General features: G+C 44.4%; 5 protein-coding genes and 1 long non-coding RNA gene across 9 annotated transcripts; 2 read left to right on the top strand and 4 right to left on the bottom strand.

Annotated features, from left to right (window-relative positions):
- Positions 1-3,371: 3,371 nt before the first annotated feature.
- On the bottom strand, positions 3,372-14,065 carry LOC130260885 (uncharacterized). The gene is made up of 4 exons (XR_008841863.1): positions 12,667-14,065; positions 10,893-11,155; positions 10,262-10,402; positions 3,372-5,778 (listed from the first exon to the last, which is right to left on the bottom strand). It is a non-coding gene; the product is annotated as an uncharacterized LOC130260885 (long non-coding RNA).
- Positions 14,066-16,229: 2,164 nt separating this feature from the next.
- Positions 16,230-23,982, top strand: RFC2 (replication factor C subunit 2). Its single transcript, XM_056506845.1, has 11 exons — positions 16,230-16,422; positions 17,464-17,533; positions 18,358-18,399; positions 18,794-18,900; positions 20,009-20,110; positions 20,809-20,909; positions 21,586-21,743; positions 22,100-22,165; positions 22,607-22,687; positions 23,014-23,127; positions 23,774-23,982. Exons 1-11 carry the CDS (start codon positions 16,304-16,306, stop codon positions 23,882-23,884), a joined length of 1,071 nt encoding a protein of 356 aa, XP_056362820.1. The 5' UTR covers positions 16,230-16,303; the 3' UTR covers positions 23,885-23,982.
- Positions 23,983-26,113: 2,131 nt separating this feature from the next.
- Positions 26,114-40,011, bottom strand: LAT2 (linker for activation of T cells family member 2). Its single transcript, XM_056506880.1, has 13 exons — positions 39,964-40,011; positions 35,344-35,445; positions 34,756-34,795; positions 33,388-33,431; positions 32,541-32,595; positions 31,875-31,918; positions 31,086-31,124; positions 30,510-30,540; positions 30,301-30,380; positions 29,820-29,885; positions 29,033-29,095; positions 28,128-28,231; positions 26,114-26,928 (listed from the first exon to the last, which is right to left on the bottom strand). The coding sequence occupies exons 2-12, from the start codon at positions 35,429-35,431 to the stop codon at positions 28,143-28,145; spliced, it is 639 nt and encodes a 212-aa protein (XP_056362855.1). The 5' UTR covers positions 35,432-35,445; positions 39,964-40,011; the 3' UTR covers positions 26,114-26,928; positions 28,128-28,142.
- A 7,454-nt stretch (positions 40,012-47,465) lies between these two features.
- EIF4H (eukaryotic translation initiation factor 4H) lies at positions 47,466-59,580 on the bottom strand. 2 transcript variants are annotated; one of them, XM_056506438.1, is made up of 7 exons: positions 58,751-59,580; positions 53,318-53,499; positions 52,368-52,432; positions 52,163-52,262; positions 51,434-51,499; positions 49,435-49,593; positions 47,466-49,327 (listed from the first exon to the last, which is right to left on the bottom strand). In XM_056506438.1, the coding sequence occupies exons 1-7, from the start codon at positions 58,807-58,809 to the stop codon at positions 49,191-49,193; spliced, it is 768 nt and encodes a 255-aa protein (XP_056362413.1). In that variant the 5' UTR covers positions 58,810-59,580; the 3' UTR covers positions 47,466-49,190. The 2 variants fall into 2 exon arrangements, with proteins under 2 accessions (XP_056362413.1, XP_056362414.1); XM_056506439.1 differs by lacking the exon at positions 51,434-51,499.
- Positions 59,581-60,847: 1,267 nt separating this feature from the next.
- Positions 60,848-113,453, top strand: MYBBP1A (MYB binding protein 1a). The gene is made up of 27 exons (XM_056506787.1): positions 60,848-61,091; positions 61,235-61,330; positions 62,502-62,585; positions 62,985-63,059; positions 63,471-63,578; positions 64,414-64,604; positions 64,894-65,061; positions 65,243-65,360; positions 67,843-68,132; positions 68,772-68,879; positions 69,454-69,579; positions 70,297-70,500; positions 71,145-71,253; positions 71,657-71,744; positions 72,790-72,941; positions 73,642-73,731; positions 74,301-74,426; positions 75,114-75,278; positions 76,287-76,444; positions 77,292-77,426; positions 78,598-78,694; positions 79,575-79,706; positions 81,190-81,258; positions 100,627-100,740; positions 111,069-111,170; positions 112,246-112,370; positions 112,824-113,453. Exons 1-27 carry the CDS (start codon positions 60,885-60,887, stop codon positions 113,320-113,322), a joined length of 3,936 nt encoding a protein of 1,311 aa, XP_056362762.1. The 5' UTR covers positions 60,848-60,884; the 3' UTR covers positions 113,323-113,453.
- A 6,262-nt stretch (positions 113,454-119,715) lies between these two features.
- LOC130260965 (sphingosine-1-phosphate transporter SPNS2-like) lies at positions 119,716-251,420 on the bottom strand. Of its 3 annotated transcripts, XM_056506790.1 has the most exons (14): positions 250,995-251,420; positions 215,147-215,212; positions 189,566-189,702; positions 169,551-169,702; positions 167,667-167,733; positions 164,977-165,119; positions 163,679-163,831; positions 161,901-162,090; positions 155,790-155,855; positions 148,746-148,844; positions 138,284-138,447; positions 128,473-128,578; positions 122,894-122,940; positions 119,716-121,186 (listed from the first exon to the last, which is right to left on the bottom strand). In XM_056506790.1, exons 1-14 carry the CDS (start codon positions 251,287-251,289, stop codon positions 121,177-121,179), a joined length of 1,695 nt encoding a protein of 564 aa, XP_056362765.1. In that variant the 5' UTR covers positions 251,290-251,420; the 3' UTR covers positions 119,716-121,176. The 3 variants fall into 3 exon arrangements, with proteins under 3 accessions (XP_056362765.1, XP_056362767.1, XP_056362766.1); XM_056506792.1 differs by lacking the exon at positions 128,473-128,578; XM_056506791.1 differs by lacking the exons at positions 119,716-121,186; positions 122,894-122,940; positions 128,473-128,578 and adding an exon at positions 137,511-137,732.
- Between the last annotated feature and the right edge of the window lie 27,783 nt (positions 251,421-279,203).

Genomic DNA, 279,203 nt, shown 5'->3' with positions numbered 1-279,203 from the left:
TGGAAGAAATGAGACTGTTGGCCAGGATTCAACATGGGCAAGATCTGGCTCCAGGACCCTTTAGGGGAGCACATGTGGCTTGTGCAGTGTCCTGGAAAGTGCTTTGTGAAAGGCTTTCTACCAGCTGACTTCTGTGAAATATTCCTGTATATTTCTTTACATAAAAGGAAGTGTGGGTAGAAATATTTTGAAGGATCGTGGCAGTTTGCATTAATTAAGGAGATCAAGAGGAGCTCTTACTGTTTTTTTAGTGTATTTCCTATACTGAAATCAGTGCATTAGCTGTTACCTAAGCTCCAGCCATCAGTATAATTTAATCATTAGCACAGTCTAGTTCCTGTTGTTCTACATTTTAAAAATAAACTACCTTGCTGCAGTAGCAATGATTCCAAGGAATGTGGGACAGCACTCCACACAAATACAAAACAATGAGATGGCTCACGCTGCACGATTGAAGAAATAGTGCCATTTTCATCACAAAGGCTGTTTCCTGCCCAGGAGCCCAAAGGCAAGTGGATGTTCAGAGAAATTCAGCATCCAGGAAGCCTTCTGAAATTCTGTCCTCTGATACCATGTTTGCCCAAATGCCCTATGCAAGCTCACACTGGAGACCTTGGAATAGCTATTTTATTAAGTCAGTAGATGATTGTTAGTCTTTTGTCTGAAGATGAAGCTCCTCTTTACAGATGAAGTAAATGAGTCATAGAGAGAAGAAATCTCTGAACATACCTGTTCATTCAGCTGAAACAGAAATATGTTGGTCGACATCTGCATCTCAGAGTCAAACATCTACAAGTAAACATGGCTGAAAAAAGTAATACAGGAGGATCAGAGCATGACTGAAGGGAGATTTGGCAGTAATAAGCATCTCTTATTCATGGCTGGCAGGGAACAGCACAGCAAAAAAAGAGAGGTTAAGTAGTAAAGAAACCATTCCAGCACAGTACCACATATTTATTTTCCCTGTTATTGCCCTAAACCTTGTTCCTTGTGTAGATCAAGACCAAAGAGCAGACTGTCCTTTACTTAGTTCATTTTCAAAGATCAGGGCAACTGCCAGGTGCACTTACCCAGGCTGGCATAGAGATAAAAGACTTGTAAGCCTCCTGACCTCAAAGGTGAGCAAAAAACCCCTTATTTTGTAGACTTGGAATCAAATTTGAGAGGGGTAAGTTTATTGTCCAGAGGCCCTTCTAACACACAGAATCCAGGTAACCAGATCCTGGGCATTATCATATTCTTCATTCAGTTCATGCACTTCTCTTTATGCACATTCAATCCAGAGAAGAAAGCCAGCCTTAGGGCTCCCAGTGTGGTGTCCTGTTGATTAGGTGAAGCATAATTTGTTTTATAAACCTCTGGTAATTCTCTGTATGGTTCCATGTGTCCTCTAAAAAGCAAGGAGACGAAGATCCCCCACAATGGGGCAACTCTGCATTTTTCCAGTTGTCAAAGCATCAAGCCTGCAAACACTCCAAGATCAGTGCCTATGCATTGCAAAGCAAAATTCCTTCTGGATCAGTATCTTTCACTGGATGTCAAAAAATTATTCCACTCCATATACCTTTTCTTGTTGTCACCAGTAGTGTCAAGATTTATTGTGTTCTCTGTCATCAAACAAGTTCTGTAACAAACTGGAGCCAGTCTGTACTTTGTGAGGGGAAAAAAAAACCAAACTGTTTATTTCCATGTTGTTTGGGCCTTACCACAAAGACTGTTTTAGACCCAAAAGAAGCACCAGATGTTTTCTAGCAGATCTACAGAATGTACTGTGAGAGGCAGAATCCTGTGAGAGGGAGAATCCTGTTTCATTTTCATGAGCTGGAGCATTTTAGAAGATCAAAGCTGAGGGACAGGAGCCAGGATGAAAAAGTTTCCTATCTCTGTCCAAGACTTAAAAAGATTTCAGTATCTCAACCAACACTGTGTTTAATGGGGAAGGGGAAGGAAATGAGGCTTCAATTTTGACACTTAAGAGAAAAGCCAGGCTTTTAAAATGTCTTCAGCAGGCAGTGCCTGGACGTGGTTTGGATTGCTGCTGTGGCTGTGGGCACTGACCACTGAAACATCCAGTTCAGTTTCTCAGCCTTTAATTCTCCAGAAGAGCAAAATTATCCTTAAAAAGGCTCTGACACTGTAATTTAACATAGGAAATGCTTTTCCAGAAGCTCCCAAGGCACACAAGAAACAATCTTTGTAACAACTTGCAGATGAGAAAAACTGGAGCATAAAGCCCGGAGTCCCACGCAGGATCACCTACAGTCCACTGATTTCCAGTCACTAAAGAAGTCAGTTGGTCCCAAACAGGTTTGTGTAGTGGGTGTGATGTAAACCTCACAATAATGAGCTTTGCCAGAGCTGTATGTGAGGTATGGAATAGCAGCAATTTTCCTGTGTAAGGCAGAAGGAGTCTGGGAAAGGTAGAAGGCTATTAACAGTACAACTAACTGTCCTCTGCTTCCTGCCAAAAAAGTTATGCTTTTTTTAATTAAGGAGAGGTTTCAACCAAAGACCAGGTCTGACCTAATATAAACACCACAGTAATGGGCAGAGCAGAAATACACAGCCCAAACCCTCAGGACATCATGTTTCAGTGCTGATGGAATAGGCTGTTATCCTACCACCAGGAGAGCTGGAGAACCATCCACTGATCCCTGCTGTCAATTCTCAGCGAGATGGTAAAAGGTTTAAAGAAAAGGTTTATGAAAAGGAGATTATTTCTTTATACAGAAATATTATGTCCTGTGACAGCAAGATGCCCCAGATGACCTCACTCACCAACTGGATGTTGCTGCAGTGGTTGCCAGGAGCAAAGGGCAGCCTTGACTCCCAGAAATCCCAGCCTTACTGAAACAGAAAGGTTGAGAAAGTTTGATCCTTTGCCAGGTGTTCATTTTCATCTTAGAATGTTTATTACAGAAAATCTTTTATAACATGGATTTTGGCTGTCAAATACCGTGGTGTAACCCAGATCCAGGAGCTTGCACACACTTCAGTTTCCTGTCAATTTAATTGGATTAATTGCACTACATAAACTACATATGTTCCTGTAAGGATCATTCTGTAGAGCACTGTACAGTGACACATGAGAATTAGATCCTTATCCATTTCTTGGTTTTACTGCTGCTATAAAGTGGAAACTTCATCTCAACAACTGCTTTCACAACAGCAAAAGGGAAACAATGATACTGACCTGATCTGCAAAGTGCTTTCAACTCATCAGAATGAATATGGAAGGCACACATTAAAATAGCTAATGCTGCTTCTCTGCTCCAGTCCTAAGTACTGACAGATCAGCTCAATATAATGTACAATAAATACAAAGTTAATAAGTGAAAAACCCCCAAATATAAAGCTAACAAGTGGGAAAATGAAATTAAAGTAAATTATCCTGTGGAATTCAATGCCAGAATATATTAAAGGTAATTAACATAGTTATAGTGCAGCAGTAACAACGTTAATTCTAATTAGAATTTTAAAGTATGAGATGACTCAACTCTTTAAGAAAAGTAAACTTCTCTGAACAGATTCTATGTTGTATATCATATTTAATGTTTGTTTCTCTTTTCTTTGAGCCTGTGGTAACAGTGAGCTTCTCAAAGGGGGTTTGCCTGAACAGGTATCTTCTCTGTTCCAGTCAGTAATTCACCTGTACCTTTCATTTCACATCCTTTGCAATACTTCTAAGAATGTTTGTGCTAACAGAACAAAAATAGTAGGTTACTATCTGAGATGTTTATTGAAGAAAGGAAATAAGAAACTAAGAGAAACCTTTTTTTTTTGTATGCAAAACACAAATATGAATTAAGCCATGTAGTGCCCATTTAGCATGCTAAGAAAAGAGATGAAGATACTTAGAAATTTGGCTTAAAATGTCATGGAAACAGCTGTCCTCCCAACAGACTGAAATTCATTTATTTGTTGTATCCAGGCAAGTTTGGCAGAGAAACCCACTGCATTCACACCTATGTATCACACCAAAAGCTGCAATTTTTAAGCAGACTGTAAGTACCAACCCAAAATTCAAACAAATGATTGTACCTTGTTAGGGTTTTTTTATTTGCAAGTGAGGTAGATTTAAGAGATTATTAATACTTTGTGACATCAAGGTCATGAAACAAAGCCAAATTGCTATTCCAGAGAAAATTGCCTTGCAAATGACATACTGCTGTGACTTTCAGGTCCCAATAATCAAGGAGTTGAAGTCTAACAATTTCCCTACTTAGAATCCCCAGCTCATGCAGATCCTTCTTCACAGGGCTGATGTGACTGAAGCCCTGAAGTTGTTTCCATGGAACATAAAGAGGATATTAGAGATAAGCCCAGTAAACAGCACTTCAAACTTGCTGAGCAGTTTCACTCTCCCTATCCCCACATTGCAAAAAACCCATATTGCTATATTTGAAGACTAGTTTGTGTCCCTGGTAGATCTAGAAGTACATAAGCAGGTCAATCTGGGCAGCAGATGAAAAGAAAGTAGAACCTTTTTGGATTCACTCCATCATTGCTGCCTTGGGACTGTGCTGTTTTGAGAGGTGTCAAGTGTATGAAAAATCTTGTAGGCCTATATCCCAGAAGCAGATAAAAAAGTGAAATACTTCTGTACAGTGTGGGTTTGCAGGAGGTGGGTATAATTCCCAACACAAAACAAGACCTGTCCCACAGCAATTCTGCCATTTGTTTTCACAGGAAATGTGCCTGGAGACTGCCAAAGCCATGGGCTCAGCATGGATGTGCTGTCCCCCAGCTCTCCTGAAGTGCCTGATCTCTGCAGCAGCAGGTTGCAAGCACTTCCCAGCTCCACAAGCTACATCCCACAGCTGGCTGTGGGCTTGTCTCAGTGAGAGAGGTGGTTTTGTCACCCATTGCCATGGAACTCATCCAAGCACACTGTGCTCCCAGCCTGCTGAGTTCAATGAGGAATCACAGCCCAAATTTAGAAAAAGTCCTAAGTTTAACTCCACCCACAGGAGCCATCTCTGGGAAATCAATTAGATTAATCACACCAGGAAAGTCAGCTCCACAGCAAGTGTGCACTGCTGTGCTGTGCCTTGCAGGTGCACAGTTCTCTAATCAGGATCAAGCCTTTCCCAGTGTTGTATTTTTTGAGGTGCAGTGGGACATCATTAAGGGACAGCATAAGCTTTTAGTTTCTAAATACTTCATTTCTTCAAGAAAGACCCATTTTGCTGCAGCATAGAATTTTCTAATTATACTCTTCTACTCCATTTTCCAGCTGCATAAAGAAGTCAAATACCTTACTTACACTGACTGATGTATTGGGGAAATAAAATCTACTGCTGGCAGCTATCTTTTCAATCATTCACTTCCATAAAATTCCAGTTCTAATAAACTGATTTATAACCTACAATCTAGACCAGGTGAGGTGCATCAGTTTCCTCTGTACACCTTTCACTTGATGTGCATGTGTGCACACAACATGCTGTGTTCCGAGGTTATTTTCTATAAGTGATATTTCCATTCTGAGATGAGATTTACTAAGCACAGCTGGGATTATTACAATGCACTGAAACAAGGAGAGCTCTTAAGGGGCATTTTGCTGCATTCTGGTTGTATTAGGTCAAACCACCCACTCACAGTTAAGCCCAGTGAAGCTTCTGGCTGATAATCTGTACAATCAATCCCATTTTTACAGCTGCTGTAGATGCATTTTCCAACAAAGATTGTGTTTGCAGCTCTGCATTTCTCTATTCCACTCCAACAGGTCTCCTACAATGAAGGAACTCAGTTCAAGTGGCATCTGTGCTCCAGATGAACCTGGAAGGCAGAGAAAGCAACAGCTCAAGCCCAGCTCACATTTACCCTAATGACAATATGTGACATTTTGTGACCTTTCAGCACCCTTATCACCTTATGCCATGGCATTTCAGGAGGTTTTAAAATAGGAATTCACTGATCAGACAAAAAGGGATGTCTCTGAAGAACAGTATAGTCACAGAGGACTTAGAGCACACAGTTTATACAGCCCTATTGCTTGGGAAGCACCTTGCCTAAGAATCCTCCTCCAGTGCAGCAATAAACCATATTTTACATTAATAACAACTGAAATACTGAGCAAATGTCTTGAACAACTTTAATTTAACAGAGAAGTAAATGAAATAACCAAATAATCACCAAATAGCCACTGTAGAGGTGGAGAAATCTGCATTTCATGTTTAGGGATTAAAAGCAATATTCTTCAAAATCTAAGACCTTTTTCTGAGCTATTGGTCAACTTGTATTTAACCAAACTATACAGTGTCATATACAATACTTTGCATGCACCAACCTGTAAATACATGCATACAGACATGCTTATTAATATGCATAAACCCTGCACAAATGTAATTGTGTTAGTCATTAAAGGAGGAAGTCAAATATGCTCAGTATAGGGAATAAAGGTGACATTCTAAGGCCAAACCTCTCTTTTCTTGGGAAAGGCATTTCAAACTTTCCTGGTTTAGTTTTTTTGCCATATTTATATTGGTAGCATCTTTCTTCCAGTAAATGTGCTGCCTGGATGAAAGAGGTTTTTAGCCATTCAGGTAAAGTTTCTATCAAAGTGTCACTGACAAACATGTATGCAGAACTGGAAAGCTAAATCCCAGAATAGACTTGGAAACATTTGTGAAAATATATCTATCAAACTGACCTGTTCTTAGCTGATATGAGTACTGAATTCAGGGACTGTCTTAGGAAAATTATTAAGGAGAATCCAGAAATGGTGTGGGAATCAGTCTCAGATCTCAGCTCTGGTACCAGTATAGCACTCAGAAGAAACCCCTGCATGAAAAGCTTTGCTTGGAGCCTGGAAATCTCCAGGGCAAAGCAAATGATGTTTAGGGGATAATAGTTCCTAAACCCAGTAAAAAAAAAACCCATAGTAAATACTTTTGGTATTTACCCATATGGGTAAGAAAGTAGTATTTGACATCCCTTCACTTCATCCATTAAGTCTTCAAAGTAGGAGCTCAAGCATAGTAACCAACAGGGTAAATGCTATTATTTAAATTATTGTTTGCATATCCTGGCTGTTAAATCTGAACAAAGTGCCAAGACAAGAGAAGCTGCAAGAAAAATTAAGCTAATGCAAAAGAATCTTGAAAAACTCTGGAAACTGATAGAAAAATCAAGGTGGGAGTCAGCTATGACAAGAGGCTGCACAATTCTATATTCATCTTAACAAATAATAAAATAATAAGAAAAAAAAAAGCTGGGAAGATACTGAAAATCAAGAATTAGCCATGTTCTGAGAAAAAGCTAATCAAAAATTTCAGTTCAAACTGAAATGTTTTAATTCCTTACCTACAAACTGCTTGAAATAGGGTATTACAGACTCAGCTGTTCCTCAGTATTGGCTCCAGACACACAGCTCACACTGCAAGCAGACACTGGACTGAACCCTCGAGCCCTTTCCTCTCTCCTGCTCTAGTCAGTGAGGCCAGAGGCAACAGCAGCCACAGCAATGAAAAGCACTGGCAGTGGTTTCCTCCCTTCATGGCTCCAGGAGAACAGCTCATATTTTATTCATGAAAAACAAGGCCTCTAGAGGTCTAAGCAAAAAAAAAAAACAGGAAGCAAATATTTCTTGGGGACAGTTGGTCACAGGCTGGCAAGAGTCCAAGACATCAGGAAGGAGGGGCAGGGGTGCAGGATGGAAGCATGAAAGCTGCTTTCCTTCCAGCCTTCCTGCTGTGGTAGGAAGGAGGATCACAAAGGGCAAACTGCACCCAGCATGTCCCTGTGGTGACCCAGGAGGGAACAAACTCTGCTGCTGTCCTGCAGGGGGTCCTGCAGGGAGTCACTGCCTTCGAGGGGGAATGCAAGATGTGCAGTCAGCAAGATGCATTACAGGATGGGATCCCTCCAAGGTTTAGCTGGGAGCACTTAGTACATGCCCCAGCCACTAGCACAAGCTCTTGCTTTGAGTCCTCTGGGTAATTCCTCTCCCCACTTTGCCACACTCCACTCATGTCCCAAAATTGCATCATTCAAAAGATGTTTTTGCAAGTGCCTTCAGAACAGGACCACACCTGAGCTCAGAATAAACACCTTAATGGGAAGAGATCTCTTCCCACATAGACAGACAGCCCTCTTCCATTTCCTTGTGCCCCCAATACCAGACCACCCTTATTATCAGTAGAGGAAACAATCCTCTGCAATCCTCTGCTTTCCTGAGAAGATGATGTGAAGGTGCAGATGTTATTTGTCATCTCTAGGTGCATGCAGAGGAACAACCATCAGTCCCTCACAGCTCCAACCCAACACCCAGCACTGGATGAGCCTCCCCTCAGAAGACTTTCCATCAGCACTGACTGCTTCTGAACTTGAATTAGTTTGCACAGGACACTAACAAGAACTTTCTGAGAAGCCTGAGCTTCTTGTGAATTCTGGAATCTTAAGGAAAAGAAAGATGCTACCTGTTACTTTCTGACAGACTTTCTAAAAGACAACACATGCAGAAGAGTTCTCTCTTGAAAACTACATAAATATAGTATTTTACATTAACATGCCTCTTTCATTGCTTTAATTACTGCTTAATAAATTTTAGCCCAGAATACTTCCCCTGTAAGGCTGAGCACATGAGAAACAAGTCCTAGCAGAGCAGTCAAAATGAAAGGAAGGGGAAAAACCAACACAAAAAAACCCCATTCACATGAGGAGAGGCAGAAAAATGCAGCCTGGGGTGCAGCAGGCAAAATTCTTTTAATAATGTCATCATTTTATATGCAAGGCTTACCTGGGTAGCAGTAAAATATATGGATTAATAATGACATGTGGTTTGATTAGATAAAAAGTAAATTTATATTGAAAGTGCTCTTTATAATATAGGGGTGAGAGGAGGAAGAAATAATTCTCTATCAGTGCAAGCATCACCTAAGCTTATTGTTGAAGATAGAAATTTTAAAAACAACAAAAAAACCCTAAAAAATCACCCTTAAATTAAATCAACAATCCATATGTACAAAATGGTTTCTGATTTCTCCAAGCCAGTTTCAACAGAATCTTTTTTTACCCTGTGACTTGCAGGGTAAAGCTCTGCAAACAACCAGGGATGCATCAGTGCATCTTCTATAAACCCAAACACTCTGAGGTGCTCTGTGTGCAAGGAACAAAGGAGACTCATACAAGGATTTCCCCTCCTACTACAGATAAAGCTGCTTTGAGGAAGTACAGGTTAAAAAATACAAAAGAAGTGATATAAGTGCTAATGTTTAATTGATCAGGTTAACTCTATTTCTATTAAAGCAAGATTTACTGATAGAAGATGGGTAACCTGTCTCACTGGGTTCTTACACAGGGGTTAAATGCAACAGTGAAGTGATAAATGACTCTGCTGCTTCAATGGAGCTCTCCCAATATTAAAATTCAGTGCCCTTTCCTGTTGTGTTTATGTTCTAGAGGAAACCACCTTACAGTAGGTCAGCAGAAAGAACAACCAGGCTGCAGGGAAATCAGGCATTTTCAGGGAAGTGACTAAACACCAGGAGGTTATGCAATGTGTGCTCAAACCTGCAGATGAGTCCCACTTACTCTGAAAGACATGCTCTCACAGGAGTTTTTCACTTGGAAGTGGCACAGCCCAGGTGACTAATGCAAGAAAGAAAAACTTTTCCTCCTCTCCCCCATTTCTCAGACATCTGTGATAACTGGAAATAATAAACAGCAAATGTCTTAAATTGAAGGATATAGTGAACCTAATTAAGGCTTAATTTAGGGAAGCAGCCTTAAATTTAGGGAGTTAGTCCAGGTGAAGGGGAGACTTGATTGCAAGGCTAACAAACAAAGGCTTACCTACACAGGAATGTCCTGTCACAGCTCCTCTGACAGGAGCTCCTCCCACTCCACCTGTGCAGTGCCAGCTCCTGAGCACCTGGGTTTTGCTGGACCTTGACCCCATAAACCAGAATACACCTTTACCCAGTAACACAGGACTGTGGCCTTTCATATGCTCCCAGATTAAAGAAATGTTCACAAACCATTTTCTCCTCAGTGAACTGCATGTTTTGGTATTTGGTTCCAGACTTCCTAGCCCCAAGTCATCATTTCAATCCCAAATTGATATGCAGCCCCTAAAACAAACCTTGTAGTCTTAAGTCCTGTTTTTGATTCCTCATCTACACACCAAACATTTGGAGTAAAAAAAAAAAATCACATGTGCACACAGAGATATAAAGATAATTCTTTTTTTTATTTTTGTTAGATTTTCCTCACATTTTCTATCATGAGCACTTTAAATCAAACCAGACTCGACCCTTACCTTAATCTTTTGCTAAATTCATCCTTTATGCTTTAGGAACTGGATGGCTTGGAATAGAGCAGCTCTTCCTTCTGATACTTCTAAATCCATGCTCTGCAGACTTGAATGAATCCAGAGTTCCACAGCCTGTTAAATCCTGAACTGTTGATAAACAACACTATTGCTTTTCCATCTGTGACATGTACAGAATGAATGCAGATGAATGTTACGATTTATTTAGTTGCATTCAGCCAAACAAGGTCTCTGATCAAGTTTTGCCCAGCATTTAAGACTAGATACAGCTGAAGTGAGTTGCATAATGTCATGCAGTACCAGCTAGGGGCAGTCAGTGCAGAATGTTCCCAGACTGCTAATGCAAGGAATGAGCACAAGAAAGTACAAATGCTGGATGCATTCTGGCAGTATTGTGCCATGGCTACATGGTGTCTGCCCAAAAGTTAAGCAATACTGTAACATTGAAAATATAATCCACTTTATATCAAATTTGTTGTTAAATTTCTTTTGAAGTTTCTGATAAACATAAATCAAGCCAGTCCACATTCCCATTTTTATGAGAAACAGAGACCAAGCATTACATCTGAAAATACAGAGTGGCACACTGGTAAAAGAATGGATGAAACAGATTGTCTACCTCCCTTTCAAAGTCTTTGATTGTACCATTCATCAGAGCCTCCAAATCACTCCTCTGGTTCTGCACCAGCTTGGTGACTCTTGAACAGAAAGCTCACAGAGCCATTAGGTTCCTCCTTCTTCATTAAGATCCTTCCTTACACAAGGGAGCCCCAGCAAGTACTTGCTCTGCAGGATGCTGTCTGTAACATCTATGTTAGGCTGTAAGTCATGCACAGTCACTTTCTCAGCTTCCTGAGTGAAAAGGGGAAGGCTGTGTCCTCCCTGGAGGCAAACAGAACCCTGCTACAGTCACTGATGGTGACATAAGATCCTGACACGGGGGAGAAAAGGTGATGCTCCACACCAGCCCCAGCTGCAAACAGACAAGTGCTCCCAGGGAGGCTGCACAAGAAAAAAAGAGTGGCAAGCACCAAAGATCATTCCCCTCCTCTACACTTTCAGCTTCATCAACAGCTGCATTTTGGCATCTAGGAAAAATGTACATGTAGAGAATTTACCTGGTTTTGCAGACAAAAGAGGAATTCTAGGACAAAATTAATTCTCTTGGATGTCATGGGTGAACTGCGTGGCTTTAACCCAGGTGTCCATACTCCCTCTACTGACTAAAGCTGTAACCACGTGGCTGGACTTGGGCTGGACAGTTGTTTTCTATTATGTACTTAAAGAAATAAAGGAAATTTCAGTCACATTTTCAGTTTTAAGATCCAAAGGGCAGGAGAGTAGGACTGGGTAGTCACTGCTGCTGCATCTTTTTCTTTTAACCTAGTGTAAAGCTCTGGACAAATGCCTCCACACATGCAGAAAAATCATAATAAAGCTTCCCTGGCTTAAAACAGCACTTAAAACCCATTCTTTTAAATGTTTTCAGATGCTTATAGAGAAAAAATAGTAAATATGTGCAACTTTAGAGTCTCCCAGTAAGCTGAACTTGATCTTTCCAGCTGCTCTGTCACCATGACCTGTGCCTTGCCTCACTTCCAGCACTATGAATTTCCTAACTGCAGATGTTGGTGGTACACTGCTTAAAATTTTGTGTGGCAGCATTAAAAAGAAGATTTAAAGGCACTTAATGAAAATATAAAAAGCAATGAGATGCTGCAAATAAAAGTGCCCAGGTAACAGCGAGCAGGTGTCATGTTGAATTTACCCAGAGTGTGCTGGTGAGCTGCTGTTGCTCTGCAGCTCTTGGAGATGCACCAGAGTAAGGATGAGTCAGTGAATGAGGAAATAAACAGGGAGATGGCCACGTGCTGGTGAAGAGAAAATGTGGGACCTCAGCTATGACACTCAGCAGGAAATTTTAAAGGGTACCCATAAAATCAGCTCAGCACAGCTGTACCCCCAAGGTCACTGTATGGATAAAAAAGTGATGAATGGACAGGGCTGGTGATGCTCCAAGGACAAGTTAATTCCTGCATATGCTGACAGCATCATCCCATTTTGCTCTAGAGCTCAAGCACAGCAGCTCTGCAGGAATCAGGGCCCCTGCCAGTCTTGGTGCAGCCATGTCAGGCCCAGGAAACCTCCTAATACAGTGATGCCCTATGTCACCAGCACCAGCCCAGCCTCCCTTCTAATAGCCCCACCAATACTTTCACTCCCACCATTTGTTCTAGCTCTGCTCTCTGCTTTCCTCCTCAGTGGCAACATAAAATGGTAGCATGAGAATTCATTCTTCTCTCTCCAGCCCAGCTGTGTGAAAGGGAGAGCATAGAGAGGGAGCAGGCTGCAGGGGGACTGCAGACTCCACAAGTCTGTGCTCTGTGCCCTACCTGTGGCTGTGAAGGAGCAGCAGGCTGCAGCTGGAGCTTCAGCTGTGGCACTGGGGCCAGCCCGAGGAACTCTGCACTTCTCTTAATGCTGCAGTTTAAGGTCTCAGCCCCTGGCCCTCTAGACCTGCAGGAAAACATGCATGAGGGTTAACCCTAACAGTAATAGTAAGCTGAACTCACAGATTTAACCCCAAAACAAAATAACAAATAAAAAATTGTTCTCCCCTCCCAAACCACTGCATCTAAGGAATTTTTTCTTACTGAATATTCAGATGAATACTTTTTGCTAACAATTGCTTGAAGGTAATTTCCTCTCATGCTTTATTTCTCTTGCTTTCTGGGTTTTACCCCTCACATCACCCTTGCTCTTGCTTTTCACTGTCTTCAACTACTGTCTCCCTTTTAGTGTCTTCACTAATTTCAATTTGTTGTTCAAGCTCCAAACAAGCCACCCTCACTTTCACCAACCACAGCATGCAAAGCAGCAATCTTTCACCACAACTTCTGCATTTACCCAGTTCTCTGACAAAACATGTCATACTGGGCTTTAGTTTCCCCATGGGGACTGGAGCTTGAGCCCCTTGACTAGAGCTGGTCTGAGAAGAGCTTCCATATGATTTTTAGAAGATCTGTTCCCTACACCTCAAGAATCTGCAGCTGGGACTCCCTTGCTGCTGGGCCAAGCACAAGGTCATGATTTATTTCTCTGATGGGGATCTCCACTGCTGGTAATAGATGCTGTTTGAATACACTGAAGAGGATCACTCCCATTGCTGAATAAACCAGCAAAAAGCCTTTCTCTGTACTCCATACTGATTACAAGTACTGAGTAAGCTTTTCCATACATCTTTTGGTGTGAGGGAGAAAGGTCTGAAAGAATAATCTTAAATTCAGGAGTTTTCTCCTTTCAGGATAACACAGGACATCTGCATACACATGTATTTAGGCATTGCTGATGACACATCAAAATTTCTGCTATTTCAGCACTGAACTTGGACTTCATTTAACTCTGGATGTATCCTGTGATCTCAACTGTTGGACTGCAATAAGAACAATTCAGATTTTGGGACATGATGGGTTTTAAAACTTCCAGCTCACATTTGCCTGTCCATCTGCCCTCTCAATATGGTTGTGCCTTCAATAAATACTTGTTCTGTGTTTGATAAACCACTGTGAGAAGTTCCTGCTTATGCTGGGGCTGCACCTCTTTAGGAGACCATGATCAAAACCACATTTATTTCAACTGATAGCAGAAGCATATCATAAAATCTGTCATCAGGCTCTCTGCAACAATTCTTATCACTAGCCTTTCTTATTGTGCTTTGAGTGCTTATCAGCAGCAATTCTACACATAGAGTGGTAGAATTAATGCTAGCCAGGAAAATGCTATCTTATCTAGAAGCTGGTACTTCCTAAGAGCAGAGCTACTGTTTAATTTGGCAAGAAATCAAAGCATATCCAGGGTGCTGCACTGAAGGCTGTTATGACCAACAGAATTTCACTGTCTCATGTTGGGTTCTGATGAGCACTGCAGAAAATTAAATCTAAAGACACGAGTAACAGAGTGTGTTTGAGTATTACAGGAATATAGTCTGAATACAAAAAAAGAAAGCCAGCTCTCACCCTCATTTGCCATATAATTGTGTTGTTATTTAATTATCTTATTTACCTCCAATGGAGGCAGTTAATCCACTGTTGATGTTAACTCAATTAGCCGGCACGTGAAGGGTGCAGAACACTTCCAATTTTATCCTCACATAACAGTTATCCTACAGCCACTAAGAACCACTACAGATCTAAATAAAAACCATATGCAAAACAAGATTAAAGCACTTACCATAAAAACTAGATATGAGACTGCACTTGGCAGAACAGAAACTTCACCCTCAAGAGTTTTAGAGTCTTAGGAGAAACTCATTAAGCTCCATCACTGTCAGGCCATAGGCAGAATCAGTTTTACAGGCTGAAGGTAAATGCTCATATGTCAACCTCAAAATACCAATAACAGGCACTGACAGTAACACTGGAATACAAATGTTGTCATGAGTAAGAAGTTACTCCCTCAGAGGAGCACCACTGCTCACACTGAGCTGCAAATATGGTCAGTTCTGAGTTCCTGCCTCACACAAATCCTAAATTAGAAACACTTCCTAAGGAATCAGGGCCCAGATTGAAGGACAGATGCTCTGTGCACTGAACTAACAATAATGTCATTAATTATGTGGAGCATAAACAGAACTGACAGATGTACCAAGGCCCCAGTAACTACTGAGGTTAAAAATGAGTACTGATTTCCAGATTCTAATGCTATGGATACAACAGCCCAGCTCTCTTTCAGGAGCTGGTGGCATATAGGGGCACATTGAGCTTAGTACCATAGCATTTCATCGAAATTATCAATTAAGGCAAAAAAAAAGTATTGACTTAGATGGATGAGCCATCTTTACTTAATCTGGAAATGAACATTTAGAATCACAGAACCTCAGAATGGTTTGGGTGGGAAAGGATCTTAAAGCTTGTTTCATTCCACCCTCTGCCGTGGGCACACTCTCCAGCAGACAAGATTGCTCCATGCCCATCCAACCTGCCCCTGAGCACTCCCAGGAAAAGGGCAGCCAGAGCTTCCCTGGGCAATCTCTATATTTTATGTATTCAATAAACAGAGCCAGAATCTTCTGTTGTTTTCATTGTATGGAGGGGGGAGGGATGAGGTAGATAGAAGAAACAACGTTTTAGACCCCTGAAAACAAACATGTTGTGGTTATCCCAACACGCAGTAAGGCAGGGAACCCAGCGAGCCCGAAGAGACGAGTACGAGACAAAACAGACGAGTACGAGCCCGAACAGCCGAGCTGCCGCCCCAAGGAGCAGCCACAGGACCCGGTAGCCGGCTGGAGAGAGCACTCCCCGGCTGCGGAGAGAGCACTCCCCGGCTGCGGAGAGAGCACACCCCGGCTGGAGAGAGAACACCCCGGCTGGAGAGAGCACACCCCGGCCGGAGAGAGCACACCCCGGCTGGAAAGAGCACTCCCCGGCCGGAGAGAGCACTCCCCGGCTGGAAAGAGCACTCCCCGGCCGGAGAGAGCACTCCCCGGCTGGAAAGAGCACTCCCCGGCTGGAGAGAGCACACCCCGGCTGCGGAGAGAGCACTCCCCGGCTGGAGAGAGAACACCCCGGCTGGAGAGAGAACACCCCGGCTGCGGAGAGAGCACACCCCGGCTGCGGAGAGAGCACACCCCGGCTGGAGAGAGCACTCCCCGGCTGCGGAGAGAGCACTCCCCGGCTGCGGAGAGAGCACTCCCCGGCTGCGGAGAGAGCACTCCCCGGCTGCGGAGAGAGCACTCCCCGGCTGCGGAGAGAGCACTCCCCGGCTGGAGAGAGAACACCCCGGCTGGAGAGAGCACTCCCCGGCTGCGGAGAGCACACCCCGGCTGCGGAGAGAGCACTCCCCGGCTGCGGAGAGAGCACTCCCCGGCTGGAGAGAGCACTCCCCGGCTGCGGAGAGAGCACACCCCGGCTGGACAGAGCACTCCCCGGCTGCCTCCCCCGCCCGCCCCGGAGGCGGGCCGGCAGCGCGGCCCTCCCTCCCCTCACGGCGGCGGCGGGGAAGCGGGTCAGGAGCAGCAGCTGCGCCGCCATGGAGGTGGATGTGGCGGAGGACGAGAAGGCCGGGCCGTCGGCTGGCGAGAAGCGGGGACCCGTTGACCCCGCGGGGGCCGCGCCCGGCGGCGGCAGCGGCCACTACGAGCTGCCCTGGTGAGCAGGGAGAGCGGGCAAGGGAGCGCGGGCGCCCTGAGCCGCCATGGCCGCCCAGCACAGGGACGCACGGTGATTGGTGCAGAGCGGGGAGGGGGCGGGACCATGTGCGGCAGAGCCAATGAGGTGAGGGCGGGGCGCTGTTGGCGGGAAGGCGGGGTTGTGGCGGCTGAGGGAGCATGGCGGCTGAGGGACCAAGGCGGGGTTGTGGCGGCTGAGGGGACCATAGAGGCTGGACACGGCCACGGCCTGTTCAGAGCTGGCCCCGGGTGCCCGCCGGGGTGCAGCAGCTCAGTCTGGCTCGGAATCGGGGACTCTGCCTGCGCCCTGTGACCTGCCCCGTCTGTTGCCGGGGCTGGGAAGGCAGCAGTCGCAGAATCAGAATGGTTTGGGTTGGAAGGGGCCTTAAAGGCCATCTCGTTCCAGCCTCCTGCCGTGCCATGGACACCTTCGACTATCCCAGGTTGCTTCAAGCCCCGTCCAACCTGTCCTTGAACACTTGAGAAGTCAATAGTGAATAAAATCCCATTGTTTTCCTGACAGAAAGTCAGCCCTGTATTATGTTGACCATGGGACAACACACAGGGTGGCTTCTCCCCTCAGGCTGAGGCACCGAATTCCTGCTTGAGTTGAGCATTTTTTTGCCTCCTTTTGCTTTTTTATCCCAATGGAAATAAAACCTTTCAAGGTGGTGAGGCCCTGGCACAGGTTGCCCAGAGAAGCAGTGGCTGCCCCATCCCTGGAAGTGTTCAAGGCCAGGTTGGACCTGGAGCAGCCTGGTCCAGTGGAAGGTGTCCTGCCCATGGCTGGAGGCTGCAGTGAGATGAGCTGTAAGATCCTTTCCAAGCCAGACCATTCTGGGGTTCTCTGAGTCAGTGATTATCATTGTGGAATGCTGTGCTTAGCAGTGGAGACCCTGCAGCACTTGCACTGCAGACATGTCCAGCCATCATTGTCCTGTGCTCTCTTAACATATTCCTCCTCATCCATCACTCTAAAGTACTGTTAAAGCATTACTAGTTTTGGGTTTTTTTTTAACAGGGTAGAAAAATACAGACCCATGAAACTGTCTGAAATAGTTGGAAATGAAGATACTGTGAGCAGGTTGGAGGTCTGTAGCTGTCCCTGTATCTTTTTACAAGTTATCTCAAAAAACCATGTTTCTGCATAGATCCACAAGCTAGTGAAAACATTATTGTGTTTTTACACCTGTACTTGAGTATGTGGAAGAAAGCTTCCTGATTTACTTTAAAAATTACAAGTTTTACATGATATTTGAGTAGTGTGTAAGGAAATATGCCTTCATCAATTGGGATGTTTAAGTTGACCATTTGATACAGCTTAGAGAATTTGTAGCTGTTACAATAATACTGTTCCAATTAATAAATATAATTTGTATAACAACAAAAAGAAATACAATGTGTTGTCTTTTGTTTTTTTAAAAGAAATGTTTGCCGTATCAATTCTTTCCTGAAAGTGTCCAAGGTGATGTTGGGTGGGGTTTGGGGCAACCTGGTCTAGTGGAAGGTGCCCCTGTCCGTGGCAGGGGGTTGGAATGAGATGACCTTTAAGGTCCCTTCCACTTCTAACTATTCCAGGATTCTGTAATTCTATGACAAATTAATCTGTGAACAGAGTATTTGTTAACAGAAAAATTATAATAGCAAGTATGTAATTAAAACAGGTGCAAAAGAAAGGCAAGAGTACTAAAGACCTGTGGCATTAAGTGCTTTTAAATATTTCCATCTTATTCTAGGGGCTGATTTCTGACAGTTCAATTAAAAAACCAAACATATGAAAGCAGCAAGATTCAAAAAATGAAAATAGGAGGGGGGAAAAAAAGAAGCTTGTTTCTGATGCTTAAAATAGAACAGAATTGAAACTATTTGTTCACGTTGTTTTCTTACATAATTTCTTTTTATCATTCTTTCTTAGGTCTTTGCAAAAGAGGGGAATGTACCAAATATTATAATTGCTGTGAGTATTGCTGTGTTGTGCTGTATTTCAGTGCTGGTTCTGGATTTGAAATCTAGCCAGGATGGCCTCCCAGTACAGATTGGCTTTGTGCCTGAGTGTCCTGGTGAGGGAGATGTTGGCTGTGTGGTCTTGGAGCAATGTTCTTGGCAGAACACACAGGGAAGCAAGTTTAAATCTACCTCAGGTGCCTGCTGAAACACATCCTGTGCTTCTCCCTGCAGCATATCTCCTCTGTTAGTAGCAGGATCCTGAGCTCAGGCACAGCTTCCAGGATGATGTTTTCTCTGCATTCCTCTGTTGTAGCCTTTTTCCATGACTGAGGAGATCTGTAGAGAGCACAGCTTAGAAACTTACATTAAACTTACCAGCAGTTGTTGCATTGTCACATTTTTAGGGCCCTCCAGGAACAGGTAAAACCACCAGTATCCTGTGTTTGGCTCGTGCTCTGCTTGGTCCTGCATTAAAGGATGCTGTTTTGGAGCTGAATGCCTCAAATGACAGGTGAGAATGAATAAAACTTACCAAACTTTTAACGAAAAAGCAAGTTTCCATTAAAGCCAGGCCAGTTTGATAATGCTATAGTAAGACCTCTAAGACTTACTTTAGTGCATTCTTTCCACCTGCAAGTTAAGCCATTTCTGGTGTTCTCCCATCAACACACATATTATTTCTTGATGTTGTATAAACTTTATAGATGCTTTCATATGTGAAAATATAAACAGGCAGAGAGCAGAATCCATAGTGATACTTTTTTCTCAAATTTATTTGAAAGAGTTAAGCTTCCCACTGCATTAATGAGGATCCTAAGAATGGAAAGTGAACAGGTTGTTTATACTCAAACTCTTCAGTGCTTGGAGTGAGAGAAATTAGGGCTGTAAGGGCAGTTGAGGATTAAAATGTAGGATCAGGGTGTTAGTGTCTAGAGGACACTGACTGTACTCCAAGGATCAGGCACTAAGGTCTGATTATATTTCCCTGTTTAGATCCATCCTGAAGTATTCTGACATTGCCTGGTGGGTTGTCTGAGCACAATGCACTTTATCTACTCTGTTAGTATCAGTTATAAAAGAACTACAGAATCACAACATTCTTTTTCTAAACAGAATAAAAAAGTAAAATCTTAATAAAAGTAAAACGAACTCTCTCTAGGAAAGTGTCTGGGTTGTGTTGATATGATTCAGTCTATCCAGCTGTTTTTCTTAAACTCTTCTGAGCTACAGCTGGGGCTGTGGATGGAGCTGTGGGAAGGCCTGGCAAAGCAATCTTAAATGCTTCTGCCTTTGTTTATTTATTACCCTTCACTTGTGCCAAAAATAAGTCATTCTGTGGTGATACTGCAAGTAAGGTCACTGGCTTTGTGTATATTTATATTGCTACTGTTAAATTATTTTCTTCAAGACCCCCAAAACCACAGATTGTTGGTGTTTGAATCTGAATCAGTTGGACAGTCTGGCTTAAAGCATGGTCCCACAGCAGTCGTGCTGAAGCAGCTGAAGGGACAGGAACAGATGGGTAGAACCAGGAGCACTTCAGCTGCTGTGGCTACTGAAAAAAATCCATTCTGTATTTTCACCCAACTTATCATGAATCAATTGATTTATTGTTCCAGAGGCATTGATGTTGTAAGAAACAAAATCAAAATGTTTGCCCAGCAAAAGGTCACACTTCCAAAAGGTCGGCATAAAATAATCATCCTTGATGAGGCAGACAGGTATGTTGTGTTTTCCTGACCTCACTACTGTGTGAAATGTGCTGCATCTCTGCTGTCTGTAGAGCTCAGAATTGAGTGTTTCTATCAAAGGTCTCAAATTAATTTGCTAGGAAATTCATATGGATTGAACAGTGATCTTGTGGGAGTACTCACAGCAAGAAGAGATCATTGCTTCAAAAGAGATGTTAAATATTGATATGGAATGCTGTGAATATGAAACAGAGCAGTTTACTGGAAAGATGTCCCATCCCTGGAACTGTTCAAGGCCAGGCTGGACAGGGCTTGGAGCAGCCTGATCTAGTGGAAGGTGTCCCTGTCCATGGCAGGGGAGTGGAAGTGGATGAGCTTTAAGGTCCTTTCCAACCCAAACCATTCTGTGGTTCTGTGATTCCTTCTCTTTGAAAAGGGTTTGGCTCTGGATGAAAATGGGACATTCTCCTGTCCCATATTGTTAGCAGTGTTCTTCAGAGCATTAATGATTTAATTTTGTATGTCATGGATGTCATTTTGCATGTTTTGGAGGCCCTGCATTGCAGGATGTTTTGTACACATCACTGGGAAAAGCTGCTTAGTTTATCAAACCAGAATATTACAAAGCACAGCTTAGTAATCTCTGAAACTTGTATGAAAATAGTTCTTAGGCTGCACCTAGGAGTGAGTGAAAGCAAAATCTGTCCTAACTCCTTGTCTCCCCTCAGCATGACAGATGGAGCACAGCAAGCACTGAGAAGAACCATGGAAATCTATTCCAAAACAACACGCTTTGCACTGGCCTGCAATGCCTCTGACAAAATCATAGGTGGGTGCTGCTGCTTCCTGGCTGTCCATGTCATGTTCTCCATGCTGTTGGCTGACTTCCAAGGCAGCTGCCAGAAACACCTTGATCCAGCTTGTTGCAAGGAAGCATGGTACTTGTGAAAAATCAAGCCACTTGTACTTCAGCTGATAAAAGAGTTTATTTGTGTAGCCAGGGAACCCTCTGAGCAACCACTTTTGATGGGTAGTGCCATATGTGACTGCAGAAGCAAGTTTCTCATGCTTTGGCCTTAATCTGCATCCAACTCTGCTGCAGTTTAGGATATTTCATGCACTGTTTACTGGGTATTGAACCCTTTCTGTCCTTTCTGAATCATAACCTTAAGTTTGCCTATAGGTGAACACATTGCAGACGTTTAGACTTCTTGTGAAAAAAATAATGTGATAAACATCTATATTCAGAAATCCAGAACAGAGGAAGCTTAGCTTTGTATATATTTTCATATAACTGGGAAAATTCTAGTAGCACATTTGGGCTCAAGGGAAGGACTATAACAGCTGTATGTGCTTAAGGAGAGGCTGTGTTCTGCTTGGAGCTTCCATGTCCTTTTTCTTTAAAAGACATAAGAATTGCTGGAAACTGAAATGAATACATATGTTTGGTTGTGATGTTTTTTGAGAAAAAGAGAGAGAAGCTAATTACACATCTCTGTCCCCAGAACCTATTCAGTCTCGGTGTGCAGTGCTGCGTTACACCAAGCTGACAGATGCACAAATACTTGCCAGGCTGCTGAAAATTGTTGAGAAAGAGGATGTCCCATATACAGATGATGGACTAGAAGCCATTATCTTCACAGCCCAAGGTGATATGAGACAGGTAAAATGAGAAAGACAATAAAACACATACTTCTATGTAAAGTAAAATACTTTTGAATTGCAGCTCTCAAGGATTTCTCTCTGGAGAGGTAAAGCAAAGGAGGATGTGACTTGTAGTCCAAGAGCAACTAAACTATTTGGTTCTGTGAGGGTTTAAAATGCTCCTTAAAAGTGAGCTGGTGGATACCAAATTTGTGGTAAAAAATATAGTCAGCATAAATCTGTGATTTTTTTTCCTGTTGTTTAATGGCAAACTGCTTATTTGGCATCATTTCCTGAAGTACATTTCATCCTGAGATGGGGAGTGAGAAGTAGAGCACTTCAGAAAATAAATAAAGTCTTATTTTTCTTTCACAGGCATTAAACAACTTACAGTCCACATACTCTGGATTTGGCTTTATAAACAGTGAAAATGTCTTTAAGGTCAGTAACAGCTAAAAACAGTTTTGCCAGAAGTTTAGCCCTCTGGCTGTGTGAGACTCCATTGGACACATAACCCTTTTTGCTTGTTTGTACACAGCCCTGTGAATGTAGCAGTTACAGCATCAGACTTTAAGTAGCCCATGTGCCTTGTGAAAAGACATCCCTGATGGCACATCTGAGAGTTTTGCAGCTCTCTCAAAGCCCACAAATCCAATAACTGCTGTGAAATTTCAGTGATAACTTGGGAATCTATTACTTGGGTGTTCTCATTTCATGCTGTTGAGTCTGCCATGACAGACTACCTGAAAAGTCAGATTGCTTAAAATTTAGTCTATATTATGGAATATTTCTGATTCCACTCCATAGAATCTTGGTGACAATAACAGAAGTTTAATGCAAAGTCTTCTGATACTTTAAGTGTAATATTTCTCTTGGATACAGGTATGTGATGAGCCTCACCCTCTGCTTGTGAAGGAAATGATACAACACTGTGTAAATGCAAATATTGATGAAGCATACAAGGTTGGTTTTCATGTCTTGTGTCAGTATAGTCAGGCATTATTTCTCTGCAAAAACTTTTGTTTGCTTTGAGGAATTCACAATGTGTGTTGTTTTTTAAGATAGAGGCAATACCATGTAGATGAGTTGATAAACTAAATTCTTTTGGCCAGGAGTTTGTTGAGATAACTCAACAAGCAAAAAAGAAGGTTGTAGTGAAATCAATTCCTAGATGCTTGAGGTTAAATCAGCTGATAAGTGCAATTTTAGTAATTATATACAGCTGTTCCAAAAGTGAATATCTTGGACTCACTTTGTGAATAAATGGGGGATTATCTGTGCCTGCACAGATTCTTGCCCACCTGTGGCGCCTTGGATACTCTCCAGAAGATGTCATTGGCAATATCTTCCGTGTGTGTAAGACCTTTCAAATGCCAGAGTACCTGAAACTGGAATTTATCAAGGTTAGTACTAACTCAGCTCCTGATGGGACCTTCTGGGCCTTTTTAAGAAGAGAATGTGATCAGGGGCAGCTTGAGGGGTTTCCATTTAAAATTTGTTGTATATTAGCACAAAGAAAGTGCTTCTTGACTCATTGCTGCTTTCTTTCCCACTGCATCATCAGTTTGTCAGTGAAAAGTCACTGAAGTTTAGCATCTGAACACCCACAGAAGTGCCAGAAGTCACTTAAGTGATCAGCTAAAATTAATAGCAAATGTAATGTTTAATTTATTAGTTATATCAAAGCCTCAACTCCTTGAAAATGTTTTTCAAGTGCATGCTTGATTCTAGTTCAATAAATAGTAAAATATTAAATTAAATTAACAGAGAGTTGACAAACAGTAAGCTGGTGATATGGAATCACTCCTCATATTTGAAAGCTGTCCTCATATGCAGGCACCTTGCTTCTTATAAAGGAAGTGGGGGAATACAGGCTTTGATTTTAAAAACAAAAGGCATTTTAGTTGGTTTATAGGAGTGGATACATTCCCTGAAGTACGAGTGACTCAAAGCTGGTCTTTGAGCAGTAAGGGATGTGTTCTGTTTAGTCATTAGTAAAATATAAACTGGGGGAGTAAACAGGAGCCTTGACAATGTCTCTGTCACCAGGAGATTGGGTACACTCACATGAAGATTGCAGAAGGTGTGAACTCCCTGTTACAAATGGCTGGGCTGCTGGCCCGGCTGTGCCAGAAGACTGCAGCCCCTGCAGCCAGTTAGGCCCCTCCTCCAGCCTGCTGGGAGGAAACCAGGTTTTATTGCAAAAATGTTTCATATATTTTTTATTTAGACCAATAAAGCTCTAAAATTTACTTTAACCCATGAAATTGTATGTGTTTTATAACCAGGATAGGACTGTGACAGCCCGGAGCAATTAAGGTCTGTCCAGTGCACTCAGCAAAACTGCTTATGTCTCTGTTCTCTACAGACACAGCATCACAGCTTTTGTCCCTAAAATTTTAAGTAAGGTTAATTTTCCTTTGATTGCACATCCCAGCCAGTCTGCTCTGTCTTTGCTTTCTCATTAAATGTGTTCATTGCTGAATGGGGAAGGAAGAGCAGTTATGATGTTTGATAAACCAGCAAACAGTGTATTTGGATGACTCAAGGCCAGTCCTTACCCTGTGGGATGTGCCTGCCCACAGCGATGGTGCCAGTGGAAGGGTGAGGAGCAGGGAGGGTCATGGTTCCTGTTCCTGCCTGATTTCAGAGGGTTTCTTCTCAACTACATTCAGCAGCTGCATTTCACAGCTCCAGTTTGGAGCAGACTCTCTTCTGGGCTAATCCTTTCCAGCTCTGCAGGGACATAATCACACTCACTTTTCCTAAGGAGAGGACTAGTATTGATCCCAGAGGCCGCCACCACCTCCTGCTCTCCCAAGGCATTTGTTCCCCCTCTGAGTGCAGAGCTGCTGCTTTCCAGCACTCAGCACAGACTGCCCAGCTCCATTTTCAGAGGTGCACCAGCCAGAACTACTTTTCTAAAGCTTCTTAAATTGAAAACAGGAAGTGACTTTCTCACCTGACTGCCTACCTAATGTGAAGAGAGAGAGGTGAACCCAGGGGAGATGTAAGTCAAAAGGTTCAAACAAACAGTGTTTAGCAATTCTGGCTGAGACTCAGAAATCCTTGCACACCTAAAGCCAGTCCTGAAAGGACAGTGTCAGTGAACACACACATCCATATCACTCATTGCAAAGAAAAACTGTGAGGTTGTTCAGAGCAAGACTAATGGCAAACAGTGATGAGAGTTCTGAGTCCCTGGATACCTTCCAGTGTAATGAGATGACTGGCTGAGAAGTGCTCCAGAAGCTTTACAAAGGTGAGGATTTACCCCTCACTGCAGCTGACTGCACTGGAGAGCTGCAAAGGGGGATTTGCTCAGACCCCAAGAAGTGAAGGGAAGATTCTCCACATCCAGTTCTGCCCTGCCTGCTTTGGCTCCACAACTTTCAAACTCCGACTTTGGCAATGGAGGAACCTTGTAGCCAGAAAATCTAACTGGTGTAATCTGCCTCCCTGCTTAGTGAGAAGAGCAGTAAATCTTGTGTTTTCATGTTCTGACCATGCAGTGACCTAATGCCTAGAACTTTCTGGGAGGTCTCCAGCTGGATGTGTTGCTGTGTGCCAAGGATCTGTCACTGCTGCTAATCTATTCATGAATGGCTCCCTTGGCTGGGAGATGAATCACCAGTGGATAACATCACCAGACATCACTCAGAACAGCTCACCCTTGCAGTGAGCAATCCACAGGCTGCAGCATTCCCTGGAAAGTGGGAGCTCCTTCAGGTGCTGAGGCTGGATCCCAAGAGTCTCACAGCCCTGGGAAGCACAGGCACAATTCCAGTGGCAGCAGCACCCCTTGCCTGCCTGGGGGCTGTGCAGAGACAGCACTGTGTGCTTCTGGCCACAGAGACCCTGCTGCATGCAGACTTTTCACAGAGCATCTAACCATGAAGAGACCTAAGGGTGTGAGGAGAGGATGGGCTGGGGTGAGCAGAAAACCAGGCTGTAGCTCCCTGTCTGTGCATCCCTGAAGTGCACTAGATTTTCTCTGTTGTAAAAGTCCTGTGGAAACTTGTAGTGTTTGTAGGATCCACTAGCAAACCTTCTGAGCCAAACTCCAACCCACCCACTGTTTCTGCTGCACCAAGGGTGGGCACCTGTGGTCTGTCTTGGTGATTCTGCTAAATTTAGAGCCAAGTCATTTGCAGCAGGAAGCACCTGACATCCCTTCTCCCATGGCTCTCTAACCCTTAGCTCCCCTTCCCTGCTTGCTCACCATGAGTGTGGGCTGTGTTCTTTCCTGAAACACACTTTTCTGATCTGATTTTGAGGAAGAAGGCTTTTAGTGCATTTTCTCCCCCTAAGATCCTGCACATCACTCCATGTAACCTCATGTCCTCCCATTTCTGTGTCACCTGATCATGCAGACATCCATAATGCAAACCATAGCAAAACACCCCATTTTCTTTGAAAGCTTTTCAGTTTTAATAAATAAATGTTCCAGAAGTGCCAGAGCTGTGCATCAGGGCTCAGGAGATAGGAATTCTGTTTCTGAGATGATGTTCCAACAGCCATATTTCTGAGGCTGGTATCATGGATCTGACTCTCACAATTGCTGCTGGTTCTTTGAACTATTATAAAACAGATACTGATACATGAGGAAAACTGCCACAGACCAACACTGTGAATTACAAGCCATGGATAAGGCAGGCATTTAATCCTCTTTAGCTTTTGTGAGCAGGTTGGAATCTCATTCAGCTCCAGCCAGCCACTGCTGTTATAAACACAACCTCTGCCTTGCCAGTTCCTCTCATGTAGGAAACTGCTCCTATAGGAGAGCACAGCAGCTAAACCAGAACATAATCCCTATGGCTTAATGCCATGGTGCATGAGTCACCCTGCCAAATTAAGTAGCTGGCTGCATTGCTGCTCAGCAAATTGAGGATTCACATCCTGGCTGTAGGAGAAAACATTGCCCAGCCCTGGAGTGGACATGCAGGGAAATGAGACTGGGGTGGGGCTTGCCCGTGGTCGCTGGGGCAGGGTGCTTTCTCCAGTTGCTGGTTTGCAGTTGGATTTCTCTGGGCTTCAAGCAGTGCATTTCTTCCTTTCTGCAACACCCCTTCTATGTTGCTGCAGGCACAGTTTGGAGAAGAGGTTTCACTGAGGGGTGGAAATCTCCCTTCTGCCTGTGTGCATGTTCACTGGGTGTGCTCTTACAGCTCAGCAAAAGATTTCTTCAGACTTTATGCAGAATACTTGAAATGAGAGGAGAAAAAACAGTGAGTCCACTGACATTTAATCCCTGCTTTCAACTTAACTCTGCTGCCTGCTGCATTTTCTTTCCAGGGACAAACAGTGACATACACTGTAAAATGTCCATGTCTAAGCAGTTGTGCTCCTGGAGGATGATTCCTGATCAGAGCAGGAGGCATAGAGGCATCAGTGCCCATTTCTCAATTCAGCCTCCCTTGGTGGAGAACTTCTGCTGGCATTTGTTGGTTGGACATTGAGATTTCAGAATATTGCTCTGCTAGCAGAGGCTACAACACAGACATCACTACAATGGCAAAAAGATGCCTGGCAGCAAGATATGGCAGGGTCAGGTTTCCCAGGCTGGGCTTTTCCATGTCCAGCTACATCTGGCAGAAGCAAATGCCCTAGAGTGCTGAATAGGGTGACTGTGCTTTGCATGGTGGGGACAAATCTTAAGTATTCTGCATGGCTTCAGAAAGATTGGATTTTGTGGGTCTGCCCAGTGCTGGTCCCTACAGTCTGGGGAATATAAAACCCTACTAAACTAGAGCAACTTAAGGACAGTCCCATTGGGTCTCTGCAGGTGCTCAAGAGAGTAAAAACCCAAAAAGGAGAGTGATACTGGTCCAGCTGTAGTCCTAGTCCAGTCTGGACCAGCACATCATCACTGTCCCTCATGCAACCTTCCTGCAGCTCTCTGCAGTTTTTTTACTTCATCTGCCTTGAGAAATACTTTATCAGCAGCATCAGCTTGGTGCTGATAATGGGGAAGGATATGTGGTCTTGGCAGGCAGGCAGGGCTCAGCTGAGGGACTCCCTGCTCAGAGCAGGGGGTGCTGGCTGTCCCTGTCCCCTGCATGTGGCAGAGCTGTCTGAAGCTGCTCTGGAGCAGTTCAGAGTTCCTGTGCCCATTGGAAGAGGGCAGTGCTGGAGCTGGGACATGGACAAATCTGCCTCTATGGTCTGTGTTAGTCAGCTTGAAATCATCATCAGAGATGAGGCACTGCACAGGGTGGCTCCTCACTCCCCCCCTGCCCATGTGGGTGCTGTGCTGGTGCTGCCAGCAAGGGCAGAGCTCCAGCTGAACTCCCTTTGGCATAAACCAAATCCTCCCACCCCTGAATAAACTATAAACCAAATCCTCCCACCCCTGAATAAACACCAGAAACCAAATGCTTCCACCCTACATTAACATACCAACCATTTAGTCTTGTTTCTACCTTTGCTCTGACAGCAGGGCAGGGCCTGACACAGGACATGTGTTGATGTAGTCTGGCTCCTCATCCAGGCTTTCTGTCTGCAGGGCTGTAGGTGAGGATGGGAAGCATTTGTCAGTGAGTGGGTTGGTGTAAAAACACACAGACCACTGACACACCATGGACTCTGCCCACATTTAGCCTTTGGTGCTGACATGTTTTTCTGCCTAGGCTAAGAAAACTCACATCAGTGTCAAGGTCTCCTTGAAGAGGCTTCAAAATGGTCACAGAAAATTTGCAAACAGTCTGGGCAGCTCTTCAGAGCCAAAATAGGTTTAATCCAGAGTGTGCAAACAGGAATCAGTTTGCTTAGACAACTCACACCAGAGACACAAAGCTCATAAATAAGCAGGTGTACACTCCCCACTATCCCCCAGGCCAGAACCCTCGTGCCTCACAGGAAGCCACAAGTTAAATTAACTGTGGTTAAAAGGGTCAGCCTGAGAAATAGGCCCCCTGTCTACAGCAGGAGAGTCAAGGGCTGAGCCACAGGGTGTGTGCACAAAGTTCTGTGCCACGGGGGATTACACTGGAGCAACCTCAAATGTAAGAGGGTGTAAGATCTGAAGAGCAACATTTTTCTGTAGCACCCCATGGGCAGGGTTTAGGCAGAGCCACCAGGTGGTGACCTTTGAGTATGACAAACAGCACGTCCCAACAGAGCAGCATTCAGTTACAGGAGTGTGTCACAATTTGCACATTGCCTTGGATATTTACCATGGACAATTGGGGAAAAAAATTAACTCAAGGCAAGGGTGATGGCTGTGCTGCCCTAGCATGGTCTACAGTGCACCAGGCACTCTGCTCATGAGCCCCATCCCCAAGCAGCAGGTAACAGCTGGGAACATACCTTGTCCTTGCTGGAGTTTCCATGTTTGTATTGCCATGCTGTTCTCATAGTCTACAGCATCATCTGTGACAAGGAAGAGTTTGGGCAGGACAATCCTGAACAGCAAATGGGCTAAAAAGGGCCTTTGTGAAACCCCCTCCTGGCACTGTGCTGTGCACGTGGCTGAGTTTCCAGCCAGACAGATCTGCTGATGCTGCCTCATCATTTTTCCAGCCCTGGCCACGTGCCTGGATATCTGCAGGCACGGATGGGGATCAGACAGGTCCCTGCTGCTCCTGCCTCCTCTAATCACTCTGCACAAAGCCAGGCAGGAGCAGGGCAGGCTTTAGCACTGCAGAAAGCATGTGCTAACTCACAGAAGGAAACCAAACTGGCTTCCTATTTTGATTGCAACATCCCAGGAGTGATGCTGAAAGCCCTGAAGGGACACTGTGGTCAGTGTCATCCTTCAGCAGCTTCCTGGCTGCAGCCTTCTTGTGCTTGATTTGGTGAGAAACCTGAGCTAGGGGCTAGAACCATAACCATCCTGGCTGAAACAACATTAAAAACCTAGAGATGCAGTCCCCAAAGCTCCTGAATTGCTGCAGAAACCACCAAGTCAGTGGCATCAGGGAGGAGGTATCACCATGTGCATTTTCCTGTGGAAAGGGGAAACGTTCCAGGCCTGCACAGCAGCTCCATGGCACAGAGCTGGCAGGAAGAGCTGAGCAGGTTTCTCTTGGTCAGCAGGTCACCATCCTTCTCTGCACTTTGTGTGACACATAAACTGTGACAGCAACACACTCACCTGGATCAAAGCCCTGAGATGCTCCAATGGTGACATTCTCATAGGAATAGGAATCCTCATCTTTCTCTGATGGAGAGAAGAAAGAGGATGACAAAGGACCTACAGAAGTGTAAGTGACCTGGGAACATCCCTCAGCACCTGCAGGAGGGAGCTGTTTCCCACAGTGAAATGTAGATTAGCTAAAAACTTCAGTCTTTGTGGTGACCAAGGGATGGGGTATCCAAGCACAGTGGCATCAGGTGGTCACTCCCACAGGAGCACAAACACCAGTGGGTTTGGGCTGTTCTGTCTGTAGGCAACAGATGGACTGATGGGGGCTTGGACATCCCTCAAATCCCACAGCTTTGCTACACCGTTTTAATTAACGTGTCTCCTGGACCCACCCTTGCTTCAGGCCACACACAGCGATGCACAGAGCAGCAAGAACAGTCTCACGAGCTCCTGGAGCCATGGCACAGCCAGGCTGGGTGAAGGAACCCACCTTGCTTGCCTGGAGGACTACCACGGGGTGGGTGGAAGAGCCTGGTGCAGTTGTAGTAGTGATCCAGAGAGATGGGCTCCCTGTGAGAAGAGCAGTGCTGTTATCTCCTCCTGCCCAGACAGGCTCCCTGGCTGAGCTGTGGGAGCACCAGGACAGCACTGGGACCAGTATGGCTCCACTCTGTGCTGGTGGCAGCACAGGGTACTTACACATAGGGATTCTCTTCTTGCAGGCAGCTCTCTGCAAGAACAAGGGTTTGCTGTCAGCACCCCTGAACAGCCACCCCTGGGCACAGCTGGACAAACCCCCAGCACCACCACATCCCACATCCCCAGCAGCCACAAGCCCTGGCACAGCCCCACAGCCTGTCCACAGCAGAACCAGGTGCCTGAGCAAGGGAGAGCCCAGATCCACCCCAATCCTGAGAAAGCCCCAGCTCACCACTTCCCAGGACACATCCTGCCAGCTGCCAGGGAGATGGGGAATTCACTCCCTGCCTTGGGAGAGGAGAGCACAGCCCCACACACCAATAATCCTCTTAGGGCAGCAGCAGCTCACACTGCCCTGGGAGGGAGCAGGGGCTGGGGAGCATCCTGTTAATCAGATCAGTGTGTGTCTTACAGAGCAATCTCTAAATTGACAGAGACAGAGCTCTGCCAGCTGCAGTGCCAGTGCCCTGTGTGCTCAGCGCCAGCTCCCATCCCCTGGGACCTCCCACCCCTGGGACCTCCCATCCCCTCAGCATCCTCCCTCCCAACCCCCCAGACTTTGGCTGCAGCATTTACCTGTCAGGAAGTTCTGGTACCTGGGCTCATCTCTGCTCCCTGGGGACAAGAGAGGGGCACATTACACGTGGACTCCAGCTGAGTGAAGGGAGCAGTTTGGCCATGGAGGCACCAAGCATTTCAGCACCACTCAGCTCTGAGGGCTGCAAGGTTGGGCAGTCCTGGGTACAGGAACTGGGATAGCCAGGGGTGATATTTTAAACAATCTGTGCCTGTGGCTCTAACCAGGACAGACCAGCCACAGCAGGATGAGCACTGGGATTTAAACTCTGACCCAGGATAGATCCACATTAAGATGGATGTGGACCTGTTGGAGCAAGTCCAGAGGAGGGAACAAAGATGCTCCAAGGGCTGGAGCCCCTCTGCTCTGGAGACAGCCTGGGAAAGCTAGGGTTGTTCATCCTGGAAAAGAGAAGGCTTTGGGGAGACCTCAGAGACCCTTCTAAAGGGGAGAAGGACTTTGGACAAGGGCTGGGAGTGGCAGGACAAGGGGGAATAGCTTCCCACTGACAGGGGACAGGGATAGGTGGGATATTGGGAAGAGATTTTTCCTGTGAGGGTGGTGAGGCTGTGGCACACAGTGCCCATAGCAGCTGTGGCTGCTGCATCCCTGAAAATGTCCACAAGACCAGCTTGGACAGGGCTTGGAGCAACCTGGGCTAGTGGAAGGTGTCCCTGCCCATGGCAGGGGGTTGGAACTCCTTTCATGTTGCTTTCCATGGGCTTTAAGGTCCCTTCCAGCTCCAGCTGCTCTGTGATTCGCTGTATCTGTCCCAGGAAGCTGCTCACCATATCCAGTGTGATGGGAAGCACTGAGCTCTTCAGTGGCTTTCCTGAAAGAGAGAAAAGAGACCTAAAATCCTGGGTCTGAGCAAACCCTTCCAGCAGTTACACACCAGCAGAGGGGCCATCCATGAAACCTCCCTGCAAGGTTATCAAGCACACACAAGGAGCAAGGGGAGATTAAAAATTTAGGGTCAAATAACTATGCTTGAATATTGCAGCAGAGTTATCATGGCTGTGTAGTTACTGGGGGTTTTGGTGATGGGGAGTAGGGGATTTATCACACCAAACTGCTTACAAGTGAATAATGGCCATTTCTTTTCCATGATGTATCTATTCTGTACAGCCACAGTTCATTTTCCTGGGTTTGATTTAATTAGTTGCCAGAACAATGCAGTCAGACTGAAGAAAATTCAGAAAAAGTCTAAACATACTATTGACCATCAATAAGTGAAGAAACTTGATCAAGTTGGAGATGTTCCTGCTCCTTACCAAGGATTTGGACTATATGGCCTTGAAAGGTCCCTTGCAATCCAAACTATTCTTTGGCTCTAAATACATCCCATGCCACATCTATAGGGCCCAGAATGCAATCCCAAATGTTCATGGGTGTTGGGTGAACTTCATCCAACCTTGGCTCTACAGCTACATTTTATTTGGGTTTTTTCCTACCTTGCTATTGGTAAATCTTCAGGTTCCTTAGTACTTTCCAGCCTTCGGGTTGCAACTGGCAGCAACAACAAAATTACTGTGTTAATTATTATGGCAGCAGCAGGTATTTGAGAGCACAGAACATCCACCAGAGAGGAATCCCTGGGACTGGCAAGCACTTTGCTAATGCATCCTAAAATAGCTTCCAAATTGTTCCTTGAATGTTCAAAAATGGTCAAAACAAGAAATAACTAGAGAAAAAAGCTGGTGCAGAGCACAGAGCTTGCAAACACTCGCTGGAGGAAGCTGCAATCCCAGCTGCTGCCTCGTCACCTATTGTGCCCCAAACCCACTTGATTTGGGGGCCATTCCCTCCCTCCACACTGCAAGGTGAGGTGAGAGTTTTGGTCTGGCTGGGATGAAAGGGCTGGAGAGGGTTAAGGGGCTGGCCCAGCAGGGTCAGGGCAGGGCAGGGCCATCGCAGACAGGCACATTTCACACGGGCCTGGCAGCTGCTCCTCCTGACTTACAACCCAAAAGGTCAGAGCTGAGCCCACCCTGCTGCAGGAAGCAGTGAGGGGATGATCAGTGAGTCACTCCATCACCCACACCTTCATTTTCACAGTGCACAGCACTCCAGGAGCCCCAGTAGCTGAGGTGTCACTTCTCAACTACAGTGCTTCAGTAAATTATTGTCAATGCAAAGACCATTTTTCCCTACAGAATTCACAGACCTGGAAGCATCTAAGATGGCTTGGACAAGCCAGGTCTCATCATTTCATGGCCTGGCTTCAAGGTGACCCTTGGAACATTATTTTCCCCTTGTTGTGTCCCCAGGGCAGGAGCCACATGCAATGTTTGTACTCACTGGTGTGGGATCGAACCACCTCAAATCTCTGCTGGCTTTCGAGCCTGGAAAAACAGCAGCACAAGCTCAGCTGAGTGCTGGGGTTTGTGCAAGGAAAACAGATACAAGAGAGCTGGCTGGAGAGTGGAGGGCAGGGAGCAGAGTGCTCAGATGCCAAGCTGTGTCACTCAGCATCTGGGAGCAGCTTCTTTGGTCCTCTAAAGAAAAGATGTGGGTTTGGACCAGGGGTAGAACAGCCAACATCAGCAAGGATTGAAGAAAACATCATTTAGGATAATTCCCATTCTGATGCTGCAGCCACCAAAGGCCAGAAGAACCTTTTCACCCACAGAAAAATGGATGTTCATGCATGAAATGGCTTCAAACCCCACTGCTCCACCTCCACTGCTGCCTCTGCCCCTCCCATCATCCCTTAACATCAACATGAATAAAATACCATTATCAATGATAACCTATGCCCAGTAACCTCTGTACTTTTTAGTTAATAGAACTGCTTTTCAGAGCATGAGAGAATTCAACACATTGTCTGCTGCAGGTGTTTCTGCACAGGTACTTATTAATTCAATTTTGGGAACCCTCTCCCCCTTTTTCATTGGGGTTGCCCCTACCCAGCTGGGATTCATGGACTGGAGGGAGAGCTGTCAAAAACCCCAAACATAGGGTCAAACCAATTTGCCTGCAAGTCACCCAAACCACACCTCTAAAAGAGCAAACAACACCACAGAGCTGAACCCAAACCAGGTATAAATTTCAGGAATTTGGGACAATTCATCAAGTGATGGTTGGAGCCTGTGGGGGATGGAGCCTTCAGCCTACAGTGGGTCACTCTGGAGCCTTTCCCCACAGAAACAAACCCCAACCCCCTGGAGGCCTTTGCAGAGCCCCATTTGCTCCTGTAACAGAGCTTACAACCTAACTTTTCTTTTTTTAACATCATTTACTGTGGTTTGTCTGTTGCTGAAGGAAATAAGGGGGAGTACACTGCATTTCCTTCATTTCTTGTGCTGCAGGTCAGTGGTTGCTCTGGTCCAACCAGCACCAGCCAAGGGCAGGGGGCTCTCTGTGAAATAAATAACCTTTCTGGCTCATCTCAGGGCACAACAGAACAGGGTAAGAACTTGCCCTTCTCCCCCAGACCTTTTCCAACCAATTAATGATTCATCACAGTCAGAGCTTCAGTTTCATTTTGGATTATTCTCTGTAAAGGCATTGCCCCTTCAGCAGCACCTTGGGCTGTGCCACACTGCCCTGCATCCCATCCTGGCATTATTTTATTTTTTATAAACCCAGATTTCAGCTTGGTCTGGCTCTGGGGCTCACCCTGGGTGAGTTGTTTGGGGGAGAAACATGGTTGGAAAAGCAACTTACTGGCTCCTCTGCTCATTCAGCTGTGTCCCCCTTTTGGTAGCTGGAAGACAAGGGGACAAAAAACTCTTAGAGGGGATGAGTTGGGAATTAGAGATCAGAAAGGGCAAGAAAATAAATTCACAAAACTTCTTCAGCACATTAGGACAGAGGTAGTGAGCAGTGGTTGCAGGGTTTTGGTGAAAATTCTTGTAACTGTATTTAAATTGTGGGTTTTGTCTCAAACCCCACAAAGCAAAGCAGCCAGTCCTGACCCCAAAGGAGGGAAGGGAAGGGAAGGGAAGGGAAGGGAAGGGAAGGGAAGGGAAGGGAAGGGAAGGGAAGGGAAGGGAAGGGAAGGGAAGGGAAGGGAAGGGAAGGGAAGGGAAGGGAAGGGAAGGGAAGGGAAGGGAAGGGAAGGGAAGGGAAGGGAAGGGAAGGGAAGGGAAGGGAAGGGAAGGGAAGGGAAGGGAAGGGAAGGGAAGGGAAGGGAAGGGAAGGGAAGGGAAGGGAAGGGAAGGGAAGGGAAGGGAAGGGAAGGGAAGGGAAGGGAAGGGAAGGGAAGGGAAGGGAAGGGAAGGGAAGGGAAGGGAAGGGAAGGGAAGGGCTCACCTGGGGAGAGCTGGCACCTGATGCAGAGGCTGACAGCCGCCCCCAGCAGCATCAGAGCTGCAGCTGCCCAGAGCTCCAGCTGTGCCATGGCCCCAGAGCAGCCTGGAACAGAGAGGGGACCCCATCAGCTCTGGGGCACACGGGCTGTGGGGACATCCCTCACAGAGCTCTTACATTCGGAGAATTTGGGAGAAAATTGCTGAATGGGGTTTTTCTAGGAAATAGGTTTAAGGAGGATTTTTTAAAAACTGGTTTGGAGAAATATTTTTTCGGAGAGAAGTGGAAAAAAACCTGTTTGTTTAACAGGCAAAGCACTTTTTTAAGCACAAAAATGAACAATAATAACTAGTAAAACTTTTCGCTGCACTGAAGAGATGACAAATTTAGAAAAGTTGATTTTGTGGGTTGCAGCTGAGTTTATTCAGGCTGTTCTCAGTCCCTCCAGAGCTGGGAAATGTCACAGCCCAGGTGAGCCACAGGTGTGAGCTCCTGGTGCTCCTCTGGGTTTTCAGCCAGAGCAGGTTTGAACTATTCCAAGAAAAAGGAAAAAAAACCCAAACACCACAGTCCAGGGAACTCCTGTGCCCCAGGCAGCCAGAAAAACTAACCAAGAGCAGAGGAGAGACAGCAGAGTCTGTGTGAAGGATGTGGGGGAGCAAGGGCAGACTCTGGTAATAATTCTGCTTCTTCTCTCCCCTGTCACTCCTGAACCAGAGCTAAAGCTGCAGAATGTCCAACACCAACAGAACAGACAACTGGGGACACAAACATCATAAAGTCACTCCAGGACATTCCCCAGAAAGCCACAGAGGGTGCTGAGGATGCTGAGGGGCTCTGGGTTGTGTGGCAGGGCAGAGACAATGCTCTGAATTCTGAATTACTCATCCCCAATCCCCCCTGCTGCCATCAAGCAGCACACAGCCATTCTTTAATTTCTAGAAGAGGGCAAAAGGGAGGCACTTGGCAATTTCTGAACTCTCAAGACCTTTGCACAATGTGCTGTGGCTCCTTCCTGCAGCTCAGTGACTTCAGTGTTAAATTCCCCACACCTTTTTCTGCATGGAGCTGCCTCAGCCACCCTTCCTTTCCAGGACAGGCTTTCCTCAAACAGCAGCTAACATTTTAACAATCAGCATGATTTGGCTTTGACTTCTTCCTTTAAAATATAAAACATCCTACAAATATCACAGAAAGCAGCATGCAGGCAGAGATGGATCATTTAGCCCATTCCTATTCCCCAGGGTCAGGTTTTCTTTAGTTACAGATTATTTTAATTTATTTTTGTTTTTAATAAACTTTCTTTTTCCCCTAGGGATGGAGACTCTTCAGTGTGGCAAAGGCCATCACTCTGGCTGGCAGGAATCTTTCCTCCTCAACCTCTCTTATTACAACTCAAGCCTCTATTAAATTGGTGAATGGAGAAGGAAAGATATATTGTAGCAATTGATAATTAAAATAACTCAAATAATGAAACCTCTAAAGCATCTCCAAGAGGCAGCTGAGGGGAATTGGTGCCTCAATGCTGGTGACTAAAATGCAATGCTGCTGCTTTGTTTGTGGGTTTCCTGGCTTCTTTTATTTTCTTTTTTTTTTTTTCTTCTATTTTTTTTCTTTAAAGTGAAGGCAAGGCAGAGCTGGAGGCACCTGACAACACTGCCCTGGTTTGTCCCATTCCATGGCAGGTCTCCTTCTCCCTTCCAGAGCCAGTTTTATTTTGGTCACGGGCAGTGAGGCAGCAAAACCTGCCTGCCCCTGAGCCCCACTCAGCAGGGACACAAAAAGTGGTTTTTTTGTGGGGCTGATGAACAGGATATGGTGTGTCCCACCCCATCACAGCTTTGTGCCCCAAGAAAACCCCCAAGTCACACCCACACCATCAGCCTTTGTGCTCCCCAAATACCCAAGCCATGGAAAAACCTTTCTTTTGGCACAAGCCCTGCTCTGGTAAGGAGCTGACAGAAAGAGGTGATGAGCAGATTTATGACAAGCAGAAGGCTGGAAGCACTTACTCACGGCTAGCAGGATATAAATAAAATATTTGGAAGGCTGAATGTGCTTCCCTGCACTCTGCCTGGGGGAGCTGCAGAGAACACACAGACCCCAGCCTTGGAGAGCTCTGCACAGAAGGATTGTGCAGCTCATTATTGCCAGCCCTGCTCTAGGATGCTGACAAAAAACCCAAATTGGGGATGAAACTGGCTCCTGTCTGGTTTGGGGGTGACACTCAGATGGTGTTGCAATGCCCTGTTGTGTTCACACACTTCTCTCTTCTCCTTTTGCCTTTTTTCCCCTTTTTGTGCTGAGGAAACAAGCACACCCCAAGCACCACGACCCCACAAATCCCTCAGGGGCAGGAATTCCTGGGAGAGCAGCAATTCCTGGGAGAGCAGCACCCTGGGCTCTGGGTGCAGCTCTGCTCTCCTTCACAGGGGGAAGCTCCTCTTCCCAAGCAGGGCCTGCTCCTTCTCTGAAATATCCTCAGATATTTTTAGTAATCAAGGAGACAGGTTTTTTCTTACAAAAAAAATTTTTTGGAAAAATTAATGAACTTGCAAAAGTTCTCTGTGCCAGGTCTTTTCCTAATTTAAGGATTCATCCCTGTAACAAGGCTCACTATGAAGATCCAAAGGAAGGAAAGATGATTTTATCCAGGAAGACTAAAAGGTCTTCTGCTTTCAATTCCACTGAATTGGAGAGCAAGAGGACATGGACACTCACTGTCCAGCTGTCCAGGAGCAGCACAACAAAGTGAGAAAAACTTTTACATTGAAATAAGGCAGTTCTGGCTAATAAATGAGTGGATATATGCTGGATTTGCACAGGCTAGAAATAAAATTCCTAATGGATGGAAAGTCTGGAAGAACTTCCCAAAAGGAGCAGAAAAGGCACAAAGCTCATTAAAAAACCCTGCAAGAGCACTTAAAGTGAACTTTATCTTTTTGCTGAGAAACCAGGAGAGTGAGGAATGTGTTGATGTGGCCTCAGCAATGCCTGGCTTTCCATGAGATAATTTCTGATGAAGACATTTTAGTCCTTTGCAGATGTCAAGCCCACCCCTGAGTTCACATTACAAGATAAAGACTAAAATCACGTATTTATATTATGTATTTGATTGATCTATCAATCAAAAAATGCCCAAAAGGCAAATATAAACCAGTCACTTTCTCTCCCCTCCAGAAAGTTTTGTGGTCTGCACCAGTTTGCAGTAAATTAATTCTAATTCAAGTTGGTAGGATGAGTCACTGGAATGAAATATGAAGTGGAGAGTGTATTTAAAGACTCACCATATGAAATTCAGCACACTGACTTGTTGAACAGATGCAATATTCAGCTTGAGTCAATGTCTCTAACATGTTTAAGAAAAGCAACTCCACTTTGTGTTTGCCTGTGTGGCACAGATTGCCACAGAAAGTCCCAACAATACAGAAATAAAGTCTCAGACCAAGGAAGCTCCTGTGGCTGGAATTACTTCAATGACCAGCACTGAGTCCTCAGAAAATCTCCTTTCCAGAGGTCTGCACATCTCATTTCCTACCAGATTTATCTTAGGAAAGCTGCTGCCATAAAGTCTGGGGTTTTTACAGCTATTCAGGCAGATCAGGCTTTTATGCCAACAGATGCATTTCAGTAGAACATATGATAAAATGGGAAAATTAGAATTGATAAATCAACTTTCACATAGATTATAACTTTGGAAAATGCTTTTTAAAAACCTTGGGTGGAAAATACATCATAAAACCCCAATCACAACAGGCATAGCAGCACAAGAAGGTAACTCACAGATTTATCTTGTATTTTTAACTCCCCTGTTCCAGGCAGCATTGAAGCCTCACAGCATCATCCACTTGCACCGGGAGCCCATCCAGGCAACCCCTGTGTAACTACAGACTCCAGAACCACAAAAATGAGCCAATCTCTTGCAAGATTATCCCAAAATTATCCTTTTCTGCTAAATGACCTGCCTCGTGGCCCATATTACACTGAACGTTGCTCACACGAGAGAAAACAGCTGAGAAAACCAAACCTGTTTCTATCTAGAATTAGCTATTTCAAGCACTTACATACAGTAAAATAAATGTATTCATATCCATGATGCCAGTCAGCTCTGAAATCAATGGAAACCCAGGAAGTGCTGTTAGAATCAGCTATTTTTAAGGGCTGGGCTTTGGAGGGGGAGCAGCGTGGGCTGCAGGAGCCAGAAGGACCATGCAGGGAGGGGGAAGCTCAGCACAGACTGAATCTTGCAGAATATTTTAGAAGATGTGAATGCAGAAATAATGTACTGAGAGCCACGTTTCCATCAGCAGATGGACGAGGAGAGGTGAAGAGCAGTGAAACAGACAGTCCAGGCTGGGTGGGATGGATTCAGCACCAGAGGGGTCCAAGTGCTGCTGAGGAGACAGAGCTGGTAATTCCTACCTTGGAGCAGCAGTGAGGAGGGAACATCCACCACGTTGCTTTCCAGAAAGGTTTTACAGGGATGACCTTGAACTTCTTTAAAGGGTGGCCAAGGTCTCAGGTGGGGTCTGTGAGCTCAGTGGGACACCCCACTGTCCCCATGGGACCCCAAGCACTCCCCTGTCCCCATCCCCTCCTCCCTCCCTCCATCACCCACCTTACCCCCAGCCTCAGCTCTGTCCCTGAGCCAGCTGCTGCCCTGGAGCTGGTTCCTCCAGGGCTCGTGAGCAGTTGCTGGTTTCCTGTCCCTGTGAATCACAAACCAACATCCGCTGCCCGGCCGGGCAGCCCCGCGGCTCTCACCGTGCTGGGGGTCTCTGAGCTCTTCTGGGACTAATCTGAGTGCAGGGATGGAATTAAAGGCTGGAGATGGATTGAAGTATATCAAGCCACTCATACATAAGGCAGAGGTGTAAGTTTAAGTTTTAGGATAAGTAAGTAAGTCAGTAAGTTTTAGTACGAGCTCCAATGCTTTTAGTAAGTAAAAGGTTCAGAGGCCAAAGTAGAAGTGTGAGTTCTAGTGAAGGTTAAAAACATACTGATGTTTTCAGTAGAGGCTCCAGGACAGTAGCTGTAGACATTGCTTAGATACAATAGAGCTCTAGTAAGCATTTTGCTGACATTTTTCAGATAGAACCAGACAGGTTGTATGTGTTGTCTATACATAACCTGGTGTGTTAAGGAACTGGAATTCTAACAGGTTAGTGAGTGGTGGCCTGAGTTTGTGTCTTAGCTTGTTGAGAAGATTCTATATCAGTGTATGTACTGAGGAGAGTTAGTGCTTTTCTGCTTTTCCTGCCCTCGCTTTTCTTTCTGCTTTTGCTCACCCTCATCAGCCAACACCCAAGAAGAAGAGAGGAGCTGCTGCAGCACCATCAGCTTCCCAGGGCCTTTGACAGGAGCAGCTTCTGCTCCTGTTTGGGACTTTATACCAAAACTTAGCCTGGACTTTGATGCCTGTGACTGTGTCTTTTGAGACTGATGTGCCTCTGCAATAAATAACCTTTTAGCAGCTATCAGCTGCTTCACTCACTTTAGAAGATAACCTGACAAAGTTGGTGCCCAGAGCACCAGAGGTTGTAATCTCACATTTGGTGCCCCGTGCCTGGTACCTCACTCTTAACCTCACAACTCACCCTGGGCTCCTGGGGGAGAGGAAGGGGCTTGGACAGCCTGGAACCACACACAGCACCGAGGTCAGTTCCCTTAAGCTTCAGCTGGGGTTGGTGCCCCAAAAAAGTTCAGTTTTCATTTTAGAAAAAGGAAATAGCCCTGCGTGGTGGAAGGGGCAGGAAAATCTCAAAGCAGGCACAGCAAACTGCAAGAACTCTCTTAGTTTTCATGGAAAAGATGGTAACAAGTCTGAAAGGCAGCAAATAGGCTGAGGTCACTCTTGCTATGGCCAAACCTGGAGCTCCTGCCCTGTAAGAATAAAAGCAGTTTTTATGCCTCAGCATTGGCAGTTTGCACACAGCAGGCACAATTTCACTGCACTCTTAAAAAAAGTAATTCCTCAAATATTTTGGTGCTTGAATGGAATAAGGAAGGTTCATAAATTCCCTGTTGGGAATTTATGTATTGGCTTAAAGCCCTGTCACATGAAAGAGGGATCCTGCTCCAGCACTAGGGAAGTCACAGACACACATAAATGTGTTCAGGAGCCACGGGGTGCACAAGCCACAACCAAAAACAAAACACCTCATGCTGCTCTCACTAAGGCTCTACAAAGCCTCTCTTACGTGTAAATTGTTCAGTAAAGGGAAATTTCGTTATATTTAAATTAGGGCACTCTGAAGCAGCCACAACCAGCCACCTACACCCAGCTCTCTCTTCATCATAAAAGTGATTAAGGAGACAACTGGTTACAATTTTTGCAGCTCTGTGATGAAATCTGGCTATTGAGCTTTCAGAGGAAATGTTACTTCAATGAGATAATTATCCACTGCACGTGCAAATAGACTTTCTCTCTTTCAATTCTAACCTGAGATACAAAACTAATGCACCTTCCAGAGCCATTCCCAGACAAAGTCTGGGTGCTGAATCCTATCTTGAAATAAACATAATCGAAACAAAGATAAAAAGAGGCAGACTCAGCTTTTAATTGCTCACAAGGTTTCTGGGTGGTCTCTGTGGAAAGGACATTGCAAAATGTGAAATTGTACCAACACAGAATTGTTACAAAATTGGCATTTCAAGCAGAGGCCTGAGCGAGTCAATAGTTTATTAACAGCTTTCCAGAAGGGTTTTTAACATGTTCAAACATAAGCTGACAGCAGAAGTTTTGCAAAAGAGTTCTTTATAGCAGAACTGATACTCAAATTATGGTGGAGCCATTTACAGTTGTTCATCTTTTGTACCCGAAATCAGTTTCATCAGGAGCAGCCACTGCTAGGAAGGTGCCATGTGTTTGTTTTCAGGCTCTCTGGCAGGACTCAGCTCCGAGTGTGACTCTGCTGTGGTGAGGGCACGACCCTGCTTGGCTTGGGCTGCACCTCGTGTCAGTCTGTGCCTGCTGGAGCAGCCAGCCCCTGCAGAGCAGGCAGGAGCCACCCCAGTGTGACAGAGCAGCTCTTGGGCAGAGTGATGCCCTTCCATCAGTCCTTGGAATCCAACCACCTTGGTTAGAGGGTCATTACAGCAGCAGAAGGGCTGGATGTAAAGGTTTAGGATCAGTCCTCACTCTGAGCATTTTCCAGCACAGCCACAGGTTCTGCTCTTCATGAGGCCAGACCAACTCTCCAACACACACAAAATGACCCCTCAGGCACTAACCCAGCTTGGGAAATAGAGCTCTACCCTCAAACCCCTCTGCCTTGAGACCTGCTGCTGGAAACAATTTCTGATTTGACAAAAGGTCAAAACCACAGGAGCAGCATGTTTTTATCAACTGCAATGAGTTACAGAAACACCACATTATAATTTCACCACTTGTGTTCTTTTCAAAGCTTACCCATTTCAACTTGAGCTTGTTTTTCCCCCATAGCATAGCTCCTACTCCTTCAGGCAGGTTCACCAGTTGACCTAACCCGCTTTTTCACCTTTAGATACAAAGCTGACAAACTGCAGAGATCTCTTGGTTCCAGAGAACTCATTAGAATCCATCTTCTACCCCACTCAGCTTACCTGGGCCCTGGGAAGCCAAATGCCTGAGGGCTGATTTACATTCTTTCAAATAAAGGTGGGGGCTGCTAAAAGACCAGCTGACTTTCCTTGAATCAAGTGTTGTGACTAACACTGACCAAAAATCAGCAGTGAAACAAGGACTGGAAAATGGGGCATCATCTAAACCCCTTCTACACAAACACACCCACTGCTGGAAGATTTGAGAGAGCTCCAACATGTTTTCCAAGCTCCAAGAGGCTCCAAGCTCACCAGCTCTGCAAGTCAAGCACTGCTGAGCACCAGCATCAAGCCCCTCCTGCTTTGGGACAGAACGAACACGTGTCTCATCCCAACCACTAATTGGGATTACAATGCATTCCATTTGTTCAGCAACATTTTCATGGCAGCTCTAACACAAGCCACATCCTGGAGGAAATTTTCTGATGTGCTGAAGTAGTGCTGGATAGTTTTGTACACAGCCAGCAACGTTTCTCTGTGCTGTAGTGGAATGAGCCTTTCCCCAGGCAAAGGGGAAGTGCTGCCTCCTCCCCTCCCCAGCTGCACGTGGGCTCTCTCTGAGCTGAAACCGAAAGTGGCTCTGTTCCTGCTGAAGGAAAATAAATGCTGCTACCACCCAGTGGAAGGTCCTCTCACAGCCAGGATCCCTGGGTGCTTCACAAAACTTTGGCCAAGTAAACTTTGCAAAGACTAATCCCAATCATCCCTATGGTAAAAGCTTCCTGTTCATATCCTGCTGATTTCATCCTTGTGGACACAATGATTCTTAAATTTGAAGACAAAAACCTAGAAGGTTTGAATGCTTTTATTTGAATTTTTATACAGCAATACAAATTATACAGATTCGTTACAGTACAGATTTTGCAGGGGTTTATAGAGGTACTTTGTGAGTTTTTGGTTTATTTAAAAGAAAGAGGCAGATCTTGGGAGCACGGTGACATGAACAAAACAATCTTGTGGTAGGAAGCAAATCCTGACCACAGGGAACACTAACCTGGCTGAAACCTACTGGGCAGAAAGGTAGTGGTAGCATTCCCAGCAGTAACATCCCAAAAACATCAACCCTGGGATACTTTAGAGCCTTACACAGGAACTGTGAGCACACAGGTAGGAGGGCTGTTCCTGTGACAGAGCTGGAAGTCCTTGAAGCCCTTGGATGTACTTTGCTGCAGAGGGGACAGAAATGAGGGAAGCTGGTGTCACACTGAACCTGCTGTTGAGCAGGTGATGTCATGGAACAGAGTCAGTGCCACAATGGAAAAGGAAACAGAAAATGCTTTAGATTTAGTCACTCAAACAGGTACAGTGAGATGAGGAACGCAATTTCAGACCTAGTAATGTTGTCATGTGTCCACCAAGACACCACATGTGCCACAGAACCTCATGGCTCGTGTCTTGTGTCCATCTCAGGCTCCTGGGAGCACACAGGAGAACAGCAGAGCTTCTCTGCACAGAGAGGGGCTGAACATACAATGTCATCAAGGTATTGCTATTACTAATGTGCATCAGGCTTGAGAGTCAAGTGTCTGGCACTGAAGGATTAAAGCCTTTCAGCAAGCAGGGTCAAAAATATTATTACACCATCCTAAATGCTTCTATTCAGTTTGGTTTAATACTGCTACAGCAAGTGCTATCACAAACAACAGAATAAATTACAGATTATATAAATAAAATGTATGCACCAAATAAAAGATGTCTCTCTGCCACTTTCAATACACTTCATTCCTGCAGTGGGTAAGTGGCATTTAAGAAGAGGGAATCAACTACTAGATGAGAAAATTTCACTCTTAGCTGGAAATCAAATTCTTTTCAGTCACAGAAACTCCCCTTCCTAAAAATTCAAGACAAGCAACACCAACTAAATTGCATCCTGAGAAACCATCCCAGGGGAGCCCTAGAGAAGTACAATGGTAACTGATTCTACACTAGAATATGCTGGAATAGGCAAGCAGTCCCTTTCCTTCAGAGCCTTTGCACTCCACTGGCAGTGAAACACAGAAACCATCAGCCTGTAAAACATAAACAGCAGATTTCAAGATGCTCAGTGTTAACAGCTCCTCACCCATGCTCCTGCTGGGAGTGCAAATAACCCGAGACAGCTTCTGCACACAGAGAGGGAGTGGGGCTGGTACAGAAATCCTGACTGCACCTTGGAGCCAACCTGACACACAGAGTCCAAAACACACCCAGGGGAACAGGGGGTGTCCAGCAAAGTCACTCCAAGCAGATTTGTCCAAAGTAGGCAGCAGGAAAAGGGCTGCTCTGCAAGCTGCAACACGCCAACTCTGAAGAGGTTGCACATACATTCCAAAATTTGCTGGTTTTAGTATTAAATCTTTCCTACAAAGAGGAAGGGTTACAATATTACAGGATTTGCTCTAAAATTCTCACAATTTTATCATCTTTCCTGAAGACAAGTCAGCAGCCAGTACTACAGGTAGCAAATGCTCCTCCTAGACTATGTACTAAAGTCAGGATTGAAACTGTAACAGTATTCATAAGTTAAAAATATCAGTATCACCCAAAACTGGTTCAATCATCATCAGCCCTGGGACACCTGTAGAACTTCAGGAATTCATAGCACTGGAGATCTCAGTGTTGGCAGCACATCTCAGCAGATGAACCAGTTGTTGCTGCTTTAGGAAGGCCAGTAAGCCACACTCGAGGGCATGGACTCAGTGTGACTCTGCCATGACCAGCCCATGATCTGAGTGTGTGAACACTCCTGCACCTCTTTCTTCAGCCATCACAACAACCCTGATGGCCACAAGCACAAGGAGCCCTGTCAGAAGTTGCTCCAGGCTTGCACAGCCCAGTGAGGCAGCAACACACCCGTGCCAGCACTGGGTGCTGCCCTGGGGACTGGGATGAGCCCCCCCAAGGGCATTCCTGGACTCAGGAGTTCAGTGGGGATTGGTTTTTGGTGGCTGACAGCAGTTTTGCAGCACATAAAATGCTACTGTCCACTGCTGCAGTGTCCAACAGCTCTTCCAGACTCCCACCTTCCCCACTTGCAACCAAACTGGAGTAACGTGGCAAAGCACTGCCTACAGTAGCAAAGCAAACTCAGTTTCAGTTCTAAAACCTGCCTGCTGCCTTCCTGCCTTCAGTTTTGTTTATTTTTCTAAGTTTAAGCTGGAAGAAAGCACTGTACAGCTACCAGAAATAATAAACATGAATAGCCACAAAGTGAATGATCCATTTGCTATGCTGCTAGTACCTTCTCAGTCTGGGCTTTGCCATGCCAGGCTTAGCCTTAAGCACCAGATAAAGTTAAGCATCACAGGTTAAACCTCAACTGCTTTTCCTGGTAGATGGGGAGAAAATAATCTGCTTTCTCCTACAAAATTTAATTGCTACATCCATATATTAAATATAGTAAATTATTGTTGACAAAAGCTGGTTTGATAAGCTTCTATATAGGAAAATGTTCATCTACTCAATTTTTGAAGGAGGGAAGGAAAAAGGACTGGAGGAGTCTGACCCTGAGCCACATGGGAAGCACAGTGTGGAATACTTCAAAGAAACCAGGTAATACATGGATATGAAAAATTACTTTTTAAAAACCCTAAAATAATAAAAAAAAGCAATAACAATGATTTTGGGATCAGGCTGCTTCCACTAGTGGGAAACCCTTAACCAAACCAGTATGAGCAGATACAGAAAGACATCTAGAACTAAGATGACCCATTTGCCACCTGTCTCACTCATCAGGGCTCCTTTTCTCCATGCAATGATGAAATCCCTGCTTCCAGCAGCACCAGCTTGACAGAGCAGCTGTGGGTAAGTATGGCAAGAGCTGCAGGAACAAATTCTAACCAGCCCTGCTCTTCCACACTCTAGGCTGCCAGGCAGGACAGCCAGGTCCTGGCACACACAGTTCCAGCTCAGGACTGGGACTCTGACTCTGCTCAAGCCATGGTAAGAGCAGGTTTAAAGAGAGGCTGGACTGAGTAGCTGGAAGCAGGATCACTTCCCATCCTTTCAGGCTATGGAAAGCAGTAAAACCAGCAGGGAGGTCAGAGCTCATTTCCTCAATAAAAACGTGGCTCTACCTCTTTCAACTTACCCTGCAGTACATTAAAGCACAAACTTCAAAGCCACAGGGCAGCAGCCTCCTTAACCATTATGCCTAGTGGGAAAAGTTTGGAGGAAGCTGACAAAGAGCAGCAGTTGATCCATTTACTGTCCCAGCACAAAGCCCACATGAACTGCTCAGCATCACAGTGGAAGGACACATCCTGCCACAGGGCAGCAGCACCCATCTGCAGCACAGCCTGAGCAGCTGCAGGAATTCCAAATCCCACCTGGCAGCCTCAGCAACGCACTCAAGTGACACTGAAGTCACAGGACAAAGAAGTTGGGCTCATTTCCACCCACAATTAATTTTTACTTCACTGTTCCAGCACTCTTTAGATTAGATTCCTCCCCTTTATCTTTTCCTCTTCCCCCCCTTATTTTGTAAGGACAAATTAACACAATATTTGGAAACTGAGGGGGGGAAAAACATGGTAGAGTAGACTCAAATAAAGACCAATGTTAAATATTACTTAATGTTTTCTTTTATTTAAAAGATCATTCACAAAATACCATATCCATAAATTTATTTTGTTATGAAGCAGAATGTGCTAAGTGTTTGGAATTCTTTTTTTTTTTTTCTCCTTTGTTTTTACATTTAAAAGTCAACTGTCTTGACTAGAAGTGAGTTTTTATATGGGAATTTGTTCTTAAAATCTTTTCCACATTGAAGATGTAAATAGATCAATTATTGGTTTGGAATACAACCACACAAATGCATGTCTGTCTTAAATTAAGTATTAGTGTTAGACAAATGGTTCTTATCTCAGAAGCAGATTAAGTGAAAGGCAGAAAGAAGGAAAGAGTAGTTCTGTAAATTGCTGGGACTCTGACTTACAATGGGAACCTTAGGGAAGAAATTCACTAGCAGTGGTGCTGGTAGTGGGGCAGCCGTGCTTCCAACCTCCTTGTAAGTACTCTGGGGTGCTGGCTGGTTTATCTGAAGGCTCTCAGCACTGGCAATATGGGCCCAAGCTTTTCCCATACACTGGACACGTCCAGACTTCAGTGTGGTAGAACCAGGTTTTAGTTTTAAACATTAATGATTTCTCCTTTTGCTTCAGCCTCCCCTCCCTCCTCCCACACAACACTGACAAGAAACATTTCAAGTGAAGAGAGGTATAGTAACAAAAGCTGCTTTTTACCCAAACTTCTACATGAGAATCTATAGCAGAAAGATTTCTAATCTTTTTCAAGGTATTCTGAAAGCTGAGGTCCTAAAACTGTACCCCACTGGGCAAAGAAATACAGGGGGATAGTGACGATCAAATACTGCATGGCAAAGTATACACTCCTTCAACAAAAATAAAAAAGTAAATTTTATTTGTAGAAACTTCATTTAAAAATTTACCAAACATGTAAAACCCAAAAAAGTAAGCAGAAAGAGCCAGTGAGCAGTTGTGCTCAAACAGGCATGGCTTTGCAGCACTAACCTTGAGCTCAGAGTTGTAGTGGCATCATACCATTTGGAAGTCAAGAGCCAGCAGGAAGAGGCTGCTGGCAGAGGCTTTATCAATACTGATTCCACCAGCTATTCACCAGGCTTGTCAGGCAAGGCATCCATTAAATTGATCCTTCCTGGCAACCCATGTGAAAGGGCAGCTGCTCCCCTTAGTTTAATAAGGGGCTCTGCTGTGAACAGTGACTATCACCAATTGTCATAAATGGTATTTCACTACTTGGTTAGAACTGTAAATTTCTGTTCAACTCATCTGGACTCTTCAGTTTTCCTCTTCAGAGCCACAGCAATACAGAACGAGACATGCAAGTCAGAAGAGGAACACTGAGGAAGTAAAAGGAAACAATACAGGGAAATAACTAAGTCTAACCTGTGCTTCTAAAGTAAAACAAACCCAGAAAGGAAAAAGTGAAGCAGCACCTTTGTCCAGAGACCTCCACACTTGTGGAAGCAGCCACACTGCCTTATCTACTGGCAACTGTGCTGCTTGGAAGGAAACAGAAGAGGGAAACTCAGCACAAAGCAGGCACTAGATACAGCAAAGCCAAGAACGTACTAAAAACCACTTGTTAACAGCTGACATGCATTCACAAGCTCTGTGTTTTCGGTTTCAAAGAGGACAAATACCAGATGGCAGGAATGGTAAACTGCAGGGTTGACATTCCAGCAGAGCTAGTCACTCTGTACTGTCTTGCTTTCTCTCCCGCCTCCCCATTCCCTCTCAACCCCAAGCTCAGTCGTGTTCTTTTACTACTTCCTCGCGGGGCTTGGCTCCTCCGAAGATGGCAGAGTTTGGATTGGCTACTTGATTGAGGGGAGTATCGACTGTTCGAGGCTTGAGCTGGAGCCGGGGTCGCTGTGCTCTTTCCTCTGCAAGGAAACACATCCCGCTTGTGAGACCTGCCCGGGCAGGACTTTAACCTGACAACAAAACCTTTGTGGAGCAGAGCAGGTGACACACAGGAGTAGGAGTTTACCTTCTGTTGGCTCTCTGAAGTCCATGGAGGACCCACGAAGGGGAGGCCCATCTCTGAAGCGACCGGTGCCACCGCTCCCCATGGAGGCACCTGGTGGCCGCCGGTCTCCAGGGCGGGTTCCTCTGCCCCGACCTCCCAAGAAGTCATCATCTTTGAATCCTGAAGATGGAAGACAGTGAATTTAAAGAGCATCTTTTGCAATGTTTTTAATCTAGACTTATCTGGATGACTGGAAAACCTTGCTAGTCACCGCTGTCAGTCCAAGGTGATGCACTGAGAGCCTTTGTCTGCAGACAGGTTGGTTCACAGAGCTCTGGCACCTTCTGGAGGAGCTGTTTGGGTTCCATTTGAAACCAAGTACACTATGCCAAGTTCAGAAAGTGTTTTATCCACTTAGAGGCTTATTGGAGTGTTGGAGAGTGGATCAAGTGAGTTTAATATATGATGAACCTTGGCTGCAAGTTCAGTTTGTTAACATCATTAGCTGACTTGAGAGACAGCATTACAAGTACTCAGAGTACTTCCACAACCAGATCATCACACTGGCTACAACCTTAGCATGAAATCTGCAGGAACAGAGCAAATGGGAAAACAGCTGGGGAGTAGTGAAATATATAAATATATAAAGCAGAGTAAAACCCCAGGGCTGTTCAGCTGTACTGTAAGCTGACCAGGCATTTACTAAACTAATTAAAAGGCTGGGGGAAAAAAAAACAAATCAGACTCTAAACTGACTGCATTTCTTTAGTTTATGTATCACAAAAAAACCAAAGCAAAACAAAAAAACCAAAAAAATTAAAAACAAACCAAAAACCTGTCACTGACCAAAGTTCCAGCCTCTACCAGTGACTGCCCCTGAGTATCTCTCCAAGCCCCCACTGCCTGTATTTCAATAGGAAGAGGACAGTTCAGGATCTCAGAATATAGGAAGGGAATACACTCAGATTTTCAGAAGCTGCCTGGAAGAGAAAGTTGTTTGGTTCCCAACTGAGATTTTCCTTTTCACTTCAGTATCTGGCAGAGTTGCAGAGCTGTCCCTTACTTCAGTGCCAAACAAGCCACCTTTAAAGACTTGTATAACCTGAGAAGAAAAGCTTCTGTAGCAGCTACGACTGAAATGCTAAACTTCTGGCTCACGAATCACTCATCCAGCATTGAACAGGCTGAAATGCATCCAACATTTGGAGAAGCTGCCAAAGAAGGTATGAAGCTGTGACACAGAAGGCTTAGCTCCAAAGGCAGGTTAAGCACAGGACTGCAGCAAGCTCCTCTCTCCAGCATCATGCTCCAATCCATGCTGGGGGCAAGGGCACACTCTGCTTCTCCTACATCGCTCATTCCACTCACGCAGAGACCAGACACTGCAAAGTTGTACTTGCCAACATCTCCCCATCAGAAAATGGACCAAACCCATGAGTTCAGAGGACAAAAGCAATTGTGTTAATGCCACCCTGCATTCTAATAGCTGGAACTGACTGGAAGTTAAGAGCAAACCCAGTGGCTTCATCACTACCTTCCACTCAGCAAGCTCACTGGCTGCAGCTGCATTACCAAAACAGTCTAAAACATCCTACATTTACAAGTGCTTCGGAATACTAATCTGACTAGAAAAGTCAGTTATTTCAGGGACACACATATAATGACATCACATATCCTTGAGAAGATGAAAGCCTCTGCTCTGACAGAGTATCAAGCTTCCTACATGATCTGTTTCTGCTACTATTCAGAAATTTACTTCGTTGTATGTCTGAGAAATGATTAAAACAGTCACCTATAGACTACACCTGGACAAGAATTCTGTCATTTCATAAAATTTTCTATTGGCACTTTCCTCTCAAGGCAACAGAAGATTCCCCATGAGGAATCCCACCACAGCTGCAGGATGTCCAAACTTGGCACATACAGTAGATTCAACCAAACCAGTAATGGTGACAAATGAAAATTAGAACATTTCAGTGCCTTTTAGGCTTCCTATCTGTATAAGTGTTAATACTGATACCAGAATTGAAGTCATCTCTGGAATCCCATCCACCTCCTCTGGATTCTCTGGAACCTCCTCCCATTCCTAGGAAAAAAGCCACAATTGTGTTCAAGTCTGAAGCTCTGGGAAAGACTGAGCAAGGGAATACCAAACCAATGTTTCAGTCCTTCAATATTCAAATTATGCTGCTGGAAAATCCTTTTCTTTTGGTACTACCAAGTTCCATTGCACAGGAAAAAACAGTCAGTTTAAGTTAACCAACAATAAACGGCCAGAAAAATTACTTTAATACACATTCAATGGAAACCTCTGGTGAATCCAGTTCAACAAACCTTCAGCTACAGGCAGGAATGATTTTACACTGCAACAAGAGACACACACCAAAATAAGCACTTATCTACATGTGCTTACTCACTTTCCATACATCATCATAAAATAGTAGCAGATCAGACTGCTGGGCTTATGATTGTCCTCTGCAAGACACAACATATTATTAGGGGTATTGGTCTCACTTCCTGGGTTAGAAGTGACAACACATCCAGCCTTTGAACACAAAGCACAGCTAAATTTCAGACACCTCAGGAGCAGCAGCAGCAGCTGGTTAGAAACACATACATATATACATACAAAATTTCACCTTTCAATATCTTCTTATACACTTGCATGCTTTGTCTCAGCATTAGTCAGCACCAGAAGCCATAACGATGATCACTATATTTAAGAAGCTATTCAGAAAAAAGGAATCACCTCTGTCATCAGGCCCGCCACCTTTTCTGAAGCCAAAGCCACCTTTATCCTGTTTCCTGCCTTCTGCTATGTCCACTCGGAGTGATCGGTCACCCAAAAGCTGTTAAATCAAGGGGAGAGTTTGTTCAGGATGTATCAGGGCTGCCAAAGAGTTTGACACCTGTGCTTGTCTTTGATTTCACAAATTAATTGCAAGTGTACTTACTGCACCATCGTATGTAAGAGCTTCCTTGAGTGACTCCACCTCATCAAACTCTACGTAACAAAATCCTGTAAGAAACAAATTTCAAGTTAATAGCCTTAATTACTTTAAAATGACTTTGTAAGAGGCTGCTCCTCCTGCAAGCTTGCTAGGATCTTCCTTCTCTTTCAAACATGAGTTGTGATGAGCACATGGCTCAGAAACCAATCATCATCAACAATGAACACATTTACCTGCACCTGTTAATGACAGGGCAAATCCTGAAATAGAACTCTGGGCACTCTGTGAATGCCAAGAGCCTAATTCCCTTTTCCACAGGATTCTCATTATAGATTAGGTCTGATCTATGCCTTCAGACAGTTATTCAGCTGAATATTGACACTTCACTTCTAGTGTTTTTAAACAAGAAATTGAAATACTACTATGGTCAGCAGTGTGATTTTGTGTCATCACATAACTTAGTGGATTTACTCCTTTTCCAAGGCACTCTGTTATCCAAGGTAAGCCTTTTCTACCCCTTAAAGTAACTTATAAATATAGCCCATTTCCACGAGACAATTTCCATAGCAATTGAATCTGCATCCTATAAAACCACTGCCTGTTTTCTCCCTGTCTACTAAAAAAAGACAGAGCTGAAGCAATGGGAGTCTTCTGAAGTAAAGGAATTATTCAACACTTAAGGTCACAGGACTTAAATGGGTCAGCTCTGGTAGAAGTCATACCAGACAAGGTTTGAGAAAATTCTTCTATGTCAGGGCAAATACTGACTCCTCACTCAGGTTATTTTGTATCTCAAGATGATGAAACAGTGACTCTCATTCAAACGATACACTTACATATTAGTGAGTAAGAAAACCTGCACAAGTGAAGTGCTTTAGACTGAAATTCTCTTTTAAAGTGACTTTTTCTCCTACTAATTTTTCATCTACCACCAAAGAACTCTGAACACTTACCTTTAAATTTGTCTGTTTCCTTGTCTCTGACTAGTCGTACGCTCCTTATGCTGAGATCCTTGAAAATGGCATCTATGTCTCCTTGGACAGTGTTGAAGGGCAGATTTCCCACATAAGCTGTGAAAGGGGGTTCTGTGGGCAGCTCTTTATTCCTGCGGGAGCCAAGGCCGCCACCACGAGACCTGTTGGGACAAGCACAGTGCCTCTGGAACTGCCCCCCAGCACAGCCCAGTGCAGCCCACAGCACTGCTCAGCTTCAGCTGCACGTCAGTTCTCCCACACCTTTGCTTAGTTATCCTGTCCTGCCTGTACCTGCCCCCTGAACTGCTGGCCAACTCCTTCCCAGTATTACCTGATGCAGTACTTCAATGGGAAACTCATTAATGAAGTGATGAATGAACGTCTCAACCCATAATTCACTAAGGAAAGCTACATAAGGTTACCTCTGATGTCCTCTGCTCAAAAACATTACCTCTAAAAAAAACCATCTTAGAATAGATTTTAAGAATAATTTACAGTGAAGAAATAGTTGTATGGCACAGGTTTGTCAGCTTCTCTGGAAATTAAGCTGGATCCAATGCTTTTAACTGAAGAGTATATTACCAACACTCACTCCACAATCATCCAAATTATCTCAGCAACATTTAGCTTAAAAGAAACACCTTTCCCTAAGTCTGAAGCTGTGGCCATAATTGTTAGATATCTGGACTGGAATGCTTTGAACTGAACACAAAATTAATTTTGTTGAACAAGGGGTTCTGAGGCAGAAGACAACCATGTGCTGTCTTGGATGCTTTTTTCTATTTTCTTGTGAATTACAGAGGTAAACTGAGTGGTCTCTTCCTGCCTTGTCCCTCAGTATGAATTAAACTCTTGGCACTGGGTGCTGAGAACTAAATTGTAACTGCTAAATTCTTTACTGTACTAATGTAACACATCTGTGTGAACTTCCTGCAAAGCCAAATCTTCAAAAGATTGGAATTTCTGTACAGAGAGCAAGGTATGTACAAGGCAACCTGAAGTTAAAGCTCCTAGACCTGTAGACTATAGAATGCCACTGGTTCCAACACCATTTGTCCCACAAAAGTAATCCCTGACCTTTACCTGAAATATCTACTTACTAGTCTGTCCATCTTCCCTTCATCACCTTCCTTCTACTGGGCTTTGTTTCTCTTTCCCCTTTTCCTGATACTCCCCATGCATTTAAAACCATGGTGGAACACAAGTTGTACCAAAGCAGGATTTGCCAATGTGACATGGACCAATTAAATTGCTGCAAAGTCCTTCCTAAAATCCAGAAGGTCAAATAATTTTATCATTTCCTTTTATTCTGTCTGGTTGCATGCAGTCAAAAAACCCATTGGGCAAGTAAGGTATTTGACAGTATTTTTTTTCATTCAAGTATAAATATTTTACTACTAATGAATCAGATAATGCATTAAGCTTGAATAAGATTCCTTAACTTTTCCTAGGTGAGCCTGTCATTTGTGCCTTATTTAGCAGCTCCATGCAAGAATAATTTATCACCAACACTATCAACATGCTGCTAAATCTACTTGAATCACAATCTACATATCTTTAATTAGTGTCCACCCAGGTTTGCATTTTAGCATTTTTGACAATATTTCTCATCTGCCTTTGTCTCATTAACAAGTCAAAACCATACTGGAGAACTAAAGCTGTAATAGCTGTGAATTACTTTAGCCACAAGACTGAGTTTTAAGGAGGAACTCCAAGAAAGCTGTGCTGCTGTTCTAAATAATCCCACAAAACATAGAATCAGTTCCATGCCTTTGTCCTTTTTTATCATCTACAGCATTAGAACAGCTGTTAACATACCATACATTTAACTTGCATCCAGACCAGAAAACCTTAATGTTTATGTCCTACAGGAACATCAGAATTGAGTTTCAAAGGAGCATTCTCTCCTTGCACATATTCTCAGGACATCCCCTGAGCTGTCAGTCTCCTCACAGGGAGCTGATTCACCCAAAAACCCACCCTGGGGCTGAGTTCTCAGTCAAGATAGGAATGAGAACAAGGGCTGGAACTACAACTTCCATCAGCAACCTCCACTCAGCTCCATTTGAGCCACTTCTAAAACCACACTCTCAATCCCCAAAAGGATTTTTTGTGCTACAGACAAACCTCCTTCCTACCACAGTGAACCAGGACTGCACATGTGGAAATCCATGCCCTGTTGTGTAATCCAGACTGATTTTAAAGTCAGAAAATTAAATATTCTTCTCCAATTTGATATTAAAGGTTTGATTATCAAATACATAACTATACCTTTAGTATTTTAGTTTCCATTTGAAGAATGGGAATGGCAATAATTAAGTTTCAAACCAAGTTTCTCATGGAACTCAGGTATGGCAACACAAAAAGAAACTGTTTCTGTACTTCCCTACATTTTCTCCAACACTGAAACAGTGAAATAAAAAGGCTGACTGCAGTAACCAAACAATGAGATTAGAAGAAGATTCTCTCATTTGCAACAAAGTAGGACAAAAGTAAAAAAAAAATTGAAAACACATCTGAACTAGGCAAACCAGAGTTCTGAATGAGTATCTGCATTTCCCACTATTTTGCTTAGACAAAATTAGGTAATAATTATGTCATCTTACTGTAAGAATCTGAAAGACATGACTTGATTTCCTTCTCAGAAAACCAAAGCAGAAGGCTGAAGAGGAAAGCTTGCTTCTAGCAACACCCCCATAATTAAACTTTGGTGGGATGAGTTAATGAATTTGGCCATATTGGGTAGAAAACAACTAAACTCCCATTTTAAAGCTACTCTTTTGCAAAGTTTAGCTATGTCTCCAGAAAATAGCTGCCAGAAATTCAAAATGAAGGATATTTTGAAACCCAGTACTTGAGTTAAATAGCCTTTCACTAGAGATCAAAGCTCAAGATTTACCTTTTGCACAGCACAGAGACAATAGCTTACCTGGGTTCTGACATTAGAGCTTTTCTGGGGCAGCATAAGGATTAGCAGGATGACAGTGTCAACCCTCCAAGGCCACAACACTAAATTCAAACCCAATTTGTTCAAGCAACCCACAACACATTGGAGTAAGAATCAGATGTCTTCAGGAAAATGCTTACCCAAGCCTAAAAATTAGGAGATCTCTTTCAGTGCTAGAAGGGTAAGATGGGATCCAAGCTGCCAGAAGCAAAAGGACTAACTCCTCATTGTCACTGAACTGTGCAGCACTTCAGCAGGTGAATCTTAACCTTTAGTAGGGTGTCCAGCACTTCAAGCCACACCTAAATAAACAGCCTAGCAGTGAATCAGGAGTGGTAACACTCCCTTTCTTTCAGCTCTGAGAAGCTCTACAGTTTCAGTTTCAACTAGGCCTCAATATGCTTAACTACAGGTTTTTCTGTCAAATTTTGGGCTCCAAAATACTTCCTAAAAAGCTTATAGTAGGTCTTTTGTCATTTATGTCAACATCACATTTCTTCACCAGGAATAAAGTGACTTCTGCATCCCCTAATATTACAATTCAGCTTTTAGTCAGTGCATCACTAAACATTTCAGGTGTAGCAAAATCCCATCTCATCACAGCAGTCATCTTGATGCTCTTCCACCACTATTTTGATGATGGTGAGGAAGAGGCAGATAACTTCCATGTTACAACCTGCTGGGCACTGATTTCCCATCTGTCACACTGAAATCCTGTGCTCACTCACTGTGTACAGCAGGGGTTATGCAAAATGCAACTTCCACAAGAATTACTACTCCTCAGCTGAGTTTACACTTTTCCTACAGTCCTAGAGCACCTAAAAATGAACAGGAGCCACTTTAAATTAACATGGGATTCTTTTGTCAGAACCTTCAAGAACACTAATTTTCATTACACTTCATATATTACAGGACTTCATACCAGACACACAGAGACCTGTTGAACTGTGAATTAGCTATCAGTGACTTAATAGTGATAATAATAAATTAGATAGAAGTGTACATTGGACTCTAGTAGTATCTGATGTTCAGAACTGCAGGTAAATCAGAACACATACATGTTATCTGTAAAGACATCTACTAATTTGCAGGATGCCTTTAGTTTACCAAGTAAGGATTCACATCTTCCCTTACAGCAAATGTAAGTTCTCTTACTGGAATCTGAATATAAAATAACATTTTATGTGGTATTTCACTGCCTCACAGAATATGCCTTCACTGATTAGGATACACTGTGCAGCAATATCTGAATTTATAATAAGTCAAGTACCACTTTAGACTGCTGGCAAGGTTATTTTGTTACAGAATTAAGAAAAAAAATAACAGAAATGCGAGTGGCTACATCATCTGCTTGCTCCAGGACATCTCTGAATTAGACACAAAGGGTATCACTGCATGAAAATGAGCTCGAAAAGCTTAAGTGTCAGAGTACTTCCAAAGACAAGAATAACTTACTGCTGTCCTAACTCCAGCAGCTCCTCCCTGCTGCCTAAAGAGTCTGAAATGAAACCAAGTTATTAGTTTAAGGGCAGAAAAGGGCACGAATACTGTTGTTCAGGAAATATACCCTGGAAGAATAGATTATACAGTAATACACTTGTGAAGACTTGCTCACAAGGGAGTTTATTCCACAGATTTATGCCTATTGCTTTATTTCAGTATACATAGAAACCAGCAACAGCAGCAATCTCCAAAAAAAAACAATTGTTTGATTGCACCTTCCTAACCTGATTTAAGACAAACTTCTACTACTGGTTATTGTCTCTGAAGCTCCTCCCCTAAAAATACTCCTCAGCAAAGAGGCCGAGAGAAGTCCGATTCCGAAGGATCAGGGATTTGCAGTCAGCACCCGCAGCCCCGGATAAGGTAGGCCGGCGGCTCCTCGAGCGGAGACACCACAAAGCGCTCCCTCCCATTCCCCATTTCCTCCCGCCGCAGGCACCACAGCGCTGCCCGCTCCCGGGGGCGCCTGCTCCTGTCCCGCTCCAGTCCTTCAGGGACGCTCCCTCCGCCCAGCCCCGCACAAGCTCCTCTCGGCCTTCCTTGGCTCTGGCCCAGCACCTCCCTAAATCCCCCTCCGCTCGCCTCCGGGACGGCGGGAACAGCGACACCCTTTTCCTCCCGCCGCCTCCCGGCGCTGCCGAGCCGCCCGGCCCTGAACGCTGCGGCGAGCGGACGGCCGGGACCCCCAGGAGCGCAGCCCCCGCTCCCCGCACAAAGCGGGGCCGCCAGGGCCGGGGAAGGGCACCTCCCCGCCCCAGGGAGGGCGGCCGGGGGGCACAACGAGCACAAACAGCTCCCCGAGGCAGCGCCCCCATCCCGCAACCCCCGCCCGCCATCCCTGCGGAGCGGGGCAGGCCGGGCCCTGCGGCCGCGCCCCCCGCCGAGCCCGGCCGGGGCTACAGCTCCCCGCTCCCGTCCCAGCTACGGGGGGAGCCCCGAGTGCTGCCCCCGGCCCCGCTTACCCACGGCCGCCGCCGAAGCTGCTGTAGGCCCGGTCGTCGTAGGGATCGAAATCCGCCATCGCCGCCGCGGCCTCGTCCCCGTGCGAGCGTGACAGGACCGCGCCCGAGGACCCCGCAACGCTTATATACGGCGGCGCGCGGGCCGGGGCTGCCCCGCGCGGTGCCTGCCTCCAGCTCCCCGCCCCGACGGGGCTGTCCGCGCTGCTGCCTGCCAGGAGGCGCACCGCGCGGCTCGCTTGCGTCGGCTCTGGGGCGGGATGTGCCCGGGGGTGTTGTTGATGTCTGCTCTGGGATCTGAGCGGGATTTGCCCGCTGCTCTGCCCGGGGATCTGCTCCGGATCTGCCGGAGGCTCTGCCTGGGATCTGCCCGCGGATGTGCCCGGGCTGTGCCGGGCGTCCCCCCGGGGCTCTGCCCGGGCTGGGCTGAGGTAACGCCTGCGGTGAGCGTTGGACCCTCCAGCGCTGATGCAAGCCCAGCCCGCGGCTCTAATCCCGCAAGCATTCCGTTATCGCTGCCGGCAGGGATCACAGAGACCATGGAAATGGATCCTGCTCCGGGTGTCACAGTCATCACAGTGATCACGGGGATGGATCCTGCTCTGGGGTCATTCCCTGCACTCCCGCGGGCGGCACCGCTGTCTGGCAGGATAGCAGCAACACGCAGAGTTCACAGGGCTGCTGGAAGGTAGTGCTGGATTTTATTGCAAATTAAGAAAACGGGATGTGCCCGACAGTTTCACAGTGTCCTTAAAAAGTACCACTTGTACCAACTGGATTGTCTCCATTTGCCAGGCCACAATTTAATGTTTTCTAATAAAACCAATGACAGATTCTCATATGATAACCAGCTGTGCTCGGGGCAGAGGGGGACGGAGGAGCCCCTCGGAGGAGCGGCGCTGGGGGCTGGAGGGGAGCGTGGCGCTGAGGGCAGCGGGGTGCTGCAAATGTGGAACAGGTCGAGATTATCTTGAGTTGCAATGGTCTTTAATGTAAGATCTTTGCATGCTTTCAGCAAGAAAGGAGACCTAACCCGTGGGGCAGGCAGCAGCCAGCATTTCTTACCCAAGGATATCCTGGAACTAATGAGCATTAAGGATGTAGCGAATTCGGATGTTGGTGTATGCCTGTGTATACTTGCTAATTTAGCAAAAGACTCAAGGTCCATATATCCTATAGCTCATCTACGTTCATTATAATTCTATAGACCCCTGAAGACCCTTCCTCTCAGCATGTATAGAAGTTAGCTGAGGTTATGCAACTTGTATATTAGTAAACAATCCGGACAGATGGGCAGTACTTGGAAAGTTTCTAACTCTGAACTTCTGAGTATAAATAATGGTGTGAGAAGCCCAGTGGGGTGTGCTGGATTTGTGGAACACCACCGAGCACAGCGACTCACGCAACTCTGAAATAATCAATCGATGTGTCCGTCGAGTGTCACGATTGGCCTGTGGCACACCGGGCAAGCAACCGATTGTGTGGGATGAGGGGCTGAGGGAGCGCGGTGTGGAGGGCGGCCATGAGGGGAGCGGGGGCTGAGGGGACAGGAGGGGGCTGAAGGGTCTAGAGGCCCTGAGGGGAGCCGGGCCGAGAGGAGCGGGGCCGAACGGCCAAGAGGAGCAGCGGGCGCTGAGGGGAGCAGGGTTGAAGGGTCGGCAGGCGCTGAGTGGAGCGGGGCACAAGGACCGAGAGGCGCTGAGGGGAGCGCGGCTGAAGGGCCGAGAGGAGCAGCAGGCGCTGAGCGGAGCGGGGCTGAAGCGCGGAGAGGCGCTGAGGGGAGCGGGGCCGAGAGGAGCGGGGCTGAAGGGCAGAGAGGAGCGGGAGGCGCTGAGGGGAGCCGGGCCGAGAGGAGCGCGGCTGAAGGGCCGAGAGGCGCTGAGGGGTGCGGGACTAAAGGGGCGAGAGGAGCGGGAGGCGCTGAGGGGAGCGGGGCCGAAGGGCGGGCAGGCGCTGATGGGAGCGGCGCTGAAGCACCGAGGGGCCATTGAGGCCCGGCCATGAGGGAAGCGGGACTGAGGTACCGGGGCACTGAGGACAGCGGCTCACACGGCGGCCGAGCCCGTCCCGCGGCGGCCGCGCTGCCCCGGAAGAGGCGGAGCGGGCGGGCGGCCCCACGTGCGGCAGCGCTGGCGGCATGGCGGTGATGGAGGAGATGGAGGAGATGGAGGAGACGGAGCAGATGGAGCAGCGGGGCGGCGGCGCGGCGGTGAGCGACCCCCGCGGCGTGCTGCGCCAGGGCCGCGCCTTCCTCGACTTCTTCTGGGACATCGCTAAGCCGGAGCAGGAGGTGCGGCTGGCGGCCACGGAGAGCCTCCTGCGGCACCTGCGGGAGGGCAAGAAGGTGAGGCGCTGGCGGGGCGGTGGGTGCGGGCGGGCAGTGGGTCACACGGAACATCCCTCCGTCCCTCCGCTCCGCGCGTGGGGCTGGCGGCCGGGCCGCGCTCGGAGCAGCCCGGACACCGCCCAGCTCGGTCTCTCTTGCAGGACGATGAGCTCAAGTACACCCTGAAGCGGCTGGTGGAGGGACTGGGAGCCACCCGCGAGGCCGCCCGTCCTGGCTTCAGCTTGGCCTTGGCGCAGGTCAGTGTTTCCCCGCTCGGATCAGGGTCTCGTTTGCTGTCTGTGCAAGGAGGGCTCCCTTCTGGCCGCTCCTGTGTGCACGTGGGAGGAAGGCTCTCACAGTTAACCCTAGTGGTTTTAAATGACACTACTCCGCTTTAGAAACTCTTATAAAGTTATGAACCATACCAATATCACATTCATACTACAGAATTCAGTCCTGCTTCAAGGACCGTCCTTAACTTACAAACTTTGGGCAAGTTTTCAATTATTCTGTATTTAGTACTATTACTATTTCTTAAAACTGTCTTGCTGTTGTTCTGGGTTGGTTGATGTGGGATATCTGAAAAGGTAACCCTTTAACAAACACTTCAGAGTTTTTTTCCTCCCCAATGGTTGAGTGTGTAACATAGCAAAGACTCCCAGCAGTTGGTATCACCAGTGGTGTGAGACCTCATCTCACCTGAGAATTTGAAAAAGCAAGAGCCTGTGTGTTTCCTGCTTTGATCAGGGCTTTGCCCATGATGAAAAGTGTGATTACCTCTGTTATGGGGTCAGGCAGTTTCAGCAAAATGTTCTTATTCTGTCATGTACAGGGAGAAACCCTAGAATATCAGCTGGTATATTTGTGTTTGCATTGAATCCTATAATGGTTTGGATTAGATGGGACCTTCAAAATCATCTTGGTTCACTCCCTTGCCATGGGCAAGGACACCTTCCTCTAGACCAGGTTGCTCCAAGTCCCATCCAGCCTAGCCTTGAACATTTTCAGGGATGGGGCAGCCACAGCTGCTGCTTCTCTGGGCAACCTGTGCCAGGATCTCAGCACCCTCACAGGGAATGATTTCTTCCTAATATCTAACCTAGCTTGACCTTCTGTCAATGTGAAGTCATTCTTCCTTGTCCTAGCACTCTGGGACTCCAGAGTCCTTCTGCAGCTCTCTGGGAGCCTCTTTAGGCACTGGAAGAAGCTCTAAGTAATCTTCCTGGAGCCTTCTCCAAGCTGCACAATCCCAGCTCTCACAGCCTCCTTCCTGTTCTGTACCTCTTTACTGATCTGGTTGTCTTTATTCAGGCCTCATAAAACAGCATATCTGCTGTGGTGCTGATCAACTGTTCAGCTTTATTTTAGCTTAACTCAATACAATGTCATGAAATGGAAGAACTGCAAACAGCAAATATCTCTCCTCAGGTTTTGCAGGCTTTTGAGGAAATTCCACTGTGCAGCATTTTGGAACAAATAAAAGAAAAACACAATCTGGAAAAAGTGAAAAAAGTAAGTCAACTCATGGCAACATTTGCCAACTGCTACTTTAAATGAATTGTTCTCTATTCTTTGAGGTCTTGGCGTATAGTGTAGTTTTGGGGTTCTTGTTAAAGCAAGTGACTTTAATGAAATAACAAATATTTCTAAGGGTTGGAAGTTGATGACAGTGTCATCTGGCCCTGTTTTAGGTGAGATTTGTCAGTGTGATGAAGAGGTACTCTAGAGCAGTTCTTAAACATTGTGCAGGGGGTTGCTTTTCAGTATGTTCTCTTCCCATGGGAGGGTGTTCAAGGCTGGATCTTCCTGCCATCTTGCTCCACTGATCATGTAGCTGCATGTGAAATCTAGCCTCTCAGGAAGGTAAGTAGATTTTTACCCATTTTCTTTTTTTTTTTTTTTTCCTTTCAGAAACTTGTGAGAAATGCTGCTTTTGGGAACTTTTTTGGAGTTATGGCTCTGTTCCAGTCTGGGCGGCTTGTGAAGGTAATGCTGCTGTCAGGTGTGTCAGTTCTGGTTCTGGGGCTTCTGATGTGGAAAGAGGATTGACAGAGGAAGGTCACTGGGTAATCCATGCAGTGGCACTTGAAGCATCAAGTTCAGTTCATTTCTGCCATCCATGGACTCTATGTGCCTTTTTAATGTCTGTTCCTGAGTAGAACATAGGAACTGTGTCAAATAGTACAGGAGGTTTCTACCTCCCCTGGAAGGAAGGGATGTGTTGTCATACCCTACTGCAAAACATGATTTTGGAAAAAGCTGAGTGGCCTATCAAGAAACAATTGTGTGTTTTTTATTACCAGTAGGCATAAACATCTAAAGAGTGGATTATTACTTGAGCCTTCAGCTTAATATCTGATATATGTCCTCTGGCTTTGGCTTATCTTTCCTTTCTAGGACCGGAAGGCTCTGCTGGAGAGCATCCAGCTTCTGCAGCAGCTGACAAATTACCAAACACACCTCAGAGATCTCCCACGCAAAACTCTTATTGACATCACCTCTGAGGTACAGGGCAGCTGTGGGGCTGGGGGTTGCTGGGGCAGGAGGAGGAGAGAGCTTGGCTTTGGAGTCAGATTTTCCTTTAGCTTGTTCATAGCTGAAGTTACAGGGGATGTGGAAGAATGAGTGTAAAGTGGGAGCTGTTTCTGTATTGCCTGTGGGCAGATGCTTGTGCTCTGGGAAGGGTGCTCTGGTTTAGCTTAGTTGGACTTCATTGTGGACAATCCCACAGCCTCTTGTTTCCCATTTCACTTGCTTGGGTTATGTGTAAGAGCATCTGCTCTTCTGAATAGATGTATGCTGAAAACTCTGAACAGCAAACCACCTTTTTCTATGCACCAAGCCTGGGCCTAAGGTTGAATTTTGGGCTGTTGGGAATGAAATGATATAGGGATAAGGAGCAAAGAGCTCTGAGTATGTAGTTAAAGAAAGGAATTTATTTCCCTTTTTTTTAATGGATATTATTTGTAGACATGAAGACTAGCAGTGTCAAATAATAAAGAGTTTCCTTGTCCCTGGGTTGCCTGGCTGTACAGGCAAAGCAGTCAGACAGCAAGAGAACAATTGCAACTGGAGTCAGTTGACCAGAACTTCTGTCTGATGACAGCATATTGTCCTACTCCCCATGGTTAAGCACCTGGGACTGTCTGGCAGTCATGGACACATCCGTTATTTATTTTTTGTTGTGTCTCCATGAAGACTATTTCTAGAGTTTCCAGAACACTGCAAGCTTTTAGTAAAATGTCCTCCCATGCAGGTATTTTAATGTACTTTCTTCACTGCAAGTTTGTAAAATACTCTCAGATATTTCTTTCATGCTCTCACTCTTGTTCCTGTCTAGGTACCTGAAACTGTGTTTGAGGAGGTCCTGTTTGACATCTTGCAAGGTGACCTGTCTTCAGCCTTCACATCTCCAGAGAACCTGCACCTTTTGCTTGTGGGTATGCAGAAATTCCCTGGTGTTCTGAAACCTAAAAAGCTGAAGAAGCTGTTTGGCTCACCCACTGTTGTAAATAAAGAAAATATTTCTAGGTAAGTTCTTAACTAAGGAGGTTTAAATAAATATTATTTTCCTCTTGGCTAGCAGTGAGAGAAATGTGGCTGTGGTTCTGATTCCTGCTTGTATTTGCCACTGCAGGTGCTGCTGAGTGTTAGGTGTTAATTGTTATGCAAGTTCCCAAGTTATAGTTGTGCCATTTCTCCCAGGAGGCACAGCCTGCAGTTCCCAGGAAATGATCTATGTCTTTCAGCAGGGTGAATTTGATCTTCAGCAATTCCCTTTCCGATCAGATCTCTCACATTATTTTATTTCATCTTCCAGGCTCGTAGAGCTGCTGAAAAGTGCTGCCAAGTCTGAGAAGGAAGACAAGAAATTGCCCAGTGTAGCATTTGATTTGCTACAAGTTGCACTGAAGGAAGGTGCCTTTGAACTGTTCTGGAATGAAGTTGTGGAGAATGGGCTATTGAAGGAGAAATCAGGACCTGTGAGGTTTGTTTTAACTTACACTGTTGTTTCCCATGTTATCTTCCTGTTTCTTGACCCAGAGGTTTTGACTTCCATCTCCCTGCATGCTCCTGTGCCCTGCCCCAGACTTCCTGTCTGTCTTACCCCTGTGTGTGGGTTTACTGCTGTGCTTTAGCCTGAGGGAATGTTCTTTGTTCCCACTCAGCTACATGTGCTACCGACTGCTGGGCAGTGCTCTCCCCTTGCTGTCCATGGAGCAGCTGCAGGTGCTTCTCAAAGGGAAGGTGATGCTGCACTATGGAGAACATGTGGTAGCCACTCAGGTAGGTCTTTGAACAAGCTAAAGGCCATGTCTTGAGCATGAGTTGTCTCTGCTCTACTTCTGGTTTCAAATCATCTTGTATAAAAAAAGACCTACCTGTAATTGTAGACCTTGAACTCCTACTAGAAGCAAGGTTATTTTATGACCACTGGTTGCAGTGGACTGAGGATAGCCTGTGTTTGATTGTCATTGCCTATTGTAAGGGCATGGAAACTGTTCAGCACTGTCCCACCTGCTTTCATTGCTGCTGCCAGGAAAGCTCTGATGATGGGGGAAGCAGAAGAAGGGCAGCCCTCAGCAAATTGACAGTGTCATGTGTTGTCCTTTAACAGTCCCTTTGCTTTTGTGTGTCCAGAAGCTCCTTTTTGTTTATTATTGTGCTGGGTGTTGCATGAACATTAGAAGGCAAAGACAAAAAGGGACAACTCGTGCTTTTGTTTGTTAGTGCTTGTTTCAATAACCACATCTGAGGTTTAAGCACAAAATTTATTTGGAATTGGAGCTCCTCTTCCTCTTTCCCTACTGGGAAGCCAGCAAACAACACAATTCTGCAATAAACAGAGGAAAAGTAAAAGGAGAATACTGATAAAAATGGCTTTGACTTGGCTTTTTGTGGTAACACAATCCCCAGTATCCTCATGTGTGCCCAAAATTAGTTGTCTCTTAGTAGAGATAAGTCTGTGTCATCTTTTTGTTCTGTTATCAGAGCAGCCATAGGTGTATGGGTTTACTCTGCAAATACTGCATACCATGGTGCCTCCCTAAATGGACCAGCTTTCTCCAGGGTTTGTCCATTGGCTTAGTAGTTTTCCTATTTCTTACTTTTAGTGCTTGTTGCACAGTAATGTTCTTCCATGTGCATCAAGATTTTTTAAATTTGGTTCCTGTCTGAAATGTACAAATCCCCTGAGGACAATAAGACTAAATGGAAGAAGCTCCTAATATTGTTGATGATGACAGAGTAGAAAATATCTTAGTTTGAATTTGAGTCTGGTTTAGGGGTTTGTTTTGTTTTGTTTCTTGACATAGGTTGTTTGTTTGGAGAAGTAAATGCTGTTACCTTGTATTTCCTGATGGAATTCTAATGATTATTGGAGGTGGATCTAGACAAAGCTGGAGTCTGATATTTGCTGGCAGTTATCCTCCTGATTCCACTTTTTTTTTTTTTTTTTTTTTTTTTAATCAACAAGGGAGCAAATAAAGCTGATTTGCTTTTCTTGAGAGGCGCTTGATGAACTCCCTGTTGTGTGGTATTAGCCTGTTTACAGTGTCTTTCCTGGAATTTTTCTCCCAGTTTTCATTTGGATGCACAAGTAGAGTTCTCCAATACTGGAAGCTTGCTAAATTGTGTTTTCTATGAGATTTCTTTCAGGGATGCTTATGTTATAATTGGATGTATTTGTAGTTAATTACAAGTTTAGAGTCCCTTTATTTAAAAGACCAGTGTTCCCTAGACTTTTGCTTCTATTTCTGCTCCTGCCAGGTCACTGTATTGAATGTGACAGTAGACCAAACAAATTGTTTTATTAACTTAAAAAAAGTTGTGTTGGACTTTTGGAATGAGACCCCCTCTTCAAGATTTCTCCAGTTAAGCATTAATTTTTTTTCTAGAACAAGTTGAGTGGGATTGAACACTGTGGGCTGTTAAAAACCCTGAGGGAATGGGATGCATGTCCTGGTGGTCTCTCTGCTGCTGGACAGTGTCCAGGGCCGGCAGCCTGCCAGCTGTATGCCTTGTGGGGCAGCAGCAGGACCAAAGATAAAACTTAGCACTAAACAGCCACACCTCAGGATATCAGTTTTAGCTTAAACAAATCAAATACCCCTTCTTTCAGAATGCCTCAATACTTCTGAGACACCAGGGAGAGGAGGTGGCAGTTATTCTAACTCCCTCAGGTCAGCAGGCTCTGGGGCTGCTGAATGAGACTGGAATTGATGGTGGGGAATTTCCAAATCTAGGGAAACTCTAAGGCAGATGATGTGAGAAACATACTGGAACTTTCACCCAAAATAAAGAGTTGATCAGCCTGGGAGCTTAGGTGCACTGACCAGCACGTGGTCCATCCTGCTGAAGCCTCACTGTTCTGGAAGGTGCAAATGGTTGATGTTGGTACATGGCAGGATTGTGTGGTTGCTTACAGTGGCTGCTGCTGTGAGAGGAAGTCCATGAGGTGAAATTGAAGACTGACTGTAAGCTTTAGGACAAATATTGAGGCACATGACTTTAATTTACTTACTGCAGCTATATTCTTTCATGTGGTTTACACTGCAAGTGTTCAAGGCCAGGTTGGATGGGCTTGGAGCAATCTGATCTGGTGGAAGTTGTCCCTTCAGGCCCATGGCAGGGAGTTGGGAATGAGATGAGCTTTGAGGTCCTTTCCAACCCAGGCCATTTTATGATTCTGATTCTGTGATTTATATTTACAGAGCCATTCAGACTGAGTGTGAAGTTCCTGAATTGCTTCTTTGACTGTGTTTTTCAGTCTCCACAGGGATTTAAGTTTGCTGCAGAAATGGAGGGATATATAGACACATTTCTGAGTGGCTGTGATGACCCAGAGAGGCAGCTGGCTGTGATGTTGGGCTTCTCTACCCTTACCAATCAAGGGAAGCCAGTGCTGTTGAGTGCTTCTAAGGTAGTGAGACACCTGCAGGCAGTGGCCTTGAAAAAATACATCTGCTGGCTCAAAGACATGTTCCTCAGGCCAGACTTGGACTCTTGCTTAGACTTCTCAAGTAACCGGCAAAAACAGAACCGGGAAAATGCAGACATGTGAGTACATGGGTATTGCACCTTCCTCAGCATCTGCTGGTTCCCTTGCCATGAGTTCACAATTGTTTATTTCCTCTGTCTCAGAAAATTTAGCCCTAGATCTGGCTCTTTTGATGGGATAAAATTCAATTCTGCAAATTCTGCAAGTGTATTGAGAACCAGCCAGCCTGCCCAAAGCAGACTGGATCACCAAAAGAGCATCTTCTCTTCTTTTTCTAGCCCTGCCAATTGCTTTGGGGAATACGTCTGGTGGTTTCTTCTTTCACTACAGCTACTGAGCTACACTCAGGTCTTTGTAGGAATTATGCCTGTCTTTTATCTGTCTATTAGACACACTGGCATTCAGGCCAGGTTGTGTGTTATCTGGCATCTATAAACCACTCTACTGACTGCAATTCTTGAAGTGCTTTTTGCTCATCTGCAGACTCTGTGGGGTAAATGGATTCCTTTTGCATAGTAAAAAGCAAACTTGAGAAGACTTCTTTTCTACCTGTTGCTTTGTTACTACATAACTTTGCCAATTTTAGTGTGAAGCCTCTAAATATCTGAAAGTTACCACTTGGTGCAGTGGGTTGTGCAGTGTGTATTCATGGTGGGCTAGTGTTCAAACTGCTGATTGTGCCCACCTCTTCTCCAAAGAGCCCAACAGAAAACTGCTCGATTGAGAAGATGGATCATGCACCGGCTGGTTAACATCACTGAAAGTGCAACCAGAAAAGATGAGATCATTGTGATGGACATTGCCAGGTGAGACTGATGTAAAGACACATGTGCTTGGGATAATTCTGTGTAGCTCCAACAACAGTATTCCAGATAAGCTGTCCCCATGACAGTAGTGGAAATACTCCATAATAAATCATTTAGGAGACTAGGTTTTGTTTTCAAAATAGCTTTTGCATGATTGGACTAACCTGTATCATAAGTAGTTGGCACTTAAAATCACATTAGTCCATTTATTTTCAATAAATTTTCCATTCCTGCTTGCCTAAACTGCTTGAAGATATTATTTTTAACATTGGGTCTTAATAAATGTTTATCTGTCACTTAAAGTGTCTTGGAGGTGTGACCCACATCTGATGGCCTTAGTGTTGTATTTTGTCACTTTAAGTGTGGGTGCTTCACTTTCATGAAGTCCTGAGGTTTTTTTTTCTCTTCTTTACCCTGTGTGTCTCGAGAACACAGTCTCATTGTAGACAGTGGCTTTTTTCAGTGCTTGGACTTCCTTGAATGTGGAGCTGTTTGGTTTGCACACAATGGGCTGATTTTGCTTTGTTATAACCAATCTGGGTTTTCATTTTGTTCCTGTTTCTGTCTATCCTAGGTTTTGCTTCTTCCATGCTTTCTTTGTTGCTAAGAAGAAGAATTCCCAGATAGCTGAGGCTAGTGTCCTTCCATCAGAGCCCCTAAATGAACGTGATCACACAGAGACAGAAAACTACTTCTTTGGGTAAGGATTTGATTGCATCCTTTAAGCTTGGAAATTTCTCTTTTTTTCCCTGAGGATAAGAGCAGCTTGTGAACAGCAGGGCGAGAAGTTTGGAATGGTAGGCTGCTATTGGAGCATTTCTTTGACTCCAGTACCAGGAAATGACTTTTTTTAAGGAGATGGATTTTTCAAATATCCATGTTTTGTCCATGGCAAAACTGATGAGTATATGTGAGAGATACGGCAAGTGTGGAGTTGAGCTCATACTGCTTTTCCCCATAATACTTCCATTGCCTCTGTTGCAAGCTGGAAAGGGAAGGGCCCAAGAGGGAAGTGCTGGGGTTGTGCTGGTGGTTTCTGTCCACTCTGTGTGTGAGGTGCTGGTGACTCCACAGCCCTCCTTGTACTAAGGAAGATAGAGTTGGTAATGGATGTTTTTAGACGATTGCCAAACCTCAGTAGAAGGAAAGCAGAGGACATGGTGGGACACAGGGTGAGAAACAGCCAAGATTAATAGTGTCCTGGAGAGCACCAGATGGCTTAGGGCCACCAAGATAATGAGCTCTACACTACTATCTTGGCTACATGTGTGGGGTGAAAGTTGGGCATTGTCAGTCTGGGCTGCAGTGAGTGACCAGAGCTCTGGGATGACAGTGCTTTCCTGGTGGGTATGATTTTGGAAAGTGGGAGCAGGCCATTTGGTTCCTCTGACGGCAACATGGCTGTCTTTCTTTGCAGGTTACTTCAGACATTAAACACCCTGCCTGTTTTGGGGGATACAGCAGAGGCTGCAGCCTTGAGAGAGAAGCATGTCCATGGTGTGACTGCAGATGGGAAGCTGTGGATCTTTCTCCTTGTTGAGTATGCCAATAAGCTGCTCTCCAGTGAGCATGTCAAAGCTGTGAAACCTTTTACCAAGGAACAAAGGGATATCTGGGAGAGGTGAGGCATTTGGGAAACTGGGTGCTGGGTTGGTGAAGTGAGAAAGGTGGGAAAGCCCTGGTCTTGTTTTCTCTTCAGGACAGTAAAAGAGATGTGGTATTCTCTTTGCTTCTTGCTGTTCTAGTTTCTGTAACAGCAATTTCACAGGCACTGGCAGTTCTTGTTCTTCCCTTTTAGTATCCTGCACCCATGGCTGGGTTTCAGAGTGTCTTTCTGTTTTTTTTATTTCATTTTTTATTTCACCCCACTCCTTTCTTCCTTCTATGTGTTAACTATAATAGCCATGTCTTTTCTATTTTTGCTTCTCCCAAACATAATTGTAACACTCTGCTCATCTTTTCTCTTAATAATGCCTGTACAAACATCTCAATGACTCTTTTCTGAGTTTGATTCCCCATAAAGGTCTAGCCTTGGCTGTGGTATTAGGAATGTAGTCTGTGCACAAGTGCAGTTTTTTTATAACTCACATTCAGTGAGATACCATTACTGGGTTAAGATTGTGTACTAAAAGAGTATCCAATGCAAATAAATGAAATGCTAAGTACACAAAACAGTACTAGACTTTTAGTCATGTTTTTAGTCTGGTCATATGAGATGATTTGCTGTTGTAATTGTGAAAAACTCAGAGAGGTTTCTTTCTTCAGAACACTTCAGTCTGTGAAGAATCTGCAGAAGAAGGGAAACAAATCAGACAGTGCCAAAGTTGGTGCTTTCCAGCAACTTCTGCTTTCAATGGCCATTCATCTTTTCAAGGTAAGATCTCTGATGAATATTTCTGTAGTATAGAATAGGCTGCTGGCTGGGCTTTCTGAACACCAAGATGAGGAGGGAGTTTCTCTATGTTCAGCGATCCAGCCTTTCAGAACCTCTGGCTTCTGCAAATGGGCAGCTGGCAGCTAATAAACTGTGATTCTTACACTGCCTACAGAACGTGTAGTGGGCAAAGCTTGGCCTGAGCATTAGTTCTGCCCTTGATTTGCTGCTGATTGGAGCAATTTTTACTTAATTACATGGGGTTTTTTCCTGCAAAAGAGTTGTAGTAGTTGATTGTAATATATGTACCTGTTTAGAGTGGTCTTAGATTTGGAGCATATTCCTGCTGTTGTTGGTAGTAGGGAGTTCTGAGCCTGTTTACTGTCTGCTTGTGATCAAACAGAATCAGTCTGAAACAGTGGATGTTCTAAGTGACCTTCTGAACTGCACAGAGAGGGCATTCAGCAAAGAAGCCAAGAAGAAGAAGACTGGTGAGTCCTTCCTACACAAAGAAAGGGACTGGGATTGTTAGTGGTGTGTCAAAGACAGAAGATGGCAATTCTGCATTAGTGAAGCACTCTGCATGGATTCTGGCTTGATGCACTTACCCCCAGGAGAATCCCTTCTTCATTCTTTTGCTGTGCCATTCTGAATCTTCAGCTCCAGCTCTCTATCTGCACTGTCAGTGGGTTGGAAAGGAGGGCTGAGCTCCATTGCTGCCCTTGTTTGGGTGAGCACTCCAAGGGGGTTCCTTTTCCTTGAGTCATTGTTCTGTGTGGGCCAGTGGAGTGGTGGTGTGTGCCTGGCAAAGCTGTGGGCTCGAACACCCAGCAGGCATGAAACATGTTTCCTTCTTAGCTTGAGTTCTGAGCAAACTAAATGTGTCTTCTGTGTATGCACAGCATGTTTGGAGATGAAGGCTGATCCTTGTTTAGGGCCTGTGGACCCTCCAGGTTGTGACTTGACCAGGAAAAAACTTAGTTTGATCTTTTGATTTCCTCTCTAGCTGTGGTCTTGTTCTTCTGAAATCTGTGTAAATCAATTTGAGGGCACTGTGAAAATAAAAGCTGTAATTCTTTGGTGGTTTGGTTGATTGTAGAGCAGGATACCCAAACTTCTGGACTAAAGGACAAATTTCAAATGCCATCATTTTTCATGGGCTGCTGTGACTTCTGATTTCACTGAAACACTATAAAGTGCATATATTTATGCTGACCAGCTGCTAATTGCTTTAATGTGGCCAAGTAGGTGTCATGTGACTTTGAGAACTGCTAATCTAAGTAATGATTTAATAAATGGTAGCTTTTGTTACCTGGTAAGCCTTTGCAGTGGTCAGAAGACCATTTCATGCTTGTTTCTCCCTGTGGTTTCTCCTTCCTTTCTCCTTCCCGCCTTCTGGTGTGGGTTGCTGAGCGGGTACTTTTAAGAGTCATCTAGAAGGGCAGTTTTATTTTTTATTCCTTGGTGAATTTTTCTGTAGTTTCTTACTGATATGCCAATTCCTTTTCCTGTCATTGTTTGTTTGTTCCTGTGCAGATAACTCGGAGCCAGGATGGGTTGAGGTGATGGTGGAAATCCTTCTCTCCCTCCTTGCCCAGCCCAGCCTCCTCTTGCGGCGCATTTCCAAGGGTGTGTTTGTATCCATATGCCCCAACCTGACCAAGAGGGGCCTGCAGCTGATCCTGGATGTAAGTGAGGCACTACTAGGGCCTTGTACTGTTTGCCTGTTCTGTCCCTAACAGATCTATGTGCAAGCATGTCTCACTTTTGGGTTTAATTTACAGTCTACTTGATTTAGAAAAACTCCGATGACTGAATTTGAACTGTAGTTTAGAGAGAGTTGGTGCTTTTTTATTGTTTTTTTGGGGGAGGAGTTTGATTGTTTTTTTTACAGGAGCCTGAGATCTGCTAACTTTAAGCTGTATTATTTGGTAGTTTTAGGCTGAGGAAATTCCTGGGTCAGTTTATATAGATTTTATATATGAGTATGAATGGTAACATTTCTTTTTTCTAGAAAGGTGCTTTTTTAATAGAGGTGCTAAAAATAAGTGACACTAAAAATCTGAATTGGTCATACCACTAAGAAATATGATGCCTACTGAGAAAATAATATGTAGATTGCAAAGATGGTCTATCAGATACTATGTGAGGAACTTAATACTTTATTTGTAGCAAACCAAGATGTGCAATGCCATCAGCCTCTTCAGGTTTCTCCACCTTCTTTGTTACTTACAGAAAGAACATGGCATGTTAACAAGCAGAAATTTAATGCCCTTAGTTAAAATTCCATTATTCAGCTGGTTTACTGTGCTGAAATTTCTATCTGTTGTACACAAGAAATGCTTAAAAACAAAGTACTGAAAAAATGCAATTCTCTTATTTTTGCAGGTTTTTGACCCTAACCAAGAGGAAAATGAAGAAAGTGCAGTTGTCGTGATGGAAGAATCAAACAAAAAGACCAAATCTGCACAGGACACGGTAACTGTGCCATTGCCTGAACTGTGTCAATAGATTAACATCATTTCTCTATTTAAGGGAAACAGCTCTCACTCTTAAGATTGATTTTAAAGTTTCAACACACAGATGTCTTGTTGGAAATGCATGCTGTAGTCCCTTGGCGTGTCATAGGTGTGGCTGGTTGAACAGATGCCTTTCTGAGAAGAAATAGCTGCATTCTGAAATGAGCCACAGACAGAATTGTGGCTGTGATTCACAGCCAGCTGGATTCCAGAGCTCATGTTTGTAAGGACTGTAGAGATTCAAGTCACGAGGCATTACAGGAATCAGCAGAGAGGAGGGTCAGAAGGGAGCTCTTCCTTGGAAGTTCTCTTTGATACTTATTTAGTATGACAGAGAAGTCTGCATTATTCCGCCTTTAGCTCTTGTGGAGACCTAGTACCCCATTATCTGAGCTGTCTGTACTTGGCTCTGAGGGCTAGAAGGAAGGCAGGAGGGGAGGGTTGAGGTTTTATTTCTGAGCAGTGACACATCTGAGAATTGAGCTGGGCTGGTATGGTATGCTCAGGGGATGAACTTTCCTTCCTTAGGATGAAGAAGGAAGTGAGGACTCCTCGGATGAGGACAACACTGACAGTGAAGATGAGGAAACTGAAGAAGTTGATGATAATTTTCGCAGTCAGCTGATGAAAGTTCTCCAAGCAGGGAATACTGAGGTATGTTTTCACTGCCTGCCTTGATACAGATACCAGGAGGTTGGGATGGTCAGAGATGATCTAGTAACCCTCATCCTGCCTGAACTCCTATAGTCTTGGCCCTTGTAGCCATCTTTGTATGGCCCTTGAAACAGCTCAGGGTCTTAAGTGAGCTGTGGGAATAAGTCACTTGTCCTTTTATTTATTATTCATATGTCTTGAGCACTTCAGCTTGTTCATTCTATCCTGACACAGCTTGTGCTTCTGCTTGTAATAAATGAGACTGATGTGAACTAAAGCACTGAGATACTGTTATGTGTTGGCTGGCCTGGGTGGAGGACTGTTCCCTGAAGGCCACTCTGGAGACTTACTATAGCAGTGATAGAATCTGGTTTAATGATTCCAATAAAGGTTACAGACATAGCAACATATGAACCTCTTTACTGAAGGAGGAACAGCACAGAGGTCAAAACCTCAGTCTCTTTTCTCTCCTGACCCTCTCTACATGTTAGTGCTGTGCAGCCAGATTACCTGATGAGAAATATAAGTGAGATTTCCCATGGATCTGAGCATGTTTTCCCTCCTTACAGTATTATTCTGGGTTAGCTACATCCCTGCTTGAGTCTGGTCTTGGCACTGGTTCCCTCCTCACTGACTTTTTGAAGTGTATGAGTTGATGTATTTGGTTTTTTCTTCTAAAAACACAAGGAAGGAGATAAGAGTGATGAAGAGCTGGATGATGATGCTATGATGGCTCTTGACAAGAACATCTCAGCCCTTTTTGCTGAGCAGCAGAAACGGATCCAGGCGAAGAAAGATGAGAAAGACAGAATGCGGAAAGAGAAGATCCTGCGAAGGGATTTCAAGGCTAAGGTGGGAGAGGTGTTTGATGAGAAGACTTCTGGTGAAGTAGCATGTTGAAGCCTATGCATGCCATGAGCTACCTAACACTAAACAGTTTGGACATTCACATATGCCATGAGCCCCTGGAAGCTGGGACTGGATTGTTCTGGCTTTGTACAGCACCTGGCACAGCTCTGTTGGGGTCAGTGATTGGAGTTTCACAGGCCTGTTTGAAAACCAGGATTGTGCTATCAAAGTGCACTATAGTTTTCATTTGCTGATCTGAAATGCTTAAATTGAGAAGATCCTTTCCTGCAGCTACCCAAAGATGTCAGTTTTTTTTTAAACTGGACAAATTTGGTGTTCCTTAAAGAGACATGCATAAAATGCCTCTGGTCATTTTGCAACATAAGCTTTTTTGGCTTGTTATGTTGCTCAAATTGGAGGGGATTTTGATAAACTCCCTGGTTGGTTGTGATGCTGTAATGCTGAGTTCAGGCCACTTGGTGTCAGTGTGGAACTTCTGGGACATTCCAGCATCCAGGGACAGCTCCAGCTGCTTCCAGAAATTGGCATCTGGAGTCAGGTTAGCCAAGGCTCAATAGTAAAGTGAGCCAGTGGCTCTACTGCATTCCCCTTCTGATGCTGTTCTATAAGAAGGCTGATTTTATGCTAATGTACTGTCTATAATTCAAGGGGGGCTTGCAGGGGTGAGGGCTGTCAGTGGTGCTGAGACCTCTGCCAGGTTAGAGTGACCGGCCAGGTGACACTGATTCTTGTAACTGTTCTTTCTAAATGGTGTCACTGCGTGAAATAGAGTTGGAACCAACAGACAACTCTTAATCTTCGGTTTCACATTTTAATTTTCAGTTTCCCATGCCCTAACAGTAGAAATGATACCAGAATGTGTACAGATCTCAGCTGTAAATAATTTTCTTCAGCCCCTTTCAGCTGCTGCACAGCCTACTCGTAGGTGGTCTGGGTAAATCCATCTTGTTTCCCTGCCTGCCGTACTCACATGGATAACTGTGTTTGCAGGTGTTGGATCTGATTGATGTATTCCTGGTTAAGCAAGCAGAGAACCCCTTGGTGTTTGATATCATTGAGCCCCTGCTTCAGTTGATTGAACAGTGCATGAGCTCAGACTCTGACAAGCAGGAGGTTGACATTCTCCAGAAAACAGCCAGTATCTTCAAGTGAGTATCCTTAGACCTTCAGATAATAGACAATGGCTTTTGGTAAACAGCTGTGGTATTGGTTGAACACCAGGAGCTGGTCTTTCTAAGGTTGAAGGATAATTGCTATGCTTAGAGATTGTGTAGGTTAGATTACCAACACTACACACATAACACAGTGCTTAGTCATAACCTGCAGGAAAGGAATTAGGATCTAGATTTTCTAGGCTAAAGAACTTGAAATGTTGAACATGTTTGCAGGTGGAAGCCTCAAAAACAAACACAGGTATTGCAGTTATGGAGCCATGTCACTGAATACCTCCATGGGCCTCTGATCTCTAAGTCAGACCATGCAACAATGCCCCAGGCTTACAGAGTTCTTGCTGTGGCTAGAACAAACTTTCAGCAAGATATTTCTGAGTCAGGCAGAGTGCAAATTCTCTGTTCATGGCCAGAAGTGAGGGATGATACCAGCTAGACAGATATAACATAAGGTGTGCCACATGTGTCCTCTGTGCACCACTTCTTGACATCCTCAGCACTCTCTAAAGCATTTTCAGTGCTGCACTCTTGCCCCAGTTGAGAAGCAGTTGAGAAGTAACAAGGTTTGAGGTAGTCAGTCCCCTTTGTGGGAGCTCTGAAGGAAAGTTGGCTCTGATGCCTAAACTTGTGCTTGAAGGTGAAGAGTGTTCAGTGTCCTCACCCTTCCTGCCACAGCCATGTGCTGCCCACAGCTAGCATTGTCTCTTATCACTTACTGTGTTCTGGTTTTGTTCTCACTCACCCTGATAAAGTGATGTGTTGCTGGCCATTGCTCCCCAGAGCTCTCTGTAGGTGATGGCTTTGGCTTTGTTCTAATGCTGTGCAGGAACTCGCTGTGCCGCAGCAAGCAGTACTGCAAGAGAGTGGCCTCCCTGCAGGAAGATGTGCATGCTTTAGTGCAGAGACTTGTCAAGAAAGCCTGCAAGCACACCGACTCTGCAGTGGCTCTCTATTACTTCAGGTGAGTGTTCACAAGGAGCATCTCAGCAGCTGTGATGTGTGTTAAGAGGTCTGGGAAGCAAGAGCCTCGCAGAAGGCTTGATACCATCATCTGTGTCTTGCATAAGAACTAGTCAGTCCTGGCAGTCTGAAGCATTTTCAAACATGCCTGTTTTTTGGTAATTGTCTTTTATAGCTTCTGTGATACAGAAATGGTCTCGTATAACATTGCTGCTGCTGGTGGGAAGTGCTTTCTTGAGGCTTCTTTTGGGAGTAATGCAGTGTGTGTGATTCAGAGGGGGATGAGTGTAATTCCCAGTCAACCTGTGATAATTGCTCTTTAAATATGGGGTTTACTGTCTCCATGATAGCACAATGAGGACAATAGTGATCAAGTCCTGTACATACCAGTGTTTTCTCCTTTACTGTAGAATACGGGAAAATTGGGATAAGCTAGATATGTATTTGTTAGAAAGATGAGTGATCTTGCTGTTCTCTGGTGTAAATAGCAGTGCCATACCAGCAGGCTCTCTTGTGACATGCAGCCAGTTTCATGGGGACTTTTGTACTCAGTCTGGGATTTTTCAGCTCAAGTGTGTGTGCAGTGGGTACCATGTTGCATGGTCAGCCCAGTGGGACATGGTTGGCTCTGCAGCACATCTCCCCCATGGCTGTGCAGGGACCATGGTACTTCGGCAGCATGGGCTGGCTGTGTATGCTGCATGGCTCCTGACAGCTTCCCAGCTGGGGCAGTCCTCAGTGGAGCAGTGCCCAGGAAATACTGAATTTTCCAGAAGCACAGAGGTCTGCATGCTCTCCCAGTGGATACACCTGAGTTCTCCAGTGCATGGCAGCTGAGGCTGAGGCCATGCTGCAGCACTGGCTGAGCTGTGTAGGCTCAGAAATCCTGGGCAAGGTGCAGAGCTCCTCCAGCAGTGCCAGTCAAGAGCATGAGTTTGAGGAAACCAGGATGATAGTGGGGTTTTCTGACAGTAATCACACATAATGAAATGATTCAGCTTCCCAAGATTTCTTTGTCTCTAGGTCTGGCCGGAGTGGGTTAGGCTGAGAGAAGGACCCTCTCAGATTCTGTAACCATCTTTGCTACAGAGTAAGCTGCCTGTGCTGCTTGGCCTCTGCCCTTGGGTAGCTTCACTGTGGTAACTGCTGTGTTCTCCCTTTTTCTTTTATAGTGCCTCATTATACCTGCTCAAAGTGTTGAAAGGAAACACATCATCAACTGTTCCTCCCCCTGAGCCTGAGAAACAGAGTGACAGCAGAGCATGTCAGGTAAGACACCAGGCTGCTCCTGAGGATGTGTTTTTTGCCAGTAAAGCTGCAGTACCTAGTTCTGCTGAGTGGGCCTTCCTTGTTCATTGTCACTGGGCCTGCTGCTTGCAGGTACCTGTCTACACAATTTCCATAACACTGAAAATTCCCCATCCCTTTCTGGCCCTCCCTCCTGCCTTTCAGTGCCTGCTTGCCCATAGGCACAGGGGCTTCTGATTCAGTGGATCCAGGATCATGTCCAAAGAAGCCTCATGTTGGGATGTAGTGCTCCACAGCTGGCTCTTCAATAACTCCTTTTTGTTTTGATCCATGTAGCCTGAGCAGGTCTCAGCTGGTTGCTGTGTCTGGCATTCTTGTTCCCCACCAGAGGGGGATATTGGAGCATGGACACAGTTTTGGGCTTGCTGGATCCCTGATCACTGATAGGGTTTGTCTGCTGAGTACCTAGGAGTCCTGGACATAGGTGTTAAGTGTAGATACAGATATTTACATACACTGAAATCTACAGATACAAATAGCTCTTCAGCTGAGAACACCATGTGCACAGCCCAGCTACTGCAGGATGGGCTTGCAGGGCTCTGTGAGCCTCGTGTATTACCTGTGCCAGCCACAAACCTAGAGCACAGCCCCCACACTACATGGACTGTGTCCTACTAGGAAGCTGTGCTGCCCTTCAGTGACAAGTTCATATGGCTGTCAGTGCCTGGGAGAGCATATCTGGGGCCCATTTGGCTGTTTCTTCATGGTTCTGTGTCATATCTCAAGCATGACTAGTTGTTGGAAAAACCTCTTCGAACTGACGAAAATTAATTTATTCACTGTTAGTGATTCATTCTTGTATTTCACTCGAAATGCTTTTGTTCTGTTTTCTTCCCTGCAGCTTTTGAACCCAGGTTGTTTGGATGTGGAGAAGGTGGCTGTTATCTATCAGCAGGCACTGACCCAGTTCCTCAGCAAACGGAACAGTCCCCTTACCCTCTCCATGTTCCACGATCTCTTCAAACGTTTCCCAGTGAGTGCTGCTGCCTGTGTGCTGTGCTGTCTTCTGCTGGCTCCAAAATATGATTAGAATTCTGGGGAAAGTAGGGAGAGAAACTTCTCTGCTTTATTGCACACTTTTGAAATTGCTGTGAGGTTTCCTTGGATTTTCACCTGCTCAGCCTCTAAAACTCAGATTCAGTTTTTATAGCAGCACTGCCGGAGGCCAGGATCTCATTTATGGTTTGGACTGGGATACTGCATGCAGAAAGCAGGTGAGCAGCAGGCTGCTCTTTAAAACATAGCCTAGGAAACTCTAATTTTTTACCAGTATTCAAGACAACATGGATGAGCAAGGTTTGCACAAAGGCAAAACAGGTCACCCTGTTCGAACAACCAATGTAGCTCTGGCCATCTCTGCTCTCACTGCATGCTCAGTTTCTCACTTTTCTTCCAAGAATGCTGAAGAGTGTAAAGTCTAATTGGAATCTAATCTCCATGTCTGATATTCAGAGAGTGCAAGTATCTGAAATGTTTGAGTATTTCCTGCAAGCTTGACCCATGCCTGGGGCTGGTCTCCTCTATGAGGACAGCCAGTTTTTAAGAAACAGCCCATGGGCCTGAATGTCATACAATTCTTCAGGGGTTTTTGGGTCAGAGCAAGCTAGAGACAGCTGCCAGAAGACCTCTTAGAATTGATGTCTGATGTGAGGGTGGGAGGAGATGTAGGCTTGTGTAACTGGGGGAGGATGCTTTCAGGCTCTGAGGACTCCATCCAGGAGAGAGTTCCTCTGTAGGACACTAGGCCATGATGCCTCGGATGTAAGTTTGAGAAATTGAGGGAGATCAGGGTTGTATGTTGCCCACATGGACAGCAAACTTAAGATCCCATCTTCAGGTTTCTAAAGCCCTTGGATTCCATATGACTGTTCCTTGTAGAATTGTCTTTTAGAATTACCACATGGCTTTCTAAATACCTCCAGGGGTAGTGACTCAACCACTTCCCTGAGAAGCCTGTGCCTTTCAGTGAAGAGGTTTTTCCTTATACCTAATGTAAACCTCCTCCCCTGGTGCAATTTTAGGCCCTTTCCTTTTGTCCTGTCATTTGTTCCCTGGGAGAAGAGACCAACCCACACCTGGCTACAACTAAACATGTTCTTCTTTGCCTGGGACTGAGGCTCTGCACAAAGTGAATTGATATGACAAGAAAGTGTTGGCCAGATGCAGACTTTAGTTTTCACTTGGCAGGACACAAGGGGCTGAAAAATGCTTGCCTGATTTTTCTGGGTGAAGAGTTTTGCTGCTGCTTTTTGTTGTGATCAAGATTTCACTCAGAGCTGGTGTGAACAAAGCTGTTAATTTCCAAATAAACTGTTGCTGTTTTCTGGGCATTTCTCTTTCTCGTGTAATTTTCTTCTTACTCAAGAGGCTGTGTAAAATATAGACTATTTTGCTTGAAAAACAAACCTGTCTGTCAGCAAACCACTAATAAGAGACCCTGTCTTTCTTTGTTACAGATCATGTGTAAGCCATTAGTAAATACTCTTGTTGAGTTTATCACAGCAGCAGCCAGGCAACATCAGCAGGTAAGAATGAAAGTAAACAAACAAAGCTGTATAACAGTCAATCAGAGAAGTCACTTAAACGTGGCAGGTCAGATGATTTTTAATATGTTTATAATATGCTTTTAGGGCTGCCCAGTTTTGGAAGTGGCTTCTGAGGGGGCAGAACTTTTGCAAATACTGCCTTGCTGCTTCAGGTGTGTGAGGTTGTGGAAGTGCCGCACGATATATCCACAATCATGGGGGGTCTTTGGTAGCATCTCCTTTAAAAATTGCCTGCAGCTTTCAGAGTTGAGGCCTGACTGTGATAGGGGTTGACTCCAGTTGTTCATTCCTTGATTATTTCTTCCTTGGTAATATGTTCCTTACTATTAATGGATATGCTGTAGTCCCTGCCTCCTTGAGGTCAGGTTCTTGAGTCTGTTCTGTGCCTTGCTAGCTGTCCTGCATTTTATAGTCTGTGTGCTGCTGTGTTTAGTTTAAAACCACCTGTACCACAGCTTTGATTTTTGATGGTTGGTTGCCTGTGCCTGACTAACACAAAATTAGTGGAGCCTTATCAATAAAACATTGCAGGGTGAGTGCACAGCTCAGTGTTGCTGGAGCAGGGAATGAGGCCTGTCTGGATTTTCACTGCATGGGGGGGCCTTTCACACACAGTTAATAACCAAAACCCCTCTAGGCCAGTAGCACTGTCTCAAACTTTCCCACCCCCCAGCTGTACCCTGTGTCTGTCCCCTGCAGAAGTGCATCCTAGATTGATCTTTCTGTTTCATAAATAGCTGTTTTATTGTTTCTGATCATTGCAGGGAATGTGAAGGGGTAGGTGTGGGTTTGCAGTAGGGCTGCTTTACGTTGTCAGTGTAAATTGCAGTTCAGACTGTTTTACCCAACAGGAATGGCTTTGATTTAAAGAAGACAAGAAAATTAAAAAGAAAGGGAATTGAGCTCTTAATAATTTCAGTGGATGGTAATAGATGGTAATAAGGATGTGTTACACAAATAACAAATTAATTGTACGGCACATACTTGATCCCATCCTCAGGAGACCAGAACAGCATCCCAAGCAGACAGCTCCATTATGTGGGTATCTTTGCTTCTCCACAGGGAATAGCATTCTCCTTTACCAGGGCTTCCACAGAGCTGCTGGAGCTTTGTGTGCAGAGCATGTTTGCCTGTGGGGGGGAGGAGTAGGGGAGGACATGTGGAGTGTGTGGGAGCTGGGTACAGAACATGGATATACTGCTGTTCAAACAAAGGCACATGGAGAGTGAGCTCTGGAAAGCCTGTGGAGCTTGGAGTTGCAGCTTTACATTTTTTTCACAGTGCTTCCTTTTCAGGAATTCTGACCTCCCAGCATCAAATGTCCAGTTTGTCAGGTCTTCAATTAAATTTTCTCACTGACTCTCAATGCAAATGTGTTTTGGTATCCTAGTGGGTAGCATAGCAGTCAAGCCAGGAGGGTGTATGTGACAAAGTGATGTGGGTAAAGCAGGGGGGTAATTTCTCCCTGGAAGCCTCTGGGAAAATGAGGTGGAAGGACTCAGCTTCCAAAAGGGCTGTACTAACTCAAGAGTCCTGAAAATACCAAAGGTTTCATGATACTCTGAATTTGGCCAGTCCTGATGACTGAGAAGCAAATGGGGTGGACTTCCACTTTAAGCCCTGAATACTGGCTTCTAATCATTAAACTAGCTTAGTCCCAGGGACTGGAGGCTTAATTTCTGTTCTAACACTCCTCTTGTTAGTGGTGATTGTTCTGGATATGGCTACTGCTTCTGTATGGACAGCTAATCCCAGTGGGATTCTGACTTCTTGGCTCTGCTGATAGCTTTAGCAGGGTGTTCCCAGGGCCACACCAGGTGGGAAGAGCCATACTCTGCACAGGCTCAGCTCTGGGCAGGTGTCTTGTGCTGGTCTGATAATGAGCCCTGGGGCTCTGGCTCAGCCAGCCTGGGGGAGAAGGAGATGCTCCTTCAGGTTGACCTTTAAGGTGGTTGTGCACAAAATGAAAAGTGATTCATAAAGAGGATATGAGGGGGCCATTCCTTCCTCCTCACCCTATTACCTGGGAAGTTTGTGAGAGCAGTGGAAGCAGGGAGTCTGTTCCACATCTCCTCTCAGCCAGACTGGTCCCTATGTTTTTAGAGCCTCTAAACAAGATCTTGTGGCCACTGGCCTACATGCCTACCTCTTACTTCAAGAAGCCCTGTTCTTGCTGGGGCCTCTAGTGTAAAGTTAAATTTGAGCATTAAGTGCCTGCCTGGGGTCTGGTCAAGAAACAGCAAACCTGAACTGGGTGTGTGCTGTTGTTCCTGTGCCTGCTGTTGTGCCGGCTGCAGGTCTGTCAAACTCCATTTCTGGGCAGTGGTAACAGAGAAGATCCTGTAGGAAGTGCAGGAGCCATTCAGGTGCTGCTCAGCTGGCACTGGCTTGGAGAGGAGCAGTCTGGCCTGGGTAACTGGTATGGGGACATGAGAAGCCATCACAAGTGGAGCTTGCATTATCCCTTTGAGTTGTCCTGGTGCTAGTGAACTGTGAGAAGTGTCTGGCACAGGTGATCTCACTGGCAGTGCAGTTAGCCAGCAGAATGTGTGTGGTGCTGACAGGATGGGGGAGGCTTGTGCTGCTTCATGGACTAAGGATTTTCCTGTCAGCCTGATGTCTTCCACAAGCACTAGACATATTCTCTCAAATTCTGCTTGGAGAAAAACGGGTGTGAGCTAGTGCTCACTTCCTCCTTTCTTAGGACAATTCATTCTTACTGCTGCAGTCACTTTCCAGGAGACCTTGACCTTCAAATTACTTCCTTGTGTCTGTTTCAGTGCTTTTTCAGTATGCACAAAAGCTTAGTTTTTTAGTTTGTGCTGATGGAGCATAAACCAGGGATCAAGATGTGTTTAATTTAATGGTTATTGCATGACTCAGCTACATACCAGAACCCTCCTGAGCCTTCGGTGAGGAATGTCTTCCTGGTTTATTTTTAGTTGTATTGGTCTGATGAGCAGAGCTACAGTAACATCTAATTCTGTAATTGTGCAGTCCTGGGCTTTCCCTGGACTGATGCTGTTGCAGCACAGACCCCTCAGTGCTGCACTGATAACTGTGGTCAGACTGCAGTATCCCTTCATTCCCATATGAGGACTGGATGAGTCCATGAACTAATGTTTCTACCCTAAAAACTCTCTGTGAGCATGAGGATCAGGTGAAGAAGGAAAAGAAAACGTGTGGCTCGTTGCATTGCAGTACCCAGGTGTGCTGCTGATGCAGACTCCTGCAGGCAGTGGCCCCTGCCAGCTCCCAGCTGGAAACGGGCTGAAGCCTCTCTGGAAGCCTGGCCTGGAACAGCTGTGCTTTTCCCTGAGAAGTCCAGCCTGTTGGCCAGCAGTATTGGAACCAGTTTGGAAATGATCACTAATAAATGAAACATTCCTACTGCCAGGAGTAAGGTGTTGTCTCCATCTTGCTCCTGGCAGACAAAACCTCTTCTACTCTGAAACTTCTTCCATGGATTTACAGAAATGGTTTCATATTGGGGGTTAGGTTTCTTTCCTTTTGCTCTTCTTACCTATAGAATTTTTCCCATAAGTTGCTAAGAAACACTGACTACTAGGCATTAATAATGAGTACTTAAGAAAACAAAGAAGTGGCCAAAGTCGGGGAGAAGGAGGATGTCTGGTTGCATTTTCTCTCATCTGGGGCGTTTCTCTCTGAGGGACAGAAATATCTCAGGATTTTGGGTAGGCAAAGGAGGGCTGGGGCAGCTGCTGGCTCTCACTCTGCAGCTTCAGGGACACTCTTCTTCTTTGTCTTGTCTTCATCATTGTCTTCTTCGTTGTCTTCTTTGTCTTCTTCTGTGGGATGAGCCTCTCCTCGTGAGAGCAGCTACTGACTCAGGACCTCATTAACCCCTGCCTCAGTGAAAGAGGGTCCTGTCCCCTTGTGCTCGTGTTCAGGGAACCCTGAGCCCTGGGTCTCTCTGCCCTGGTCTCTCTGCCCTGGCTCTCTCTGGCTCTCTCTGCCCTGGCTCTCTCTGTGTTTCATTCCCCAGCCCCTGCCCTGCCAGGACCCGCAGTTCAGGCACTGCCCCGAGTTTCTGATCCATCTCCTCCCCCAGCCCGGGGTTTCTGCTCGTTGCTGCCCTTCCAGCTCGGCGCTGCTCAGAGTCCTGCAGGGCAGGGCACCGAGTGCCCCAGGGCTGGGCGAGGCAAAGCCTCTCCTCCCTCTGTCCCTGGGCTGGCAGGGGGTCCCTGGGGCTGTTTTTATTAATTCTATTGTTGTTGTTGTTTGTTTGCCTTGTTATATGTACTAGTAAAGAACTGCTATTCCTATCCTCATATCTTTACCTCAGAGCCCCTTAATTTCAAAATTACAGTAATTAGGAGGGAGGAGGTTTACATTCTCCAATCCAATGGGGGCTCCTGCCTTCCCTAGCAGACACCTGCCTTTCAAACAGAGACACATATCCATTCCTTGTTCTTTTCCTTTGGGAAAGGTACTGGGAGTGTACCCATCAACACAATTGCTAAGAGCCTCTGCAATTACTTTTGCACTGTGGTCACACATCAGTTTAAATACATTCCTGCCTTCTTATTTACATCCAAAGCTATATTGATTGAGGATGTTGCAGTAGCTGGAAGCATAATGAGACTGTATTTGTCCATCAAGTGAGTTTATTTTCTGTGATTTGGCTGGAACTCTGCAGAGCTGATGTAAGTGCAGAGCTGTCATGAAACTAATAAAAGTAATTTTACTTAGTGTGGAAATGAGAATGGGCACTGAGACAAAGTTCAAAATGTCATCTTATGTCATACAGATTCATTAGTATTTCAAAATGTGTTTTTATAAAGCTGTCTGTAACAAGGAACCCTTTAAGATCTATCTAATAGAGAGTGTATTTTAGGTAAGTTGCTAATTAATCTTGGTGCTTTGGCAGTCTCCCCAAAGGGATCAAACATATTAGACATAATTTTACAGAACTGAAACAGGTCTGTGCCAGAGCTGCCATCACCAGAAGAGTAAAATATGATCCCAGAGTCCTGCCAAAGAGGTCTTGGCTGGTTGACAGTTGTCCTTCTGAACAGTTTATGTTCTATGTAAATATCTAAGTTAAAAACTAATTAAACTTTCATACAACAAGAGCAGTAAAAGTGCTGCAAAGCTTCAGAAGCCAGCACTCCTCTGTGTGAGTGTTTGGGAGTATTTCACTTCCTGCTGGGGGAGATGAATGGATCCCCACACTAATGCACCATGCCCTGCCTGTGTGCTCACAGATAGCTTCCAGCAGGTAGCAGAGGAAGAGCTTGTTAGGGAACATTTTGTAGATGCTGTTACTAAAGATGAAGCAAAATAAACCTCCCCAGATAAGAAGCAGCATCAGTTCAGCTCTACCTACTTTGCATCAGGAATGAGCACTGGGCAGTCAGCTGGTGGGAGCTGAGCATAGGCCCTGAGTGAAAGGCTCCCTTCCTTCAGAGCATCCTCTGAGCCTTGGCACAGGTCAGACACCCTGTGCCTGTGTCCTCTCTAGAGCTGTCACTGCTGGACAGACCTTCAGAAGGTGAATTGTCCACAGGCAGTGAGATCCAAGGGATGCAGTGCTGCAGAGACTGTTGCCTGTGGAATCCATCCTCTTTGTCTTCCTTTGGTTCAGTATGTGTCCTCTCAATAAAAAGAAATCATTTGCAGCTGGAAAATCTACATCAAGCTGACATGCTTTGGCTCCAGTCCGTGTCTTGTTCCTGTTTTTGTTTTCTGTAAGGTGATGGTCAAGGAGAGTTTGTGTTTTGCAAGGTAAAGCTGAGCTATGGGTGGGCTCTTGGGTATTCTTGATCTATTTCATCACAAGCCAGCAAAGCCTTGTGGCATGAACTGGCTCTAGATATGTAAATTCCACTGAAGTTGAAGGAGAAGCAGTTGAATGCTTAAATGCTTTGCTGGCTCAGAGCCAGAGTGCCCTACATTTTTGTGTGGAGATTTTTAGTACCCAGACTTTAAGGATGGTTGTGCATGTGGATTATTGCATCCCAACCTTTCATTTTTGAGTGTTTCTTGTACTGGGATTGTGCAGAAAAAGCATTTTCCTTTGGTGAGCAGCAGGACATTGATAGCATCTATAAATAGTCTCTGATGTTCTTTGGAAAGGTGTCTGATGCCACAGCAATACATATCTCCCTGAGGAACTGCTTTCTAAGCTGTGTTTCTCTCTTACTTGTGTAAGATGGTTGAAAATTTAAAAAGGTCTGTTTAAATTTTTCAGGTTCTCCTTCAGGACTGCATTTAAATCTGAGTGCCCAAAATCCCATGGCACGAGATTTTACTTGTATTTGCACTGAGGACTTGGTGTGCTCATGGTGGATTTCAGTTTAATGTGGGACCCTGTCACTGAACCTGCAGGGTCTCTTGGCAGCATCATGCATTTTGTGAGCTGTTTGTGTTTATTTTCCCTTCATACAGGTTTTTTTTGTTTTGTTGTACTTCTTTGTGCCTTCTAATGGCCTGTCTTTTACCACAAGTGTCTAGCAGACAGTTGCCTGCATTGCCCCCAAACAAATCCATAGTGATACCAGGCATTAATTGACTGGCACAGAGACACTGCCCTGTTATCTTTATATTCCACCATACTCAGTGTAGCACAAGCAGAACTTGAAAAAGCTTCTCTTTGCCTCTTTATTGTGATTCTGGAGATCTAGGCTGTATTTTTTCTGCTCACTGCTGTCCAGCTGATTGTGTTGATGATCATGTAGCAAATCCTCAGTAATAGAGGAGATGTTGCTGGGAAGAAGTAAGAAAATTAAAAGGTCACATAAACTTTAATTCTTGCTATAGGCACAGCTGCTGGTAAGAGCTGTCCAAGGAGGGAAGTGCTCCAAAGCAGTAACAGCCCTGCCTGTAGGATGGACTTGCTGAGTTAGATTTAAACTATATTGCAGTGATTTTCCAACTCTGAGTAATTTCCTAGCCTACTAAATTAAACTTGCCATCTGACACATGGAGAGTTGATAGTTTTTAAAAAGAGATTGAACCACCCAAGTGTGTTGTGCTCAGCCTCCCAAACACAGCCCCTCCAACAGTTTGAGGGGTAGGTGTTTGTGTAGAGAAAATGGGAAAAGTTTGCTCAGAGACAAGGTCACTGCCATGTATTTAATAATGGCATAACAAGCACAGAAGGGGAAGAAGTGGCTGTGGTGTAATAAAATTAGCAACTCTCAGTCATCTGGACTCAAGATATATTAATGCTGCAAAATAAAAAAAATCTCAGGATGAAATCCTGTTGAAGTTCTGGGGAATGATTTATGTTCTCTTTACAGTGAGCTATGGGATCTTGATGTGGGAGTATTAGGAGGTGTGTTGGAAGGGTGTTTTGTTAGCAAGCAAAAAAAGATTAAGGTTTCTACAGCACAAAATGAAATGCCAATCTGGGCTCTGCTCACTGACAAGGATGTCCCCAAGTGTTTGTGTATGGAGTGGCAGCTCCATTTTTATTGTAGTATGAGGGTGTGGGAGTAGTGGGGCTTGGCTGCTTCCCTTCCTGCTTTCCCTTGGCACACATTAAAATGGCACTCTGCAGAAGCTGAAGCACAAGGAGGGAGTTCAGGTAGCTCTGCAGGATTTCTCAGCAGCCTCCACACAGGGCAGGGTTTCCAGCCCTGTCCCTCTCCCCAAGGGCACTGTGCCCTCTGTCCTGTCACTCTGTCTCTCTCAGTGGATTCTGCAAAATGAAAAGAGGTCTGCTGGTGAGCATCCAAAACAATGAATCTTCAAAGTTCAACTCAGTACAATTTCCAATTTTTTTTTTTTCCTTAGCAATGCTTTTTATTTCAATATTCCAAGCTAACAATTTTACTGACATGCGAGTACCTTTTTTTATAATGCTTGCAAGCTAAACTTCAGTGGGTGATGTATTGGAATTCTAATTTCTCATTATTTGGTGATAAATGTTCTCAGAAGATGAAAACCTTTGTTTTTGCAACATCAAGCCTGGTATCAGGGGCAGCAGCTAAAAGCACACAGTGCCTAGGCAACATGGGCTTTTTTTAAATGTGTTCTGCTCTTAAATCTCCTAAATTATTAAATTAGACTTCAGCAAAGTCTCCTTAAATAGGCTGCATTATGCTGTAGCTGCCTTCTGAATTGCCTCAAGAAAATCCTGTTTCAGGTCTCTTCTGAATTGAAGGATTTAAAGGAGACAACTGGCTTGGAAAATATTGGGAGGAGCAGTGAGGGTGAAGAGGCAACTGGGAGGAGAGTTTTGGTCTTGGTCTTACCAATGAGTAACTTGAGGTGACAGTGGAGCCTCTTGGTGTTCAATACTACAATTTATAAATAATAAATACAGCTAAATAGAAATTGACAAAATGAAAGCTTTGGGGATGGGTTGGTTTGGGTTTTTTTTCAAGAGTAAAGCCAGAGTTGAAAGAAAGGAGAGTGTCCCAGATGATTTCCTGACAGGTTTCTTGGTCACGTTTCTTTGAGCCTCAGATACTGGGATGTCCTGCAAGTGTCTTTGCTTTGATTTCTTGACAAAAGAACATTTCTTGCTCTGATGTTTAGAATGAGAAATTTGGAAAAGGTAGAAATGCTCCAAAATAAACAGGGTCATATTAAGAAACCAAATTGTTTTCGATTATTTTAAAAAATTGTGATTGTATCATTAACTGGGGAGAGAAGAAGGAAAATGAGCATATTTTCTGATTATTATTTTTAATGTGGGAGAGGGAGGCTGGGTTGTATTGCACAGAGTCCATTCCTGTTCTTTTTCTCCCCTGGTGTCAGTATGTCCCATGGCCCCAGTATTCCCCACCAGTCTTTCACTTCTGTAACTGGGCATTACAGAAAGAGCAAAAAAACATCAGAGCTCATGGATGCTAATCTTTGTTCTGCTGCTGATTTATCTTGTGTCCTCATGGCTCACTTAATTATGGCATCTTTTCATTTCCCAAGAATTTAGACTAATAATATATTGATTATTTTTTTTTTTTTTGGAGCAAAATGTTAAGACTGATTGGCCTTTCTGATATGGTAAGTGGTTACCCCAGGGAGAAATGAATCTGTGTGTTGACCAAAGCAGCAGTCATTGTGGATGCAGCAGCAGTCAGTATGGATTGCTGTGTCCCCAGGGTCTGCCTGTTGGCCTCTGTGAAAGACAAGCACAAGGTTTTCCCCAGCCCTGCATGCTCACCATTTGTTGTATGCCAGTGAAATATTCAGAGCTGCTATCTAATACCATCAGCCAGGCCTGGCCCAGGGGTCCTGTGTATTATTTTATATGTTCATTGCTTTGACTAGATAAATGTTCTGCAGACCCTTTATCTGAGATAGAAAACCTGCCAGAGCACCCTAGTATTTAACATGCAGGTAACCCCTGAAAAACTGCACTGTCAGATCTCTCTGAGTGTACTGACTCCTCTTTACTCTCTTTAAAATATAGCACTTCTCATTTGTGTCACTGTGTCTTGTTAGACTGTGGTGACCATAGGAGGAAGCTATCATTGTTCTTTTAATTATTTTTTTGCCTCTCCCAGCTGCCAGCAGAACAGTGCTGAAGGAAGCAGCTGTGCCTGTGCACACTTGTATTGGGCACAGATGTCCTGCTGCAGTGAGCAGACTCCCCCTCTGGTTAGTCAAGTGCAAGTTGAGGCTGTTCCTCTGGCAAGAACATCCTCCAGAATACTGTTTGTAGGAGAAGCAAGGATTGAAAAAGTCCATTCCTTGGCAGCAGTGAAGAGAATGTGATTTGTAGAGTCCCTGGTTAAACAAAGTAGTGATGGTTTAGGGCATGAAGAAACCTTGTGTGAGTAAATGCTGTATATATAACCTGTCAGGACTGCTAGTCCTGGGATTTCTGCTGTCTCAAGTACATTTAACACTCATCTCTTGTGACTATGTCAGTGAAATCAGTGAGTATCTTTACCTGCAAGGTCTAGACTGACACAACAGGTGCAGCTGCTTTATATAAAGGTGGTTTGGGTGAGATGCAGCTCAATCCACATTTCCAGATTGAGCAGCAGTGCTTAAAGCGCTTGTCATGCTTCAGGTTGTGGAGAAGGAGGATGTGCCAGTGTAACTAATGGGATAAACTTTGTGTTGTCTGGCCAGTCCTCAGTCACAGCAGAATGAAGTGAGCAGCTGGTCTGATCAACTGCTGCTCTTCAGAGCCCTGGGAATAGGAGTGGAATCATAACTTAAGTGGTTGCTTATCTTCTCCTTGCTACTGCCTAGAGCAGCACATCTGAGCCATAGGTGAAGAGATTTATGAAGGATAATAAAAATAGAGGAGAGGGGAGTTAGTATGAGGGGTAGGAAGATGGAGATTCCTTTGCACCCAGTTTGGTCTCTGCTTCCAGAGAGCTTTGTTCTTTTTCAGAAGAAAGGTAGCAAAACCTGAAACCCAAAAGTAGAGTTTCCAAAGTAGGAAACAAAGTCTCATCTAGCTCCACATCCTGTGGTTTTCTTTACTTGGAGGCACTTTTGCCATGCCTGAGTCTGGGTCTTGAGCCTTTCTCATGGAGATGAAGGATCCAGTTCACCTGCTACTTTAGCAGATGATGAGCAGGTGATTGCTTTTCTATTTTTTCCATTGTTGAGATAGTGACTGGGAAGTTGACCTGCACTGGGAATATGTATGGATATATATTCAAACAGTCCCAGGAGGACACACAACCCCTTTTGTTTGCAAATTCTGTTCTGCATGTTTAAACCAGCCAGAGAGAAGGAGAGGTTTAGGAATAAAAGTTAAACCCACAGAGTTCATTGTGCTCAATAAGGCCTAAACAGATCTTCTATGTTATGGTGATGGTCAAATGAGCAAAACTTGTCTTGTATGGCAATTATTAGCAATGTGCTAATTATATGTAAGCTGTTGTAAGCTGAATGGTTTAAAGGTTCCTGCTAGATCTGTGGAAATCTGCATTTTTACTGGGAAGGAAGAACAGGTAAAGATGCTTGAAGCTGGCTGCAATGCAGGTTGGCTTGTTCTAAAGAAGATTGCAAGTGTTTGATGTCATAGGATGTTTGGTGGCAGTATATTGAAATTGCCTTTCTTGTCCAAGGTTGTAAAATGTGATTTAGGTGTCACTTAAATGCTTTACATGTTGTAATTAACCAGCCTTGCAAAATTTTTCTCATCCATTTGTCTTAGGAACTTAATTTAAGCTGTAAAACATCATTTGTTTTCATTACTTTCAGTACAGATAATTTTATTCCTGGGCCCATAAATCTTTTTTTTTTTTTTTTTTTTTTTTGGCAAGGCCAGACTGAGGGAGGAACCTGCTTTCAGACCCCAGAGCATGATGTCTGGTGCACTGTGAAGGTGTGGGAGGAGCAGGGGATGTTTCTGATGAGTTTTTACTTCTGCATTCTTGTATGATCTCTGTTTCTGGAGGCAGAAGGACAGACTAGAAACTGTCATCTGACAGTCTGACAGCTTCTGTGCTGGCCCAGTTGTGTCCTGCTTGTATTCTGCTGACCTTAGACAGCAATATCACACCTTGGCAGGTGTGGGAATGCATTGAAAAAGCCATTTCAATAGTCTGAGGACACTGGCTTGTAGCAGGAATTACTGAATTTGCTCCAAAGCCAGGTGATCATACAGGAGATGTTTCCATGATCTTTGTGGGGAGTGTGAGCTCTCTCTGACTGTGCTTTCAGTCACCATTGTCTAACAGTCCTTGCCCAGAAGGTGTGAGCACTTCCCACACTGAAACCTTTTAGCTATTAAATGGCATTCTTGGCTCTCCTATTTGTGTATGCCTTGTTTCAGTGGTGGTGAGGAGGGAAAATTAGCTTTTGTTACCAAAAATAGTTTTCTTAAACCACAGCCAGGGCTTTGTCTTATCCTCCCTCCCTGTTGGATCTGAAGTATGTGAATCATGTCTGTGTGCACATGCTGTGTTTGAGATACTGCACTTACATCTTGGGGATTGAGGAAAAGTGATTTGGCAAACATTTCTTAAGCACCTCTGGCTTTCACTTTTTATATCTAAAGCATTCAAATAAGTTTTGTATGTTTTAAGTAAATAATTGGTGTTTGATGCTTGTTCAGTGAGGAACATCCTGACATGTTAAGGATCTTGAAGCATAATTTCTTGTTTGTCCTTAAATTTGGAAAGAATCCTGTTCTGTCCCTCTTCTCGTCTTCCCCCAATGGAGATGAGAAGAGAAGAGAAGAGAAGAGAAGAGAAGAGAAGAGAAGAGAAGAGAAGAGAAGAGAAGAGAAGAGAAGAGAAGAGAAGAGAAGAGAAGAGAAGAGAAGAGAAGAGAAGAGAAGAGAAGAGAAGAGAAGAGAAGAGAAGGCTCCAGGGACACCTCAGAGCCCCTTGCAGTGCCTAAAGTGGCTTCAGGAGAGCTGGAGAGGGACTGGGGACAAGGGATGGGGTGACAGGACAAGGGGGATTGGCTTCCCACTGCCAGAGGGCAGGGATAGGTGGGATGTTGGGAAGGAATTCTTCCTGTGAGGGTGGTGAGGCACTGGCACAGGTTGCCCAGAGAAGCTGGCAAGTGCTCAAGGTGAGTTTGGACAGGACTTGGAGCAACCTGGGATAGTGGAAGCCCATGGCAGGGGTGGAACAGGATGGGCTTTAAGGTGTCCCATGCAGGCCAAACCATTCCATGACTGTATACACAGCATCCATGGTATACACAGCCATTGCCTCTGAGCTGCCTGCTGGGAATTTGCTGTGTGGAACAGATTCATTGTTGTGGGTCATATTGTCCTATCCTTTTCATAATCTGTCCTTTTGAGTAACCTTCAAGGCTGAGTTTCTAACTTGGACTCAGCTGCCTAACCAATATCAGACTTGTAGCTCCTGGGCTTAGAAATACTGAAATGGATGAATCAGACATGGCTGAGAAATAAGAAGCCCTGAAACTCAAGACTGCTCTGTTGGAGCCTCTGTTTCCATCCCACATCCAGTGTGAATGTAAAACTAAAATAGTTTGACTGTATGAGCAGAAATGGGGCACTTGCTTCATGGCTTTGGATGCTCTTTGTTTTCTTTTTAAAAAAGCTTTAAGAGTAATTGGAAGAGGCTTTTGCTGTGGTGCTCTGGATCTCCTGCTCTGTAGCAAGAAATGACAGGTTTTTCTGATGTAACCAATACCACTCTAAGGTGGAGCTTTTGGATTTTGGAGTGGGTTGGTTGTTTTATTTTAAACATGTAATAAATTACAAATAGCCAAAGAATTTATTTCATAGTTTAATTATTTATTAAAATCCAAAGGAAATTTATTTCGCATTTCCCATATTCTTGGCCTCTGCTCTTTTACCCAGCTTTCCTGTGGTAGCATTTGTCACAACTCCAGCATGTGATTCATGAGATTGCAGTCTCAAAGGGCTTGGGAGGAGAGAATTTCTAGAAGTGCAATTATTTTTTGCCATATCCCTGTTGCTGTGGAATAGTCTTAATGCTGAGGATTACACACTGAGAGCTGCTGGTTTATGCTGTGTGCTGGCCCTGATTCAGATGTGCTGGCAGGGCAGGCTCTGTGCCAGAAGGGAGACATCAGTGCTCAGAAATACCAGTGTCCTCTGGTGTGATACCAGCTCTATATTTTTGTCTCCTGGATGTCCAAGAGCAGTGGAATATTGATACTACTGAAACTCCTGATGCTTCTTCACTTCTAAAAATGTATTTGACTTGCACAAATCTGTAATTTTCCAGGTAAAATGCTTTCTTTATATATATATATATTTAAAGAAATAAAAATATACACACACATATATAAAGAAAATAAGATGCTCTTGCCACACTGCAAGCCAGACAAACTTGCTGCCTCTTCCCTGAAAGCTGGAAATGGCTATCAGGGAATTTGGAAGGGTTACTCAGCTGTAGCCTGCAAACTGCTTTGGGATCACCCAGCAGAAGAGCTGGGAGAAAACTGAGTTGGGGTTTGGTGTGTCACAGTACAGGCACATCTTAAGGTTCCTGCTTCTCTGATGGTGGCAGTGGTGGCTATTGATTTTGGGTAGCAGTTTTTTTCACTTGTTTGCCAAGCCACCTCCAGCCAGTATCCTAAACCACCTGAGACTGGAAAGTGTTTATTTTTGCATCAGAAACAAGTGTCCTTCTATTAACAGAGTGCTTTTCTTTGGAAAAACAACTCTGAATTTAGGTCATGCCTTCATCTCTTCAGGATTGCAAACAGAATCTCTACAGTATTGCAGAGGCTTATTTGTTTTGTTCTTTTTCTCTTACACAACTGCAGTGATTGAAAACATCTTGATCTGTTCCCTTCCATCCAGCTCACCTGGCTGGTGACTGGGGAAAGCAACTTCTGACCTACTTGTGCTAGATACCTGCTTTCAATAGGAAAACAGTGGCTGGATTGGCAGGGCTTTAATCCATTACCATATTTAAAGGTCAGGCCAGATGTCATGTCCTTTGTGTGCAGAATAAAGTTGGGTTGTAGCAAACTCCACTCACAGTCCTTTTTAGTGTCTGACTGAGGTGGGTGAGCACACCTGGGAATTACCAGCACATCCTGGTTACTGCAGTGAGCACATTGCCTGTTTCAGAAAGAAATCACAACCATTTGCACGTGGTGTTTTGTGTAATTTTTATAGATAAGAGAGAAATTAACAAAGCCACAGAAAATCTTAGGGTCAGCACTGCCCTTAGTTATTATTTGTTCTCTGCTCCCACATGGACTCATAATGAACCTTTCTGCCTTATTTAGTTTTATGCTTGACAGATGTATGGGGGAGTCTGTATGTTTATCTACTGTGCTTGCTTGAATAGACTTCCCTTGTATTTTATTTTTTTACTATTTTATTGCTTTTACTATTTTATGGTCTTTTTAAAAAGTGACATTAAGGATAAAATGTTTTGATTAGGCTTCCAGTACACAGGATACTCTGCAGCATACAGCTCCCTTTAGAAAAAACTCTAATCTGGCTGTCAACTGCTTGTAACTATTCTCACACATTCTCATTTCAGAGACTGTGCATATGGGGGGATGACAACCCCCTTTTCTGAACTGGACTGGAGTTTGGTAGCTGGGACTCTTGAGTCTTCTGATATTTTTGTCCATTTGTGAAGTGTTGATACTACTTGGCTCTCTCTGTCTTGGCTGTCAGGAACACAGCAGGCTTGATTTGGCACTGAGAAAATGCAGAGAATCTTCTGTGATATTCTTGGGGACAGTATTGTTCTGCCAGCCTCCAAAATTGCCAAATGCTTGTAAGACATTCCAAAATGCCAGTGTGGCTGGGGAGGGCAGGAGGGACAGAGAGAACTGGGTTGTCAAGTGGTTGAGCTCCAGGTCTGTGCTGGATTTTGTGGAAGTACTCTCCAAACTTCAAATTGCTGCTGCTCTGTGATTTGATGGTAAAACATGCAGCTGGTCATGTGTACAAGACACATCATGAATATATTAAGGGTAAATGATGAGCTGTGAGAAATGGCAAGGGTTGAAAATATTGATGCAAAAGATTTGAACTAGCTGGGGTGGCTTGGCTCCTCCTAAGGTGCTGTGTGTGTGGTTTTTATTTCAAGTCTTGATGAAACCTCTGCATCACAGATCTGAGCATAAGTAAATTTTGTGACTATTCTCCATTTCTGATAAGATCTTTTTGGATTTCTAGTACTGCTGCTACCATTTGGTGGTGTTCCAGTGTTTCCAGTAGTGGCTGGGGATGGATGGGAAGATCCTCTTTCCAGGAGATGGCTTCAAAAATCCTCTGAGCAGTCTCATTTTCTTTTTTTAGGCTATTTTCATTAAAAACTTTGAGTGTTTGCATTCCCAAAAAGTGGGATGTTGGAGATGGGCAAGAAAGTGGCCTGTGGTATCTGACTAGCCCTCTAAAGCAGGTGTGGGGGGATGAATGTTCACTCCCATGTTCATGGATGTCACACTTCTAACAATGTCTGCTCCCAGCTGCATTATGTCCATGGATTTGAGAAGATAAAACAAGGAAAATGAAATGCAACAGCAGAGCCGTTTCTCTGCCATCTCAAGGAAATGGCATCTGAGGATCTGACTGACTTTGGGTCTCTCCTTACTTATGCCAAGGGCTCATACTCTTAGGCCCCCTTATATTAGGTGATAAAGCAAAGCTTTTTTTGCCTGGTGAAGCTCCTGAAGGTCCTGAAAGTTACTGCTCTTTGAGTCTTCAAAATCCTTTTTGCAATTCTTGTCAAGGACTATTCTATGGGGAGCTATTCCATGCTCTCCAGCCAGTGGTTTGATGTTTCTCAGCCCTGACAGATGAATTGTGGCTGAAAAGCCATTGCTGAGGACTGCTGCTTTCCAAGGGGATTCAGCTTTGTGCTTCTGGTGCTGGGTTGTTTTCTCTGGGTACATTTGCCTGTTAAGAAATCTTCTGATGGCATTCAGGATCCTTCTTCATGTGCTTATGGATGCTGTTTGTGATGTGTGATGGTTCTTCTGAAGGAAACTTGGTGCCCCTCCTGGTTTGGTTTGAATTTGCTGAGGTGTCATTCATCAGCAGGAGGATTGAGAATTGTTTTTTATTTGGTTTACCCTTGGAGCAGGATTGAAGAACTTGATTTCAGTTTTGGTTCTGCTCCTGATGTTTTTGGCTGAGTCCACTGATGTCAGTCCCTCTCTCTGTGGTTTAACTTTTGCTGTTGAACTGTTCAGTTTGCTGTGAAGAATAGGCCACACAAAGGTTTATGTTAATAACAGCTCTAGGAACAGAGAAGTCATTGACTCTGGGATGAATATGATAACCTTAAACTACAGCATAGCATGGTACTCATGACCCTGTAGTTATTAGTATCATGTTTACTCTCTGACTGAGATGTTTTTAAGCCAAATTTTATTTCAACCAACAAATAAATATTTTATTTTTGTTGTTTCAAATGAGAAAAGTTGTTTGTGCTTAGTATTAAATTATCATTGGTTTAAAAAACACTCAGGAAAAAGAATAATGTTGAGTAGAGCAATAGCAGTGTTTTAATTATGTGAAACTCAAAACATATTTTCACTTTACTGGAATCTAATGCACAGGCTGGAGGTGTGAAAGCTCTGGGTGTGACAGAATTACTGAAGAGTCCTAGCACAGCCAGGATCCTCAGATGATTGGGTGTTCTGAATTCCTTATTTATGTCACACAGAAGGGAATGCTCAATGGTTTACCTTTTTTTTTTCTCCTTTCTTTTAAAATACTTTTCAATTTTAGTGCCTGCTGAGGAGCAGGTCCCATTCAGGGGCTGTTCTCAGTGCACTACATGAGTCTCAGGTCTCCAGACCCCCATTCCACTGGACAGCTTTGATTTCCTTCCAGTTCTCTTCCTCATTAACTTGCAGTGCTCCTGCCCACTGCTGGCTGGAGCAGTTCCTTAGCCAGCCCTTGTCACTGGTGCCTCTGGAGTTAACCTGAGATACCCCAGAATACCTTCACAGAGCCTTCTCTCTGCTTCACACCCACTGCAGTGTAAATGTGTTTGTAATTGTCAGAGAACAGCTGTGCCTGGAGGTCTGTGACCCTGCCTGGACCTTTCAGAGTGAATTACAGACTTGGAGGGTCATGTTCTCTTTGTAATTGCACTGGGGTGACTTTCCACTGCATTTGGTGGAACCATGCAGACATGCCATAATTTGTTCTGTAAGACACAGCCTCCCCATAATTACAAGGAGTATGTAAGCCTGCCTTGAAGATGCTGTTTGGGTGCTCTCTCTCATTGAATGAGCAGAAACCTTCTGACATGGTCTCATTGGTTCCCTGCTGCATTTTCACCTTCCAGTAAAGACCACAATTTCTGTGTGTAATGAAAGCTCTTTCTGTTTGGGTAATTCTCTTCACTAGCCATACTGGTGCAAACTGGAGGTGAGTTTGCAAGGATGTGTGACATTATCTGCTGTGAAACAGATACAAGTGCTGGTATTCTCCAGGAGCAGCCTGTGCTCCAGTATCCCATGTGCCCCAGAAGCCTGGGATGTGTTGTGCAGGAACACAGACCTCCTTGAGCTTGTGGCCTGTTCTGTTTGACTGCCTACGACTCTGGCTGCTTGTACTGCTCTCAGGAGTGCCAGGGATTTCTTCTCTTTGCTCACTTTGAATTATTCAGTAAATAGCTCCCTAGAAAGGACCCAAGAGAAGTTCTTAGCCTACTGCTCCATGTTTTTCAGGTTGCTGTTTGACCCAAGGGGTCCCTGGAAGCCAGGTTGGGTATCACCAAGTTGCTTTTATCCTTGAGGTCTCAGACTTTTAATCTCAATCATGTCTTTCCTAAGGAGCTTTACAAACTTTGCTCATTTGTTTCCTGTGATATGTGGTTAAAGAACAGCATCCATTGCTTTCTCTGGATGAGATTAGCTCTTGTAAACCCTTGTGATTTTTGATATTTGTAACTGCATTCAATTTTGGTCTGTGTGATGGCAGCTAGAGGCAACATTTTCTTTATATGAGTAGAATTTGCTCACTAACTCCGTGCTGCTACAAAAAATTCCCCCTTAAATCCTCTAAGCTATTTGTACTAATCCTCATTACTGTATTTTGTGCATTTCTCTATTTTGCCTTTGACTAATGCTGCATTTTTCTCTCGTACCTAAGAAAGCCTAAACATAGAAATTCTGGAATAGAAAATGATGTGTAAGAAGATTGCAGATTACTGCTGGTTTTCTAGTGGCCATTCTTTTCATTGCTGTGTTAATGTAGAGGCTTAATGAGCAAGTTTGACTCCAGGGTGAGGCCAAGTGCTGCTCTGAACAGCAGCTCCCATCTAGTATTCCTTTGAAATGAAGCATTTGCTGTCCTGCCAGCTTCTTTTTGAAATTATTTGTGCCTATTGCTTTGGTCAGGCACAGTAAAGGTGCAGTCACTTGAAGGTGCTGCCTGAAAACTTGGGAAATTCAGGCAGTGATGCCCTTGGAGCTACTGCTAAAGCCTGTTTTGGATATTGGTGCCTAAATCTAGAACTGTAATGATCCCTCCACTCTCCTTTGACCTTCTCTTTTATGTATGTGCATTCAGTCAAAACCCACCACCCTGTCTGCTGGGAGGGTGACTCTGTAACAACCTAAAGAATGCTCTCAAACAGAGCCTTTTGCTAAAGGAGGGCAGGTTTAGGTTGGATGTTAGGAAGAAATTCTTCCCTGTGAGGGTGGGGAGACCCTGGCACAGCTGCCCAGTGGCTGTCCCATCCATGGGAGTGTCCAAGGCCAGGCTGGGCAGGGCTTGGAGCAACTGGGACAGTGGAAGGTGTCCCTGTCCCTGTTCTGGGCCCTGGCAGGGGGTTGGAATGAGGTGACCTTTAGAGTCCCTTCCAGCCCAAGTCAGTCTGTGATACACTGGTTTGATGAGGATATGCAGCCTTGGTGAGCTGGCCTCCCAGATGGTGTGTGGAGCTGTTTGCTCCAGCAGGGTATTTACACTGCTGACACCTTCCCTGGAGAGTTTCATGTTCTTCTCTCCCCTTTCTCTTTCAGGCCATGGCCTGTTTGCTTCTCCACAGAGTTCTCCTACTTCAGGAACTGAAGTTCTTCGTTACAGAGGAGGAGTGGGAGGAACTGATCACCAGAAGCATCAGCCAAGTGACAGAGGTAACAACTCCAACATGTTTGAAGTACAGGTGACACCTCATGGGTGCTGCTTTCATTTGTATAGTGCCTACCAGGCTGGCAGAACTCTTGTAACACCACTGTGATGTTCCTGGTGCAGCTCAGTGAGGCTGATCCAAGAGATAGAGCTTGAATTTTAGGGAATACAGATCAATTTAAGGTTAAAAAAAAAAAAAAAAAAAAAGGGAAAACCAAAAAGAATGGTATGGTGTTGAGAACAATAATTTCAGGACATGTCATGCAAGTTCTGTATTGGAATGAACACAAAAGTAGAGCTGAGGTGCACTGGACTTTTGACTCCTGGTGCATTGCAGGCCTTCTGGACCAGACTGCCTTGCTAATACTGTCCATCGGGGAAACCTTAAAATACATTAGAAAATAATTTGTACAGAAGAAACAGTGGCAGAAATTGCAGGGCTCCTGAGTCAGTGGCAAGTGCAAATTGTGCCTGAGGACAGTGTTTGGGGGCAGCTGTTACATGGGAGATGGTCTGTGGGACAGGAGGTTGAAGAAACAAATGCCATTCATTTTTATTCTTGTGGATTGTTGTGGGGGGAACCAAGCAGCCAAATTAATGTTGTGATGTGGTGACTAAACTTGATGACATGGGAGATTCCAGTCTTGGAGTTTCTATGTAACTGTAATAATGACCTCTTTCTAAGGGTAGCTTTCATTACTTACTCAGGTGCTGCATGGTAATTTAGGCCATTCTATAATTTGTTGTATTGAAACAGGACAATTAGATCTGTTTCTTTCTGTTTCTTTCTTTTTTGTCAAGGAGGGACAAAATCTAAGCAGGTTCAAAATAAGGAATTTAAAGATGTTGTTTGTAATTCTGGATCCTCAGTTTCATTAAATGCTTCTTATTTAAAGATTACATCAGGAATCCAATGGGTGGAGTTAGGTATGGTTTTGTTTCTCAGCTACATAAAACATGCCACTCCTCCCAACCTGGTCATTTCCATGTTTCTCTCTAGCAGCTGAACACATGCAGACCTCAGTGATTCACTGGGAAACCATAAACATTTACAATGCCTTTATGTTGTTCTTGTCAGGGAGAGTTTAGCAACTTGCAACCCATCCAAGATTATAATGAGCTTTGCTATTAAAGTTTCCTCAGTGCCTCTCATTTCTGTGGTCATGTGTGTTTAAAGAAAAATTCCTGAGAAATACTGTCAGTTTGTTTGGGTTGTCCAAGGTTTACCCTGTGGGCAGGAGGCCTCCCATACTGTTAAGTGGCAGTGGCATATAGCTGCTGGTTCTCTTTTTGGCCTGAAAAAATCGTGAGATAACATTTTTGCAGACTGCTGTTGTTGTTCATACATGTGGGAGTTTTATCTCCCTTCCTCCTGCTTCCCCCAGGTACTTAACCCAGCTGGTGTGGCTCTGTGGGGCTGGGGCAGCTGCACATTAAATATTGATCTAGTGACAAGGGGTCAAGGACTTTATATTCCACCTGATGGTTTTGATTCACAGCCAAAGGCTGGCACTTGTGCTGAAAGACTTTCTAAAGCTGCAAAAGGAATTCTGTATCTTTTTGGTGGTGCAGAAATGCTCACTTCTCTGAGTAGGAGCTGTAAATACTTGTAGTGGCTCTATGGTGTAATAAAACTGTATTCACAGTGTCACTGATCTTTTTTAAAGATGGTAAAAAAAACTCTTGTAGTAGAAGTCAGAGGCTGGGAATTGAGCAAATTTAGAATCTGTAGAAAGTATGTATTTGTCAGAGACTATTCCACCACTGAAGTAGCTTGCTGAACAGTTTATTAGCCCTGAATCTCCAGGTGGAAATTGTGTGCCTGGCTGACAGAGAAGCTGTCAGCTTCTGACAGGTTGGGTAGAAGTTCCAGGCCTGATGTTGAAGTTATGGGGTGAGTTTTTTTGGGAAGTGCTTGGACTAAATAACAGCCCTCTGTGTTGCTGCTGTCCTCACAAGCTCCTGCTTAGCTGGAGACTGGGAGGATGTTTGCAGAACTCTGAGTTTCTTCTGCAGCTCAGCCTCATCCCTTTTCTTCTGAGACATGTTTCCATGGGCCATTCTAGGTCAGCTGTGATTTTAGAGGTGAGTATATGAGTAGGTGCTGGCAGATGTGGGTGCTTACCTATGAGAACTGGACTGAAAGCCATGGGATGCTGTGCAAAATGATGATATTTATTGCCCTGCCTCTGCTTGAAATGTCTGTATTTGTCATTGGCCATTCCTGCCACTGTCTCTCACAAAGAGCTGTTTTAAGAGGAAAAAATGGCAATTGAGAATTTTGTACCTTTCTTTGACCCCGGGAGAGGTTTGCAGCTCTTTAACTGATGTGCTTTGTGATTCCAGCAGTGATTGCAGTGCTGTTGCTCCCAAGGAGACTGTCACCTGAAGGCTTTGCCACACTCTGTGTCCACACAGTGCAGCTGGGAGGCTGTAGCTCCCCTGGTGCAGGATTGTCCTGGCAGGCTAAAGGCTGTCAGAGAGGACAAGATACTATCTGCTGGTGTCCACCTGCTTTTCCTGTCTTCCCTCAGGGACTGCACTGCATACCAGCTGAGATCCCTTGGTGAGGAGCATCCTCAGCAGGGAAATCTGGGATGGGTTAGGCAGTGATAGCTGGAGCTGGGGAAGAAGCAATGTGAGACAAGTGCAGTCTTGGATATCACTGAATTATGCAGGCAAAGCTGAGAGGCAGATGAGGGAGAATCAACGGCCAGGAACATTAAGTGAAGAGACAGATTCCTGAAATAGCAGCTCTAGCTGCTGCAAGGCAGTGGCCCTTCTGCTTATATAAGCTAACTTGACCTTATTTGTTCCCAAATTGTTTAATGTGCTTATAAAACATAGATCATGGCCATGAGGGATCCATGTTTGCCCTCTCCTTGCTGTCAGTGAGGCAGGTCTCAGTGTCCCATGGGGTACTTTGGAGCTGATTTGTTTGTGTGAGAGCCCTGCTTGCTGTTGGTGCTCTTGGCTTGTGCTGCTGGGTCACCTGGGCAGAAAGTGTCACTCACAGCCCTGCACTGCAAAGGTGAGGAAGCAGAAAAACACTTCTGGCACAGTTTTGGCCTCCCAAATCCTATATAGTTACTTTATAGAAAGCAGAATCTTGCTGCAGTTGTTCAAGTGTGTTCTGACTGGGGATCTGGATGGCTCAGTTGTGTTCATGGTATAAGGAAATAGATTTGCTTCATGTTGTAAGTGACAGAGCTCACCTGGGATGCTGGAACATTTGGCAGAAATATCTTCCTCTTGGAGAGCTTTGTTCTTTATCAGTTGTTCTCAAAGTGCTTTACAAAGGAACTTCAAAGCAGTGAGTTGTTGATGTCATGGAGAAGGTATTTTGCAGAAACCCAAGACATAATGGATTTGGTTTGCTAAAGCAGTTCATCCTGTTTTACAGGTGACACTCCTTGGCTGGTAGCTGAGCCAAGAATCAAACTTGGGGCTCCTGAGACATCTCAGAGACCCTTTTGTGCATGGACAGTCTGACTGTCTCTTTACTTGCTCCAGAACATCCCCGTGTGTTGGACAGTGATCTCTGTCCCACGGTCATCTCTGCTGATTGTTGTGAGGCTGTCCCAAATAACAGTGAAGTCACTGCAGAGCCTGACAGGTCCAGTTCCCATTCCACATAAGAAGCTCTCACCCAGTTTTGGTGAGGGATCCCTGGGTCCACTAGGGCCCACACACTCCTTTTTACTCTCTCCAGCATCTCTCAATTTGATCTCTCAGTCAGATATCTCATTTGATATTTCAGCTCTCTCAGTTGTCACTGTAGGTACATTTTGGTGTTTGCTTTCCTTGTTAGATATATTTATGTTTTCTTTTTGTATGTTACAAAATTGCTGTCTTGGCTTTGGAGAGATCTTGAACCTGTGCCAATTTTTCAGTTACTCACTGACAGATTCAGGGCAGGAAGTTCCAGGTTCTGAATACATAATTTCATTACCTTTTTTTGTCATCCCTTTCCTAGGGACCAGCTTGCCCTCCTGAACTGAGCTGTTCTGTGTAACTCCCAAGTTATGCTGAAGCTCCCAGTTATGATGTGAAAGTCAAAGGGAGTGGAAATAGTCCAGAAAATACATATTTTGATGGCTGTGAACTTCAAAATCAAACAGCCTTCAGAAAACTGTTGTTAAAATTGCTTTCTCTGGCTTGAACACAGTAGTTACCTCAGGGTTTCCTTTGTCTTTCTTCTGCAATAAGTACATCATAGGAAGAGAGAAATTTTACTACTGATTTTCCCTTTGCCTGTTTTGTCAGTGTCATAAGGAATGGGCAGAGCAGACTGTTCCAGTTGGCTCTTGGAAACCCAGATGGGACCAAGGCATTTGATCTTGCACTGTAAAATCCCTGACAGAATGTAATACCTAGGCTCAGTGCAAGACCAAAGCACCCCCAGGCACCAGTGCTGGAGGCTTTCAGGCAGTTCCACAGCACCCCACTGAGATGCATTTGATGCCTCCATGCACTTGGTGCCTGCTTAGGCTTGGCCTGGGCAGGCAGGAATGTAGACAGGTAGGGAATGAATGGCCTGGGAAGGGAGGGATGGCACAGATAACCCAAGACCTCTTTTCCATACCATGTGGAAGTTAATATGTGCTCCCTGAAGACCACTGTTGTACAGCATTCCAGGGTTTTGTTATATGCTGCTGTTCAGTGAGGGATTTAAAATAACTCTCTGGAGCTCCTGAGAATGTGTAGGGGAGAGAGGGATGTACTGACTGGCCTTCAGTGTAGACATGCCCTTAATTTCTGAAGGGCATCACATTTGATTATCAGTCTCTTAATTTGTAGTGAGATAAATTATTAAAGTGACTTCATCAAATCTCTAAAAAAGCCATCCTTCAATTTTTTTCCTTGAAGATTGCCTGAACCTTTATCTGTCCATCTTTATAAATTCTTAATTCATTGCCCTTTCTCAGCCTCTTTGCTTGTAAAATGAGGCCATAGTGATTTAACTGATATCTTTGACATGCTTTCAGAATACTGGATGTCTCTGTGGAGACTTCCTTTTCCTCTGTTCCCTCAGCTGTCCTGAGTATTTTTTCCCCTGCTGCATTTTCATATGGACTTTGAGAAAGAAAAAAAAAATCAAGATCATTAAACTTGGGAAAGTGTTGACATTTTCTGTGAGGATGGCTTCTGGATTTTTTGTCTCCTCCCTCTAATACTGCCAGAATAAACATCACCAAAAATGTCTTTATTTACACCCTTCAGCATGTGGGTCTGCTTAGTCCCCTGCCCTCCCTTCTCAGTCAGGGACAAGCAGAGCCTTGGTGGTTCCCACCCTTTGGGAGCATTTCTTGATGACTTGTTTGTGTTAGAGATGCAAGGAAGTGAGTTTTGAACATTTATACTTTCAGTCTTCAGAAATTTAGTGAGAGAAGATGGTTGGAGGAGAGCCTGTCAGGGCTTCTTCTGTGCCCTCAGGTGCTCTCAGCAGCAGCTGCTGTGCTGCTCAGGTCAGTGGTGTGGCAGCCTCTCCTTGTGTACATGGGGCACAGGGTGCAGGAAGAATGCAAGTTGGCTGGGCTTCTCCAGCTCCCAGTGATGGGTCTGTCAGGCTGATCCCATGGAGGGCAAGGCTGTTTGCTTCAAGGCTAGAAGTAAGGCTAGGCTGAAGGACATGCTGGGAATGCATAAATATGAAATGGTTTCCAGACTTCCAGCTGGGAGCTGAGCTTGTCTCTGGTGGCAGGGCACTCTGTGGCACTTGAGATGCTGCTGTATCTTGTGAGTCTGGGCTGAGCCTCTCCCCCAGTGGTTCCTGTGAAAGGGGCAGAGGTGCAGGCAGGTGTGGGTGTGGAGACTTCCAGAAACATGGCATGGCTCCATGTAACAGCATATTGCCATCTCCCCTGCTGGGAGGCTGGGCACTGCCTGGGATGCTGACTTTGGCTCTAGGTGCACATACAGCACTTTTGCTGTGTGATGGGTTTCAGGGCACTTTTGGACTTTGGAACTGAGCAGTGTGGTTGTAGCTACCTGCCAGCTCTCTGTCCTACCTGTGTGACTGAATTACTGCAGATATTCAGCTCCTGTGCTCTGACTAACTTGCTTTACACTTTGTGAAGATGGGGAAATGCTGTGAAGTGCAATGACACGTGGAATGGAGGCTGGATCCTGCAGTAGTTGGGATATATTCATGTGTGATACAGGAATGAGTGATGTAATAAAACCCACTGATTGCTAAGATGCTGGCAGTGTGCAGTTCTTCTTGTGGAAATGTGAGAAGCAGAGAACTTTGGATCCAGGAGTGCCCTCCTCCAGAAACAGCCAGAGGCTTTTGGAAGCAGCATGTCTGACATAACAAGACAAAACCATCTCTGCCAGCTGAATCCACACAGGGTGAGGCAGGAGCTGGATTGCTGTGTTGGCTTCAGGTGAGATGGGAGTTCCAGCTGTGAAAATTGCCTCCATAGTTTTTTCTTTTGGAAAATGACCTGCCCAGATCTGCTGGCAGCTCAGATGTACAGAGATGATTAACTATCACAGGTACTGCTGAGCTGGAACTGTAACTGAGAGATCCTGTGAAGTGGGACTGCCTGTTCCTGAAGCAGCACAGTAAGAAAAGCAGAAAATGGGAGAAAAGCAACATAAATCAGCAAGTGATGCCTGTGTAGCTGTTGGGTATAAATCATGAGGTCTCTCTGCTTTTAGTATTGTGTAATTGGGTTGTGTGACCCTTGGGCTGGTAATGCTTTCAGAGGCCAGGGAGAGAGGGAGTTGGGCACCTCTGGAGCAGCACATGGCAGAGAATCACACAATGGTGGTTAGACAAGTTCTTCTGGGTTTTCCTTTAACTCTCCACCAGTGACCTGTAGCATAGCTGGAAGCAAAGCCCTGCTTTGTGCCTCAGTCCTGCTGTGTAAAACACATCTTTACCAGCCTTGTGCAAGTGTTTGTGATCTGATCACTGTTCAAGGCTCTCCCAAGGGTGCTGCAGAGGACTGAAACACTACTTCTGTTTTTAAGGCATGTTTGCCATGTGTTGCAGTTTGACATCTATTACATAATAGTCTTTGCTTTGATTTTGTGATTGGATTGTATACATTCCCCAAATAAAATCAGGCTAGGCTTGTAAAGTGATTGAACTCTGCAATTGAGTGGCAGAGCTGATTTCATCTCTTGGGAACCTGAGTGAGGGAGCAGAACACAGCATGCAGACAATGGTTGGTACCCTATGTAGCAGGAAGTTTTATAATTACTTGAGATTAAGTTATATAAATTCTTGGGAAAGCTGCTTTTAACTTCTAGAGCCAGTGCCCATAGAAGAGGCTCTGGATTTCATTCCATGTGAGCCATTTCCTCAGGCTTGCCAGCAGTCCCAGAACAAAGTCAGCTTCTTTTACATAACCAGATGAGCATGTTTGTGTTGGTGTCTCATGCTAACACAAATAACACACATCCCATTGAAGCAAACAACACCAATAACACAAATCCCATGGAGGCAAATGCTCCATTCTGTGTACTCCCTGCTGTTGGGAGGAGGAGAATGAAGCAAAGCCTAATCAGAGATACCATCTCATGGAGTGCTAATGGGAGGTGCTCTGAGTGGTGAGATCAAGATAATAACTGATTCTGGGCTGAGCAGCAATTGGGCTCAAGGCTTTAGGGAGGCTTGACTGCCTCAACCTACCACATACAGAGGTGGTGGTGGTGGCTTTGTGCTCTATTAGCAAATTTGTTTTACACTCTTTGTAGCAGAAGGGAAAGGGAGGAGGCATATGTTGAGAAACAGTAAAACTTTACCTGAATCCAGCCTCCTTAAAACCAATCCTTCTGCTTCTGGGCTAGAGAAAATTCTACAGTCTGTAGGAGTGAATTATCTACTGCTTCTCTGTGACTTCTTGGCTTCTCCACTCACCCTCCTTGTTCCTTCGTGTTCTTTGAAGCTGTTTCAAACTGATCCATTTCAGCAGGGAGCTCTTTGTTTGCAGAGCTTCTGAATTGTACCAGTTTGCTTCTGGCTATTTATACTGGTGGAAGTGTGCCTGTGTTTCCAGATTCATGCAAAACACTGCTTTTAATATAGATGTTTGGTCTCTAGACTAGTGATGTTTTCCATCTCCAGCTGGGCCAGCCACTCCTTTCTTTCACAGGTCTGCATGAATTTGGGTACCCCCCACTAGATGCTTGTCCCAGTTTCCCCAGCACCTGAAAACTTGTGTACTGCTGAAAATCAGCCCCTCAGCTGTTGTCTCAGAGCTACAGGACTTTTCTGTTGACTTCAGTAGGATTTATTTCAAACCCTTCAAAGCATCAGGGCAGCAAGAACAGGCAGAGCCAAGCCAGCATGATTTAAATGCAGTTGTCTACATCACTCATGGACAGCGAAGAGAAAATACAATTTATTTTTAACACCTTTTTCATTCTAAAGTGTTTATATATTGAAAAGATGAAATGACACTTGACTTCTCTTTGGCTCCCTCTCACAGCACTGCCCTGATTCTTCTTGTCCCAAGGATCTGACAATCCATGCTGATTTTCTCTTAGTGTGAACTTGTGCACAACTTAGCCAAATAAGGATCTCAATCTAATAATCTCTCTGAAAGGTGATGTAACCACAAGGAAGACCATTAGCCTAGCAATATTTTGTTCTTCAAATCACAAAGAAAATGTTTATGTAAATCAGCCTTTTTTGTTTATTATTACTGTATTGTTAGTGGTAAGCCTAATAAACTGAATGTGCCTGGCCTGTGGGGTGTTATATCTTGCATGTGAAGATTTATTTTTTTTCCAGTCACACACCCTGTATTTGTCTCTCTTTTTACCTGGGAGACTTCAGAGCTGTGGAGCTGTGTGACCTTGTGGGTTAATGACAGCTCTGGAATAGGGTTGCAGTGCATCTGTCTATATCAGGAGAGAGTAATTAGCAAGTTATTGATAGTCAGATGGAATTGCAGCTCGAATTGCAGCCAGCAGAATGACTTTCTAATACAGGGCTTGAGTGGACCATCCTGAACAGGAAATAACTGTATCTTTGTTATTTAAAAAAGATACTCCCAGGGTGTGGGGCCTGTACAGATATGTGAATAATTCTACTTGAAGGCTGCTGTTTTTGCAGACATGTTATCTTGTCTCCCCACTTTTTATGCTGAAAGTGTTCCTTACACTCTTGCTAGGCATCATTATTTTTCTGTTGTGAGTGTCATTTCTGAAAGAACTTGCTTTGGGAAATAGATTTCTTATGTCCCTCAGTGTCTGTAAGGATTTTTTATTTTATTTGCCAGTTTTATGCTGATGTAAATGGAGAATAGTTTGCTGAGTCCTTAAATTCCAATCTGATTGGAATACAGGATGTGTGAGAGAACCACACACCACTGCTGGCTGCAGGTTTGGGGCAGGGACTGAGCCTGAGGAGCTGAGGATGCTGAGCATGGGATGGGCTTTGCCCCTTGGCTGTGCTGAAATGTCCAAATTCCAAGGGAAGGAGGGCTTGGCCACAGTGCAGCCTCCTCTAGGGAAGCAGCCTTTGATGGGACATGCCACTGTCTGCAGCACTCTTGGCCCTGCAATTCCCATTTCATATCAGTGTGATCTGTGTGGGTTTGCTGTGCTGTGTCCACGCAGAAACAGAGTGGGGAGGCAAAGGACCATGCAGGACCAGCTGCAGGCAGAGCATCAGTGCTCCTGAGCCACTGGGCTGCCTCTTTGATCTAGCTGCCTTTTTATGGCTGTTTTCTGCCCTTTTTGTAAATAACTGCCTTTTATTTTGACCTATCTTGGGCTTGATTTTCCTCTAAGCCAGACCTTCCAGTATCTGGGAAACTCTGCAGCATATAGAGAGAACAAAGGGTGATTTTTCCCTCAGTTACTTCAGTGAACTTAAGCTTGACCAGCCCTGTTATAGGCTGGCACTTGGGATTTCCTGGGCATAAGCATTGATGGATTTTTGCAATAATGCTTTATGTGTAAATCCCAGCTCCTGAAGCTCAGTAGCTGTGGTCCATCAGGTGTGTCTGTGGTCTGGCAGCCTCTTGGCCTTTCCAGGGTGGGCTCAGGGATTACTGTACCTCTTTTTCTCCAGGAAAGCATCTGCAGTTGTGCTTTAGCTTAGAAACTATGGTCAGCAGCAAGGTTGTGTTTCTGTAGTGCTCCTTGCTCTTATTTGTCCAGCTGTTTCTTAGTTAAACTGGGTATCAGAAGCTTTCACCAAGTGCCTTCCTGAGCTTTTCCAGAGTTTGGTGGGGATTGTGTTCCAGAACTACTTTGCTGACAGGTGAATCCTGCCATTCATTACCTGTTTTCTGCTTTCTCCTGTGAAATGTGATTTGTTTCCCCGTTTAATGTGTGTTTCTTCTCAATCTTCTAATTTAATTTGCAGTGTTTGAAAACACTTGGAAAACCCATCATGAAGGCTGAGAAAGAGAAAGTTGTCAAGAGCTTGGAGCTGTTGAACTTTCTCCTTAAAACTGTGACAGGGCAGGTGAGTGTGTGACCCCAGTATGTGACAAATGGCATCTTTCAAATGTCACACTTGGATTTTGCCATGTGATTGCTACATCCCACCTCATTTCCTACCAAAAGTTCCTCTAGAGGGAATGTCTGGTTGGATCTGAGGGCAGAAGAGCCCTCCTGTCTGAAAGAGTGATCCATAGTCTCTATGAGCTGATCTCCAGAGGATAATCTGTGCAGTGTTCAGCAAACACTTGTGGCATCTGCTATCTTAGCAGCAGAAATAGAACCTGAGATACAGTGAGGGTGGGTTTTATCCCAGGTGATTGCTCTTTCCTCTCCACTGAACTCCAGAGATTACGGTTCCCAAAACCAGACTTAATAGCTTTAAGAGCAAAAGTGAAGCTTTGTTCTAGGGCTTTGTTTTCCCTACTAAAAAATTACTTTTTTGAGCACGCAGAGATTTTCTATAGGTGACAAAATACCTTCCTAATTTGATTGTATTTACTGGAGGAAAACACCACAAGCAGCAGAATTGCTGAAGCCCAGTTTCCTACTGATAAGCCCAGAGCTCAGGCCACAGCCTGTTTCTTTGTGAGGACCTAATAGGAAAGTGGGTGGAGGAGAGAGATTATTTCCAAGACTCTTGGAGGAGCTGAATAGCCTTTGAGACACCCCTTTCTGCCTGGTTTGACTGAGATTATGCTGTGGGTTACAGAAGAGGGTGCCAGATCTTTAGGAACCAGACTGCACATGCTGCTGCTTTTCTCCTGCCTGGGTTCAGTCATGTGTCTTCTTTTCCCTGCTCCCAGCCAAGGTCAGGAAAGGAAAGTGGACTGAGGGACTCTCCAGTTCTTTTTATGCCACTGCAGTTGTGTTAGACTCATGCCTCTCATGGCAGAAACTCAACTTTTCAAGCAAACCCAGTATCTGTTGGTGTGGTGTGACTCACCAGTTCTTGTCCCAAACTAAAGTGTTGCAAACAGACCAAGGCTTGGAGCAGCCAGGCAGGACTGGCAATTGCTGCCATAGCCTTCCCCTGAGCGTGGCTGCTGTGAGTGCCCCCCGAGTTCACTCTGCACATCTCCTCTCCCTGCCTCTTGCAGAAGCTGAATGTGAAGCTGACAGAGGTGGAGAAGGTGCTGCTCTCCCTGAAGCAGCTGGAGGACTTTGGCAGTTCCCCACGGCTGGACTCTCTCTACTGGAACGTGATGCGCTGGCTGAACCACACGTACGTGTGCTGGATCCTGCCCTGGGCCCTGCCTGGGCTGCCTGCCTGCTCAGGGGGAGGGGGGCCTGGGGGGAGAAAGGGAGGCAAGGCAGCAAGGTTAGAGTGGAGTTTGATGGAGCTCCTTGGTTGGTGGGGTGGAGACACTCATTAATGCTTGTTTGGAATATTTCTGGGCTCATTGTTCTGTGTGCTCACATCTTGGGATTTATCCCTGATGGGAAGGGGTTGTAACACAGCACTGACATGCCTGATGCCTGATCATGGGTTGCCAGAAGAGAAGAAAGCCAGGGCCACAGGCAGGCTGTAGCCACTTCCATGGGTAATACTCATCCTTACAGCACTCATCCTCACCCTGTGCTTGCTGCACCTGTCTGGTGCTTCTGCCTGTTCATGGACCACACTGATCCCTGGTGTGAATTAAGCTGCTCTTGGTTGTTGGCATTGTCTCTGCAGGAAGCCCAAGAAAGAGAAGGCAGCCAGCAAACCCAGCCAGGGAGCAGAGCTGCTTAAGAAGAAGAGAAAAGGTTTCCTGCCAGAGAGCAAGAAACGCAAGAATCGCAAGAAAGGCGTCCAGGAGAACGGGCTGGGAGCAGGGGGGGATGGAGACCCAGCAGCCCCACAGGAACAGCCCCTGGCAACACAGAGCCCCAAGAATAAGAATGGCCTCCTGCCTGGTGGCAGCAAAAAGCATCCAAAAAGAGAGGGCAAGGAGAATGGAGTGGCAAAGGCAGGAGCTGGGAACCTCCCCACTGCCAGTGAAGGAGATGCTGTGGCTGACAAGAAGAAGAAAAGGAAGAGGAAAAACAGAAAAAGAAAAGGTGCTGCAGGTAATGAAGCTGAGCAGGCTCCAGCTGCAAAAAAAACCAAGGGGAGTGTTGTCCAGGAGACCCAGCAGAAGCAAGACAAAGCCAAGAAGAAAAAAAAGAAACAAGCTCCAGTGGTGCAGGAGTAAAAAACTCCATGGACTCAGCCAGGCCTGGCATGACTAGCATGGCTCAGTAGACTATTGAAATACCTTTAATATCTATAGTTTTTATGCTCTCCATACTTTTAAATAAACCTTCCCTGATGCTGAGCTCTAAAGCTGTGGATCTGGCTTGTGTGGAAGCCTCAGCTAGAGCACAGAGAGCTTCAGGAGGTTACACACCCTCCAGGCTCTGGCAGTGCCAGAGAATCCTGTCTCCATGATTTCCCAAGGCAGAAGTGACAGTCTGGTTTGGATTCCTTGTGGGGTTGGGGTGGCTTGCTGGCACTGATGAGTTGGTGGTCAAGCCTGAAGTAACTCCTGAAGTAACTCATCCCTGTCCTGCCCAGGCCCAGCAGTGCTCACAGCTTTTCCAGTGTGGGAGATGCAGCTTCTGAAATGCCTGGTGTTAAATGGGTTTGCACAGGCAAACTCTGGGGTCAGCTGTTTCCAGATTGACCCTCTGGTACTGTCCCTAACTACCATGAGCTGGTTTTTCTTGTCTTTTTGCTGCTGGGTGCAGGAGGGGTCGTGGCCCCTGTGGTAGTGCAGGGACATCAATAAATCAGTGAAACAATTGAATGGTTGATTGATTGGCCTCTCTGGCAGGCCAGCAGCCTGTGTGCAGCCATGCAGGGCACCTGGAACAGCAGGCCTGCAGCAAACAGTCTGGGAAGGTGACTGCCTGGAATTGCATCTGCTTGTTTATCCCCAGGCTCCTGAGTGCTGGATGCCATCATCCCTTTGGAGAGGGCCAGGACCAAGTGCTCCCATGCACTGGGTACCTGGTGCTTGCTGAGAGCTGAGGCTCCAAGTGTTTGAAATGCTGCTCGTGCTGTAGTTGCCACTAAAGCCTCCCCTGCTTCTCCCCACCTGCTGAGCACCCTGCTCCTGGATGCCAGAACTGGGGTGTTGGTGCCTGGCCCTGACTCCTCTGCAGATCTGAGGGAGCAGTGCTGGGTTAATGCTTGGACCTGATGATCTTGAAGGTCTTTTCCAACTTTAGTGATTCTGTGATTCTCTGAAGGCCTCACTGCTCCCCTCCCTGCTGCAGAGGAGTTTGGTACCAGCTCCTGGCAGAAGCTGTTGCAGGCAGAGGGAAGGGCTGGGAGCAGGGCTGTGCCTGTTGTGCCTTCAGCTCTCATCCTGCAGGTGGGTCTGTACCACCAGGCAGAGAGAAGGGCACTGGAAATGTCATCCTGCTTTTGGAAGGGCTGAGAGAAGAGCTGCAAAGGGCTGTGTTTGCCTGTGGCTATTTTATCTGCCTTTGCAATGATTCTCTGCTCAAATGGCACAAAACTCCTGGGAGGCAGCACAGACACTGCAATCCCATTGCAGACCCACAGCTTCCACTTTGCCTGTCCCAGCAGTGATCCCACAAGCTGAGCTGCACATCCAAGGTGTGCACTGGCTCCTGTGAGCAGCAGGTGACAGCTGGGGTTTGTGTGCCCACAGTTCAGCAGAGAATCCTCCCTGTGCCTGCCTTTCACCTCCTGCCTGCACAGCTGCTCAGGCTCTCAGGCAGTTGGGGCTGAGGGCTCTGTGTGGTGCCTTGGAGGACACATCCCTTGTGCAGGCTGGATGGGGAGGGGTTGGCTGGCTCGGGATTCTCCAAGTCAAGAGTCTTTCAGTATTGGCAGAGACTGGGCAGGAGGTGAGGGGCAGCTCTCCTTGTGCCACCCTTGATGACTTCTGGCTTCCTCTGGAGGGTTTGCAGAGGTTCCCAGGCAGGATGGAGATCTGGGCTGCAGGTGTGTCACCAGGACACTGCAGGTCAGACCTGCAGGACATGGCTCCTGCTCTCTGTGGTACTCCTATTCCTGTCTGAGCAATTCAGGGCTGGACTCACCCTGCTGGACCTTTTCTCCCAAGGCACTTACTCATCTGGAGGTGGCTGCAGGCTGCTGACTGGAGCAGCTGCTGTTGCAGCCTGAAGAAGAGCTGAAGATCTCTGCAGATCTCAGGCAGAATGTGTTGGCAAATTACTGCCAATCCTGTCTTCAGGAAAAAGGGGTCTCTGCTCTAAATGGGGCTGTTGACACTGGGATGCTGCCCTGCCTTTGCCATTGCCTGCTGAAAGCTGGTTCATTGCCTCGTTAAAGCCTCAATCCCAGCTAAGCCCCTCCAGCTGTCCCGGGTGATGACTTTTCATGGATTATGCAAATGAGCACGCAGGAGGCAGCAGGTCAGGGCTGTCCTGGTTTCATGCTCCCGAGGGGCTCCAAAGGGGACAAGGGGCTTCAGATCAGCAGTGTCTCACTAATGATTTCTTTCTCTCTGTGCCTGTAAGTAGGACATCCTGGGATTTTGTGCCTCTGCTGTGTGGAACCAGAGAAGGAACAGCAGGCAGGTGTAGTGGGAGGGAAGCAGGAGTGAGCAGGGTGAGAGGGTTGTCTCCAGGCAATTTGGGGAGGGAATCTTCACCTGCCTGCAGAGAGAGCAGCTGTGGCACCCAGAGCCACCACGCTGGGCAAGCCCTTGCCCACATGAGGCCACAGAGCCTGGCTGAGCCACTCTGGGATACCTGCCAGGGTCACTGCAGTGAAGAGTTCATGTGGATCAGCTTGTCACTGTCATTTGGAAGGGCAAAGCACGAGGCCAAAGCTGTGCCAGCTGCTGTTTCTGACAGAAGGATGCCCACTGGGTAGTGCCAGCTGTCAGGCTGCAGAGGCTGACTGAGCTCTGCTGTCTGTGTCCAGCGCTGTGTTTGGTCTCCAGGACCTGCAGAGTGGTCAAGGGGAGGAGGGACAGGAGAGCTGCAGGGCACAGTGGGGGTCATGCTGCCCTAACAACTCTTGCCAATTAAATTACCTGACTGTAGGCTGGCTTTGATGCACTGCTTATAGAATGCAGTCACTAATCCAACAGGTCAAATTGTGTTTGTCCAGCACGTATTTGGGCCTTTTAATAATCACAAAGGTTTCATTTGATTTGATTTCAGTCCTGTCTGTTGCTTGACTGTTAGGGCTTTCTACTGGGCATGCTTTGATTTCAATGAAGCCTTTTCCTCTCTGCTCTCCTGGGCTCAGAGCTCTTTGGTAGGGAGCTCAATGGATGCAAGGGAACAGCCACAAGCCCTGGGCACTGAGCTCAGGGCAGGGATGCAGTGCTGGAGACTGGGCAAAGCCATGGGACAAATCCAGGCACGTGGAGTCCTGTGAGGGTGGGCAGGCCTGGCACAGGGCCCAGAGCAGCTGTGAGTGCCCCATCCCAGGAAGTGTCCAAGGCCAGGCTGGACAAGTCTTGGAGCAACCTGGGATAGTGGAAGGTGTCCCTGCCATGGCAGGGCATGGAATTGATTGGTCTTTATGGTCCTTGCAGCCCAAACCATTTCAGGATTCTGTGATTTCTGATATAATACCCTGTATGTCATACAGAGATTTTGCCAGGGACTCTGGGCAATGGGTGCAGTGTTGGAATTGCTCAGGAGAGGTTGCCAGGCAATCAGCACCTCTTTGTACAATGTGATAAATGTAAATGCACCAGTGACAGCAGGGCACTGCAGCACAAAGAACATCAGCTCCTACACACCAGCAGAGGGTCAGGGGAGTCACCCTGTGCCAGCCCATGAGGCTGGTGTTTGTCAGAGCGTGGGTGGCTCTGAGAGCTCTGCAGACAGTGAGGGGAGGGTTTGTGAAACAGGGATGGGGAGTGAGCAAGTGTGTGGAGGCACACACATAAAATACACACACACATAACACACACATAACACACACATAACACAAACATACACACACATAACACACATACACACAACACATACACACACATAACACACACACACACGTAACACACACACATAACACAAACATACACACAACACACACATAACACACACACACGTAACATACACACACACACACATAACATACACATACACACACACATAACACACATAACACACAGACATGTGTAACATACACACACACAACACACGGGTATGGCCCTGATCCAGTGCCAGTGTGGACAGCACACTTGTTAGCAGTAGTTGATGGATGGAAGCTAAAGCTGCTGAGCTTCAATGCTTATCTATCTGCTGGAACATCAGAATTTGGAAAATTATTCTTAATCAAATAATTTACAAGAATGATAAACTGAAAACCCCGAGGAGCACTGACAAAAGGCCATCAGGGATGAATGTTTTAAGTGGCAGAGCTTTTGCAGTTTCCTGGCTTGGACACTTGCCCTGTGCTGAAGGAGAAGGATGCCGGAGGGAGGCAGTGCTGGGTGCTGTGGGAGGCCAGGGCAGCCCCAGACTCCCTGTGTGTGATGGCAGCCCAAGGCTGAGTGCAGGGCTCCTGCAGGATGTGCAGGACCAGCCCCTTCACTCCCTTCTCCACAAGCCATCCCGGGAGGTTGGTGGGCGTGGCTGCTGCAGGATCCCTGGAGAAGGGCAGCCTTGATGCCCACTGTGGGACCACTTGGGAATTAATTTCCTGCCTTCCTGTGCATCTCCCTGAGCACCTGAGCCGTGGCTCCCACAGCACCATTGCCATCAGTCCATCAGGCAGGCCCTTCAGCTGTGCTGTGAGGGGCTGAAGCAGGACCCACCTCTGAGCCCACACTGACTCCTTCCCCCAGCTCTGATCCCAGCTGCAGCCAGCTCAGAGGGGAAAGGAGGCTGTGATCCACCACCTTCCCTGCTCCTGCTCTTAGTTCTCAACCAGCTCCAGGCAGGTTGGTGCCCAGGCAAGTTCTTGGCAGTTCTGTGGCTGCTGGAGCTTGGAGCATCCTTATCCCAGGGACCAGCCCCGCAGGCAGCAACCACAGGAGTGAGTGGCCAAGAGGAGACAGGAGAAAAGGAGCCAGGAGGTACATTTTAAATACTTTTATTTCTTAATTTACATAAAGGTATATATTTGGCTTATCTTTTCTTTATACTCTGAGATTCACAATCAATTGCTTTTAAAAAATAAAATAGTCATTTGCTTCTGAAAGAAATCAGAAAACTATTTTATATTCCTCCCTTGTATAACAAGAAAATAGACTAATACTCCCGTACATCACGTAGTAAAAGTGATTGTAAGTGCTGGTTTACCAGACCATAAAGCAGATGGAGAAGAAAACAAGCATTTGGGGTGGAGCTTGGAAGAACTCTGCTTCCCAGAGCACAGCCAGATGTTTATGGGGTTTGGCCGCCCTGACTGTAAGGGGAGAAGCTCCTGGGGCCACCCAGACCTGCTGTGGGAGCGCTGGCAGCAGGAGCCACTGGGCTGCAACTTGCTGCCCTTTGGGCCACTCTCTCCTTTGGGCAGCTCCCCCTGCCTCAGCTTCCCACCCTGGGTACAAACCACCCCTCTGCCAGGGCAGGATCAGCTGGGGGTACTTAGTGCTTTAAAAAATCCCCTTTATGAAGTGGAGTAGAAGAAAACCCTCGTGATTAACTGAGGGGCAGGTGGAGCCTCCCTGGTGCCTCTGGACACTTGCACAGACCCTGCTGAAAGCAGCAAGGATCTGGAAGAAGCCTGAGCCTCCCTCTCTTAGCCTGGAACATGTGGGAGCAGGGATTCAGGGATCCCCTGGTGAAGGTAGGACTCATTTCTCACTCCCCTGTTTGCTCTCTTCCCTCTGTCCTTGTTTAAACAGAACCCACACATTTCCTTCCTATGCACAAAGGATAAAACCAGCACTGAGCTCTGACAGGGACTGGAGCCTGTCACAGACAAGGACTGCCTGTGACATTGCAGAACAGTTCCCTTTTCCTTGTTGACTCCTGAGAATTAAGTTTAAGGAGAATTCCTAATCTCTCAACCTTAGCAGAAATGTTCCATTTTGTTGACAGTAAATGCTACAACAGAGAGCCTATCAGAAAAACAATTTAGGAAATGTGGTTAATCTTCTTTGGTCTCTGAGATGAAATGACTGATTGTTGGGTTGCTTTTTGTTTCTTTTTAAACAGCTTAAAAAGGAATTTCTTAATGGGATTCAGCAATTCATGTGCCTATAAAGCCAAATGTTTGGCTCCCAGACTACAGGCTGTGTTTCCCCTCCGAGTGTAAATAGTGGCACGAGGTAGGAAGTGAAGCATTGTTGGGATTTGCTTTGCTTTGTTATTTCTAGCACCTGCCTGCTCAGGCACTAGAGGAACACTTCTGGTCTGGTTCTTTAGCCAAGTCTTAGCGCTACTGTTAAGGGATTTCAGGTGGCAGAACCCCTGCAGGACTCCTGTGAGGCCTGGGGAGGAGGGAAGGCTCAGGGGATTACAGGAATCCCAGCCTGGGCAGGGACCTGCTGTGGGGTGAGCACCTGGAACTGGAACCATCTCTGCTGCAGTGCTGTGCTCCAGGTCCCAGCACATCCTGGCAAGGAATGGGAGACAATCCCAGCTTTACTGACAGTACCTTCCTGTGTGAGCAATCCTGGCACAGCCAGGACAGCAGCTCCCAGCCTCAACTCACACCTAGCCCTGGTTTGACATTTCCTGAGCTGATTTAGTCTCCTTGGACCCCAACAGCAGTCACTTGTGAGCCGTGAGCACAAGAATGAGCTGCTTCCAGCTGCTCAAGTTGTGCTGAACTGTGAGAGAGGGCTCAGAACAGAGGGAATGGAGCCTGCTGAGCCAGTGCCCTCCCTGTGGCAATGCCCTCCCTGTGGCAGCCTGGCCCTCTTCAGGACCTGGGCTCCCCCTCCTCCCCCATCCAGCTGACACAGCATACATTTGGCTTGTGGAGGCCAAGTACAGGACTCAGGGGAATGGCACCATGACTTGCTTCTGCACTGGAGTCTAACCCAGGTCAGGCACTGGCCTTGTCTGAAAGCTCTCACATGCACTTTTGTGTGGGTACAAGTGACACCCCAGTGACAGTGCTCTGGGACAGGCAGGGTGGGATGTGCAGGAACCCAAGCATTCTGAGGGCAGAGTGTCCAGCTGCTTTGGAATATTGACAGGAGAATTAGCACTGACAGTCTGAGTGATATGGAATCATGTAAACAAAGCACGAGGTCACTGCACAGCAATATTGCACTCCAGGCCCAAGGGACAGCCATTCAGCCAGGTGGGTTTTGGCAGTTTAAAAGCCTGTGAACCTCCTAGGAAGGCTGAATGGAGCATATAGAAAACTCTAGAGCCTGTAGGGATTTCTGTCCAACGTTCTTCTGGGCTTTTCTGTGACAACCACCAGCATACCCAGTGCAGTGAAACTCTCTCCTCTGTCCCACTGCTCAGTCCCAGTGACAGGTAGGTCACCCACTGGAAGTTTTCCTGTGGTGCCCTTGCAGGCCCTGGCACCAGGGCACAGAGGAGGAGAGCTGTGGACGTTATTCATGTCTGCTATGGTTGCACAGGCAGCTCCAGATTTCAAATGTTTAAATAAAAACTGTTTATCTAAGTATATATATATATATATAATCTAATGTCTTCAGCAGAGATAAAGCATCTTATAACATATTTAAATAAAAAATAATAATCTGAATCAAACCTTCAGTGTCAAAGAAAAGGTGATGTACAGAACAGGTCCTCAACTAGTGCAGTCTGTGGGAGTGGGATTGCTGGCAGAGCAGCAGCATTCCATAGGACACCAGCTGCCCTACAAACAGTGTGGACTTCGTTGGCTACATCTAAAACCATTTACACAATCTACAGTTGCTCACTTGGGCAGCTTTTTCTGGGTCCAGTGGACAGTTGGTTTCCATGCTTGGGGACCCCGTGAATGTCCTTGTGTTCCAGAAGTTGCCACATTCCCTGCTCATCTCCTGGTGCCTGACCCTGCAGGCTGGAGCCATGGATTCGGTGCCAGAGATCCCCTCTGGGACGTGGAGCTGAAGGATCCACTGCTATCCAGAACAGAAGGGCTTCGAGGCTGAGACTGGCACGGTGGGAGCAGGAGTCCATTGTCATTGCCTTCACTGGCAGCTGCAAACAGGGAACAGCAGGTGGTTATGGACTGGGGATGGGGCACCCCACCTCCTGTGCTGGGAGCCAGCTAAGAGACCCCTGGTGTCTGTGCAAGCAGGGGGTTGGCAGAGCCTGCCCACGGTGGAGGCAGCACTTTGGTATGTGCAGAACCATTTGGAATGGAAACACATGCACTGAGATCCTGGCCCAGCCTGCTCCAGGAGGTGACAGGCAGGGGTAGCTCCTGAGCAGTGTTCAAGGGCAGCTGTGTGTGACACCACAACTGCTCCTGCTGTGGGCTTGCACATTAGAGATTCCATTTTTTTTATGCTGTTTTTGCCCCCCTCAGTTTACTGAAGAGAGACTGCCTTGTGCCTGAAATTGTCATTAGAGAAATGCTGTCCCTTGGGGAGCCCAGCTCAGGTGTCAGCCCAGCTCAGGATGCTGCTGCCAAGGCAGAGCAGGCACTGCTGCTGCTCCATGCTGGCTTTAAGGAGCACCAGCACCCCTCCTCACAGCTGAGGTACCTATCTACAACATCTACCAGCCAACTGCTTCCCTAGATAATGGGGTAAGGATAACCAGTTCTCTCACTGCAGGATATCCTGTGAGAGGGTCTGTGCTCCATGCTATGCAGGAAATTGCCCCTGACCTTAAAAACTAGTGGCTGCTGCATTCCAGAAAAATTCCCCTGTGACGGTGCCCTGGTTACTTTCAACCTGTATAAAACTGGACCAAAAAAGAGGAAAGTGCAGTGAAAAACCTTGGTGTGCCCAGGATGTTACTGGCTTACAAGGCAAGTTTCAGCAACAGCACCAAGTATTTCCTCCCAGATTTGTTGATGGCACTTTTAAAAAAAACCCTCCAACTTTATAAAAAAGCTACAGTTAAATAATACTGTGTGAATACAGATCCAGCCCAGAACCTGCAAACTCCAGGCAGCCCGATGCCCAAATCCACTCCCCTCTGTGGAAATAACACATCTGCTGTGCTAGAGATTGTATTAAATCTTTTCCCTCAAAAGGCTATTCTGAAGTGTCTTATTGAGTTCTGAATTTCTGATTAGTCTTTCAGTGCATTTAATTTATGGGAAAGAAATCTCCTCTTCAAAACCTTGCTTTAATTAATTTTGGCTCGAGTAGAATGCTGGGAAGTGTTTATCACTTGTGGCTGTGGGGGAGTGATAAGGACAGCACGAACACAAGGGACAGGGTGGGCAGCAGGAAGGGGACAGTCCCTGTGGCTCAGAGGTGCTGCCCTGGATCCAGGGCTGCAGGGGGACAGTCCAGCAACAACATGCAGGGTCAGGTGCTGCCAGGAAACACTTTCTACAGAAAATCTGGACTGTGCCAGAAATGGTGGTTTGGTAGCAGCCCATGTCTGACCCAGAGCAGGACAGCAGGAGGTTCTGTAAACACTGAAAGGGTTTAAGTTCTGGCCTGGGACAGTCACACTGCTGGTGGTCAAGGGGACATGGGTAACGGGCTCTTCTGCTCAAAGAAGGGAGCACCAGGTTCTGGAAACAACTCAATACCACAAAGGACACTTGAGGTGATCCCTGCTCTCCCTGTTCTTGATTTGCTCTGCTTTGGGCTGAGGGTGGCAAAGGTGCAAAGCAGAGCTGGCTGAGAAAACTTCTCTGCAATTCATAAGGAAAGAAATGGGCTGACAGGGATTTGGAGCAGAGCTGTAGCTTGAAACCTACTGCTGGTTTGGGTCACTCACCGTCTCAGACCTTCACAGAGGCTGGTGGCATCACAAGCTGATTCACCCTGGTGAAAAGAAAACAAAAGTGTTGTTGAGAGCTGCATTTAGCAAAGAAATGGATTCCTAAGAACATACCAGCCTGGTAAATCCAGGTTTTGGTTGCTTAACAGTGTCTAAAGAAGTGGGACATTAATAACTGTCCTGCACAAAATGGTATAAAGCTGAAACCTTGTCACACAGGGGTGCCTGACAGCAGTGCTGACAATGGCTGGAACACGCCAAATAACATTGCTGGCACTAATTGACAAGGATTTGGGGAGGTCCCAAAGGCATCCAGACAGCCACCATTTCCCTAAGCCAGTACAAGATTGTACAGTGGCTGTTGGTCTCCTTCAGCCTGACAGCACAAATGTAAACAGTCATCACTAATAAAAATTGAATTAAGAAAAAGTGAATTGTCTTTCAGTTTGCAGCCCCTGAAGGCCTGCTGTTGTTGCAGCACCTGCTCCCGGGTGACAGACAGCGTCTGGCAGGGACTGCTGTGCCACCAGGCAGGAGCTGTCCTGCAGCTCCTGGGATGGGAGCATGAGGACAGCTCCTGTCTGCTCTGTGGGACCCAGGGACAGCAGCAAGTCCTACCAAGTCCATGCCTTGCACCTGCTGCTTGTCCTTGCACTACACGCCCTGGAGGATTCCACCTTCCTCAGCAGCAGCTCCTCTCCATCCCTCCCACGCTGTTCTTGTTACTCGGGGCGGGACTGAGTGCCTGTGATAGACACACAGCAGGGCTGTGTGAGCTGCCAGCGGCGCCATCCTCGCACTGCAGCCCTTTGGAACTTGCTCACTGAGCTCAGTGGGAACACCTGGATTCCTACAACACTGGGAAACCCCACCACAGCTCCAGCCCTGGCTGGCTGAGTGCTTCACCCACGGGCTCCCTCAGCAAAAATAAATCTGAGTCACAAAGGGAGTCTCCACCTGCCAGTGCAGGTCGGCTCTGCCGGGGTTGGGGTTTAGGACTTTTCTTTTTGTTTCTTGCGCTAAAAGAATTTTCTCCTGTATGTGTGGTAGGAAACAAAAACGACCGGGTACTTGAGGGAGTCAAAAGGAGCGCCCAGAGCTCAGGGGAAGGGTCCAGCTGGCTGCTCTCTCTTTTTACCTGGGGGATTCTCTGGGAAGGGCAGAGACACCCTGAGAATTGGGCTGGGGAAAAATAAAAGGGACTGGGGCAGCTGTTGGCTCTGTTGTTCTCGGCTTTGGCGGAGGAAGGTGACGCAGCTGCTTGGGTGAGGGAATTGGCTGGAACCGCCGGAGCCCAGCCCAGAGCTGCTGCTTCTGAGAGCAGCCATTGCACTGGGCCTTATTAACACCCTGCCTCGCTAAAAAAGGGACTTTCCCCATCTGCTGGGGTGCCTCAGGGGAAACCCCGGGATCCCCGAGCTCCTTCCCCTCCCAGGGAGCCTCTCCCGGGCCTGTTGCGATCCGGCTGCTGCTGCTCAGCCCCCGCCGTGCTCTGCCAGTGCTGCGGGTTTGTGCTGCACTGCAGCGCACACTCCCTGCCTGCCGGGACAGCGCGCGGTTCCAGCTGCAGCTGCCGAGTGCCGGCTGCCTCTTGCTGCCCAGGGTGAGCTCGTTCCTGCCGTTCCTGCTGCGGCCCCGGGCTCGGCTGCCCCGGGGGGTTTGTGGAGCGAAGCCTCTTCCCCATCCCTTCCCCTCCATCCCTTCCCGCCATCACCGTGTGGGGCCCGGGCCGCGCCACAGCGCCCCCTGGCGGCGCGGGGAGCCACGGCAGCCTGCCCGCCGGGAGCCAGCAGCGCCCCTGCCGGCCGTGCCCGGAACTGCAGCCGGGACAGGGCTGCGCTGGGCGCTGCTGCTGCTGTTCCTGCTGTTTGTTTGCCTTGGTGCACATACTAGTAAGGAACTGCTATTCCTTTTCCTATATCTTTGCCTGAAAGCCCCTTAATTTCAAAGTTATAATTCAGAGGGAAGGAAGTCATGTTTTCCATTCCAAGGGAGGTTTCCCCCCTTCCTTAGCAGACACCTGTCTCTCAAAGCAAGGCTTCAGCCAGCTTCAGCTAAGAACCAAACTGCCCAGCAGGGCTTTGTACCTCTGCTGTCAAAGGCAGGTTCTCTCTGCATCACTGAAATCCTCAGACCGCTGCCCAGGGAACATCACAGAACTGCCACTGCCTGAGGCCCCGTCAGTGACAAATTCTCAGGAAACATCACTCTTCTTTGGACACATTAAAACTTAGTTGTAGCTCTTCACCACACTTTGTACCTGACCCAGAACACTTTTTTTTTTTTTTTTTTTAGCTGAAATGGATTCAAACATGTTGCAGGATAAAGCAATACTCAGGGGATACCTTCCAAGAAATCTCTGCATCAGGAATTGGTCCAGTCCAGCCCACAGCTCTTAACTTCATACCAACCCCAGGTCTCCAAGGTGCATAGAAGCCTCTGTGCTTTTTCTGCATTTCCAGGCTATAAACTGAAATATTTCTGATGGAAGAACTGACCCAAGTGTCTTTGCACAAGTCCCATTCTTGGTAACCCCAGTGCACTGGAAATCACATTGTATTGAACATTGGAACTGTGCAGAATACATCAGAGAAAATTACCTGGGAATGTTACAGCCAACTTCAAAAGCAGGAATGTCACAAAACTACCACAGAACACTAAAACTCCAGAGGTGTGAGTGAGCCACAATGTTTGAAAATCCTATCCTTTACCACATCATTCCATGTTCCTAGAGGATACAGAATCTACACAGAAAAGTGACTTTTGCTATGACTTTAGCATAGAGAACCTGCACTGCTGACACAACTGCAAATAGACACAACTTCCCTGCTCATGAAACAGTTCAGCCTCCTATGGGATAAAATGCACCTTCTATTTGAACACATTTCTCTCAAGTCCTGCTTTATCTGTTTCACAGATGGGAACAGAGGCCTGGAGGGGCTAATCCTGACATGCTTGTTGGAGATTTGATGGGGAATTAGACTGCACATGACTTGTGAAGCTGCTGGGGAGAGAAATGACTTTCAGGGATCACACAGGAAGCTGGTGGGCACAAGAGAGAACTGAAATAGTGCCCAAATTTGTGGCAGTGCCTCCTCAGTACCTCTGGAGCCCCATGCACAGTGGTCACTGCCACAACCAATGGCAGTGGGGCTCAGCTTATGGGTCAGGTGGGATTTTATTTACTTTTTTTAAAGCAAACCTACAAATAATAAATTTTGAACTCTCTTAGGTGGCAAAATGTAGTACATGGGCTTAAAATAACAAGGCTCAAGAGCATCTAAATCCCTCATTAAGTACCACTTGCCTTTCTAAAAACGATAATCCCACACTGAATGGATCACTGAACACTGGCTCCTAAATTGTTCTGTTTTCTTTGCAGTGTTTTTTTTAAGATTGTGAATGTTTTCATTCCTTGAAGAGAGTAGGGTGGGAACCAGTCTGTTATTTTTGGAGGAGGAGGAAACTCACACAAATCGCCTTTGAAGAACAGGAGCTGTACAACTTTTTGGTTTTTTTAGGGACTCCTCTAGCAGTTAAAAATGTGGCTGATTCTCTCTAGCTCCATCACTTCCTCTCCTGTCAAACCTAAATATTTCTCCTAGATCCTATCAAGTCATTTCCATGTACTGTGACAGCATCTATAATTCTGAAGTATTTATAAGACTGTCTGTTTAATATTAAACTCCATGCTCTAGAGCTGTTAAATATTTATGCAATGTAAAATGGATCTAATTTCACTGCACCTCGGCCGGTTAGAGACCTGCATGAGGACAAGACAGCCAATTTAAGATAACAGATGACTGGCCAGGATCTTTTACAGGTCAGCTATGCTCTATTTCAGGAACTGGGCAGGATTATTCTCCAAATGCCCTGTCCCTCCCAGCCTTGCTGGTCCCCAAGCCAGCAGCTAATGGAGATAACAGGTTGTAGTGCAGCCAGCACTGCTGGGCAGTCCCAGAGATTTGAAAGAATTCCTGTGCAAGAACATTCTGCTCCACCCTGGGCCAGCAAGGGGAGAACCCAGACCCCCCTGCTCACCTGGAGCTCTGTCTGTGGGATGTGTGTCCTGCTGAGCTCCAGGGATGTGTCACCTCTGTCCCTGAGCTGCAGCCAGGAGCAGGATGGCAGCAAGGAGGACACACCTCAGTGTGCCCAGAGCTCCAAGAGAGGCTGTGCTCACAGAAAGCCTTTGGGAATGCTGCCAGCCTGGTTAATGCCAAGTTTCTTGCCTAAATTAAACACCACCTGTATTTCAGTACCCTGCAGCTTTCCCAAAGCCCAGTTTTCTTGCTATCTAAACAAGCCAGACTCTGGCTTTTGTAACTGAGAAGCATATTAGGAAATGATATCCTGGTTTTTACAGCCTGCTGTACTTAACATCACTTAATTTTTACAACCAACAATAAAATGCTTTGGTAGGGTCCTTCTAGCCTGAAAATAACTCAGTTTTTGAGTTATTGAGCAGGAGTGTTTTAGTGTTGAGTTTTTGAGTTGGACCTCATTCAGCAGACAGAAGTACTGGGCTACAGGGGCAGCTGGACCTGTTTGAAGCAGTGCTTTAGGAAGGGACACAGGGGACCAGTCACTAATGGCACCCCCGGCAGATTCTCCTGTCTGAACTTCCTCAGACATTGGAAGGTTACAAACATCTCCAAAAGGCCTTGTAAACACACTGAAACCTGAAATTTTAGGTGGTGAAAAGTTCATGGCCAGCCATCCTTGAAAGGTAGTGAGACTTTATGGCCTTAATCTATGAAAAACAAATCTCTTTTCAAATACAGCCAGTTAAAGGGTGTTTTTTGGCATGAGAACAACATCACCCTCCACCTGTATCTCAGGGATGATGAGCAGCCCAGCCAGATGCAGCAGTCTGAAATCCCAGCTGAAACAGCAGCATTCAAAGCTGATATTGCTGCCTGAGACTGGACAAGGAAAACAGGCTAAGGATGGTCATTTGTAGCTCCACACCTGCATGACTTCAGCTGTAAGAGTGAATTTTATCAACTGATCCACGAACACAGCAAGGGACTTGCATTGATGCTGCTGTTATCACTGATTCCTGCAGATAACTGATGAAAGAGTTATGGAGCAGGAGAGCTGGAGCAGCCCCTGTAACAAATCAAAGCCACAGCTGTTCTTTAACTATTTTGCTCACTGCAGAAGCCAAAACTCTGCCACACCCTGAGTGCAAACACTGGTACCAGTCCTGCACCTTTTCACCAGACACTTCAGGAGAAGCAAACCCAACAGGCTGGATGCTCCAGTTCAAGTGTGGACCTTTTATGCCCTTCATTATACAGATGTTGATCAACAGTGCATCAGGTAACTGGGTTAGCTATTGCTGCCCTGCACTAGCTAAGCACAGTTCCCATTTTCACCTGCAGCTGGAAGGAGATGGCTTTGGTTCCCTGCTCCACAGCAGCTCTCCTGGGATGCTGAACAAGCTGACACAGCCTCCAACTCCTCCCCCAAAAAATGCTGCAAAACATTCACCCTCACTACAACCTGTTACCTTCAGTAAGAACAGTGGAATCAAGGACTGATCCCAGAGAGCAGCTCCTGCTCTGACTGACCTCAAGCTGTTTTGATGGTGTCAGTAATTCTGGGACAAGACGTGATTGATAACATGAATTCCTGCAGAACTTCAGACTCCAAGCAGGCTGCAGCTGGAAACAGTGACTGAAAGGGAAGGAGAGCAACAGTGATAGATCAGCCTAGAGAGCTCCAAGTGAGTGGCACAAGGATGGCACAGTTAAAAATAGTCCAAGCACTGAGATTCCTGATGCATCTGACAGGTTATCCAGCCTGCAGGAATGGGCTGCTGATGGAGCTGAGGGCAGTTTGCTGAAGGAAAAGGATGCTAAGAGAACTCTAACAAAATTCAACCAATAATCTGGCACAGGAGGAGTTTGCTTTGGAGCAGGAACAGTGCTCTCATTCCAAGCCAGGGAGGGAGCCTGGAGCTTTGTGCACCTGCAGCTCTCCATCCCCAGGCTCAGATTGGATCTGGGTGTGCACAGCCCTGGCACAGCCATTCCCCAGGCTCAGATTGGAGCTGGGTGTGCACAGCCCTGGCACAGCCATTCTCCAGGCTCAGAGAGGATCTGGGTGTGCACAGCCCTGGCACAGCCATTCTCCAGGCTCAGAGAGGAGCTGGGTGTGCACAGCCCTGGCACAGCCATTCCCCAGGCTCAGATTGGAGCTGGGTGTGCACAGCCCTGGCACAGCCATTCTCCAGGCTCACACAGGAGCTGGGTGTGCACAGCCCTGGCACAGCCATTCTCCAGGCTCAGAGAGGATCTGGGTGTGCACAGCCCTGGCACAGCCATTCCCCAGGCTCAGAGAGGATCTGGGTGTGCACAGCCCTGGCACAGCCATTCTCCAGGCTCAGAGAGGAGCTGGGTGTGCACAGCCCTGGCACAGCCATTCTCCAGGCTCAGAGAGGATCTGGGTGTGCACAGCCCTGGCACAGCCATTCTCCAGGCTCAGAGAGGAGCTGGGTGTGCACAGCCCTGGCACAGCCATTCTCCAGGCTCAGACTGGATCTGTGTGTGCACAGCCCTGGCACAGCCATTCTCCAGGCTCAGATTGGATCTGGGTGTGCACAGCCCTGGCACAGCCATTCTCCAGGCTCAGAGAGGAGCTGGGTGTGCACAGCCCTGGCACAGCCATTCTCCAGGCTCAGACTGGATCTGGGTGTGCACAGCCCTGGCACAGCCATTCTCCAGGCTCACACTCCTGCAGGCAGAGCTACCCTCCCCTCTGCATTGCTCTGACAGTGTGGAGTGAAGCTCTCCAGTGGGGACATGCTCCTCCAGCTGCACTGGAGAAATGAATTGGCTCAAATCCCCTTTTTCTTCCTGCATGTCAGTGGGTTTAGCAAACAAAATATGATAATCATGCACAGCAAATATATTTTCCCCTCTATTTGGTTCAGCCCCTTAAAGCTGCACAGATTGTGAGTATTTTCCATCTGTTCATTTAATCCAGGTGCTGATTTGTCTCCAGAGGCAGAAACATAGGTCAGCTTCACTTTTTCCTCTTTCACACATCTTTACTGAGGAGAAAACTGGCATAAAGGAAAAATCAATAACCTTTCCTGCTATTTTCCCAGGCAGCTGCAGCAGAGCAGATGTGAAGATGAGCAGTTAACAGCACCAATCAGGCTCCCAAGGAGCTGGGTGGAAATGAGCTCACCAGCCTGTGGGGGTACTCTGACATGGACCCCTGAAGTCTGTGATGATGCAGGTCTCAAAACTTTGTGCCTGAGTCTGTCTCTGTAAGTATAATTCTGCCAGATATTGATGGGCTCAGTATTGAGGTGGAGGGATTTTTAGTGCCATGGAAGATGTGTGTAACAACATACACTTACACCCACTGAAATAAGGGAGAAAAGAGGCAGTGGAGTGCCTCACTTTTGATTGAATGATTGGATAGCAAGAGGGAGAAAACATGATATAAAAAGCAGATAAGAACGAATTAAATCTTAAAATAGAAAATCCTGTAGAACTTCCTGATGGCACTTGATTAAAAACATACTTCTTATCCTCCAAAATAACTGATTCATGCTACAGCTCTTTTCACCAGCCTCTGAGCTACCAGGTATGGGAAATAACAGAACCATGGAAGGGGTTGGGTTGGAATGGACCTTGAATGCCCATGGGCAGGGACACATTCCAGTAGACCAGGCTGCTCCAAGCCCTGCCCAACCTGGCCTGGAGGCCTCAAGGAAACATCCATCCATGCATTTCACTGCACTCTGACAGCCCTGGCAATCCCCATGTGGCTTGTAAAGGTCTGGCAGAAATTTTGGGAATGACCAAGCTAGAGCACTTAAGACACTCCTTACTGGAGCACTGGAGATAATACTCCAACAGTCTGTCCCTGTTTCTCTAAAAGATGTCATTCAGGCAGTGCTGGGTTTGGCTGGACTAGATTGAATTGGATTTTCCTCCCATTGTCTGGAGTGGGGTTGTGTTTTGGGTTAGTGCTGAACATGGGTGATAATATAGAGATGTTTCTGTTATTCCTGAACAGGGCTTGCACAGAACCAATGCCTTTCCTGCTCCTTGTCCTGCCATGCTGGTGAGGAATTGGGTGCCCATGGGAAGTTGGGAGGAGATACAGCCAGGACAGGAGACCCAAACCAATATTCCACACCTTATGATGCTGTGCTCAGTATATTAAATGGGGGGAAGAATGAGGAAGGGAACATGTTTGGAGTGAAGGTGTTTGTCCTTGCATGTAACTTGTGTGTAAAGGGGCCCTGCTGTCCTGGGGGATGGCTGAACACACACCTGCCTTGGCAAGTGGGGAATGAATTTCTTGGTTTGTTTTGCTTTGTTTGTGGTGCAGCTTGTGCTTTCCCTATTAAACTGTATTCAACTCACAGGTTTTTCAGTTCTTACCCTTCCAGTTCTCCCCAGTGTGCTGGTGGGGCAGGGAGCAAGTGGCTGGGAGGGACTTGCTGGGGCTAAAGCCTGGCCCAGGTCAAAGACCCAACCACAAGTAAATTGCTCTACAGTCACAGCATCTGCCTTGCACAAGGAGAGGTCATTGTTGCTGATAAAAGCCAATATCTTTGCAAAATCTCTGACATCAAGAAACAGTAGAGGTGAATTTTTCATGATTTCTTCTATTTCCTGGTTTCAGAAATTGTTTCTTGCTTGGAAGGCTGCTGCTTTCTGCTCAGTACCCCAGTCAGCTGTGTGGGATCTGATCAGATTTTGTCTCTGAGCCAGGGCAGCCTTAGCAAAGAATCTGTCTCAGTGAGAATTTAAAATCTCCTCCTGCATGGCAAAGTCCCTTTAGGCCAAGAATTGCAATACCAACACCAACTGACATGCTGAGTCCATTGGTAGCAGTGATTTCAGTGCCCCTTGTAGGTTGTGCAAAGTGCCTTCAATCCTGTTTTACAGCTGATGAGCATTTTAGGGACAACATCTGACTTCTTGGGGCTCACAGCAGAGAGTCAGTAGCCAAGACAGCAGGAGAACTCCCAAGCAGCTGCTGATCTGGAGCTCTTGGGAAAATGAGCTTTGGTTTTCCTATGGCATAAGGCACATGGAGAAGTTCCATTCTTGCTGTGGGAGAGCACTGAGTAGCTAGGAATGGTGCAGGAATATTGCTTTCCTTCCTCTGTGGCACAGGGGATGAACTTGGGAAGGTCAGTCTGGTGGGGAATGGGTGGTGTTGGAGAGCCCAGAGCTCTGCCTGCAGCCCCTCTGCCAGCAGCTGCTGCCCCCATCCTTCTGCCTGGGCTAGAGCAAAGCTCCTGCTGCCAGCATCCCATTTCAAACACGGTGTAAGGACCACAGCTGAGCTCAAACTGCCTGGGAACAGCCACACTGACCTTGGACACCTCCCCACCCGACCTGCAGGAAATCTGCAGGCTGACTAAAGTGACACAACAAATCAGCAATTGTTCTAGATGACACTGTTTTCCATCTGCATGACACCAGCAGCTCCCAACTGCAGCAGCAAACCAGCATTTCAGATTCAAGTCCCAAGTTGTTACATTCTTGGTTGTGCTAACTCTGTTTATGGAGTTACAAACATGGCCAGTAAACAGGTGAGAAAACCAACAGCTCTACAAGGAGCTTTTTCAACCAATAATAGAACTGCTGACATTTTCACGACCTCTCCCCTTCATATTCTTAACACAGATTCCAGATAAACCATCTAATAGTCTAATCTTGTTCCATCTGCAGTCTGTGAGTTTTTATCATGCCTCTCTCAGATACTCAAAACTCACTCCTTGCCTCTCTCCTTCCATCACCACAGATCCTCTGCATCTTAATGTGGGCTTTTTGCTGCAAATTCATGTGGTTTCAAAGACCAAGGCTATCTTATCTGGGCTAAACAAGCATTGTGAGTTTCTACTACTGTAGGAAATGTTTAATTATTGTTCTTTTATAAAGTCAAAACAAATGAAGTCATGATATTCCTCCCCATAAGCAGCTGAGTATCAGCAGTGAGCAAACTGTTCTCAAATATCCCTTTTTGGGAGTTGTTAAAATCCACTTGCAGCTCCTGAAATCCTCAAATCCAAACTCTGCCTCAGTGCAGCACTGACACATCTCTCTAAAATGAGTGTCCAGCCTCTTAAAACCCCTGTGATACAGCTCCAGCTGTTCCAGAGAAGGAATGTTCTTTTTGGCCATGCAAACTACCAGAATGGAGCACACTCAGCATCAATCAGCTGCCACTTTAATACCTGGGAAATGGCTAATGGAGGGGACTCTGGGCTTTGCTGGCAACAACATCAGGTCACCTGGTGGGTCCTTTCTGCCTCCAACTGCTGCCACAGGAAAATGAGAGAAAGGGAGGGCTGACAACTCTCTAAGTTCTTCTCCTGCCCCACATAATAGAATCTGCAAAGCAAAAATAAGGTCAGACACTTTCAAATTGCTGCAATAGGAGAACTGGGAGATAATTTTATATCCAGTTCTGCAAAAGGCTAAAAATAAGCCTGATATGAGGCAGAAGAAAGAGCCTGAAAATGGATTATTCTCATTTTTCCTGTAATGCAATTTGAAGATGTGCCATGTTTAAGACAGCAGAAGTGTCTGGACTAGGGATGGTTCTTTTTGTGGATTTTTCTATCTCCTCTGTAAAGAGTATTTTTTTCTAGTGTTTGTACACACCACTTTTAAAATGAAATGAGCACCAGCACTTCTACTTAGCAAGAGCTTCCACATCTGATCAAAGGTGTTAAGAGCAAATTTTTTTCTTATTAAATGTTTAATTTTCATTTTAGGATAAAATAAATACCTGCTCAAGTTGTTTAAATAACCTGATTCTTACTATGCAAACAAAGGGGTGAACCATTCAGGCTTGCAGGCTCTCAGGTCACTGGCTAAAAACTGAAATCCTTTTGTTCTGAGCAGCTGCATCAGTGCAGCTCAGCTGTTTGTTCTGCTCTGGCTGCACCAGGGATCCACACTGCAGTTGCATCCTGCTGCCTGATCTGCATTGCTGCATCCTTGGCAAAAATATCCAGCCTCTGCCATGCAGAGAGGGGCTGAGCCACTACAGAACTTGGACACCCATCCTAAACATCTTTTCATACCTCTGGAAAAAGCCAGAAAAATCTAATGTTTCCAGGTGTAAAACCAGGGATTAAGTTAAAAAAATAAACAAGTTAAAACAACAAAATCCTTTGAGGAGTAGAGTGTCCTACACCTGATTTTTCAGGAAGAATCCAGGTGAATTTGGTTTTCCCTCAGCAGCAGCTGGGAGTGGCCATGGCTGGGGACAGGGCTGCAGGATCACTGCACTCACTGCCCAGAAAAGGACCCTGATACACACGAATTACAGTGATTTATATCCCAGGTACCCAAAAGCTGTCACAGCTTGGGAAAAGGACTTTTTTGAATCCCTTTTCATAACAAAAAAAGCACATTTTTCCTAATTATTGATGGAGCTTCTAGCAAGTACCAAATGCTTTTCTTCTGCAGCCCTCCAGGGTGGAGCTCTGTTTGTCCCAGTCCTCAGCACTGTGAGTGGGGAAGGGGATGAGCACAAACCACAGACACAACTCTCAGCAGTGCTGAGCTTTCACTTCCATGGACTGAAGAGCCTGGACTGCTCCCAGCCTTGGAAAGGGCTCTTGGCAGGGCTGCACAGGTACCTGTCATGGGCTTGAGGATAAAATGCAATTATCAGATTTCTGATAATTCAGAGGGCTCTGCCATGGCAAGACTGTATTGTCTTCCAGCTAAAATCTAGCTTGGTCTCACCAATATTCCTCAAGCAGGTAAGAGAATTACAGAATGCTGATATTTGGAAATAAAATACAACTGCTTTAACCCTCCTCTGCAGAGGTGCAGAGCAGGAAAGAAACAGCAACATAGTCAAGTGATATCACAGAAGGAATTGTAGTTGAGTGGTTTAAAGAACAATTGAAGTACTTATCATTACTAGTGTCTAAGACCTCTTACAGAACCCATTCTTAACTGTTTTCTCTCTCTTATCACTTTGGAATGGTGGGATTAAATTTGTGTTATAGAACTAGTGCCCAAAATTATTGGATTCTTAGCACAGAGAGATGTACTCTATCCTGTTCTCTGCTAGAACTACATTTTCTAAAAGCCTCTTTAAGCTGTCAGACTTCTGAAGCAGCATGAAAATGGTAATAAAAAAATTGTGTTTAAAAAAAATTGCTGTAGAAAGAATTTTTTTTCATCAGTGTTTTGTGAGCAGCCTTGTTGACTGGAATTCCTGTGCTAAAAAAGTACAAAATATGCCAGGAATTGTGACAGTGATAAAAGTAGTGTGAAAGCCTGGAAATTCCTTTTTGAAAGGAAGTGTGGTGGAAACTGGAGGAAGCTTTACAGGAAAGAGTTGCTATCCTGGTATCTGCCCTGCCTGGAAGAAGAAATTATTTCTAAGGAAATGCCCAGAGATGGTTACACAAAGAACCAAACAAACACAGAAATCCCAGCAATAAATCCCTGAAGTACATTTCAGAGGAGAGTGGGAGCTAAAGCAGGGCCAGCTCAGTTTCCACAGGCTGTGGGAGCAGAGTTCACTCTCTGTCCCATGCTGGCTCACTGGAGGGGAGGTGCCCTGAGCCCTGAGCCCTGAGCTGGCACTGATGGATGTTTAATCTCTGGCGGTGACACCGGCGCTCGTGATTCCCGCAGCTTAATTGATTTCTTTTGGCAAAGCCTGTTTCCAGCTCCTGGTGTCTGAGCAGCAGGACTGACTGCAGAGGGAAAACAAGGCATCCTGAAATAGAAATTCCTCTGTAGCCTGCAAGTAAGAGGTAGGATGGAAGGGAGGACTGGCCAAAGGTGTGTGATGCCAAGTGCAGATGGGCTGACAGGTGGGAGCTGGACGGTGGCTCTGGGGTCCAGCAGGGAGTTTTTATCTGCTAATAGCAAAATGCTCTGTTACCTTTCCTCTCACAGGCAAGCACGGAGGTACTAACAAATAAATCCTGCCCCATACATCCTGAGGAGTCACTGAAGCTGCCAGTGGGGGCAGACAGGACCTGGTGGACAGCACAGACCCTGCTGCACATGGCTCCCTCCACAGTCTCAGCCTTACTTCTCTCTTACTTCACTCCCACTCCTCAGTAACTCGAGTGAAGCTGCACTCCAGGAATCTCACTGCAGGATGCCAGTGTATTTTTAACATAGGAGTGGGCACACTTCAGAAAGAGTACTCTTCCTAGGAGTCACTTGAGAGAAATTATTTTGTTAACCATTATTTATGACATTTGTTCTCCCCAGTTTGCAACCCAAAATATCTGTGACTGACTAATACAAGATTCACAAACAAATGTGAGTCAAGAAAGGGAATGATGCTAGAGGAGAAAGAAACAAAACCAGGTTTGACACCTGAATGTTTTTCTTCTAAGAATGGAGGAGTGGCTGTTTGGGAGGCTGGGTGCTCTGGATGTGCATAGAGTTCAACCTGAGCTGCTAAGGGTAGACAGCAAAGGAATATTCCCTTTTGTGCAGGAGCAACTTGAGGTGTGGATGTGATCTCCCTCCCACATTAACATTGCTGCAAAAGCTGGGGCTTTGGCAAAACAACTGTGTAAGACACACCAGTGCTGGCAGCCAAGCAGAGTCACCCAGCTGTGACCTGTGGTGTCTCCTGAGTGAACCAAAACTGTCTTCCTTGAGATCTCCCCTGGAGCTGAGAACAGCTGGATACCACAGTGCCCTGGAACTCATCACTGTCTGAATCCTGAGCCCCTCCTTCACCACCTGAGGTGCTGCCATGCCACACTGGCAGCACGTGTGATGCAAAGGGACACAAATCACCACAGTTAGAAGAGGAACAGGCACTCTCCTCTCTGAACACAGGAAAGACAAGCCCTAAAACTTTCCTATAATCAGGTGAGCAAAGGAAAATGCCACAGAGGGGGTTTCATCTGCTGCACTGACACCAAATAGGACTTTTGGCTCCTTGCAGTAAAAAAGCCACCCTGAGCACCCAGAAATTTATGTTCATCTTGCTGTGTCTCCAGCTGGTTACTGCCTGCACTGGCATGTGCAGTTTATGTGCACAAACACAGCACAAGCACAAAACAGGGCTGGAGAGCAGATCCATGGGCTGGAGAGAGAACACAAGCTGGAGAGCAGATCCCACCTTCCTGCCTCATGCCATGCTGGGGAGGCCAGCAGAAACAAGTTTAATGTCTTCCCCAAATAATCTGCTGTAAGATTTACCTCTTTTTTTCTCTTAGGAAGTCCTTCCTAGCATCTAATCTCCAACTTCCCTTCCTGCCATTTAAGACCCCAGATAACAAACCAGGCACACATGTCACATCCCCAAAGCCACACTGAAGGACTTCCCATCCTTATGACATGAGGTCTTTGTTTTCCACAATGTTTAAACATCTCATTATAGAGGAACTTCTCCTTTCTTTGGTATTTATGTATGCTAGTAAAAGGAAGGTGGAAGTGTACTTACAGGGCCACAGCACCATCTGTGGCACTGCTTCCAAACCTCTTTCATCCATCTGATGAGACAGTGTGAGCCAGAAAGTATCACCCAAACTGTTCACACACTTATGTCAGCTCCAAACACCTAATTTTCCTTCTACATGTCCTATATATAGAGTGATATCCCAGGGCCCTCCTCCTTAAGGTAAATCAAGGCTGCCATTCTCCAGAGGAGGAAAAGCAAAGGCAACTTACAGTCAACACCAGACTAGTCACCTACCCACATACTGAGCATGACATTACACATAGTAACTCTTATTTTTCAACAATTATGAGAAAGAGACTAACCCCAGAAGTTTGTATGTCATGTGGAAGCGTCTTCTGAATTACTGTAGTTGCCAACCGTGAGATGATCCGAATCGGTTTCTTTACTGAAAAACAGTAGCTTTTTTTTCACCAAGCTGCAAGAAGGGACTGGGAAAGACTCTTTATCATAGCAACCCTTGAGTGCACATGTTCCCACACACAGCTTGCTTCCTCCTTGCCTCATGTTCTTGGCTGCCAGAGGTGTCAGCGGGCTCCAGGGATGGAGGCGGGTGGGTGCAGCCTTGACCACCAAGCTCTGGGAAGCACCTCCTGCTCCTCACCTGGCACTCCACCTGTTCCAGCACACAGCAGCCCCTCACCATGGACAGCCTGGGCTGTGACATGCTCAGGCAAGGCTGTGAGGGCTCTCCTCTGAGCCATGTGGCCAACAACTGAGATCCACCAGAGCAGAAGCGTGTAAAGGATGCCCAGCCAGCATGACCCAAGCCCCTGTGCTTCGTGCAGCCTCATGCACTCTGCTGAGCCCAGGTTCTCAACACACAACCCAACATCCTTTACCTGGAAGGGCCAAAGCCAGGGGAAGAGGACAAGCATAATGTTCAAGAGAGCAAACAGGCTGTGGTGCCTCCCCGTTCCCAAAGGCCAGGCTACTCACTGTTGCTCAGCTTTGGCTCTGTCACTCAGGAAGAAGAGGGCAGTGGCCAGGAAGAACATCCCTCCCAGGACAACCACAAAGGGGCAGAGCATCAGCGCGTATCCCAGGCTGAGGAACTCCCACACCGGCGAGTCCTTGGTGCTCTGGCGGATCAGGTCGGAGATCTAGGAGAGAGGGACAAAGAAATTCATCACTCAGATGGAACAGAGACACCAAAATAGTGAAGGGAACAGGATTCCTAAACCACCCACCAAACATGTGTGAGGTTTAAAATGGAACAGTGTGTTCTGCAGAAGCTGAGTGTCCCTCACACCCTTCATCCCTCCACACAGGAGCCTGGGCAATTTATGCTCTGAGGCTTGGCAGGGGCTCTGCTCTCTCTGTCACTCTGCCTGATCTAATGTTATTGCCACAGCCTTTCCACGTTCTCCCAGGCTGTGTCAGGGCAGCATCTGTGGGTGTCTGACCTTGCTGTGCTGCCCAAACACTGGGGAGCCAGCAGGGCTGTGCTGCTGTTGCTCAGTGGGTGAGGGAGTGATCAATCTTCTGCAATTCCTATCAAGTCCTGCTTACTCCCACACCTGACCTACCTTCAGCAAAGGGAAGTATTGAATTCCATTTCTGTGTACTGAGTGAGAAGGGGGGAAGTGTTTTTCAAAGAACAAAAAAAACCCCAGAGATCCCATCTGATTTGGGGAAACAGAATGTGAACGTGGGGGGTTTATGCCCATGTCTGAGGTATGGGGCTCATTCCTTCTTCCAGCCTCCCAAGCCTGAAGTGTTTGTGTGCAAGACTCTGTCCCAGGCTCAGACACAGGGCTGTGCTCACACTGCACACCACCAAATTTATGGACTAAGGCAATCTGCACCTTCTGACAACCAAAAAGCATCATTACATGAAAGTAAATACAAATTATTTACACCTATACAAAGGAGCAGAAACATGCAACAGCACTATTAATTTTGTTATGAAAAGCTTTTTCTAGGACTCAGTAAAATGTAATGCATGTCTGTAGCTAAAACTACCACATTTTAATATTTACTGCCCAGCAAACAACTTCACTCTCCATAAATCTAACAGAGAGCTAGCAGCAGTTGGGGTGGGTCTCAAGGCATTGAGTATTTAAATGTCCAGCTCTGTTTTTATCCATGACCTTTCATTGGGGGAGAAACACTAGTTTATACCAAAAGACTGCAGGGAATTTGCAACATAAAATCCTTCTGCTGTGCACACACGCAAATCAGCTCCAGAAATAGTCAAAGCTTGTGCAGCAACTTCTGAACTGCCACATTACTGGAAATGGAAAAGCTGGAGTCAAACACAACCTACAAGCAAGTTCTGACATTCAAGGCTTAAATCTTAACAGTGAAAAGAAGAACTGTCACATGCAGGAGAAATCACCAATTCACATTCTGCAGAGACCTGGAAGGTGACTGTGTGTGAGGAGATGCCTCAGCACAACACGAGCTCCCAGAAGGATGCTGCTCATGGAGACCCAAAAGAAAAGGACACTGGGTGTGTTTTAGCAGGGACTCTGGGGGTCTCAGTGTGCTTGTGCCCCTCTCACAGCTCAGCCTGGCTCCTGTGCAGGGATGGAAAGGAGGAGCTGCCAGCCCAGAGCTGGAGGTGACACTACTGTAGGACGTGCACATGTCCTGCAGGATGGAGCCCTCTCAAAAAATTAACCCTGGAAGAGAGTAACTACAGAAAGAATTGAAAGGTTTTAGCCTGATTTCTCTGTTTTATTCCCTGCCTTAGAATGGATGAGGAGAAAATTTCAGTGCTTGGGATATAGAAGTGTTCTAGTCCTCTCAAAAATAACTTTATTCACAGAGTAAAAGACATGAAGAAAAACGAGTGTTCCAATTCTCATGTGAAACTGAATGCAAATAAAGTGGCCATTAGTCTGAGAGATTTATTAAAAAACAGCAACAAGACTTGAATGTGAAAAGAATGCACCCACAAGAAAGCAGCGGAATGTGCTCTGCACCCAGGAGACAGGGACATCAGTTGGTCATTAATTCCTTTTGTATCCAGACACCTTAATTCCAAACATTTCCCTTACTCTTCATTATGAACCAGAATTTGGCATCGAGTCAATGTCTCTGTCAGGCTGCAATAGCCAGAATTGAGGATATTCTGAAACAGAAATCTAGACATTCTAAAGCACTTTTCATTTTTGGGAATGGATACAATTATTCTCTAAAAGGACCAGACTATAAATCATTTGACAAATTGACGTGGTAAGTCAGCAGCAGAGGATGAAAAGCCATGCATGTGCTCCTGATTGCTTTCTCTGTGGATGACATGACATTCTAGGCTAAAAAGCAGCTTTGAAAGTGTAAAGTCTCCAACAAATAAATCTCCCAATGCAGTTTGTCCCACACCCTCCCTTCTAACGCATTGTGTTGACCTTTTATAGCAACAAATCATGTCATTATTAAATCTGCTGTATTTTTCATTTTTAACCAAACACATTCTGTAAATGCACAGTTTAGGAAAAAATGCCTTTCCTCCTTTTCAAGGTATAATACTTTCCTCCAAGCCTGCTGGTGGTTCCATATAATTCCCTCTCCAATGTCTTCATCTCTTAACTCAAGAATTTTATCAGGACCCACATATATGTTTTTGCTGTTAACAGTCACCATTCTCTGTTGTTTTGTTCCATTTGGTTACAAACCACCTGCTAAGGCTGGAACTTTGGCATCTCCTCTCAAGAGGACACAGGACATAATTACAGAGCTAGGCTCCAAGAATGACACACCATTTGCCAAATGGTCTGCTCTGTACCGCCAGTTTTGGGCTTTCCAGACTCCTCACAACGCCAGCATCCTGAGCTGGCCAACTGTGATTTGGCAAGACCCAATCAAGAATAATTTTTGGTGTCTTCTCTCTAACACGAGTAACAAACTGCGGGGGCTGTGCCTGGCTGGTGCCAGCTCTGCAGCAGGAGTTGTGTGTGGGATTCCTTCCTTTGTTCCTCCAGCTGGGAGGTGAAAATCTTCCAAACACGTATGCAGAATGTGGGGGTGGAAAATCCAGAAGGGAGTCCTGTTGCTGCTCTGCAGTCTAATCACAAGTCTTTGATACCAAGCTGACTGTGAAAGTTCAGGTCTCCTCCCTCACTGAGCACAAAGCTCAGACCAAGAGCAGTGACTCTGCTGAACAGAGCTCAGCTTGAGGCGTTTCTGGAGCAGAGCGCGGCCGGCGCGCTCGGCCGCTGGCAGAGCTTGGATGGAGTCCAGCTGCAGACAGCTCCTGCTTCCACAGAACCAACAGGGCAGCTGCAGAGGCACATCCCAACCCCAGCACCATCCCACATCCCAGCTGAGCCTCCACCTGAGTCAGGAGACAGCACAGGAACCAAGGGAAACTTCACTGTTTTCTTGGGAAGTACTCGGTGTGTGCTTTGGAACAGGGGACAGGCTGTGGATACAGCAGGTGCCAAGGTGGGCTGAAGGCCAAGGAAGGGATCTGGATTTCATGTTCTGTCTCTCCTGAACAGTCTGGGCTGGTAAATTAACTGATTTATTAATTACACAGTGTAATGGCAACAACATCTCTGAAATCACCGTTTCATTTCCTCTCTTTTGTTGCTGAGTCAGTATCTCAATTCCTCTGCAACTGGCTTCTCTAAATTCCTGACATTGCCACCTGGGCATAAATCCTGCTACATAAAAGGCTATTTCTGGCACAAAGATCTGATTTTCATGATTACCAGTTTGATACAAGCCAGGTTCTCCCTGGCTGATCACTACAGTACAGTTCCTTAACACAGTATTCCCTGCACCCCCACAATGGTTTGGGATCCACCCACTCTGAAGTGAGTATGAATGTGAAAGATTTCTCTAATTTTCTAAAAAATAAAATGGAATATGAATGCAAATGAAGCTGAGAAAGCAAAAATGAGGGATTTTATAAAGTAAAGAATTTGCTGGGCCTGGGGGGGAGCAGAAGCATTTACACTGTGCTAAATGGCACAAGGAACACTTTATAATAAGAGGAAGTAAACCTGTTTTTTTAATGATATTTTCCCCCTCCCAGGATGACCAGGCTGCATTAAATACATGGTGTTGCCTTGAAAAAGGCCACAGTAAGTTAAGGTGCTCCATGAGGATGCTGCTTGCTATGCCAGGACATGGACTTGGTACATCAGAGCAATATCTGCCCCATTGTCCCTGGAAAGGGTTGAAAGTCTCTTTTCTTGAAGCCATTAACTAACTTTCTGGTCTGCCCAGGGATTTTCTAAGTTAAGACTGGACTTCTTTTGATCCCAGAGAGAGATGCTTCATACCAAGGGGAATGTGAAGAAATGCCATGACAGGGCCCAGGTACATGAGCACATTGGATGGGGCACCCATTCCCATGTAGGAACAGGGCCAGCAGCATCCCTGTCCCCACCTCTCCTGGCAGCATGGGCCCCTTCCCTGTGTGTATATCCCACAAAAGCAAAGTGATTCCTTACGGTGAAGAGAATCTGGACACATTCTGAAAAGTGCTCAGCACCATGAAAACTGTCCATGTTGGGAGCATGCAGCATCCTTGGCAGCTCAGAGGAAGAGAACATTTATTTAAAGAGGTTTTTGGTGCACAGAGGAGTGATAGAGCAGATGAGACAGAGCTTGAAATACTCCAGTGCAACAATGACCTGCTTTGGATTTCTGGGCTTTCTCTAATGAGATACTTTCACCTACATTAAACATTTATCAAAAATACTGAGAACCTGTACATCTAACAGTCATGAACATGACAGATGCACAAAACTCTGAAAAAACACCAAAGCAGGCTGTGAACTCTTGGCACAGAGCATTTTAGAGATGGGAAGTCATTTGGTATTTTATTGGCAGACTTAAATCTTATCTGTTCCTGAGTTATCAGAAGTGGGAAGTTTGTTAGCTCGTTGCAATGAGGAGATCAATCCCTTCAGGACTGGTCTCCAGGTGGTTAATTCTCCTATTATTTTGCAGCTGACAGCTATGTCAAAGATTTGGCCTTTCAGTGCACTATGAAAAAGGCTTTTAATAACTCAGGACCAGAGAAATCCTCAACTTAAAGTTACTGCTTGGAGAAACAGGTAATAAGGAGGAGCACAGCAGATGTTCAGACTGGCAAGGCCAAGTTCCATTTTACCCACCACAGTGTGGGTCACAAACAAGCATGAATGTGGGGAAAGATCTCTACAGGAGGAGTGATGCCATCAGGGTTACCCCACACCTGCCAAGCAGCTGGGACTTGGTAAAGAAAGAACAATAAAAACCATAAATGTGTATCACATTTCATCTACCATCAGCTGATGGGGGATGCTGCTTATACAGACTCATGTACACTGTGTTAGAACATGCTGCAAAAGGCCACAAGACAGAGACCTCTGCTCCATCCTCAGCCCAGGAGCAGTGGAATATCTCCTGATGGTCCATGAAACAGAGAGTGATGCCAGGAGAGTATTTTGCACATTTTTATTACAGGACATTACTGCCTTTTAGACCCCGAGTTCATCTCTTACCCTGCTTTGGCAGGAGAGACAGGACTGTGCAACCACCAGCAAGGGCCATATTTGAGGAATGGCTGCATGGGTCAAACAGGACAGAACACCCAGACTGCAGCATCACATCCCAACAATCCACTTTATTACAATACCTTTTTTTAAAGTCAGACAGAAGTGGATTTGACTCCCAATGGGAGTTTTAGTCCAGCAAACTGAACTGGAAAAAGTGTTCTTCCAGATAAGCATGTCCTACTCTGAAGCAACCATAGCATTTTAAACTATAAAATATGAATTTTAAACCATAATACATAAATTCTGCTTTCTCAGGCAGGCAAGTCTTTCAATACAGATATACTTGGTTAGGTAAACAGCTTCAACCAAATTAACAAAAAAGCTGTTTCAAACTGGGCCAAGATGCTGTGAAATCTGCACCTCCAGTTATAACTTTCATTAAAAAGTATCTTAATTGCTGCATTTACTACAGTTTTTCTTGCCTTGCCCCTAATGAAATGCTGATCTGCCTGCCCTGATATTCTGCACCAGGGATAATTAACACTGCTCTGCTAACTACTTGCTAAAGGAAGATCATTAGTATTCTTGCTGCTTAAATAGCTCATTAGATTTATCAACCTGCTCAGGGAAAGCTGGGGAAGGAAGAAGAGTGAAGGGTGCCAAGGCTCCCACAGCCCAGCTGGCATGGAATGGCTGGAGATGGTGTCCCTCCAGTAAAACTGGAGCAGCCCAGGAGGACTGGGAGGATGGGAACCACCATCAGAGGAGCCCAGGGAGAAGGTCTGAGCCCATCAAAAGGTGCTCATGGTGGAGAGCTGTCTCTGGCAGTTTAGAACATCTCCTCACAGGCGTGATGAGGAGATACAGACTGGTTTTCACCCTCAGACCTTATGAACAGCTGCACAAAGAAGATGAGAGAGAGTTTCAGCAGACAGGAGAGCAGGCAGCACCAGCTCAGTGAGGGCAGTGTGTGCCCACAGCAGCACCAGCTCTGCACAGGGAGGGACAGCAGTGCCTGCAGCAGGTCCTGCTGGCAGGGACCAGGAAAGTGCAGAGGTAGAAGAAAATTACAAGTTTGGAGGAAGGAAAGAAACACTCCCAAGCCACAGCCTTGAAATAAAAACCCCCTTTTGCCTGTATTCAGATTTCCAGAAGCAGAAGAGCAGTCAGGAGGTGGAGGGGAGCACAACAAGAAGGATGATATAAACCCTGAGCAGGGAAAACAGGTTCATGCCTGTGCACAGATGGACACAGGAGCATGGACTTGAAGTTGTGTTATTTTAAAGATCAAACCAGAATTAGTGATACAAAAAGCTGGAGCTGTGATGTAGCCTGAGAAGAGGTAACTATTTCACATGCTGCTGCCCCCTCCATCCACTTGCTCTTCTGAGTCTGCAATGCTGTCTAGGGCGGCAGTTAAAGACCTTTATCTGATACTGAACATTAACGGTGGGATTTGGGGCACTTCTCTTAACACTTCTGTGCTCCAGCAATCATGTCTGCATAGTGGGAGTGGTCAAAGACAGAAAAGTACTACACACATTTGGGTGTAAAGCACTCAGCAGGTGAGGTTTCTCACCAACTGCCTCAAGAATAAAGCATGAGTGACACTGGAGTTGTTAAAAAGGAGTTATTTAAACTCTACAGGTTGGTTATCATAAAGATCTCGAAAAAAGTTTCAGCTCTCTAGGAATAAATGCTCTCATCTACTGAAATACTGCAGAATGCTTATTCTTATTTGGCAATGAACAGGCTGTGCTGATTTACAGTAATTGATCTCAGAGCTTGCCATGTAGAAAAGCTTTATGCAAATTACAGCTGCCACCCTAAAGCTGCATTTGCATAACTCCTTTGTAAGTCAATCTTGAGCCTTTTTACCATAATAGAAGTTATCAATATTTAAAGGGACATGAAAAATAGCCACACATGTGCTCCCTGCCACTTAGCTTTTAAGCACTAATGTGTATTTGCTGCTTTGGGTGGTTTAAGGAGCTGCAGTGCAAGATTTGGAATGGGGTGAAGTTACAGAAAGTCTGAGTGTGACCTTGAGCTCTCAGGACACACCACAGAGCACAGCAGCAATTGCACACCTGAGGCTGTGGCTGATCAGCACCTCCTGTGTTCCACACGGGCATTTTAAGATCAATACAACATTTATTGGTATCCAGCAGAGACAACTGCCTGCCACAGCTCAGTCCTACAAGGACAAGGTCACCAGCTCTTTATTAAGAGCATTGCTAGAGGGAATCTCACTATAAACTCACCAAAACCATGTAGGATTCCAGCCATGTCTGACCAAAGCACTGATCATTTAGTGAGGGGATTTCAGGGGAGACACAGCAGAACTCCAGGATCCCAGGTGGACCCAAGTGATCAGGAGGCTGTTTCACCTTCTGAGCCTGCCTGTTACTGCAGCTCACAGAATCATTAAGGTTGGAAAAGAACTCTGAGAGGATCAAGTCCAACCTGTGACTGAATATCACCTTGCAAACCAGACCAGAGCACCAAGTGCCACATCCAATCGTTCCTTGGACACCTCCAGTGCCTTCTGCTGCTCTCCAAAACCCACCCCCTGCTCTTGGTCTGCCTGGTGAAGAGTCTGGAGTCACAGCAATGGGAGTTGATGTCCTGGGTAGGGATTCCCAGAAGGACTCTGGCAATCAGGTTCCCAAATTTCCTTTACATCCAGCAGGAGCAGGTTACTCAGCCCTCACAGACTGCCTGGAAAATCCTGGTTGGGATCTGAGCCCCTTCTGCAACCTGCCCAGGTGGGGTTTCAATGCTGCATGAAGGTCTCCATCCTGCACTGCAGCTGGACAATTCCTGTGGTTTTTAATACCCAGGCCCATTGCTTGCCTTAGCTCTGGTGCAGAAGTTGGCTGTCCTTTCACTTTAAATAGTATTTGTTTGCCTGTGTTATGTGGAGCTGTAGCTGACCTTTCAGTCCTGGTAGCAGAGGAAGGATGAATCAGCCCAGCCAGAAAAGAGGCTGCACAAAGGGATGCTGGATCCTTTCATGACATGAGTGCTTCACTCCTTCTCTTCTGCTCAGAGCCATGGACCTGCATCACCTCCTCCCAAATCACAACTGCCCAACAACTGCAGCATTAGAAAAGGATAATTCAAAATAATAATGAATATTTCCCCAGTCTAAAGAAAGCCTAATGCAGCTATTAAATTGGGGCTATACATATTTCAGCCAAGAATCCTTAAGTAACTCACAACTTGCTTGATCTCTGAATACCAGGAGGGCAAGACACATTATTTCTACAACCAAAGACCTTTTATTTTTAATATATGACATTGAAGAGCCCCAGGCAACTTTCAAGAATAATTGCAATCATTCAGAGTCCTAGGTATTCCTCCTGGACATCCCTCTCCTGTAAGGAAAAGGATGAACATGCAGCAGAGTCACTGAGGCAGCCTGGTCTGCCCCTGTCCTGCCTGTTCCCTTCTCCTCTCCCACATTCCCCACCTGCCCTGCCTGAAGCAGCTTCTCCTGCAATTCCTTTGTTCCTGCCACCTTCAAATAACTTCTAAAATAAGATTGTTTCTCCCCAGGTACCCACAACATTGAAGTAAACAAAGAATTAAGCTAAATTGTGCATTTTTATTCTCTTGAGAGATTTCTCATTCCTTTGCTCTTCTCAGTCTTATCTCTATCTGCCTTTTCCTGTGTGCTCCAGAGGGCTACAGAGCAGCCATAGCATTGCCACTCAAAAACAAACATTTATATATAATTAAACAGATAAACTCACAAAATCAAATATATATAAATAAATATATATAGCTACACACACTGGTGTCTACAGGACAAACAGATGAGCAATGATGGTTGTAAAAAATAAAAAAGCCCCACAGCACCCAGCAGCTGTGTCTGAGCTGGAGGAGGACATCAAAGTCCTGTCTCTCATGTGATGGGACCAGTGAAGATCCCAGTTACACCCCTGGGCAGCAGCACTTTCAGCACATCAGGAGCAGGGTCACTTAGGGATTTCTGTGGAAGCTACTATATTTTATAAATGATGATCTGTGATCTCTGAAACTCCATGCATCAAACTCCACTGAAGGAAAAAGACATTTCCCCAATATATCTAGATTTCTTTTCCTCATTACATTTCCCAGGCCTTTTATTTTCAACTGTGAATGTTCTCTGACTGCCAGATTTTGGAGCTGGGTCTCTTGTTCTGTTCTGCAGTAGGATAATGGTGGAATAGGAAGGGAAATTCCCTGTCAGACCAAGGCCAGCCACCAAAGGAGTCACAGAGAGGAACCCAAAGTGAACACCCCAGGAAGAAGTGCTAATAAAAATAAAATAAAAATTAATAAAACTAATAAAAATACTAATAAAAACCCCTGTTTGGGCACTGCCCAGGCTGCCCAGGGAATGTCAATGGCCCCAAGGCTGCCAGAGCTCCAGGAGCATTTGGACAGTGTTTTCAGGCACAGGGTAAGATTGTTGGTGTGTCCGTGCAGGGCCAGGAGCTGGACTGGATGATCCTTGTCAGGCCCTTCCAGCCCAGAATAATCTGTGGTTCTATGATTTACTATCATACAAACCAGGTACAGCTGTGTGCTGCTGCCCACAAACAGGCATTTGGTTTCTGAGGTCAGTGAACAGCTAAACACACACACGACTCTCTTCCAACCTAATTTCTATCAGCCCCATGTCCACACCACAGCAAGAACACTCACTCTTTTCAGAGCTGTCTGTGGGTTTTATAAACACCTCAGGATAAAAAGATGTGGAAGTTTATTTACCAGACCCAAGCAGTGCCCCTGGTTTGAACTGCAGCTCACAACAACCCAACCCAGCCAGGTAAAAGAAGTTGCACTGTTCTGCAGCACTTCCCATCCTGCTGACAAACACAGGCCTTCCTTCCCAGCAGGGACCAACTTGGCATTTCAGATGAGCAGCTCAGAAACAAAAGGCAGCCCTGCCAGAGCCTGCTGTGAGCACTTACAAATCCAATGAGATAAGGACTGCCAGCATCTCCCAGGAGGTGTGAAGTGAAACTCTGCAAGGCCACGGCGGTCGCACGGCGAGTTGGAATGACCACGTACTGCAAAGGAGGGGACAGAAACAAAAATGGTGAAGCAGCTGAAGCAAGAACCTGCCCATCTGTCTTGTGCTGCTCAGTGCATGCCCAGGGCAGCAGAAAACAAAGCAGCCACCCCAGACAGAGCCATGGCCAGCCCATGGCTCAGAGCCCTCCCTGCTCTGGAGTTTTCCTGTTGGCAGGTGCAGAGGGGAGGAAGCTCTGCCCACCCTGCTCCATTCTCAGCACTGCTTGCACTATCAGCTTTGCCCACAAGACACTTTGCTGCTGCTCCTCAGACTGCATTTTGCTTTGCTGGTGAGGAGAATGAAATTGAAAGTAGCTCAACACCACCAGCCTTCCCATCAAGGGCTGTGCTGTAACCTGGGATATTTGGTTTATTCCATAATAAAAGTTATTTTGTTTCCTAAACCATCAGCAATCCACATCTGTATGAAAGGTCACAGTCACCCATCCCCTCTTCCCAGTCCATCTCTAGCCACTTTACATTTTTCTCAAAAATTTGTGATTCCATTTGTGAAAAGTGACAAAGTCACGTTAGGAAAATTTTCCATAGCCAAGATAATGCATTTTGGGCTCCACTCCTCTAATAGGACATGACACCCTTAGCCAGGTCATGCAGAATCAGTCAGATTACACAGGAGCAGTGGAAAACACAAATTACTTCCCCATGAAGGGACTAGAGCTCACAGATAACAAAGCCCTAACCATGGCAGGGGATGAAAAATTAAAAAAATAAAAAAACCTAGGAACCCCTTGTCCTGTGCAATTTTATAATACCCTTCTCAGAGGCAGAAGGAAGTAATTGTCTCTTGCATAAATTGTTAAAGACACTGGCTAAGGACATCTCCACCAAGTCCACATATCCCAGTTTATGAATTGATCCTGTCTTGATTTAAAGGCTGGAAGTAATGAAGAGTTCAATGGGTCTCTAAATCCAAGTGAGCATTGTTTCTGCCTGTAAGCACTGAATCTCACTGTGCCTTTCCTGTGGCTCTGACAGGAATGACTCTTGTTCAGCTCTTTGGAGACCATGATCCATTTTATTTATCCACTTTCTCTCTGCTGGGCTGCCTTCAGTCTTTCTTTACAAGTTCTGCCTTGCCAGCATCCTTGCAATCCTTTCCCAAGGTGATTTATTAATTAAATGTGACATTTCAGGACTGGCCCATTCCAGCCAGAGACACACAGAGCTCCTTTACCTGAACTGACTGGCAGGGAGGACTGACTCAGGGCACAGGACTAAAGTACATTAGTGCTTGAACTACTCCTCACAGGGAAGGGGAGTTGCCCTGTCTGCAGTGGAAAGAATTACCATAAAAACCAGAAACAAAAGAAAGAGCATTGAGAAAATCCACACTAAAAAAGAACTGATGCTTATTTAAAATTATCATCTCATTCCAAGCACAGACAATTCCGAATTATGGGTAAAATTAGATTAAATGCTTTTCCTCAGGGTTTACCATGTGTGTTCAGATGACCTGCCAGTTCTTTCATCCCTGCTTTGACAAAGCTGCAAATGCACACTGCTAATGCACTTTCATGCCATGTATTAAGCAGACACCCTGTTCAGCTTCTGTTGTACAACACAAGAGCAAGATGTGCTCAGATCCAGAGCAATGCCCAGCTGTGGGTGTCAGGTCCTGCCCTCCTTTTGCATCCAGGAACTCAGAACATGACTTGAAGAAAGAAATCCCCAGAGGAAAATTAGCTCTAAACTTCATTAGAGACACAGAAATGTGCTGAAGGTCAGATTGTGAGCAGTAGGAGAGCCCCACAATTCATTCCCACTCCCTAAAGAGGCAGATAATGGATGCAACCTGGATAGACCAGACAGAAGAAAAGAAAAATTAAGAGTGAGTTATTTTTGTTCTTTTCACCTGGCCCAGTTCACACAGGGGCAGTGGAGATGGATTCTGCAAGAACTCTTTGGGAAAGGGCATCTGAGTAGATAAAGTGAAATTCTACCTAATTCAAGAGTTGTGCATAAATGTGAAACACGAAATTTGAAACCTAAAATATTTTTTCTTTCTGTAAAGTTTATGTTAACCAATCTGGAGAAAAAAAACTGCCTGGTTCTGTATTCTATCAATTTTTGTAGCAAAAGGACAAAAGAAACGGCACATTTATTAAAATGTACCACTTTCAGGGAGTGGCAGTGCATTGATGCTAATTAGAGGAAGAAATCTTAATGATACCTGTATCATATGTGTACATGCATATCTAAATATTTATATACATGAATATACACATGTATATTAGACATAATTTTTCTTGTGTAGCTATATTATACAAAATAGTTTTGCAAGCAGGAGTACAGTTTCCAGCTTAGCTGAAGAAGTTATTGATGGCTGAAACACCATAAAGTGCTAAAACTTGGTGTATTTGGTCTGGAATTCAAGAGACAAACACCCCTCTCAAAGCAAAAACCCAACATGTAGCAAGCAAATGAACATCACCTCCTTGAAAAACATATTGGAAAGAAAAAAAAACACCAAAAAAAACCCAACAAAAAACCTCCACCCTATCCCTACTTAAAAAACATTTTGTCCTGATGGACAGGAAGCAGCTGGAAGCAAACATCTACTGTTCTTGGAAGACAGAAGTAAATTACAACTCTAAATGGGCACTTCAGTACTAAAATAGACCTAAATTCAAACCATGCATGGCCTGGTTTGGACATGCCACAGAAACTGGAGGTGGGAGAGCCACAGCAGCCAGGGAGGAAGCCTGTGGGATTGTCCTGGCTCATCCCTGATCCAGGTCCAGAGGCAGGCAGCACAGAGGATGGGCTGACCAAGCAGCTCTGGAAACCTCTGCTCTTTAAATAGAGGTTCAGAAAGGCCAGGGATTACTGCTGACATCTCCTTCCTGTGAGAGAACCAGCAGGAGCTGGTCTGAAAAAAGTTAATGGGGAAAGCCAAGGAGAGCTCACCCTTCTCCCAGGAAAAGGCCACGTGCCAAAGAGGTAAGTTCTGATGTTTATGCCTAAGCTAGAAACTCTACTCTCTCAAGCATTCTGCTGCCCTTCCTGGGTCAGGACAGAAGCACCAAAGACAAAGAAAACAAGCACTAACACTGACAGAAGCTGGGAATGGCCCAGCTGTCCCTGCTGCTCAGAAAAGGGAAAGGCTGGGATCCAGGGAGACCCTCCACAAAAGGCAGGCAGACACTGCCTATAAAAAACACTCCTAAATGAAGTGAAAGGAGGCTGCTGTGGTTCCCAGCACACCGTGGAGCAGGACACCCTTGGACCAGCTGATCCTGGATGGTTTGGAGTGGGCTGTGTTCCCTCATTCTCAGCCATTCCTCACCCTGCCTTCAAATCTAACCTGCAGCACTTGGAGTATTGTGTGGAGGCACTCAGACAAGCAACAAGAACCTCTGGAAATGCAATTTATCTTTCGCTATAAAAATAGGGCAGCATTTTGTACTAAATAAATAACTGAGTTTTATTTTTAGGGAAGGTAATCAGAATAAAAGCCACATTCCTACGTGCCTATGGCACAGCTGAGCACCAGTCTGTGCCTGTTTCAAGCCTAAAGGAAGACTCTGACTTTACAACAAAACATCAAAGCAGCTCCTTCATGGCAGGTCATGACCATTTAGAAAGAACTAATGTTTTAAAAGAAAGCAGAAATATGCAGAGCAATTTTTTGCATTGAATATGAGGACTATGCATAAACTGGAGGATGGCTTTTCTCAGCAAAGACCTAAAGAGACTGTGATTGAAATAGAGGCACTTTAAATTGCTTTGTGGCTCTTACACAAAAATTCCAAGCCCCTGTCCATCATCTCTGTTTCTGAGATATGGTATGGAGGAAAGCCCCAAAGATTCCACAAAGCCCCACACACTGCACAGGTCTCAGTGTTACCCACCTGCCTGCTGCACTGAAGCTCATCCATTATTGCTGTTACAAGGCAGTTTTAATGCTACTTTGGGGTTCTGGTAATTTTAAGGCCAATTTGCAAAGATGGCTGATGAAATCTGTTTCATAATTAGCAGGCTCCATACAAAGCCTCCCTCCTTTCCCCAAGCACCATCTGAGCATGTGCCTGGGAGGAGATCTGGAGAGTTGTGCTCAGGAGAGTAAGACCTGTTTTGTACAAATTTGCATTCAGAACAAATCTCAGCCTTTCAGAATCTCAGAACTGCAGCACTAGCAGTTTTATCAGAGCCAGCACTTGGCACCTTGCACTGCAGAAAAGCTGAGGAGCTGGGCTCTGACCCTTCTGCAGGAGGAGCACTGGATGCAATGCAAGCACAGCACTAGGAAGAGCCAACTATTAATTGGAAGATAATAAGCAAACATCCTTGTTTTGCTACAGAAATTAAACTTGCAAAACCTCTGGAGGTCCTTAACAACTTGCCCAATAGGATTCTTAAGCAGTCATGGGATCTGTAAATCTTGGGAAAGCTGTGAGAAATCACCTGGATGCAGTTTCCAAAAAGCCTCACTCCTGGCATAATGAAATCAGCAAGAACAGTGTTCAGGCAGCACTGAGAGCTTTTATCCATGAAAACAGGGTAATATTTATGTATAGGATGAAAGTGTTGTTAAGCTTACACTAATAATGCTTTTAAACTCCTTCCCAGCCTCAGGCAAGAACAGACACACTTCTGATTACACCAAATAAATAGTAATCAGTAAATTTAATTTGCCAAACATATAAAGTGCATCTGCTAAAGCATTTCCACGTTTTTCTCAGGCAATGCCTTCCCACCCAGCTGTCTGTCAAATGTGGCTGTAGCCTTGGCTCTCACCTACTGACAGTCTAAGCCCCTCTCATCCCCTGTGTGATCTGTCTGCTTCCAGCCCTGTCCTCAGTAAGCAATGTTTACATTTATTTCTTTAAAAATTTCACATGTCCATTCATGCTGTTAATGCATCAAGCTGGGCATTATAGACCACACTCAGTTCATTTTCCTAAACAGACCAGAGAAGAGTGAGCTGGAAAGTTGGCAGCAATTACCAAAATAAATTTTTTAACATGGTTTTAGTTTCTTTCCTATGTTTTGGAAAATTGAACTACTATTTCCAATCATTTCTTACTGAACTCTTTTGCATTAAAGCAACATAAATAACTGTAAATGCATCCCTAAAAAATGAAACTGACTATAGGATGCTGGCAAGACAGATGGCAAATCCTATAAAAGCTGTTAAAAAGCTACAGGATATTGAAGTCACATTGAAATCAACACAAAAACCTCTGTAATTAAATGGGACAATGATGACAGCCCTAATATCCTTGATATAACAGAGCAGTTGGTTGAAAATATCTTTTGGGGTTACCTTGAGACAGCACAGGTCAAATATTAGGTCTGTCTCTGGCACAGATTTTCTGGAAGACCTTGAACATGTCTGACAGGATCCTCACTCCTGACAGCTGGACCACCTCAGCTGAGCCCTCACCTGTGCCAGCCAATGTTCAGAAGGGTATAAAGCAGCTGCTATTTAATCCTCTCCACTAATTCTGAGTGGAGAGAACTGGGATTGCTCCTAGGAACACCACAGCCAGAGGCAGGATGTGACAGGGAGCTCTGGCAGGAGGCAGGAATCACATATTGTACTGTAATTTCTCCCTCAGCACAGCTGTCTGCAGGCTGCACATCTGTGCAAGTGCTGAGATACCACACTATGGATGGCCACAGCAGCCTTGGACTCAGCACAAGCTGCAAAGGGCCATGGAAGTCCCAGGGAAGCCCCAGAGCTCTGTCCCACCACAGCTGACCTGGCAGGAGGAATTAAGAGCCATCCAATGCTACCAGAGTACACTGGCAGCCTTTGTTTCTCTCTTTCACTCACACTGAGAGGAGTAGATTTAACCACCCCAGCTCTCAAACTGTTCCCTGCACAGATGAGTGAAAGATGGAAAGTTCATCAGACATGAATGGCCATCAGTGATGGCAACTGCAGAGCTACTTCAAAATATAAACACAACCTTGAACTTCAACATAAACAGAACTTAAGCAGAGGCTTGAAGTCCTTTGCTGAATCAATTTATCAACACCATTATCTTCACATCTCAGAATACTGAGCCCGATTGTTTCCTTGCTGATGTTTGCATAACCAACAAATGCAAGTCAAGGGAGTTTTCTATTGATGCCAGACTGATTATATTTTTAGTTCTGTCAACAAGCTGACAAAAGACCTCAGGAAAGTCCTGTAATGGTTCTGTGCCTTAGTGCCTTTCTTTTCATACAATTTACAACTCCTCCTTCACAACAGGGTTTCAATATTATGTTTGATGGGCTCTGATGGAAACCTCTACAAAATATGCAGAGCTCTTGAACAAATGTCCAGACTATTTAATGTGAAAATGGGGCTGCTGAGGTCAGCCTGCTGATCTGAAAGACTTACAAAGCTCTATGGTGGAGAAAGAATGGAAAATGAAGGTCATGAGTTGAAAAGTCCTTGACACTTTCCTCTTGGACAAGGTGGACACAGTCCAAAAATTCTTTATACTTTCTTTTCCTCTCTGCTCTCCCAGAGGTGGGTTTCTATTGTGTATGTGATGAATGGTAGGTAGATGGGCTGCATTTGTGGTCAGAGGAGGGAGGGAGGACGGAGGGAAGGATTTCCTATTGCAGAACAAAGCTGAGTTATTGATAACAAAGCCCACAAACGTGCTGACTGTTGGGAAATGCTGCCTGAATTCTGTGCATGTGAGGTTTTGCACAAGCACTTAAAATTTTGGGAAATTATTTGAATTCAGAAATGTTGTCCTATCTGGACATCTCTCCCTGGTGCTCAGAACAAAGGACAAAAAAGGATCTTTTTTGTCTCTCCCTGTGACACTCTTCACTAAGCAAAAATAATAATAATAAAAACCAGAATAGGCTGAAGTAGGGACTAGGATCTGAAAGAAATTGAGAACTTCAGGTTGTTCTTGCAAGTTGACAAACTTCTCTGAACACAGAAAGATGCTGTTCCAAAGTGCACTCACCATTAGTATGTCTGCTGTGATAGCCCAGTTTGAAAACAGAAGAGTTTCTCCGATAAAAATGCAAATCTGTTGTAACAAAACACACAGAAAGGAGAAGATTTATTCACTTGGCATTCAGAGAAAAATAACCTGTCACAAACTTTCTTTTGTTGCTTATTTTTCTCATACCTACACTCCTTGTTGCTGTTGTGGTTTATCCTGACTATAAACAAACCATAGACTTGTATCAGAGCTCTAGAGGGCTGGCCTGAAATGTTGTTATGGTAAACTAAGTTTATGATCTACAGAGCAGCTAAATTAAAGGCTGACACTTTTGATTTTAGAAGAACATGAAAAACCAGCATGAAGAGACAGCCTCAGGCTTGCATACTTAGAATCATAGAATTGTTGAGGTTGGAAAAGCCCTTTAAGGATCATGAAGTCAAATTTGCACTATTCTTTTCCAAAAACCCAGTTAGAAAAGGCAGGAAAGCCACAACTCCCCAAAGCACAGCCCTTTCCATTCCTGGGAACCAGGTTATGTGTTCAGCTTTGTGGCAAAAGAGCTGAGGCTCCCTGTAGAGAACTGTGGAGGATCCCTTCCCTCCCCAGCAGCATGACAAGGGTAATATCTGCCCAGTCAAGTCTGGAATTAAGGATGGGCTTTGCAACAGCAGTGTCTTGTGGTGAAATACAATCCTTAACTCTGTGGAGATGGTCAGCAAGAGACATTAAAAGCCACAGAACTGCAAGAGTGGAGCTGTGACATGATGTGACCACTGCCACTGTCTTTCCCACACACCAGTTGAGGTTGCCTAAACCCCTCAGACCATCCTGTCACCACCAGGAATAATTTGCTTTATTTAGCAAGTCTTATGCACTGATCTACAGAGGCTTCCTCTATTTGTTTCTAAAATTGTCTTTGTTTCCCAGATATTTTCCCTCCCTTTTCCCTTGTCTGTGGCTGGATCTGCTTCCTCTGTGATGGTGTCACAGCCAGCCACTACAGCCCAGCTGGTCAGTTAGGAAATCTCTGTTTCCATTTTCCCACTGCCCACTGGTCTGCCTTGAGACTGGCCCTCACTGGAAATGACAACTGCCAAGGAGAGAACACATCCAACAAACCAGGGTGCTGCCAGGAGTTGAAGCCACGTGTCCCATGGGTACTGGATACACACTCAGACCTGCTCTGAAATCCTGCTGCAGCTTTGCAGCTGCTGTTACTGGGGTTCTGTGGCTGGAGAGACAAAACTGAGCTTGGGAACGATGGAATCACACTTCTGAATGCAGCACCAACGTGCCCTGCCTGCTCCCAGCACTGCAAACAGGCAACAGCCTTGAGCTGATATGAACTGCACATATTTAAATTGCTACAGGCAGCAAAAACTTGTTCTTGTGCAGGAATTTAGCACAAGTCCTTTAAATAAATCACTGAAATGCCACAAATTTCAGAGCACACCAGCTCTGAGCTGATGAATGTGTATTTCAACCAATCCATGAAACATGAGATTAATAGGTGGGTACTGGCAAAAGGAAAAGAGGAGCAAGAGGAAGATCAAAAAGTAGGATAGAAGATATTGACATTAAAAAATGTCTGTCCTTCAGCTGCTGCTGGGGGCTTATAGAAATGAGTTCACCCACTGCAAAGGGCATGTGAGGATATGTGGCAGTTCTGCAGAAGGGAGACTCTGGGGAAGCTCACAGCAAATAGGGCAGCCCCAGAGCAGGTAATTGCTCCTGAAATGCTCATGGTTGTGACTCCTCACACACTTTCTGAAGCCTCATTTTACACTGAGATTTCACCTCTGCACATACACCTGACTCCTGCTTTGCTGTGTAACATCTCATCATGGCCATTTGGTGTCTGATTTCTCATCTTTTCTGTTTAAGTGATCAGTTTAGCCAATTCTGGCTCCCAAAAATGATAAATAAAGTAAGTTTCAGAGTGGACACAGCAGCAGCTCTCACAGCAAATTCTAAGCAAGTTACAAACACTTTCCATGACTGTTTGCAAAGGGTGTATCTGTCAATATCTTCATTATTTGTATTTCTCTCTGAAATGGTGGTAGGACACCCTCATGCTCTCCTGAATCTGGAGCAGTTCTAACTCCAGCTCAGTTCTGGGCAATACTGATGCCTCAGAAGTAGGCAGGTCACCAACATGACAACAGAAAGTACCTGGGGTTGAGACTAAGGTGCTGTAAAATGTCTCTGGCAAGGTTTTACCCTGGGATTTGCTGTTTCTGCAAGATCATAAAATGTCTTTGAGGAATTCAAATAGATGTTGAAATTGAGGAATTTGGAACAGTGTCACAGGAAGGCAAAGCAGAGCATCTCTCTCCAGTCACTTGAAGATTTAAACAAGTGTAAAATCTGCAGTTGCAATGTCTGAGCAGTGTGAGATGATGATGCCACATATATAATGGGCTTCCAGAGACAGGTTTGAAAACCATCAAGTTTCAAAGAGTTTGTATTTCAGAAAAAGTGGTACTTTAAGGAGCTGGATTACAACACACAATTCCATATGCTGCAAGGAAAACTGAGTAAGAAGTGATTGGACTATACAGCTAAGCAAGATAGTAAAAGAGAGAAATACAGGTATCTGGGCAGCTAAATGATACAGATTTGCTATTTTAGTTCACCTTGCCAGCCACTTTACCACTGCCAATAATCTACTGGATCAGTATGAAAAGACTGGCTGGTAAAAAGTCATCTGTCTACTTGCCTCAGATGGGAGTGGCTGCTGCAGAATGGGAATAGCAGCTGCCCCCAGGGACCAAAATCACTTGGAAGAAAGGACTGAGCAGGAGAGAAATAGTCCATGTGTTCAGGAAGGAAGAGAGCAGACATGTAAGGGGCAGGGTGATTGTGTTAATGGAAATGCAGGTCTTTAAAAAAAAAAAACAAACCTGTAAAACCAAGAAATTAAAAAGCAAGAGTTCTGCAGGTTCTTGCTGTAGTGCTGAACACTTCATTTAAGCATCAAAACTCTCAAGTGTTAACTAAAGCAGGGAAGGAGATGGTGAGCTGATGACCACAGCTCTCTCACAGTGACAGAGAACATCATCTCTTGGGGACCCACTTAATTGCTTGGAAATGAGAATTTTAAGGCTCTGAGCCAATGAGGGTTCCAGAAACATTCACTGTCAATTTTTGCACGGTGTGATCCATGACAGAAGCCTAAGGACAGTCACAGTACAGAAGGTTGGCAAATGCCACCATGCTGGGGACAGACATTGCCTTGCCTTTCACAGACACAGAACTCAAGGATGTGAGCCAGGACAAGCTGTCAAGGAAGACATCAGAGAGAAGAAAATCACCCCATAAATTTTACTGTGCTGTTTCCAGAAGGAGGTTTTATCATGGATTTTGAGATAAGGAAGGTAACCTAGCCCATCATTCTGTCCACAGCCACAGAACACTCTCCCCTTCATTATGGACCAATGAGACTTAAAACAAAGAGCAATGAGAAACTGCTGCACCATGCAACCTGGCAATGCAGCTCTACTCCTGTTCTCCTTGAAATACAAGGGAATTAAACACTCTGGAAATCTGCAAGATTACAACAGCTCTTTGAATGGCATGGAAAAACATGAGTTTGTTTAGAAACTTGCCTTGGAAAGCCAATTCAGTATGGCACTGCCACGACAATACCCTGTGCTATGAGACACTGGTAGCTCAAACCTGTAGGATCCCAGAAACTTGGGTTTTTTGAGCTTTCTGTGTTTTCTGACACTGACCCCCCAGGAGAAAACTGCTTTTGACCTGAGGCCTTGGAGGAGGTTTCCAAATTTGAGTGATGGAGTTAAAATCATGTGTGTAGTTAAATAGAAGTGTGTGATTTCACATGGGGAAGGGTTTGGAATTTGAAGGTTTTAGGATATAGTAATAGGTGTGGGACAAGATGGAGGATGTTGGGTGTTGTCTCCTTTCTGTCTTCTTCCTTCTTCTTCACAGTTTCAGGTAGTAGTTTTTGGTTGAACAGTCAGTGCTGCACTGAGGGTCACAGGAGTTTGGTTATTGGGTCAAAAGTATAAATAATCTAGGTGTTAGTTCTTTATTGGACTGTTTAACTTTAAAAAAATCTAGCTGGATTCAGCTCCATTTTGCTGCTTTCAGGTGGTAGCTGGAAGTGTTGCTGAACTCTCTGTACTTTAAATAAGATTTAATAAACAACCGAGCCCAAACAAGAGCAATTTGTCTCCTTCATGTTTTCAATCCTGACTCTGAATGAAGACAGAAGAAAATGAAGACAAGCCACTAACTAAGTGGTGCAGATAGCACCTTTACAGAACCCAGACCTGCCCTCTCTCTGTGGGCATCAGGTTTCCAGCACAGAGTATTTAGGGCTATGGAGAGGCAGAGCTTCTTGCTTCAGCCTAACAGCATCACAAAAAGGCTCATATTCCTTATACCCCCTTCATAAGCAGCTCTAACTTCCTTTGCAAATCATTGACTCTTTATTAGATTTACTGCTCATCCATAATAAAATAAATTGTTTCTAGGATTGTTTAAATGATACCATCTATATTTATAACTTAAACAATGCAGAACAGTTATATGGCTATTACAAAAAATAGAAAAAAATATTAAAATGAGACTAATAGCCACCTCCTGCTGCACAATTTTTGAAAACATTTTTCCTGTATTTCCAGCCTAGAAATTGAGAGGTCTCTTTTATAAAGAGACTGAACGCCACAAATGAACATGTCTGTCACTAGGTCTGAGAAAGGAGAAAATCACAGCTCTGTCTGCACAGAGAGGTGGAGGAGCAGGTGAGGGGTGTGATAGCTCAATGAAAGGAGGGTTAATGATTCACTAACCAGTAACACCCTCTCACAGGTTGTCTGAGGTGATCATTTTTCTGACAGTTCAAATGTTAGTTCATGGTCACAAACCAGAGACCTGAATGTTAAATAGCCAGAGGAGTGTTCTTGGCTCTGTCTTAATGATTTTGAACTTCCACTCTTTCTGGTTGTGCTTCCCCATAACTGTGGCAGCTGCTGAGAGACTCAGCAAATAAACATGGCCAGGCCAGAGCTCAAAATACAGAGAAATGAGGAAGAGCAGTTGGCTGGTCACTTGTAAATGAATTCTCCTTGCTGGGTGAGCATGTGCTGCTGTGTGGAAGTGCAGGGTGGGCTTTCAGAAGGGATCCCACTACTGCAAACATCTCATACTTTCCCTTCATAAACTTCTCCCAGGTCTCAGGCTTCTCTCATTCTGACATTAAAAGGGAACCAGAGACTTGTTCAGGGACTGGAGTTTTACTCCCTACTGAAAGCAAGTTTCTAGCCTGAGGCTGGATTATTACAGTTGAGCTTTTCCTTTTCCCTTCAGACTAACTAAAAGAAGGTTGGTTTAGATGAGATCTAAGGAAGGAGTTTTTTACAAAGGTGCTAAAGCTTTGGTACAGGGTGGCCAGGAGATGGTGGATGCCTCATTCCTGGAAACATTCAAGGCCAGATTGGAGGGGGCTCTCAGCAGCAAGGTCTAGTGGAAGGTGTTCCTGCAGGGGGCTTGGATTACATGACCGTCAAAAGTCCCTTCCAACCCAAACCATTCTATTTTTCTATTTGATATCTTTTTATATAATTCAATTAGAAGCACACAGGGAGGGGCTATATTTTAAACTGCATTTGTGCAGCTGTAGGTTCCTGGGCTATGGAAATACAGATAAAAAATTGAAATTACTGGGTAATTAATACTGGCCTGGTGCAATCCACCTAGTTATGGCAATGAATGGTACTGAAAGGGAGCCAAAAGCTTGCCCACAGACAAATTACACTGTAATTGTCATCTGGTACCACTGTAGCTACAATACCCTCACTGCAAGGGAAGTGCTCCATTTTCCTGTACCAAAACATTAGGCCCGAGCAATAAAGGTGTGGCCTGAGATGCAGACAGAACAGCCCAAAGGCTGTGGGTTTCCATGGAGCTCTGAATTTTGATTGCAGCAGGGATAAACAGTTGAGATTTCAGGCACACTTAGTGCCAGAATGGCAAGAGGCAAAAAGAAGGACATTCAGAAGGGCAAAGGCAAGAAAACATCCCAGGCTTTGTGCAGGGGACAGTGCACACAGTGCCAGGAGGAGTTTGCTGGGGCTGGCACAGGGAAAGGATTCCACTCACATAGGCTCCCACGATGCTGCTCTTGGCAGCCACGAAGATGAGGCAGATGAAGATGGCAGAGCCCAGCATCCCAACAGCACACACCAGGGGGTCGGCTCGCTGCGTCTTGGAGCGGCACCACTTGGTGGCTCCTGCCCCTGTGATCACACCCAGGAATCCAGTGAAGCAAGTGATTGCTCCAAAGATCAAACTATTAAAAAAAAAAAAAAAAATGAAAAGAAAGAAAGAAACAGAGAATATAATATAATTTTTTTTTTTTTAGCTTCCCCCCAAAGTATCTTTGGACAAATTATTAGTGTAAACCTACTAATGGAAATTTGCACAATTTGCACAATGGCTTTGCAAATTTTAAATAAAACAAATGCTCATGATTTTAGCCCTCTTCTCCTGCAGTTAAGAAAAATACAGCATGTGAAATTTATCATTGTACACAGGTTTTGATCCATGGGCAAAGGGGTGCAAACGGCTCACACTGCTTCCCTGGATGGAACTGGGATTCCTACAAAGTGCCCTGAACAGCTAATTATGTATACATAACACTAATTAATAACCTGTACATTGATCATGTAAGGGGAAATCATGGACCAGGAAACTTCAGGGCAAGGAAACCTAACAAGACTCTTATTTAAGAGTGATTTCCAACATACTTTGACTTTATAACTCCTTTCAGGCCACTTCAAAGCAGCTTTTTGCTGTTAGGTTACACATTTGAAATGTGTTAATTTCAATTTAAAGGGCCAGGAGAATTCTCTATAGGATATATGGACTTGATTACAGGGTCTTGGGCAGCCACATTAGAGAAGCTTGAGGACAGTTCAAAACTGAGGTGTCATCAAGGAGAGGGAACTTCTCTTTGAGAACAGCAGATGGGCAGTCAGGCTGGAGCTGTGTGTTTCACTCACTGCATTTTTGTGGAACAGCCTGAGATTGCTTGCTGGACATTCTGGCTGATGGGACTCCACACCACTAACTGCTTTAATTGAGATGTGATTATGTTTGCTAGGCAAGGAGGTTTTCCTAATATTATTTTCCCTCACAAGCTAAAAAGCAAAAGATCTGACCAAAGGTTTTTCTAGTATCTTTTATTTACCTGGAGGAATGCTTTTATAGCATTTTCTGGTTTGTGCCATCATTGTAAATCACAAAATGAAGAATTATTTTTCACAGCTTATGTGTTGCAAGTGGTATTCCACAACCAGGACTGAAAACTCAAACCACTGTATCAAACACTCCAGCCCAAAGTGTCCCAGATCTCTGGGACATTCTTCAGCAAAACTCAGCACACACATCAGTTTAAAGAGCAATAAAACAGGGAAGTCTTGCCTCACACAGAAACAAAAACCTACAGGATTAGTCCCTGCAGCTTTAGGGGAGCCATTCCAATCTCTGAATTACAGGCACCACTGGGGCTTCCTAACCTGCCAGCTTATTCTGCTGCTATCACAGATGGGTCATAAGAACCCAAATTCTCAACTCTCCAAACACCCTCCTTAGAGGATTTCTCTTGTCTCTTTTCTCATTTCTCTTTTCTACTCTGCACCTTAGCCTGGGAACTGAGACAGAGCTGAGGTCATTGCTTCTCCCTTGGTTTGACTTCATGCAATGAAGAAGAGAACTAAAGCCTAGTTTACAATCCCAGCATTTCCTATCATTGTTCAAGGCCCTAGAGGAAATTGCAGACATTCTAGTACCTTGTCCCTGTGGGACTTGCCTGTTTCCTCTGGTAAATAAGCCCCCACCCCCTCTCCCCCTCTGTACAGCAGCTGACTGATTCTCACCTATCTTTGGTGCCACAGGGCTGGGAGCTGCAGGTCTCTGCTGTCTTCTGCACAACCTGTGCTCTGTGAAGGTACAGAGGGATCCACATCCCCAGTGCCCCCGTGGCAAAGGAGACAGCTGAGGTGGCCAAGGATGAGAACACATAGCTGCGGCTGGGGAGGCAAAGCCAAGAGAAGGTTAGTGGGGAAAGTGACAAGCAGGACCCTCAACGGGAGCCACAGCTGCAGGGACAAAGCCCAGTGTTCCCCCACACCTGCACCTCCCTTTGCCCAGGGGAAGAGGGGACACAAGGTACAAAGGAAAGGAGAATAAAAAGCATGGAATATTCACAAGTGATGCTCCACTGATAATCATATACTGAACTCATCAGAGATGCTTCACAGGACTGTTCCATGGGACTGTTTAAAAAGACAGTCAGTACTTGGTCACTAAGACATGATATGTGAATTACAGGCCTTTCACCCTAAATGTCACCTGTGTACTTGGATGAACAGTTTCACTTCTCCCTCCCCATCCATGCCACCATATGGTTATTAGTTACACTAACTACCAAAAGCAGTGACTTAGAAATAATGATAAATTATCTAACATTGCTTTTCATAGTCATTTGGCACTGGGGGACAATACCAGAGAGATATTCTAGCCAGAAGCTCTAAAAATGAAGAACATCACAAGTTTCCCATCAGAATTACAAGGTAATCCTGAAATCACAAGTGAAAGTACATTTACAGGCCAATTCTTTGGAAGGAAGTGCAGCTGCTTAAGCACTCGTGAGCATGTGAACCTTTATGCACAAATACAAGCACCCAAGCACATTCAGTTCTCATGGATTTAGTCTCACATGCTTGTTCACATGTATTTAAACTTGCCATAGTGCAAGTTTCTGTGTGGTTTTTAATCTTAAATTGTTAAACTCTCCTTTCCCCCTCAGCAGAACAGCTCTTTTAAAGAAGAAAAAGGATCTAAGTGTCTGAACAACAGTGGCACAACAATTAATACAGGAACACAGCAATTTCTACACTTCAAAAGCCCTGATTTGTGTGAAGTATGAGCCAAACAAAGCAGACTTTTTCTTAGATGTCAGTCTTGGAAAGGTTAGAGCAAAACCTGGAATCTAGCATTGTCACAGCAGTCGATGCCTCATGTAACTGTGATTTTCTTTCCTAGGCACACAGACTAAACTTCCTGCAACTCCCTGCATGTTGTCACTTTCCAGTCTCACCATGCTAAACCCAGGCCACTGGATGCTCTGACTAAGCATTAGAGGCAAAACATGTTTTTTTACTCGTGCTCTTACTTTCTAATCAATGCTTTCATGTCTCTCAGCCATGAAGTCCGAGCCTTCAGCTGCCCCCCAAGTTGTTCAGCATTTCCTCTTTTGGCAGCAGGCACAAATATCAAGATGAGTGTCCCTGTTATCATTCCTAGGAGTGGAGATACCTGCAAGAAAGGAGCAGGGGATTAGCACAGGAGCCAGGAGGGTTTGCTTTGGCTGGTCAGGAAGAAGCAGAATCCATCTGTTTGGTTTCAGTGACTGATCCTCACAGCCAGTCAGAACCTGTGAGCATCGAGGCATCTGCTCCTTTCCTTCCTCCAGGTCATTCCCTGCACTCTCTTATCTCACTCTGGAAACATGCAGCTTTGAAAGTACTCTGAGTAAGGCAGCCCATTGTGTTAATAAGCACCAAGATTCATCTAAACATGATTCTTCAGTGATGCTGAACTCTCTGGAAACCTACTCCCAGCTGGGCTGAGAGACCAGCTGGTTTCTGGGTGAGTGTAGAAGCCTTTTAAAGGCAATTAGACCAGCTGAAAGATTTCTGGATGTAGGGAACATGCTGGCTTTGAAAAGCCCTGCTTGACATACATCCCTCTTCCAGCTAGCCCACAATGGCTTCCTGTTCTTAGGCATCTTTCTTAGGTTACCTGTGTACAACAGACCAAGAAACATTGAAAATTCAGGCTGAAATAGGAAAACAACACGTTTAAGGGCTTGTTTTCTCAGTATCCAATCCTTTCTCCAAGCACTATGCAAAAATACAAAGATTCCACAGCATTTTATAGCAAGCTATAAAAACTATTCTTGTTTTGACACTGAAATTCCATTATTGTCAGAATGGAAAATATCTCCATCAGGAAAATAGGAACATGGATTTCACTGTAGTGTCATCTCATCTACACATGCTACTTAAAAAATAAATTCCTATTTTAAAAAAAAAAAAAAAAAAGCTTCCAGTATTAACCTGAGAACAGCTTTTACACATGGAGCAATGTTTCATGTCCAAAGATGACAAACTCACAATCCTTCTAGGGAAGGAAAGACAAAAGTATTTCAGAAGTTAAAAGTCAGGAAAATTGCTCCTCCAGGAATACACTGAATCCTTATTCAGCATCCTTATGATAGCTGAAGAGAAGACACAGCACTGGTAAAAAATACTGGAAATTCTGTTTTTTCTACAGCCAGCAGTAGAAGTCTCTTGTTGTAAGCCTCTTTGATTTTTATCTAAAAGCTTAAGTACCCACCAGGACAACAGCCATGAACACTCAGTAATGGTGCAGTGAAACACTCACTTTACTGTTAGAGACAAAGCTGCCATTTGTTCATGTGCCCTTCCTTCTTCAGCCCCTGATGTGTGGATTATTCCTGACCTCTCTGTATTTGGAGCCCACAGGAGATCACAGAGGGAAGCATCATCTTGGGGAATCACTCCCACCTTGCAGAAGTGCAATAATTGCCATAGGGATGGAAGCTGCTTTACTCTGATGTCTGGATGCTTTCTATCTGTGCTGTGTGACTACAAAGAAATGGTGTCCAAAGAAACCACCACAGATGTGTGCAGCTCATCAGATTCCCCAGATTTTGTACAGCCAGGGAATCCTGCACCAATGTGTCATTTATAGTGGAAATCATGACCTGTAAGGGGTACAGTCTTGCAGATAGATTTCCCAGGATAATTGTGAATACACCATCTGAAAAGTCCTAGTGATGATCTCTTTTCATAGATTAACAATTTGGGTTTTACAGACAGATTTGGGTTTTCCAAGAGTGCTCCAGTTAAAGCCCACTGACCAGAGGACAGGCTTTGGGGTTTTCACTCCTTGTGTTGGCCTCTGCTCAAAAATTCATTTTACTCTTAAATATTTCTGCTAATGAGGCAGCATCTTCTTGGTGGGAAGCTTTAGGCTTCTCTGTTTCCACTGCAGGTGCACAGCTGGAAACTGCCCTCCATCCTCCCAGCTACAGATGAACTGTTCATGGTGATGTACCCTGGCACAGAGGGCATATTTACTTCAGATGGGAAGCCCTGTATTTCATCACCTACTGTTACAAACAGTGTTGGCCTGAGCTTCATGAGATTCGTGGTCTCCAAGAAGTGCCAGAGCCAGGGAATGCACCTCACATGCCACCCACAGGACCAAAGGTCAGAAACCATTCTGCTGGGCCACTTCCTCTCAGCTCTTTCAAGACATCTTTGTGTGCACAAGCTGTTTGTGAGTATGTGATTGGAGTGGATTATCTTTTCAGCCCATTTATCAGGGTCCCAAGAGGTTAAAATAGAAGGAAGCTGACTGTCTCAGGGCAGAAAAACAAGCGGAAACTGGAACAAAGTGTTTTTTCCTCAAAGCCGGAAGCCATTCTCAGAGTTTCTTGACAGCAGGAGACTGAAAGACTGTGGAGTTGATTTAAGGCCAATGCCTCATCTTCCTGCCCCATCAAGAAGTCAGGATTGATTGACTGACTGATTGATAACAAAGTGATTGGAAAATTGTTGGCCCCAAGCAGTGAAAGCACCAAGTCCCACAAGCCAAGCCCACATGTCTTTGATCAGAGAGTGCATCTGCCATGCATTTGAGATCCACAGACGTAATTTCCCACCCTTCACCTCTCAGATATAATAACAGGTTGAGCCACTGTGTGATGGAACTCTTCCTAGCACTAATCAGCCAACCAGCTCTCATGAAGATGTGTCACTAAGAGGGACTTACCCGCAGTGCCCAGTGCCAGTCTCCAGCAACCTGCTTCACACTCGACCCAGTGATGTACCCCAAGCCACTGCAAGAAAGGCCAAGGTGAGAGTTGGTCAGAGCTGTAAGAGTGCCACAGTCACAGCTGTTCTTAGACAAAGGCAAAGAGAGGCACAACCAACTGTGTGTCCTCAGCTCTCGTCCTACAGGAAGAAATATGGGGATTGAAGCAGATGGTGGTTAGTATGTGACTGTGCCCAGCACTGCTGATCTAAAAATGTTCAGAACTGATTTGGAAGTTTATAGCTGACCTTTCAGTCTTAAAAATCATTTATTTCCCAATTTCATTTCTACATCACGCCTTTTTCTGTGCTAATATAAATATTAAACAATTTTATGTTCAAGCTTTCAGTCTGCCCTTCAAGGACAGACCATATTCCATCATGAGATTTTTTTTTCTTGACACTAAATAGTACTTGGTTCTAATTATGCAGGAAGAGACTATTTTCAATTAGCTTGGAAGACAAACCAAGAAGAACATGCAAGAAGTTTGATGGGAGACCTTCAGCCACATGTAAGACAAAAATTCACAAGAGACTAAAGGTGAACACAGCCACGTTTCTCTCAACATGAACTGAAGGTAAATACCCTTTTTCAAAACTGCTGCATTTGTTGCTGAGATTGCCTTGGCTAAAAGTTGCCAGGATTGCAGTGGGACAACTGTGAGCCCCCTCCCTGGACCCACTCCCCTTTATGGAAGAGGCTGATAAGCTTTGGAGGTTGTCAGCTATAATCTCCCTAAAACTGGACATTTTACCTAGCCAGGCTTCAAAATCAAACCATGAATCATCACAGACTGGTTTGTGTTGTAAGAGACCTCAAAATCCACCCAGTTCTACCCCTTGCAGTGGACAAGAACACCTTCCACTGTCCCAGGCTGCTCCAAGCCCTGCCCAGCCTGGCCTTGGACACTGCCAGGGATGGGGCAGCCACAGCTGCTCTGGGTACTCTGTGCCAGAGCATCACCACCTTCACAGGGAAGAATTTCTTCCTATTATCCAATCAAAACCTCTTTCAGTTTACAGCCCTTTTTCTATCCTCCACAGCCTTGTAATCCATGCTGCTACTGGATATTGAGATAATGAAGTCCCAGAATCAGGCTCAACAGGATGAATATTTCTAATTTCTTTCTAGTTCACTGAATTTTCTATGTGAATACTTGGAATCCTTGGTCCTCTTGGCAAAATATTCTTTTCACCCATTAAGGATCTGTTTCTCTCTTTTTCCTCAAGAGCAAAAGGATGTTTGTGAGTTTTATGCCTCAGGTAAGTGTTCCAGCTTGTAAAATGCACTACCAGAAGTTTTTCTCTGAGTTTGGAACATACTGTCCATGTATTCCCTGCTGGAAATGGGCCCATAATGCCCTTTTGCCCAGGATGTTGTCTGGCTCTGGGAATTGGTATGCAAACTATGCAAAGCCAGCTTGCTGACAATCTCACAATAGAGGGTCAACCATTATTTGAAAAAATAAAAATAAAAATAATGACAGATTCCCTCCCATCCCAACAATCAGATACTGTGTTGGGCTGATAAAGAAACTCCACTGAAAAAAAAAGCTAAAATATTTTGATTCCATTTCCACCCCATTGCTGTAAAAAAGTAGGAAAAAAACTAAATAAACCAACATCAAACTTCCCATTAGTTCCCAAAAGTCACACATGAACCAGTAACAGGGCCAAAAAAAGAATCTAATTCCTGCAACTAATTAGTCACTGCTCACAATATTTTCCTGTCTAAACCATTCCAGCCAAAGTCAAGAATTATCATCATCAGCAATTTCAGATCTGTGTGAGTTTAGATACGAGAAAAGCCAAAACCAGACTGAAGAACCTTTGTGTCACTTACCTGCCCAGAGGAATTGCAAAGTAGAACACAGACAGCATAAGGGTCCTGGTGTTTTTGGTGAACAGGTCTCCAATGATGGTTGGTGCAATAGTGGAATAACTCGCTTCACCAATGCCAACCAGACCCCGGGAGAGCACAAGGAGCCAGAAATACTGAGAAAAGAAAGAGAAACATTAGCAGGTGCCCCCTTGGCTTTTTTCATTCAGGATGAACAACAATCAGGGAAATACAAATTCATGTGACTGGAAAATGATCCTCCTGTATTTATTTTTGGAATTTCAGAGTTGTTTCACTTGTCTTTTGCCCAGAAGAAAAGGACTATATTTTTGTGAAGATTGATAGGCACAGAAGAAAAGTAATAATAAAACATTTACTCAGTGACATTCAAGAATATATTCTAGAAGAGGCAGAAGACACCCAGTTTGTTCCAGATCCCAGCTCACTCTGGCTGAGCTGGGAAGGTCTGGGGAGGTGGGTGAGTGTAACAAACCCTGCTCTGGGAACAGCAACTCCTGCCAAGCACAACTCATCCTCCCCAGCATGCCAAGGACAGGTTCTGACTGTGAAATCCTAAAGGCTCTTCAAAGCTGGGAGAGTTGAACCTGCAATCCCCCAAACCGTCTTCCATCATTAAAAGCTATGGAATAAGAGAATATTTCAAAGGTGCAAAGTACCCATCTCACTCCACTTGCCTTGCACAGCAGCAGACAGCTCCCAAAACTCTCAGAGGAGACCCAAGCTTTACTGGGAAGCCCAGAACATCCATGCACTCTGTAAGCAGGAACTGCAGGGAATGGTTTGGGGCCACACAGGGCAGGGGCATGGAGAGGCATTCACCTGCCCAGGGAAACACCTGCCCTTGTGGGCAAAGGTAATCCCACAGAATGAGGACATACCTCACATTCAGCACAACACAACCTAAAATGGTCAAAAAGGAATTGTTTGCCTAATAGAATTTTTCTAATGGCCCATTTCAAGCAACACTTTTGTGAACTGCAAGGACCTGATTTTCAACCTAAGCTCTTTCACTGCCCCTGCAGTTTTCTGGGTGCTGCTGAGTGCAGGCTAAGACACAATGCTTTGATGCCTGAATACCTGATACATGAGCACAAGCAAACTCTCAGCCATCTAATCAGCTTGAGCTACACCCAGAAATAATTGCAGGGGCAGAAATGAACCAGTCAATGCAGAAAGTTGTAAGCACAGAAAAATCTATTTCTACAAGTGTAACCTCTACAAATCCTCAATTTACTGTCATTATTCTATAGATCATTTGTGAGAAAAACAGCAGGGATTTAAACTGAAGGAAGGGAGGTTTAAATTATATATTAGGAAGGAATTCTTCCCTGTGAGGGTAGTGAAGCCCTAGCACAGGTTGCCCAGAGCAGCTGTGGCTGCCCCTGGATCTCTGGAAGTGTTCAAGGGCAGGTTGGATGGGGCTTGGAGAAACCTGGGGTAGTGGGAGGTGTCCCTGCCCATGGCAGGGCATAGAACTGGATGGATTTTGAAGCTCCTTCCCCACCCAAACCACTCTGTGATTTCCTGCTTATGGTATGTCCTTACCCATGAAAGCACTTTGGGAAAAATGAGCAATTATCAATTCTCCTTCTTCAGATAGGAGAAAGCCAAGGGAAATGACTGATTTTGAGCCCTACAGCAAAGCCAAGCCAGAGTACAAGTCTCATTCACAAACATGGAAAATGCCATGCAGACTCCAAGTGCCTCAGTCATAAATAAATATATCCATCAGCAGACAAAATCTGCCACTGACGTGTTTGCATTGTTTTCCTCACTGTAATCCCTGGCTGAAAAGAGTATTTTGAGGATTCCAATAGCCACAAAACAAATACTTTCATGTACTCTTCACTTCCTCATATTTTGGTGTGAATTCTGGAGCAATATCCCTTTTCTGCAGGAATAGAAGCTCCTTGTGTGCTGGCAGGGTGTGTGCAGTGCTGCTCACATTCACACACCTCCCAAAAGCTGCGTGCACATAACTCACACACGTGGGTGTGAGCAGAAAGGGCAGCACTGTGACTCAAGGGATTTAATTGATGGCAATTTCCCAATGCTCAACCACTCCACTGCAGAAATATGCTGGCACTCACTGCTGCACAGGTAACCAATGTATTTTGAATGAGCAACAGTATTCATAACGTGCTGAAAGGCTTAGTCATGCAGAATTAGAAAGCAGGGAGCTGGAGGCTGGCTGTGGTTTCTGAGGAAGTTTAGATCTGGATCACAGAGAGGGTGACAGGCAAAGTGCTCACCTGCCTGGGATGAGCATGGACAGTGTTACTTACACCTGAAGAATGACAAGTTTGTAAATGCACTGGATGTTCCTCAAATTTGGAATAACTTCAGAAAAATGACACAATTTTGTGCTCACCAGCTGGTATCACTCCCAGTGAAGGCACTGGGTAGGAATTTCCTCCAAACAATGTTGTTAGAAGGTTCTTCTTACAATCTTTGTGCAAAGCAGGAAGATGATACCAAGTATTTTTGTGGTAGAGTGACTCAGTTTCATCAATACCACAGAATCAGATTCCCAATACAATGAAATTATCTGCAACAAGTAAGACATTCACTCTTCTCTCTCAGTTCCTCCTCAAATCCTCCTCCCTGGCTTATCCCATGCTGACACACTCCAAATATCTGTTTAATATTTAAACTATGTTCTTTGAAGCAGTGGTATTCAAACTTAAGTAAGGAGATTTTGACTTCATCTGGGAATAAAAGCAGTCTTAAAAAACATAATCCACATAAAGACCTGAATAGTATTGCCCTTCTGAGATCAGATATTCAGGACTATGGATCATGCAGCCATTAAGTTGTGACAACTAGATTAAACATACAAAAATCTAAAACAGTTCTGGGAATTATTTCTAGTTGGTTCTATACTGTGCCTGGTTTTGGAGCTCTACATCTAGGATTAAAGAGCGAATTCCTGTTCTTACCAGTTCTTTGGGACCTTTGGCTAGCACACACCCTGTTGGAACTCATATGATAAAATTAATTTGTTAAAATGAGCTGGGACCCTCCATCTTCCATTGCTAATCAGTCACTCAAAATGTTTTAGTTGTCTCTGAAGAGGCACAGCTAGGGAGCTTCCCAAGGCAAAAAGTGGTCCCACCCATGACAGGCCTCATCTTTTTGTTTTTTCATATAAGAAGAAAAAAATACAAACAACAGCACAACTCTAAAATTCTTATGCTGCTGCTCATTTGGACCACAGGCATTCCATGAACCACACAGAAACTGGTCCTGAAACCACTCTGTATGCAATACAGACATCTGCTATTTTTTGTGTACATTTACACACACACACCCATAGGAACATCCCTTTTCCTCTCCAAGTGTATGTGGACATGACAACCTGCACAAACACATGGCAAAGTCAGATGTTCCACATGCTGAGGAAAATTCTGTTCTCCCCCACAGCTGTAGCAGGACACCTCTGCCATTTCCTCTGCACTGGATTTTCCCCCCACTGCTTTTCCATTTGTGTCCTGCCTCAAGGTTCTCAGGAGTTTAATGAGAGAAAAAGGGCTGACACCAGCTCAATTCTGTTGGTGCTCAAAAGCAGAACAGGCAGCTCAGACTTTAACTGAATTTCACTGTTCCCCAAGCAGAAATTGATATATATTGAAGAAGCTCGTTCCTTTCTATATGACTTGGTAACTCTGCTGTGATTTGTTCATCTGTGCAAGCAGGTTTCTGGCAGGAAAATTGAAAATATCTGAGTCAGCTTTCAGGACCTGAACTAATTCCTTCCCCATAGGTTAAGCCCAGCAACTTCAACACTTATCAATAGTGTTTTCCTAAAATGAAATGCTTGAAACTGAAGTTTTTTTGAAACAAGGCACTATTAGGGCAAACAATTAATTTGTCTTCAATTTGGAAAGCAGTCATATCAGAGACTGTTTGCACCTCCATGAGGGTGTGCCACTGGGAAGGGACACCTGAGCCACACAGCATGACTTCTATGAGTTCCAGGGACAATTCAAGATTCAAAAGGGGCTTCCAGTCCCTTTCTCCAACTTGTGTGGCTGGTGGGACACAAGCCAGGGAAGATTCCAGTACACAATAAACCATCAACATATGGAAAGAATGGTGGCTGCAGAGACCCAGAACTGCCACAGCCTTCCTGGGAATTTCCCTTCAAGAGATGACATCACCAGCAATGAATGCATGGAGGAGCACTCACACCTATGAATGGGGGGTACAAAGGGTCCATGGATGTGCTCTCCTCTTCCCATCCCATAAATATATAGAAGGAAAAACACCCTCTAGCCATAAAGCAAAAGAAACCAAATTCCTCAAATTAAAAGTGCTACAGAAGGGATACAAATCCTTATACCTTGGGGATGCACCAATAAGGAATAGAAAACTCTATCTACCAACTTCCACATTTCTTAAACTATCAGCAAGCCATAGACAACAAGAGTGACAGATCATGGGGTCCAAGGGACCAGGTCTCATTACTGTCACCAGTGTCACCAAACACTAGAAGCTATGGATGTGACAATCCTTCCAGAATTTATATCTCAAAAAAAAAAAGCTTTCATGGTTGGAGTTAAGTATTTGTAATACAGAACCATTGGATTGTTTAGGTTAGGAAAGACCTCTGAGAACATCAGGTCCAACAGATAAAATGTATGATATGGTTTCTGTTCACACCTTCACACTGACCTTACTCTCAATCTCCTGCAACATAAATGTTTGATGGAATAGGACACATGACTGGCTTTAATCATGTTTGGTGAAACCTCCTAATTATACATTTATCCTAGTTGTATAAACCATTCAGGGAGTAATATGTGTTTTAAGAGGTCTAATTACAGCTTGAAGTTCTTTCTCCTTTTTTAATTAGTTAACAAAAAGAGTAAAGCCACAGTTCTTTAAAAGATTATCTGCCAGTGGTAAACCTATTATCTGCCAAATATGTGTACAACTCTGAACCACCAGATTTACTGTCTAAAGAATCATATGATCCTTAAGCTTTGGTTATTAAGTATTTGCATTTGAATGTGGAATAGCTTGTGAGGGTCTCAAAAGAAGCTGAACACATGCTGCTTTCAGATGAGGGACACATGGACTGAGGAGATCCAGAGTCATGAATTCCTGTGTGTGCACAGCACCAATGCAAACCATGTTTAAAACTGCTGTTGCTGGTCTAAAAGAAAGATCTTTTATACTGCTACAGCACCTGCACCTGTACCCTTCCCTGTGTGAGGGTGTTGAGTTAAACTCTTGTGGATAAGGCATTTAGCTGATGTAAAAGACGACTCAGTACTATTAAATTCCTCTTTGAGCTGAGTTTTGACATATTTTCCTTCTTTTGTTATATAAACATTATGCAAAAATCAAGAATATAGAATCAGGGTTTGCATCCCTTAAAAGAAGATGTGCATTAAATCATTCCTACCATGGGCAGCTGGGATTGCCACACAGAGCCCAAAATGTGGTGAAATGACAATACACTAAGGAGAAAACATTGGGATTGACCTAATTTCCCTGAGCTACACTCCTGTATTTCTCCAGCTGGCTGAGCTTTGCACTAGGCAGCCAGGGTAGCACAGCAATCACAAGCGATCAGTTGGATAAATCTGTTCAACTGCAGGAGCCAGTTGAACAAAATAAACCCCACAGGCTCAAATATCAATTCAGGGGCTGCACAACCGTGGTTCCCTCTGACAGCTGCACTCACGTGCAGGAATCTGCCCTCCTTGAGCAGACTCTGCATTTTCTGGCCAGGCAAACACCACTTCCTCCTCTGCTGCAGTAAGTTTTCCTGGCACTTTGCAGGATTGAAATGGTTAATAATGACACACTACACCTTTTGGCAAAAGATGCACCATTAACTATGAGGTAAGCTTCACCAGGAACCTGCTCTGAGTATCGGGGTGGTGACTCAGAGCATTGACTCCTGCACGGTTACAGCTCCCATTCCAGCTCATTAGCTGAGAGCCACTGAAGAGCTGAGCACTGGAATGACATTACATATTTGTTTAAACACTAAATGCTCCAATTCTCTCAGCCCTCCCAGGAATGAGGGTTCACCTTGAAGAATCTGAAAGTTTCTAAGTCAAACAAGGACACTGACATAGCAGAGAGACAAGGTGCCACTAAACATTGAGGTTGATGTTTCAGATTCCATCCTGTGCCTGGATGGATGACAAAGGCCACAGCAGAACAGATAAGCCTAAATACATCTTCAAGCACTGTGCATCCCTAAAGCTTTATGAATTTTGCATATACATAACCAAAGCACCTGGCTTCCATTGGGCCCAAATACTTGATGGGAATGTTATGTCACATCCAGATGTGAAACTCAAAGTAACATGTCTCACCTTCACAAACATCAGTGGTTCTAACTCTTCTCTAATGAAAGCAGAATAAATATTGTAAAGAGCCAGAGAGGGGCTACATAGTACTGGTGAATTGTTCCATGGCATTCCTGAAGAACATGTCTTCCTGCCAAGTCCAGCCCAGATTTTTAGGTAACTGAATATTAATTCCAAATTTTGGCCATTTGGTGTCTTACCATCTAGGATATTTCTGAGCAGGAACAAAGGAAGATGAATATCCTTATCTTTATTGACAAGCAGCCAAGAGACCAAAATACAAACCAGCATGTGGGCAAAACTGTGCAGAGATGTTTTGTTGATGAGCACTTTTCTCCCCTGTTCAGAGGCTGGCTAAGCACTGGTTTCAGGATTTCCTACAACCAAAGGCAGTGGGTCATGCTCAGTCTCTGGGTGGTAGAAAGGGACCAGCAGGGCACGTGTTCAGGTGGAGACCAGGTGGAGACAGACTGATGGGTTATCAGCTCTGAGACAGTGCTGAGAGTTATCAGTGTTTATCTGTTTGCTATAGAGATGCAAGTGCACTTAGAAGTTCATGCTAGAGCTACCTGTCAGATAAATATAACTATGAACCCCCTTCTCACCTCATCAAGAGTTCTCCCCTTATCAGAGTCCTGCAGGCAGGGCAGCCCAGGGCAGATGCACTGCAGCTGCTGCTGCTCCTGCCATTTGTCCCACTGCAGGGAAGTGATTTGGGCTTACATTCCTCTTTCCTTCCCTCACTGTGTGTGTTGTCACATGCCTACTTCTCACTCCCCATCTCTACCATCACAACTACTAGTAAGTCACTACTACACACAAATTTCCCAGAACTTCTATCACCACTGGATTCTATTTAAGTTCTACAGCTCCCCCCTTCAAACTGAACTCTTGATGCTAAGTCTGTCTTCCATCACCATTTTTAAACTGCTCTTCTCCTTTGCAAGCACTCACTGAATTATATAATACCTGAGACTGGAAGGAGTTTTGGAGATAGTCTGGTCCATGTCCTCTGGTTACAGCAGGATCAACTACACCAGGCTGATCAGGATAATGTCCAATTGAATTTTGAGTGCCTCCAAAGATGGAGGAGCCACAGCCATGCTGAACAACTGTTGCAGTGTTCGACCATCCTCAAAGTAAAATAGTTTCTTATGTTTAAGTGAAATTTCCAGCATTTCAGTTTGTGCCCTTTGCTTCATCTTTTCACTGGGGACCTTTGAGAACATCTGGCTCCATCTTTACACCTCTGTCAGATATCAATATACACCAAGGCAGCACTATGGGCTCTATGGGACAGAAGCAGTCCTAGAGTGAGGATTCACTTTGGCAAAGTATTTAAATGCAGTTAAATCCATATGGCAGACACCATCTCACATTTGCTGTGTCTCTGCCACATTCACACCAACCAGGTTTTTCTTCACTCCTTTTCCCTTAAGCCTGCTTGGCATAGAAAGAATACTAGTTTAAATATTTATGTCTGGCACAGGATGCTTCTCTTACCCAAAGATCCTCCCTTCAACTCTGACAAGCAGGTCACTAAAATTCAAGTGCAAATGCCCCAGGCCTTCTTCCTTCAAGTGTTCACAGGTTTTATTCACACATTCACATTATTTTTATTCACATGTACTTGTTCTACATATGCAGGCTGGAGGTTATAACCGTGTTACAGATGATACTGCTACACCACACCGAGATTTAACAGCCAGATACTGAGTTACTGAAACCTTAGTGCACTTTATTAATCACTTGCTCAAGGGTCAATACTGAAAGCCTTTGCATTTAGGATGGACTTATACAACAGCTTCTAAAGCAGGTCTCATTCCTCTGCAGCATCCATTTACACTTTCTCAAATGCTTCCAAAATTCAGCTCATTTGGATGCATTAAGTGTCTCACCGATTCTCAGCTCTAAACACCTCACCTTTGAACAATTCCCTTTTGGGAAAATTCAGCTGCTACTCAGAGCCCTACAAGGAGAAAAGAGACTATAGCAAGCAGAAAGAGACAAAAATACATATTTAAATATAAAAATGAGCAAGGGAGATGAAGGGAAGTCCACTCACCTTTCCTTTGACTGTCTCTAGTATTTGTTAATGACTTTAGTTTTCCCAGGTAGCCTCTTTAAACACACTTAATTGAATGTGGGAAGTTTTATTTGGGAATGCACTTAAGATTCTGGTTGATTAAAACATCCTTACTTGATGAGATTTTTATTATTATTTAGTATATAAAAAATAAGCAATAAAGACTGTGAGATACTCCTTTTTCACTCATCACACTCTTCAATCAGCAGCTAAAGTGTTTAACAACTGCATACCTACAGGGAGGCTCTAAAGTGAAACACCTAATTAAGTGCTCTGGAGATAAAAACAAACCCAAACCACCCTGGAAGTGGGAAGACTCCCACAGCACTTCTTCCACAGAGCTGCTTTGTGCTTCACAGGGTCAAAAATCCGTGGCAAGGTTATCTGAGCTATTTGCAAATGTTGAATGTGAAATTCTCTTTCAAAACTAAAATTTCAGTGTCTAAAATCCAGGTTCCTATCACTCTCCTCCCTCCAAAGCTGTGGCAGTCCTGAGAGAATCCTCTGTTGCTTCTCTGTAATTTTTGGGCACCACAAAAAAAAGGGCCAGCTGAATTCCCATTCTCCATCCAATTAGGTAGTCTAATTACAAGACACTGGGTGATGAAGCAGCACCACCTAATAAACTGAGCCAAGACAAAGCAGCATTTCAGCTCCCTAATTGAAGGGCTTTTCATTTGATTGACCTGCTCATGGTAAAAAAATACTATGACATGCAAGTGGCGGGATTTATATTCTCCTCAGTTTAGTTTCTTGGTCATTAATATTGGTTTAATGACAGGGTCCTGGGATGCAACTGGGAGGAAGGTACCAGGCTGCTCACTCACCAAACCTCCAGCAGATGCATCATTGCTGTAAAACTGACCTTAAAGAAAAAGGCTGATGTTCAAATAAATCACAGGGATCATAAAGAGCCCCATGTTCCCAGTGCCTGATAGAAGACAGAGTTAAAACCCTTCTTTTCATCCTTGGCTCTGGTGTAAGGCCCAGAGGAGACCATGGCCCTTCACATGGCTGAAATAGTGGTCATTTATCCCTGTTACAAAGCCATTACACCAGAATGTATCTTCCAAAACTGTTCCCCTAAGAACACTGATAGTTCTGGGTCGGCAGCAAATGGTTGCTTTTTGTTCCAGATCTGTCAGGTGGGACACACTTACCAGCACTTGCCTCAAATATCTCTGGCATTAGGCACTATCACAGTTTCCTTTCTGAGATGTGCAAACACAGCCATAATCACTAAAATAAGGATTGGAAGAAATACAATGTATTTTTGCAAGTGTGAAAACACTGCAAGGCTCTTGACACACACAGGTTCCCAAATGCAGCTGGAATATGGGGTGGCATTGACTGAACCAAAGAATATTCACAGCTAATAATGGGCTGCTGTGTCCCAGCCACAGATGAGCCACGAGCAAAACCTAAATCCAAGCAATACAGAGATGCCAGATTTTTCAGAATAAACATTTAGGGCATTGATACCTAGCACTAACAACATCTCCACCTCCAGTGATGCCTACAGAGCTGTGTGAGATCCACCCTCTTTAACATGGTGGGCTGTCTTGGCTCAAACTCTTTGGTTTGGACTAATTCTTAAGCAAAAATTTAGTAAAATCCATCAGACAGGTTGGATTGGAGATTCCTGGAGAGCACAAGCCCATGTCCCTAACCCTGAAGCCATTGCAGAAACTGATTTCTCAGCACCCTTTGAGAAAAGCTTGAGCCAACTGACTGAGACACCCAGGTGTGAACACTCAGCCCACACTAGATGCATTTCCAAGTGTAGAACAAGTTTTGAGAGTGCATGAAGGACACATTTTAAGGTAATCTCTCAAGGTTTAAATGAAATTAGCACAAAGTTACAGTCCCTGCAACTTTTCCCATATTGTTGGTTCTGCTGATTCTTGGCATATTTTGCTTTGCATATGCTAAAAAGTCAAGCACACCAGCAGGTCAGCTCTTGCAGGCAACTTTGCTGAAGAGCCATTTAAATCATTCCAAACTCTGATTTTTGTTCCTGCTTTGTGTTTTCACGCTTCCCTGGCTTGCTGACTCAATCAGGATCCAGAGATCTCCAAGCACCCTGCGAAGGCTGATCTTGCAGAATGTCTGGCCCATATCTGAGAGATGCCTCACTTTTAGCATCAGATTTACAGAGAGAAAGTGGTGCATCTACCAATTCCTTCTACTTGGGAGCTGCTTCTTATTCATGATGTTCCTTGAACAGTTGTCATATTCCTTTTTGAAGTGTTATTAATTGACAAGGTTTTGTCGTGCTGTAGCTAAATGTAATTTTTTAAATCCAGCCTGACAAAATGACAACCTATTAAACCACACTAAACACATTTGGATGTTTTGTGACTATCTTCTCAGGAGGCTCCATCACTCATGTTTTCAGACTTGATGATCAGCACCACTCCCAGGGATTTCCAGCTCAAAATCTATTAAGTAGGGTTGAGATTAGTACTCTAATTTGGCTTATCTGAATTGCAAATGCAGTGTTTTGTGTAGCCTGGGAACTTTATACATTTAAAAGAAATGTCAACACTTCAAAAGACTAATTTAGCACCTGGTACTGTAAGACATTTCCCTTCTTCCCACTATTTGCACATGACTTAGAACATAATGGTCCTTTCCCCAGCCTTTATGCACAGCCCAGGAGGCCGAAGGCTGCAGAAGCACTTACACTTCCCGAGGAGTGACTGATGCATTTGGAGCAGCAGGCAACCAGGAGCTCAACCAAAGAAAGGCTCCAATCCTACTTTTGCATCTGAACAGAAGCCAGAGTCTGAATAACACCTTCTCTCTCTCCTGCATCCTGTTTTTCAGGACAATATGCACAACCTTCAAGAACCACTCTGCTAATAGATTTGTTTCCAGGCCTCCTAATGAGCCTAAACCTGGGATGAATGGATTGTTTTCTTTGTGAGGCATCATTAACCAAACTCTGCTAAAGCACTGTGCTTCCTCCCAGACTTCAAGCACACCTGCCTCACGTACATCCAGGCTGGACACACATCAGTTTACAGCCTCCAAAAATGGGAACATCTCTGCAGACCCATATCTGGCCATCCCAGTGGGTCCTGAAGGCACATGTCCTACACCACCAACTTGGCATCCTCTCTGTGCCCTCAATACACAGCAAGTTGGGAAGTTAATTCCCAAAATCACAGGACCACCCAGGCACTGCAGCAGTGACTTGCTTTGCCTCCTGAACATTTGACCACACCAGACATCCCCCAATGGAAGCCCAGCACACACCCAGGGACCCCCCATCAGGAATGACTTGTGTCCCTCAGGCCACAGCACTACTGCAAGGATCCTGTTAGACTGATAGGAAATTTTACAATTCCTTTCTATTTTAACATTTGCTTGCAAACTTAGATGCAGCACGATTTTTTCTCTTTATTTTTTTTCACACCAACTGATTAAACCCCAGTCTATTTAAGGAGCATTTTTCCTTTCTTCCATTCCTTCAATATTTTGAACAAGGCTGAGCTTAAGATACTGTCATAATTATTTATAAAACATAATGCTAAAGCATTATAGAGACTCCCACTTATACAGAGTTAAGAAATAAGACATTATTTGTGTTCCATCAGCACGCCCTGGGTTAGGCCTCTGCAGCAGCATGACAAGCAGAATATACATTTTAACAGACAACACAAGAAGGAATGTTTCCAAGACACACTCAGCCTGGAAATAAAACAACCATGCCTTCTTCCCTCTGCCTCCTCAGCAAATCACTGGCCCAGGTGAGGTTTCCTGCTCAGGCACAACAAAAGCAGGACAGGTGGAATATTACAGGCAGGCATTGCTTCTGCACCATCCATTAACTTACACAGCAGATTAACTTTCCTGCTCTGAACCTACAGACCTAAACTTCAACCTACAACCTAAATTCAGCTTTCTGCAAAAAAAAAAAAAAATGGGACAAACCTATAAAAGTCTTTGGCCTGCAAAAATCTTTCATGCACCATGCTGCTGTCTCTAAGCATTTCCATGATCCAATGAAACAGCACCAAATGTGTGTTGATGTAAGGTCTGACTCAATTGCCACAGACACACAAAAGGTTCCCACTGACTTCCAAAGAAGGAGCTGAATCAGAACCACAATCACAGACCCTGTGATAAGAGTTTCACCCTCTTCCAGTAACCCAGATAGCAAATAGTGCTCTGAAACAGGACGGGCAATTACAGGGGCCCTTGCTGAGAGCTGTGCAAATGAGCACTGAGCTGGGAGCCTGCATGCTCTCCCAGCACAAACCTCTGTCCACCTTCTCCAGAAAATGCCTGAGGGGCAGGTCTGACATTTCAGTGCAGCAACTGTCCTCATCCCACTGCCTGTGCAGCAGCACATGGGAATGCAGGTGAGTTCTGATGGAATGGAAACATCTCCTCAGCACCCACAGCGTCTGATTCAGAAACTGTCTGATTTCAGACCAATTAATGGCCTAAAAGGAAGTGGCAGGGTGCAGGAGGCACATTTATGGACACAGAGCTGCACACAGCTGGGGTGATTTGAGAAATCTGAATAGGACATGGTGCCAGAATGACCCACCTGGGGAAGGTGGGGTGTGGGAGGTGCATCTTGATGGCTCTCAGGTCCCAGGAGGGAAAGCAAACCCATTCCTGTTCCAGACACCATGCAGATGGGAAATGCAATGTGTGGTACAGATATTCCTTAGGATAGTTATTGAAATTCATTTCTCTCATCACAGGAACAAGCTTTCCAAGTAAGCTTTGGAACTGTGCTGTGTCTGTCTCCTGGCAGCCATCACCAGCTGTGTTTTCAATAACTCTTCCCAAATACTTCACAGATACATGGACATAGATACTGGATGGAAAAAACCCAACATTGAGCAGAAAATACACTTCAATTTCTGATAACACCTTTGAAAAGCTGCCTCTTCTCATAGATTGGCTTTTTTGGGTCTGATGCTCTGAGAACACCTTAATCTGGTTTTCATTTATAGTTCCCCTTGGAAGAGTGACAGGTACAAAGAGACAAGGTAGGAACATAAAATGACCAGGAGACAAACACTTGACAGTAATTCTGCACTCTACAATAATTTCATTTATATAAATCTTTTCCCAATGCTTCTGTCCTTCATTAAATCTGAGGGAACAGTGAGGACCCAAGACTCAAGAGTTCAAATCATTGCACTTGTCTGTGTTGTTCTTACAGAAAAACAGTTTTCCATACAGTATTTGGAATCAGCTGTGCTGAAGATGATAGCAGACTTGACAGATACCCAGAATACCTTATAAGACCAGCTCAGCCAGTGCTCCATTATTAAAGGAATAAGCAATAGTGTATTTTTTGCTACAGTACACCTCATATAATCAATATGAAAAGATGTGAGATAGTAAAACTTACAAGAGCAGTGGGAACAGCACTTGGAAGGAACAGCAGGTGCCCTCTTTCTGGCAAATGGCCAAAGAAATGGGGCCTTTCAATTTCCACATGGTGGTGATGCTGGGTTAATGGCTGGACTCAATGATCTCAGAGGTCTTTTCCAGCCTTAACAATTCTATAATTCTAAAAAGTGCTGTGGGAACTCTCTCTTTAAATCACCTCCTTTCAGACATTCAAGAGAGGGACAGTGAGGCAGAATCAGTCCATAGAGAATTCCACTCTGCAGTGTAAACAGAGTGAGACTCTTGTCCTTTCCCTCTCTTACTGGGATTCTGAGCCCCCCAAGCCCAGCACAGCAGCTCCTTCACCTGGCACCCCCTGAGCCCAGAGCCCTGGCACAGCAGCTCCCCTGTGGGGAGGAGGGAGCTCTGACAGCTGGAAGAAGAGGAGATGCACAGATTGCCACATCTGACTTTAGGAGCAGAGGCAGGGCAGCAGGGGAGCTGACACCACCCACACCAGCACCAGATAGCACCAGCACTCACCTGACCTCCTTCTGATAAGAGTCCACAGTAGGTAACATTTCTCCTGAGCAGTCTAGAAAAGGCCAAGCATGCAGAAATGCAAATGCCACCAGCACGTGCTGGTCTGCAGGGCTCCTGTGGCACATCACAGCTGGCAGAACACAGCAGCTCTGGCCATCAACCTCTGCAGTTAGCTCCAGCACCAGGTCTGTGACAGCCCCAGGGAACTGCCTGAGGAAGGGACTGAATGCACATGCAGCTGACTTCCCAAAGTTGCTGGGAGAATCCCTTTTGCCTATTTTCTACGAGAGAGTTCTGCTCAAAAATAACAGGCTGGAACAGTAGGAGATAAACATTCCAGAAACTCATGGTGACTTCAAAGACAACACTCAGTCTCCTTCTTACATGTAAAATGATGGCTTGGGGATTTTAGTTTTGTTTGTTTATGTTTTTCAAGCTGTGTATTTATCTTGCTCAGTGGAACCACAGGCACAGGAGCTGTATGTTTTATATTACAACTTCTGCTGGAGCACTTAAGACTAAAGGCTTTTTTTTTTTTTTTTTTTCCTATAGTGAATCATCATGTGTAGGGGGTGCTTGGATTATGTTTATGTTTTTTAAAATTAACCCAACTAACCATTTGTTCCATACTGCACACAGTTTGTTGCTTCACTTTAGAAACTCCTTAAAAGACAAGTTTTAGAAACAAAAATACATTTGGCAAGTCTGAAAAACAGGACTTGAGCAAGCACTGCAGACTAACTGAAACTACACCATGGATGATTTGCTTCCTATTCCAGAGATAAATCAAAATAAGAGGAAAAGAAAACAACACCAAGAGGAATACCTATCCAGAGGTAAATTGCAGTGGGAGCAAAAAGGCTTTATCATGTTAGCTATATCAAAATCTGAACAGAAATATTTACCAAGAACTGGAGAATTCAGAAGCATATTCCTTGTTTACCTTGTCAATTCTTTGCTTTTCCATTTCCCAACTTTCTAGCATGTTCAACCCTGGTGTCTCCCAGCCAACCCACAGTACCACAGCCTGCTCTGGCTGTTTATTGGGTACTCTTGGTCTCCCAGCCTGGTGGAGCAGGAGCCTTTGCTCATTTGTAAGCCAGCACACCTTTTACACTGAAATATGCTTTGTTCAAGATGTTGACATGGATATTTAAAAGTTCCTCCTTGCTTTAAGATAGCAGTGTCTGCCCACAAGGGAGAGGGGTCCTGATGTCCCAGAGGGTTGTGCTGAGAGGGGCAGGAACTCCAGCACCAAACCAGGGCTCATCTAAGACAACCTGCTGCTCCACCACCCCAGCTGAGAACATTTATCATGACTAACAGACATGGATATCCAAGCAGATCAAACAGAAACAAACTCTCAGCACGTGCCATGATCACTCCTGATAACCAGGCTGCTTCACATTCAGAAAGAGAGAAATGGGGCAATTGGGATTACAGACCCTTTCCAAGGACATCTTGGAATGTAAACCAGCTCAAGGTGATCAGCCACACATGCAATCAGGCATTGTGCTCATGAAAATGCTACCTAGGGAAATAAACTGGCTACTTATTAAATCAGAGTTTATATTGAAATAGAGGAAGACAAACATGTTTTTATCTTTTGTGTGGTTGGAAACACAACTGGATAAAGAAACTCCATGAGGATTGTGCTCTTGGTTCATTACTTTGGGATATGACTATATAGCACACAGAAGCCTATTGATTTTTTGTTAATTTATTACAGTTCATGAACCAATAACCAGCAAGTGTTTTCCCCAAATGCTTGGCAAAGGGCAAAAACAACACAAGAAAAAGTTTTGCAAGTGAAAGTGCCAAAATGTGTGCTGGTAGGTGCAGACCTGAGTTAAAGTCAGGCTTAAAGGGAGAAAATCTCCAAGCAGGTGTTTGTACTTAGAAAATAAAAAATTAAGATACATACATTATTTATTGAAGCTTCTATAAATTGAGTTAATCTAGAGGTATGTCTAAATATGTACCAACTTTACCTAATTTTAGATTAATGAACAAGTTTGTTAATTATTTCTTAATAGAACTTCTATTGTAGGAAATGCTAAACAGTATTATAGAGCAGAAATGTGCAAGTACCAAAGCAGAGGAGGCCTCATGTCTCATCCTTCTATAGAGAAATTCTGTACTAACAGAAATTATCAAACCACATTAAAAAGTGAGCTTATCAATATTATCTCAGTCTTACTACTTCTGATGATTTTCTTCAGTTAAATTTATCATTAGCTATTTTTATCCATGGAAGCAGGTGTATTTATGGAATCACTCTGTGATACAGTATTTATTTGGTTTCTTTCTATGATTTGTTTCAAAATTAATTTAAGATCTCATGAACAGTAACAAAACTTTTGAGCATGAGTTGTCCTGTTTCTATTTTGCTATGTGTAGAATTCATGCATTGCTGTTTTCTATTACCACCTATATACACTGGGGCTACCCCCAGATTTTGGCCTGATTTTGTTTTTCGTTGTGAGAGACTATTATCTACCTATTTAGTAGCTACCAGCAGATAAGAGATTAATTCTTCATTTATTTGACTGTCCTTATTCCATGTTAGGAACCCAGAGATACTTGATAATAAATAACTAATGATATTTAAAAAAGGCAGAGCTCTCTAGCAACTGTCTGCATGGCACATGTGTCCAACTCCTGATTTATCTGCCGATTTTCAGTCACTTTTTTTAACCCAAGCTGAACAAAGCAGCATTTAGACAGTATCTTAGATGAGCTGTTCACTATACTCCAATCCTTTTGTGCTGTTTTGCCTGGGACACAGTTAATTTTCTTCCCAGTAGCTGGTATGGGAACACATTTTAGATTTGTGTTGAGAACAGAGCTGATAACACAGGGATGTTTTTGCTACTGCTGTGCAAGTGCTTGTACAGAGTCAAGGTTTTTCCTGCTCCTCACCCCCCAGTGAAGGGCTGGGGGACACAAGGAATTGGAGAGACACAGCTGACTGCAGCTGACCCCAGGGATGCCCAGAGCACAGGGCATCATGCTCAGCACATGCAGTTGTGGGAAGCCAGTAGGACAGGTAAGAATGAACATTTCTCTTTCTGTAAATTTGTTTGCACAATAATCTAGTCATTGATTCAAACAACAGCATTTTTCATGGCTTCCTTTTGATGTTCAAATTTTAGCCAGGAACTGACACACTACCAAAGAGCTTTACAAGCTGGGTGCCTTCAGAGTTCACCAGCTCTGGAGCTGCTTTTGCCCTTTGTTAAGCTGTCTCTTTCCATTTGCACTCCAAATTTCAGCTGTGTGGCTGTGCATTCTATTTAATTACACAGTGACAGGATGCATGAGGCACTAGACACTGTCAAAATTTAAAGAAAGGCAATCCCTGAAGACAGTCTGCTATTCCTCCTGAATGGCTGCTGTTTCTTACCTAAATCAGGATTTTTGGTGCTGCCACATAAAGGAACTCTCTAATGGGCTCAGCCTGTGTCAACTTGCTCCTTCCAGCCCTGGGTTCTCATGTCAGCTTGGATGTGAGAAATTCTCTACTCACAGTAGTTCTACTACTGCTTTTATTTGTGCCAGCAAAGAGTTTTTAATATTTCAGCTTTCTGCCCTCCTTCCCAATAAATACATGTACTGTCTTAAAAGGAAAAAAAAATGTTGAGAGAAAAGGCAACATTTTACCCCTCAAATGAATCCTAGGCAACAAAGATCAGGAGGGGAAAAAAAAATAATAAAAAAAAAAGCTTTTCTCTGACTCTTTTAGCATGTCAGGAATTCACCTTGTTCAGTGTGCACGTCTTCCTAATTAGAGATCAGGCCCCAACATGGGAGGGATAACATGGGAAGATGGGGAGATGGATTATTCTTAGGAGCTGCAGCCACTGGGTAGAGAACATCATTGCAGCAGCTACAGCATTTTCCATCACCTCCTGGAGCCAGTCACAGGAGGTGGGCATGAGAACTCTGGATTAGTAGCTAAGTCTTCTGGTGGAGTTGAGGATTGCAGGAAAATCAGGACAGAGTTTTTTTCTAAGTATTAGGGTGGTTTTTGTCAAGATGGTCTTTGGGGCACAGAGTTAGTACTGATGCATATCCAGGATGACTTAACACAGGTCTGGCTATTTTGATCTTGTCTCTCTTATGACTTCCAAAACACTGGGTTTTGGATTCCAAACATATGCTACTGTCACCCTGGGCCCCTGTGTACAAATAACCATACATGTTAATCTCTGAAGTACTTCAGCTAAAAAGCCCCAAATCCTTAAACTGAAACTCAACTCTGAAAACATCAGTTCCAATGTTCCCCTGCTTCCAGCTATGGGACCCAGATGACTGCAGGGAGATCAGTGAGAACCTTAGCATAAATATATGTCTGTAACACAAGAAATGTTTATAAGAAGGTCATTGGTTCTCTCCAAAATGCTTCTGTCTTTGGGCTGTGATCAAAGCTGCTTTTGCAGAATGTTATGAGAAACTTTTAGAAAGAAAAAAAAATTAAAGAGCAAACAAAACAAAATCCTTCTTTATTTTAAATGAGAGACATTCTTTTTCTGGAAAAGGTGCTTCCTGGCCAAGGGTAACCCAGAACAATTTACTGAGTTAAAGGTTTCCACATTTGGCCATATGCATTTTGCTTTAGAAATGCAGCAACCACCAATCCTGGTGAAAGCCAGACTGACATGAGTGCCACTGCCTGCTTTAAGTGGAAACTCTCTTTTTCTAAAAACTGAAGAGCATGTGGGTGGGCAGGATGGAGAAGGGTGTAGAGCTTTAGTCCCTGGCTGTCATTCTTTAGGTGTGACCACAATGCTGCAATCTGTGGAAAGCAGCTGGACAGAAAGGATGAGGAATGCCCCTGCCTCCCTTGGGGAAATCAGTCTGATGATGCCAGCAGCTGGGATTTGTCTCTCCAATGATGTTGCCCCTGCAGCAATTAATTCTCTGCTGTAATGTGATTTAAACAAGAGGATATTTCCCTGCAGAAACTGCCAGATCACTGTTTCCTCCAAATGCCTCTGATAGAAAATTAGTGCAGTGAGGAGTCCTCAGAATGGGGCATGCAGCTGTCCTGGGAGCAGGAGAGGGATGCAGAGCTTGACAAAATTAAGTGAGCCTGACAACTCCATCACCAGTTTCCCCAGACAAATCCATCAACAAGTGTTAAAGGAGCTGAAACTGTGTCTGATCTCCATGTTATCATCTACCTCCCCTGCCTTGGTGGACAGAAACCAAAGTGTATCTGTAAAGCCACTGCTGGATGCATTCTGTTATTCCACATACCACAAGCAGACTTCCCAACAAAATCCAATGGCTTCAGTTACATATCAGAAGACAAGAGAACCACTGTGTAGCCATGGATTCATTTTCCCAAGGCTTTTCTAAGGCCTTTTAAAGCTTCTTTAGGATCTCCCTCAAAACAAAGCCCTTATGTCAACAAAAACTCTTGCTTAGACATGCTTCATCTGTTACTTTTTATGAATATGCACGATCAAAGGGTGACAGCTTTCACAGTTAAGCAAACACAGTTCCACAGAGCACACTTCTCCCACAAAAGGTCAGATAATACAACATGCTAAATGTTAAATGCACACAAGAGGGATATGTTCCCCTTGAGCACACTGGCGTGGGGAGTTATTTAGGAATATACTGTCCATCTTTTCAGGACACCCTGCAAAGTGTCTTTGCAAAGATCTTACCTGCTCAGTGATGAAGGAGCTTGAGAAAGTGACAGCTGACCAAAAGAAGATCCCACAGCTGAGAATGATCTTTCTGTTGAACCGGTCACCAAGGTAACCAAAGATTGGTGCTGCAACCATGAAACTACAGATAAAAACTGCAAAAGAGAAAAAGGAAAGAAACCTTTAATAAACATCAGACCAAATTTTCTGCAAGCCAAATCCTCTAGAGAACAGTTCCAAATAATTAGACATTCTGCAGTGCTGCCTTGCAGAGTTGTGCAGGCCAATAGGCTTCCTGGAGTCAGTGTTTCCTTAATCAAACAGATTTTTCATTCCCAGAGAAACTTCAGACCAGTGAACTCATATTACTTGAAAGCAGCAGGCCCTCACAGTCAGCTGAGCTCAGATCTGGGGATGGGCAAAACCAGGACTGAATGAATTAACAGCTTCTGCTTAAATGTTAGTGAGAAGGTGAAGTGGAGGTTGGAAGGAGTTTCAAGCAAACAGAAAACAAGCCAAGGGCTCCTTGTTGGCTCTTGCAGCAGAGACCTGAAAGAAATGAGCCACAGAAGCTCAGGTTCTTTGATCCTTCCTGTTTTAGAGAAATGATGAAACAGTGAGGAAAACCAGTAAACTCCACTATCATCCTACTGACACCAGCCCTGTCTCCTCACTAGGTCCTTTCACCATCATTAACCTTGTATTTAAACCCATCACTGAGCAACAGCTTCACTAGAACAAAGAGTTTTAAACTACAAAGTCCAAGCAGGCCAGGATTGTCCTCAACTGAAAGATTTCAAGCTCACCCTTTGTACCCTCCAAAACCCCCAAAGCATTAACCTAAGATCTTCTGTCTTGTGGGAATGAGGCTCTTGACAGAGCAACTTCTGCAAAATCATCTCAATTCAGAGTTCACTCCTCTGCCCATCTCAAAACAATCTGGCCTGTGAACATCCTGAGAACACCTGAAATGGGGCATCCATACCATGTTCCTAATTAATTTGGATTTTGGCAAAAATTGCCATGTTTTAAGCTGATTTATGCCTGGCTCTTGTCTGTCCACATTAGAGAACTGCATAAGGGCAATGACATGGATTGTATTGGTGTGTTCTATGAGCTCTGACTATAACTGGCTGTCTTGGATTTAGCAAATCCAGAAGGATTTAGGTGGGACACCAGAATATCTAGAGATGTCTCTTTAGTCACAAAATCCTCATTTGTTATCAGGTAGGTCTTGGAGGGCACTGTGAGTTTTTTGGCATAGCCTAACCCCAGCTGTCTATTTTTCATTGTATAAAATGGGGTGGGGGGATGGATTAGGTAAAAAAAAAAAAAAAAAAAAAAATACAAGAGGAGGACACACTCCCTTTTGGGTACAGTGTGCACATAAAATTAAAATGGTTAAGACCCAAATAATGAATTTTTCATGGATGATGATTTGTGACAGTTCAAAAATGTGCAGAATGCTGTACTATGACTAAATGTCTTTTTTTTTTAGTATATTAGGATGTCAAAGCTGCTTTATAAATAACACATTCATTTGCATCAGTGTTTTGTGACCCATGTGAGTGTGTATGTATTTTGCACTGTGATATTTAAACTAAATTACAGGATTACTCTTTTTACATTTAGAGTAAAATAAATTGAGATAATAGAGAAATGTTAAGGCCTGAAATGCAGCACATGCAACATATCACACATACTTCAATAGTAATGCTATGAACAGTTTTGCTGTTTAGCTCACACATAAACCCTACTGACAGAACTCAGTCCCTGCATCTATCCCAAAATCCTTCTGCAAACAAAATATACAAATAAAACTACGAGGAGTGTTCTCATTTCTGTTTTACAGATAAACTAGACCAGCAGTGGCTCACAAATCTCTGCTCAGCAAGGGCACATCTGCACTGGCCCCACTCCAACGAGGCACTTAAGCACATGCTTATATTAGGCACTTTAGAGTCATCAATTCCATGATTAAGTGCTTTCCTGAATTAACACCAAGGGCTTGGCACCTTGCAGAGCTGGTGCAACAACCTGGCACCAAGGATATGTGGCTGTTCATTGGGAATGAGAAGCAGAAAAATGACTGTGACTCGTCCAGACCAGTGTGACCACTGCAATTTGATCTTTCTCTTGGAAGGACACTGCAATTCATTCATCTCAGAATCCCATATTCTGCCATTTTTATGATGTAAAAAGACACAAAACTGAAAAAGCTTCCAAGGGAAAATTAGAAATATCAAAGTTAGCATCCTACCATTTCAAATATCAAATAACATGGTTAATAAAATGTCAAGCTTAGAGACATGAAGGGTCCAAAACTCACACTAATCAGTGGGATTATTAGCTTCAATGACCTCTGGATCAGAAAGGAAAAGTCTAATTCTGGAATTTGGGCAAAATGCACAAAGCTCCTCTTTCAAATAAAACAAACCAAAAAAAGAGATTGTCCAATGACTTTCCAATAACATACATCCTTCTGCTGCTCAAATCCCTTTGGAGGATTTATTTTTGGAAGACTCTGAGCTGTGAGCTTTGTCAGGGGTAAGCAGCTGACTTGACAGCTCCACAAGGTGTAAAACGAAAGGACAACAGAGCCAAATAAATAACAGGTAATGGAACACAGCTGTCACAAGAATAAATGCAATTTATATCAGAGCATTTATGACCCAAATATGCATCAGAGCATTGATTGACTCAAATAAATGCAGAGTATGATGGCTGTGTGGTCTGTCAAAAGGATTGGCCTGTTACAGGCATTTCCCATGAATCAATTTTTGCAATTACTCCTGCCAGTGACAGCCGAGACTCCTGAACCCCAGCCTGGGCTGGCAGAACAGAGGTGAACAAAATCAGGGCACATTCCCAGGTGGGATGGAAACCTGAGTTACTGTAGAACAGGAGCTGAGGTTCTGTGACAATTAAACACCACAAAGGAGAGATCTCATGCAGAAGACACAAAACTGCAGCATGTTCAGTTGGAGAGAGGGGCAGCAGAAACATGTTTGATTTGCAGGCAAGAGAGCTGAGCATAAGGCACAGGGCTGCAGTCCAGTAAATTGTGCCAGCCTCTTCCTCTCTGGCTTCTCTCCCTTCTTCCACAGCATTTTCTGTTCCTTGCACTCACCTACTCCCAAATTAATAAAACTGAAGTGACACCACAGCAGCTGCTGCTTCAGCTCAACCACAGCCACAAATCTTTCCTATTAGGGCAGCAGTGGGACAGAGGTTGGCATTGCATGTTCCTCTTCCCAATCAACAGCTCCTCTTCCCATTTTCACTTAGAGACACCTCAGAATATTACCAGCCCTTGAAGAGATGTAGAGTGCAAGTCAGGGCAGAGTTAGAAACCCACTGGGATTTAAGATGAGCTACTGTGGAGGCAGTGATGGCACTGGGAGCAGCTGTGGGCAGGTATAGCTCTGGCAGTCCCATTATAGATGTGTGCAGCTCATTTCTCCTGGTAAATGACCTCCAGCAGTGCCAGCAAAGGTGGCTCAGTCCCAGCACAGGGTGGAGCTGAGATACATTTCTGCAGGAGTAAATTATCATGTGAGCAAAGGATGAATAAACAGACACAGTGAATACCATCAAGGAGGGAGGTTCTTTTAAGTACAGGTATTTTCAAAAGGAGAACCCATTTGTCTTTATTCCTCCCTTTGTGGCTTAGCCACTGAAATGCCGACTGTGGTGAGAAGGCAGGAAGAGTGTAATTGCCCAAACTGGCTGGCTTGGTGTCTATTTCTGCCTCTGGATGCCTGTCCCACCCTGTACAGGTGCATGAGCACTTTCTCAGCCAGCACTGCCCAGCTTTTCCTGTGCATGGCTGGAATTACAACAATGTGCAGGATAAAAAAATCTTACGTGTCCCACCCAAACACCCACCAGACAAGGAAATCACCCTCCCAGCCTCTATTGCTGCTGCAGTACTGCAGCTTCAGCCCTGTTTCAGGATTATGGCCAGGGAGCTGCTATTCAGACCACACTCTCCCCTCTCAAGAGCTGCCTGTGTACCCAGGGGAAAAGTAAATCCCCCAGCAGTGGGAGCAAAGGAGATAAGAGAAAGGAACTGCAGACTTTAACAGTCACAAAAAGCTCCTGCCTCCTGGAACTAGATGTCATCACTCTTATTCTTCTCATCTTTCCAAACAAAAATTTACCAGCTTGACTCTGCAGCTGTTTCCTGAAAAGGCTCTGACCTGACAGCTCTCCACCCTGTGATTCCAAAGACACTTGCCTCCATCTCACTTGCTCTTTTCTTTAGGATTTTTGTTTAGTGGACTTATCATCCCAGAGATAACCTCAGAGAGGGGCTTTTCCTGCCCCAGATCTTCCACAGAGTGGAATCAAGAAGGAAGAGAGGCAGTGACAGAGGCACACACAGAGGCTGCTGCTGCTCAGTTCCTGCAAGGTTGAGTGGATCACAGGCACCTCTGAAAAAAGGTCTCTTCTTTTGGTTTTGACTTAGAGCACACAGGGCTTATTTTTTCCTATCAGGAAAAAATGTTAGAAAGGTTCAGGGTCAGGTGAAAATAGCTTTCTCTACACAAAGATGCTCAACAAAAAAAAACCCTAGTGGGTGTCTTTGAGCTTTGAGTCAGCACAACTCATGTGTGCACATCTAATTGAGTGCTGACAGTGAGCTTGGCTCTGTGGAAGGAAACCCAGACAGCCTCTGCCTCCAGGGACTGGCATCCACTGAGACACTGCTGAGAACTGTGTGCTGAGAGGTTGATAACATCTTCCCAACAACAAATTTCCAAACAATGAGAACACCTAAACAGGCAGCTTGCCCTGGATGGGATACTTTATGGGTGTGTACAAGTCCAACCCTGGGATTTGGTCAAGCTTCTTCTACCCCAGGGACTTTCAGTCATGAGTGCACGTGTTTCCCACCAGTTACCATCTACCTACAATGGTGAACAAAGACTCTCCAACAGCCCAACCAGCTCCTCTGTTCCAAAGACATGTTTTTGCAATGCTTCCTTCTTCTAATTTTAAGTTTCTCTATAGTTTTATGCAATAATAATACCACCCAGCAGATACAACACAGCACATTTAATCACAGTGAGGCATGGGACAATTTAGAAAGAAAGTGAAACATTAATTTCTGCTTTAGGGCTAAGGAAATTAAGACACAGGAAAGTGACAGTGACCTGCCAATGATAAACTACAGACATCTGGAACCCACACAGCTCTATTCCAGTGTCCTGTTTATAGGACCATCTCTATGCTGCAGGGGTTTCTGTAGGTCTACAACCATAATGTAAAGTTGTTGGGTTTTTTGGTTTTTTTTTCTTACAGCACCATTCAAGCCAAGAAGGAACAAAGATCCCTTCATGCTACTTAACCATTGAACCTGACACAATGTGCTGATGGTCAAGCATTGCAACAGGTTGCCCAGGGTGGTAATGGCATCACCATCCCTGGAACTGTTCAAAAACTGTAAAGTTGTGGCACTGAGGGGCATGGATTAGTGGTGGAGTTGGCAGCTCTGGATTAATGGATGGATTTGATGATCTTAGAGGTCTTCAACCTTACTGATTGTATGACATGACCAAGGTAAAATTGATACCCAGTGGTAGGGCAGTCCAAGGAAACTCAGCAATGTGATTTAAGACATTTATCCTTTGAAGGAGGATGAATTAACACAATTGATTTTAAATAATATCACCCTGAAAACCATCCCTGTCACAGACTTTGCTATAGGTGCTCTGTTCCATCACTCTGCACACAGGCTTTGTTGTACTTCATTGCTAATTCAACAGCCAACAGATGGATCATGTTACTGCACTTTGCTGGGTGCAAACACGAGATCACTGGGTTCCAGACTCTTATGCAGACAAGCAACTTCTGACAAGTGTGAGGAGCTTTGAAACACCATCAGTTCCATATGTCATGCAAAGCTGTCACACACTGACAATGTTGAACATAGGAGCATTAAAAAAAAAAATTGCTTGAGAATGCACCAAATCACTTTGAGTAAGGTATACAAAAGTTTGGGTTGGATGTGTCTGAAACATTTCCCCAGAACAGACCATAGGACAAAATGGAGAATTTAAAAATGCCTCATTGTGTCCTTGTGTTTGTGTTCTCAGCAAGCTGAGCTCAATAAGGCAAAGTGAAAAGTCCTGCACTTCATTCACAACCCAAGGCTGTGCCACAGGCTGGGGACAGAGTGGTCAGAAAGCTGCCCAGTGGAAAGGATCTGGGTGTGCTGGTCAACAGGGGCTGAACAGGAGCCCAGGTGTGCTCAGGTGGCCAAGAGGCCAATGGCATCCTGTCAGGAGAAGTGTGGCCAGCAGGACCAGGGACACTGTCCTCCTGTCCTGGGCATGGGTGAGGCCACACCTGGAGTGCTGCAGCCACTTCTGGCCCCTCACTTCACAAACAACATTGAGGGGCTGGAGCATGTCCAGAGAAGGGCAGCAGAGCTGGGGAAGGGTTCAGCCTGGAGAAAAGGAGGTTCAGGGGGCCCTTCTGGTTCTCCACAAGTCCCTGACAGGAGGGGCACCAGTGGTGGTTGGACTCTGCTCCCAGGGAACAGGGACAGGACATGAATAAGCAGCACCAAGCTGTGCCAGGGAAGACTCAGGCTGGACTTCAGGAGGAATTTCTTCACTGAAAGGGTGGTCAGACATTGGAAGGGGCTTTGCAGAGTGGTGGAGGAGTCTCCATCCCTGTAGATGTTCAAGGATCAACTGGATGTGTGCTGGGTGACAAGGTGGGAATGGCTCAAAAGTTGGAAAGAGAGGAGCATAAGTGTCCTAAAGGTGTGGCCCTAACTACTGACACAGTCTGTGTTTTCCAGTGTGTGCTTCTGTTTCACAGGACACTCCAGATCGTGTTTCCCTCACTGCAGACACCACTAATCAGTATTCAAGCTCCAATCTTGTCTTCTCCATAGGGAGCACATTGCACCATGAGGTTTATGCCTTAGCACAAACTGATACAAAATGTAAACAACATGTTTAGGATGAGTATGTGTGCACACACAGCTGGCACACACAGAAGGAGGCTGTTGTACAACACCACTCAGTTCCATTTGCTGAGACAGGGTCAGAACCTGGTACAAAATCACCATTTATGAAACCAGACATGGCCTGAACACAGCTTGCCTGGCAAGTCCACAACTCACAGAATAATACACAAGATTCAGGGCTAGGAGAGTTCAGTACTGATAACCCCTCCCCTTTTCCTCACTGCAGAAACCAGGTTCTTCCAAGGGTTAGTGCCTAGATTCCCAGCAAAGGATATCCTGAAGCTTGCTTTGTTCACCTTAACTAACAAGAATAATTGCTTCAGTGGGAATTGCTGGGAAATCCACTCCTTGGAAACAGAAGATGAAATTAGAATATCCAGAAACCCACTGTTCAATTTTTTAACTGCTTTTTTATTAATTTCTTATATTATGTCCATGAAAGCTGCACTTAAAATGTAGCCCCTCATATCTTCCTTATTGCTGAAGTCATGAGGAGATAGTTACTCACAGTTATCAATTCACAATCCTTTTATACATCTGAGGTTCAGTTCCATCCTGCTGTACTTGGATTTTTTTTACCTAAGTTCAGTGGAAAAGCCAGAATTCTACTCTACTCTTTTATCTCTCTGGATGTGCAGCAAATTTACTTGGAGCAGGAGCTAACTTGCTACAAAACTAAATTTTGAACAGACAACATCATTTAAATAGAAAAGAGGAAGCCCCCTACTTCTGCTTTTCATTGTGGGATTTACAGTGATCACATTAGCACTGCTTTAAAGGGATTTGGACAATCTGAACATCAATGAAACCCTTGTCATGTTCCTAAAGATGTGCTTTGTAAGACAACACAGCAACCCCAAGGAACAGCTCCAGTGTCCAGCTCCCCCCATGACTTTCCTTGTGCCTGAGCTGGTGCTTGCCTGACCTTGCAGAGAGTGGCTCTGGGAGAGCAGCAGCCATCCAGCCCTGAGGAGCAGCTTTTCCAATGAAATAATGGCAGCAGACTGTCTTCTGTGGCTATGAGAGCACTTGAGGAGGAGCAGACACCACCTCTCCTCATCAATTAAGAAAATAATATTCACATCAGGGTCAGTTCCACAATCTGGTTCATTCCATGAAGAGGGAAGAGGAGGCTGTGGCACAGTTGGGTTTCCATGGCAGTGCCATACAAAGCCATGCAGATTATTGCCTAAGACAACATCAGATTGCTGGCACTTGCTAGCAGAGCCCAGAAAATTCACTTTTCTGACAGTTTTTAAACTCTGCTTTTGCATTTCTTACTGTTCAGAAGTGATGGATTAAATAAGCCAATGCCAATTCTGCTTTACAGCCACTTCCACTTTGAGTTGTTTTCCTGCAAAATGCTTTCAGTGTGGTTTCATTTAGGCTCCTGACCAAAGCTGATGGAAGGACTCCTTGATTCAGTGGGCATTACAGCTGAGAATTTGGTTGAGATAGAACTGTTTATGACTTCTAATGGCAGCAGAGATCAGAACCTCTTTGCCAATAAAAACATTTCTGTACTAGTAAGTTTACTGCATGCCTGTAATATTAAAGGTTATTACTGGGAAAGGCACAGCAGGCATCAAAAAAGAATTGCCAAAAGGACAAAACAAGTCCTTTTACAGTAAGACATTAAATAATTGGAAAAGGAACAACCAGTATGGGATATGGAGGAGATCTAACACCATGAGTAGAAAGAAAAAGGGGAAAATGGAATATTCTCCTGTCTTAGAAGACTGACAAGCCAGGTAACATCAAATAAGACTGGAAGCTGAAAAGTGCAAATCAGAGGAGACCTTTCATTCACAAAACTTAACTAAACACTGGAATTTTATCACAGGATGCCCCAGGAGCTAAGGGTTTATGTTATTACAAAAGAGGATTGGACAAAAAAACCCTGTAGGAATACTAATTGGAAGGCTGCTCAAGGTAGGTCCTCTTGTTCAGGATGTCCACAGCCAGCCAGTTGATTTGGTATATCAGGAGCCACCACCATAATCTTGTCCTGTTCTTCTTTTTCTTCCCTATGTATGTGATCACAATTTAACACTGGCTAATACACCGAAAGGACATGGGGTCTGGAAATTACAACTATTCCCATAGTATTCTGGGGGAAAAAAAAAAAAAAAAAAAAAAAAAGAAAAGAAGACAAAACTGCATCTGCATCATTTCCACCAGCTTGATCAGGTAATTACTTATTAACACATCCCTGACCTGCCCCTAAATTATTTCTAAAAGCTGGAATGTGGTTCACAGTTACATTTCTAAAACCACTGCTCCCTTTGACCCTGTGCATACACAAGGTGCAGTTCTGAAGTTCCCAGTCAGAGCTTTGCTCTCTTGCAGTTTCTCCTCCATTTGAGTGACCCAGCTCTAAGAGTTTGGGAACTTTCTGGTTCCCCAGTGCAGCAGGATGTGTCAGCCCTGCCCTGCCTGGCTGTGCTGCTCACACAGTGCGTGACAGGGTCGTTCTGCTGTTGTGCAATCAGTTGCAGGGAAAGTTCATTAACTTAGTTAGCCAATTAGGATGGATTTGTATCCATTCTGGTCAATCCTGAATTAGCCATGAGATCCCAGAGGTGCAGAGACTGGTCAATAGCTGTGCAGCACTGCAGCATTGAGAGACACAGCTACAACACGACTGAAATGCACCTAAACCAGTCTTGGCTGCTGTTACACACACAGGCAGCAATCACTCCTGGCACTCATGGAAGTCTGCATCTGAGCAAACAGCAGTTTTGCTTTTCCCTTTCCATGCAGTTTTCCAGGATGTTCTGCCCACTTGCCATCCCTCTGAGAGCCACAGTCACAAATAACCCTCCAGCTGGGAAGAGGCTGCTCCTATTTGCCAAGGGGATGAAACACCTATACCCAGGGCTCACAGCCAGAGAAGGGTGCCTTTAAAAAACATTTAAATACCCACAAACCCCAAAGGAGCTTTATTTTGTTCTGTTCTTTTCCTCTCCTTGAAGAGCTTTTTCTTTTCCCACTGCAGTTATGACTCCAGGCACACACACAGAGCCACATCTGCAGGAGCGTTCGGAAGCACAGGTGAGATCTCCTCAAGGAACGGCTCAGACTGTCCCTTGTGCCAGTACAGAGCTTGTGTGACCATCTGGAGAGCAAAATCTGGGCCCTGCTGAGGGCTGAAAACTAATCTTGTGTCTTTTCTGGCAAGTTCCCTGATCCAAGAGAGGCAGCAGGAGCTGCCTAGAACTACACCGAGTCCCTTGGGGCAGGGACAGGGATGGGCACCTTTGTCCTCAAAGCCTCTTCAAGCATAGCAGACACTTAAACACACCAAGAAATGACAGCCTAAAGCTGATAATGCAGGATAATCTAAATCTCTTGATCCTTGAAATCTGCATTGAGTACCATGAATTAGATTTAACTAGCAATAAAATACTTTAAATCTGTTACACTCATAATACAATGATGCTTCATTTGTATCTGGTAGAAAGAGAAATAATTCCTGGTTCTTAATTTGAGATAGAGAGGGATGACTGTTTTCATCCTAAAATGAGCTTTGCCATCCTTCTTTACAAGAGCACTACTAATCCTGCATCCTTCCTCAACTAACATTTTAATTTCAAATAATTAACTGGAATGCAATAGGAATCATTCTGTCTCAATCTCCAAACTTATTTCCTGCAGCAACAGAGAACAGGATAGAGATGAGACACTTGCACTGGGTATTACTAATAAATTCTTTGCTACATGTTATTTATCAACAACAGCAGTTTCCTAAGAAAAAAGACAAGAAAAACAAAGCAATAGGAAGTGCTTCCCCTTCTCTTTAGAGCAGAATGAAGAACTCCTCATGTATTTTTCACAACTTACTGAGGGAGATCATCTGATATATTCTCATCCCAAAGCTTTCACACTTAAGGTTTGTTTGTGTTTGTTTTTAAAATTAAAATCCTAAATAAATGACTATTCCGCAGTGGGAATGCCTTGCTGACCTCTACACACAGCTCTCAGTATCTGCTGGTTGCATTTACAAAGAGTTAGAAGTTCTGCAGTAGCCAAACTTTCACTTCCCAGAGACATGGCACAGGCAGCTGGGACACAGAATCACTCACTGGTCCATCACAGAGTGAGGGATTTGGGAGATGCTGGAGCAGGGATGCTGGTTTTGCCAGAAAGAAACCCTCAGCCATTGCCTTCCCAGAAGCCCAGGGGGATTTTGGAGCTAGCAGTCCTTGGCTCACTGCTGGGAGCCAAGTGAATGCTGAGAGTAGTGAGGAAAAGCTCCACCAAAGCCTTGAAATCCACACGGCTGTGCTTTGGGAATGGGGACACAGCTCTTCGCTGACATTCTCCCCAGGCTGGCAGTGGGATCATTGATTTCTTTTTAATTCTTTTTACAGTTCTTTAGGGGGCTGTTGTACCATCTACAGTGGGCTTGGCAAAACACATGCTCCCTCTTTGGAAGGAAAAATGGCCATCATCTCATTTTTCTGATGGAATTGGCTGTCAGCTACCACAGCACTAACAGCCTCAGGACAGCATCACATCTGGCAGGACACAGGGATGAAATGAGACTTTGCTCTCAATTTTAATGTCTATCATTGGCACCCACCAAAGTTGTCCTACTTGGAGTTAAAACTGAAGACATTTCTGCAGATCAGGAGCTCCAGAAATTGCTCAGGAAAGCACATAAGCATGGGCAAATGGGCAGGAAATGCTCTGGGGTGAATGAGAGACATCCAGGGCACCCCAGATCTTGTTTGGGTGTTATCACCAAGGCACAGGAGCAAAGCACTGATGTCCAGACAGGGAAGGACAAGGAGTCACATTCACAGTGTGTGTTTGTGCATGTGCAGATAAAAGGGTGTCAGAGTTTGGTAGCAAACTCTTTCCACTTTCCATTTTTTGCAAAACTGTTCCCTTTCCAGCTCAAGCTTCAAGAGTGCTTTTAGCAGATCAGTAAAATGCCATCTTTTAAAACCAATAAAACTCAATAACTTAATAGGGAAATTATCAATCTGAAGGAAAAAATACAGGTTCATCTCTGTATTACAGCTGACTTCCTTCACAGGGGTCAATTTGCATCTTTCTGAATTTCTAAATGCACTGACCGCCCTGCTCTCACACTGCCTGCCTCTAGATATCTGGAGGAAAGCAAATGCTTGTCAAATTAAACTGAATTCTAAGGGATGAAAATATATTATTTCTCATCATGAAAACTTCAAGAGGACATCTAAAATATCTGATTTTTATTCATTTGCTCTAAGATGCAGGCAGTGCCAGCAAGGGGTACTGCTCTTAAATTCCTGCCATCTGCAGCCTTATGCTAATTCACTTTTTTAGGAATAGAAGTCACTGTGGAATGGGAATATGCTAAAATTCACAGAAGATATGGATATAAAAGCCATTGTGGGTAATTGCTTTGGTTTGATGCTAATCCAACAACTTAGAATTGTCTTATTTTCCCCTCAAAGATTTCTCTCCTCCCAGGGCCCTAAGTGCTATTGATAGCTTCACCTTTATTTGCAGAGGAAATACACACATTTCATAACACTGCCCAGCCAATCCTTACTTCTAAAGTCACAGAGGGAATTTCAGTATTTTCTCCTGCTCAATTACCTACTGTTTTTTAGAGTTGTAAAATGCAGTGTGCAATGACAGCTCTCTATATAAGCCACCACCCATCAGGGACTTGCCCAAAACCCCACTAACTTTACAGGGGAGATTTCTGTAGTGCTTCTGTATTTCAATTCTCAGCACCAACACAGAAATAGAAGAAAAAAAATAAATCATCTCTCAGTGGAATCTCACAGTTTCTCCCTAACAGCCGTGTCCATCTTTCTGCCTAAGGCATTGCCAGTGAATAAATAAGTCCCCCAGTAAAATATCTTTCATGTAACCTCAGGAGACCACTTCATAAGAACACAAGAACAATGACAACAGATCAGAAAACCATGTAGTCCTGCATCCTGTCTGTGACAGGGACAGCAATCAGCTCTTCCCGAGGAAAGTACACAGAATTCCTCCACTGAATTACTCAGAGGCTGCTTCAGCCCTCCCAACAATTATAATGTGTTCTCCACAGAAAGATCTGATCTTGTAAGCTCAGGTCTTAACAATATTCCTCGTGACATTCATTTCCACAAGATTTCCACTCTTCCCTGATAAGTTTTTGGAATGCTTTCCAGCAAACTGACCCCTACTGATTGTTTCTGCATTGCGAGGGGAAAAAAAATCAGAAAACAACACCCCACATCCCTTTCAGGACATTCATTATGTTAAGTGATTTTACATTACCCCTCTTATTTTGAGAACAAGCAAATGAAAACTAATAATTTTTGAAACTTCTCCTGTGAGAAGGAAGTGGAGGGTGTATGTGAGATGATGTGAGTGCAGCAGGGCTAGCTGGTCTGGGCCAGACATGCTGGCCCAAAGTGTGGTTTTGTGTGTAAATGCACTCTCTGTCTGGTTTCATTATGAATCACAAATCCTCTAGCAGGCAAGGAAGGAACCATTTGCTCTCACTCACCCTGAACCCTGAGCTGATTCTCATTTATTACCCATCATTAAACCCACACAACCACGGACACAATGCTCGGACACAATCACCACCAGCTGCAAGAGACAGGGAGTAAAATGCTGAACCACTTCCTGGTCTGATTAACGGCACTGTGAGGGTCAGGGAGGGGTCTGAGCCACCAGACAGCAAGATTTACCTTTGGCAGAAAACAACACTCCAGACCTCAGCAGTTGTAAAGCTGCTTTCTCCTGTGTTACAGCACACCAGGTAACTCAACCTATTCTCCTCTGAGAGTCTGGCACCTAAACTACAACACAGATATAGATATAAAAAACTATCTACTGATTTATCTACCTATAGATATATAAATAAAAACATATATTTATTTTAAAATACAACAGGCTTCCCAGACAACCACCAAACCCCAGTAACAAGATCCACAAATGAGTCAAAAGCATTTTGAAGATGACCTTAGGACATCCAGAATAGCCTCATCTCCCACAGCTCTGTATGTCCAGCAAGCTTTAGAGAGTCTCACCATCATTCAAGCACCAGTGGTCTGAGAACAGCTCAGGGACCATAAATATGTTCTACTTCCCATCCAATGGCACATGATGCCCATCAGCACTTGAATAACTCCCTGCCAGGGGACAGAGCCGTGGGCTGACCCATCTGTTTTTCCAGATGCCAGTAACTTTTGCATCACAAAGTAAATGGAAAGAAACATCATAATTGACTGTGATTTGCAACTGGGACTAGGACAGGAGCTGAACAACCAGCAGGCCACAAATGAACACCTACAATGATGAGCAGCCTTCATCCCACAGTGAAGAGACATCACAGGATGTAGAGAAGCCTCTGACCATTCTAAGTGCTGTTTGACAGAATTATTTGCCAATTCAATGTTGCTTGCAGTATTTAGAGAAGCTCCTGCCCCTTGCTGTTATAAATGTCCATTTAGACAAAGAACAAGTGTTTCACAGTGGCTGGGGGGCCTTCAAAGAGGGACAAATTAGTTTAAGGAAATTGTTGAAATACTGGCATATCCCAGTGTTTAACTTGCCATGGTCTGGAAAGGGATTACAGCTACACTGGAGAATGAATCTCTGTGTCTCTTACAGAATCTCTGTTTCACAGTTGTTATTTCTAAGATTATCACCCATGTGTCATTCCTGACTTGGAAAATACTCTAATGCCAAGCTGAGCTGCAATTCCAGGAGCAACTTTGCAACTGAGCCTGCTCCTATGGATAAATGAACATGACATCTGTAGAAGACTCCAGGGTTAATCACACTTTCAATATCCATTAAATATCCAGTGTGACTGGATCCTGTTTTAAATAATCCCTCAGTTTAGATTTCTTTGGGCCAGTATCTTTCTGGGAGAACAAGTACCACTGGAAAAAAAGAACATCCTGAAACAAATACTGCAATGCACAAGGTTTGCAAATGCAATTCCTTCATGCATCATCAATTACATTAATGGAAAAAGGGAAAGGCAATATTTGGTAAATCCAGGGATTGTCAAGGTATTAAAGAAGCCCATTTCAATTAGGTCTAAAAATGTAGAAGGTGAACCTGATGAGTGACCAGTGGCCCATCTGGTGTTGGTTTGTGCTCAGTGCCTGTTCCACTCCCCTCCCAGGAGACCAGAAATGGCCTGAGGTGCCAGCTGAGCTCTGCTATCAGAGTCCTATTCAGCTGCAACTGAACCTTGGGCTTGGCATGCTGCTGCCAGAAGTTTATTTGCCTGGTGACTAGACAAGAAACCAGTTGCTGGATTATGAATCCAGAAAGAATAAGTTCAGTATGTACAAAAAAGGAAAATTAACACATCTTTTATATACAATGCAAATATTTTCTCTGCTCAGTGTGTCATAAACTGTCCAAGTCTCTGGGAGGTGTAACATTAGCAGCTGGTAGGAATATCTCACTGGGGAGCTTTTAGTGAAAATTCAATATCCATTGTATAAGATCCTATATTATACCTCTCCTGCCATAAAGCCTCCTCTATGAGAAAAAAGACAACTTTGAACAATTTGCTTTTCAGTAAAATGTTTGCTCTCTTCACAGTTTTTTTTCCTAGAGATATTTTCTTTTAATATTTTCTCTTTGTTTTTCCACCCTCCCCCTCAATATGACATATTTGCTGTCACACTCACTAATAATTTTCCCCAGCATCACATCCATGGGTTTCAAAGCAGTTGGCAGGCAGCGTGACTGCTACATCAGCCAAAAGGTGGAAGTGACTGAAGGCTCTGGGTGGGTAAAGCAGGAATGAATCCATCTATACTTTTAAAAGAATGTAAGAATTTTCTAAGAAATGCAGCCCAATAATCCTTAGAGACAGCCCCTTTCCAGGACTCAGCCACAGAGCTGAGGCAGTCTCAGCTCCCAGAGCTGTAACAGCAGTGGAACCTCTGTGGTGCTCCTGTGAGCCCCTGCCCAGTGACATCGTGGGCAGCAGTGGGATGTGGGAAATGCCAATTCAAAAATAAAGCAGGAGATGGTGAGAACTAAACCAGCAAAAATTATGAGACATTTGCTTGCTCCTGTTCTGTAATTTTACTTTCATGAAGAAAGATAAAGGAGAAGGATTTATCCAGTGAAATATTGTATGGATCTCACCATAAGAACTGTTTACATCAGCCCTTCTGAACTAATATCTAATTTTAGTATCAGGCTTTTAAAAGATTCTTAGCTCAATCACTAATTTTGAGCTTTTAATTTACCCTGGGAGCAATTTTTCTGGTGGAATTAGTGCCACTTCACTTTGATTTGCGGGCACAATTAGTAAGTTAAGCATTTATATATCCTAAACTACACCTGTAAGATGGAAGGCTGCTTTTCAAAAAAGCCCATATGCTCAAATTGAATGGAATTCAGTAAAGCCTTTTTTTCCTTTTTCTCTTTTTCTTTTTCTTTTTCTTTTTCTTTTTCTTTTTCTTTTTCTTTTTCTTTTTCTTTTTCTTTTTCTTTTTCTTTTTCTTTTTCTTTTTCTTTTTCTTTTTCTTTCTTTTCCTTTTTCTTTTTTCCTGTTTTTTTAATTGGTAGTAAAGTTATTCTTTAACTCACCCATCTTTCTTAACGTGACTCATTCTATCACAAAGGCTCTGATGAAAAGGACCTTTCTTTGTCAGATTTTGTCAATGATTTCTAGTGCTCAAGAGGTGTGGCCAAGGGCTCTAAGACAATTTTATTGTTACTTAGACTGCCAGGTAGGTTGGACAAAACCACAGGATGTTGCAGACACAAACACAGTGCTGACAACTGATACCATCAATTGCTGAGGTGATCAGGACCACTCACATCCCAGGGTGAGGCAGAGCCAAGGAAAAATGCAGTAACTGTGAATAAGGCAGAATTAAAACCAAAGAATTCAGAGAGTATTTCAAACATCCTTCAAGGAAAATAAAACAAATCCAATCCAACCCCAGACAGACAAATCCTCTGTTGAAAATTTCACTGTGTAACTCTTAGCAAGGTTGGTTCTAACAGGCATTCATCAGAGGCTGACAGGGGATCATCCTGCCTCCACAAACTGATGATCCAAAGAAGGGAACAGGCAGATGACACAGAGATGAGAGCACCTTGGCCACCACTGATGGTTGGGGTGTCCTGTGCAGGGCCAGGAGTTGGATTCATGATCCTTTGGGTCCCTGCCAACTCAGAACTCTCTATGATTCTATAAACTCAGAGAATTTACAATAGAGAAATAAAAGCTCCAACTGTTTTACCTGTACTGCCTCCCTCATTCACTTCCAAGTCTACCCCAATAGTAATTTATTGTAAACATCCATTTAAAGTTTGTGCAGCTCCAAATAAGAGAGCTATTGTAACTCCTTAGTTCTTTAGGGCAACTCTTTGCAGGAAAGGTGTATTACTATTAATATTCTCATTTCAACACCACTGTCCCACAAGGAAATAAATTAGAAGTGCCTCATCTCCAGTTCAGCTCACCTACAAAGAACAAGGAGAATGATGCAGTAGGAGAATATGTGAAGTAAGTCTTCTGTATACATTAGTGGATAAAAAGTTTGGAAGGAGCAAATGGTTAAAATTGTTCAAATGTTTAATTATTAATAACCTAATGTATAACTGAGTGAGGGAATAAAAGACATCAGAACTGAACTTTCCCTGAAACCAAAGCACTTCCCTGTTTGAAGCAGCAATGACCACAAGAATGTGTGTGAACCCATCAAAGAACTGTTGGTTTTTCACCTGTGATTTAAAAACCTGACCCTTCCACAGTCATTTGACTACCTTGAAAACAACTGGAGAGAGTTTTAGTAAAAAATGTTTATATACATTTACATAACTGTAAATGTACAGTGAATTAGGGAAAGTAATGGATTTTGATCAGTAACATTTTCTCTCCAAAATTGGGTTCCCCACATAATTTAAGCAGAAAATGGGTCTTTGCTCTATAATCTTACATCAGCATACAGGAAACATCCCCAAATATGTGCATGGGGGCAAGGGGGAGATTGGGAGATTGATACAACAATACACCATTCATGCAAGTCAGGCTTACTTGTGTTAATTGGAATCCAGTTCTGCAGGCTGCTAACACTACCCAATACCATGAAGAATGTTCACTTTTTACATAAGTGATGCCCTGGAATTCGTTTGCAAAGCCAGGTACAAGTGTCTATGGATGAGTCATTCCTCCTCAGGTGCATGTGGGGCTTTATATGGGATTCACTGCAGCCCTGCTGACCTGTTCTTGCTCCTGCCATGGCTACAGTTCCCAAAACTGTGGCCACAACACAACAGCATGTTCTTTCCAGCCCAGACATGTAGCAATGCTACTTTTATAGAGAGGTAATAAATCACTATACAAACTTGACTGAGAGGATGCAGAGTGTTCTGGTACACAGCCCAAAAGGTTTAAGAAGCACTGGTTTGGAGGAAAAGTCACCTGCAGCTCCAGATAGGACATTAGAGAAGCAAAGCAATTGCATGGACTGGTCCAGGACTCCAGCATTGCCACTACTGCAAACACAGCCCTGCACTTCCAGAGTCTCCTGGATGCCTGCTGTGTCACAGCAACCAGCCTCAGTGCTCTCCATTCCCCAACAGCCCCTTCAGTGCTCCAGTGCTTCACACTCTGTTGAGAATATTTGGGTTATCCCAGTGGTCTCTCTCTCAAACCAACACCACCTCCCACAGCAATGCTTCCAACAGTACTGCATCACCTTGGCCATCTCCCAGGGGACACAGACCAAGCCTGACCTCTTTATCACCTGATCTCACCCTGCTGTTCACATTCTCACTACACCCTGCAGAACTGCAGGTCTGTGCTCTAAAAAAAACCAGAGTTCTCCAGGTGTGGGAGACAGGACAAAACCAAAACAACCTTAAAATAAATCTTTTCAGAGAGAGCACTTGAGGCTCCCCTGGGATGAAGCATGTTAAATATATAAAATGTACTATAAATATATAAAATGTACTAAAAAAACTAGGTCTATTTTCTCACTCCCAGTGCATAGAAGATCCTCTTTACTTAAGATGTTCATAGAAGATCCAGCTTCACTTAAGGTCAAGGCAAAAAACCCCTTCCCTTCTGACCTAACACCTTTACATTGGGCCCAAAATGTACCAACAGCAACTGGCACCATACTGAGACCATACACAAACACTCCCCTGGCCACCACACTTGAAAATTAAACTTATAGGCACAGTGAAAGCAAGAATTAAAGATCAGCAGGTTTCCATCTACTACCAACAGCTTTTATTGCCACTGAAGAAGGGGAGGAGAAAAGTAACCTACTTATAAGGTTTAGAATATAAGACCACACTTCTCTTCCAGCAACTGGTAGCCATTAAATACATAATAACTGATAATGTAAATGTTCATCTCCCTCTTTCATAATTACAGCTATGGTGGCAATAAAAAAAAGTCAAGGGAGCCAGACCAGCCCTTCTGAACTATTTGTGCACAAAACAGTGCAGGAACCAGTTACATGAGACTGCACTGCTGGTACTGAGAGGAAAATGTTGTTTGCAAGTATTACACAATAGCAACAAAAATCCTGTCTTCCAGTATACAGTGCTTGAATCAAATTCTGAGGTCTGAGGAACTTATGCGGGGGATGGACAGGCTGTGTTAAAAGATGTGGGGACTTAGGATGGAATAATAACTACTTCTCTAAAATCTGTGGGAAATCTTTCCCCTCGTTATTATAATAAATTACAGAAGTGAAGACAACCTTGGCAAGAGGTGCCTGAACTGCCTGAGGGAAAATAGGCCAATTTCTACTGATAGAACAGATGTGCCATGGGCAGCACAAGTGCAAGTTCCCCTCACAACACCAGCCCAAGTACCTGAAAGGCCAATAGTGAGGACAAACTTTGCTTGTGCAAAGCAGAAAGACAGGATGGGGAAATGAATTGTTACCCTGTGCTATTGGCCATGCAGTACCATAAAGTGAAGATATTAAGGAAGACAAGGCAGTCTGGAGAGTTTCCCTGTTCTAGCAGCCTGCACTCACTTGCTGACACAAACAACAGAAAGACAAAATACAACACCAGCTGAAGCACTTCCCTCCTCTCAGCAGGAAGCAAGGACACCTTCCCTTCCTATCCTGACCATTTTATCCCCTCCAAAGAATATTTACTTTGCAATCCAGGGCTGTCCAGTGAGAACACAGGCTGTAAATGGCATTTTTATAGCTCAGTCCTTGGTGCATGGGGACTGGGCCAGGGCACAAACACGTTTTCCTCTGACCTGCTCACTGATTCAAGACAATACTTTCATTCTTGATTGCAGAGGCATTTCCAAATAGGTTTAACTGCTTTCATGAATCAGACCCTCAGACTGCCATGACTTCTCACAATATCAGACAGCATTTAGCATACAGGAAAAAAGGACTGTCTGAACTTGTAAAGGACTTAGGTGGGAAATAATCAAGCCCTGGACTATGTCAACTCATTCCAGTGAAATAAGACCCTTGTCACAACATTAATCAAGGCATATTGAAAGAGCCCTGCTTTCTCTTCTTCACTGCTTAAGCTGACCTTGCTTAATCCCTACATCAGCAGCATCCTACAGAAGGTGGAAAAATGTCAGAGAAAAGAGCACAAAGTCAGGTACAGAGGGAGAAATGGGGAGAAAGGTTTTGCTCATTGTTGAAAGGACTTAGAGGATCTCCTGGCAGAAAGAGAGCTCCACCTTGTCCTGCCATTTTAAGCACCAGACTGCCAGAGAAGTAAGCTGAATTTAAGAATGCTTAGTGTTGCTGGAAGCAGAGAAGGCAGTGGGACATGGTGGACCAAACCATTTGCAAACATTCTGTAAGCTTGCAAATTCTGTCTCACCTCCTGGCTTGGACACCTGAGGAACCTCCTCCTCGGGAAGTGCTCAGGTGCAGGAAGCCATTCACCCAAAAGGAAAGCTCATGGACTTGAAATAGAAAACAGAAAGTTTAGATTATGATTTTCTCTGTTCTAGCAAGAAGAATAGTTAAGCAGGTGCAGTAATGTGAAGATGTAGCTCAGTTCTGCAGAGCACAGCTGAGGAGAAAGACAATGTCCATTTGGGGAGAAGCAGATGGTAGAAAAGAAACCTGCAGCTCATGTAATATACACATATTTAGGGTAGCACCTGGAGAATGTGGTCTCTGCATGGAATAAATAAAAATGTTAGAGAGGTACAGCTGCCACCACAAGCTAATGACAAGAAGTCAAAGGGAACTGAATTCATCAAGTCTGATTTATCCCACCCCTGTGCTGCACCCACTACATGCAGACCCCTTCCCAGTGCAGGTGTTTATAGCTTGGTGGGAACAACCACAGCCCAGCAGAGCTGATTGTGTATTTGCAAGGTTGCAACCTACTGCAAGGTTATACACTATATCAGCTCAAGAGGGAGGGCAACACAGGTAGAAGTTCCCCTTTTCAAATGAACAGAGACTGTAGTCAGAATTGACCCTTACAGGAAAAGTGAGCTCACAATAAGATTTGTGAAAAAGTACCTGGCATTGCTTGGCTTTCTGGGAAACCAGGGGCTGAAAGGCATCTGGGGGAATGCCCATCTCTCTGCACATGAGGAAAGACAAGTTCCTTCAGAGCCCCAGTTATCTATGATTATTCACCTTTAATGAGTCCTTGCAGATCTCTCACCTCCTCACATTTCCTGGCTTGTGACCTTACACTACACTTTTGCCTAGCAGGGTTGTCCTCTAATGACAACTCTGTGCTCTCCCTGAAGACAGACACTTTCCCCCTCTGCATTTCCTTGGAATCCTTGCATTAACCTCCATTTGACACCTCTCAGTTTCCACCTGCAGAAGTCCCTGAGCTGGAGCTGTCTAGGTTGGAGGATTCAAGGACCAAATCTCTGGGTCTAAGTATTAACCTCATTAATTAATTAATTCATAACACTAATGCTGTGTTAATAATGTGTAGTTCTCATCCTGGCTCTGCCTCAGACCTGCTGTGTCACTTTGGGCAGGTAATTTTTCCCTTCTAGCTTTCTTGGTTTCCCCATCCAGCCTTATAAGCCCTCCTGATATAAAATATCCTGAGATCTTTGAACAACAAACTGCATCATGAGCCAGCCACTGCTGTTATTACAGCTCTTGTGTGCTACAGAGACACAAGAGCAAAATAAATTCAAGGCTGCAGAGAGCAGACAGAGAAATAAAGCACAAAAAATGTAGAGAGAAAGGAAAATAATCTAGTCAAAACCAGAGTACAGCAGTGGGGCATTATTCCCATGGTATAGTCTATGGAAGGATAACACACTTTTGAAGTTGTTTACCTTCTTAGTCTTTGTGTTCCTAGTGGCCTGTAGTTCTGTAGCTACTCCTACCTGACTGCACACCTAGTTAAGATTTTTGTATGGTTTGGTTTATAAATGCATTGACTGACTACAGCTGTACAGCTCAAGTAGGCACAGAGATGCTCTACCACCTTCTGAGCTGAGCCAGGTTTATCCTTTGGCTGGGAAAAGCAGCCAGCAAGAACTGAGAAGCACAAGAACGCTTGGATGCAGATTATGGGAGGGCAAACAGATCCAATATTTACACAACTGCATATGCAGTGCTTTAACAAGGAAGATCAGCACACAATTACAGCATCATCTGGAGATAAGTGAAGCTCAAATCAGTTTTATGTGTGTTACTCTAGAATGCTACTGAGCAAGCAGCAGTTGTGCTCCATCTGTCACCGTGTCCTCTGCTGTCACAGGATCCTGGCTGGAGAGACTACCATGGTCTGCTTCTCTCCATTATGGATGAGGCTGGATTGGCCTGATTTTTCTGTACAGGGAGTAACAATGTCCCTCTAACCAGTTCACATTATCTCTTGGTTAAAGAGCAGCTTGTATGTCAGGATTCATACGAAAGAAGACAAAAATTCTATTTGTGTCTGCAATTCCTAAGGAACAAGTAACCTTTGCTTTCCAGACAGCATCAGAAGCTGAGTATGGATTGGCTGACCAGTGATGAGAGGGACAGAGATACCAGAGCAGCTGTGCCTGCAAAGACTGGGGTGTGGGATGAAGACAGGGTCAAACATTACCCTTGGTGGATTTCTTTTCCCCACTTCCTATTTGGATTTTCAGAACCATTTCCCCCTAAAAATTTGTGCAACCTTGTTTCTCAGTCACAAGGTTTTTAAAATTTTTTTAAATTTTTTTTTAATTTTATTGCCTTTTTGATGCCTGACATGAACTGCCAGCAAATACTAAATTTCACTTCCCCTCATTAATGCTGTAAATTGATTTAGATGTAGGATTAACAACCTGAGGACTAATCCACTCTTTATTCAGAGGATATAATCAGGATGAAGTCTTTTGTCTCACACCACTCAATGAGTTAGCAGGACCACCTCATGGAAAGCAAACAATATTTGTGTCTCTGCTGGCAAAGGACCTGTTCAGGGTTAAGGCAGAAGAGTGGGAGACACCTGGCTGGCCCCACCTTTGCTCCAGGCTTCTGCAACCCTGGGCAAGTGCTTTTACACTCTGCACCATTTCCCCTAATTTTAATATTGAGAAGTCAGATTTAGAGAAAAGACAAAATATTAGAAGCAATGTTTGTGGTGGTTTAGAGCATCATCTTATATTTAACCAGCATTAAGGATATCTGGGCCACCTGCCAGCACAGAAACTTGGTAAGCTGGAGTAATAGACTTAATAAGCTTTCAGTTATGTGCCTCTACCCTTATTTACATGAGATGGTGTTTTATTTTCTGATGTTTTTCTGGTGTTTTCTTTTCCTCTGATAGCACTGTGATTAGTACATTATTATCTATATTGCAGGAACAAACTCAAGCCCTCAGTTTTCAGATCAGTAGAAAAACCCAAGAGAAAACACTGCTTTTCTTAAAGCAAGAATTACCTGTTAGAATATTTGACACACTCAAGAGCAATTCTGCAGTATCTCAGTGATGCTGTTTTCAGATGCCCTGTGTGTTTGCCAGAGAAATAAATAACATAGCTTGCAATTAACAAATGAATATCCTGTTGAAGTTAGCTTTTACTTACTGTCAGTGAATAATCTTCTGAAGGATTTCATCCACTGAATGGATGGAAGGGGAATGAAGATTAAATACATGCTTTGGCAAGTGTCCTTTTCCACCAGAATATTTTCTTAAAAGCACTTTATGTCTAATGATACATTGAGGACCTGTTCCTCTGAGTACAATAAATAAATACAAGTAATTGCTGTAGAAAAGAATCTGACAGACAACCAGTGCCATTTTGGGCAGAACTGATTGATGCTACTTGTAATCAGTGACACTTCTAGAGCTGAAACCTTCTGTTCTGGACACATGCTGCTCACATCAGCTGAGCTGAGCTCTGCTGTCCCACAAGGACAGCATTTTAAAAAAATTTAATACAAATTGTTTGTATTACAACATTACCAAGAAGCTGCAACCACAGGTGAGGACCTGCTGTGCCATGGGCTGCAGGGAATAAATAGGAGGGGATATTGCAGTGATTCACATAGTTTGAAATCAAAGATAATTGACAGAGCTCCAGAATAGTCTTACCTTTAGTGTGATCATAAAGAATGAATGATTTTATACAATTCAGTGTTGGCCACAATTTCACAGCCAAGCTCCTGACAGGTGTTTGATATCCACTGTGATAGCATGGGAGAACGTGTCTTGCTGGCACACTATTTCAAAACCTAAATTCTCACTTTTTCAGACATGCAATTGTCCCAGTGTGGTTCCCTCAGACAGATGACAGTGACAAGACAGTCATAGCACCACAAATTTGTAACTCTAATTAATAGTTCTGTAGGAGGTTTCAAACCAGACTGTTTTCTTTAAATACTGCATTTCTTTAAAATACTGCTACTCCTTTCAACTCTCCACGAGGATCAAACATCTCTGGTGTGTACATGAGACTGGTTCTCAGTGTCATCCCCTGCAGCCCAGTGATACAAACCCTCCTCTAAGCCACCCCAGGACCAGAGCCAGAGAAGCTGGGGTTCCCTGGGGTTGTTCAGCTCTGCCTAAAGATGTCTGAGACAGGAGAATTCCTGCTTCATTAAAAGGATATCAGAATTGCAATAATCCTTCCTTACACAATAAGAGAGATGTTGGAAGCTAAGAGCACCAAAATTCTGGGGCTGTTATTAATCCATGAGTTCTCATGGATGCAGTGGTTGTTAGCTTTGCCTACAGCTTTCATCCTCAGGTTCTTGCCCCAGTGAGTTTTACATTTTCATGCCACACCATGCTCCCAGGGACTGTCCATTCAGCAGATTCTTCAAGCACTTGAAGGGCAAAATACATCACACTTATTACCAACCTAAAGAAGTGAACAGGATCCTGCTGTTGGTTTATCATGAGTTTGCTAATCTAGGGGAAGTAACCATCTCCTGTTTGAATTTAGGTCTTGTAAATAAAATTATTAGGTTCATTTGCTTTTGGTTCATTCTACACTCAAGTCATTCTGAGACCCAATCTCCTTCCCAACAGCAAATCCAGGGCAAAAAAATCCTCATGTTCATTTAGCTTCCCAGTAGGAGTAGATTTATTCACCTTTCTAAGAGAAGATTTCACAACCAGTATTGCCATGCATCACAATGAAGAAATCTGTAGGCACCCATGGGACAAGTGGAATGTTACAAAGCCCAGTGAGAGAAGAAACTCTTTCTTACCTGTCTGTAACAAGCCAGCCCCGCTGTCTTTAACTCCAAAGTGCTGCTGGATGTCTAGTAACACACCTACAAGGAAAACAGAGAATCTGCTCAGTGCCTTCAGCCTTTGAAAAGCATTCAACTCAAACCTTTCGTGATGCATCAGCAAAGCTTCAAATTCCAGTTTAAACACATAACTTCTAAAGTTGCATTTTTTCCCTGTACATGCACACTCAGTAATTTTGAGCTACTACAATGAAAGCAGAGATGCAACATCAAGTAATGAGCCTGGGAATAAAATCCTGATGAATGGAAACCGGTCTTTCCTTTCTACTTGAGTAAGATCAGGCTTTTCTTTTTGTGTGTGTGGTTTTTGTTTTTGTTTTTTTTTCCATAATCCAGACCTCTTACTTCTGTTATTTCACAGAAATACAGGGAAACTGATTCTGCAGTTAAGGTGCTTCAAATGGTTTGACAAGACAGATTGAATCCAAGACAAGTTTTAACAAATCTCTGCTGGGAGGAGATATGACAGATTGATAGCAATGATGAAAGGTTTCATATTTAACTAGTTCTGGGGAGTTTTTACTTTCAAAGCAAATATAACAAATATATTTAAAATACCTTAGTAAAGGCAAGTAAGTGACCAGACACTCAGATTTAAAGCAACTACAAGGAGAACCAAACTTAATCTTCTGTCTTACTTGAACCTCAATATATTAATTAGTACAAGTAAAATTAACAGGTATTAAAGTATTTACACATTCAACTAGATTTAACATTTTTGTACCAAACATTTTGACACATGCAACATCAGGTATGTGGGACAGGCATGTTTTTGTAACCAACAGAGCAATAGGAAAACCCACAGCAGAGCTGTAATAACTCACTTGGGGACACACAGGTTTGCCAAGCTCTACATGGTCCAGTGGTCTCAGATGCAGAACCTCAGGCATGAATATTTGTCAGTGGTCTAAAAAACCAGCATCTGACTTCCTGGGTCTGGAACAGAGGCTGGTGCTCTCTTTGGATCTGGGACTTCCTTATTTAGACTATTGTCTTCCCCAAACCTGAGGATATGCAAGTTTCTTTTTTAAAAACAAGAAAACCATTCTCTAACTACACTGAACATCTGTAGAAGTTCACCTCCAGCTCAAATTCTGATCTGAGGCTTTATCCAAAGTAATTTTTCCCATCTGTGCAGGTTACAGAAATCACCTGAGCACCAACCTGAATCACTCACCATAAATGTCCTAGCTCTTGGGACTGCCAAGATCACACTAAGTGACAAACACAGAGAGATAAAAGACCCAGAGATAACTATTCCCAGAAGACATGTGGGACAATGCCAAGGGAACAGTCATAAATTAAAGATACCAAAGGAAAAGAAGAAGATGGAGAGAAGGGGAATAAAAGCAAGAAAGCTCATCTGAGCTATTCTGTACTACTTGTACATCACCCTTTACTCAGGACAGCATTCAGGTGGGCTTTAGGCCTCAGTATCTGCCCAGAAACACTAGTTCAGCCTCCTGCAATAACTCCCCTTCCCCACTCTCTCATCAGACTATTTAGCCCCAAACAGGAAGGCTGGCGTGGGGAAGGATGTGAACCTAATTCATGTCTGTCATTACTGATAAAAGAGGGTAAATGCAGAGCCAGGCTCCTCACACTGGTGCCCAGTTAAAGAGGCAAAGGGCAACAACTGAAATCTGGGAAATTCCATTTAAACATAAGAAAATTAATTTCTACTCTGAGGAAGGTCAAGCTTGGATGTTCAGAGAGATTGTGGGTTCCCCATCCCTGGAGATATTCAAAAACCAACAGGACACAGTCCTGTGCAACCTGCTCTAGATGACCCTGCTTTCAGCAGGGGGCTTGGACTACATGATCTCCAGAGGTCACTTCTGACCTAAATTATTCTGTGATTCTAGAATTTTCTGAAGGATTAATTGCCTGGTTACATCCACCCTGACACAGTGTTCCCCTGGCCTTTTTTTTTCCTTTGGAACATTGCTGTTTACTACAATTTCAAGAGGAATTTCTTTGCTTCCTCTTGGATGGCAGATTTAACTCCATTTACAAAGTGCCCTGGGATTTTTTGACTGTGCTTCTCTGGCTTCCTTCATCAACAATTGAGATACCATTATCCAGGCAGCACTGATGAACAAAAATAAATTTGCATTTGCCTAGCAAACCCCTCTGTGGTGTAGCTGACTTACCTGCTTCTCTTGGTGTTCTACCCTTCCACAAAAAAAAAAAAAAAAAAACCAACAAAAATTTTCTCATGCAACCCAACTCAGAAACCTCACTGAGCTTAACCAGCTCTGAGCACTTTGTGCTCCAGTACTGCTTGATCCCACACTGCACAGAAGTGAAATATCCTTCTCATTGCTTGCAGCTGAGCAGGGGGTTGGACTAGATGGAATATATTCCATGAGGGAATACACACAGATGTTGAGGGAATACACAGAGATGTCAAGAGCTCCATCCAGCACCCTGAAAGGTGGCTCTCCAGCCATCAGCAACATATTCCCAGCCATGACAGAATGCCAAAGAGGCACATTAAACTTCTAAAAGTTATGAGAAGCAGAAGCCTGGGATGTGATGGAAAACAGTCTTTTATGGATTTGCATCAGAAACTAGAAGAGAAAGCAGGGGGCAATATAATAGTGCCTACACAGAAAAGTAGAGGAGAGTTTCCAGTGTGTGACAAGTAATTTGTCCAGTGACAGTGGTTTCACAGTCCTACAGACCATAATGAGTTTTACCAGCTCAAACTCCTATAGCCACAAATGAAATACATTTCAGACACAGACGTGCAGACACTTGGATTAATCCTACAATTTTATCCTGGTGGTGGAGAGGAAAGTAGGTTCTGTGGAGAGTCAATCCAACAGGACAATGTAGAACCACAATTATAAGTCCTGTGTGACCTGGGAAGAAGGTCTCAGATGATTAAGAGAGATCTGCATGTCTAATTGGAATGGATTTCCCACTCCAAGTTATTTTATATTCTCTTTGGACTATAGGTGTTTTGATTTGGGTTTAGAGCATTAAATTAGAGGCAACAGCAGGCAGATGATGCAACACACCTATGAAGTGATAGTAGTTCTCTGCTGTGGGAGTTTTCCTGCTCAGCCACTGGGAAGACACTCCTCCTCTCTTAAATTCACTCAGCTCTGTTTTCACCTCCCTGTGGCAGTGACTCACCCCAGAATTTAATAAGATTTAGGGATACAATTAAGCAATGATAGACCAGGGGAAAATACAGGAAAATGATAGAGCTTTTGACTTTCCCTTCTGCTTGTAGATGCTGGGAAGGGAGAGAGCTGGAGCCAGGCTCCAGACAATGACAATATTGCTTGCAGTGCTGTGTCTCACAGCACCTGATGCAATCCAAGAGGTGAAGCCACCACATGTGGCTGGCAAGGTCTTTCTTGCATGAAAGCTCATACCTATGACCCAGGAGGATCTGAAAATAGCCAAGAGCAGCCAGCAGGCACCAGTCTTCCTGAGCACCTCTCTGGAGGGCTGCTGGCCATTTGGGATGTCTGTATGATTACATGGCACCTTGTGTGCTCCCACCTATCATTTCTTAAGTACATTCTGTATTTTCAGGACTGGGCATACAGAAAACATGGTGCCAATCTCCCAAAGCATCCCAGTGCTGAACCAGATGCTGTTAATGCTGATGTAGATTTGGAGCTCAGTGAGATGAAACACAGGCAGCAGCCAGCCAGGAGTGCTTATCAAGATGGGCACAGGGACACCCAGGAAACTGGGTTACTGGGGAAGCCAGAGTGAAGAGCAAGGGCTGGTTACTGCAGCCAGCTCTAGGGGACTTTTACCAGGTCTAAAGTCCAAGCACCTGACAGACACCAAGGCAGCTACCACAAGCAGTTTTGTGGGCATTGGGCATGAAGAAGACTTTTAGGAGCAATTTGGAGGACAAAAGGTCATGGAGATCACAGATAGAAAGGGCCATGCCTGACCTCATCCACTCACAGGTCAGAGGTTTCTAGAGCACTGCTGATATTTTTAAATGACCATTTCACAAACAGTGATTGTAAAATACCTGATTCTGAGGCTTTTGGAATGCAAATCCACATTTAATGGCCCAGGTTATCTCTGTTTTAGGGGAAGTCCTTTGGGAAAGCCAAATTTTCCTGGAAGCACATGGTTCACACTTCAAACAGGGAGGTAGGTGGTACAGATGAGGTATGAGGCAAGCTGCTTACCTAGAAAAGTTTTGTGTCCCTAATCTGAGCTACAACAAAACAAAAGCTGCAGCATTCTACATGGGCTCTTCATCAAATACTGCTGCCTGTAAACATTGCCACAATAAGAAACAGTGTCCATAAGCTAAACCACAGAGAAATGACAATTTCAAAACAAAGAGACATTAGAGCTTCCCTGGGACAGCCCCATTTTCCAATCATCAAAATAAAACATCGTTATTTGCTTTCAAACTGCTTCAAAGGCAGGTGCAAAATGCAGAGTTGGCCTGTGCACAGAGTGCAGAGCCACAAAAGTAAAGGCACAGGTTTGCAGCTCACATTCTTTAAATACTGTGTGTGCTGCAACACCACTGGCCAACATAACTACTTACTTAAGAAAGCATGTTCATTTTTAAAGGCATTTTTTAATGGGGAAAAATGATGGTTTTCCACAGGACACAGGATGTGTACCCCAGCACCCTCCCTCCTGCCCCACTGCAGGTCTGGACCTCTCTTTAGGGACCCCAGATTCACACTCTCAGCTCCCTGACAGCCAGCACAGACTCTGTACTGACAGTACTGTTTGTTCTGTAACCTCTTGCTACCTCTTCCTTATAAAGGCATTTTTTTCCCAGACTGTGGTCCCTGGTTCTTCCAGGAGCAGCTTCCTCAGGAGGAGGCAGCTAAGAAGGGATAGCCAAGCCCTGGCCTTCTATCCATTCAAGACACAAACCACCTTCCTCCCATCAGGCTCTTCCTCATGCCTGCAGCCATATTCAACCTCCTTCAAATAAAGCATCAAGGAGGCAGAGGAGTGGTGCAACACACCTGTCTCTTCAGAGACATGTGAAAAGATTAGGTGGAGAGAAGTTTATTCTGAAGTCTCTGTGATTATATCTTCAGTGCAACCCCAAGGTGTAGCAGCAGTTCACACACTGATCCCTGAGCTTCAAACAAGCTGCTTCAGCTCAGCCACCCACCAGCTATTAAACACCAGCATCACAATTCGAGCCCTATTTAAATATTCAGCTGCAGAAAACCACCATGGTAGCCCTACTGATATTTGTACCTCAAGATAAATTCCCACTGCTGCCAGAACTAGCAAGTCTAGAATATAAATGCAGTACTACCTTCTTTGGATTGCCATGAAAGCATTCCCTGCCTGCTCTTCAAGTACTGATAAATGCCTGGTGACATCTGGCTTGAAAACATTGACAGGAGCTTCCTTAGGACATAAACACCGAATTTCTTTCTGCAAAACTAGTTTCTACTGTTGCATGACATGACAATACACACTGGCAAAACAGTCTTTGGTTTCAAAATAATGCTGCAGGATTAAAAAGAAACAAACAAAACAAACCCAGCAATTAGACAAATCAAAACAAGGGTTTCCTAAGATCTGCTCACACTGGAATGCATGAAACTCGTGACCTATAAAGCACTGAAAAGCAACTGCCAACACCCACAGCAGGCTTAGGAAGGGTTTCCCTGAGTAATAGTGTGGGGAAGAGACAATCCCAGCAGCTTGAGCTGCTCAGAGTGAGCCAGGGTCCTGATGTCATTCACAGGATGGGAAACAGGTGCTTAAAAATCACAGAACAGAATCAGAGAATATCCTGAGCTGCAGGGAACCCAGAGGGACCACTGAGTCCAGCTCCTGGCCCTGCAGAGACACCCCAACAATCCCACCCTGTGCCTGAGAGCATTGTCCATATACTCCTGGAGCTCCAGCAGCCTTGGGGCCATGAGCATTCCCTGGGGAGCCTGGGCAGTGCCCAGCATTCTCTGGGGGAAGAAGGTTCTCTTGATATCCAGTGTAAACCTCCCCTGACAAAGCTCCAGCCATTTCCTAACAAAACCCCAGAGAAGTGTGAGAGTTCAAAGCCTCCACAGGCACTGAGAGCCCCCCACTGCCTGCAGAAGGTGGAGCCTTGTCTCAGATGATGGTTTTGGACTGCCAGGACACAGCAGAGGAATTGCTGTTCACCCCAAGCAGCATTTGCAGTGGGTTTTTGGAAGGTGCTGTGAGCACTGCAAAGCACACACTACTGCTTGGGAAATGAAACAGAAATGCCTGTCTGAAGTGACATGCCTTATTCTGAATCAAAACCAATGTTATCCTCAGAGACTCACACCACCTGCCACACCCACTTTTTCATTCAATGTTTTGTCATTATTATAGTATCAGCAGGGAAGTATCTGAGCTATTCATTTATTCATTCATTCCCAAAGGCTACTACTGGCTTTCTTGCATAGCATGTAACAAGTAATTAAGCATCAGGAAAAAAAAAAAAAAAGGAATGTGATTAATCAAGAACATGGAGAAGAAGTATATTAAAAAAGCAACTTCTTACTGTGGCAGTAATAAATGATGGTTTCTCTCACACAGCTCAAACTCCACTGTAATGTGGTATGCAAAGTCTGAGCACAGAATTGCCTGCAAGACTGGGAGGAGATAAAAAAGTTCATCAGGTGTCGAATCGATTAGCACAAGGCATCATTAACACAGGGTCAGGGTGTCTAGGGAAGGCAGCACAGGACAGCCAGTCTTGCTGGGATTAAAAAAACAAACCAAAACAAAACAAATAGGAGTTTGAGTGCAACCATGGCTGCCAAATGCTGGGTGCCTCATTGGTAAACCCACACCCTAATCAAATCCTTCATCTCCTTAATTACAGTGTAGGTCTGTTCCCAGGACTGTGGCTGGGAAGGATGTCCCTGTCAAATAGGGAGCATGGGATATTTGGCCAGCATGAAACCAAGAGCTGAAATGAATTCCAAAACATGGATGATTTTCCATTTATGACCCGTTGCAACAACAGCTCTCAGCAGTAAGACTTAAAAATGACATAGGCCAAATCTGAGAAGCTCAGAGTGCCACTTCACTCTGCTCTCCACCTGGGACACAGCTCCCTGCAAGGAGATCCCTCATTTCACCCCTGCCTCATCTCACTTGCAGACTCCTGCTTAGCCTATCTTAATCAGCCTGGCAGCTCCTGCAAGCCAAGGGAAGACTTCAATTAGAGATAAGTGACAGGATTTGGCTCAAAGGACAGACTAAAATGAGTTGGCACCTAGACCTGAACTTAAAACCAAACTTATTCATTGACACTTGGAACAGTTCCTTTATGTGGAATGGGAAAAATCAGGAGCTCTTACAAATCTGCAAAACCAACAGAAACTGAAGGAGTAGCTGAGGTTTATATTAGTCACCTGAAAGGATAGGAATCATTAACAGCTTTCAGACAATGCTGGCCAGAGCTTTCTCTCACACATCTCTAGCTCAGGACTCAGTTTAGACCCAATTTCTGGGGTTTTTTATCTCATGCAAACACAGAGTGAAACACAATCTTTACCAGAGGAAAAAACTACTCTTGGGACATTTTAGATCTAAGCAGCAGCCTCACCAGATTTTCACATCAAAGAGGAGAGCCTCAAAAATAATGTTATTATTTCAATTATTCAAATCTCAGAAAATTCAGATGCTTCCCCAGTTCACATTCTCCTTGTGGACTCTGTAGCAGAAAAAATTGGGCCTGCCACCAAAAGCTCTACTTGTCTTCTGCCTTTCTAATCTTTAGACAAGACTAACAAGTTGAGCTAATTCATGCAGTGAAACATATCTCAGAGACTTTGTATATGAACTAATTAAAATAAATAAAACCAGTATGGATAATGATAGAGCAAATCAAGTGCATATGAATTCAGTCAGTGACTCACTGCTCCCTTGTTTTCCTTATTGGAAAACTTGGCTTATCACCATACCGGGGTGACGATGAGTCAGGGAACTGGCATGAGCCACAAATTGCAAGGAAATTAAAATAAGTATCTACAAAATCTCTTTTTGGAGAGATTTTGGAGATTTTTGCTGGCTTTGTGTGGATGTGGTTGTGGACCTCACAGTTCTAACCTCATGGCTTTCTGACTAGATAGAATCAAGAAAGGAAAGAGGCATTTTTGAGCTCTAGAGAAATACAGAATGACTGGGCTCTTGTTCTCTGAATCAGTTTGATGCCTTTACTTTTATAAAAGTATATATTTTAACCAACTACATTTGAAGCATATTACCCTATTCTACTGAATGCTTGATGCTACTTTATTAAGTAAATAGGTGGGTATTAATCACTTGGACCCAGTCAAAGCACATGCAAATATTTTAACAGCACTAAACTGAGAACTAATTGTGCATGGCATGAGGGTAACAGTTCCAAACCCAAGTCTATGCAAGCACAAGCACTTTGCAGCCACCTCACTCAGACAGACCATGAGAACCTGCTATGTTACACTTCTGACACACCACCTGTTGGATTTGAGGTTTTCAGGCAGGTTGGGAACACAAATCCCACCAAAAAGCCTGGGCTTTTATATGCATTTCCATGTACAAGCAGCTGTGTCTCTGGATCTCATTGATATTATCTCACAATAATAAAATTAAATTCCAACTGTTAAACTAAAAAAATAATCAGAGAGACAAAAAAAAGCAAATTTCAAGGTTGTGAAGGTGAAATGTTTTCTAGTTAATGTTTTCTAGTTCCTCACTCTAGCAAGTGAGGGGTTTTTTACCCACTTCCTTTTCTCCTACAGCCGTGCACATTTCTGTGACACAAGAGACTGAATGAACAACTGGGGGGTAATTAGTGACTGATGATTTACACCAGATGACAGCTAATTTCTCCAGTTCAAAAGATTTCTATCAAATCTGTAGAAACATGCACTCAGATTGGACATACTTCCAAGTGACTGCATCATCTCTCATTTGCATTTTGCTTCTGCTTGGCAATGCCTCAGAGCTATTTTGGAACATCACAAGCTGTCCAGGGCACACTGATATATTGTATGTAATTGTAAGGAGCTTCCTATTCTTTTTCCCCACAAAGAATGTTTTACAAAATGCAAGGGAGATGCCAGATGCAGGGGTACCTTGTGCAGAGCAATCTGCAGAAGAGCAGCAGCCAGGAGCAAAGCAGCATTCCCCATCAGGGAATGTCAGGTAGATTCCAGGCAGGTTTCTGCAATGCACAACTCAGATTTCTCAGTCAAAGAACAAAACATCCACTGTCGTGGTCCTGGGCTAACAAAGAGCTCTTGTCATCAGCTTCATGCCAGCACAGGGGTGTAGGAGCACATCTTCAGTGCTCCTGTACACTGATTTTCACAAGTGGCTGTGCAATGTTAAAGTCCACTACACAAATCTCCCTCTAGATCTGGACAGGCTCATGAGGCTTTAAGTGCACAAGCAGGAAAAGCTGGAATTGTCTATAGCATCTCCTCCACAGACTAAAACCTGGATAAAACTGTGATACAAACTTGGTGCTGCCACTCACTTTTAAGACAACAGGAAATCTGTAAAAGAACCCAAAGCCCCACTGTTTCAAGTAGCTACCTAAACCTTGTTTAAAATTCCAGATGAAGAAGCTTTTGGACTCAGCTAAAAATACTTACCCTAACTTTAGTAATCCCAGAATAGCTTTTACTCTTAGACAGATGCTTTAAACACCCTGAGACTGCTGCTGAACATGGCAGGTAGGTTCATGAATCTGTCATCCTGCATAAAGAATCATGGAATGGTTTAGGTTGGAATGGATATTAAAGCTCCTCTTGTTCCAAACCCCTGCCATGGGCAGGGACACCTTCCACTATCCCAGGTTGCTCCAAGCCCTGTCCAGCCTGGCCTGGGACACTGCCAGGGATGGGGCAGCCACAGCTGCTCTGGGCACCCTGTGCCAGGGCCCCACCACCCTCACAGCCAGGAATCCCTTCCCAATATCCCATCTAACCCTGTCCTGTGGCAGTGGGAAGCCATTCCCCCTTGTCCTGCTGCTCCAGACCCTTGTCCAAAGTCCCTCTTTAGCTCTCCTGGAGCCCCTTTAGGCACTGGAAGGGGCTCTAAGGTCTCCCCTGAGCCTGCTCTTCTTCAGGCTGAACAAGCCCAACTCTCTCAGCCTGTGTTCATAAGAGGGAGGATAAAGCTGCTCCAAGGCCACCAGTACACAATACTTCCTTTCATCCACCTCTTTTCCCTGTTCTCTCTAGGGCACCACCATTAGGACTTTTGGGGTCCCCTCACCACCCTGATCTGGAGGGCACTGTGATCCCTACAGCAGCTTCTCATATCCAACACACATTCCCTTCCTCCTATTCCTTCTCTCCATCCACTCCCTCATTTGAGGAACTCTTCCATCACAAGTGCACTGATCTGCAAGAAACCTACTTTCTGCATGATGTAAATAAATCTGAAGGTCCTGTTTTATCCTCACATGCTCTGAGGGAGATTCTTTTCCCACAGATGAGGCTGAATGGGGTTACAGCCCTACACACTGCCCATGTTGGTTCCTGGAACCACCCTGAGCTTTCTGTCACAAGCATTACAGCAGCCACTCAGAGCTCTAACCATGGCGTTTTTTAATTTATGTATGAGTGGAAATGCCCCCCCCATCACTGCCCACTCCAACATCTCCCACAGATTAAAACACCTTTCCCTGAGCACAAAGCAATGTGACACTCCTCACATGCATTTATCTCCCACAGAAACACACTGAGTGTTTTTATTTCATTCTGGGTCCTGGTCAAGCTGTGCCAGGTCACCACTGAGTAAGGTGCCAACTGCCCATTAGTTATTCTAAGCAAGATGTCTTTAAATTCATCTCACTGACAAAGCAAGTGGCTTTGTACAGGTAATTAGTAAGAGCACACAGGTATTCAAAGATCTGTGTAGGGCACAAAAGCTTGTTAAGGAACCCACAGCTTACCCACAGCACTATTAGAGAAAAGAAACCAACTTTGGAGTTGTCACAGGAGATATTGAAATGCATCTTAAAATGATCTAGTAAAGAATTTACTATGTTCTACAATAGGTCCACAGCTGATTTAGCAAAAATCTGTGGATAAAACCTTATACCTGCATGAGAGTGTGTACTCAGATGAGAATAGGGGACACTAAATTAAGCATGACAGCGAGGGCTTCTCCAGAACTGCAAGGAGTCAGTGGTGTGGGCATGTCACTACAGTGAGACCAGGAAGTCCTCACAGCACAAAAAGGGCTTCTCCTGTTTGTTTTGTTTTTTTGTTAATAGAATGCTTTATTCAGTGCAAGTTGCAGCAGTTTCTGGAGCTAAAATACCCTTCACAGCAGGGTTTTTGATTTTGCCATGCTGCAGTGCCACAGGGCCTTCATGAGAAGGGCTGTGGTAACAGAACAGTGATGTACACTCCTAGATGACAGAGCAAAACCTGAATTCAGCCCTGAATTAGGAGACAGGGCTGCTCTGTTCTCAATCCTGACACTACATCACTATTTAACCTTGGGTATGTTACTTGATCATGCAGAATTTCAGAGTCTGCATTAGCCTAATGAAGATAATAACAATAATCATGTGTGTCACAGATACAGTTGGGCTTGGTTATTATGTTCTCATGAAGTGCTTGGAGAGCCCCAGATGAAAGGGAAATTAGGAGAAGGAAGATTAATTATAAGATGTACATCCCAAATAAAAACCAGACAGGAACATTGATGTTGTTGTTATTAGTGAAGAGTCTGTCTGATTTAGGCCAGCTTTTATTTCTCTGTTGGTAAAGCAGACCTATTTAAACCACTTTCCACGTTCACATTTTATTTGTAGATGGTGGGTGGGTGATAAAGGCTGCTGAGCTTCTGATACTGCAGACATAAAGGCTTTTGATTGAAGGTCTGATTTCACAGTAACCACTGTCTGTGATATGACAGGCCTGCCTATGTTTTTACTGTTGTGAAACAAAACAAGGAGCCAAAAGTTTACTGCCACTCCAAAGGAAAGACCAGGATTGAAGAAAAGGAAACATTTCCTGTGGCTAACACACCATAGTGAGCATAGTCATAGTGGGAGACATTATATCAAAATTATATTGGCAAGCATTGGGTATTTAACAAAAAATTGTGCAAATGGAAACATCTTTTCTACAGTGATTTTGTCTGAGGAAATACCAAGTATTTCTCGTTTAGGTTAGTATCTTTGTCTGTTTCAACATGGGGAAAGGGACACAGGGAAAGGCACAGGGATACATCTGAGCAGCCCAGAAGGAGACCCAAGCATTTCCCCAAGCCTTAGCCTGGGCTGCTGGAGCTGCCTTCCTCCTCTGCCACAGATCAAACCTTGCTGCCCCTGCAGCATGCTAAGGGCATCCCAGAGATCCCAGAATCACTGAGGATGGAAAAGATGTCCCAGACCATGGAATCCAACCTGTGCCTGATTCCCACCTTGTCACCCAGCCCAGAGCACTGAGTGCCAGCTTGGCCACCTTCAGGGATGGGGACTCCATCACCTCCCTGGGCAGCTCCTTCCAACACCTGAGCACCCTTTCCATGGGGAAATTCCTCGTGCTGTCCAACCCGAGTCTCCCCTGGTGCTACTTGAGGCTGTTTCCTCTTGTCCTGTCCCTGTTCCCTGGGAGCAGAGCCCCACCCTTCCCTGGCTGTCCCCTCCTGTCAGGGAGTTGTGCAGAGCAAGAAGGTCCCCCTGAGCCTCCTTTTCTCCAGGCTGAGCCCCTTTCCCAGCTCTCTCAGCCATTCCTTACATGATTCACTCTCCAGACCCTTCCCCAGCTCTGTTGCTCTTCTCTGGACATGCTGCAGCCCCTCAATGAATGGCAAACTTAAATTCACCATCACCCAGTGACAAATACAGTTCCAACTCTAACTTCATTGTGATACCAAATTTCATGAAATGTCCCTTGGGGTATTCAGTAATGAATTGCTTAAAAAATAGATGAGTACAGGAACCTGGGAAAAAATTAATAATTGCACATTCTTTCCAGGACACACAAACTCCTTGCTTTCACCTTGCATAGAAAGTTTTCATGCTTTAAAAAAAATAGGGTGGTATTGAACCCTTCATTTCTCAAGAGACAGATTTTTGAAAATTGCCGTCAGCAAGTCACCTACACCTTAATTTGTGATAATTAAGAATTCAATAGAAGAAATAAAGGACATAGCCTCCACTTGTTTCAGGAGACACTGCAATACAGCTAAAGGAGTTTCACCCCTTAACTATAAACAGCAAAAGGCTCTAATTTGTTCAGCTTCTGCTCATGAAATGTGCATTAATTCCTTAATGACAGGTGCACCTTGGAGTCAGGACAGCTAATCACTAGATCAGGAGTTAACCACAGCACAGGGCTCAGAAAAGCCCACATCTTTTTCAAAGAAAGCCTTGGCAAGATCCCACAAGCCAGTTCACAGCAAGTTTATAGCAAATGGTTATTTCCTAAAAGTGGAGCTAATGATCCCTGTTTTTCTAGGGCTTTATGTTTGAGACAGCAACCTCCAAGCTGTTTCAGAGGTGGTGGATATTCAAAATATTTTGCCTTTGTAGTTTCTCTCACATCTCAAACATTAAGCTCATGTTACAGGGATTCCCTCCTTTCCCGGGCTCCAAATGTCCACGAAACTTCCAGCAGTATTGTGTTCCTTCAAGTGTGGTCAAAATGGCCAATGGATTAAAACAGTTAGGGGTGAGGAGAATAATGAGTAATCCAGAGAAAGACCAACTTACAAAATACTCTCTGTTTAAAAGAAACTGCTTCCATTGCAATTCATGTCTCCATTTATTGGAATTGATGAAGTTCTTTTATTTTCTGTTCCACATTCTCTCCCACAGTGACTTTCCTGTTTCAGAACAGCCATCTGCTTTACAGGTCCAGAGTCAGCCATAGCAGCTCCTCCTCTCCATACAGAAGCAGTATTATTCCACTGCATCTGTAAACTTGGAAATGTGTGCATTATCCCTTGTCGCTTACAACTCTCTCTTCTGTTAACCAACACTGTCAGGCATTTAGTAAGATGAAACACCACAGAACTTTGGTGGCAGTTGGCTTTTGGGGTAGTATCTAACACCCATTCCTTATCTCAGGATGTTATGTAAGAAGTAGAAAGCTGTTAAATCTTCAGAGATAATCAAGATCAGTCAGAGGTGCTGAACACGAGGGACTAACACTGAAAGAAAGCAAACAGAATCTTTCTCTGCCTACCAACACCCTTCTTTTGCACAGAAATACCTAAACAGCTGAAGAGATGGGGTCAGGAGGAATGTGCTTAGCCACCAAATGGAACACAAAAGGAAGAAGCATGTTGTTGTCCTGTGAACATCCTTTCTCACTGAGAGAAGAAAAAGAAAAAATCCATTTCAAAAGTAAAAGGTAACTCAGTCCTAAATCTGGACAGTCAGTAGTCCACACACAGGTCCTGCACTTCAGTCACTGGTATCAAAGGCACTTCATTCAGGAAACACATAAATCCTTTCATTCATTTATTCTTGAGTTAGACATTAAGCAGAAAATAAAGCACCTGAGTTGTATGCCCATTAGAATTCCCCCATTAGGAGAAGGAAATAAAAACAGTGCCAGTCTGAAAGGGAAAACCAGCCTCAGTACTGTTTGGTATACAAGGCAATGCACAGTATTACAAAATACTTGTGTGGTCAGTAAAGTTACAGTAAATGAGGATTCAGGAAGTATTGCAAACTCTAAGCACTGAGATTGATACCATCAGATGAAGTGATTGGATATAAGGGACTCTGTCAAGCATTCTGCTGTGGGGCATGCATGTTGGAGGTGCAGAGCAGGCTTAAGATCTTGCCTAAGTGTGGCATGTCCCACAGACTGGAATCATGCCTGGCTCCAAGTTTGCTGGGCTGTAGAGCACCTGCTGACCACTGCTCACATCTGTCCCTCTGTGGTGAGTGAGGAGTTTGCTCTGGAGAGCAGAGCAGAGCACACCATGGTGCAGCTACAGGTGCCACTGAACATGTTGGAGCACATATGGGCGGCAGGAAAATCCACGGGGACCTGACAAGATAGACAGGTGAGCTGCCCCAGCACAAAAAGCTGTTTTCAAACAGGCCAAAGCCAAGCTAGTGAGGGTGCTTTCAAGTCAGTCCAAGCCAGAGCCAGCAGATAGGTGTGCAGGTCTGAACAGGCAGCCAGTGCCCCCAGGAAGGATGCACTCTACCAAGGGAGTGCAGCATTCCTCAGCAGCCTCCGCACTGCAATGGTTTGTTCGGCAGCAGTTTGTTCTGTAAGCTCTGCCCCGCAAGGTATTGGGGATGATGGAAATGAAAACAAGAGAAAATTAATCTTTTTATTAATTTAGAAAGATGTAATTCATGACTCATAGAGAGCTTGCATAAATAATGACATTGTTTAAATCTTATTTGTAATTATACTTAAAGCCAGAGACTTTCAAAGCTGCACTGAGAGTAAGGCATCCAACAGTCTAATTTATTGTTATTTTAAGCAGATACTGTATGCCCAAATTCCCTTGGCAGATTATATCTCAGCTTAAGTGTTTTGCTAGAGGTAATTTTCACATGTTCATGACAGCAGCAATGAGAGGAAGGAAATCAAACAAAAGAGAATTCCATCTATGTCATCCAATTTCTTCCTCTTTCTGGCAAGTCTGGAAATGCTTTGTGCATGACTGAGAAGCTGCACATTCCCTGTGCTCCACCTGGTTTGGCAGGGAAGAGAAAGTGGAAGTGAGGAAGGACCAAATGCAAGTGGTTTGGGAAAGGAAACAAACCAATAGGCTTTCTTTATCTGCCATGCAATCATAGAAAAATGAAAAACTGCTCTTTGTGCTTCTCCTTATTCTATGCGGCACCTGTTCATTTATTACAGCAATGGTAATAAGAAACACAAACTCACAAGTAGATCACCTTGAAAATCTTGTTCATACTTCTTCAGACTCCTGCAATCCCCAACCATGGACTTAAATTTAATAAGGATCAAAAAATATGTATAGAAAACTGGAAGTTACCAAGGGGAAAATAATTTGTGCTAATTCATATATAAACATGGAACAGCAATCTGCCTAGGAAATGAGTCTTATTAACACCTCTCCTGAAATACCCATGGCATGCTTGGAGGGCACCTGCTGATCCTCAAGGAAATTGATGCAGTTTTGAGGGCCTGTCATATAGCTGGTTAATCTGGAAAAGTTGGACAGAGAACAGAAATGGTTGGAGAAGTGCCAACATGCATCTACTGCTTTTAAATACTTATCACAGTGCTGCACTTGTTGCATGAAATCCAAGAGGTAGCAAACACATGGAAAATTATCAGCCCCCTAATATATATAACTGCTCGTAGCCAGAAGGATCACAGTCACCCATTTATTCAGTACAGAAGTTGGGTTGAGAAAGAGTTCATCTTTCCTCCAGACACTGTTTTAACCAAGAAAAAATTCTACATGTATGTAGAATCAAATCCTAAAATCCTGTATTTACTAGGACTGTGGGAGATATATTATATATTCAGAAAAATTATACCCTAAACCAGTTTAATGTTTTTTCTTTCCCTGCTACTAGGAATCTGGGCTGCTCCTCCCAAAATGAAGAAACCTGACTTTCATGTCAACTCAAACTCCCATGCAATGGATTTCATTCTTGTTTTGTCTCCTGCTCATTTTGCTCCCACTTTGTGATGGAACTGACACTGAGGAATCAGAGCTACTCCTTGCACACTGAAACTGAAACCAAATAGAGCAGGTTTTCCTTCTGTGTTCAGAAACATGACCAACAGTTTGACTTTTATATGGCCATTATTTAAAAACACACTCACAACTTTTTCCAGCCTGGAACTTTCAGTTTCTTTCTTGACTTAGCTGTGTCCCTGTCAGTGTCTGCTGCAGGTAAGAAAATACAGCTTGATATCCTCAATGGCAGAGACTGAGAAATCTCTTGTAATTAATGCATTTTAAATGGCCTATAATTTCAGAGAACACCATTAATTCAGCTCTTCACATGGGATCACAAACTGCTCTTTCCTCTGTTCTGATATGCTAAGGGCCAGAGGAGGAGTGCAGATATTGAGGGACAATAGACATTAGATATTAAAAATTAAAGTGTTAGAAATGACAAAGACATTTATCAAATGCAGACACACTCCATCCTACTCTTACCTTCTTTTCTGTATAATCTTCACCTTTTTATATTGTTATTAATGCCATTTTTGGGGAGAGGGAAGGAAAAATTACTCACTTCAAGCACACCACCCTAGGATACTGCAAAAAGAAAAGACTGCATAAAACATCTATAGACATAAGGTTCCTGCTGTGTGCTGGAGGCAGAATATATCACCATTCAGCTAAATGGTGCAATAGAGAAGTGGAGAAAAACTACAGAAATTGCTTTGAAAACAAAAACAAAAAACTGCTTTCCTGGAGCTATCATCAGGTTTGCTTGTCAGATCGGATGCTTTTTTTTTTCTGTGCTCCATTCAAATGCAAAGAAAATGCTTGAAGAAAATTGCTAGTTCTGATATTTACACCCTTCACATACACAGCTGGAATGAGATTTCTGCTGTGGTGGAGCAACAGCATCAACAAAATAGTCTAAGCCTAATGGCAGTCACACTGCAAGCACTATTTAAACATATGGAAAGGATTTCTTGATTCCCTGCTACATATTTTCTGATAAACTTCATGCTTATATAATTTTTAAGTACTTATTTTTACAGCAAATGTTAGGAAAATGAGCCAACTCATGAAAGATGAGTTTGAAAGTAGAGCTGGAGGGAGGAGGTTAATAAAGGTAGATGGAGTAATGTGTAGATATGGGACATGGGGACATGGTGACCTTGGCAGTGCTGGGAATACTGTTAGACTTATCTTAAAGGTCTTTTCCAATCTAAACAGTTCTATAATTCACTGAGAAACCTCCCTACTTCAGCAAGGAAAGCAGAAGCTTCACAGAAGTTCCACCTAAGGCAAATCTTTCCTGAGTCACCAGCAAACATTTGTTGTGCTTTAGTTTCCATCTGACAGCAGCACACGCTCTGCCTCATGCCATGGCTTTCCAAGGAAACACTTACAGAATCAGCCCCAATTTTTAGAGAAGTAGGATTTAAGAAATGCCATCTCCTGTGAGAGTTGGCATTCTCTTTTAAACAGCTGTTACTGAATGCTTAAGACTAAGCTCTACAAACCCACATGGTTGTACAAAAAATCCCCCAAACAGGAAAAAAACAGGCTCCAAATCCAGAATACAACTCTGTCACATCCAAAAACTATTTATCTCTAAGTTTTATAGCAAGATTGAAACGTCTACTCATTACAGTTGTGGCAATTATTATCTGTAGGGTGTAAATTTCCATCAAACATCAGCACCATAAAAATGATGATTCCTGACACAAAAGTCTTGCTCAGACATAAAACAAGGCCACAGATTAATAGGCACACAAATGAAAGGAGAATACAAGAAAACAATGCATAATTTCTGTCCCTCTGACAGGTATCCAGAGGTTTAGGTTGGATATCAAGAAATGCCTTCACTGGATGTGTTGTCCAGCCCTGGCACAGCTGCCCAGGGCAGTGCTGGAGTCACCATCCCTGGAGGGGTTTAACAGATGTGAGGATACAGCACCTGGGGACATGGGGCAGTGGTGGCCTGGGCAGTGCTGGGGGAATGGTTGGACTCGATCTTGGACATTTTTCCCAACCTAAAGGAATTTGTGATTCTATGCTGATCAACTCAAGGCTCTTTTTTATAATATAACTGTTGCAAAACAAAATCTGCATCCATAGATCTACAAGTAAATAAAATCCTCTGCCTTTTGCTTTGGTAACAAAATCCTACCATGCCTTAAGGATGTTGTCTGGGGTTTTGCCCCCACAAAAATTTAATTGCCTAATCTTTCTTATCCAATCAGCACAATGTCCCAGTACTTTGCTTATCAGCTGCTTATTCCCAGAAACCTGCCCTGCCCTGATCCTCTTACTGCTGCTCCCCAAGTCACCTGCCAAAGCAACTACTTGTGTGGCCATGCCCAGAGCAGAGAGGGAGCAAAATCACCTGGAAGGGAAAGGGAAGAGAAAGGGGGATGGATGTTATTGCATTACTTTCCCCTCCCTACAGAAAACAATTACTGATTTGACTTATATTGCATATTGCAGTCCAGAAAGCCTTCAGAAATGACCAAACACATTATTCCAGCTGAAGCATGTCCTAATCCTCACCTCCATTGCTCCAGCTAGATACAGGCTGGTTCCAGAGCCTCCTAGAGTGCTCTGAGTTGTATCAATTTTCTCTTCAAGCCCTTTACACCAGCTGATATGTTCTGAAACAGATCAATTTCTGACAGAGTACAGGTATTTAAAAGCCCTCCATCGACATATTTTTATTTACAGCCCTTGCCCTCTTTCTCTCTTTCACATACACACACACTCTCAGAATAAGCAGGGAAAGCTTCCTGTTTTAATGCACACTTCCATCAGTTGCAAACAAGAGGTGTGAAAGGAAATTAGGCATGCAAGTCAGCTCATTCACAAATTAAGTGCCTATTCATTTGCAGGAGCACTGGAAGGCCCTGCCAAATAACAGGAGGTGAGCAGCAGTGCTTTTCTAGCAGCCTGGAAGCAACTGGAGCAGGTAGATGACAGATACCTCCATTTCTCTGAGAAGTCATTTCAGGACTGACTCCTCCTGGTTGCTGTTCCCAGTTTCCAGGCACAAGGCAGACATGGGCATCATCACCAACACTACAGTATAAATGAAAAAGAGCCAACTTACAGGGCCACTGTGAGTACTGATTATTCAGGAGGAGTTTTTATGTGCCAGAGAGCCTTGCTGTGCTAGAGAGGTTGTGCTTAGTTATCCCAGGGCATAGGGCAGGTCTGAACAATGGTCTCCCTGGAAGAAGGGCCACCTGTGTATTCCATGTGTGCCTGCTGAAGGACCCTGACCTGACTGAGCCTCCCCTCTGTCCTTTCCATCCGTGCTGTCCTGCTGCCAGCACCACTGCCAGCATGCAGCAGCTGAAGAGCAGAGACTTCTGCAACAGCATCTGACCTGTGGGCTCTCTGGTAATTCAAACAGCAACACTTCATGGCAGTGCCCAAAACCAAGCTTGAGCTCTCTGTCCCTTCATCCACTTATTGTAACACAAGAAAATAAAGTAAATAAAAGAAAATAAAATAAAGAAAATAAATCTAGATCTCAGTTGCACAATATAAACTCTCTGCAACTGTCCTGCAGTGACACTAACATTAAGAGACCCCAGTTATTTTCTTTACAAACTTGACATTACTCAACTTTGATCAAGATATGCATATCCGTTCCTTTCTGAAACTTTTCAATCCAAAATAAACATTCCCCTTTCACAATTAAATGTCTTTATGGAAACCCACTACCAACATTTCCCAGCACATTTGAAAAATAGATGCTTGCAGCCTATCAAGTAAAGCATTTTGCTTAAATTACACACTCTTCTTTCATGGAATTCCAGCGTGTGGTTTTGCCTTCTCTCTATCCCTGGAACAAGAGAGCACTGCAGGCCCATATTCTGCTTCATATTAATCAACATAAAACCCCATTAGTTTGTGGAGGAGCAGATAAAGATGGTCAGCCTTATCACTGAGGGCTGCCAAGGGCAGAGAGAGCGAGGTAAGGAAAAGCAGTGAAGGAATCATGCCTGTAGCCATGGTACAGGTGACCTGTGTGCTAAGCAGAGCTCCAGTCCCCTGGCACAGCACAGTGCCCTCAGCTGCAGTTCCTAGGTGTGGATGGACACAGTACATAATTGCTGTATAACCAAAACCTTCCCCAGGCATTTCAGATTCAAGACACATCCATGATTACTTTAGTAAGCATCAAGGCTTCAGTAAATTGTAGAGCTGAGCAGAAAAGTAAAAATACCAAGAGCTGAAAGTATTTTTCTGCTTGGAGACTGAGCTCCATCCACAGCTTCAGTTACCTCATAAACCCCTGATGTTCTAACTAGTTGGTTAATTGCATTTATTTTTCATGTCCTCTTACTGGAGAGATCCATACTAAGGCTATAGTCATAACAACAGGAGATGCCAAGAGGATAAAACTGGTGTAAAAAGCAAACAACAAAGAGTAAGGTTAAATTTCTTTGGACTCCTAAAAAAACCCCAAACCCAACAAAAAAAACCCCAACAAAACCAAGATGAAACCCAACTTAAGTGATGAAAACCAGATCAAAGTGCAACTCATATCCATCTCTCCTTTCATCTCAGCATTTCAAGTTCTGAGATTTGATAAAAAATGATTCATTTTATTCTTTCAGTTTATGACATAACAGTTAAACATATGGCATAAAATAGGGACTGGGTGCTAGCTGAACCTCAAAGCATGTAGCTAATGATTTCAAACCAGCCAAAGGCTCATGGCAATTCTGATCCTTCCAGCAGCTGACAGAAATTAAAGAGCAGGGCACATTATTTGGAAAATACTTGGATTTTCCATAACAAATGCCTCAGAATTCTTCCCACAGTATCTTGATCTGACATATTGAAGTATTGCAGAAGAGGACAGCCTGTTTCTCCAGCACACCCTTCTGCTGGATGGTTGCACTGCTTTCCAAAGGGTACAAATTTACAGCTAACACACAGCTCAGCTGCTGCCTCCACACTCACAGCAGGCACCTCCTGCACCCCTGCTCATCTTCACTGCCTTCCCAGGGCCTCCTGTCCCAGCACACCCAGAGCTGCTCATCCTCCCTGCAAGGCAGGAGCCTCCACTTCCACCAAACAGAGAAAAACCATGCTGAAGAGTTTAAAGTGTTCAAAATTCCAGCTCAGAAAGAGAGAGCTGCCCATGGCCAACATTTCCAAAGGCAAAATTACAGCATGCAGGAATTACAGATCTGCAGACAAACCAGCAATTTGAGAGGAATTCAAGGCACCAGAAGCAACCAATTAGGACCACAACGCTAACAAAATTAGACACAGTCTCCTTTTAACCTCATCTCTATTTTAAGAGCTTTTTAAAAAAAAAAAAAAAAAAAAAAAAAAAGAGGCTTTGCATTTATTTTGTTGTTAGAGTTTCCATGAAATTGGGCTGAGGCTGTTTAAGAACAATGTTTCTCCATCATTTACTCTCTTTATGTTAGCATGTGTAAAATTATGCCCATGCCTGTACAAGGAGGTTTTCTCTGTCATTTAACAGTGACAGAGTTACCCAGCAAAGATAAAATTCAGTAGCCACATGAAAATTTCCATCTTCTTTGCAAACATGCTGCTTGACTGGAGGCTGGCTGGGATTTTTTTTTTTTTTTTTTTTTTTTTTTTTTTTTTTTTTTAGGTTCCCTTGCATTCTTCAGTCTTCTCCCAACTGGGGACACTAGTAGAGTCAAAAGGCATCTCCTTCCCCATGTGGCTCTCACTCATATACATGTCAATAGACTGAACTATAGAAAACACAAGAACCAAGCCAATTTCCACCCATTCCACTCAATAACAATAAAATCACACAACAGCATCTTTAAAGCCATGGCTGTTGACTTGGATAATTACTCTAACAGCCCATCTAAGCATGGCCTCAGCCCTGTCCCCAATGGAGAGACCAAAACCTGAAGGAGAAGGAGGAAACAGCTCATCTGCTGAACACAATGTTCGGAAATGTGAGGTGAACATTCCTCACTCCAGCAAGATAAATGTTCCCACCCCAGCACAAAGAAAGGGTTCATATTTCATGTATTTTCCATTGTTTGAGCTTGCTTGTACATAAGCAACTACATTTAGTAATTACCAATGGGAGAGACTGAGCAGCTAAAAAGGATTATCATGTTTTTAACAATGCAACAGCAGAATCAACAAGGGAGGCTGCACCCTGTTCAGTTCCACTCCTGTTCTCCAACTCCAGCAGAGAGCCACCCTTCCATGGTGGGTTACCTTGGGGTTACCTTTCCATGGGTACTGTTACCTCTAACACTCACTCATGGGATGTGCATCATCTGCTGCACAAATGAAAATTATCCATCACACAAAAAGTTATCCTTAGGGGGGGAGCTGCAGCAATGAGCTCCAAAGGAAGCCAAACACCACCGTTTAGTGCTTAATCTAAGCAGGGCTCTTATAAACATCCCCTGTGCTCATCCTGTCTCACTGATCTTCAGTGGTAGAAAGGGAATGGATACACTTCTGTAGGGAACCAAAGAATTCTGGATTGAAACAAGTCAGTACTTTGAAACATGAAATATTTCAATGAGATGGCTTTGTGACATAAGGAAACACCCTGTAGGTAGTGATGGAGGCAGTGGTTTTGGGCTGGTTTGACTCCAAGGAGTTCATCAGGCAGTGAAGAGCACAGAGGAAGGACTTGTGCAGCCCTGGCAAGTCTCACAGCCTGCTGCTGCTCCACACTCATGTGCTGCTGCATCTCCACCCTGCCCAGACAGCAGCTGCTGTGGCTGGCACAGGGTCCTGCACAGGGAAAGGGCAGCAGTCTTGTACTCCAGGGAAGGCACAAAGCCCAAGGAGCTCAACAGAAACAGCAAGAAAGGCTTTACCCACCTACAAAGGGTTTCAAAGAGAAGCCTGCAGTGTTGCAGGAGTGACTGCTCCAGCTCGAATGACACAGCATCCTCAGAGTTTTCACTGCCCTTTATGTGTTTGACACAAACCTCCTAACACTGCCTGCTCTAGCTTTCATTATATGATCTGAAAGCACTCTTCTACTGGACCCTCACAAAGATAATGCTGAGTGTTTATGGACAAAGACAAGCTTTAGAAGGCTGGCAAGGAATTAAGTGTCCTTAAAACTATTAATTGGGATGGAAGGAACAGGGAACACTCATCAGGACAGGCTGCTGGCACAGGAGGTCACACCAGCAGCCAGACATGGCAGGTGCAGGCAGTGAAATCTGTGTGCACGTTCTGGAGGGACAGCTTCAAACAGAGCTGCTCTTCTCTGCTGTGGCTGCTGCTGCTGCTGAATTTGATTCCCCGAAGTGAGAGCCGGGGGGAGGGAGGGAAGGGAAGCAGAGGCAGGAGCCTCTGGGCACCCATGGGGAAGGCACTGGGTGCCCACAGCCCAGAGCACAGGGCTCTGAGCAGGATCCCCGTGAAATTACAGGGGCACCAGACAGCTGACACGGCACGAGCCTCTGGGAGACAGAAAATGCCTTGCTCCCCTCAGCAAACCACATGCTGCACAGCAATTTGGGCTGGAAAGAGGCTATTCTGGATTTAAAGGGAAACGAATCTGTTAAAAGACACAGGTCACAGAGCAGGAGAGTCTGGAGTCTGTGTGAGCATCCCTCACACACTGTGACACTTGGTCCCTAACACTTTTATGTGCTACATTCTTCCAGCTTTCCACCAATCAAGTCTTTCACTACCTGGCTTTTTAAGAACTGATAAGAGACTCTTTTGTAAAATAATCCTAACCTAAAATTATCCAAAGTGTGCTCTTGCTTCCCTCTAGCCCTGAAATCTTACAGAAGAACCCTGGGTCTGTTCCTTTAAAAGACAAAGCAATTCAGTCTCTACTGAATTCTGTGCTAAAAGGAAAAAAAACCCAAAGCAAAAAAACCCAGAGTCTAGGATCAGGTCCTCCAGACTAAGCTCAAGAATATTACTAAAGAAGAAAAATTGTTCTTGTTGGGATATTTTAGGTACAAGATATTTTAAAATCTACCTTAAAATTGTTATGACATTACCTACCAGAGTCTAATTATACTTTCATAATTATATGTATTAATATCTAAAGTGTGTAATTACAAAGGAGCCAATATATTTTAGAAACACTATACTTATAAACCCCTTAAAAAAAAATAACTTCCTGCATGACTATAAGATCTTTATTTTAGTTCTTCTGTCTTGATGACTCAATACTAGCAGAGGAAACTAGAGCCCATGTGTATGAATGGAAGCTGCAAACAGGGATCTTCAATATTATGTCAAAGGCATTGATCAAAAAAACCCACCAAAACTTTGTTCCTGCAGAATAAAAGAAACACCTGCAAACAGTGAAGAAATAAAATAAAATAAAAATAAATTATTATTAATAATAAATTTTCTTCTTAGCAGCTTCCTTCATTAAAGGAAAAACCTTTATGCATTTGTTTTAATCTACAAAGAGAACTGGAGCATTGAAAAATAGAGGTCTTACCAGCCAAATGGGTGATTAATAGAATTTACAAACATCTTAATTATCAGATCAGTGATACAAATCTGCTAACTAGTGGTGTCCACACCATGGCTGAGCCTGCCTGTTGTTTTCTGGCAGCCTTTGACAGAGACCACAGGCAGAACATCTATGGCTGCCTGGACAATCCCAGCTCTCCCACTGCTGGGCTCATGCTGTACACACAAAGCTCTTCTGCAGGTAGCAATGGCCAGGAAACCTCTCCCACTCAGGACTGAAGTGGTCTGTGCTTCAATTGCACAGGTTTGAGTGAATAAAACCAAACATCATCAGGACACAAAGCCCAGTAATTTCTAAATGGTGATGAATGTATTTTCCATCCACTTAGAAAATGAGATGGGGTGGTATAATAGGGCTTGACTAAATATTTAAATAAAAAGTGTTAAATCCTGATTCAGATTTTATTGCATGTGCTTACAGACAGAGACCTTTCTCCAGCCACTCACATAACTTCTGGTTTTATTCAAATATCAGCTCCACTTACAATTTATTCTTGTTAAGTGGCTTTCAGCAATGCAAGTGATTTAAATGCACACTTGAGAGGCAAATGTAAGCCTGCAATAAGGTGCAGTTTGACATTTAAACCATTACATATTTTTGAACACAATATGACTACAGAAGCATTACTAATTTTGGCTTCTTCCAGACAGAAGTTTAAAAAGCACAATGAAATGCAGACCAAAAGTGATTTACCTCTCTCTTCTCCAGCAACTGTTGCAACTCTCTTAGTTCACAGTTTAAAAACCTGAAAATTTTGGTAGCTTTGTAATAACTAAAGTACTCCCACTTCACCTTGAGTAGCTGACAAAAAATGTGCCTTAATACCACATGCATCTCAATACACCTTTAAGAACAAACATCATTTTAACTTGATTTGAAAAAGTGTTTTAGCTTCTAGGAGTGCCACTTCTCCAATGCCCCCAAATCCAGCGCCTTAAAAGCACAACTCAAAACTTAAATCATGGCAGGTCAACCTTCCTGGGTGTTAAAGCACATATAAAACAGTGCATAAGCTTCCAAAACTGGTCCCAGCTTACAAAAATAACTGAGCAACGTTAATTTATGCTCAGCTGGAATTGCCAACATGTAAGAGGTGAAAATTTTGACTACTTAAAAATATATGTTTCATGAAGGAAGTAGCAAGTGACCCTAAACTTCAGCAGATCTGCCAGGACCCTGCTCTAATGAAGTAGGCAAGAAAACTCATTAATTTGATTGCTTTTGCAGCCCTTCTGTAGAGCTCAAGGTACAGCCCAGAGCAGAAAAGCACACAGCAGCACATGCTGGGGAGGTGTTGCTAACTGCTCTGAGCATCCAGCATCTCTAAATGTGTAAAAGGAGATGAAATAAACACTTAGGTAAAGGAAATAAAGTTGGGTATTTGTTCAATGACTAAGAAATGCTGTTGGAGGGCAAGGAGAAGAGCAGGAGATTTGCTCACTGTGTGGGCACCAGTGGCTGAGTGCCCAGTGGCTCCCAACAACCTCATGTTCTGACCAGTGACCCAAGGTTTTTCATCAGGGATTGAGTAATTGCTTGTGCAGTCTGTATGTAAGTGCAGATGAGCAAAAGCACCATGATTCCTCTCATTTACAGGGAAAAAAAGTCCTCCTTGTCTTAATATCAGTTGGGAATAAAACAGGCAAACACCACGTATTAACTGATCATCAGAAGCTTGGAAACCTCAGCACATTGTCCTTATAGTCAAAAATCAATGACTAGAAGCCAACACTTGGCATTTTCTGTACCTTGTTATAGGAAAGTCATCATGGAGAGATTAATGTTTGCCCTTCCAAGCACTATTACTTAGGTACTTTGTTTGGTATTTCTGAGTTACAAATTCCTAAAAAACTGCAAAGGAAAAAAAAAGTTTCATATCCTAATACTATTACATTAAATATTTTTTGTCCTCTGTCTTCTCTTCCCCATGAGAAAAGGAACTAACACATCCAAGATGGAGCTGATCAGGAACTGTCAGTTTTAATCAGAGCACTGTAGCTGTCAGTCACCAGTGGCCCTTGGGTATTTTGTTTCCTGAATATATAAAAGATTGTTATCCTGAAAGTTAGTCAGCATTTCTGGCTGCTGGACGGAAATAACAAGACTATTAGAAATGTTTTAACACTGGTATAACTGCAGCAGAATTTGAGTTCTAATAGCTCAGCACACCAACACAGGCAATGACCCCTCTTTATGAGCCACACTGGTGCAATAGAAATAATTTCTCCTTATTGCATAGTTTGCACAGTTGGTATTTATTAATAGTGTTGCAATTCTGTATTAATTATTATTTAGCACTGAGAACACGCCTGAAACTGAACAAAATTAGTGCCTGGCCCAAAGTGCTTAAGCAGCTCTGATTCAGCATCCCATAAGCAACATTTCATCCACCAACCTGCTCAGGGACTAAAGCCTGGACAGCAGTGGCACTTGGTCAGCTGATGTCACATCAAATTATTTACATCCTACAGCTTGGGACAGCCAAGCCCCAGTGGGTCTGGCTGGGGCAAAGTTTACAAGCACCAGTCTGTTGGAAAAAAACACCCAACACTGAAGGCAAGGTGAAAATGAGAATACAGCATCTTATGCAAAATTATTAGAAAAGAAATCCTGTCATAGTCTCCCATTTTCAAATGAAAAGTCCCACTGAGGAGGAACAAGAGCAAGAGCACACAGTGATTTGTGAAGTGCCCACCTGGTAGGAAAGCTGTACTAAAGCAGCTGCCTAAGCCAGGATTAAATGCAAAACTTCCAAGGTCATCACCACCACACTGGCACAAATCATGAAATGCAAACGTGACAGGCAGAGAGAAGTGAAATTGCAAATCAACAAGAGGGCAAGACCCCCACCCCCCTCCCCTTTCTGATCCATACTGCTTTGCTGGCAAACCCTCCTGAAGGATCACTTCTCTGAAATGAGAATATGCAGAGAGCACAGATCAGCAAATCCCAGGACAGCCATGGGAATCAGAGTCAACCTTCAGGCAGGTTTAATTCAGGCCCTGCAGACCTCACACAGACACGAGTCCTGTTGCCACTGTCAGTTCACCCATTTTTGTTGTTTTACATTTACCAAGAACACAGAGCTGTATTCTAAGACAATAATGACATGTTACTAATAAAAACAGAGAAAATAGGAAGCTATGAAACAAATAATTAACTGTGATCTGTTATTTACATAATTATTGGCAGAAGCCTGAACAAGGAGTAAGATGGATTACTGCAGTTTTGGCTCAATGCAGCCTTAAAATAAAGAAATTAAACAAAAAAAATCATCACATGCCAAGGCTGAAAGGATTTTCATTCCAGCATGGGGTTCTCTCACTCTGCCAGCCAAGCTCCAAGTTGTTATTGCAGCTATTCTCCAGATAAACACTGATCTTTTCCCCCTGCTCTTCTGTTCAGCTACTGCAGTTGCTGGCCACCAGCAGAAGCATAAGAAATGTATTTTAAAAAAACTCAAAACAAAGAAACAAGAAATCTCTACAGGAAATAATATTGCTCACCAACAACATAATCCTGGTATTTCATATTGCTCAAGCCTGAACTTAGGACAGGCAAGGCATAAAGCCTAGATTTCCTTCTGTATTTCTCTCCCCTCTCTAAAGCTAAAATTGCTCTGTAATTTCAGTTGTGGCAGGAGACCAGTTCTGGAGAAGGAGGATTGATTCTTATTCCCTCAAAACCTGAAGTACAGAATAGGTGGGAGCAGCTATGTTGCTCTCACAACATGCTCCATTGCTGTCTAGAAGGTTCAGCCTGACAGAAGAATTCTGTTCCTTACTTTGTCATTTAGAATAGTGAGAGATAACGTGGTGGTTCCAGTCATGGCTTGTGCAGAGGCTTCCATGAAACACACAGCACCATGAAGAGTGGAAAGAGCCACCAGAGCATCCTGAACAGCTCCTTCAAGAGCCTTCCAGAAGAAACCTTCAGCCACTCCTGACTGGTGACAGGTCCAAAGTCATGAACACAAGTGGGAAGCATTCTGCATCCCTTCAGTCAGCCAGGATCCCTGGCATCCCCATCCTCCTGATGTTTTATTTACTGTTGTAAAACCAGGAGCACGGATATTAGTGCTCCATCCCTTTCACTTCCTTTCCCTGCAACCCTACAGAAATAGCTGAGTTACATCAGACAAAAGCACACACAAAATAACAATGAAAACAGATGTCTCAAGAAAAGAAAAATCATGCATGAGATGCCTGCTGTGCTCAGCAGTTCAGCAGTTCTAGGTAGGGCACTTGTCCAGTCAGTGAATTGCAGGGTGAGAAGTTTTACAGCACCAAAGTCACAGGGGGCATCTAGGACTTAAAAACTCAGTAGTAATGACTGGGGGATTGTTGTTTGGTTTGGGTTGTTTGGGGGTTTCTCTTATTTTGCCCCTACCTGTCTCAGATTTGCCTCTTGATTTTCAGACCAAGAATTTCAGACCAGTTCACCAAAAATGCAATTTACAGGAGAGGTCCATGCCAAGATCTGTACTCAAACTTCTCTGGAAACCATGAGGTGCTGTTCACCTCACTTACACCTCTCTGGGCTCTGAGCCCAAGCCCATTTTGCTCAGCTCCCATTAACTTCCGTGGCCCCTTAGGCACCTCACAGGTTCTTTGTAGAACTCATTTTGCACACACATTATTTTTTCTAGAACACTCATCACCCTACATCCACAGTGCTCACTTCCACAAAACTCTCTCAGCCAGAAGGGCATCATCCTCCTTTATCCATTTCCAACAGACATCTTCATCTTTTTTCCTGTGGTGCTCGTCATGTTTGGAAGATGCTGTTTGTAAACTCTTGTTGAAAGCTGCCCTTTTCTTCCTTCAAACCCCTCCTCACCCCTTGGCTATCCTGCCCACCAAAAAGCCACATCTGCTCATCTTCCTGGGTCCCTCCCACTGAGCAATGCTGTCTCCTGTGTCCCTCTGACTGCCCATCCTTGGCCTACAGCTCTCTGATATATCTTGGAGATATGGAGATAGATGTGGGTTTTAAGTACTTTGGGTGCACCACCTTATTCCATAGAGGATACACAACAATGTCCTGGTCTATAATATACATCAAGCAATGATGATGCAAACAAGCAACTCAGAAGAGTTCTGATCTCTGGAGTTCCTACTTTTTATCTGTCAAATAAAATCATGGTTTCCCATGGAATCTCCTGAAGAGGTACCAGGAGCTTTTCCTGGTTATAAGGAACCTCAAGGCCTTTACAACCTTATTTGACATGGGTGATACCTTATAACACCTCTCAACCACGAGTTCCTCAGCAATTGAAACACCAAGCAAGAGCTATGGGATTTTCTATTACAGGAAAATTCACCAGTTTTTAACAATATCTGTTAAAATTTATAACCCACCATGGTATGTCATCAGCAGCTTATTTGCATCTCATGCACAGCGTACCAGAAAAAAAATGTTCTCAGTTATTCCCATTTATTATACAAGTTGAGTGATAGAATTTAACCCTATTGAAGCTTGGTATGGTATTTGAGAAGTCTGAAGGAATGATTACAGATTTCCCACACTTTTGGCCAGCGAAGCTTTATCACAAAGCTTTTGGTATTGACAGTCATAGAGATAAGGCAACTAATAAGATCATTACATTGTTCTTTAGAACACACTCAATATTTATGAGTATATTAACTCCATGTAATAAAGGCCACATTCTCTGGCTGTGATGACTTGGATGCTTTGGGTATAAAATTAATCAACATTCATGAAAGAGGATCTCAGAGTAAAACAGGAAAATCTGCACATAATAACAAAGATAGTTAGTATCTGGCAAACCTACAGCACAAGGAAGAAAAAAACACTATGATTAAATGTAATAAGACTTCACTTGAAATGTAAAATACTCTGGAACAAATCCTGCCAACTTGCATAACAATCAGCAAACAGGAAGCAGCAGGCTTTGCAATAAAGCCCATCACACAGGGAAGACAGAACACTAGAGAACAAGATGCTATGGCACAGCCCCTGTCATTGTGCTGCAGAGCATTTTCTATCTCCTGTTTTAGAAGTGCATGAGGTTCAAGTCTAACTTCTGCTCCCAAAGCAGGACTTGTTGAATTTTGAGTCAGTAGCAGATCCCTGCTGCCCACATAAAACACTGTCATCCTTTCACAAACTCTCACATGTGTGAGCTGGCTGCACTGCTGGCTCAAGTGCACTCTGTCAGTGCTATTTTCTAATATTTTCCAGCATTACAGTCCTTCCAGAGCTGTGTCCTGGGTGCTTGCACTGCCTCTTAATACTTCCCTCCCTGAAGCTATAAGCACTGAGCGTAGTCTTGTTAGAAGGGGAGAAGGGGTCCTTTTCATCCCATTCCATGTGAATTCTCTGACTCCATTCACTAAGAAACACTCAATGGGGCACTATGTTACTATCAGAAATGTGAGCTCACAAGAAAAAGAAGTAGTTTTGGCTCACAACCTCTTGAATGTCTTTGCACTTGAGAGTTAGTGCTGAACCTTTCCTAACCCTTCAGCTGGAGTCTGTATTACGTAGTTGTAAACTTGACTTTCAACTTTCAGTGATCATTTGCATGTATGTATCTTCAAAGAATGGCATTTGATTTGCAACTATGTGTTCTAATGAGAGGCTAATTAACACAAATGCAGTTATTAGCAAGTTGCAGACATTTAAAGGACAGAACCAGCAGACCAAAGTCTGTGACGTGCTGTGTGATAGACAGAGAACCTCAAATATGAACTGATACCAGCCAAGGCTCTGCCACTAACTCCATTACCACAGGCAAATCACCAACACTCTGCAACTTGGTTTCCCCTTCTGTAGTGGGATAGTGAGGCTCATTTACTTTGCTGGGTAGTTCTGCAGCTTAATTAAATCGTTACCTTTAAATTAAAGCACTACAGAAATGCCAGGAAGTAGCATCTGAATTAGAAGGTGGAGGTGACACCCTAATGAAGCAAGACTATTTTCATCGTCAACAGCAGGCACAGTAAAAGGTCACCCATGGTATAATTGTGAAACCACATTCCAAGCTTCTGAAGGCAAGATGACTTTTCCCAAAACTACATTAAGGAAGAAGACATATCCCAGCATCATGGGATGACTGAAATTCTGCAGTTTCACAGGAAATCTACAGTGGTTTCATTACTTTTGTTTTCCCCTTGTCCTTACTTGTTTGCTATCCTAATAGCAGTGAAATATCACAGCTTTTGAAATAATGCTTTTTCCACAGGCAACTGTTTTCAGTATGATCAAAACCCCATTAAGAAAATTGCAGAGGATCATTTCCCTTCAAGCTGGTAATGCTCAGTACTGATTGAGTTTCCAATATTTTCTTTACAAGAGCCACAGTAGAGACATTCATACTTTTTGTTTGGGACAGCTTCTCCCAAATATCAGTATATTCCAACAAACTCCACACACACTGGATATTTCCAACTCTTTGTAAACATAAGGACCTTATTGAAATACCCACCACTGGGTCTTTATTTTTAAGTATTGGAAGAAACTTGTTCTTAAACCTTAAGAAACAGGCCAGTCCTCCATGGATGCTCATTTTTATCATGTATTCCCAAAAAAGCTGCAAACTTAGTGTCAGATGTGAAGCTGTGTATGCCCTGTATCTTGGAAACTTCACTCAAGCTCGGTCCCAGATACCAAAAAGGCATATCCCCTCATAAACTCATTTAGTCCATACTGGGAAATCATTAAACCAAAACCAGGAAAACAGGCAGCTACTTCCTTGTGTGTTGCACTTGAAAAAAAGATTACCCAAAACCAACTCATTATACATAATGTTTATGTGTCCAGAGTGTAAACACCAAAAGTAACACATTTGCTGTTTGCTTTGTAGCAATGCAAAAGCTTTTACTTTTAAGGGCAAGATGTGCTATAGGACAGGTCAGCCTAGTTCTTTCTATTACATAAGATATTCTTGCATTGACTGGATACAAACTTACAGCTTCTGTGAGGATATGTTAGAAAATAGTGGGAGGCACTCAGGAAATTACATCTGGAAATAACTCTGTATATTACTATTTTCTCCCCAGTAAAAAAATGCATACTTGTATATACTTGCTTTATATATATTTGGTTTTTTTCTTACACTTTTTGGAAGATCAAAATGATTGCAACCAAGTTCTCAAGTAAGACAGAAGATGTACTTGGAGTATTGTGCTGGATACTCTGTTTGCTTATGTCTGTCTGTCTGCTGCCTGCTAATTGCTTTTGAGGCCACTGACCTGCCTTTACCTAAATTTGACAGCAGGAAGAAATCCCAAAGCTTCCAACACTTTCATTTTAAAAAAATGATTGGGTAGATGTAAGACTCTTATAAGACAAGAAGAGAAAGGCTAATGACAAAGGTCAACTATTATTTGACATCAGAGAATCCACAGCAGGGATCTCCCTAGAGACAAATCCTCAGGAGCCAGTTTTCATTGGTACTGCTGCACTTCTAACACTTGTTTCAAATAGAGCTGGAACCAGAAATTAATTCCAGTTCTCACAACAGTCCACTGGCCTTAGGTAAATCATAATTTCTGATTCTACTTCCCCTGCCATAAACGTGGCTGGTGTTAAAATCCCTTATTATGTTGTTGCAACAATTCATATTTGAAATGCACTTTGAAGGTCTGGAGAGTTGTATTTACTAATTATTACCTGTCTTGAGACATGAGCTGAATATTCAAAGTGCTAGCTTGATTCATCTGCAAGTGCACATCACATAAGCATGTGGTATGCACTAAGACTCAAAATACAAAAGTAAAGATTACTTTTAGAGAAGACTTTATAATCAAGTCAGTTTTGAGCTCAAAACATATAATTTTTATTACCACAACTCTTCCATTACACTGGATTTAAATTATTTCATGTTTTAGATTAGCACTTTATATAACACCAGTTTGAAAAGTAAATACCAATTGACAGAAGACAAAAAGCCCATGCAAAGTTTGATTCTGTCCCCAAAGGCAAGTCTGATGTCTGAGATCTTAAACCTTTGATATCAAGCTGAATGTTAATAGATAAGTTCCACAGGACAGTTATTGAGCAAAGTAATATCAGAGCTTGTCCTAGAAATGCCAGCAGTCACAGCACTGGCTTTGGCAATGCCACATTACAGGCATTTTTGTCTTCTGCTTGTTCAGGCACCTTCCAGCCTTTCCAGAAAAGAAGATGCTTTCAGTTCTTGCAGGCAGAAAAATCAAATGGCAACGGTCTCAGTGGAAATGCTAGAGCAAATAGGTGAACTAGATGTGACTTTTTTTTTTTTTTAATGAATGCATGAGGGGGGGGAATAGCTTCCTAAAAAGGAAGCTTTCCATGCATTAAAGGTGCTTTGTAGTAAAACTTTACTTAGAGAGGTCCCTATTTGAGGCCAAGGGAGCACACTAAAATTTCCTTCAATAATAACAGGCTAACCTTTTATCTTCAAGCTTCCTTCTGTAACATACTAACTACCAGTCAAGTACTCAATATCTCCCAATACTGGCCTTTACATTTCCTGAAGGAACAAGCCACATCTAAAAAGAAAAGCAAAGAAACCTCAACGGTGCCAGCTATATTTTCCTTTTAATCCTCCCCATCTTCATACTCCAGACAAAATAAATAGAGCCTGGCCAACTTATTCTGACAACAGTGACTTAGATTTATGTCCCTCGCTCTCTATCACTGCCCTACAAACATACATTATTTTAATGTAGTATAAACAAATATCAGATTTGCTTAACACCACATTGAGTCCTAGTGATTAAAACATATATATGCATAGAGAAAAATTTATACATGCACAAACCCCTTTGTAAGCTCTGAAGATAAAATTATCAGTATTGCCAAACAGAGAATATGTATTATATTCTAATGACATGAGACAGTTGATTACCAACAAGCCTACTTCATTTCTAATTAGAAAAAGTTCAGTGATGATCTTCTTCCCTGCTGTTATTGCCTGACAAGAATAAACAAGGAGTTCTCTCTAGGGATGGCACAGTAAACATCCAAACAGACATTTGCTTTGGAGCTGAGCTTCACGGTAGTAGTAAGTACTGAGGAACATAGTGGTTCACACAGTACACATCCACTAGTGAGTGCACGATTTTAGGTGTTTACCTCAAGAAAACCGAGCTTTACAAAGTGCACTGCAGCTGCCTAGCTGCTCCTCCTGCGCCCGCTCCTGCCAGCTCTGCGGTCACCTGCTCGGGAGTTCTGCAGGGAAGGGACCCTCCTTGGCACAGGGCTGAAGGGCAGCCGGGCGTTCCAGGCTGGACGCTCTCCGCAGAAACAAAGCAAAGGGGATTTGCTTCGCTGCTATTCCCACCCAAGGACAGACCGCGCTCGATGCCGTCTCCCCCCGCTCTGTGTCTCTCCGGCCGCAGCTGCACCTGTCGCCCGCAGCGTTTCCCCCGTGCGGGATCGATATCGCGTCTGCCATCACCCGCACCTCCGCTCCGCTCCGACCTCCCTGCGGCCACCGCTCCGTCCCGAGCCCACCGAGCACCCATTCCGCCATCCACACAAACAAAGGGCGCTCCTCTTATTTTCGACAAAATTCAGACAAACTAGAGAACAATACCGGAGCGGCCGCACAATGGGCACCGGCCGCGCCGCATCCCTCACGCCATCCCTGCTCTCCAGCCCCGGCACGGCGGGCGAGCCCCGCTGACCCAGCCCGGGACAGCCCTGGGGACGGCGGTGCACCGTGCCCGGGAAGGGCTGAGCCCGGCAGCGGGGGATGCCTCACAGCCGCGGGGTGCTCACCTGCCACCGTGTACCGGTCCAGGTAGTTGAGCACGTTGCCCACACTGAGGATGCCGGCGGCCGCTACCCGGGCCCGGCCGAGGGTCGGCGCCTTGCGGAGGGCGGCGGGGCGGTCGGGGTGCTTGCCGGCCGCCGGGGGGTTCATCCTGCCCGACAGGGTCTGCACCTCGCCCTCGGCACCCCGGCCGCAGCAGCCCCGCTCGCCGTCCTCCTCCTCCTCCTCGTCGCCAGCTCGGAGCCGCCCGCCGCAGCCCGGGCTGCTGCCGGAGGAGCCGTCGCTTTCCAGGCACATCATGGGCTGCGGGAGGGAATCTCGGCGTGCGGGAGCCCGGGCAGGGAGACCGAGGGACGGACGGACAGACGGACGGAGAAAGCGAGCGGAGCGCGCTCAGCGCCGCATCCTGCGGTCCCCCCGAGCCTGCCCCGATCCCGCCCGGCTCGCTCTGACAGCCGGGCGAGGCGGGGCCGCCGGGGCGGGGCCCGGGGAACGCTCCGCCCCTGCCCGCGCCCCGCCCCGCCCCGCAGGCCGTGCCCGCCCCGCCCCGCCCCGCCAGCCCCGAGGGGTCCGTGAGCCGGCCCGGGGCGCTGCGGCAGGGCGGCCCAGCGGGGCGGCCCCTCAGCCGCCCTTGAACCGGCCCTTACGGGTGTCCCCTCAGCCGAGCTCTACACCGGCCCGCCACCGGTCCGCGGACCAGCCCGTGGGGGTGTCCCCTCAGCCCGCCTCAGGGCGCCTCCTCACCGCTCCTCAGACTGTCCCCGAGATCCCGTCAGCCGCTTCAGATCGCCACCTCATCTGTTTTCAGTGTGGCCCTGAGGGTGTCCCTTCAGCACCCCCCAGGTGCCCTGAGGGAATTCTTCAGCCCAGCCGGGAGCGGGTCCTCCCTCAGCCCGCCTCAGCCCGATATGATAGGCGATTCGTCAGAAAGCTCAGCTCTGCTCTGAGGGGATCCCCCACAACCCAGCCCAGACCGGGCATGAGGAGGTTTTCCCTCTGCCCGCCTTCCCTCAGGTGGTCTCCTCAACCCAGTGAAGAGACTCCCCCTCAGCTCACCTGAGCCGAGCCCAGCTCAGCTCACCTCAGCCCCGCCATGAGAAGGATTCCCCTCAGCTCCTCAGCCCGGCCATGGGGGGATTCCCCTCAGCTCACCTCAGCCCAGCCATGAGAAGGTTCCCCCTCAGCTCACCTCAGTCCCGCCTTGAGAAGGTTTCCCCTCAGCTCACCTCAGCCTGGGAGAGGCCGGGTCTTACCTACCCAGCATCACCAGCGGAGTGGGTCATTTAATGCATTTCCTTTATCTACCTTTATTACTCTTCAGCACTGCTAAACGAGCTTCAAACACACGGGTGGGCGGAAGTGTGGAGGTAGCTGAAAAAAACCCCACCAAACAAAACCCTTGTACCCAACAATGAACACCATGTGGGCTGTGCAGGCCCACCCTCAGATGTGGGTTTTAAGAATAAATCTGTACAAAAGTTCTCCTTGCCTGTCCTGAGTGCCCAGAGCTGTCTCCAGGCACACGGGAAGGGACAGTGTGATGCAGGGTGAGGGCTCGCTGGGATGTGCCACCGACCTCACAACTTCCTGCTTGGCCCCAGATGATTTTCCTACTGCACAGAAGTTGCTTCAGGAAAAACACACATCTTCAAAGGAAGTAAAATTGCTCTGGAGTTCCCCCCACTGCAAACAGTTCCATCCTGCTCCCTATAAAGTTCCACCTTTGAGCTAAGAACGGCCAAGAAACATTTCATTTCAAAAGGAGAATCTTCAAAGAGATAAAAGTGTTCACAACCAGAGTGGCTCCAGCCTGTCATACCTGTCATAAAACTACAAAAGGTAACTAAACCCAGAGAAATAAAAAGACTGCTGGAGAGCCAATGCATGTCCAAGAACAGCATGTTACAATTTCAGATTTCTCTCAGTTTGTTGATCTTACCTAAGAAAATGTGCTGTGATTAAAGCCTTTTTCTCTCACCTATTTAAACAAATCCTCACTGCCTTTCTCTGAGGAACACAGAGCTGCTTGCAGCACAGCACGTGTGTTTGTGCTCAGCATACCTGGCTGTGTCACACCCTGCCCACCAATGACACTGGATCCAGACTATGCCAGAAACCTGGTGAGATACCACCAACGTAACCCTCAGGATGCTACCAGAGAAAAGGGCACTTTTAGGTGAGTCAGCTGCAATTCAGCTGCTTGTGCAACACTGCTGAGGAAAGGAGCAAACACCCTTTCCGGTGAGAGGTGGCATTCCCACATAGTGAGAGGTGACATTTGAACATTGGGAATGGGTCTGCACAGGTGTTCCAGAGTTCATTTCAGTAACAGAAACAGCATAACTGGTTTAATGATAATGTTCAGGTTGACTTTTTGAAGTCTAGGGGATCTTTTTTTGCTCCATAGCAGCATCTGCAGTTCAGATGTGGCTATATAGGAACAGTTATATTGACAAAAGTCCTTATTCATATTCCCACTAATTTCAGAATTCTAGTGGTGTACTTGATTTATTAAGTGACAGTGCTCACATGTTATGTAGCCCAAAAGGGAACACAAAAAACAAACCAACCAAACAAAAAAACAAACCAAATGTGATGGTTTGCATGGGGGGGTCGCCTGAGAGGAGGAAACACAGGAAGGCTGGTTCCTCTGTGGGAGCTTCCTCTCTGTGCTGTGGGGACCAATCTGAGGGCTGATTTGGTGGTTGACAGCCTGGGTAACCAATTAAAAAGTTATTTGGCTTTTATAAATTCCACCGGTAAAGTTAATCTCTCTCTTTTTACTTCCGTAAAGAAGCCGGTAACAACTGGCCCGGCCGTCCCCATGCGGCCTGGCGGGGCAGGGGTGGGGGAATCACCGAGGCCTCCCCTGTTTTCAGCTCGGGGCACTGATGGCCTGGGGAAAGGGAAACCTTTGCTATGATCCTAGTTTCCTCCAGCGTGGCCACAGCTCAGCTGGGGCCCTGCTGCCATCTTAAAAGCAGCCAGGGGGAGGAGAAGCCCCAGCCGCCCACACAGCCTGGGGAAGTGCAGCTGGGCTCTGCTCCAGCCGAGCCCCCCTCCCGCATTTGCTTGCTGGACTTTGCAGTTTCATCCAGCCTCTTCTGCACAGCCCGTGCAGCCCAAAGCCCTGGCACAGCTTCCAGGATGCCATGGCCTGGCTCCCTTCACCTTCTGGGTGCAATTTCAACCTTCCTAATGTTCGGATAAGACTGCAGATCTCCTGAGCGCCCCTGAATGAGAAGAATAAAACAGGGAGTATACTAAAGTCAGTGAAGTAGGAGCTAAGTTTCCAGATGGGAAGAAATTGAAGAGATGCCACGGATAAGTTAGCTGAAAACCATTTTTGTGGGCTGTGGGGGGACTGGACTACACTGAAATTTCCTTTAAATTGTGGGAAACTACTTGGAGGGGGGGGTTGAAGTACTTGAGAAAAAAAAAAATCTTTTGTCCCGAGGGAATGGGGCTCTCTGTTCTGGAGACTGGAAAGATGGACAGAGACATTTGATGGAAAAAGACATGAAGAGGATTTTTGTCTTTGAACAGCTTGCCCTTAAAAGTAATACCCCATGTGTGTGGCATAACCCATAACACAGCTCTGGAAAGACTGTGAAGATGGGAGGAAGTTCACAATTTGCAAATTTTCCCCAGGTGGATGCAAATTGTGAAAGTGAAGACACCCCCTATGCCGAAATCAAAAAAGGAACTTTTCTCTCTAGAGTGAACTGAAATGATTATTTAAGTGGAAAACTGACTGAAGTGTTCTCTGTATGTTGTTGTTAAGAAATATAGAAGGTGGCGGGGGGGAGGAGGGAATGATCTGGGAATCTTATTCTGAATTTCTTATTTTTTCTGTGTTATTAATAAATTTCTTCTATATACCCTTTTAAGTTTTAGGCCTGTCCTTGTATTTGCTCCTAAATCCTATCTCTAAAAGAAATTGAATATATTAAAATTGGCAAACCCAAATCAAACCAAGACACCAAACAAAACCAACAGAAAAAGGCAGAACTGAAAAGAAGAAAAGGAAAGAAAAAATAAAAGGAAGAAAATATGAAAAAGTGGGGAAAAAGTGAAATGGCTTTACAAGGACCATTTGGCTTGCCCATCAGTGGAGGCAAATCTCATGGGTTTTTTGACCTATCAGACATATCAGGCACAAAACACAGCTGCACTGCAGGTTCAAGGAGCTCCACAGAGAGCAGCCAAAGTGTCCAGGAGGCAAATGGTCTGCTCCACAGTTTATTCTACTCTCTGCTATTAAACTCTCACAGTCTATTTTCTCACTGCTTGGTCTACCCCAGGCTCTGCACACAGAAAACAATGTTCAGAAGATGTCAATGAGATTAAAAGGTAGGGTAAAATTTTGAGTCAGATGGTTCTCCTGAAAGAAGCTAAGAAAGCACAGGTTTTTTTAAGGAACAGGTGTTTAATTACATTTTGCTTTTCATTTAACCAGTATCAAACACAACTAACAGTGGAGCCATGGTGATTTAATGCATATTAGAATAACTGCCTAAAAAATACTCCAAATCTCATCAATCCAGCAAATACCCAAGAAAAGAAAAAAAATCCCAAACACTTGCTATTAAAGTTCAATATATATGATCCGAAGTTCAGGCAGACTTCTGATGGCCATTGAACATGGAACAATGCAAGACCAACCTGAAGGAGCATGCAAGAGCATCCTTTTATTTCTGATGCAGAGAGAAGTTTCAGCTCAGAGACAACCAGAGATACAGCACAAAGACATTGGTTGGGCAGTGAATTATGTGGATACACAGCTGTACATGGAAAACTCACAGGCAAACACAGAAGATAGATGCCAGTGCATCCATATCACGAGATTTATGTAAAGGGAAAGCACAGGGAACTGGAAAAAGTGTAATAGAATGGTCTTTACTGGCAGGATGAATCATATAACTGAACTGCTTTTAAGAGGAACAGCATAGGCTCTAGCTCAGCTCAGAGACATTGCTGGGCTTGGCTGTTCCAGGGTGTTGAGAGGCAGGTTGATTACACTCTGCAAGTTCTAACATGGGGAGAAAAATGCCAGTTTTAAAAGCTCTAATCAAGGGTAGAAAGGCATAGCAAGAACCAGAACAATGCTGAGAGCTGGAGTTAGAAAATTTCTAATGAATCATCTGCTTCACATTTGTTACAGAGTGATTATCCTCTGGAATAAAATACTAAAGAAGGAGTGTATTCTTCTCCTTTATGTCCTCTGATCCAGGTTTGATTACCTTTCTAGAAAGTGCACTCTTGAATTCAACATGAGCTGTTGCACTCCCTGCAGAGAGAATGGGCTGTAATTTGATGATACAGGAGCTCAGGCTAGGTGGGTTAAAGTCCTAGCCCTGAAGATAGCAGTTCTTACTCTGCTTACCAAGCATGCATTTTCTGCACCTACCTTGGTCATTAGATTGATCAGAGAACAGCCCCTAGGAAAGCACACAACAACAACCTGGTCTTGAAATGGTGACTGCAAAACAGGAGTGTCCACATAGCCCAGGTGATAAAGGTGGACAGCATCCTTCTAGGTACTGGGGATACTGTGCTTTGTCTCAAAGCTGGAACCTCCTTCAGACTGCAATCACTACCCAGAGCTATGCAGATACATTGAAAAGCAAGGCTGAACTCAGCTAGCTCATCTTCCTGCTTCTTCCACATGATGCACATCATCTCTGCTCCAGAATGAGCCCTGGCCAGTTCCTGCAGAATCTAGCTACCAGGCATTAGCAGGGCTGAGAGAATTAGCAGCCTTCCTGGTCTCTGAACCATACCCCATGGCTGCCTGGTCCCAGTGACCACAAACATGATGCTGTGTGGGTGAGACCAAAGCAAACCAGGCACTAGTCCTGTGCTGAGGGAACGTGCAGGCATCTGGCATTTCCAGCTGAGGAAAGAACAGACTCACTTGTTAGTAGCCGTGCTCTCTCCCAGGGCTAACAACAGAATGTATACCTTCAGGGATTATTTTCTTCCTTTCAGTATTTTGTTAGTATCTTAAAAGCTTGAAAATGTTTATTTTAGTTGATCCTAGTCAGCACTTATTGATTTTTCCTCATCTCCAGAGTTCTGGAGAGGGTCAGTATGAGCAGAAGTGTTTCTGTTTGACAACAGAACTTATCTTTGAGGAAATAAACCCCTGTTTGCCAGTGCAGCAATATCAACTTCAGTGACATAGTCCAGTAGCTGATCCAGGGGCTGTTCCTGACCTGCAGGAAGCTTATGACCAGACTCCCACCTGCTCTCCCAAGGAACATGGCTGTTTGCAGAGAAGAATGGGGACTTGGAGACCACCTGTGGAAGGCAAAACCTAGATGTGATCTCTGTTGATAAGCAGGCTGGACCTTACCTAGTTTAAGCAGTTACTACAGGCTGGGGAACTGGACCATCAAGACAACATCACATTGCCCTTTTGGAAATAATGGAAATTAGCCTAACTTGTTTCAAGTCCAGTTTTTGTCTTCAGATAATAAAAATCTTGGGGGAAAAAAAAACCAACATTTTTTTATCTTCAGAAAGTCACAGCAATCTCTAAACCAGAACTGTCAAAGGGCTGGAGTCTCCTTGAAGTAATGCTTTGCTAAAATTACACCAGTGTAGCCACTGCTATTATCAGGAGCAGTAACTGCATATGTTCAACTGTAAATAATTATGACTCAATGCTATTATTGTCCCTTTCCTGTCTTTTGCTTTATCTGATTCAAAATAAAGACTCAAACACCGACACACAGAGACAGACACACAGCTTCTCACTGAAGAAAAACAGAGCTACACAGAATACCACACTACAGGATCGCAAACCCCAGATTTTGATTTATTCAGATATAAGCCTTAAACTGACCAAATTCCATGAAAAGTCATATCATCAGGTCATCAGGGCTGTGAGGGCAAAACACAGGACAATGGCATAACTATCTCTAGCACTGTGCATTCTTGGGCTTCAAACAGATTGCAGTTCTGCAGAACAAGAATCACAACCCTGCAATTACACACCTACATTCCCATTGTGATCATGGTTATCTCATGACTTCTTTTTTCTTCACTAATTTCTCAGCTGAATTAACCTGTGTTACTGACACTTGATACTACACAGTAGCATTTACAAGCTCATCCAGCTCAGAGGTTTCTTATGAGAGATGCTGTACCAGGGAATCATGACAAGGATCAAACATCTCTCCCAAAGCAGGGAAGGGGGATATACATTAGCACATATCTCCATGTTTTCCAGCAGTCACTCTCCCAGACAGGCTCTCTACTCTAAACTACCTCTGGATCTTGCTGTTTAATGCACTGAATGCTCATTGATGTGAATAACCTTCTGGTTATCATCCATTTCCCTCCACATTCACATGGGACTTGTCTCACTGAGGAGAGCTCTGGACACTGACCATGGCACCTCCAGAACATTTTCATTAAGCAAAGAAGATACAAACAGTGCCCCAAGATACAGAGAAGTTTTAAAATCTCTCAGAAGCCAAATTAGACTTAATGTTGAAAGTGTAGCAGTGTTTTAATTCCTTGAATTCAACAGAAACATGATGGAGGCAAAGACAGTGAATTGAAAGAAAAATCTGTGAACAGAAGCTGGCATCCCCAGGCCCAGTTCTGATCCTCACACTGTTGTGCTTGAAAAGATAAACTGGATGCAGAAGAAGCTGTGTTTCCATGAAAATATTTAGCTTTTGCAACAATAGAAGCAGCTGCTCTCACCCTCCACTACAATTCTACATAAATGCTGGAATATTTGTTTGTGAATTTTTCAGTTACAACATTTGTGTAGTGTTCCAGGCTGCCTTGCATAGAATAGCTCATGCCAACCAAAACCAAATTAAAGGGAAAAAAACCAAAAAAGCCCTATACCAGAATAACCCCAAGCATTCCAAACAACCCTGTTCTCTCCACTCCCAGAGGCAGCTGGTACAGAAGGCGAACACTGCCACTGTTCTTTGTGATTTCTTGACAATTGGCCTTTGATGTTCAGGTTTGTTGAATGCCATGATCCATCTCTAGAAGTCCTGACCTTCATTATACTCAGAGGAATCTTAATGCTCCAAAAAAATGGAGTTTGTGGTGTCACCTCAAGTCCCAGCAGGGACTACAATTACTAGTATGCCACATTTTTGGCAAGTTTTGTTCTGTTTGAATGAAGGATGTAGACTCTGAACTTCTGCCTCTGCCCACTGGAGGAGTTGGATTCTGCAGATGATAAGATGCATCTTTGCTTTTAGTCCCACTTCTCAGAACAGCCAAATACTTGAGGTCTGATTAACTAGCATTTAAGAACCCAGTGTGGAATGGATAGCTACAGAAATAGCATTCTTGCACTACCCCTGCATTTTAGGAAGAGACTGCCAGATCCATGTGGGAGCAGAGGAATCCTAAAACAATAAGGACAGACCCAGCAGTTACCAATTCATAAACAGCTTCCTGGCGTCTTACAAAAGGGCTCAAGCCAGGAGAAGGGGATTCTTGCAAAAACATTAACAGAAATGGTTCCACTGCTTTGCTTTTGCATGAGAACAGGTAAAAGATACAGTGACACAGAGTGGAGCAGGCTGGAACTGTACAGCTCTAACTGTGTAGTTCACTCAATCAAGTTGACTTAACTCGTTTCAAGACCAAATTTCCTCAAGCAACTTTGAAAATTCTGGATTAATACTAGCAGCTCTAATTAGGACTGAGCATTCATTGCCCCAGACATTATCACAGAAATTGCAAGCCCAGTCTCATAACATAATGTGCATTATAGTAGTACATCATCAGGGTCACTTGAATGTATAGCCTTTAACCAGACTGAAGCATTTTCAGTTAAATTAAATACATCTATAACCTTATCACCCAAAGGGACCATCTGGGCTTACAGAAGAGGGGATTATTTTATTTCACACTTAGTAATTTTTATGCCTTTTCAGCATTTATAGTGAAGCCATTTGGTTTACAATAGGATATTGGGAATGCAGCCTTCTAGACTATCAGCAATTCCATCCTGAGACTGAATGGTTGCCTACAATTCTGTGGGACAGGATTTGACAACCAGGTAGATAGGATGGAAGGAACCAGCAGCTGTTCCTAGTGCTTCAACACTTACTCAAGCTCTGAAGTCCACACTGGTGACTGATTAACTTGATCAAACAGAACAGAACACGCAGGGCTTATTTCACTGGTGGGTTGCCCTGCCCAGCTTGTAAAGAGACCAACAACATCTGTCAAAGAGCTCTTTGTGTATCACAGCAAATTCTATACCATGGGTATTAAAATAAAAAATGAAAGGAAAAGAAAGACAGTCCTTCTTCAAAGCCAAAGTGCTACTCCAAATTTAGAAAGCTGAGCTAGGTTTCTACTCAAGGTGGTTGCAGGTACTAGTGAAATGCTTTGAAAGGATCATTGTTTGAATGTAGTCAGGATCAGGGAATTTAAGAGCAATTTGAGAAAGAACATCCAAATTATTCTCAAATCATTCATGCCTTAAAAGGAAAGAGAAAGAGTGAGGTTCTCAATCCACTGCCCAGCTAAAGTAATATAGGGTAAGGGGTAGGTACACTTGAACTTAAATCTTATAGAATGGAAAGATAAGGGAAAGAAAAATAATTAGATACATACTAAGTAAAGGGATGTGTGCTGCCAATTACAAAGTTACCTGCAACTCTGGACATTATTATTATTATTATTATTTCTTAGTGCAAATAATCCTGTATCCTAATAAGAGAAGCTTTAAATTAGGCTTCATTTTTGACACCAGAGGGAACTGACCACATACCTAATGTTGGTTGTGATTCGTGTACGTGTGCTTTAACTTGGGTCATCTTTCTTGTATGCAAACAGAATGTAGCCACTGAGTGCTTGGTGTTTTAACAGGAACTGCTTCTCAAAGCTGAAACAATCATGAGCCCAGTTAGTCAAGAGAAGGGTTAGAGAATGGTAACTTTCAGCCTAGAAAGTCACCTACTGAGAAAGAAGCTACAAAGAACATACTATTACCATAGAAAGGACACATTTTGATAACTTGGAATATAAAAATAAAAAAAGTTTATAACAAAGCACAAGACACAGTAAGCAATATATGTGTTTTCCAGTCTGTTTTAACACAAGAGCAGTGCTGACAGCCCTGCCTCCTCATTAGCTCATGGGATAGAGCTGTCAGCAGTACACCAGGCTGCAGGCTGAAGCTACAGAGGCCTAGACAGAACTTCACAGGTTGTAAAAACAGCTGGATGAGGGTGCTCTGATCTGCTGACATGAGACTTGCTGATAACTGTTCACAGAGAGAACTTCCAGGAGCCTGGAAGGATGCTCATGTTGTGTGCCAATATTTTAAACAGAAATGTTGGCCTGCCAGCCAGGGATCAATCCTGAGTGAAATAGCGAAATGGCTGACTTGATTAACAGAAAAACAGAATCATATAATCAGTACCAACAAACAAGTGTTTATCAGAAGGTAGAACTTGCCAAATGAATTTGGTTTTTATTTTAAAGGGATCAAAAGTTTCCTTTCCTGCTGAAAGGTATCAGTGTTACTGGGCTGGACTCTTGCACACTTCACTTAATATTTTGTGACATGCTGATCAGGGAACTGTGGCAGCTGAGACCATGACACACTAAATGAATTAAACCTGGCTATACAACAAGTCACACAATAGAAGTGGGGACATTTTACTAAATATAATTCTGAAGGAGTTCCTCAGGAATTTCTGCTCTGTTTTCTTTAATGCATTGTTAGCAACAAGGGAGGAGACAATCAACAACCACGTCCTAATGCTGCAGCTTTTATTAAATGAGGGCAGCAGAGCTCACTGCTGGAATGATGTGGGCTGCTTGGCAGGTTGGAATGTTTTAGTGTCTAAAACATAGATCTGAGTCTCACAACCAAAGAACCCTGCTTTGGAAAGCAGTCCCTTTGGAAAGCAGTCCCTTTGGAAAGGTGACTAGGCTGACAGCAAGAAGCCAAAGTTGAGGAGTTCCCAGCACAGAGCTGTAGGGAAATGGGCTCTCAGCACTGAACAGGCAGCGAGTGCTGTCACTGTTCAATTGCAGTGTCACATCTACCCCAGACACAGCAAGTGCAGCTTTGTTGACTGCCACTCAGGAAGGCTGTTGATAAACAGAAGAGCACTCAGGAAACAGCTGCAAGGAAGATGAAGGGGCTGGGAATGATGTTTGATAACAACAGATTCAAGAAGCACACATGGGTTTGAATTTTTAGGCCAATGGCTGATTTGCACAGGGTTTTGTGTGTGTACAGTGGAAGATTGATTCCATTGTTACAGTTATCTGGGAGTTTATTGCTCCCGTGTTACATCTTGTGGGGATTCTTTCCCTTTCCCAGAAGCAGAGAGGTGGGACTTCTGAGTTCTTTTACAAAGTGCAGTTTATCTTTCTTATCTTCTACAGAGGCAGAAAGGGTAAGTTCGTCTTGCAGATGTTCACAGCATGGCTCACAAGTCACAAGACTTATGGTTACAACGTCTTTAAAGGGTTTATCAACCAATAAAACACTGCCAACAAAGATATTTATGTTCTAATCCAATACAAAGATTTTTCATTTAATTACAGTGTAACCTTTCTCAGCCAATCCTGTGCTAACACGTAGATTTATTCTAAAGCTATCCTGTCACCTTTATACCTACTTTATTCTTTCTGTATCTTAAATTTTACAGTTAAACTTTTTTCTACTTATCTCTACTTTAAGCTTTAAATCTACATTCTTAATTCTAACACCTAAACTTAGAAGCTTTTACCAAGATCTCAATTCAAATCCTGTGTTATTTTCCAGGCTTTAATTTACAGGCCCAATGTTTTGAGAATTTCTTGCATTCTGAATTCCAGCAGTTATCTGTGTGACAAAACTGTAAAAAGGCCCTGACCAGCTGGATACAAACAGCAAACAAGGCACATGTTTATTATTAATGAGGATAATTAGCTGGAGTAATTCACCAGCAATTGTAGCAATTCTACTTTACCAAAAATTATTCAAGTCAAAATTAGATATTTTTCTGAAAACCTGTGGACTTCAAACAGGAACAAAATTTACAGAAGTCTACAGCTAAAACATAGAGGTTTTTAAATTAAATAGGCAGAAATGGCCTTATCTGCTCCAATAATCTGTTTTTAAATAAAGTCAAATTCCAATATATATATGCATATGGATGTATATGTCCATACACACATATATGTATAAAATAAGAATAAATCTTAGGGCAAGTGTTTCTGTTTGTTGAAATGCTTTTTTCTTTCTGAGCAAGTGCAAGATGGAAAAAATTGCTTTAACTGCAGTGGCAAGTGGTACTGCTGAAGAGCATAAATGCCAACTCTTCTTATCATTTGTCTATTTCTATGCTCATTGCTGCAAAGCCTAATGAACCACAATTGATATGTGGCAAGAGGGCAAGGTTTGTAAACTTTGCTAAATTACAGAGAATTACAAAGTCAGAACAAAGCTAGAGGGCATTACTTAAGTGCTTGAGTCTCAAGAATAGAACAAACTTCTCAGGGTTGCTGTTTCCAGCTAGCTCTTTTTAGCAGCTAATTCTAAAATGTATATCAGTGTAGCTACTGCTCATTTGAGCTGCTGGAGCAGCTCAAACCTCATCCTGGAATGTAACCTGCAGCAAGACCAGTCACACAACCATGCAGGCCAGTAAAAGCATCAAGGTAAATGATATCTGCACGTGTAGCACTGGGAACTGTCACTGCTCTTCAGGACATCTGCCTGAAAACCTGCAAGAGCCCTCCTTCCCTTCAAAGCACCACATCCCAGACACAGTTAAGGTAATGCTCTGACAGAGCAGCTCTTGCCACACTGCAGTTCACTGCTGGGCACGGCTGGCAGACAACTTCACTGGAAAGAGGGCTGGGCTGTGTGTTGGGAAACACCCACTTGGGCAGGAAGAATATTGTAAAGTTTCCAACCTGCATCATTTCCTAAAGTGACTCAAGCAGCAATATTCACTCAGATGTATCCTGTGCCTTATTTTACAAATTCCACACATTCCTCAGTATAATTGTAAAGAACATTCAAAATAAAACCTTTGCAAGCAAGGTCCATGCCAATGGAGGATCTGGTTCAATACAATTGTAGCTCATGTTTTCCTACCACTCATAAACTGCACAAACTGCCATCAGCAGCTCCTTTAACTAATTAGAGCCAGGTTGTAGCATCAGGAAACCTATTCTTGACTCCAAGGGGATGATGATGTAGGCACGTGTTGTTTAAGAATACGTATGTTCAACATTGGTTCCCAGGCAGGTCTGAAAGCATTGCAGAAAATGTGAATTGGCCTGAAACTTGCCCTGTTGTCCCAAAACCCAGAGGTGAATGGCCTTTGGCAAACATTGGTGGAGATAACCAGACTCCACCTGAATGCCACTTCTAAAAAAATAGTTCAGTTTCCTGCCACCTAGAACAAAATTATTATCTGCTGATGGCACCTGGTGCTTTTAATGTCAACTCTTTCAGCTGTCTCTGCATTATCCTTTCCATTAAACATGGGGCTGGAAAGACCTTCCAGACCTCCATTTCCTAGAATATGTTTCTTCTTTCCACAGCACCTGTTTGGAGACTCTTTTAAAGTCTCCCTATTCTGAGGGTTATAGGTATTTATCTTGTGTCAAGACCAAGTTTATGCCTGGCCCAGTCATACCCTTTTGCTCTTTGACTAATGCTATTCTTTGGTTTAAATATGTTTCTTTTCCTGTTATTCATTCCTGTTGTGTATTTATAGATGGTAGACTCTTTCCTTCTCTCATCAAGGGGGTTTCTAGGGCTACTGGGAAATTAATAACCTTTTTCTGCACTTGTTTCAGAGCTAAGTACCTGCAAAGCTAGTTACAACTTCATTCCTGCTTTGTACAATGCATTAATAACCCCTCATCCTCCCCTGATTACCAGGACTGCAATTGCATTTTTCCAGCCTGGCAGGTCAGATGCAGACTTTGACTGGCTCTCCCATCCTTATCCCCCATCTGATTACACTTACATGAATGTCCAGAAAAAAACTTCTCTTGATCTGTGGACTCATAGTCACATGTTTTGTCTTGGTGAATTGTATCCATTTCAATTCCATTATATTTTAAAATTCTCCATGAAAGCCAACCAATACAAATACTAAATAAGATCACACATATTGTTAGGAACATCATCACTCTCTACCCTCATCTCCTTTCCATGCTGCCTGGTCTGTGTCCTCCACTTCTGTGGTTCTATTCTCAGAGGACAAGTCTGTTCAAACACTTTTTGCTGCTATATTCCAGTTCTTTCAGAATGCTGGAATGAAAAGCCCTATGCTTGGGTAAGGTCCTAGTAGCAATTGTACAACAGCTGACAAAGAAATTCTACACCTTTATCCATATTCATGTTGGTTTCACTAATCAGTTCTCCCTTTGAAACAGAAAATCTGAATCTCAAACCTACTTTTGTTTATCCTTACAGTTAATTTAAATAGAATCAATCTATGATCAACTCAGCATGTTCTTCAGCAACCTCTTTATCATATCTTTAACACTTGGAAGAATCATATTTGAAGTCATATCATCCCTTGTTGATTCAGGCATACTTTGATGAGGAAGGTCTATTAGATATTATATCCAGGTCTATCTGACCTCACATTGATGAGCATTTGCTCTCCAGTCCATTATCTGGGAGGTTTGTCTTTGTGCAGTAGTCCCCAGGAATATATGGTTTTTTAATAACACCACAAAGAATTTACCCAGATACCATTCTGATAAAAGAGAGAAGCCTTCTAGCACCAACAGGCAGCATGTTCTATCCATGCAGTCCTTCATGGTTCCTTACCACCTGCCTTGTCCTGAGCAAATATAGAAAGGGGACCAGTGTGGATACTGGTGAAAGCCAGGGAAAGAAGCAGCTTGGATTTTCTCAGGCTGCTCAAGGAAAACATAAGAGGAGAGGTTATAGCCATGATTAAGCACCTGCTGGATGTGTGAGAGATGTGATGTTTTCATGAAAGCATATTTACCAGGGGTGTCACCTGCCTTGCACCAATGAAATCACTACTGTCCTTGCTATCAAGATCTACTCTATAAGTGTGGTTTGTTTCTTTAATAAAGGGCTTTTTACTTCTCTTCTGCATGAAGGAAGTATTGTTGCTGCATCCTTTTCACTACTCTCCTAGCCCAACAGCAACAGACCAGTTGTCATGTTTTGAATTTTCTGGAAAATACAGATGGATTTCAGAGAAGTAATTTAGACAAAATCTGGGTTACAAAGAATATTGAGAAGTTTGAAACCTCACCACAGAGTCAACTTTTTATCCTAAGAACAAACAAATAACAGGGCACCTGCCATTAGTTCTGTTTGCACAAGTGTTAGATTGTGCCTCAGCCAGACACCAGCCAGAAGGGAATAGCTGGGAAAGCTGATTTTATTATTCATTCACAAAACATTTTTCTACATTATGAAAAAATAGTCTCAGCGATACCCTAGAATCTGAATCTCCAGCTTTTGCTTATAAAAGCAAAACCAAGGCCTTGGAAATACTACTATTGAAAAAAGCTGCCACATCTTTCTCTCTGAAGAAGCCACAATTTGTTCAACTGTGAAGTCTTTCACAATACACAAGCCACAGAACTTTTATCATCACAAAGCAGCTGGCCCTTGATACCACATGAATGTGTTGTGGGTTTTCTCTTCTATACAAGTATTTTTAGCATTTGGGTTTTCCCTGATTTTTGGTGGACTGCACTCCCTGAGGAATAGGTGGTGGAATGAAATGAACATTCTCACATCTGAGCACCAAGAGAATAGCTCTGCCCTCTGCAGGAAGCCCATGGAGAGGTGTGCCATAAAAACAGCACTAAAGAACTGACTTAAATTGCAGCTTTCCTCCCAAGCACTTGGAAACATCCTCCTGCCACACAAACATGGCAGAGCTGATTTACAGCTTGTTTGGGTATCACAGGTTGGAGCTGATTTACTTTTGTCAGTTATCAGCAAGAGGGTGAGAAAAACTAGTTTTATAGGAGGCAAAACCTGGGCTGACTCCAGGCTGTAAGAATGCTCTGCTCCATCCAACCAGCTCACCAGAGAGGTGTGGTTTTGGCACAGCACTGGGGAAAATGATACCAGATAAATAAATGCAGTTCTGACAGATTCCATTCCTGTTCCTTCACAAGCTGCTTCACTTCCTTTGTTCTTCCTTCAATAGGCAAGGTGTCCTCTAAGAGATCAGACTGACTGTTTCAGTGGAAACAAGTCAAAAAATGAGGCCAAATGAGTGCAAGGCTTTGTTCAGATAAACCTACTGGAAGGCTCTCTTGTTCAAAGGCATTTAAAAATAAATTAGTATTGTCCCTTTCAAGGTCCAATCAAATATCTACAGGTGCAAACAAACCTCTATGGGTTATACCTGAACAACTTCCTCATGCTGACAATCTCCAGCTTATCTATGAGCATTTCCAAAGGGAACTCAATGTCTGTAATCATCTTTAAAGTGATGCAGAAATGCTCAAGCATCCAGTCAGTCCCAGTATGAGTCTGGGTGGGCAGTGGATCTGCTGGGATCCTAGGAGTCTGAGCAGCTGGAAAACAAGTGAGTAGGAAAGCTTCCCCCACAAACAGATACAACAGGAATTTCCATAAATACTGTGTAGTGGCTATGGAGGCATCCCAGTGGCATTTTAATTCCTTACACAAGAAATCCAAGGCTAGAGGATAATTTCTTCCAGAATCATCTTCTAGGTTTGTAGATGCAGAAAGAAGGGATCCCTTCAGAAAGGGCATACCAGCAGCCTGACTTGTCCTTCTGGTCCTTGAGAGTGGGAAAGAGCTTCAGGTCAGGTGTTCTGCAATGGGAATGGATTTACTCATCAAGTGTCAGGGCTCAAACAAACACCAACAGATACAATGGCATGGTCTGGGAACAAATCAGAGCAAGCTACTTCCATGGGACTTGTTGCAAGGACAACACATTTTATAGCTACAGATTTATATGCAGGAGCAAAGAAGTAGACAGGAGTTTTAGTTAAAATATTTGAATGCTTAATAAAAGAAATTGCAGGAGAATCACACAGTGTTTTGGATGGAGCAGTATCCCCTCAGGAAATGAGCCATGAGAGCTGCTCCAGGGTCCCAGTGGCGGAGTGCCATCCTCCTGGCATGCAGAGGAAGGGCCAGGGTCCCACCCTGTGGGTGTTTGAGGCAGAACAAGCCCAGCAGCACAAATATTTCTGTCATTGCAGCATTTTTACTGCACTAAGCAATCTGGTAGCACTTCCAGATTCTTCAAATTGCTGTGAGGCACCCAACTAATTTTCTATGCTTTTCTCAGAACCGAGTTCATACTGCAAGTCTGGAAACAGAGCTAGACTCCACCAGGTCTGTGCTGCTTGGGGTCAAGTCTTCTCCTCACACCTCCCATTAAGCACATTACAAGAAAGCACAAGAATGTGCTCCCGTTTCCTAGTGGCAGCAGGACTTTGGCATAGCTTGCAAAACACTTTGGATGTTTCTGATAGCAGGTGCAACAGAAACATTATTTACCACTATATTTCCTGGCATCTTTCCTAGATCTTCCACGGAGCAGATGGAGAATGAGCAGCACTAATGCTGAGCTGTGGGTGCCATCATTCACACATGCCTAATACTCCTCTGAGTAGCAATCACTACTTTCAGTACAGAAAAGTGTGCTTACCATCACTACTGCAAGAGGCAGAGCCCTTGCTCAGCAATCCAGAAAACACTTCACAAGTGCTCCCTGGTCAGCCCCTTGCTGCCACGAGCTCAGAGAGACCAGGGCTCAGAGTTACAACACAGCAGCAGTGATGAGGAAAAATATGTGAAGTATTTTCCTGCACCCCCAGGGGACAGGTCACAGTCCTATTAGCATGAAGCAAGAGAAAGGGGAGGGAAGGCTTTGAGTATTGTAATCAAACCACCTCGTAGGACAAAGGAAATGCTCTGTTTCTTGCAGAACCGTGAGAAGCCACAAACGTCTCATCCCCTGCGAGGCTTCCCCACCTTTTGTTTGGCAGCTCCCGGGAGGCTGAGCACGTCCCGTGCCCGAGCCAGGAGCGCTGTGCTCAGCTGGGAGGGCAGCAGTGCAGAGCACACCTTCCCCGGGAATGTTCCCTGGTGCAGCCCTGCACTGCCCTCCTGCCTGTGCTCAGCCTGCAACACAAACAAGGTTTTCCTGGATCAGCCCAGATTTCTTCTGTCAGAGCAAATACAAGGGGGAAAATACACAAAGAAATTTGGAAGTATTTGTATAGTGAAGCCTATTACACGAGCTCAGTCACAGCAGTTTAAATGCATATCCTGGTGAACGCTGGCATTCCTTTCCCATGCTAACACCCTGCAGTTTTCTGGACCCACTGATTTTGTTGTGGCCATCCCAACTAGGCAGGCAAAGAGAATATCAGTCACTTCCATTTGAGCCTCGTTGTCTCTAAGGAAAACTGTGGGAGCAAACACCTATCTGGCCTTGAGAAAGGCCAATGCAAGACCTGATCATATTCTCTGCTTCCCTTCCCTCTTTGCCTCGTACCAGCCTCTAAAGGCTCAGGTGACAAAGTGACCTGCAGGGAGGGGTGGGACAGGGGCAGGGCACAGCCAGGTCCTGCATTCCTGTATAACAACACCACGGTGCCTGCTCCTTCTGAGGGCAGGCAGCCCCCTCTCCTGGTGAAGGGTTACCTCCAAATCCACCTCACATGTGGAGAGAATTCCATAAGGACCAAGTTTCCCAGTCCCATGGGAGTTCATCTGACAAGCACAGACTGACTTCTCTGCATATAACCAACAATCTCTGGACAAAAAGCAAAAATAGGAAAAAATTAGAAGACAGCATGTAGTAAATCTTCCATCAAAACCAGATAGCCCTCACCCTGCAGTTCAGCCAGGCCAGTTTAGTTTACAAATATTCCTTCTGGGTGAAGGAAATGCTTGGAGATAAAAGAGGTGGTGAGTTATCTGCATTTCAGTCAGCCCTGCTGGATGGTGGGGCCCCATTCTTCACACACAGTGAAAAACTACAAACTATCACTGCCACATGTGGCCTGTGTGAACTGAGAAAACACAAGGTGCAGTAGGAATCCTCCCATGGCAGATGGGGGCTGTGGCACAGAGCAATTAGATGGCATCCTAAAGGTGTCACTGTAAGTCTGTAACACAGCCAAGGACTGAATAAAGATGTCAAATACCAGTGACACTCCTGTGTTTTCCTCAGGGGACTATCTAAAAACCAAGGCTATAAAAAATCACCTAGGTGATATAGGCATGGAAAATTCCCTGGCAAATTCTATCCCTAGCTCCATTTTTCAGAAGCTCTCCCTGTCCATCCCTCCCCTGACCTCTAGTGGCTTAGGCTCTGTTCAAAGAGAAGCCTTTCTAAACTGAAGTGCCAAGTGACTCTGCTAGTTTTGGCCCAGTAAAATGCAGTCTTTCTCTACTGAGGATAAGTGTATAAATAGGAACTGAATGCTAACCACCTCCAAATAACATTTGGAACATGCAGAGTTTAAACTAGACAAGCTTGGTTTGTTTTTACTATTTGTAAGCCTGCTCCTATAGAAAGCAAAGGAGGCTTTTCAGAGGAAATATTAACCTTGGCTTAGCCCTTCCTAAGCTCAAGCATGTGCAGGTTTCTAAGGGATTTGTCTGTTCTTCCTGCAGACTAAACAAGGGAGGGAAAGACTAGAGAAGGTGCCTTACAAACCCAGATAACACAGGGACAGGAAAGCTGGGACAGCCTCCCCAGAGATGTGCACCAGCACAGCAATGGTCACTTAAAACACTCCTGTTCCTGTAACCCAGATGTGGTTACCTAGGAAATATTCTTGTGCAGGTAAATGGGTGAAAACATGGCATGCTTTAATTTTGGGTGGAGGGTGCTGCAGACACACAAAGTGCTGTTGGCTTCTGCAGGGGTGTGCAGGACACTTTATGAAGTCTGGATACTTTATGAAGTACTAAGATTAAAGCAGAACATACCCAATATTCAGTTTCTTTGCTGAATTAATTCACTGTTTATAAATACAACTACAAGGTCATTGTGCCTTAGCAATCAAAACTATGTGGCACAAATATGGACATGCCAATGTGTGGGAAAGATTACAGAAGAAATTGATTCTACATTTTCTAACCAGGAATAATTCCAGGTAGTCAATGGCTCATAAGTTGCTATTGACTTAGAAATGGATTTCCCATAATCTCCTTGCACAGAGGATGTAGTAAAGAGCAAGAGAAAAGTGAGGAAAGGAATCTGGGAAAGATGTGTTATTGCTCAGGAAAAGACAAAGGAGGTCTTCCCTGTATTTTTCACTCCAGGGACCTGCTCTCCTTCCCAGCTTCAAGTCTGGAATTTCAGCCAAAAAAGCAGATCCCAGACTACCTTCAGAGCCCTTCCAGGTGATGTCTAAAACAGTAAGATATCAGCAGGAGCCCCTGCATGCACTTGTCAGGAATGCTAAGAATAAAACCATTTGCAGGATTGAGATCCGCTTACGAACGGAAAGAGAACAGAAATTTTGCCCTGAATTTCTTTGCAATCAGTTTTTTGAACTCTCCCTGTTCCTGGCATCACACAGGGTTCCTTGAGGTGAGTAGGAATTATCTTCCACTTCAAAATACATTTTCTGATATCAGAATAAAAGATACCTGGGTGGAAGCTGGTGCAACAGACATGCAGTTTGCTTTGAGCTGCACATTAGTCCCACACCTGCAGAACATCCAGGTGTCACACAGGACTTGGCAGGTACCACTGAACATCACATATGTAAAAAATAAAACATCCAAGGTGAGGCCAGAGAGTGCATGGAGGAGCACAAAGTATTCCAAAAGGCACAGGTAATATTGCTAGACTCAATTATTTTGTGGGAAGTCACAATGCAACAGGATGCAACTGCCTTGTATGGTGACAATGACACCTTACCCTGGACAGTCACAGCATTCCAGGCTTCCAAATTCCCTCACCACTGCCCAGCAATAGAATTCTTTAACATCAGTGCAGTTTTGCTATAAAATGAAAAACAATTTACACAGCAAGAAATATTGATCTTTCTTAGGAAAATCCTTCAAGTCTAATAAATGACATTTAATTAGATGGGCAGAGGGAAGGCAGAAGTAGTAGTATGCACTGGGAGAAGACAACAGAGAATTCATGCCTGGGACAGGGGATAAGAACAGTGTGAGGACAGTTGTCTTTTTGCTATTCAAATGGAAAGAGGAGTGGGCAGTAGGGAGAAATGTCAATGAAGAGGAATTGCCTGGCAGACAAAAGCTCTAGAGACTGTGATGGGGTTACTTGTGGTTCCCTGGTCAGAAGGACTCTGCCCTTCACAGGAGAAGTGAACCAGGAAAAAAGTAGAAAGGGAAACCATAGTTTGCTCTGAAGGCTAAGGCAGAAACAATCCTCTTTTGCTATGAAAGGAGCACTGGACCAGCAAGGGTTCCTCAGCCAGGCACAATGCAAAGATTTGCAGAAGACATGCTGTGGAAGCTAATCAGGGGTTTGTTAAAATATGTATGTGCACTAAATAAAATATCAAGTGGTATAAATACATCTCTGTCCCAGTTCATTCTGCCCTGTCAGGAGAGCACCACAGTCTCTACACAGTTTCACAAGGAGATTCTTCTGCATGGCACTGAGCTTCAGTCCTCAGCTCTCTGCCCTCTGACAGGCACATCAGACATCAATCACATTTTGGTGTTGCTTTGTGCATCAGTCCCTGTTAAAGTTCTATGATTGCTTCTTGCTTTATACTCTTTTGTAGCTCTTTGCTTTAAATTCACCATTATGAGCCAACCATGCAGAGCCTAACAATAAACATCTCTTCAGTTCTCTGGTTCCACACAGTGTGCTTACAAAAGCAGGATAACACAGCTCTGCAGCAGGGTTTGCTTGGTCTCTTACCAGGTGAAGGTCAATGCACATTAGGTAACAGCAGTACCAGTGTCCAGCTGCTCTATTTACCCCTGTGCCATCACAGTCCCTGTGCACACAGGTGGGGTTCACCTCTCCTGTGCAGTCTGACCAGCAGCTGCTGGGAGCTTCTGACACATCACATCAGTTCTTTTTGCAGCCCCCACTTGTGAAGAGGGGCCAAAGCAAGGTTCCACCAGCTCTTACAGATCCCTCTTGGGCACAGCTGCCACATGTCCAGCCTTTTCCAGTCCTTCCCCCTTCTCTGGCCCCTTAGGGCACTTTCTGTGCCCTGTCTGGGGGCAGCTCTCATGCCTGCCAGGAAACAGAAGTTGTTAATACATCCTTCCTGCAGAAAGCTCTCCTTGCCCCTTCCCCAGGATGGAAGGCATTGTGAGTTAACAGTTCACTTCCACCAGGATACAAATATTCTATTTCTTTGCACCTTTGTCCCTGAACATCTGAAGCCAGAGCCAAAACTTGTGTTATAGAATGAAAAAGGTGCTTCATCAGTACTGGCTCAAGTTGGCTTTTAGGGGAGATTTAAATACAAGCTCACAACCAGCTGAGTCCTCCTTTGAGCTCTGAGGTGAAATTCTGAAACCCCGAAAGGATTTTATCCAGGGTCTATTAGCCATTGTACAGCAGGAGGTACATTACAATGGAAAAACAACTCCAAGGAAATAGCTCAGATTTACAGTGCAACTGAACAGAATGGGAAATTAAGTAGTCCCAGGTGAAGCCTGAGTAAGTTCCTTGTAACAGGAAGCAGGGAAAAAAAAAAAAACCAGAGTGAAAACTAAACAGGATTGGCTCCAGGAAGGTGTGGATGCCTTTCACTTATTTCCCTATTTAATATTAAGAATTGTATATTTTATCCAAATTTTTACCCTATTCCTATGGGTGTACAACAAATAGGCTTTAACATACTATATACATAGATAGAAATACAAATGCACTTGCAAATAATATTGCACACATATAGAAAATTACAACCTTCTGAGTGAAAAATTCTTTACCAAAATATTTATGTGCTGTTGTTTGTAAGTTTTTACTACTGTGAAATACTACAAAATATCACCATGTGTGTGGATCATAGTCCTGCAGTGTCATGAGGATGTGATGCTAAATGCTTATAAATATTGAAAACTCAGTGAATTGAGAGGTCTGGGTGACAAAACTCTGGAGCAAAAACCAGCAGGGAAAAAAGAGGGGGAGGGGACAGCTAACTAATCAACCAACCAAAAAACCAGAAAGACACAGGATTTAGTGTAGCAGTCAAAATAAAATAAATATAAAATGGGAACAATACCAAGCATGTACCACATTGTACACTGACAATTACATTACATGGCTGAGGAAATACTGGGAAATACTGCCAAGAGCTCTTTACCCTTCCTGGGCTGCCATCAGCATCCTTGAGTAAGGCTCAAGTGGAAATCCCCACCAGCAGGAGTGCCCACATTGTGACCCTGCTCTGGGGAGCTGCTGCTCTCAGCCCAGGCAGGGAGGGGAAATCTCCGTGTGCTGATTTCCTTTCCCACCTCCCAGAGCTCACTGGTGACTCCTAAACTGGTGCAGATCGAGAATACCCTGCACTGGCAGGAGAGTCAGCAGCACTCATCTCTGCTTGCCTGGAAAACAAGTTTCTCTGCAAGTTTTTAGGGCTGCAGCTATGAAAAAAAATACCCTCCAAGGCAAAACAGACTGACTAAACCAGGTTCATGTAACCAAAGTGGCTCAGTGCAAAGGCACAATCCCTTGACTTCTTGGTACAAGGCAAAGTGTGGCCAAAATGTCTCTTCCTATAAAGGAAAAGTGGAAGCTGGGCAAACCTGCAGAGTGTGTGAGAGGGGAGAGCCCTGCTCAGGGCCAGGGGAGCCAGGCAGGAACACGAGGTGCCTCTTCATCCAAACTCCTGTAAGGAAAACTAATCCACAAACACCAGAGGTTTATGTCCAAAAAGGAGACAGAGGAATCCTTTTTGCTTTAGTTGAATAAAGGGAGAGGCCATGGGGCATTCCCCTGGGATCTCTCCAGTTTTTGGAGGACACAGCCTCCTTTTATCCCAATTTCCCGGCCGCTTTTCCCTCTCTCTTTCCCCATTGCCTGAGGTACTTGAGAGGCACAGACTTCCCAGAACGCCTGACACCTGAGATTCCCCTCTAATGTACAACCCTCCCTTTTAATTTTTAATTCTTATAGAATTCACAGTTTTTCCCCGTTGCTTCTTTCATCTTCTGTTACCCAATTTCATTTACCAGCAAACTTACAGTTTGTAAAGGCAAATCTCTTTTCCTTTCATTAATCCCTGCAATCCCTCCCATTGTTTCTTTTATCTCTTGGTGCTAATCTTATCTACCAGCAGATCTACAGCTTGTTTGTAAAGACAAATGTGACATTCCTCTCACTCCTGTTCTGCCATCGGGGATGGAGGCTCCCTCCATGGGAAGGAGCAGCTTCAAACAGGAGCCAAGAGCTCAGAGCCCTGTGTGACAGTCACAGATGCAGCAGAAACAGGACTTTTGGACAGCAAACTAACATGATGATGTAGAAGCTCATTTATTGCTTATTTATAGTTTTAGTTATATATTTTAAGACTACTGTTTATGTGGTTACACATTTTTTGATTGGTGGTTTTATGTTGTTTATGCCCTTTGTATGAGCTTCTTAGATGTGATGGTTGGTGGTTGTTTAAAGTTTTGCTGCTCATTTTTATTTTGGGTTTTTTAATTTTGGTATTCTGTTTTTTAGCTTTTTTTCTTTTTGATTTAGTACAGTTTATTTTTTAGTGGCTTTGAAGGGTTTTAACAAGTTGTTGAAAAACACTTAAAAATGGCTTATTTTGTGTACTTGTTATAAACACTGGTTTAAATGAAGTAATATATAGAAAACTGTGAAGAAACAGTAAAATATGCAGAAAAACAACTAGGCAGTAGAACATGGAGAAAAGCAGCTAAATATAGTTTGGCTGGTGCACACAATACAGAGCAAGGCCTGGACTTGTTCAGACTTGTCTACTGTGGTTTAAACTTGTTCAGTATTACTGCACCCAGAAAGGGGCCAGTGCTCCCAGTGAATTTGTGGAGATGCCCATTAAGGGATGAGCTGGTTTTGTACCTGCTTTAGGTCACAGATTTTTCCCCAGGGTCTTTGCATTTCTAAAGCTAAATTCTGTTAGTGGGCACATTCTCACTGTTGCTATTGCAATATAATTTGCTACAAACCATTAAAAACAAACCCATTACAAGCTTTTTACATATATAATATATTAAATTCCTCCATTGCATCTTCATGATCTTGCATGTTATCTGTCCTGCTTCTCTTAGATAATTTGAATTTGTATAAGAATATTTTTCATCCTCCAGTAATTTTTCTCTGTCTAATACTAAAGCACTAATGCATCTGGGGTCTCAAGACATAGTTGATGTGTGCATTGAAACAAATTTACCCAAGGCAAAAATCAAACTTTTTGATCTGCACACTATATAGAATCTCATCTGCAGTGCCAGCTACATAAAATTAAATACAACAGAGACATTTCTTTTCCAAGTCTGTGCTCCAAACCTCACTGCACTCACTGCTCCAATTCCAAGTTCTGTCCAAGGCAGCAAGCAAACCCTGCACAATTGTCCTCTGGAAATAAGCTCAGTTGTATTTAGAGCAAGGAAGGTACCTCTGGGATGAACATCCTTAGCTGGATGGAGCAGCAGTGCTTTTGTGTATTGGTAGAGAGGCTGGTTGTGAAAAGAAGCCTGATTTGTAATGTGATTGTGTTTGTGAAAATGCTCACTGCAAGTGCTGCTTATGTGTGCTGACCCCTTAAATGCAATTACTGACTATGATTACAGCTCAGATTGGTAATATTTTGTGTTTAGCCTTCAGGGAAATAATCAAGAACAGAAAACTAGATGGAACTGTGTCTTCTTACTGAAGCTGAAAAGTAGTCTGCTGTGGGCTGACACAAAATGCTTCTATACATTAACTAACTCACCAAGGGAATTCTGGGTGGCAAAAGACTTAACAGACATTAAGGAAAAACAGTGGATCTGTATAGGCTAAAGTAAATCCCTCCTGAGTAACCAGAACAGTGTCTAGGCCAGACAAACCCACCATAGTTTTCCTTTTTACTGGGGCAAAATCAGATTATTTGGCAGAAGAGCTGAACGAGTCCATTCACACCGAGGGTTCCCTCATAGGTGAGCATTGTTTGGATCCCAGCACATCCACAACGGTCACTGGGCCATGACACTCTCTTGGAGAAGCATCCTTTGGGTGAGTTCAGGTGGGCCCCACTCCCTGCCAGCCTGAACAGGCTGTGGTGCTGCATTACACACATGGGGCTGCACCTTGCAGATAGTGATGAACATGAACACTGCAGATTTACACATGGGGATGTCCCAGACAGCCTCTGGCAGAAGTCCCCTGTGTCTCTACTGAGACTGTTTTGCTTTAAATGTGTGACACCTAAGAGTCTCCTGCCTTGCCTCTGCCAATCTCCTCCAGGGATGCCAAGATTTAAAGCAACTGTAAGCAGACAAAAAAGCAGAAAGCTTGATTCAAAGACATGTCCCTATGACAGCACAGATTACTCTCATTTTTTTCGCTCATTTACTCTCATTTTACTCTCATCCCATTCTGGTGCTTTTCTGCAAGTCACAGAACTTCCTCAGCACAAGGAAGGGCTCTGATAAACAGCTCGTGGTTCCCAGTACAGTAATGCTGTCAGTAAAAGTCTGAAATGCTTGTGTGTCACAACATTTAGCCTGTCAGATTAATGATGCACTTAATGCTCTCAAACTCTTAGGAGACAGCAAGGACTCCTAACTTAAAAATAAGCACAATGGGAGTTAATTTCTGCAGCATGAAAATACTGCCTTGAATTGTAGTTCCACACAATGCAGGTATTCTCAAATGCTTGGGATTGCTCATCATGGCAAAGTTTCTCCATATAGCAGATAAGCAGCAGCTGAAAGGGAAGAACTTGGCTGCTCATGGGCTTTGAAAATCAGGCAGTGGTACAAAATGAGGATACCTAGATAATGAATTTCCTGTTCAAAGTTCAGAGGATCCCAGTTCCAAAGAAAGAATCTCTCCTTCAGAACTGCTGCCAAGAAACCTTGAGTGAATCAGCCTCAGACACACCTTGTCCAGGGTATGAGACATATTCTGACAGAAGTTCTAAAACCCACATTATTAATGACAGAAAATGAAGCTTTATTGAAGTCTTTTTCCATTGGTCTCTCCCTGTGAGACTTTATCCTGGATCCCAAGGTGTTTCCTATTAGACACCCATTTAAGCACTGCAAAAATCACTGAGAAAACCCAGGAGGAACTCCTTGGACCAAATCTTTCAGATGTTTAAAATGGCCTGGTTTAGCTTGGAATCCAATATTCACTATGCCCTAGAAGGATGGATGGGGCCACTCTAAAACATCAATAGTACAGTCTCTCTGCCATTTAAGCAATTACTTCATTTCTCTTGCTACTGCCTGGAAAACAAATCCTTCAGCAGTGATGGACCTGAGCTTTGTGCTGTATCAGTCAGGACTTTAATCCTGTTGTTTTCTCATTCAGACTTTACCTTGCTGCTCTGCATATCAGAGCCAAGGTTTATCCCAGAGGTTATTGTTTTAATCAACATTTTTAAATGCCTGTGAATGGAAAACACTCCATCAAGTGTCAGGGCTTTTTTCTCTCATTTTTTTCTATTTTACTAAACTGATTTCTGTTTCTTTAGTAGATTTAGTTCTCACCAGTGCTCAATTCTTACTCATTTGTTAAGTCTAATTAGTCAGTATTCAAATGTGCCATGCATTAATTTGGCCACTGCTCAAATCTCACACAGATTTCATAAGAAAATTGATTATTTGAATTTTAAACACAGTCTGTTCCACCAATTCTGACATATCAAGCAAACTCACAAGCCATTAGGGCCATAAAATGCCAGCTGACCTAACAGCCTGCAATAGTACAGTGTGAAAGAGCTGTTTATGTTATTAACTAGTGCTCTGAAGTGAGAGCTACACACACTGATCCTATGTAATTTGATTTCTCCAGGATTTAGGCAAAGCCCAGATAGTTGGCTGCTTCAGCCTCAGTGCAGAGCTGTTGGCCATTAGACACAGAAGCAGAACCTCGAGATTCCCAGAGCCACAGAAAACAGATCATCCTGCCTTTCACCTGTTTAATATGATAATTAAGTCATTTTAGCTAATGGGCTTTAAATACATATTTTAGGGTAGTCTAGACAAGTCCTTAGCACGGTCATCAGAGCAAGAAGGGATTTCTGTATTTCTGTGCCAATTTGTGTTGGAGAAAAGTCAGAGGCTG

The sequence above is a fragment of the Oenanthe melanoleuca genome, chromosome 19, assembly GCF_029582105.1.
Source record: "Oenanthe melanoleuca isolate GR-GAL-2019-014 chromosome 19, OMel1.0, whole genome shotgun sequence".
NCBI classification, from domain to species: domain Eukaryota; kingdom Metazoa; phylum Chordata; class Aves; order Passeriformes; family Muscicapidae; genus Oenanthe; species Oenanthe melanoleuca.
Note: the sequence above shows the minus strand (reverse complement) of the source record. Positions and strands in the feature narration are given on the sequence as shown.

Bases quoted from the DNA above. Each gene is read 5' to 3' on its own strand.
- EIF4H (XM_056506438.1), bottom strand. From the start codon at position 58,809: ATGGCGGATTTCGATCCCTACGACGACCGGGCCTACAGCAGCTTCGGC. The intron at 53,500-58,750 runs GTAAGCGGGGCC...TTGTCCCAACAG, and splicing joins AGCTTCGGCGGCGGCCGTGG to GTCTCGTGGTGGCGGCCTTG. The intron at 52,433-53,317 runs GTAAGTGTTCAG...TGTTTCTTACAG, and splicing joins GGAAACAGACAAATTTAAAG to GATTTTGTTACGTAGAGTTT.
- LOC130260965 (XM_056506790.1), bottom strand. From the start codon at position 251,289: ATGATGTGCCTGGAAAGCGACGGCTCCTCCGGCAGCAGCCCGGGCTGC. The intron at 169,703-189,565 runs GTAAGATCTTTG...TTCTTTTCTCAG, and splicing joins GCTCCTTCATCACTGAGCAG to TATTTCTGGCTCCTTGTGCT. The intron at 162,091-163,678 runs GTGAGAATCAGT...TTTTTTTAATAG, and splicing joins CCCTGTGGCACCAAAGATAG to TTTGATCTTTGGAGCAATCA.
- LAT2 (XM_056506880.1), bottom strand. From the start codon at position 35,431: ATGGCACAGCTGGAGCTCTGGGCAGCTGCAGCTCTGATGCTGCTGGGG. The intron at 31,919-32,540 runs GTAGGAAAAAAC...TCTCTCTTTCAG, and splicing joins GAAGATTTACCAATAGCAAG to GAAAGCCACTGAAGAGCTCA. The intron at 31,125-31,874 runs GTGAGCAGCTTC...TCTTGTCCCCAG, and splicing joins TTCCCATCACACTGGATATG to GGAGCAGAGATGAGCCCAGG.
- MYBBP1A (XM_056506787.1), top strand. From the start codon at position 60,885: ATGGCGGTGATGGAGGAGATGGAGGAGATGGAGGAGACGGAGCAGATG. The intron at 65,361-67,842 runs GTAGGTCTTTGA...TGTGTTTTTCAG, and splicing joins AACATGTGGTAGCCACTCAG to TCTCCACAGGGATTTAAGTT. The intron at 79,707-81,189 runs GTGAGTGCTGCT...TCTTTGTTACAG, and splicing joins ATCTCTTCAAACGTTTCCCA to ATCATGTGTAAGCCATTAGT.
- RFC2 (XM_056506845.1), top strand. From the start codon at position 16,304: ATGGAGGTGGATGTGGCGGAGGACGAGAAGGCCGGGCCGTCGGCTGGC. The intron at 16,423-17,463 runs GTGAGCAGGGAG...TTTTTTTAACAG, and splicing joins GGCCACTACGAGCTGCCCTG to GGTAGAAAAATACAGACCCA. The intron at 18,400-18,793 runs GTGAGTATTGCT...TCACATTTTTAG, and splicing joins TACCAAATATTATAATTGCT to GGCCCTCCAGGAACAGGTAA.